The sequence below is a fragment of the Dama dama genome, chromosome 20 (genome assembly GCF_033118175.1).
Source record: "Dama dama isolate Ldn47 chromosome 20, ASM3311817v1, whole genome shotgun sequence".
Lineage (NCBI taxonomy): Eukaryota > Metazoa > Chordata > Mammalia > Artiodactyla > Cervidae > Dama > Dama dama.
Genome location: NC_083700.1, coordinates 77443727 through 77663768, shown reverse-complemented (window position 1 = coordinate 77663768; position 220042 = coordinate 77443727). Strand labels below are relative to the sequence as shown.

General features: G+C 40.3%; 2 protein-coding genes and 1 non-coding gene across 6 annotated transcripts; 2 read left to right on the top strand and 1 right to left on the bottom strand.

Moving 5' to 3' along the window:
- Nucleotides 1–19889: 19889 nt before the first annotated feature.
- On the top strand, nucleotides 19890–197198 carry DNAJC6 (DnaJ heat shock protein family (Hsp40) member C6). Of its 3 annotated transcripts, none has more exons than XM_061121685.1 (19): nucleotides 19890–20059; nucleotides 131383–131533; nucleotides 132959–133008; nucleotides 133116–133264; nucleotides 144074–144196; nucleotides 149138–149271; nucleotides 149896–150090; nucleotides 150996–151113; nucleotides 154395–154474; nucleotides 155321–155514; nucleotides 155615–155695; nucleotides 166747–167181; nucleotides 171227–171361; nucleotides 180787–180855; nucleotides 181866–181985; nucleotides 188573–188836; nucleotides 191022–191164; nucleotides 193149–193325; nucleotides 194925–197198. In XM_061121685.1, the coding sequence occupies exons 1-19, from the start codon at nucleotides 19945–19947 to the stop codon at nucleotides 195024–195026; spliced, it is 2835 nt and encodes a 944-aa protein (XP_060977668.1). In that variant the 5' UTR covers nucleotides 19890–19944; the 3' UTR covers nucleotides 195027–197198. The 3 variants fall into 3 exon arrangements, with proteins under 3 accessions (XP_060977668.1, XP_060977670.1, XP_060977669.1); XM_061121687.1 differs by lacking the exon at nucleotides 19890–20059 and adding an exon at nucleotides 80488–80539; XM_061121686.1 differs by lacking the exon at nucleotides 19890–20059 and adding an exon at nucleotides 127363–127484.
- Nucleotides 54639–54772, bottom strand: LOC133041846 (small nucleolar RNA SNORA43). The gene has a single exon (XR_009689403.1). It is a non-coding gene; the product is annotated as a small nucleolar RNA SNORA43 (small nucleolar RNA).
- Nucleotides 197199–200954: 3756 nt separating the features above from the next.
- LEPROT (leptin receptor overlapping transcript) lies at nucleotides 200955–211527 on the top strand. Of its 2 annotated transcripts, none has more exons than XM_061121683.1 (4): nucleotides 200955–201031; nucleotides 205909–205984; nucleotides 207000–207186; nucleotides 209793–211527. In XM_061121683.1, exons 1-4 carry the CDS (start codon nucleotides 201016–201018, stop codon nucleotides 209907–209909), a joined length of 396 nt encoding a protein of 131 aa, XP_060977666.1. In that variant the 5' UTR covers nucleotides 200955–201015; the 3' UTR covers nucleotides 209910–211527. The 2 variants fall into 2 exon arrangements, with proteins under 2 accessions (XP_060977666.1, XP_060977667.1); XM_061121684.1 differs by having other exon boundaries at nucleotides 200991–201031; nucleotides 205931–205984.
- The last annotated feature ends 8515 nt before the right edge of the window (nucleotides 211528–220042 follow it).

Genomic DNA, 220042 nt, shown 5'->3' with positions numbered 1-220042 from the left:
GTCATCTCAGCTTTCCCTTCCAAGACCTGGAATTAGTCACTTCTCCACAGAGTTCTGGTCTCTTTTAGTGGGACAATGAAGTATTTAGAAAACACCAGGATCCTGGCACCAAGGATGCTCATTGTCATTGTGGTGACATTAGATAGAATAAAGAAATGTATATATTTTAAGTTATTAGTTCATACTGATGTTTCTAATTCAAATTTAAACATTGCAAGATTTTTCCATACCCTCTTTTATTTTATATTTTCTTCTCAAACTGAAAATCTTATTTCTTATTCACATTGATATATTAATCTGCTTTGTCCCAGTGCTACTCTCAGTATTATGTAAATCAACTCATTGTGTTCTTCAGGCACTAGGAAATTTTTCTATTTAAAAAATTGCCAGTCTAGTTCCGTAGTATATTTAGTGGCCTAGCTGATTTACACTCTGGTACTAGCTCCTTATTTTCTTGAAGACTGGTAGCAGTTGACTGACAGACAGTTGGCTGTTAATTATTGTATGTCAGTTTTACATTCTGCTATATTAGGGAATTCTTTTATTACTTCTGTGTTATAGTACTGATTCTGTTGGGTACTGATTCTATAGTACTGATTCTATATATACTGATCTAGTATATACTGATCTAGTGATATAGTACTGATTCTATATATACTGTTCTATAGTACTGTTTCCATGTTTAATACCTGTACATAGGAAAAATTTGACCTATTTTCCACTTTTCTAGTTCTAATTGTTTTCTCTTTTGTTTCTAATTGTTTCTCTTTCTTCACTGGTTAATATTTCCAACAGTGTCAAGTAGTAGTGGAGACAACAGCATCCTTTATCTTGTTTCTGGCCTTAGAAGGAATCTGTGTCATGTTTCTCCATAAATAAGACTTCTTAAATTTCCTTCATTTCAAAAGCTAGCTATGTTCCTTTCATTGATTCTTTCCTAAGACATTTTAATTATGTGTCTATGTCACATTTCATTGATTTATGTTTTTCTCCTTATTATCTCCTTCCTTGGAATTCTTGATTCAGTTTGTTGATTTTTTCCCTAGCTGTTAACACTGAAAATTTAATTCATTTATGTTCATTTTATCATTTTTATACATGTTTAAGACTGTGAGTTTTCCTTTGATCATTTTCACAGCAGCATCTCACAAATTCTGATACGCAGTCCTTTCATTATACTACTTTTAGAAATTTTTTTATTTTGTTTGTATATTCTCTTTACACAAAGGCTGTTTAATAGTTTTTCTTTCAAATTCTATGCAGAAGGGTTTGTGATTTTTCAATTTTGATATTAATTTATAGTATTATTGCATTGTGGTCAAAATTTTTTTAGTATGGGCCTTCCCTGTTGGTCCACTGGTTAAGATTCTGTGCTCCCAATGCAGGAGACATGGGTTCCATCCCTGGTTGGGGAACTAATCTCACATGCTGCATGATGGGGCCTAAAGTTAAGAAAAAAATTTTTTGGGGGTATGATTTCTACCTTACTGTACTTTTGAATATTCTTTTGTCAAGTTTTGTGACTCTCCATGAATGCTTGAAAAGAAGCTAAAGTCTCTATTATTCTGTATCTGCATTACTTATTAATAATTTATGGACAACTATAAAAGAGTTTCATCACTAAATTTACTAAGTGTTGTATCTGAGAAAAATGAGATTGTTAATCAGGATTTCATTGTGATATATTTAAGTAAGGTTCTACTAGAAATCTGGTTTGGTTAATCACTTGTTTCTTTTAGAAGTCTGTACTTTTTTTGGCCACACAGTGTGGCATGTGGGATCTTAGTACCCCAACTGGAACCTGCACCTCATGCATTGGAAGCATGGAGTGTTAACCATTCGGCCACCGGGGAAATCCAAGAAATCCCTGCTTCTTAATCTCCTAAGATGGGATATGCCAGTTGGCCAAAGCTGGTAAGAGGAGGAAAATTTCTTACTTTTCAATTACCCTGAAGTGAACAATGAAAAATACTTTTAACTATCAAACTCTAAAAAATTTAAAATATTAATAATAGTCAGGATTGTGAGGTTATAATGTAAAGGGAAATTTATAACTATCACAGGATATACAAATCGATAGAGTCACTATGGAAGGCAAATTGCTAGTATATATCTTATCAGTATTAAGAATTCACATGTCTTTTGATCCTATATTCTATGTATTTCAAGGATTCCTTTCTACAGAAATACATATGTGCACGAAGTTATGTAGAATATATGTTGAAGTCTTGTTTGAAACAGCAAACACTTGAAACAACCTGAAATCTTACAGTAAGTGTATGGTTAAGTGATAAATAATAAATCCTAGTCTATCCATATATGGACCATTATGCACTGGATAATTTTCCAGATATATTGTTTGTTTAAGTTTGGCTGCCCTGAGTCTTTGTTGTTGCATTTGGGCTTTCTCTAGTTTCAGTGAGCAGAGGCTACCCTCTAGTTGTGATGAGTGGGCTTCTCATTGCGGTGCTTCTCTTGGTGCAGAGCACAGGCTTAGGCTGTGTGGGCTTCAGTGCTTGTGGCATGTGGGCTCAGTTGCCCTGTGGCATGTGGAATCTTCCCATACCAAGGATCAAACTTATGTCCCCTGCATTGGCAGGCAGATTCTTAACCACTGGACCCCTAGGGAAGTCCATTAATAAAAAATATTAACAATATGTAGATGATGATACCACTTATGTAAAAACTAGTATATGTGTGTTTGTGTGTGTGATGGATAGTAAGCCCATTACTCAGGTATACAAGAAAAAGAACTTCTTTTATTTTTTAATTTTCTCTTATAATTTGGTCTAATTTCTGTTTTGAATCCTCACCGTGTCAACTTTGTAGATATACTCTCAATGAATTTGAAGTTTATCATTTCTTTTCTCCAGGGGTGCATCTGAGTTTCAAGGAACTGGGAGATGGGGGTGGCGATTGGTCCCTCTGATACTCAAGGTCCTCTGTCCACACAGGCACCTGCCAAGATATCCATCCTCCTGATATGTGGTCATCAGTCCCCTAGGTGTTTCCATCCTGTCAGCCCAAGAGTTTCTCCCTGCTGCTTCTCCATCTTGTTCCTGGGCATAGAAGTCAATTGTCAGGCCCAGGACTTGTTTTGCTGTTTCTATTCCCTGCCAGGGTACTGGACAGTCTACGAGCAACATCTCAGAATGCTGCCTCAGAGTCAACCTACCAAGACTCTCACTCCAGAACTGTCTGAAATCTATGTCCTCATTATTTTCTTTCAGACTTTCTGCTCCCCTCCTCCCAGGGAAATATCCAAGGGAGAAGAAATGATGAGTGAGCAATCTCTCTGTCCTCGAATCCTTTCATTTTCTTACTTAGCACTATAGAAACTAAGATTCATCCTCATTCCAAGGGTTTTAGACTTTGGAAAACCAAAGCCAAGGGAAGACCCTCACAACCCCCATACTTGTCTTTTATCATCCTTCCCTCAATGAGCACCAAAAAGCCAAGCTGTTTAACTGGAAATTTACAGCAGGAGAGGAAGAAGTAAATCAGAAAAAGAAAAATAAATATTGTGTATTAATGCATAGATGTGGAATCCAAAAAAATTGGTATGACAGTCTTATTTACAAAGCAAAAATAGAGACAGATGTAGAGAACAAACATGGATACCAAAGGGAAAGGGAGGTGAGAAGATGAATTGGGAGACTGGAATTGACATATACACACTATCGATACTTTGTATAAAATAGATAACTAATGAGCACCTATTGCCAAGCACAGGGAACTCTACTTGATGCTCTGTGGTGACCTAAAGGGGAAGGAAATCAAAAAAAGAGGGGATACATGTATACATTTCGCTGATTCACTTTAGTGTACAGGAGAAACACACACAACATTTTAAAGCAACTATCCTCCAATTAAAAAAAAATTGAAAACCTTATCAATTTTGAAAATAAAAAATAAAAAGAAAGGAATTTGATCGATATTTCTAAATATCTTGTAGTGATATTTTTTACTCATATTTATTCTTATGTGGAAATGTAGAAGAAATATATTGAAAGGTGTATGTCAAACAATTAAGAGTGGCTGCCTCTGGGGAAGGCTGTAAAAAGTGGGGAGCTGCAACCCTGCTGTGTGCCTGGAAGAGGACAGAGAATGATATTTGTGAACCCACTCATGACTCCACACACTCCAAACTAGAGGTTCAGAAAGTGACGTGTACGAGATACTCCTTTTAATCCCTCCTTGTTTGACTGACTTTTTTACAAGCAGACCGGGTGTCACCTCTCATTTATCCCCTCCTAATGGATACGATTAATAAATAAGGATTCATCAAGTGAGTTTCTGATCTATATTTAATTTTCAATTGGAATCTTTGGTGAATCCTGAAACTATTTTATCTCTGCTGTTTCAAATTCTTGTGATGAATTTTGTTTTTGTCACCAAAGCTGTTGAGTAGTAAATGAATCACTCACTGATTTATCATGCTTGACAGTCTTTTGGTTCAAATATAAAGAGGAAAACCTAGGGGACTTTCTTGGTGGTCCAGTGTTTAAGGATCTCCTTTCCAATGCAGGGCAGTGGGTTTGATCGCTGGTCAGGGAACTAAAATCCCACATGCCACGGGGCAGCTAAGCCAGCGTACAACTACTGAGCCCATGGGCCCCAACTAAAGAGAAGTCCACACACAATGAAAGACCCCGCATGCCACAACTAAGACCCGATGCAGCCAAATAAATAAACATTAAAAAAAATAGTAATAAAGAAGAAGACCTAAAATGGAGGAAAGGTGAAAGTGATGGGTTAAACACACAGTCCCAGGACAAGTCACCTGCAAAGATCAGTGGAGGCAGATCCGTGTATGTGAAACAAGGTCACATCTGTTTTAAAGGCCTCTGCTTTTGGCCTTAGATGCTGCAGTGATTTAGTGGAAGTAAAATTATATTTATTAGATTTATAGCTGGGAGGGATTGCCTTTTGGATAAAGCACTCAAGATTTTGAAAGACCTTGAAGTAAGGTCAAAACAACAAAATGCAGTTTAATGGAAATGAATGCCAAGTCCTACATTTAGGTTTAAAATATTCAGCAGTTGCAGAAGTATAGAATGGGAGGAACTTGGCTTAATAATTTTATGAAAAAAATTCTGATATTTTAGGTAACCATGCACTAGCCTAATCTACTGTTAAAAAGTCCTCCACCCTCTAAAAAGACAACTAATAGGATCTTCACTCATAATAGAAATACAGTTTTGTATTCAGATTAATGGAGGCATCATATTGTACTCAGTATTGGAGATATTTCCAGGTTTATTGTTAATGAAAAATATGAATAAAACATAGACTATGATACCACATATGTAAAAAAAAATGTGTGTGTGCATGTGTGTAGTAGATATGAACTAAGTCCTATATTTAACTTTCAAAATTCAGTTACAGGAGTAAACCTTCATAAATGATTTTTAAATGAATTTTTTTAAATGTTAAAAAATTATTAAATGAATTCCTCCTCATGGCACATATTTTGGTAGTCACTGAACATGTAGTATTTGGGCAATACCTGAAGTACCTGGAGAGGTTCTTAGTTCTACTTTTTAGAAAAGTATTGTGAAAGAAGAAAATATTCAGAAATAAATGAAAAGGAGGAGTTGCAGAAGTGGGGTAGGTAGGTGAAGGACCCAGGGCTGAGTGTGGGGAGGGGATAAGCAGGCATAGTCTCCAGATATCTAATGAACAGTCCACAGCAGAGCTAAGTGTCATAAAGAGGGTAATCTGTGATTTACTTCCACTAAATCACTGCAGCATCTAAGGCCTCAATACAAAGAAGGCATATAACATTTATTACTATCCCAAAATGAATAAGGCTGAGTTCCCTTCCCACTGTGTTGCCTGTTAACTGGGAAGATGATGATGATGTGAACAATAACAGTTATTATTTATTGAATGTTTACTAAGTGTTTTTCATATATTTAATACCTTCATTTAATACCCACAACAGTGCTATGAGGCCCAGAGAGCTTAAGTACCTTTCCAAGGTTTGATTGTCTACCTACAGACCCCCCAAAATTGGGATAGTCCAGTGCATCCATATTTCAAAAACTTTTTGCTCTAATCATCTAACACTTTTTAACAATGTGATAGTTCAGCCTTTTTCAGTATACAGTATAGAATCTGACAGCAGTAGATGTTCAGTGTACATTAGTGTGCATTAGTTGAATGAGGATGAATAATCTATGAATATGAATGAGGTATCATGTATTATGAATGGTTCTGGAATAAAATGCACTCTGCTATGGTTACAGATCTTAAGATGAACCCAAGAAGCATAAAGCATATTTCTATATTGTCTAATAGAACTTTGTGCAACAATAGAAACTTTAACTATGCTGTCAACATAGTAGCCACAAGACACTTGTGATGATCGAATACTTTTAATGTGGCAAGTTTGGACTTTCCTGGTGATCCAGTGGTTAAAACTCTGTGCTTCCAATGCATGGGGTATAGGTTCTATCCCTGGTCTGGGAACTAAGATCCCATATGCTGCATGGTGCAGCCACAAATAAATGTGGCTAGTTCAATTGAAGAATTTTTAAATTATTCAATAAAATGTTATTAATTAAGTGTAAAGGCAAATAGCTACATGTGTCTAGTGGATGCTGTAATGAACAACTTAACTCTAGAAGCTTTTTTTTTTTTTTTTGCATTTCTGGTACTTGACTGCAAGAGGGGTGAATTGTGTGAGGAGGGTATACAAGGGTAATGATTGTACTGAGTTAGATGAAGTCAGCTTGTTCTGGGCTCACCTGGGAGGTGTATCAAGCTGGCTGAGAAGTCACAGGCATCATGAGCAAAACACTAATTAAAGAAGCAGGTACATTGAACCCATGTTCAATGGGATGTCCAGGTGGCCCCCAGGCCGATCATCCAGAAGAAAGAACTACATAGGGAAGAATCAAGGCTGATAGGATGTGCAAGCTGCTAACGGGGCAGGACCACCTCTCTATCCCCCAGGGTCGTGACCCCTGAAGTTCATGGGTCACCAAATTCACGTGGAGAAAATAAAGATCAAGATTGCTCAGAATTTTAGGGGACTTTATTGACCTCTTAGTGCATGCCATGGTGGTGATTTAGTCGCTAAATCATGTCTGACTATTGCAACCCCATGGACGGTACCCCGCCCAGGCTCCTCTGTCCATGGATTTTCCCAGGCAAGGATACTGGATTGGGTTGCCAGTTCCTTCTCCAAGGGATCTTCCCGACCCAGGGATCGAACCCACGTCTCCTGCATTGCAAGCAGATTCTTTATTGATTGAGCCATCAGGGAAGCCCTACCCTGAAAGAATTCCCAAGTCCATCTCACTGTTTTGCCTTGTGCCATCTTCTTTGCTCACCAAGCTTCAGTTATGCCTGTCTTCTCTGTTCCTGCCCAGAATCTACCAAATCTCAGCAGACTATTATGACTAAGAGTACAAAATTCTGGAGCCAGTTAGTTGGAGTGAAAATTCTTCCCTTGCTGTTTATTAGCAACTTATTAACATTTCTATGCCTCAGTTTTTTCATTTGCAAAATGAAAATAATAATAGTACTTACCTTATAGGATTGCTGAAAGGATTAAATGTATGAACATATGCAAAGTACTTAGAGTATTACCTGAGCCATAATAAGTATTATAAAACCATTGGTTAATATTATTAGTAATATTAATGTTAATTATATTAATATAGTTCTCCCCATACCTTATATATTTTTCCCCTGGACAACTGGTCATCCTGCAGGTCTCAAAGTTCACGTCATTTTCTCAGGGAACTATTTCCCTTTCAGTGAATTTAGCCACCACACACCCACCCCCACCATTATATATTCTAACACTCTGGTACACTGGGCTTTTCCTTCATAGCACCTATTCCACTTGTGTGACTATCTGTTTGGGTAATTGGTTATTTAATGTCTTTCTCCTCCATTAGACCATAAGCTCCTTGAGTAAAAGAACCACAGTTGTTCAGTTTTTCAGAGTTATATCTCACTGTATCAGGGACTAGTGGAATATTTGTTCAGAGTAATTGTTTAATGAAAGAAAGAATTCATGGAGGCCTGTTAGTATTACAGGATAAGGCAATGTAATATTTCAAGCCATGCTCACAGAAGCAAACCCTCTGAAATATTCAAAAACCTTCTCCGTTTTGTAACAGCTTTTACTATCCACCCCGTTCAGGTCCCTCCATCATCATTAACAACCCACAGTTGAAAATAAGAAGCCGAGGTAATTATTCATGGAAGAGGGAAACATAACCCAGCAAATGGACCTGAGAGAAAATTATCCTCAGAAGTGACATCCAATGATCTGATTTGCTTTTTGTGGCCCCTTGGGAGATGGTGATATGCAGCTCCAGTTAATCTCCCTTGGAAGTGTCCATCTGGGCACCATGTTGCCAGGGACACCACTCAGAGTTAGATATTTCTCCCCCAGTATGCCTTCTCTGTAGGTGTATTTGTAAGAGTACTCTGATTGCTGTAACAAACAACTGCAGAATCTCAATGCCAGACATGGCAAAGGTGTTCCTTGCTCACACTGCAGTCCAATGTGACTGATGGAAGAGCAGAAGGAATTTGTTTCATGCAGTCATTCAGGGACCCAGCTCCCTCCTTCTGAAAGCTCCACCATTCCTCTGGGCTTCAAAATCAGTCAGTGGATCTTCAGCTTTCAGTTGGCTGACCTGTGAAGCAAGAGAGCATGGAGGGCTATGTGAGAACGATCAGAGGCCAGGCTTCTGAGTGAGGTACATCATTATTCCCCATTCCTTTGGCCAGACTCAGTCACTTGGCCATGGCCAACTGCAAGTCAGCCTGGGAAAGGAGTCTAGCTGGGGCCCAAGAAGAAGAGGATATTGGTGAGCACCACCCATCTCTGTCACAAAAGCAAACTGATACTTTGACAAGATTAACAGCAAGTAGAAGAGAAGTTAAGATCTCCAATTTTAATTATAATTATACCTCAAACAAACAAAAAAAGGAGTATCTGCACATTCTAAGATTTAAAAGCATGCAGGCCTTCCCTGAGTGCGTTATACCACAATTATAAGTGTTGCAAAGGAACTCTCCAGGAGAACAAAAGATGTCAGGATTGCAGACCCAGCTGGTGAGACTGGTTTGAAACAGCCACCACCATCCCATGTGGTTAGAGCTGAATCCCGTGGAACCCACCTTATCTCCATTTTCCTATTACCACTCATTTTATTATTTATTTATTTATTTAGGGCTTCCCTGGTGACTCAGTGGTGAGGAATCCATCTGTCAATGCAGGAAACATGGATTCGATCCCTAGATTGGGAAGATCCCCTTGAGAAGGAAATGGCAACCCTGGGAAATCCCATGGACAGCGGACCCTGGCAGGTTACAGTTCATGGGGTCGCAAAAGAGTTAGACATGACTGAGCAACTAACCAGCAACTACAACACTTATTTATTTGGCCACATCATCTGGCATGTGGGATCTTACTTCCCCGACCAGGGATCGAATCTGTGTCCCCTGCAGTAGAAGCTCTGAGTCTTAACCACCTGACTGCGGGGGAAGTCCCCCATTCATTTTAAAGCCTTGCCTTCTATAGGCAAGGTCAGCTTTGTTAGTTGACCTAAAAGTTGGTGCTTGGTTTTTCTTTCTTATTGTACAAGTAAGAGCCACACATAGAAAGCTTGAAAAAAGAGAAATAGAAAGACTTGAGGAAAAAAATAATTTACACAGTTAGACTGTCATTTTCACCAAAGTCCCTGACAAGGAGATTGGAGAAAGTAGAGGAGGGACTCTCAAGTCACCCCCCCTCAACCCGTCAGCCATTCCCACGGCCCTTCCCTTCTCTACCTTGAAGGCTTTCCAACTATAGATAACCACTCATCCTATATTTCATTTCATTTACCATCCACCAAGGCATACAGTTAAACTCTGAGCCAAGGCCAACATTTCCAGAAAGATCCCTTGCCCTTTGACAGATTTTCTAGTCTCCACACAAAAGTTTTTCTCTAATAGAAAGGGGTGGAATACAAAAGGCTTTTGTTACGGCATGATCTGTGTCATTTAAAAAGGGAGGGTGAGGATTAGCATAATTTGAATGTTCGCTTCGTGCCAGACAAGGCTAGATGCTTTGTAAATGTAATCTCACATTTCATCTTCAACTTTTACCCCTAGAGATGTATATGAATTTCCCAATTTTACAGAGGAGAAAACTAAGGCACACAGAAGCTGGTTACCCAGAAGCGATTAATTCTGTGACTTTAATCACTCTTCTCCACTGCTCTGAAATCCCACATATCATAAGGGAGACAGAGAAGGAGGATTTCTGGAAAAACTCCCTGGAAGTGTGGGATGTCTGGGCTATGTGGGCTGCACATTGTGTTACAGGTCAGGAAACATTTTCCTGAAATCTCTGCTGAGGCTGTTTCTTCTTCTGGGCATCTCCTTGGTTCCAGTGTCTAGTGACTCCGCCCCTGGGCTGCTGTAACGCCTTCTCCTTCTATCATTCCAGCCTAGAGTGGTAATGACTTTTCACTATGCCTGTTTTCTGGACTGTGGGCTTCCCTGGGCCTCAGCAGGAAAAAATCCACCTGTCATTGCAGGAGACCCAGTTTTGATCCCTGGGTTGGGAAGATTCCCTGGAGAAAGAAATGGCAACCCACTTCAGTATTCTTGCCTGGGAAATCCCATGGACAGAGGAGCGTGGCAGGCTACATTCCATGGGTTCACAAAGAGTCAGACACAACTTAGCAACTAGACAACAACAACATTCTCTGGATTACTTCATGATCACCACCACTCCCCTGCAATAAAATCCTTTAGTTCTGATGTAAACCAAAAACAGAATGAGTATACATTTGATGAAAACATCTACTTAACAAAGTCTGTGCTGGGGGCAGAGAAGCTTGCGATGAATAAGTCAGGTGTCAGATGCAAAAGTGAGAGCGCTAGTCTGTGGAGGAGAGAAAGACTTTTAAGCACCAATTTTCATATAATATGAACTTCAGAACTTCAGACTGAAAAATAAGTGTAAAGTGGAGACTGCCCTGAATTGTTTGCTGGGCTAATAACAGTCCTATTGGCATTGCCACTGCCCAGTGGTTCCAAAGGCACCTGAGATGTTTTTAGGTTATACAGTTTAGTTTACATTCTGGAACTTTCTGTAAGGAAGGGTGAGTAATAGGACACTTCAGACATAAAAGAAGACAGACATAGAGTTAAATTATGAAGTCTGAAGGATGTGATCTTCACCAAGAATCAACCTTTTCCTTTCTCTCTCTTGAGACTCATGCACACAGACACACACAGACACACACTTATTCATTGTGAAGGAAGATGCTATTCTTTTTTATCTGTTGTATCTCTATATGGACATAGTATTATAATAAGCTCCTTTCTTGTCATTGAGCCTATTCAATTCTTTATATATGATAATAAAACATATCACAACCCTGTGAGTTGTGATATGGTTCAGTTCAGTTCAGTTCAGTCGCTCAGTCGTGTCTGACTCTTTGCGACCCCATGAATGACAGCATGCCAGGCCTCCTTGTCCATCACCAACTCCCGGAGTTTACTCAAACTCATGTCTGTTGAGTCAGTGATGCCGTCCAGCCATCTCATCCTCTGCCGTCCCCTTCTCCTCCTGCCCCCAATCCCTCCCAGCATCATGGTCTTTTCCAATGAATCAACTCTTCGCATCAGGTGGCCAAAGTACTGGAGTTTCAGCTTCGGCATCAGTCCTTCCAATGAACACCCAGGACTGATGTCCTTTAGGATGGACTGGTTGGATCTCCTTGCAGTCCAAGGGACTCTCAAGAGGCTTCTCCAAAACCATAGTTCAAAAGCATCAATTTTTCAGCACTCAGCTTTCTTCACAGTCCAACTCTCACATCCATACATGACCACTGGAAAAACCATAGCCTTGACCAGATGGACCTTTGTTGGCAAAGTAATGTCTCTGCTTTTTAATATGTTGCCTAGGTTGGTCATAACTTTCCTTCCAAGGAGTAGGCATCTTTTAATTTCATGGCTGCAGTCACCATCTGCAGTGATTTGGGAACCCCAAAAAATAAAGTCTGACACTGTTTCCACTGTCTCCCCATCTATTTCCCATGAGGTGATGGGATCAGATGCCATGATCTTAGTTTTCTGAGTGTTAAGCTTTAAGCCAACTTTTTCACTCTCCTCTTTCACTTTCATCAAGAGGCTTTTCAGTTCCTCTTCACTTTCTGCCATAAGAGTGGTGTCATCTGCATATCTGAGGTTATTGATATTTCTCCGGGCAATCTTGCTTCCAGCTTGTGCTTCTTCCAGCCCAGCATTTCTCATGATGTACTTGTGATATGGTACTAGTTACTAAATCCATTTTACAGATAGGGAAACTGAGACTTAGGGAAGTTAGGCAAGTTGGATAAGGTGATGTATATAGTAAGTGGCAGAGCCAGGATTCACACAGCTCTGCCTAGCTGGAAAGTGTAGGTCCTTTCTGTTAGCCCCCTCTCCACACATACACATGTAGAATCTTGTATCCTATCAATTTTGAGCATTGCTGTTTTTAAATTTCTGAACTTAGCTTTATAAACCCAGTGACATGAATGAAATTCAGGGTTTGCGGGGGTTCTTTTCTTTTTGTCCTATGCCCAACATTTGTTTTGCATTTTTTGACATTTGAAAAGAAATTCTATGTTGCTAGTGCTCATGAATGTGCTCAGGGTACTTGAGTGTTTCTATTAGCGTGGAAGATCTTCTCTCAGACTAAATTCTTTCCCCATGGGCTCCAGGGACTGCAGATAAGGCTTCCCACTGGATCTGCTGGAGCAGTCTGTTACTGTGGGAGCCAGAGACTTTTGACCTGGTTCCAGCTCCAAGCTGGAAGGGTGTTGTGAAATCACATGACATTTGGACTAAAAGGGCAAGCTGAAGACTGTCTCTCTCATGCTGTCCTGACCTGTGAATCTAAGCATTGAGCAAATGTACCCCTCCAAGGAACAACTGTAATCCACTGGATATGCCAAAGAATGGAAGAAAAGGTCAGTCTCTAAGCCAGGCCAACTTGGGTTACTGATGCTTCACAGTATTCCAAGACCAGTGGGACATGTGCAGGGAAGGATGGTGGAAAACCCTGGAAGGAAACTTCTAGGTCATCTGGTTAAATTCCATTCACGAATGGGAGTGGATGAGGTGGTGGTGATTAAAATAGTAAGCCATGAGGGGCAGGGACATAACTAGTATTTTGCAGATGGTTCAAGTATACAGGGTTAGATTTAAATGTCCTTCAAACTTCCCTGGTGGCTCAGATGGTAAAGTGTCTGTCTATCAATGCGGGAGACCTGGGTTCAATCCCTGGGTTGGGAAGATTCTCTGGAGAAGGAAATGGCAACCCATTCCAGTACTCTTGCCTAGAAACTCCCATGGACGGAGGAGCCTGGTACAGGCTACTGTCCATGGGGTTGCAAAGAGTCATACACGACTGAGCGATTTCAATTCACCCCAAGGCGAAGTAAGAAGTCCTAGGAGCAGAGGTAACCCTTGTCTAGGGTGTGAGTTGCTGGCACATGTCTGCTATTTCTAAGTAGCTTTGTTCATTAGATCGTTTCTTCTAAGGAATTATTTCTTTAGACTTTAGGTGCTATGGAGAATGAAGGCTGATGTACAAGAAAATGCAGCTCACTGCTAATAGAGAGGACACCTCTTGATTTCTACCCTCTTCCTGGTCTCTCCCACCTCCCTTCTTTATTTCATATTTATATCTTCCTACTCTTTTTGGATGCAAGAAAGAACAGAATAGATCTGACCCATAATTACTTTCAGAGTGTCACTTACCTCCAAGGGACTCATTTCAAACAGGAGAGTAGGGACTTCCCTGGTGGTCCAGTGGTTAAGAATCTGCCTTCCAGTGATTCCAGGTCAGGGAACTAAGATCCCACATATGTCAAAGAAACGAAACCAATGCACCACAACTACTGGGCCTGTGCTCTGGAGCCAGCGTGCCACAACTAGAAAGTAGCCTGAGCACCACAAGGAAAGATTCTGAGTTAACACAAGGAAGATCCCATGTGTCACAGCTAAGACTTGGCATAGCCAAATAAATATGTTAAAGAAAAACAAGCCCAAGAGAGTAGTTCGGCACTCCCTGACTGACCTGGGTCTCCACGCTCCTGTGACCTTTCCGAGTCCTCCTTCCCTCCTCTCTGGAACCTAGCAGCAGATCCTTGGCCTTCCACAGTGAGCCAGCAGTCAAGAGAAAGCCTAGTGTGGCCATGATGGTGTCGACCTTGGTGGAATCTTGGTTCAATCACGATTTAGACATTTAGACATTAGAGTGAACTATATGAAGTTGCAGACCAGTCATTTTTTAGAAATGAAACTTTTAATTTAAAAATATTGTAGATTCACATGCAGTTGTAAAAAATAATACAGAGATTCTATGTACAACTTTATGCATTCCCCCTAGTGGGAACATTGTGCAAAACTATAGTCTAATATCACAGCCAGTATAGATACTCATACAGACAAGATACAGAACAGTTCCATCACCACAGGTCTTTCTCTCCTGCTGTACTTACAAAACAATTTAAAAAAAAATTTATTTAGCTGTGCTGGGTCTTAGTTGCAGCACGCAAACTCTGAGTTGCAGCATGTGGGATCTAGCTTCCATACCAGGGATTGAACTCAGGGTCCCTGCATTGGGAACCCATAGTTTTAGCCACTGGACCACCAGGAAAGTCCCTTTTGTTGTACTTTCATAGCCATACTCATCTCCCTCATCCCTGGCAACCATGATCTGTCTTTGATTTACATAATTTTTACCATTTCAAGAATACTGCATAAATGGAACCATATAGTATGTAACTTTGGGGATTGGTTTTATTCACTCAGCATAATTCCCTGGAGATTCATTTAGCTTATTGCCTGTAGCAATAGCTTTATTACTTTTTATTGCTTAGTATTCCATGGCAGGGGTATAAACAGTTTGTTTAATGATTTACCCATCAAAGGATATCTGATATCTGGGTTATTTCTAGTTTGGGGCTATTACAAATAAAGCTACTATAAACATTGTTGTATATGTTTTTGTGTGAACATAAGTTTTCACTTTTTTCTGGGATAAGTACCCAAGAGTGCAATTGTTGGGTCTTATGGTAGTTGTGTTTAGTTTTATTTGTTGCTGTTGTTCAGTTGTTAAGTCGTGTCTCACTTTTTGCGGCCACATGAACTGCAGTACGCCAGACTTCTTTGTCCTTCACCATTTCCCTGAGTTTGCTCAAACTCATGTCCATTGAGTCAGTGATACCATCCAACCATTTCATCCTCTGTCGCCTCCTTCTCCTCTGGCCTTCAATCTTTCCAAGCATCATGGTCTTTTCCAATGAGTCAGCTCTTCACATCATGTGGCCAAAGTGTTAGAGTTTCAGCATCAGTCCTTGCAATGAATATTCAGGGTTGATTTCCTTCAGGATTGACTGGTTTGATCTCCTTGCTGTCCAAGGGACTCTCAAGACTTGAGTCTTCTTCGGCATACAGTTTGAAAGCATCGATTCTTTGGTGCTTGGCCTTCTGTACGGTTCACCTCTCACATCTGTACATGACTTCCGGAAAAACCATAGCTTTGACTACGTGGACCTTTATTGGCAAAGTGATATCTCTGCTTTTTAATATGCTGTCTAGGTTTGTCATAGTTTTTCTCCCAAGGAGCAAGTGTCTTTTAACTTCATGGCTGCAGTCACTGTCTGCAGTGATTTTAGAGCCCAAGTTTAGTTTTATAAGAAACTGCCAAACTCTTTTCCAAAGTGGCTGTGACATATGTATTCCTACCAGCAATGTATAAATGATCCAGTTTCTCCCTCTGCATCCTCACCAGCATTTGGTGTTATCACTATTTTTCATTTTAGCCATTCTAATAGGTATGCACTAATATATCATTGAAAAAGCAAGAGAGTTCCAGAAAAACATCTATTTCTGCCTTATTGACTATGCCAAATCCTTTGACTGTGTGGATCACAATAAACTGTGGAAAATTCTGAAAGAGATGGGAATACCAGACCATCTGACCTGCCTCTTCAGAAACCTATATGCAGGTCAGGAAGCAACAGTTAGAATTGGACATGGAACAACAGACTGGTTCCAAATAGGAAAAGGAGTATGTCAAGGCTGTATATTGTCACCCTGCTTATTTAACTTATATGCAGAGTACATCATGAGAAACGCTGGGCTGGAAGCAGCACAAGCTGGAATCAAGATCTCTGGGAGAAATATCAATAACCTCAGATATGCAGGTGACACCACCCTTATGGCAGAAAGTGAAGAGGAACTAAAAAGCCTCTTGATGAAAGTGAAAGAGGAGAGTGAAAAAGTTGGCTTAATGCTCAACATTCAGAAAACTAAGATCATGGCATCTGGTCCCATCACTTCATGGGAAATAGATGGGAAGACAGTGGAAACAGTGTCAGACTTTATTGTTTTGGGCTCCAAAATCACTGCAGATGGTGACTGCAGCCATGAAATTAAAAGACTCTTGCTCCTTGGAAGCAAAGTTATGACCAACCTAGATAGCAGAGACATTACTTTGCCAACAAAGGTCTGTCTAGTCAAGGCTATGGTTTTTCCAGTGGTCATGTATGGATGTGAGAGTTGGACTGTGAAGAAAGCTGAGCACCGAAAAATTGATGCTTTTGAACTGTGGTGTTGGAGAAGACTCTTGAGAGTCCCTTGGACTGCAAGGAGATCCAACCAGTCCATCCTAAAGGACATCAGTCCTGGGTGTTCATTGGAAGGACTGATGGTGAAGCTGAAACTCCAATACTTTGGCCACCTGATGTGAAGAGTTGACTCACTGGAAAAGACCCTGATGCTGGGAGGGATTAGGGGCAGGAGGAGAAGGGGACGACAGAGGATGAGATGGATGGATGGCATCACCCACTTGATGGGCATGAGTTTGAGTAAACTTTGGGAGTTTGTGATGGACAGGGAGGCCTGGCGTGCTGTCATTCATGGTGTCGCAAAGAGTCAGACACGACTGAGCGACTGAACTGAACTGAATATATCATTGTGGTTTTAATTTGTATTTCCTTAATAGCTAATGGTGCTGGGTAGCTTTTCATGTGCTTATTTGACATTTGTATGTCCATCCTTTCTACTGAAATATCTGCTCAAGTCTTCTGCACATTTCCAATTAAATTTTTTAAAAATTTATTTATATTTGACTGTGCTGGATCTTCACTGCTGCACAGGCTTTCTGTAGTTGTAGCCAGCAGGGGTATTTTTCAGTGTGGTATGCAGGCTTCTCACTGCGGTGTCTTCTCCTGTTGCAGAGCATGGGCTCTAGAGTGCAAGTTCAGTAGTTATGAAACATGGACTTTGTTGCCCCATGACATGTGGGATCTTCCCGGACCATGTATTAAACCTGTGTTCCCTGCTTTGGTAGGTGGATTGTTAACCACTGAACCATCAGGGAGGTAAGTGTCTTTGCACATTTTCTAATTGGATTTTTTTAATGCTGAGTTTTGAGATTCTTTATATATTATAAATACTAGTCCTTTGTTGGATAAGGATTTTTTGGTCCATTTTGTAGCTTGTATTTTCATCCTCTTAAAAGGGTCTTTCACAGAGCAAAAGTATTTAATTTTTATAGAGTCCAATTTATCAGCCTTTTCTTGTATGGATCATGCATTTGGTGATACCTCTCTGTTGTATTCCAGATCACAGATGATTTACTCTTATTTTTCCCTAGAAGTTTTATAATTCTACATTTAATTCTATAATCCATTTTCTAGACTTTCATATGAGGTATGAGGTTTACGTCAAGGTAAATTTTTTTATTTTTTGCCAACACATGTCCAATTGCTTCAGCATTATTTGATGAAACAGCTGTTTGTCCTCCATTGAACTGCTTTTGCATCCTTGTCAAAAATCTGTTGGGTATATGTGTATAGGCGTGTTTTTCAAATTATTTACTGATCTATGCATCTATCCCTCTGCCAAGACCACACTGTTTTGATAAATATAGCCTTATAGTAGTCCTTAATATCAGGTACAGTGAGTCTTCCCACTTTATTTTCTTTTTCTATGAAACAAAGGTTTTTTTACCCTTTCACCTGGGAATAAACTAAAATCTTACAGAAAAGTTGCAAGAATAAAGAATAGTACAAAGCACACCCATATACTCTTTATACAGATTCATCTATTATTATGATTTTGCTGTATCTGCTTTATCATTTGCTTCTCCCCTCTCTGCAAACATATATATGAAACTTCTGTGGTAAAGCACTTGAAGGAAAATTAAATTCATCATGACCATTTACTCCTAAATATCTTTGTATGTATTTTATAAAACTTGGATATTTTCTTACCAATATAATGATCAACTTCAACAGTTTATCACTGACAAAGACCCTTAAACATATATGAAAGAAAGTGAAAATGTTAGTTGCTTAGTTGTGTCCTACTCTTTGCAATCCCCATGGACTGTAGCCCATTAGGCCCCTTTGTCCATGGAATTCTCCAGGCAAGAATACTGGAGTGGGTTGCCATGCCCTTCTCCAGGGGATCTTCCCGACCCAGGGATCGAAGGGGGCCACCAGGGAAGTCCTTAAACATATATATATATATATGTTTCTCAGTGTATCATCTAGATGCATTGAGTTATCAGTTGTCTCCTTTGGTTATTTAAATTTTGATCATCTGGTGAAACTGTCCTATAATAAATTGAGCTTTTTGTTTGAACCTCAAAAATGGCATGATTCAACCTAACATAGAAACTTTATTAAGGCTTTATACATGTAACCTGACCTCTCTGATGCTCAGTTTCCCCCATCCGTTAAGTGTTGTATGGATGTATGTGCTCAGTCCTGTCCAGTTGTTTGCGACCCCGTGGACTATAGCCTGCCAGGCTCCTCTGCCCATGGAATTTCTGAGGCAAGAATACTGGTGTAGGTTGCCATTCCCTACTGCAGAGGACCTTCCCCATCCAGGGATCAAACACTGACTCTTGTGTCTCTATCACTGGCAGGTGGAGTCTTTACCACTAGCTCCACCTGGGAAGCCCTCTGTTAAGCATAGATATTAATAATTTCTCTCCTATGAGTATCACTGGGAGAGGTAAAGGAAGTAATGTATATAAAACCTGACACATGAAAGGCATTCTATACATATGAGCTGTTACTATAGCAGCCAGGCCCTGTTAAGGAATCTTGGTTTTGCTCTTCTTCTCTTGGACTACCCCAGCTACAAGCAAAATCACTACGGAGACAAAGCGGTGAGAAGGCCGGGCTACCTCAGCTCTGACATTTCAGTTTCCTCATCTGGCAAATGGGGAAATGCTTCCTACCCCAGAGCGGTACTATGAGGTTTAATGGCATATGTGTAAAAGTCCCTGGACATAGACTAGGTTCTTAAAAAAGAGAGAGAAAAACGGGTGATTCTTAATCTGTTGTATGAAGAAAACAGGAATATCTATCACAGTTAAAAAAAAAAAAATTCGAACATAACGTGGAATCATCCTAAGGCAGTAGAAAGGAATGAACAAATGCAGTTCGAGCCGAGGACTTGGGAATCTGCTTGGTTTAGAGACTGTGATCTCCCGGTCAATTACCTGACCTTTTGGGAGCTTCAGTTTTATCATTTGTAATTTGGAGATAGAAATCAGTGCGTATCCCAGGGGTTTTTGTGTTAATTAATGATGCCGAGCTGTAGTCGGGCAATCTGTCGACACCTCCGGAGTCAAGGACGAATGACTAAAGCATTCATCCGTGAGCTGCCGAGCGCTTCCCCCGGGCTGGCGCATCCCGGCCGCGTCCCCGCCTCGGCCGGCAGCGCCCTCAGGCTCGGCGCGAGCGCGGTGCCCCCCGCCCCGCGCCCGACCGCAAGCTCCTCCTCCCGCGGCCGCGTCCTCCCCCGCGACGGCCGGGCACCTGGCAGACGCGCGGCGGCCGGGGAAGCGGGAGGCGACCCTCGGGCGGCGGCGGGCGGCGGGGGAGGGGTGCGGGCGCACAGATGGGAGCAACTGAGAAGAGCGGCAAGAAGAGCCGGAGGCTGTTTTCTTCGCTGCGGCCGTGGAAGGCGACCCGGCGGCTCTGGCGGACGCGCTCGGCTTCCAAGGCTGCGCAGGGTGAGTGTGGGCGCGGCCGCGGGACCTGTTACTGCGCGCCGCGGGTGCCGGCCTCCGACTGCCGGGGGGTTGCGGTGGCCCCGAAGGCCATAGGTGGCATCTCCCGCTGGGTTCTCGGCCGCCACCGCCACCCCCGCCCCAGCTCCCCGGGACCCACGGGCGGGGGCGCCGCCGCCTGGATGTCTGGCCCTGCCTGGGCGACCCTCCATCCTGACCCTTGGCCGCAGGGACTAGACCAGTGCCGGAGCTCCCCCGGGGTCGCTCAAAGACAGCCCTCTTCCCGCCCCTCCATCCCCCTCCACCCTTGAACGTCTCCCCTTGGTCCGGGTGGTTGCAGCTTGTTTATTTCCCGCAGAAGTCCCTGGGTGTCCGTTTGGCTCTGAGCAGAGAGACTCCGGGGTGCCTTGGAAAAACAGTTTGCATCCCCCACCCCCGAACACCTGGCCGGCACCTGCAATGCAGTACCCGTTGGGGGAATTAATCCGATCCAGGTCTGCTTTTGAGGTCCTCCCCATCTGGGCCCACCCCTTTTCCAACCTGTTATCATGTACGCTCTAGCCACGATTGCCTATTCCCCAAACACCTTCCACCTTGTCCTCAACTAGGCCTTCACTCACATGTATTCAATCACTGACTTGCTGCGTTCATTCATCCCCAAAATGTTTATTGAGCTCCCCAGTGTGTCAGGGCCCGCAGAGAACCAAACAGACAAGGCCACAGCTCACGGAACGACTTCCAGAGGGGGAACCGACATTACACACGTCAGACCGGTCAAAATCCCCATTACAATCGCCGTGTGTACTTGGCAGGAATCAGATCATCTGCTGGGAGAGGCAAAAAGGTAGAGGGGCCCTGGCTTACATGGACGGGGGCCAGGGAGGGTCTCTGAGGCGGTGCCATTGCAGCGGAGCCTGAAGACTGATCCGGAGTTACTCCAGCATGCAGCCAGGGTGAGAGCATCCTGCCGGAGGCAATAACAGGTGGAAAGCATCCCAGTGCCTGAGCTTAGCAAGGGGAAAGTAAGGGAGACAGGGCCTGCTCAGGGTCTGGGTAGGATGTGACAAGGAGTTGGGATTTTATTCCAAGTGAGCTGGGAAGGTACTGCATGTTCCCAGCATGTTCTGAGCACAGGGACCTGATCCGATATGCTGGCTCACTGCGCTCTCTCTATCTGCAGTGGCCATGCGTTGGTCTCTCAGCCTGGCCAATTCCTACCCATCCCTCAGGACTAGCACAAATGCCATCTCCTCTGTGAAGCCTTTCCTGGGGTTCGTGCCACCTGTAGCCTCTCTTTTGGTATTTTGTCATCCATAGGGCATTCGTCACTGCTCGTCTGTTGTTACAGGTTCCATGTGGGCAAGTTCTCATCCACTTCATCTTTGCATCCCCCACCAAGCTAAGTCAGGATTTGGTACTTTTTAGATACCTGTTTGCTTGTGTGTCTCTGTGTGTCTCCTGTCTTGTCCTTTTCATCTGTTTCCGTCATGTGAGCTTTCTTCTTCCGAGGCTAACATGCCTTGAGTTCTAAAATGGCCGACCAGGGCCAAAGGCAGACTGCACCAGGGCCGTCATTGGTGTTGGCGTCACCCCCACCTCTACCCCAGGGTTGTTTGGAAGATTAAATGAATTAATGAGTTAATAATTGTAAAGTGCTGGCACATAGTAAGCATTATAAAGAGAAATTTGACAAAGGGCAAAGGCAATTTTCAAATATTTATTTATTGTGTTAGAAACAAGCTTTTCAATTATGGATAGTTAGGGAGACTCTGGCTTGGCATTGTCATCTTGAAGGCTTTCAAAGGATTTATTCTTACTTTTGGTTAGTGCGCCAATTAAATTCCTTTTTCATTGCATCAAATGGTTGCCGAAACTTAGTAGGTCTGAAGGCTGACCACCCCCTTTTATTTTTCTAGCTTGCCTGAGTAGTTGAATAGATTGGTAATTGCAACAAGTATTGCTTTAGTGATACGTATATGCATAATGTTACTCCGGATGTTGTGTGAATGTTTTACAAAAGAGGAATAAATGGATATTCCCACTGAAGTAAATTGGGTTAGGATAAGTTTTCTAGTTTTAACGATTTTTAAACCCAGGTGTATACTGTGTACACAGCCATCCTCTCCTCTTCTCTGTTCCCATCCTAGACTTCACCCATGGATTCCCAGGGCCCACTGCCATGCCACACCTCTCTTTTCTTCAGTAGGATCTTGGCTGATCACTATATTTCCTTACTTCCCCTCCCCCCCTTATAACCTGGAGATGAGGCCATTAAAATGTCTTATGTTATATGATACTTTACAGAACAGCTCAACTATGAGGTCTTGTTAGATGTTAACAAATCTTGGAAGGAGGGAGGACGGATGGTATTTATTTCCCCCATTTTAGAGATGAGGAAAGTGAGGCAAGAGACCGAGTAACTTGCAGGAATTCGCAGGACTGGTGTGTGGCCGATTCAGGCCTGGTTATCCACACAGCTTCCTTCCTTCCATGTCAGATAAAATAAACATGTTCCAATATCTATACTCATAGAAGGAAGGAGTAAAATGAATGAATATTATGCAATGAGTGAAATCCATATCCAAATTTTATTTAATTTTTCTTAAAGGTGGCCTGAATTTCTCATGATGATGTCAACATCACTTTGGGCATCTATAATCATATGGTTTGGTGCCAGACAGACTGTGATTTAAAGCTGCCACTGATGAATGCACACTAATAAATGGTGTGATCTTGGGCAGGGTGCTGGATCTTTCTAAAACTCGTTTATCTATCATATGTAAGATAGGAATGATATTCCTGTGTCAAGTCACTGTGATGATTAAATGGGTTAATGTGTATAAAGTGCTTGGTACATAGTAGCTCACAGGTGGTGGTTATTTTTATTAATTTTAGTCCAGATATTCAACCATATGATCACACCTCAAATATGGGAAGTTCAGTGGGGGGGTGGGGTGAATCATGACTGGAAGCTCCTTAGGGGCAGCAGTCCCTTCTGGACCAACTGGAAGGCCTTCCAGGTCAATAGCCTTCTCTCCCCTTCCCCCCCTTTTTTTTCCACCAGGAGACTACAGGTGAGAAGTAGCATAGCTTCTGGGAATCCCTAGCATCTTTTCAGCCTAACATTGTATCCTGAATGTAGATGAATGTAAATATGTTTATTTATTTATTGGATAATACATGAATGGATAAGTAATAATTGAATCCTCTAGGATATATATATCGATTCCTTAATTCCTTGCTAACACTCAGTGGTGTCAGCCTTTTTGATGGGTGTGAAGTGGTACTGCCTGGTTGTTTTATATCGAATTTCCCTGACAAATAATGAAGCTGAGGATTTTTTCATATGAATATTGGCCATATGTGACTAAGACATGTGTGAATGCCTGTTTATGTCTTTTCCCATTTTTTTTCTTGGGGGTTTGTTTTTTCCTTATCTACTTATAGGAGTTCTTGAAATATTCTGGTTACTAATGAGTTATTGGCTTATATGTCCAAGCAACTTTAAAAAACTATACTAACCATGCAGGCTGTTCTAAATGAACAAGCTGTGCTCCAGTAGAAATTAACCCCCCAAATTGCTTTCATCTTTTATAGAGAATCACATTTTAGTCAAATATCAAAGCTTTTAGGTTATCGAGCAGGGAGCAAATAGTTGGTGGAAGTATTTTGTGAGCAGTAGACTTTCCTAGTCCTTGAAATGATGGTAGAAAATGGGTCTTATGTTCTTCCCACCAGAAGTTACCTCCCACAAACTGTGGTGGGCCAAAGTGCCCTTGCCTGAATTGAAGTTATTCTTTGTAAGGTCACAGGTTGGAACTGGAGTCAGTCTCCATCAACAGGCAGTGTTTCCAGGACTAGTTACTTGGAGAAAAGAATAGAACACTTGTCAGGTGACCTGTAGTTTATACTCTCATGGTCATTTTCTTAACCATATGTCCCTACAAACAAATCACAATGAATGGAGATAATGATCACTACCTAGGGATGTTGGAAAGCTCAGATGAGATCATAACTATGAAAGGACCATGTAAATGCAAAGTACGTTTGCTAGGCCCAGGGGAGTAACCAAGTCTTTGCCAGGGTGGGACCCATAACCTTTGGGCCCCATCCCTTCTACTCTCTGTTCTGCATACAGGTGCCTGATTGTAGGCAGTGTGGGCTCCAGGCCAGCAGCAACAGTGTCTCCAGAACTTGTCAGAAATTCCAGTCCCTGGCCCCCCACCACAGAGCTGCCCAATCAGAAACTCTGGAGGTGGGGCCCAGCAGCCTATGCTTAACCAAGCCCTGCAGTCATTCCGATGTACGCTAATGCTTGAGAGCAGGCCTGGTGGGATGTGCAAAGACTTTAAAGACAGCGAATGTAGGATCTTCAATCTTAACTTTCCCATTTGCCAGCTTGTGTGATGAGCAGTTTACTAAGCTCTCTGCCTTCCAGGCTCTCACTGATAGAAGCAAGAGGATGTCACTTCCCTCCCAGGGTTTGTGAGAAGTCAATGACAGGCAGTGTCCAGGTTCTGCCACCATGTAGCTGTGTGTCCTTCAGCAAGTCTCCTTTCTTCTTTCTGCCTCAGTTTTCTCATCTGAAAAAGATGGGCTGGGACTTCCCTGGTGGTCCAGTGGTTAAGGCTCCTTGCTTCCACTGCAGGAGGCGCAGATTCAATTCCTGGTCTGGGAACAAAGATCCTGCATGCCTTGCGGCATGGCCAGAAAAAAAATAAAAAAAAAAAGTGATGGACCAGCAAGTGTTAACATGCATGCGGCACAGCTTATTGTGTGCCAGCCATTGTCCTAAACATGTGAATATTTTAATTTTGTTTAGTTCTCACAATAACCCTGTTTTACAGTCTCTGTTTTATGAATGAGAAAACTGCAGCACCAAAAGGGTAAGTAACATTTTCAAAGTTACACAGCTAGTAAGCTTGGATTCAAACATAGGTAGTGTGCTATGAAAGTCCTTGCTTTAAAGGCCATGCTTGGCAAGTCAGTTCTCTTTAAATGTATGGTGCCGCTGATGAGAAGAGTGCCTGGCACACAATAGGTACTTGCCTTGTGGCTTGGCTTCTACCCAGCTTTTCTTATAGGCATGCTGCCCTCCTCTGTGATGCCCCTAATCACAAACCCCCCTTCCCAGTCCACCCCCAGGCAGCAGTTTTCTCACTCCAGACATCTCTCTCATGGCCACTTGGATGCGCTGAGCAAATCAAACAGAGGCTTGGCTGGGGGAGGACCAAATGTGGTGGTGCAGGCGAAGTCACCCTCCTGTCACCCTACCCTGGCATGTTTGGAAAATGAATGACTAAGCCAGAAGAGGGTCCAGGCAAGTTACCGAAAGAGCATTAGGTTTGCCTAATTTGAGACATATCCTCCAAGTCTCTTTTGCTCTCAGATTTCCAAGGGAATGTGAAAGCTTTTTTTGCTGAGTTTTTCTTCTCAGTAAAATTTACAGCTGGGCAGTTGAACCCACAGTGTTAACAGCAGCATTTTTTTTTTTTTCATTGTTATTTTGCTAGGACAATGGAAAGCCTTATTCTCTTTCAATTCAGGGTGTCACTCATTGTTCTTGAAAATTCTTCTTGGTTTTGCTCTCAAGATGGCCTCCCTTGCTGGGCATGACTCACCAGTCTAATGACTCAGAAGTGGCATCTGAGAAGACAAGGCCTGTGCGGAGCTGTGAAGGGACTTGTGGCCAGTGGATCCTGCCTGAAGCCTTCCCTAAACTTGGTTATTGAGATGGAGCATCGTTTCCATTAATGGTTGTTTATAATGGTTGTTGGTACCAGTTTAATAGGAGCGTAGGATCTGCCAGAGACACTGCCTTGTTCTGGAAAGCTCCAAGGCTTGAGTTCATCCTTGTTCCTCAACTGGGTGTGGCCTTGACGTGGCCACATCCTTGTTTACTGCGGGCCAGACAAGACTTCTGAGAATTACCAAACACTGCTTAGAATGGCCACAGAATCAGACAGTCTAAGGCTTCTGTAAAATCTGTATCATGAGGGAGAATAAAGGCTTGTTTTATCTGAAGACCAGATCTCTTTCGACTTAATTTAAAAAATAAGGATGAATAGAAAGATGAACATATATGTAATAAAGCAAATTTAGTAAATATACTTGAAAATGTTTGCCATGCAATTCTTTCAACTTTTTGTATTTTGAAACTTTTCAAAATACAGTGTTGAGTAAAATGCATGTAGCCCTAGAAATGACCACACTCTTGGAAAGAAAATTGTTTCTTTGTTAATATGAATGACAGCCCCTCTCCCTCTTCCTCAATCCTCCCAGCCTTAGTTTTTTTTTCTTGGAAAACCTGCTTGATTAAAAGGGGCCTGGAGTGAGCCTGGCAGGACTTGAGCTGATCCTTTATGCCAGGGCTATATAGTTTTCCTGATATGTAATTCTCACAATAGCCATATTAGCTGTTTATTATTTTCTGCATTTTACGAGGAAACTGAGGTGCAGAGGGGTATGCTTGGTCCAGATCAGTAGGTGATAATAGTAGTCTTAACAGCATTTATGGAGCCCTCCCTTTATGCGTCATGTTTTGTGCCGTGTACTTGACATGCAGTAACTCATTGAGCCTCATCCTGCCCTAGGAGGTAGGTGCCTTATTGTCTGCATCTTACCGATCAGGAGATAGAGACCGAGGGAGGTGCAGGAATATATCCCAGCCACCTCAGGAGCCAGGAAATGGCAGAGCTTGTGTTTGGACCCAGCCTCTTCTGCTCTTCTATTCAGACCCAAGCCTTGGCCTAATGGAGTTAATCAGCAGACCTTGTGGAAAGCTCTTGTTCTGAGACCACAGGCTCTTTAAGAACAGAATGTTCTGTTCAACACTGTGTTATTCTTTGTGTTCAGAGCAGTGTCTGGCATAATGAATATTTATGGGATGAAAGAGTACCTGGATGGTGGCTCTTAGCACCTCCTTCTTCACCCTATCTGCCCCTAAAGGAGCTCTGAACTGGGCACTTTTTGGCTGCCCTGGCCTTGGTCCTTGGAGATGGAGATGCTTATTTTTTTTGAGGTGATTTATGGGCCAGCCTGGCCCATTTGGTGGCCAGTGAGGAGTTCCAGTGAAGGCAGATGTTTCTCATTGGCCTTTTTTTCAAAGATGCGCATAGAGTTATTATGCACTGTCAAGGAAAGATGGAAAAAAAAAAAACCAAAATACTTTGGAGGAGTCTTTAAATTGTGGCAGCTAGCAGTCAACTCCAGGACCCCTGCTGGCCATGAAAAGCTTTCGCTCCATACCTGTGTTTGACTTGGGTTGCAGTAATGAGCAGGTAAACACTAGCAATTAGTTCTCTTAATGTGCCCAAGTATGTTGATAATTATACTTTACATTTATATAGAACTTAGTTTACAAAGTGGCATGTCTATTCTCTCCTTTGATCTCCTGAACATCCTGGAACATACACAGGGCAGGAGTGATTAGCCCTACTTTACAGATGAGGAAACTGGTAACAGAGAGGTTAAGTCATCTGCCCTACACAACTCAGGTAATAGTGGAGAAGATAGGTCTTCACCTTCTTACCTGTCCTCCCTCCAGCAAAACTTCCATGTCAGTATTGTACTGGGGATGAAAGTAGTAGGTTGGTTTATTTTTTTAAATAATTTTTTATTGGAATATAGTTGATATACCATGATGTGTTAGTTTCTGCTGTATGGCAAAGGATGTATTTCTTTTTGTTGTTCTTCTTCCAACTTAGTGAGGGCCTGGATTGGGCCAGTTAATCTTTCTGGATATCAGTGTACCAATCTGTATAATGGGGAATAAACACTGCCTGTTAGTGAGTGCACTTGGAGCTAAGGAGGTTGTGAGAGTTCAGAACTTTTAAAACAATTTCTGAGTGAAGATTTTTGGAAGGGACTGTGATAACTCTGATCCATTTCCCACAAAAATAAGCTAAATGGCACCTCCCCTGGCCACGCTATCTAAAATAGCACCTCTTTTACCTCATTATCATGCTTCAATTTTATTCACAGCATTCGCTGCCATTAATTATATGTTTGTATTTATTTGTTTATGGCCTGTCTGAATCCTCCCACCCAAATGTGACTGCCACGAGAGCAGATACTTGGTCTGTTTTCCTGCACTCCTGAGTCACTAGCAGGTGGAGTTGTGCCTGGCACAGATAACCACTTGTTGAGTAAATGAATGAAGGAATGAATTGGAGCATGTAAAGATGCTTTTGAACTGTGGTGTTGGAGAAGACTCTTGAGAGCCCTTTGGACTGCAAGGAGATCCAACCAGTCCATCCTAAAGGAGACCAGTCCTGGGTGTTCCTTGGAAGGACTGATGCTGAAGCTGAAACTCCAATACTTTGGCCATCTCATGCAAAGAGTTGACTCATTGGAAAAGACCCTGATGCTGGGAGGGATTGGGGGCAGGAGGAGAAGGGGACGACAGAGGATGAGATGGCTGGATGGCATCACCGACTCGATGATCATGAGTTTGAGTAAACTCTGGGAGTTGGTGATGGACAGGGAGGCCTGGCGTGCTGCGATTCATGGAGTCGCAAAGAGACACGACTGAGCGACTGAACTGACTGACTAATGATTGAAAGTAAGCTGGAACTGGATGATTGAAAGGTTTGCTTGAGTATTCCTGAGCATTGAGTATTAACAGTATTATTGAGTATAACAGTAATATTGAGTATTAACAGAGGGGTCTTGGTCTGGCTTTCCACAGATCATTTCTGGCTCAGCCATCCAGTGGCTTTAGAGCCTTGAGTACCAACTTACGCCTGGGTGAAACAGGCTCAATAATCTCGGTCCACACAGCAGATACAGGTCATTGTATGGCACTGTATGCCGCGCTGTGACAGCTGTGAGTGGCCTGAAGACTGGGGCCAGTTTTGTCACTTTTCTCCCCAGTACTTAGCGCAGAGCCTGGTCCACAGAAAGGTAACAGAAACGTTTGCTGAATGAATGAATATATAAGAAGAAATGGCACAGGGCTCTTAATCCACGTCCAAAATGAAGGTCTCCATTTGAGGATAAGCTTGGTGCACAGCACACACATTCCCCTTTCAATTTGAATCAAATCTCTCTGGAGAGAAGGAGGCACTAAACAGTTAGTGCCCTAACCTACTGCAAGGAAAGGCAAGCCTAGGCTCCAGATCCAGTTCCATGCCATGTTTTGGAATTTGTGTTTACATCTACCTTCATCTCCATCCTTTCGGCTCCAGCATAAGCAAAATTATAACCCAACACACTGACTTGCATGCAATTATCAGAGCTCTGGTGCTCCTCCGTTGAGGGACTTTGTCCCTGAGACTGCTGACTGTTTGAATGACAGATCTAAAGTCAGGGTTGCAGAATCAGCCGGAGTTTCCTGCTCCTTTGCAGCAGAGGCAGGAGGGAGAGAATGAAAGATTCTGAAAATAAAGGTAAGGGGCTGACTGCAGAGGGGAGGCTAAAAGATGCTAGGGTTAAGATGTCACTCCATGGACATGCTGAGTGTATATTATATGGCTGGTGTAAAATTAGTGTGCATATATTACTTAAAAAGTCTAGTTATATAATAAACATGACTTTTAAAATTAACTGGTTTCTGGTTTCCAAATACTGTGTCATTCAGTTTTCCATTTTTGTGCTACTAAATATAACAACATTTTTGCATTCTTCATTTAATCCTGGCTGAGTAACACATATTTACATTTCACAAATTTCCTTATAATAGCTTGCTTTTATTTCAAGAGTATTCACAGTACTTAATATATAGCTCTTCAATGCATTATTGGAATTGCAATATCTGAAATACTTCAGACTTTTTACAGTCTGGGTTCTCAAGAAAAATGTTGACCAAGAATCCTTTAATGAAGATTCACCTTTTCAGGAGGATCCAATGGGGAGCCGTCACTGACCTTCAAAAGTGTTTATCTTGCAGAGAGATTTTCAGATGCAAACTCTCCCCCCACCCAACCCTAGCCTCCCTCCCTAGATCCCTGGGTCCTCCCCCAGCACCTTCCCCCCACACCCCCCAATTCTGTTGAGGCCTGGGGGAAGACAGAACGGATTTAAAGGAAAATTCAGGAAAGGACAGGGGTCTCTAAAGTGAGCCAGACAAATATAAAGCTCAACAACGATTCTGGAGCATACTGAGGTTTTGAATTCCGAGGCTGCTTACATTTTCTTCCGCAAACGGGGGAGGAGCTCTAGATCTCTAGGCTCGGGGAGGCTACAGGGCGTACCCCAATCTTGTTTCCGGGAAGGAGCCCGTCCTTGGTACGTAGGTGCTGCTCCTGGTTGGGGTGCAGGAGGAAGATGCAGGGCAGCCAGGCTCCCGGGGAAAGCTCCAGGGCAGCCGCAGCGCCATCACCGCGCCACCTGGGCCAGCTCCTGCCTCCCCAGCGCTAATTTTAGGGTTTGTCTGCTGCATCGCGCCCCGCCCCCCGCCCCCCAGCAGGCGTTCGCTGATCTCACCCCAAGCCTCTGCGCAGCAATTTGCACTCCACTGTCTCTTCCCAGAGCTCTCTGCTTTAAGGACACCGCAGTACTTTGCCTTTGGGCATGGGGCTTGGATGCCCAGCTGGTGCCTGGCACGCAACTCCGGGATGGTTACTCATAACCTCCGACCCTCCCCAACGACCGAGATGAGTTGTTTGCGTGATCAGTGAGACCCGCACAGTCCCAAGCCTTCTCCTGACTCTACTGTGCGCAGGACTGCCTGGTTGACCTTCTTCAGGCCAGTCCTTGGCCACACACTCTGGCGTGTAGTCTTAACTTGTAATGGACAGTGATGTTTGTTCCATATTAAAAATAGACAAAACCCAACCAACCGAACAAATCAAAACCACTGCAGCCTGATGTTGGTGGGGAGGCTGGTATTTTAATCTATCACACTGTTTGTAAAGAAGGCTCTTAAGCCATCTCACTTTCTATAATTGAGGCTTTAAAAGGGGCAGGGGTAGCTGGTGTTAGTAGATTTAGGTCTAATAGGCTCTGGATCATTCACGTCCACATATCCATCTCTGTGGTTTTGATGTTTAAATTTTAATTAAACAGCCCGAGTGGGGAGATTTGTATGGTCCTGGTAAATCAAAGAGGACCTGTCCACTACTATTTGTAAGCCAGGCTCTCATGGACAAATAAAATGTGTGTGTTTAATTAAAATATTTTAAATGAACTCGGGGAGAATGTTGGCCTTTCTTGTGTTGTTTTCAGTAGCTGGAGAAAGGGTTTCTGGAAAGAAAAAAAATGTGCTTATATGCCCTGTCATGCTAAGCTAGAGGCATGGTTTAGAAGAAATTAAGACTGAGCTGGAGGCTCAGGTTAGGTTAATATTCACCATCATTTGAAATGGAAACACTCTCAGTTTCTCAAGTGTATCAGGATGCTTTAAACTTCAACCCTGCCAGCTGCCTTTTTGAGGGGAGTTGGTATTTAGAATTTTGTTCCACTTTATTTTGGAAAGAGCCTTGGTCAGCAGTGAGAATGGTTAGGTTCTTGCTTGTTTTGTCATTTAACTCATTAGTGATCTAGCACAAAACCCTTTGGATCTGTTTTCTTATATCGAAAATGGAGTAATGTTAGACCAGAGCACTGTTCTTCAGGTTGTGGGTCATGAGAAAGCAATTTAGTGAATCTCAAGCAGCCTTGTAGAAAAATGGAGTAGGATAGAAAATATCAGAAACCATTGTGTATGCTAAGTCTAAATAATTGTTTCCTGTAACTTCTGTTTTAGGTATTTATGTTTATTTATGTAGATATGCACTGTATTAATGTCAGGTCTGTTTCTTATTGCAAATCCTACTCAAAAGACTTTGAGAAACACTGAAATCAATCATAGCTTTCTAGTTTGTCAAGGAGTCTATGAAATGTGGTTTTATATGCATGTCCACTTTTGTTTGTATATAATGAGAATGACAGTAGTTTTTCCTCAAAATTTTGAAGGGGTTTGAAATCCCAAATAGGTTATGACTTATTCTGTTTCCCCTAAGGCCCTCACAGAGATGGGCCCTTAGAGATCAAAGAATCCTTTCAGGGCTGGGAGATGGGTGTGTGTTGACAGGACCAGTTAAGTGTGAGATGTGAGATGGAGTGTGTGAGCATGTTGAAGAGAAGGTGTGACCATGGTAACCAGACCATGAGAGCTATTTGTAGGTTCCAAAGTGCCAGTTGGTGACCTAAATATGAAACATAAATATCTAAAAATTAGTCTTTGTGCTGAAAAGTACCACAGGAAAATCATCAAAATGTTGTGCTTTGTTTGGAAGTTAGCTCTCCTTGAAAAGATTGAAAACAAGAACCAGGTAGAATCTTAAGAGACTGACAGGGACAAATAAATCATCAGAATGTTGGTAGGCAGAAACTGAATTTTTATAAGCTACCATCACGTGACTGCTGCTGCTGCTAAGTCGCTTCAGTCGTGTCCGACTCTGTGCGACCTCATAGACGGCAGCCCACCAGGCTCCCCAGTCCCTGGGATTCTCCAGGCAAGAACACTGGAGTGGTTAGTGTTCTCTAAATGTTGAGCTGTGGTTTAATAAATGCCTTTCTTTTTCCTCTTTTTAGTACATCTTAAGACAGTCTGATGAGGCTTTTAAACACAAACGGTGTTGTATAGCATTTACCCAACATATCTCAAAATGCTCTGCAAGCCAGAAAAAAACTGTGTATGAGGCAACTCAGAAGAAAATAGTTGAATGAGTTAATGAGTAGGTACTGGCAAACATGACAGCTAATTATAATAATAACAACCATAGCTCTTATTTAATGAACAAGTAATATGTGGAAAGCTCTCTGCAAGGTGCTTTACACATTGTCACAACACTGCAAGGTTGGAGATATTTTACATGTAAAGAACTGAATTAAGAATTTTGTACAGGGACATATAGCTAGTAAGTGGCAGACCCAGGGTTCAAACCTGGGTCATTTTATCTTCAAAACCATTCACATGGTGTGCAAGGGCTTAAGAGTAAGTAGTATGGGAAAATTGCAGAATTTTTAATAAGATTTTCAGCATTATTTATTGCTGGATTAATTTACTTATTATAAAAAGGGAAATTTGAACTGTAGGAAATGCTGGCTTTTGCATAATTTTCCAGACTGTGTTTATTTTGAAAATAGGCATTTTAACTCTTAAGTTCAGCTGCAAATTTTTCTTTTATTTTTAAGTTCTCTGAGTATTTTGTACAAGATTTTAGAAACAGAAATAAAATAGAATGGTGCAGAGTTTGAAAATTTGAGTGGAAACATCTTTTTTTCCTACAACAGTTTAGGGCAAATAGTTATCTTTTCAATTTTTTTCTATGTTTTATTTCAAAATAACAAGCGTGACATTTTGTGAGCAAATAAAATTATGCATGACATTGTAACACGTTAAAACTAGGATTAGAACACACTCTTTCCTGACAGATTTTGACTTTTTACTGAAAGTTGTTACAGAATCTGATTGGGAATTTGAATATTGTCAGATCCAGACTTCTGCATCCTAAATATATTAAAGTCTATGGTGTACATTCCCCAGTCTGCAGTTCAAAATGAAATCAGTGCTGTGCTTAGCCGCTCAGTCGTGTCCGACTCTTTGTGACCCCACAGAAGGTAGCCTGCCAGGCTCCTCTGTCCATAGGGATTCTCCAGGCAAGAATACTGCAGTGGGTTGTCTAGCCCTCCTCCAGGGGATCTTCCCAACCCAGGGATTGAACCCAGGTCTCCCACATTGTGGGCAGATTCTTTACCATCTGAGCCACCAGGAAAGCCCAAGAATATTGGAGTGGGTAACCTATCTCTTCCCCAGGGGAACTTGCTGACCCAGTAATCGAACCAGGATCTCCTGCACTGCAGGTGGATTCTTTACCAGCTGAGCTACCAGGGAAACCCCCTTAATGTTGTGTGTGTGTGTTTTAACTACCATGATTATTTTTAGAAAAAGTGATACTTTTAGAGAAAACTCAATTCTTTTAAGATTTTTGTCCTTGCTGCTTGGGACTGTGTAGGTTAGGCAAATGATGTATGTTCGTTGGGGTGATCTATACACGGTTGAGTGAGTTTCCAGCTTTCATGGCTAGCATGAGATAAAGCTGGGTTTAGAGCCTGGACTATGTTAGTGATTCTCAAATGCACATGATACTGCTTCCTGTCATCACGTGCTTCCTGTGGAACATACTAGAAATATGCAAGGGGCTCTAGCAGCATTCACTGGGAAGAAACTGGAAATGCTTGATGGCTGGCAGTGTTCCTGATTGTTTCATTTAATGTTCCATTTAATGATGAATTATTCCTGGGTCCTGTGCAATTTTCAGATGTTTTGCTGAAGAGGTAAGTTGAAAAACTCTCTTACTTCTCTGAGCCTAGAACATATTTGTTGGTTATACATATGCACTGACATTTCCAGGATTAAAAATGCTATGTAAAGCAAGGAAAGATTTTATTTAATACTTAATTGTGTTTGGAAAAGTCACTTGCCCAAAGCACCAATTTGTTTGAGACATCAATACAACATACCTGTCCCATTCAGTGTATGTACCTGTACGTGTATGAATATTTTATTTTGCTTGAGTATTTGTATATTGAAATCCATATTGTTTTGTTGTTTACTTCTCTTTTATATTATTGTTGATATATACATATAGTTATTGTTTAATTGGGTTAGGTAGATTATTTTATCTTTAAATTTAATCTTGAGATGATTAAATAAAAATAGATAAAATAGATTAGATAAAAATAGAGAATATTTTTATATTAGTACATATGCATGTTAGAGGGTAGGGCTTCCCGGTCGCTCAGATGGTAAAGAATCTGCCTGAAATTCAGGAGACCTGGCTCTGATCTCTGGGTTAGGAGGATCCCCTGGAAAAAGGGAGTGGCTACTCACTCCAGTATTCTTGCCTGGAGAATCCCACGGACAGAGGAGCCTGACGGACTATAGTCCATGAGGTAGCAAAGAGTCGGACTTGACTGAGCGACTGACACAGACACACACATGTTAGAGTGAACAAATGACTTTATTTTTATCTCTTTAATAACTTAAAAGTATTTCAGCAAACTTTTGGAGACTGTATATTCAATTTTACATTTCTTATTCTTTAAAAAATATTAGCTCAGTCTACAACAATGAGTTTGAGCTGAGCATTAACTGACTTCTTTAAGGGCAGAAATACTAGGATATAGGCATTATAAATCTTCTAAAAAATAATGTCACTGGTAATATATAGTTGTGTTACTGTAACTGGAATTTTAAAATTTCACTTTGTAATTGTTTGCTGTTAGGATGTAAAAATATAGTTGATTTTTATTTGTTGACTTTATTTCAGTGACCTTGTTAAATTCATTTATTAAATAGTGTTTAGATTTTTGTAGATAGTAGGTTTTCTATCAATAAAGACGCTGTATTTCTTACTTTCTAGTCCTTATAGTTTTTATCCCCTTAGTAGCCAGTATTATTGCACTGGCTATGCTCTCTCAAAATGTTTAATAGAAGTGGTGATGGTGAGCATCCTTATCTTGTTCCTTATCTCAGAGAAAAAGCTATCTTTCCCCATTAAATACATTATTTGATGTAGGATTTACACAGACATTTTTATATCAGGTTAAAAAAGTTAACTTCTATTCCTAGTGTGCCAGGTTTTATCATGAATTGGTGCTGAGTTTTATCAAATGCTTTCCTGTTTGGGGAGCCCAGCCTGGTGCTCTGTGATGACCTAGAGGGGTGGGATGGGAGGAAGGAGGGAGACTTCAGAGGGAGGGGAAATATATATATATATATATATATATATATATATGTATGTATGTGTGTGTATATATATATAATGATGACTGAGTCCTGTTGTTGTACAGCAGAAACCAATACAACATTGTTAAAAATTATCCTCCAATTAAAAAAAAAAAGAAATGTTTTCCTGTTTTGTGATGATCATATGACTATTCTATATTTATTCTGTTAATATGATGAATTACATTGATTTTTTCTTTTTGAATGATCTTTTTAAAGTTTGAAGTATAGCTGGTTTACAATATTATATGATAAAGATGTACAGCATAGTGTTTCAAAATTTTTATAGGGTATAGATTATACCCTATTTATAGTTGTTAGAAAATGTTGGCTGTATTTCCAGTGCTGTACAATGTAATACTTAGAGCTTATTTATTTTATACATAGTAGTTTGCACCTCTTAATCCCCTTACTCCTATCTTCCTCCTCTCCTCTTCCCTCTCCCCACTGGTAACCACTAGTTTGTTCTCTGTATCTGTGAATCTGTTTCTGTTTTGTTATATTTATTTGTTTGTTTTATTTTTACATTTATGTTTTGAGTGTTTAACTTTGCATTACTTAGTAAACTCACCTTAGTTGTGGTATATTATCCTTTGCATATATTTGCTGGATTTCACTTGCTAATATTTTGTGGCAGAGTATTTTTGTTCACAAGAGAGATTAACCTGTAATTTTCTATTGTGGTGGTGTCCTTGCCTGGTTTGGACATGAAGGTTTTGCTGAACTTATAAAACAAGTTAAGAAGTAATTCTTCTTCAGTCTGTTCTCCTGAAGAGTTCTGTGAGATTGCAGTTATTTTCTAAAAATTCACTGGTGGAAACCATCTGTGTCTGGAAATTTTGTTGTGGGAAAGTTTTAAAATATGGATTCATTTATTGTAATAGGTATAGATTTATTTAGATTTCTTATTTCTTTTTGTGTTTTAGTAAGCTTTTTTTTAGTGTTTTTATTTAGTAAGTGTTTTTCTAAGAATTTGTCCATTTTACCTGAACTTTCAAATTTATTGGCATAAGGTTTTCTTTACATCCTCTTATGATCTTTCTTATATCTGTAGGTTGCCTGGTATTTTCCCTACTTTTATTCCTGATATTGATTTTCTATTTTTTATACTGGTAGTTCTCAGTTTTTGCATGCGTATAACAAAGATTTTATAAGTTGTATTAATCTTCACAAAGAGCTAGCTGTTTTTGGATGGGCCCCACGGCTTGCAGGATCTTAGTTTCCTGAGCAGGGATCGAACACTCGCCCCCTGCAGTGGAAGCAGGGAGCCCTAAACACTGGACTGCCAGGAAGGTCCCTTGCTCTTTGTTTCTAGCTTACATTTACTGTGGTCAGAGAATGCACTTTGTTTATTTATTATACTTTTATTGTTTAAAAATTTTAAATTTTCTATTGGAGTAGATTTGAGAAACAGTGTTGTGTTAGTTGTAGGTCTACAGTAGAGTGATTGTTATACATATTATGCATCTGTTCTTTTAAAAATTCTTTTCACGTTTAGGTTGTTACAGAGTATTGAGCAGAGTTCCATGTGCCATACAGTAGGTCCATGTTGGTTTTCTATTTTAAATGTAACAGTGTGTGCATGTTTGTCCCAAGCTCCTAATCTATCCCTACCCCCACTCCTGCCCCTGCCTCCATAATCATGTTTCTTCTCTAAGTCTGTGAGTCTGTTTCTGTTTTGTAATAAGTTTGTTTGTGCCTTTTTAAAAAAAATTCCACATATAAGTGATATCATATGATATTTGTCTCTCTCAATCTGATTTTCTTCACTTACTATGATAATCTTCAGGTCCATTCATGTTGCTGCAATTGGCATTATTTCATTCTTTTGAATGACTGAGTACTATTTCATTGTATATATGTACCACAGCTTCTTTATCCATTCATCTGTCTGTGGACATTCAGGTTGCTTCTGTTTCTTCGCTATTGTGAATGGTGCTGCAGTGAACATTGGGGTGCATGTATTCTTTCGAACCACGTTTTTCTCTGCCCAGGAGTGGGGTTGCTGAATCATACATGTGCTCTGTTTTTAGTTTCTTAAGGAACCTCTGCACAGTTCGCTATAGAGGCTGTACCAACTTACATTCCCACCAACAGGGTAGAAGGGTTCCCTTTTCTCCACATGCTCTCCAACATTTATTGTTTATAAACTTTTGATGATGGCCATTCTGACTGGTGTGATGATATCTGGTTGTACTTTTGATTTGCATTTCCCTAATAATTAATGATATTGAGCATCTGTTCATGTGCTCTTGGCTGAAGAAATGTCTATTTAGGTCTTCTGTTCATTTTTTGTCTGGGTTGTTTGTTTTGATATTGAGCCACATGAGCTGTTTGTAAATTTTGGAGATGAATCTCTTGTTGGTTGCATCGGTTGCAAATATTTTTTCCCATTCTGAGTTGTCTTTTTGTTTGTTTATGGTTTCCTTTGCTGTGCAAAACTTTTGAGCTTAATTAGGTCCCATTTGTTCATTTTTATTTCCATTATGTTCAGTTCAGTGCAGTTGCTCAGTCATGTCTGACTCTTTGCGACACCATGAATCGCAGCACGCCAGGCCTTCCTGTCCATCACCAACTTCCGGAGTTTACTCAAACTCCTGTCCATCCAGTCAGTGATGCCATCCAGCCATCTCATCCTCTGTTGTCCCCTTCTTCTCCTGCCCCTAATCCCTCCCAGCATCAGGGTCTTTTCCAATGAGTCAATTCTTTGCATCAGGTGACCAAAGTATTGGAGTTTCAGCTTCAGCATCAGTCCTTCCAATGAACACCCAGGACTGATCTCCTTTAGGATGGACTGGTTGGATCTCCTTGCTGTCCAAGGGACTCTCAAGAGTCTTCTTCAACACCATAGTTCAAAAGCATCAAGTCTTCGGCGCTCAGCTTTCTTCACAGTCCAACTCTCACATCCGTACATGACCACTGGAAAAGCCATAGCCTTGACTAGATGGACCTTTGTTGACAAAGTAATATCTCTGCTTTTTAATATGCTATCTAGGTTGGTCATAACTTTCCTTCTAAGGAGCAAGCGTCTTTTAATTTCATGGCTGCAGTCACCATCTGCAGTGATTTTGGAGCCCAAAAAAATAAAGTCTGCCACTGTTTCTACTGTTTCCCCATCCATTTCCCATGAAGTGATGAGACCAGATGCCATGATCTTAGTTTTCTGAATTTTGAGCTTTAAGCCAACTTTTTCACTCTCTTCTTTCACTTTCATCAAGAGGCTTTTTAGTTCCTCTTCACTTTCTGCCATAAGGGTGGTGTTATCTGCATATCTGAGGTTATTGATATTTCTCCTGGCAATCTTGATTCCAGCTTGTGCTGCTTCCAGCCCAGCGTTTGTCATGATGTACTCTGCGTATAAGTTAAATAAGCAGGGTGACAATATACAGCCTTGACGTACTCCTTTTCCTATAAAGTGAAAGTGAAATCGCTCAGTTGTGTCTGACTCTTTGTGACCCCATGGACTGTAGCCTGCCAGGCTTCTCTGTCCATGGGATTTTCCTGGCAAGGGTACTGGAGTGGGTTGCTAAAGATATTGCTGAGATTTATGTAGAGTATTCTGTCTATATTTTCCTCTAAGATCTTTGAGTATCTGGTCTTAGATTTAATTCTTTAATCCATTTTGAGTTTATTTTTGTGTATGGTGTTAAAGGGGGCTTCCCTAGTAGTTCAGACAGTAAAGAATCTGCCTGCAAGCTGGGTTCGACCCCTGGGTGGGGAAGATCCCTTGGAGGAGGAAATGGCAACCTACTCCAGTATTCTTGCGTAGAGAATTCCATGGAGAGAGGAGCCTGGCAGGCTACAGCCTGTGAGGTTGCAAAAAGTTGGACACAACTGAGAGACGAACCTACATACACAGTAGTAAAGAATGTTCTAATTTCATGTTTTTTTACATGTAAACATCCCGTTTTCCCAGTACCACTTGGTGAAGAGATTGTCTCTTCTCTACTGTATAGTCTTGCCTCCTCTTTCATAGATTAATTCACCATAAGTGTATGCATTTATTTCTGGGCTTTCTATCATGTTCTGCAGATTTAAATGTCTGTTTTTGTGCCAGTATCCTACTTTTTTGATGATTGTATCTTTGTAGTACAGCCTAAATTCAGGGAGCCTGATTCCTCCAGCTCCATTTTTCTTTTTCAAATTTGCTTTGGTTCCTCGGGGTCTTTTGTGTCTCCATAGAAATTTTAAGATTTTTTTGTTTTGTTTTAGTTCTGTGAAAAATGCCATTTTGCATTGAATCTGTAGATTGTTTTGGGCGATATAGTCATTTTAACTATCAATTCTTCAAATTTAAGTACATGGTATATCTTCCTATCTGTTTGTGTTGTCTTTGATTTCTTTCATCAGCATCTTATAGTTTTTGGAGTTCAGGTCTTTTGTCTGCTTAGGTAGGCTTATTCCTAGGTATTTTATTCTTTTTAATGTGATGGTAAATGGGATTTTCACATGGTCCACAGCCTTGTCTAACTCAATGAAACTGTGAGCCATGCCATGTAGGGTCACCCAAGATGGACGGGTCATGATGGAGAGTTCTGACAAAACTTGGTCCCCTGGAGAAGGGAATGGCAAACTACTTTAGCATTCTTGCCTTGAGAACCTCATGAACAGTATGAAAAGGCAAAAAGATAGGACACTGAAAGATGAACTCCCCAGGTCAGTAGGTGCCCAATATGCTACTGGAGATCAGTGGAGAACTAACTCCAGAAAGAATGAAGAGATAGAGCCAAAGCAAAAACAACACCCAGTTGTGGATGTGACTGGTGATGGAAGTAAAGTCCAATGCTGTAAAGAACAATATCGCATAGGAACCTGGAATGTTAGGTCCATGAATCAAGGCAAATTGGAACTGATCAAACAGGAGATGGCAAGAGTGAACATCGACACTTCAGGAATCAGTGAAATAAAATGGACTGAAATGGGTTTTAGCTCAGACGACCATTATATCTACTACTGTGGGCAAGAATCCCTTAGAAGAAATGGAGTAGCCATCATAATCAACAAAAGTGTCTGAAATGCAGTACTTGGATGCAGTCTCAAAAATGACAGAATGATCTCTGTTCCTTTCCAAGGCAAATCATTCAGTATCACAGTAATCCAAGTCTATGCCCCAACCAATAATGCTGAAGAAGCTGATGTTGAATGGTTCTCTGAAGAACTGCAAGACCTTCTAGAACTCACACCCAAAAAAGATGTCCTTTTCATTATAGGGGACTGGAATGCAAAAGTAGGAAATCAAGAAATACCGGGAGTAACAGGAAAATTTGGCCTTGGAGTATGGAATGAAGCAGGGCAAAGGCTAATAGAGTTTTGCCAAGAGAACGCACTGGTCATAGCAAACACCCTCTTCCAACAACGCAAGAGAAGACTCTACACATGGACATCACCAGATGGTCAATACCAAAATCAGATTGATTATATTCTTTGCAGCCAAAGAAGGAGAAGCTCTCTATACAGTCAGCAAAAACAAGACCGGGAGCTGACTGTGGCTCAGATCATGAACTCCTTATTGCCATATTGAGACTTCAGTTGAAGAAAGTAGGGAAAACCACTAGACCATTCAGGTATGACCTAAATCAAATCCCTTAGGATTATAAAGTGGAAGTGAGAAATAGATTCAAGAGATTAGATCTGATAGACAGAGTACCTGATGAACTATCAGCGGAGATTTGTGACATTGTACAGGAGGCAGTGATCAAGACCATTCCCAAGAAAAAGAAATGCAAAAAGGCAAAATGGTTGTCTGAAGAGGTCTTAGAGACAGCTATGAAAAAAAGAGAAAAAAAAGGCAAAGGAGAAAAGGAAAGATATATGAAGCGTTCCAAAGAATGGCAAGGAGAGATAAGAAAGCCTTCCTCAGTGATCAGTGCAAAGAAAGAGGAAAACAATAGAATGGGAAAGACTAGAGATCTCTTCAAGAAAATTAGAGATACCAAGGGAAATTTTCATGCAAAGATGGGTTCAATAAAGGAAAGAAATGGTATGGACCTAACAGGAGCAGAGATATTAAGAAGAAGTGGCAAGAATACACAGAACTATACAAAAAAGATCTTCACAACTCTGATAATCACGATGGTGTGATCACTCACCTAGAGCCAGACATCCTGGAATGTGAAGTCAAGTGGGCCTTAGGAAGCATCACTACGAACAAAGCTAGTGGAGGTGATGGAATTCTACTTGAGCTAAATTCTAATTAGCTACTTGTGCTAATTCTACTTGAGCTATTCCAAATCCTAAAAGATGATGCTGTCAAAGTGCTTTACTCAATATGCCAGCAAATTTGGAAACCTCAGCAGTGGCCACAGGACTGGAAAAGGTTGGTTTTCATTCCAATCCCAAAGAAAGGCAATGCCAACGAATGTTCAAACTACCGCACAATTGTATGCATCTCACACACTAGCAAAGTAATGGTAAAAATTCTCCAAACCAGGCTTCAACAGTATGTGAACTGCATGAACCATGAACTTCCAGATGTTCAAGCTGCGTTTAGAAAAGGCAGAGGAACCAGAGATCAAATTGCCAGCATCCATTGGATCATTGAAAAAGCAAGAGAGTTCCAGAAAAACATCTACTTTTGCTTTACTGATTATGCCAAAGCCTTTGACTGTGTGGGTCACAATAAACTGTGGAAAATTCTTAAAAAGATGGGAATACGAGACCACCTTACCTGCCTCCTGAGAAATCTGTATGCAGGTCAAGAAGCAGCAGTTAGAACTGGATATGGAACAACAGACTGGTTCCAAATTGGGAAAGGAGTACGTCAAGGCTGTATCTTGTCACCCTGCTTATTTAACTTATATGCAGAGCACATCATGAGAAACGCTGGGCTGGAAGAAGCACAAGCTGAAGTCAAGATTTCTGGGAGGAATATCAATAACTTCAGATATGCATATGACACCACCTTTATGGCAGAAAGTGAAGAGGAAGTGAAGAGCCTCTTGATGAAAGTGAAAGAGGAGAGTGAAAAAGCTGGCTTGAAACTCAACATTCAGAAAACGAAGATCATGGCATCTGGTCCCATCACTTCATGGCAAATAGATGAGGTGACAATGGAAACAGTGAGAGACCTTATTTTTTGGGGCTCCAAAATCACTGCAGATGGTGACTGCAGCCATGAAATTTAAAAGACTCTTGCTCCTTGGAAGGAAAGTTATGACCAACCTAGATGCTATTAAAAAGCAGAGACATTACTTTGCCAACAAAGGTCCGTCTAGTCAAGGCTATGGTTTTTCCAGTAGTCATGTATGGATATGAGAGTTGGACTGTAAAGAAAGCTGAGCACTGAAGAATTGATGCTTTGGAACTGTGGTGTTGAAGAAGACTCTTGAGAGTCCCTTGGACAGCAAGGAGATCCAACCAGTCCATCCTAAAGGAAATCAGTCCTGAATATTCATTGAAAGGACTGATGTTGAAGCTGAAACTCCAATACTTTGGCCACTTGATGCAAAGAACTGACTCATTTGAATAACCCTGCTGCTGGGAAAGATTGAGGGCAGGAGGAGAAGGGGACGACAGAAGATGAGATGGTTGAATGCATCACCAACTCAATGGACATGAGTTTGAGTAAACTTTGGGCGTTGGTGATGGACAGGGAGGCCTGGCGTGCTGCAGTCAATGGGGTCACAAAGAGTGGGAGATGACTGAGCGACTGAACTTAACTGAACTGAAATGGGATTGTTTTTTGAATGTTTCTTTCTGATCTTTCATTATTAGTGTGTGAAAATGCAGCAGATTTCTGTGTATTTATTTTGTATCTTTCAACTTTACTGAATTTGTTGATGATCTTTAGTACTTTTCTGGTGTGATCACTCACCTAGAGCCACTCGCCTTTAGGATTTTCTGTGTATAGTATCATATCATGTGCAAACAGTGACAGTTTTACTACTTTTCTCATTTGGATTCCCTTTATTTCTTTTTCCAGAGAATATACTTTGGATGATTTTAGTTCTTTAAAATGTGTGGCTACTTACTTTAGGGTCCTGTGTATTGTCAATTTACACATTAATATATGTGTATTTTATGTATACTTTCAAAGAATGCACATTCTGAGGTTATTTGGTTCCACATTCTATATATGCCATCATGTCAGTTTTTAAAATCTTATACTACAAGTCTTCTATATCCCTCTAACTTTTTTCTCATCTCTTAGTTACTGAGAGAGGATTAAACTCCCATTATGACTTTAGATTTCCTGTTTCTCTTTTTATATTTGCTAAGTTTTGCTTTTATTAACTTTGAGGCTCTGTTTTTAGGTGCCTGCCATATAAATTTAGAATTGATATATCTTTATTGTGAAATGTTTCTCCTTTTCCCCAGTAATGCTTCCTACTTTAAAATCTACCTTTCTGATAGTAATGGAACCATATCAGCTTTCTTTGGGCTAATATGTACATGGTATATCTTTTTACATATTTATATTTAAGTTTTTCTGTGCCCTTATGTTTTAATATGAATCTTCTTGAGAGATATATAAAGTTTTCAAAAATCCAGTCTGACAGTCCTGGTCTTTAGTTTGAGTATTTAAAGCTTTTATTATAATTATTCATGTTTGTTTCCTGTTTGTGTTCTGTTTTTTGTACCACTTTCTTCTTTTTTGCTGTTTTTTGGACTAATCTAGCATTATTTTTAACTTTCCATTTTTTTCTCTACTAGCATGTTGCATGTTTGTTCTCATTTTACTTTTCATTTTGTGTATATGTGATTACCCCAGTTCTACTTACCACATTCAGACAACATTAGACTCTGGCAACACTTTTACTTCATCCTGTGTCCTCCCCTTACCCATCCTCCTTCCCCCACCTTCTGCCTCTTGTTTCATTATTATTATTCATTTAAATTTTATTTGAGCCCCCATGAGACACTAGCATCATTGCTTCGTTAACGTTTTTTAAACTGGAGTATAAATACTTTACAATGTTGTGTTGGTTTCTGCTTATAACAACGTGAATCAGCTATAAATACCCACATATCCTCTCCCTCTTGAGCCTCCTGTCACCACCACCCTCTCTCCCTTGCAGCATCATTGTTTTTTACAATCAATTTTCACTTAAGTGTATTCACATATTTTCCCTATCCATTGCTTTTTACTATTTTCTGAATTTCTGTGTTTTTCCCTAGGGATCTTTCCTTTCTGAATTAAAAAAAAAAAAAAAACAAAACTTCCTTTGTATTACTTGTGATACTTATTTTCTATGAAAGAACATTCTGGTTTTTTTTTTTTTTTTTTGGGGTCTGGAAATGAATTATCTTTACCTTTGCTTTTGAAGATAATTTCATTGGATTAATAGAGGATGCAGCACACCCCCTTTCATCCCCCAACACACACTTTAAAAAGATGCCATTCCATTGTCTTTGACTTTTATCTTTTCTTGGAAATGTTGGCTGTCAGTCTTGTTGCTATTTGATGTTATGTCTTTTTTCTTTGCATACTTTAAAGAGTTTATTTTATATATTTGATTTGTGGTAGCTTTTCTAGGCATGATTTTTTCCCTTCTGTTTATCCTGCTTGGGATTTTCAACCTTTCTTGAATTTGTGAGATGATGTTTTTTGTAATTCTTTGCCATTATATTTTCAAATATTATTTTTGCTCCTGTTTTCTCCTCTCTTTTGTGTTCTTTTATGTTAGAAATTTTTACTCTCTTCTGTGTATTCCTTACTTTATTATCTGTATTCTTACTGTTTCTCTTTTTCAGTTTGATTATTTTTTGCTGTTTTAAGATTCACCAACTAGTTCTTTGTTGTGTCTAATGTATTATTATACAATCTATTAATTTCATTTCATTTTATATTTTTCAGTTTTAGAGTTTTTATTATCTTATTTAAAAGTAGGTTCACCATCTTGTAATCTCTTTTCTCAAATATATAGTCACAGTCATCTTAAAGACCATGTTTAATACAGCTTTATTAAAGACCATCTTTAATACAACTCCAGTGTATAGGTCACTTGTATGTTTACCTTTTCTGTTTTTCCTTCTTGACTTCTTTCTTCATATGCCTGACAGTATTTTACTAGATGTTGAGCATTATGTATGAAGATGATCTGAATGATGTTTTCTGTTTTATGAGAGTATTTCCACTACCCTTTGGTGGCTTAGATGGTAAAGAATATACCTACAGTACAGGAGACCCGGGTTTGATCCCTGGGTCGGAGGATACCCTGGAGAAGGAATTGGTAACCCACTCCAATATTCTTACCTGACAGGGTACAGTTCATGGGGTTGCAAAGAGTCAGACCCGACTGGGTGACTAACACTCACTTGCCCACAGTAGAAAGGAGATTGCCTCAGTCCAGTCAGACACTCAGTTCCGTGAAGGATGTTTTGCAGACACTCAAGATTTGGTCTGTTTTGGGTTTACGCAATTCTAGATCCCCAGGAATGCTGACTGAGAACCTGAGATGAGAACCTCAGCAGGTCCTAAACTCGAGTTTTTGTGTTCCTATACTGTGAGTCCGTTGGAAACTCTACTCTGCAAAAATGCTCATTCTGCTTTCCGTTTCCGTTCTCTGTGGCTTCTGAGCCCCTGGCCCGTTCAGCTGAATTAGCAGTACTCCTGGGAGGAGTTTCTGTCAGACTCACTTCTCTGGGCCCCTGCAGAATGTGCCTTTTCAGCTCTGAACGCCACTTGCATTGTTACAGCCCCGCAAGAGTGGCTGAAGTCCTGCAGTCTTCTCTGTCTCTTGGCAGCTGCTCTCTGCCTGGCTTCTCAACTTCCTTCCCCATGTCAGGAATCAGCAAACAACCCCTGAGGGAAAAATGAGCTTTCAGAAAGTTGGACTTACCTCAGTGAGTTTTCTGTCTCTCCAGGATCTGGCTCCTCAAATCCTGACTGCTCAGCAACTCTCCTGTTACTTCAACAGATGTTTTCGGATTTTATCTGGCTTTTTTAATTGCCCTCAGCAGAAATATTGGTCTTCTACATTCTACTCTATTTTAGCTAGAAGTTGAACCAGATCGTGTTTTTTTTTTTTTTTTTTTTTTAGCGTGGACAATATTAAACATCTTATACAAAGTATAAAAGGTATGTACAGTTGGTTTCTAGTTACTGTTTTTTATTTTAGTTATTCTGTTTCTTGCTTATTAAAAGCTTGTGTCTTCTTTCCCCATATTTCTCTGGAATGCTTGCCATTTTTTGTTGCTTTGTTCCAGAGAAAATGTATTACTAAATGGCTTTTTCATTTTCCCGAGTCTGGCCCTCCATCCAGTTGTTTACTACTTTTGTGATTTTATGACTTGAAATTGTCAACTCTCACTTCCTAAGTTCAGATATGATTCTGAAATTTGCAAAATAGTTCGAATTATTGAGGTACAGTAAGTTTTAGAACACTTGATTCAAACCTTTATACTGTAGATGAGTACATTTTTTTTTCCAACATCCTTCCCATGATGCAGGTTATTTATAGTGTAGTTGCACCTGTGATTTCATTTTGCTGTGTCTTTAGTCTCTCAAGGACAAGTTCAGTTCATTCACTTGTTCATCTCATACTTTTTAAGCACTTACGTACTAGACTTTCCTGTAGTTTTAGGAATTAGATAATTCCTAAAATAAATAATAATTTATTTATTATATTATTATAATATAATAATAATTCAATATATAATTCTACTCACATGTGGCATAAAATGAAAAGGTGACCAGATGATTGGTGCATTACCCATTTGTGGAAATGTTTTCTACATGTTTCTAAATTTTCTTTTAAGATGAAACAAAATAGTGCTTATTTTTCAGTCTTTGCAGTGTTTCCCTACTTAGTTGTTGGTATTATTCTGTTACTAAATCTGGCTGCTGGTTTTTTAGTTATATTCAGTTTGCGAAAATTCACTGGGCTCAACACATAATTTGATCAGTCATTAGTATTATCACTTTTACACTTCAGTAAAAATTTTAAAAAGAACTAAGTGTGAAAGTGCTGCACTCAATATGCCAGCAAATTTGGAAAGCTCAGCAGTGGCCACAGGACTGGAAGAGGTCGGTTTTCATTCCAATCCCAAAGAAAGGCAATGCCAAAGAATGCTCAAACTACCACACAATTGCACTTATCTCACACGATAGAAAGTAATGCTCAAAATTCTCCAAGCCAGGCTTTAGCAATATGTGAACCGTGAACTTCCAGATGTTCAAGCTGCATTTAGAAAAGGCAGAGGAACCAGAGATCAAATTGCCAACATCCGCTGCATCATTGAAAAAGCAAGAGAGTTCCAGAAAACATCTATTTCTGCTTTATTGACTATGCCAAAGCCTTTGAATATGTGGATCACAATAAACTGTGGAACATTCTGAAAAAGATGGGAATACCAGACCACCTGACCTGCCTCTTCAGAAACCTGTATGCAGGTCAGGAGGCAATAGTTAGAACTGGATATGGAACAACAGACTGGTTCCAAATTGGGAAAGGAGTATGTCAAGGCTGTATATTGTCACCCTGCTTATTTAACTTATATGCAGAGTACATCATGAGAAACGCTGGGCTGGAAGCAGCACAAGCTGGAATCAAGATCTCTGGGAGAAATATCAATAACGTCAGATATGCAGATGACACCACCCTTATGGCAGAAAGTGAAGAGGAAGTAAAAAGCCTCTTGATAAAAGTGAAAGAGGAGAGTGAAAAAGTTGGCTTAAAGCTCAGCATTCAGAAAATGAAGATCATGGTATCCGGTCCCATCACTTCATGGCAAATAGATGGGGAAACAGGGGCTGACTTTTTTTGTGCTCTAAAATCACTGCAGATGGTGATTGCAGCCATGAAATTAAAAGACACTTGCTCCTTGGAAGGAAAGTTATGACCAACCTAGATAGCATATTAAAAAGCAGAGACATTACTTTGCCAACAAAGGTCCGTCTAGTCAAGGCTTTGGTTTTTCCACTGGTCATGTATGGATGTGAGCGTTGGACTGTGAAGAAAGCTGAGCGCTGAAGAATTGATGCTTTTGAACTGTGGTGTTGGAGAAGACTCTTGAGAGTCCCTTGGACAGCAAGGAGATCCAACCAGTCCATCCTAAAGGAGATCAGTCCTGGGTGTTCATTGGAAGGACTGATGTTGAAGCTGAAACTCCAATACTTTGGTCACCTGATGCAAAGAGTTGACTCATTTGAAAAGACCCTGATGCTGGGAAAGATTGAGGGCAGGAGAAGAAGGGGACGACAGAAGATGAGATGGTTGATGTCATCACTGACTCAGTGGACATGGGTTTGGGTGGACTCCGGGAGTTGGGGTTGGACAGGGAGGCCTGGCGTGCTGTGGTTCATGGTGTCGCAAAGAGTCAGACATGACTGAGTGACTGGACTGAACTGAACTGACCTGAATACTGTAATGTCAAATCTAAAGAAAGTGCCAAAGACAAGAAAGCTTGAAAATCATTGATCTAGTGTAGCCTCCAATCCCTAGGGTGATCAGGGAAGAGAAGGCTGAAGCTTCGAAAAGGGAGTGTCTCATGGAGCAAGGATGGACACTCAGGCTCTCTAACTCCTAGTTCTGTCTTACTTTTCTAACTGGTTGGTCCAGGAAAAGCAGGAGGAGGAGAAACTCAGCATGCAGCAACATTGGAGCTTGATGATATTCTCAGAACCCCAAATGCAGCTTGTGTGAGTCAGCACTTCCTACTCTTTCTGTCCTCTTCTGCCTCTTCTCTGGTCATTTAAAAGCAGATCCTTTTATCTCAGGCAAACTTGGAGATGGTTCTTTTATCACCTAAGAATCATTTGACTATGTATGCCTAGGAAAGAGGATAATTTGTGCCTGTGAAATCTAACAAGGGCCCAGCACAAGGTACATCTGTTCCCATCTCTAAGCCATTTTTAGTTTGGTGCTGTATGGTTTAAATTTAGAATACATTTTTTTTTTCAAACTGGGGGTGATGGTGCAGAGATTGAACCCAGCTGTGAGTTCTGCTGCTGTGAAATGAATGGCGAAAATCTGGGAACTCGTGTTAAAAAAAGAGGACTCAAGAAAGAGGGTGGCAGGGGAGGGTACTTGGCTTAATTGGGGTGGGGTGGGGCAGTAAGAAGAAAGAAACAGTGGGAGATATCTCTGTTTCCCCTCCTGCTTCTGCAAGACTTGGCCTACTGAGGATGTGGTGAGAGTATTTTATGTATAAACACACACACACACTCACACAGAGACATACACTCAGACACACACAGACACATACACCTTGGACTTGGTCGTGAGTTATTAAGTCACGTTGGATGCATTTTACTTTCTTAAAAGCTAAATTTTGAGTTCCCAAAATGCTATTCCTTCTGCTTGAAATCTACTTCTCTTCCTCTTTCCCAGCTGTCAGTTCTACTCCTCTTTTAAGTAGTAGCTTCCTCAGGAAGAATTTCTCTTACCCTAGGTCCCTCCCCATGCCCTGCCTTATAACATGTCCTCAGAGCATTCTATGTTTTCCCTTTCATGTTACTTCCAATACTTTAAATTACTAGATTAAATTCAGGCAGATCACAGACCTTCAAAATATACTGTAAAAGGGAGGAAAGGAGAAGAGAAGAAAGGAGGGACAGAGGTGAAAGAGAAGACAGCCATGTTTGGATCCCTCCTCTCAGAGACTGACAAGATGGGCAGTTTGAGTCTCAGTTTTCTCATTTTCAAAACCAAAAGAGTAATCCAGGCATGCTTCGTTTTATTGCACTTTGCAGATACTGTGTATTCTTTTCTTTTTTTTTTGTACAAATTGAAAGTTGGCAGCAACCCTGGGTTGAGCAGCATTTTCCCAGCAGCATTTGCTCACTTAGTGTTTTTTCACGTTTTGCAATATTTTGAACTTTTTTCATTTTTGTTATATTTGCTATGGTAATATGTGGTCAATGATCTTTGATGTTGCTCTTGCAAAAATATTACAACATGCTGAAGGCTCAGATGGTGGTTAGCATTTTTTGTTTTAGCAATAAAGTACCTTTTAAAGTACATTGTTTTTTAAGACATACTGCTATTGTACACTTTATATATTATGGTATAGTATAAATATAACTTTTATGTGAAAATTGCATGACTTGCTTTATTTTGATATTCACTTTATTGGAGTCATCCTGGAGCCAGACCTGTGACATCTCTGAGGTATGCCTATAGTCAGCTCAAAGGGTTATTGTGAGATTAGAAATAATGTGTACAAAGCACCTAGTATTGTTCCTGACACAGAGGTACTTAGTACTGTGTAACTAAAAAGAATATATGCTCCCCCAAAGAAGTTAGGAAAAGCACAGTGGAAACCTGTAAAATGTTCATTAACCCATGCTTCAGAGATAATTTTTCTTAAAATAATTGTATCCCCATAGAAAGTGGTACACTTTCTATGTATGTATGTATGCATGTAGAGTGGTATGGGGATACCACTCTAATGGCAGAAAGAGAAGAGGAACTAAAGAGCCTCTTGATGAGGGTGGAGGAGGAGAGTGAAAGAGCTGGCTTGAAACTAAATATTAGAAAAACTAAGATCATGGCATCTGGCCCCATTACTTAATGGCAAATAGAAGGGGAAAAGGTGGAAGTAGTGACAGATTTCCTCTTCTTGGGCTCTAAAATCACTGCAGATGTTGACTGCAGGCATGAAATCAGAAGACAATTGCCTCTTGGCAGGAAACCTATGACAAACCTAGACAGTGTGTTGAAAACCAGAGACATTTCTCTGCCAACAAAGGTCCATATAGTCAAGGCTATGGTCATGGTCATGTACAGTTGTGAGAGCTGGACCATGAAGAAGGCAGAGCGCCAAATAATTTATACCTTCCAACTGTGGTGCTGGAGAAGACTCCTGAGAATCCGCTGGACAGTATGGAGATCAAACCAGTCAATCTTAAGGGAAATCAACCCTGAATACTCGTTGGAAGGACTGATGCTGAAGCTCCAGTATTTTGGTCATCTGATGCAAACAGATGACTCATTGGAAAAGTCCCTGATGCTGGGAAAGATTGAGGGCAGAAGGAGAAGAGAGTGTCAAAAGATGAGATGGCTGGATGGCATCACCAATGCAATGGGCATGAACTTGGGCAAACTTCAGGAGATGGAGAGGGACAGGGAGGCCTGATGTGCTGCTATCCAGGGGGTCGCAGAGTCAGACGTGGCTGGGTGGACAATAAGGACAACAGAAAGTGTATTCCTTTTCTGTGTGTATCTTTATATTTCCATATATGTGCTTTACCTTGCTGAGATCGTATTTTCTTCTTCACATGTGACTGCCTGCCTTCCATATTTTTTAGTGTTGTGAAATACTGTTATAGTCATAATATTTCATAATAATAACCAGGCCTTCAGCTATTAAAAGAAGATCTAGGGGAGTTCCTTGGTGATCTGGTGGTTAGGATACTGTGCTTTCACTGCTGTGATCTGGGTTCAGCCCCTGTTTGGGGGACTGAGATTTCACAAACCGTGTGGTGCAGCCGAAAAAAAAATATATATCTAGAAACTGACACTTTAACAATTCCAACTCTACCTTTAACTGGGCAATGTTTATGATTTAGGATGATAATTCAAATCCAAAGAAAATAAATAATATAGTGCTAGGGTATAAATTGACATTGTTTTTAAAAAAACACCAAAATCCATCTGAGTAAATTTGAAGCTCTATTTGGCTTTATTCAGTGATTCATGAATCGGCCAGTACTCCATCTAACAATTGGAAAGGAGCTCGGAGGAGCTGTACAGAGTGAAAGACTTTTATAGGCAGAAGGGGATGGAAAAGGACGTTTCTAAAGAGCAGGTTATTTCAGGCAAGGTCACCTTTCTTTGGGGAAAGGTGGGGTCTATATGGCAGATTACCTCACTAGTGCCAACCAGGTAATCCCAGATTGATTGGTTGAAGGTCACATTCCAGGGAGAGGCTGAAGCTGCCATTAGGTTAGATATTATCTTAGTTTGATAGGTTAGATATTATCTTAGGTTATTATATTAGGTTATTATCTTAGGTTAGATACTATCTTAGTTGACATGGGGCTTAGCATAAGTGATTCCATTTTGGGCGTGTTGTTTCTTTTTAACGATTTCACCTTTTTGTTCAGACTCTCAGCCTGAACGTTGTGATCAAAATTCAAAGCACCACTCTTAGTCACTGCTCTGTGGTTCTCATAGCTTTTATTGATCCTCTGTGTGATATTCACAGGTCATGACTGTTTTTTGCTGCATTTCTGTGGTATTCACAGGTCATGATTTCAGGTTTACATTTTTAAAGTCAGTCATTTTCTGTGTTCCTTTTCTGATGTTCTAGTCTTATGAAGACCATTTGCTTGGTGGTTAGCAGCTCCTAGAATGGTGGTGGTGTTGCTCAGTTGTGTCTAACTCTTTGCGGCCCCATGGACTGTAGTCCACCAGGCTCCTCTGCCTGTTGATCTTCCAGGCAAGAATACTGACCAGGTTGCTATTTCCTACTCCAAGGGATCTTCCTGACCTGGGGATTGAACCAGTGTCTTATGCATCTCCTGTACTGACAGGCGGATTCTTTACCACTAGCGCCAGGCTGCAAACATGCCTTTAAAGCTTTTGAAAGAATACAGCATACCAGGGGGACTGATACCACCATTATAAGCGGGTAATTCCCAATGTCTGGATGCCCTTTGGAGCCATGGTCCCCAAGACATAAATCAATCAAAATTAAATAAGTTAGAGAAAGATCTGATTGAAAGAGTTACCTTTCTAAGCCAGGTGGCTTGCTCAGTGATCCTAAGTAATTGAGTTTCAGTTTCCATAGAAGTGTTAATCCAGGTGCAACAGGTGGTGTTGACCATAGTACAGATAGCTCTTTGCTCAGCTGGAAGATAATCAAGGACTATCCAGTTATCAAGAACAACTTTGGCCAGAGAGTCTAAGGAATTTTGGGGGCAGTTATTGCTTTAGCATAGGATGTTGCAGTGGTTTCAGGAGTTAAGGAGATATTCCTAATTATAGCCTTATTTTTATTTATTCGTAACTGAGGAATTATGGCCCTGCAAAGGGGAGCTAATTCTGAATCATGAGGTCCTTTCTAACTTGGCAGTGTAAATTCAGGGGAGTTGACCAGGGAGGTGTTCCAGTTTGTGAACAGTTAGGGAACAGTTAGATGACTTAAGAGGCGTTGCTCATTATGCACCAGCCATCAAGGCATTTATAGACCCAAAGCCCACATAGCAACTGTGCATGCATGCATGCATGCTAAGTCACTTCAGTCATGTCTGACTCTTTGCAACCCTGTGGACTGCAGCTTGCCAGGTTTCTCTACCCATGGGATTCTCCAGGCAAGAATACTGGAGTGTGTTGCTATGCCCTCCTCCAGGGGATCTTGCCGACCCAGGGACTGAACCTGCATCTCTTATGTCTCCTTCATTGGCAGGCGGGTTCTTTACTACTGGCTCCACCTGGGAAGCCCATGTGCAAAGATACACTTAATTAAATTGAGATAAATCTTAGAAAGCTTAAGAGAAAAGATTTCCTTAACTTTTTTTTCTTTAACAAAAAGTACATCTCTTATTTCCCATACCTTCTTCTACTGAAAACACACATCCTATTTTCCCTGTATATGGAAGTGTTTTTCATATTATTTTTAGTAGTTTTAATTACATATACTATAATTTTTAACCCTTGTTTGTTGTTTAGTCACTAAGTTGTGTCCAACTCTTTTGCGACCCCATGGATTGTAGACTGCCAGGTTCCTCTGTTCATGGAATTATCCGGGCAAGAATACTGGAGTGGGTTGTCATTTCCTTCCCTATTTTAACCCTTAAAAAGTTTTTTTTTTTTTTTTACTGAAAACAAAGAAGTAGACAATTATGAACTATATGTTATGCCAACATTATGTAGATTGGCAAACTTATGAGCACATTTTGTAATTTATAGAAACATGTGTTTCCTCATATGCAACTTTTTTTAAATTTTTTTTTATTTTTTGTGCTTTTTTTTCCCTCGGTGATGTCCGGCTACAAACCATTCTTAGTGCCCACGGTTCTGAGCACTGAGCGTAGAAATAGCCGCTTCCTCTCCGCCCCAACGGCACAGGCGCAGCAGGGCGGCCGCACCCGTGGTGCCGGCGAGTCCGGCATCTGCAGGGCAGTCATACGCAACTTTTAATGTGACACGAGACATGTTTACTAATAAACTCAAATGTAGTTTTAGTTTCTCTGCAGTAGGAAGCCAAAACATAACTACTGTTTAGTAGTTAATTTTTTATTAGTTTATCTTGTTTGGAAATGACCTTGATATTCAATAAATTTCCATCATTTAACAGTGAAATTCTGAAGTTTTAAGTTTCCAAGAAGATTTAAGTTATTTAAAAAGTTCATCTAAAAACTTTTATCCTGCTTACATCTATTTAATACACTTGCTGTCTTTAAATATGTTGAGGCTACCCCAGAAAACCTAGTGAGACTTTAGAAAAGTCAGCCATCATTCCAAGCTATTTTTCTTGCTGACAAATTTTTTAAGAGATGACATGAACTTATTTGACCAATAAACCCAAGTAGAATAAAGCTGTGAATCTGCATTATTATTTTTTTCTTTTTTAACCTGCATTTAAAAAATTAATTTATTCATTTTTAATGGAAGGATAATTGCTTTATAGTATTGTGTTGATTTCTACCAAACATCAATATGTATCAACCACAGGTTACCTCTTGTCCCCTCCCCCTTGAACACCCCTCCCACCCCATCCCCCCCTGTAGGTTGTTACTGAGCTCTGGTTTGAGTTCCCTGAGTCGTACAACAAATTCCCGTTTTGCTGTCTATTTACATATGGTAATGTATGTTGCTATGTTACTCTCTACATATCTCCCACCCTCTCCTTCCTCCTGGCACCAGCTGTGTCCATAGTCTGTTTTCAATGTCTGTGTCTCCATTGCTGTTCTGCAAAATAGGTTTATCAGTACCATCTTTCTAGATTCCATATCCATGTATTAGTATATGATATTTGTTTTTCTCTTTCTGACTTACTTCACTCTGTATAATAGACTCTAGATTCATCTACCTCATTAGTTCTGACTCAAATGCACTCCGTTTTATGGCTGAGTAATATTCCATTGTATATGTGTACCACAGCTTCTTTATCCATTCATCTGTTGATGGACATCTAGGTTGCTTCTATGACCTAGCTGTTGTAAACAGAGCTACAACAAACATTGTGGTACATGTGTCTTTTTCCATTTTGGTTTCCTTAGGGTATATGCCTAGTAGTGGGGTTGTTGGATCATATGGTGGTTTTATTCCTAGTTTTTTAAGGAATCTCTACTGTTTCCCATAGTGGCTGTGTCAATTTACATTCCCACCAACAGTACAAGAGGGTTCCCTTTTCTCCACATCCTCTCCAGCATTTATTGTTTGTAGATTTTTTGATGATGGTCATTCTGACCAGTGTGAGGTGATATCTCATTGTAGTTTTGATTTGCATTTCTCTAATAATGAGTGATGTTGAGCATTAACCTGCATTGTTTTTAATGCTGATAATTCTGAATATATACTTATTTTAATTAATGCAACAGACAAACTAGTTTTTATTTAACCAAGATTATTACAGATCATGTGAACTTGAAAAATATTTTGGTTTGTTTCTGTATTTCTGAGAGTTTTGGAGTACTCAGTCCTTAAAAGTGCTTGACCTTCAACCCAACTAAATAGAGCTCTTTAGCAGATCAATTTTTGCAATACCATTCAGAGGTAGAAAAATATCACACATCTATAGACATATTAACATATAGACACAAATGCAAATAGTGACCATATAGCCTTCGTTTTAAAATTTTAGACATAAGACAGGTTTGATAATACAAAACTTACAAAACTTAGTTTATAAAAGAACAGTTGGATCCAAATTATGTTTTGGCAGTTGGAATAAGTTAAGTTCACTTGCTCAGAGCTACAGCTTTCTACTAATATTTGTGGAGTAGAAATTAAAGATTTTTCTTTTGCTGAAGTTCCAAATAACCTTCCCTCCTTTTTGTTTTTCTTCTGATAAGAATTACCTCCTTGAAGTCTGCATTTTAAACAAATGACCTAGATAGGAATATAAGAGTTTTCTGAGAATACCAAGTAGAACATTTATATCTCAAAAGCTCAGGGAAAGAAGGCAGACTCTTTCAAGAAGGACGTTTATTCACTAAGACCAGAATTTTAACAATACTTACCACAATAACCTTTTGAGATACACAGGGGAAGGCTGAAGATTTTTTAGTTGTTTCTGGAGTTCCATCTTGGGTCTTATAAAGACATGATTCATAAGACAAGGATAGTTGCTTTTAATTTCTTAAATTTGCAACTTGAAAGACATCATAGGTTCGTTCAGTCCTAAATCTTTTCACAAGGGCTTTAGAAAAAAAAAATTCCTCTCTGGGTACATAGTTTTACTTTAGCTTAAGGGAGAGGGCCTCATTTTGTTTTCTGTTTTTTTTTTTTTTTTTTTTTTTTTTTTTATATCAGACTCTGAATATAATCCATTTACAAAAACTTTTGAGTGTCCTCCTTGGGTTTTGGAAATTCTTTAACTATAGCCCTGAGTTTGGTCTTTGACCAAAGATTTAAAAATAACTGTTTTACAGTCTCTTTAAAGTGAAAAGGCAATTCAGACAAAGGATTACTAGAATGAGTACTCAAAAAAGGATAGAGGGGAGCAGTAGGAGTTTATCTCAGTGTTAGATTCTTTTACTTTGGGTATCTTTTATATCTTTAATTTTTCATTACCTTTTTGGGACGGATCTTTCAATGAAGCTATTTTGAATCTTGAAGCTTTTTAGAATTTTCCACATACCAGATTACACTAGGAATTCCATTCTGTTTGCTTGATATGGGAATCCTTCCTGTCAAGTGCACATCATAAATAAATGATCTTGTCTAAATGTAACAGTCCTCATAGTGGCTATTGTAATTCTAGGTTGTTTTAAGTAAGATTTTGCCATTTTTGTAGATATCCACAGTTTCTGAGATCATATAATTCTTAGAAATAAAATAAGCAGTTGTGCTGAAAGACGGTGTATTTAACTCTTTGGATTTTTAAGGATCCCATATCTTTTAGCCAAGTTTGGGTCTTTTGGAGCCAAATTAATACATGAGAGGGATGTGCCATGTGGTTGGGGATTATGTGGTATTTTACAGTGTATCTCATTGCACAGAAATCTTCTCAAGTTGGAGGGTGACCTAGTGTCAATCTAACCCATTCCATGACCAACTTATTCTACAATGGGAATCTTTGGGTTAGGGGGTGAATGCCCTAAAGGCTTCTAAATGCTAAATCTCTGCCCACCAATATTACAGCTTTTTGACCTGTGAGATCCCCATTGGCAATATCCTTTGCCTCTTGGGCACATTAATATACTAGCAATAATCAACAAACTAGGGTCTGCAGACTGATTTTCAAACAGAAAGGAACTGCCACTGCAGAGATGGGAAGATAAGCAGCCTATCCGATAAAGAGTTCAAAAATAATGATTATAAAGATGCTCACCAACTTTGGGAGACAAATGGTTGAACACAGTGAGACCTTCAACAAAGAGATGGAAAATATAAGGAAGTATCAAACAGAAGTCATAACTGAACTGGAAAATACACTTTAAGTGTATCCAGCAGACTGGATGAAGTGGAAGAATGAATCAGAGAGACAAATCAATGGAAATCACTCGGACAGAGCTGCAAAGTGAAAAAACAATTTAAAAAGGTGAAGATGCCTTAAGAGACCTCTGGAACAACATCAAGCAGAATAACATTTACATTATTGGAGTCCCAGAAGGAGAAGACAGAAAAAGGGAGAAAAATTAATTGAAGAAATAATGGCTGTAAACTTCCTTGATTTGAGGAAAGAAACAGACATCCAGGTTCAGGAAACCCAGAAAGTTCCAAATGAGATGAACCCAAAGAGAACCACATCAAGATACTTTATAATTACAGTGATAAACATTAAGGGTAAAGAGAGAATTTTAAAAACAGCAAGAGAAAAACAACTTATATACAAGGGAAACTCCATAAGGCTTATCAGATTTTTTAGCAGAAACTTTATAGGTCAGAAGGGAGTAGCATAACATATTCAAAGGGAAGAAAGGAAAAACATTCCAACCAGGAATTTTCTACCTGTAAGGATTATCATTCGGAATTGAAGAAAAGATGAATTACAGATAAGCAAAAGCTGAAGGAGTTCATTACCATTAAATTGGTCTTACATGAAATTTCAGCTTCTCTAAGTGGAAAGAAAAAAAGGCACTAATAAGAAAACATACAAAAGTAAAAATCTCATTAGAAAGGTAAATATATAGTAATGGTATTGGATCAATTACTTATAAAGCAAGTATGAACATTAAAAGACAAAGTAGTAAGATTAACTAAAATTACAATAATTAGGGGACTCAGGAAGAAGATGTACCATATATAAAAATAAATGTACCTTACATAGAAGGACCAAAATATATAAGGCAAACATTAACAGACTTAAAGGGAGAAATTGAAAACAGCATAATATTGGTAGGGGAGTTTAAAACCCACTTGCAGTAATGGATAGATCATCCTGACAGAAAATCAATAAAGAAACATCAGCCTTAAATGACACATTAGACTAGATGACTTAATAGATATGTATAGAACCCTTCATCCAAAAGCATCAGAATATACATTCTTCTCAAGTGCACCTAGAATATTCTCTAGGATAGATCACAGTTTCACCCAAAGAGCAAATGTCAATACATTCAAGAAAACTGAAATAATTTCAAACATTTTTTCCTTCCAAAGTGGTATGAAACTAAAAATGAAATACAAGAAGAAAACTGGAAAACCCACAAAAGTATGGAAATTAAAAGAGAAAAAATATCTAGACATAGTGACAGATGATAATAGAAATAGGACATACTAAAATATATAGGATACAGCAAGAGCAGTTCTGAGAGAGAAGTTCACAGCAATAAAGTCTTACCTCAAGAAACAAGAAAAATCTCAAATAAACAATTTGTACACCTAAAGGAACTAGAAGAACAAATGAAGCCCAAAGTTACTAATAGTAGAAGGAGGGATCAGAGTGGAAATAAAAATCAAAGCAGAAATAAAATGGAGGCTAGAAAGACAATAGAAAAGATCAATGAAACTAAGAGCTGGTTCTTTGAAAAGATAAGCAAAATAGACAAGGCTTTACTTAGACTAACCAAGAAAAAAAAGAGAGAGTGCTCAGATAAATAAAATTGGAATGAAAGACTGTAAGTTACAGCTGATACCACAGAAATATAAAGGATCATAAGAGTACTGTGAACAATTACATGCCAGCAAATTGGACAAAAAGAAATGGACAAATTCCTAGAAACTTGTAGTCTACCAAAACTGAAATAAGGAAATAGAAAACCTGAATAGACCAATTACCAGTAAGGAGTAAGGAATTTGAATCAGTAATCAAAAACCTCCCAAAAAGCAGAAATCTGTCACCAGACAGCTTCACCAGTAATTCTTCGAAACATTCAAAGAATTTAACAACTATCCTTCTCAAACTCTTAAAAAAAATTGAAGAGAAAGGAATGCTTCAAAGCACATTTTACGAGGCCAGCATTATCCTGATATCAAAACTGGACAAGGACACCACAAAAGAAAATTAGAGGTCCATATTCTTGATGAACATAGATGTAAAAGTCTTCAACAAAATATTAGTAAACCAATTTCAACAATACATTGGAAGTGTCATATACTGCACTCAAATGGAACTTATTCTAGGAGTGCAGGGATGGTTCAACATTTGCAAATCAACATGATACACTACACTAACCAAATGAAGGATAAAAATCATATGATTATATCAATAGAAGAAGAAAAAAGCCTTTGATAAAATTCAACCATTAATGATAAAAATGCTCAATAAAGTAGGCATAGAGGAAATGTTCATCAACATAATAAAAGCCATATATAAGAAACAGCAGCTAACATCATAGTCAACAGTGAAAAGCTGAAAGCATTTTCTCTAAAATCAGAAACAAGGCAAATATGCACACTCTCATCGCTTTAATTCAACATAGTTTTGGAAGACCTAGTTACAGCAGTTAGGCAAGAAAAAGAAACAGAAGGCATGCAAATCAGAAAAGAAGTAAAACTGTCACTATTTGTAGATTACATGATACTATACATTAAAGACCACCAAAGAGCTGTTAGAACTTATCAATGAATCAGTAAAGTTGCAGGATACAAAGTTAATATGCAGAAATATGTGACATTTCTATATGCCACTAGTATACTATCAGAAAGAAAAATTAAGAAATTACAATTGGATTGACAGGAATAAAATAGTTGGATATAAATCTAACCATGGAGGTGGAAGACCTGTACATTGGTGAAAGGAATAGAAGACACAAATAAATGGAAAGATATTTTGTCTTCATGGATTGGAAGAATTAATGTTGTTAAAATGTCCATACTACCCAAAACAATCCACAGGTTGAAAGAAATCCTTATCAGAATTCCATGGCATATTTCACAAAACTGTATAGAACCATAAAAGAATCCCAAATAGTCAAAGCAATCTTGAGAAAATAGAACAGACCTGGAGGTATCATGCTCCGTGATTTCAAGCCATATTACAAAGCTGTAGTAATCAAAACAGTGTAGGTTTGACACAAAAATGGACTCACAGATCAATGGAACCAAGTTGAGAGCCCAGGAATAAAGCCATATGTATACTGACAATTATTTTACAAAAGAGCCAAGAATGTAAAATGGAGAAAGGGAAGTCTCTTCAATAAATGGTATGAAAACTGGACAGCCACATGCAAAAGACTAAAACTCTATCACACAAAAAATAATTCAAAATGGATTGACTCAAATGTAAGACCTGAAATTATAAAAGTGATGGAAGAAAACATAGGTAGTAACCTCACTGACATTAGTCTTAGTGATGTTTCTGTGGATCTGCCTCTAAAGGCAAGGGAACCAAGGGCAAAAATAAACAAATGAGAGTACATCAAAGTATAAAAATCTCCTGCACAGCAAAAGCAACCATCATCAAAATGAAAAGGCAGCCTACTCAATGAGACAGTATATTTTCAAATCATATACCTGATTTGTACTTAATATCTAATATAAAGAACTCATACACCTCAACAACAAAAAACCAAACAACATGATTAAAAAATTAGTGGAGGGTCTGTATAGACATTTTTCCAAAGAAGACATAGAGCTGGCCAATAAGCACATAAAAGTATGTTCAACATCACTAAGTATTAATGAAGTTCTAATAAAACCACAAGGGTATATCACCTTACACCCGTTAGAATGGCTATTATCAAAAAGACAATAACAAATATTGGAGAAGATGTAGAGAAAAGGGAATGCCTATACTGTTTGTGGGAATTTAAATTGGTGCAGCCTCTATGTAAAACATTATGGAGAGTCCTTGAAAATCAAGAATAGAATTATCATATAATCCAGTGAATCTACTTTGGGTTATTTCTTCAAAGAATAGGAAAATGCTAATTCAATAAGATTCTTCTATCCCTATGTACATAGCAGCATTATTTTTCTATAGCCAAAATATGAAAATAACCTAAGTTTTCATTCATGGATAAATGGATAAGGGTGTACACACACACACACACACACACACACACACACTCACACATGCACATACACAGGAATACTACTCAGTTATAAAAACAATAAAATCTTTGCCATTTGTGACAGTAAGGATGTACTTATGGGTGTTTTGCTAAGTGAAATCAGTCAGAAGGAAAAAGAAATATGATTTCACTCATGTGGAACAAAAAGCAAAAAGATGTACGAATAAAACAAAGCAAAAACAAAGATAAATACAGAGAACTGATGGGTGGGTGAAAGGGATGCAGAGAGTTAACTGATGGTAATGGATGGGAACTAGATTTTTGGGAGTTATTCCTATGTAGTGTATATAGATATCAAATTATAATGTTGTACAACTGAAACATATAATTTTTAAAAAAATTTCACTCCAACATGAGAAATTTATAACTAATGACAACATTGGGAAAAGGCCAAATTGGCAATATATAAAAATAAGAACATTACATGAATAGGAAATTTAGAGTGTTCTCAGGAGATGAACTGGTATACTTTGGCGTCAGAATTCTTCATATTGATTTGTATGATAATGCCCTAAAAATAATTGAATTTTTAAGCTTTTAAGTATATGGAAAAGTACACACAATTTCTAAGTATACAGTTGATGGATTTTTACAAAGTTAACACATTCTTGAAACTTGTATCCAAATCAAGTATGCTACCCTGCCCCACCCCCGTGATTTGACAGCTCTGTTCTCTGACCTCCAGTGTACCCAAAAGATACTTCCATCAGAGCATCCACTCTTCTTCTTAGACTGTAAGCTCCTCCTGTCAATGACCATGACTGATTTGTCAAAAAAGGTTGCTTTTTGTCCTTTAAATGAATGTTAAGCTTTTCGTTGTAGAAACTCTGGAAAATATATATTTATCAATTAGGTTTGCTATGTAATAAACCAACCCCAGACTTAGTGGCTTGAGACAGTATACATTTATCCAGCTCACAATTATTTTGGTTAGTGAGTGGGCTCAGATGGGCAGTTCTGATCTGGGCCAAAAAATCTGCTGTTGTCAGTGAAGTTTGTTCACATATCTAGAGTGACTGAACCAGCTTCTCCCTGTGGTCTTCCATCCTGGGGCAGGCTAACCTAAGGAAGGAAAAGGAAGCCAAGAGAGCAAGCAGAATTCCACAGGGTCTGGGCCTGCACTTGGAGCTGGTGCAGTGTCACTTTCCCTCCTTCTTGGTCCAACCGTAGATTGGGTGGCTTAAATAACAGACATTTATTTCTCACATTTCCGGAGACTGAAAATTTGAAGAACAAGGTGCCTGCTGATTGCATTCCTGGTGAGGGCCCTCTTCCTGGCTTGCAGGTGGCTACCATCTTACTGCATTTTCACATGACAGAGAGAGAGAGAGATGTCCTTGTCTTATAAGGACATTAGTCCCATCATGGGGGCCTCACCCTCCTAATCTCATGTACATCTAATTATCTTGCAAATCCCCCATCTCCAAATACTGTAACATTAGGGTTTAGGGCTACAGATATGAACTGGGGGGGAGGGACACAAACATTCAGTCCATAACACGCTCTGTTGTTCCAAGCAAGTTATAAGACCAGCCCAGATTCTAGGAATGTGGAAGTAAACTATTTCTTGATGAGAGCAAATGTAAAGTGATATTACAAAATAATGTGGATGGCAAGGGGTGGGAGGTGGGGGAGGTGAATGACTGCAGCCATTTTTATAAACAGTCTTCCAGAACTTGCAAAGCTTTAAATCATTCCTAATATCACCATCAAGAGATAGCCATTGTTAATATGTTAATTTCCTCCATCATTTTGTTTATGCACATAGAGAGGTAGACTTTTTCTTTTTTTTTTAAAGACTGTGATTCACATTTTAGAATCAGGTTTGTATTTGTTCATTCCTCTGAACATTATATTGTAGGTGTTTTCTCAGACAGTAAGTATTTGTTGACAATGTCATTTGCTCTGTGATGTAGAGGAAACCAACATCAATTGCTCTGTTCCAGGCAGAATCTTGAACATTTTCACAGTTATCTTCACTGTAAAACAAGTTTCTTGTTAATTTGCAGGATAGACATTCTACCACCAAAGAATTAATTTGTTGCTGCAAAGAAAAAGCAATAGATTTTGTGTGAAAAGATCCAGAGAAAATTATAATGGTTAAGATACATCCACAAATGCCTCTTTTTGTCTTGAGAGCCTGACCTGTCAGCTCTAGCTGTCTAGGAAAGAGCAGTCTCCCTGTTGTCAGTGATGGGAGGGTTTGGGCCCTTGGCAGTAGATGAGGCCGTGTGCTTTCTGTTTCTCCCTGTTGCTTAAAGAAATGGTTTTGCTGGACTAGCTCCCGTGTTAAAGCTCCACTGAAGGCTATTGAACAGCTGTTTCTGTGGACAGTTTTATTTGCAATGATTTTGATTTTGATTTTGTGACTAGAATAGCTTGCTAGAGAAGAAGGCGTTGACAGAGGAAACTCAGTGATTTGTGACAGTAAGCATCTTATGAGCCAGTTGATACAGAGAAGGGTGGATTTGGGGTGATTCCTCCCATTTGAGCTCCTCTGTCCCCTTGGTAGGCTCTCTGTCCTAGTGGTGAATCACAAAATATAAATAACCCTTATATGTAGAGACCACCTGTCCAAACCTTCCATTTTATTGGTGAAGCCACATCACTTTTAATTTATTTGATTGATCTGGCTGTATTTGAAAAATGGGATTGTGTTTTTATTGTACAGTCAGCATAATGTGATAAGGAGAATAAAATTGGGAGGCCACAGTTCAAGGTTTGTGTCTGGTTTTGCACTGTCTAGCTGTTGACTATGAACAAATTACAGTTGACCCTTCAACAATGTGGGTGTGAACTGGGCAGGTCCGCTAATACAGAGATTTTAAAAAATAAATACATGCTGCAGTACTACAGGATTCCTGGTTGGTTGAACCCACAGATGTGCAGGAACTGCCTATGTGGAGGTCTCACCATAAAGTTAGATGTGGCTTCTCGACTGCGTTGGGGATTGTTGTTCTAGGGTCAACTGTACTTGATTTCTTTGAGTTTCAATGACAGAAGCCTTAATCTTTTTAGAGTTGTTGTAAAGACTGAGACATTTTTCATCTGCACTAATATAGTCACCACTACTGTAAGTAGCTTTTTAGTACTTAAAATGTGCCTAGTTCAAAATGACATGTGCTGTAAGTCAAAATTAGACACTGGATTTTGAAGACTTAGTTTGAAAAGTATGAAATAGCTCATTGATTACTTTTTTTCCATTGACTGCATGTTGAAATGGCAGTATTTTGTATTCATTGAATTAAACAAAATACATTATTATAGTTAATTTACTTGTTTCTTATTAGTTTTTAAAAATGTGGCTACTGGAAAATTTAAAATTACATATGTTACTCATATTTGTGGCTTGCATTATATTTTTGTTGGACAGTGCTACACTACATGGCAGTTCTTTGCAGAACATAGCATACATGTAGAATAAATGTTAGTTTTAGCCAGAAAATGTAGAAGGTTTAATTGAATGGATAATGATTCTAAGTGATAGCAGGAAGCTTGTTATTTTTACTAGGTTTCCAAGCAAGCTTTTGTTTAGGCATATTAGTATTTCCTCTGTAAGTGTAGTAGGGGAGTAGACGAGAGTTGTTAGAATCCAATTATGTAAGCAAATAATTTCAGTGCATTGAGTTAAGGTGATGTAGGAGTTGTGCTAGGTACTGCAGTAGGTAGGATTCCTTTGGTTACAAATGACAGCAACCAGTTTGAATTAACTGAATTTAAAAAGGAGAGGATCTTGTCACCATGGAAAGGGAGAAGCACATCTGAGCTTCCTGAATTCCTAGGATGTAAATGCTATTTTTTCTTGCTCTCTCTCCTCCTCTCCCATACGTACTTCTCTCTCCTTGGCAACATTTTTCTCTTGGATCATGTATCTCCTCTTGTCAGAAAGCAGGTCTCCTACAGCTCTCCATGCTCTGGGGATGGACTCACTCTCTCTGGTTTTAAACGGAAACGTCCTGTGAAAAGGCCATGGTTGACCTAGCTCGGTTTCAGGTACCCACCCCTGGGCCATGGCAGCTCTAATGTCAACCACAGAGAGGTTATCTCAGGAAAAGGAAGTGCTGCTCTTGTCTGATAAGAGAATAAATATACACCATATCTACCCTAACTAATTTAGTAAGTACAGCCATTCTGTGGGGGGTAATACCCCAATTTAACTAAAAAGAAGTTACATATTTTGTCCAAGTACAAACATCCAGCTGGAAGCACAGATCTATCTCTAAAGCCCAGGTTCTGAAAACAGAGAGTTCTAGTAAATTGGATTGTGTTGACTTAAGTTTTCCTGAATTATACAATTTGCTGTTTTTTTCCCTGTTCCAGATTGCTTCCCCTTGAAACTTATGATGGGAATAAGTGTAAGGAAACTGGTCTCATGGTAACACCCACTCAGTAAATCTTTCTTGAATTGAAAACTAACATATTTATGCTTTTTGATCTTTCAGTCAAAACTTTAAAGGTGATAGAAAAACTTTGCCATAATTATCTTTGCAGTAATAAGCTTAAAACATACTTACCACCACTTGGGCATTTTGTTTTTGTAATTTGTGATCATCTACCTTCTTTTAAAAACTTCTCCATCTCATTTGTCATCAACATATGGTTCCATTTTTTTTTATACCACATGGGCATAGTGATTTCAGAGGCAAAGATGAAAGAGTTGTTTTCTATGATTCATAAACAGTATCTATCCCAAAGGAAATATTCTTTAGAAATAATGATCTATAAGTCTTTCAGAAAAAGATTATCCAGAGTATATTAATCTCTTCCTTAGGTCAAAAAGTAAATACTTTCAAACAAAAATGACTTCAAAAGACTACAAGTCTAAGTGTGTTTTTCTTAATCCAGTAGATACAGTTTCATTTACATAGGAAAAGAGAAATAAGTGACAGTTATTGGCTGAATTCATATTAGTGCAGTGATGGAATACTAAGATCTCTGCCCTGGACTGGTCAGAAAACCAGTTTATTATATGTAGCTGCATGGCCTTACGCAGCAATAAATGCAATGGCTAATCGTTTTTGGCTGCTAAACAGTGTATAGAACCCTCTTCCCTTAAGTCTTTTGTGGACTCACCGAATGCCAGTAGCCATTCAGTATTTATCAGGGGTCTGCATTGTGTCAGGCACAGAGTTAGGTGCCAAACATGATCCTGCCATTATGGAGCTTACAATCTGATATGAGAAATCGTACATGTAACAGGAAATTTCAATGTAATGTATTGCAAGTGTTATGTTAGAAGACACATGATGTTCTGTGGGACCACGTGGGATTATATCTAACTTGGTTATCTAACTTGGTTTTAAGAACTTTGATGGTTTTCTGGGGGAAATGCTTTCTATGTAGGGGTCTGAAGGACCAGTAAGATTGTTCAGGCAGGGTTTTTTTCTTTTTCTTTTTTTGGCTGTTTTTGAGAAGCTATTTCTTTTATTTTGCTCTTTAAACATTATATTTCCAGTGAGACAAGTAATATAGGAATATGCTCATGTGATATATCTCCACATTTGAATGCAATCCTCCATTGATGGTTTATCATGCACATGTGTGAATTTTAAGTGATGTTGTCATTTGGGAGCCACTAGGCAATGGCACCCCACTCCAGTACTCTTGCCTGGAAAATCCCATGAGCAGAGGAGCCTGGTAGGCTGCAGTCCATGGGGTCGCCAAGAGTCGGACACAGCTGAGCGACTTTCACTTTCACGCATTGGAGAAGGAAATGGCAGCCCACTCCAGTGTTCTTGCCTGGAGAATCCCAGGGACAGAGGAGCCTGGTGGGCTGCCGTCTATGGGGTCGCACAGAGTCGGACACGACTGAAGCGACTTAGCAGCAGCAGCAGCAGTCACATATGTGCTTAGTCGCTCAGTTATGTCCGACTCTTTGTGACCCGATGGACTGTACCCAGCCAGGCTCCTCTGTCCATGGGGATTCTCCAGGCAGGAATACTTGAGTGGGTTGCTATGCCCTTCTCCAGGGGGTTTTCCAACCCAGGGATTGATCCCAGGTCTCCTGCATTGCAGGCGGATGCTTTACTGTCTGAGGCACCAGGGAAGCCCTAGTCAATACAGATTTTTAAATGTAAATGATTTAAATTAAATTTGAAACTTAGCTCCTTAGTCATAATTGCCATATTTCACATGCTCCAAGCCACATGTAGCTGGTGACTCAGGCAGGTTTTCTTAAAGAAGCTCAGTGTCTGGACTTAGAGGATGGGGAAAGTGGAAATGGCGATGCCTATCTCCAGAGGGAAGTAGCTGGTTTTGGAATGTGGAGGTTCCATTGTGCTGAATACGTTAAGTTGAGGGCAGTGGGAAGTCCTTGGATGGTTTTTAAGCATCTGACTCACATAATTGGATCTGCATTTTAGAAAGCTCTAATATGAATCAGTTCACTCCTCTTTCTCAGTTTTCTTATCTCTAAATTGAAATGGATAGTCTCCCCTTTACAGCTCCTTCCAGGTTTAATATTACAAAAATTTCAGCTGTTACAAAAAAACTTAATTCCATGCTGACTTTTAGATCTCTTGGGTAGCGAGATTACAACTAGTGCTTAAAGGGGTGATTTTGTGGGAATAGGGGTGGGTGAGAGGGCAGGCAGAAAGCTGAATGAATAATACACATTTCCACTGAAAAATAAGGAAACGGAAAGGTTATGCAGAATCCTCTGTCAGTCTCCTGAGAGGGAACTAGTGGACTCTAGCCTCTCAGCAGACAGGTGGAATGGCACTGTGCCCTACTTCTACTACGGATGAAATCTGAGAGTTGTTCTCCAAAACTGCTGCATACTGAGATATTTACTGATAACATGATACTTACTGATGAAATCTGGAATTTGCTTAAATTAGGGGTTTATGGCAGAGAGTGAAGAGGAACCAAAAAGCCTCTTGATGAAAGTTGAAAGAGGAGAGTGAAAAACTTGGCTTAAAGCTTAACATTCAGAAAACTAAGATCATGGCATCTGGTTCCATCACCTCATGGGAAATAGATGGGGAGACAGTGGAAACAGTGTCAGATTTTATTTTTTTGGGCTCCAAAATCACTGCAGATGGTGATTGCAGCCATGAAATTAAAAGACGCTTACTCCTTGGAAGGAAAGTTATGACCAACCTAGATAGCATATTAAAAAGCAGAGACATTACTTTGCCAATAAAGGTCCGTCTGGTCAAGGCTCTGGTTTTTCCAGTGGTCATGTATGGATGTGAGAGTTGGACTGTGAAGAAAGCTGAGTGCCGAAAAATTGATGCTTTTGAACTGTGGTGTTGGAGAAGACTCTTGAGAGTCTCTTGGACAGCAAGGAGATCCAACCAGTCCATCCTAAAGGACATCAGTCCTGGGTGTTCATTGGAAGGACTGATGCTGAAGCTGAAACTTCAATACTTTGGCCACCTCATGTGAAGAGTTGACTCGTTGGAAAAGACCGTGATGCTGGGAGGGATTGGGAGCAGGAGGAGAAGGGGACGACAGAGGATGAGATGGCTGGATGGCATCACTGACTCAATGGTCATAAGTTTGAGTAAACTCTGGGAGTTGGTGATGGACAGGGAGGCCTGGCATGCTGCGATTCATGGGGTCGCAAAGAGTCAGACATGACTGAGTAACTGAACTGAACTGACATATAAAACATGATTGGCTGTGACTTAGTTATTGTAAATGCTGAATGATGGGTATGAAAGGTCCATTATATAATTTAATTTTGTATATGTTTGAAAAATTTCATAACAGGAAATTAAAGATAACAATATAAAAGTGCTCCAATTTATTGCTCACGTTCTTTATTTACTTTTAGCATAAATGGAGAAAGAGTCAGACTCTCATTTGGGCCATATTGAAATAAATAGACTCAGAACTGCTGTGTCATAAACACTGACACTTTGCTTTAAGTTTTATATCAACTTCAGTGGCTTAAAATATTCCAGACTGCATTGAGTTTGTGTAGGCAGATCAAAGAAAGAGAATTACACTCTAAGAAAGGGGTGACTCTTTTAGGGATTTTGTTGATGACATAGGCAAGGGCTCTGCTGCTCTGGGCTTGATATACCCAGGAAGGCAATCTCTGGATAGCAGAGTGAGGTGGAGAGGTTACTCATTTTGAAGTCAGGCATAATAGACTCCAAGCTCCAATACTTTGGCCACCTGATGTGAAGAGCCAACTCATTGGAAAAGACCCTGATGCTGGGAAAGATTGAGGGCAGGAGGAGAAGGGGGCGACAGAGGATGAGATGGTTGGATGGCATCACTGACTCAATGGACATGACTTATAGCAAACTCCAGGTGATAGTGAAAGACAGGGAAGCCTGGAGTGCTGCAGTTCATGGGGTTGCAAAGAGCTGGACATGACTTAGCAACTGAACGACAACAACATAATAGACTCACCTAAGTTATCAGTTGAAGGACAGTGACAAAAAATAAAATAGATAGCCATGTTCACTGAACTCTCACTATATGCTAGGCACTGTATCAAGCTCTGTGTTTTTTATATCATAGAGTTTTAATAGCTATCCTGTTAGTTTAGTGCCACTATTTTACAGACTAGGAGTTGAGGCATAAAGAGGTTATATGATTTGTCCATATCACACAGGTTTTATGTAATTACCAGTAAATGTTATGATAAATAAAAATTGAAATCCAGTGGTTAGGTTGTAGTTGGTATCCCAGCGAGGATTAGGTTTGGATGCACATTACAGAAAAAACCAAAATATCAATGACTTAAAATAGTTTCTTTCTCACCTTTAAGAAGTCTGGAGAAAATCACTCCAGGATGCCATGGTTCTCTGGGGATCACAGTCCTTCTATCCTGTTGTTTCACTGTCTTCCATCCTCAAGGTCACTTTATGGTCCGAGATACCTACTGGAATGCCATATTCCAACCAGAAGAAAGGGAAAAGGAATGGAAGAAGGGCATACCGTCAATCTTCCCTTTTAAGGATACATACCAGAAATTACACACATCATTTCTGCCTATATTATAATGACCTTTACTTAGCCCCAGGTATGTACCTAGTAGATTACAGAAAACTTGCATGTGGCAGGCCCAAGACAAGAAAGAAGACTGAGAAATATATTCTTTATGAAACTGTGTAACCCTGTGACCAGCTAAAGCTCAGGGGTTCTGTTAGCATAGAAGATGATAATGAATATTGAGGACTACTCACTATCACTGCCTAGCCCTTACTCAGCTGCATTTCAGAGCTCTGGTCTTCTTGGGTATTAAATGGACATGGTAATTCTTATCAAAAGACCTTTCACATTTAAATGGGTAAATAAATGAAAAACCCAGGCACTTAATTTAGAGCTTAGGAAATGCTAGTTCTTTTCATCGAGGTAGATGTGGTCAAGTGGGCAGCAGTGGTTGGGTGCCCAGGAGATTCTGCCTGGAGATTCAGCACCCCAAGAATGGGCTTTACCTGCGTCTTCAGTGGTCACTGCCTGCCGCTTCACCACCACAGAGGATTTGCCACATACTCTAGGGCCAAGAACCTTTAGATACAATGGGATTACAAAGAATAAGCCTCCATATTTCAGTGATCTTTAGCATAAAGTCATATATAATGAGCTCAGAGCCAAATATGGGGATATCTAGGGTTTAGGGAAACTTTTACTTTAGTGTAGCTTCCCTGGTAGCTCAGACGGTAAAGTGTCTGCCTACCTGGGTTTGATCCCTGGGTTGGGAAGATCCCTTGGAGAAGGAAATGGCAACCCACTCCAGTATTCTTGCCTGGAAAATTCCATGGATGGAGGAGCCTGGTAGGCTACAGTCCATGGATCACAAAGAGTTGGACATAACTGAGCAACTTCACTGGTTCACTGGTTTACTTCAGTGTAGATTTTCACCTGACTTTGGGGAACTCTTTACCACACAGAATTTTTCAGTCTGTTTTCCCCAAGAAAGAGAGTAACTGATCACAGGGCCAACTCTTGGTAGTCTGTCAGGGTCTGTCCAGGAAGCTGAAGTTTTCCAGCTTGTAAAGTGACAGATAAAAGGGGCTGGTGCTTCCATGAATTACTCTTGAAATGATAATTAATGTGTAACATTATTATACTATGACCATGTCCTTGCAGAGTCAAGGGTAAGTTGAATGTTAGCAAGTACTATATCCTCAGTGAGCTTACTAAAGGAGAACCTCTGGTGAATTTTCCTATAAGTTAAAGATGGCCTCCCAAACAATTTTTTGCATTTTCTTTCATTCAGTTAGCAGATACTTATTGAGCATGTACTGCTTGGTAGGCACTGTGCTAGACCTGGCAAAACATGGTGAATATTGCCTTCACCTACCAGAGTTGCTCAATTATAAACTGACAAATAGTATTCTCAGGCTAACTTATAGTCAAATAATAATATTTGTTTCATCAATTCTAAAACTGTTTAAAAATACATAAACATTTATAAAACCTCAAAGCATCCTAAGTTGATAGCATATTGTGTGTCATACTTCACCAGTGATAAATGAATTTTAATGCTGCAACTTAAGCTGGATGATTTCATAGATTTGATAAGTAGGGCTTTTGTGTTTATTGTGTGCTTTTATGTGCCTTATTTCATTTTTTTTTCCTGTGAGAAAGGATGAGTGGTCCACTTCATAGAAAGGGAATATGACTATGAGTGGTCAGCAGACTGAGGAAAATTTGTTGTGGCAGGTCTAGGACTCAAAGACATAGTTGTATTTTTTTCCTCCAAAGCTTGTGGTTTTCAACCATACGTGATGTCTCTTTAATCTGCATACACATATACGTATACACATACACATGTGTGAACATAATGAAAGTCAAGCTTCTTTTAAAGCAAGGAGCTTGCTTTTAATGAAAACAAAGCATTGTTTTCCTTCTAGTGGTTTAAAACCAGGCCAAACAATAGCCACATATCAATTTTCAGGGACACAACATAGAAAGTCTTCTAACTCAGATGGTTACAAAACAAGCTTGCTTGTTGTGAAGACACATTAATTAAAATCTTTCAGGTTTCATTGAGCAGAACCTGAGGTGGGGGTCATAAAGCAGGAGTAACTCGATAAGGTACCCAGACCATTTTCACTGACCACACTTTATAAGTCAAGGAATGAGCCAAGGAATGACCTAAATGTCTTACAGCTTTCACTTTGACCTCTAGAATTACCTCTTCTGACTGGTGGTTGTTCTTCAGTTGCCCAGTCGTGTCCGACTCTTTGTGAACCCGGGGACTGATGCATGCCAGGCCTCTCTGTCCCTCACCATCTCCCAAAATTTGCCCAAATTCATGTTCATTGCATCAGTGATGCCATCCAGCCATCTCATCCTCTGACACCCTCTTCTCCTGCCCTCAATCTTTCTCAGCATCAGGGGCTTTTCTAGTGAGTCAGCTGTGACTAGAGCAGGGGCCAAAACATGATCCTTCTTGATGAATTTTAATCTCAATCAGTAGCTAGCTGTGTGAGCTTTGGCAAGTTATTTACCATTGCCAGGCTTGCCCGAAAATAAGGATAACACCTTTGCAGGGGTGTTGGGAAGGTGAGAGTTAAGGTGGGTTAGATAAATGGCAAATGGTAAGTAATCAATGGAGCTTCCTGGTGGCTCAGTGGTAATAAATCTGCCTGCCAGTGCAGGAGACGGAAGAGACGGAGGAGATGCAGGTTAGATTCCTGGGTTGGGAAGATCCCCTGGAGGAGAAGATGGCAACCCACTCAGGATTCTTGCCTGGAAAATCCGTTGGACTGAGGAGCCTGGTGGGCTGCAGTACCTAGGGTCTCAAAGAGTCAGACACGACTGAGTGACAGCACAGCATAGCAGCACAAGTAATCAACGGCAGTTATTTTTATTAGGACTGGACTAGAGCTTCAAGGAGGCACATTGGAGTTATCTTTAAAAATATGCCCTGCCTGGAAAGTTTTGTCATATTTTCTAGGAGCTCCAGCATTCCACCAAGCACCAGGAACAGACCACCTCATTCCTGAAGAATTTCACGGGGATAATTGAGATTTTCTTCTCAGTATACTTTTCTCCCCCAGCATACTTCCTCTTCTCTCCTGTGTATTGCTCTAGGTGTAGCTTTTGACAGCTGCCACTCTTTATGGATGCATTCTATGGTAAAGCCTTAATTAAATGGGACTTGGAAACTGGAACACTTCAATGGCCATGGTTTTTTCCTCTGGGCTTCATCTGGAGGAGAAAGAAGGAAATGACAACCCAAGTGCTGAGAAAGGAACATTTAAGAACTAGAGAGAATCTTGTAATTCAGCACCTTCATTTTACTGGTGAGAGAAGGAGAAGCAACCAAGGCCTCTCTTCTGACTCATAATTTGTCATTGTTCAGTCCCTAAGTCGTGTCTGATTCTGTGACCCTATGGATGCAGCATGTCAGGTTCCTCTGTCCTCATGATCTCCTGGAGTTTGCTCAAATTCATGTCCATTGAGTTGGTGATGCTATCAATTCATTACAGAGTCAGATAGTTACAGAGTTGGAAGAGAATTCCCAGTCTGTTGCTTTTTATACTGGACTGTGGCTTGAAGATGTGACCTTAGCATCCCTCTTAATGTTAATCTTCCAGGTTTGCTGCTCCATGACAGGTCTTATTTATGTCTGCCCAGAGGGCTGTCAGTGGGGACGAGTCGGGCAGGCTGGGGATCGTACACTGGGAAGTGGTGGTCAACAGCCGCACTCCAACTGGAACCTGTGTATCTTTTGTAAAGGCATCTAAGCTGAATTTTTTTTTTTAAACGACAGGACAAACAAAACATCTGGGGCTAAATGTGGCCTCCTGGTACCCAGTTTGAATGCCTTGCACTGTTTGTATCCGCAGGCCATATTCACTAGCAAGATAATCGAGTCATGTAGCTGAGGCATGCTGCCAAAGAAAGTTTTAGTGCTGTTCATTGATGTATGTTAGTTGAATCGAATACTGAAGAAGTTTATTTCAGAAACCAGATCATAATACATCTTTAAACAGAAGGCAGAAGCTCTGCCCTCAGATACAGTTTGGTTAGCTAGAATTCTTTGTTGTCTGATTAACCAGGTGAATTCAGATGTCACAGTGTGTAGGACAGTCACAGTTGGGAATTCACCAGTCTCAATACTGGAGGTTTTGCCCTATAAGCTCAAAACAATATTTCAAAAAAAAACATCTTACCATGTGCTAAAAACTGATGTTTCCCACCTACTTCATTTTTATGAAAATAATAGTCTTGAATTGCTAAGTTTATTTTGTAGTCTACTAGTAGGCCACAATATGTAGTTTTAAAAATCACTAGGCTAGGTGATACTAATACATTTTAATTTATTCACTAGTTTTAAAATTTAGCAGATACTTTATCACTATCTAATAAGTATGAAATTCTCTCTGGTGTCATGGGGGTACAGACATGAGCAAAATATGGATGTTTGTATTTAAGGAGTCCAAAATCTAACAGGATAGATATGCATTAAATTATCTAAAAACTCAAGGCAGAATAATCACTTCACATTATACATAATGCTTTTATATTATCATAAATCATAATGACAATAAATCTCTTAAGTATGCAAGACCTATTTTAACTTAATTTTACAGATAGGAAATTATGTTTTTGAAAAAAGTGACTTATGAATATAAAAATACATTGATGATACTGATAATGGTATTTGCTAAGCTCTTACTATGTGTTAGATACTAATTTAATTCTCACTACAATTTTATTATGATGACACTATTATTCTCATTTTATAGATGAGAAAAGTGATGCAGAGAGAATAAGTAACTTGCACAAGGTTATAGAGCTAATAGTCCATGGAACTAGGATTCAGTTCTGGGAAATATGGTGCTAGAATCTCAGTCATAACCAATGTTTTCTAGTTCCTGGAAACAGATTTCTAGTTCCTAGTATAAATCATAATCCCAGATAGGTTGTATCACACAAAAATTGTGTGACATTTGCTGTGTTAGGAGAGCATTTGGGGGATGGAGAGGATGATGAAGAATAGAGTCTGCCTCTCAAGCATTCCCCAGTGTGGATAATCTTCATCAAATTAATAAAACTGAAGTCAGCAACAGAAAAGGCAAAGAGAACTCTCTCCCAAAGAGGGCATCTAATCCTTTGGCTCTGCCCCATATGGGATGTGATATTCTTTTTTTAATGTATTTTTAATTGAAGTATAGTTGATTTACAGTGTTATGCCAGTCTCTGCTGTATGGCAAAGTGATTCAATTATGTACATATAAACATTCTTTTTTATATTCTTTTCCATTATGATTTATCATGTGATATTGAATCTAGTTCCCTGTGGTATACATTAGGACCTTGTAGTTTATCCATTCTAAATGTAATAGTATGCATTTGCCAACCCCAAACTCCCAGTCCATCCCTCTCCCCCGCCATGCCTGTCTGTTTTCTACTTCTATGAGTCTGTTTGTTTTGTAGATAGGTTCATTTGTGCCATATTTTAAATTGTACATGCAAGTGATGTCATATAGTATTTGTTTTTCCTTTCTGACTTAGTATAATAGTCTTTAGTTGCACCTAGGTTGCTGCAAATGGTGTTGTTTTGTTATTTTCTTATGGCTGAGTAATATTTCATTGTATATATGCACTACATCTTTATCCATTCATCTCTTGATGGACATTTAGGTTGTCTCCATGTTTTGGCTATTGTGAATAGTGTGATATTCTTGAGATAAAGTAAATCATGAAACAATCTTCATCTTGGAAAAACAGAGTTTGACTGTAAATGTTCACCTTGGATTTTACCAGTACCACCTTTCTTCCTTAAGCTGAAGCCTGCATTCAAAATCACATAGACAAGTTTCCATGAGTATAGTCCTGGAGAAAATAATACTTAGCCTTTACTGAGCTCCTGTCATGAGAGGAAGTTAGACTGTTAGCACTAAGGATAGAGTTGTGCCCAAGCCATATCACTAAGACTGATAATAGAGAACATATGTTAAGAACTTCCTCTATATGTGTTAGGTACTAATTTAATTCTTACTTCAACTGTATAATGATGGTACTTTTATTATGCTTTATATTATAGAATACAAAATTGGTATCTTTATGCATTTATGAACTCTTTGTGAATTTGATCTTTAGGATAGTAAATACAATTTTAGCAATGAAATTTGTGTATATTCCAATTTAAGCCCTAAACTAACTTTTAGGCTGTTGTAAATTAATCTAGTTACTGTATTTTCCTGCCTTATTATGTTCTTTATATTCTGAATTTTGTAGGGTTATTAATAACTATTCTGATTGGTTGTAATTATGTTAAATTAAGTGTAAATATGAAAATAAAATGACCCTTGTATCCCATTCATGTTTTTCTTTAAATTTACAAAGTGATGAAATAGCTATCACAAAATACAAGGCATGTGTTTATAATTTATTCCAGCAGTATATCTGCAACTTTGAAAAGTTGAGTGAAAATAACTAAGTGCTTTTTTTTGAAAGTAATAATTCTCACTTTTCAAAATGGTATTTTCCAAATTCTCTTAATCCAGGTTATAAATCCAGAATTTATCAAGGCACATGACAGATGCTGAGTATTTTCCTCTCCCTGTGGGTCAGTAATAAATTTAAAAATGAGGAAGGGTGCAGAAAAAGATGATCTAAAATGTTATTGGAAAAGATTTACTTCCTAGACTTTAGGGAGTATTAGTCAAGTATCTAAAATAATGTCAAACTGACAGATTGGGAAAATTGAAAGTATAAAATTTGTGTTTAAACTTTATCACAGTTTTAACTGCCACCACTCAAATTGTTTGATCCTGTAAATGAGCATTAACTGCGATTTGTGATTTGGGTAAGAACACATGTTCATCAGATAATGCAGTTAGGAAAGCAACTGGGCAGATAATTTACCTTTTCCCAGAGGGACTGAAAGGATCTAGAAGACAGCAAACACTCTTGGCTTTTACTGATTTATCCCCTTCCTACAAGAATTTGCATTTGAGTAATCCTTGAAGAGGAAAATTTCTTTCAATCCAATTAATTTATTTTATGTAGACATGTGTAGAGCTAGAGCTCCCAGGAAACTCCTTGGATCCCAAATAATTTAGACTGAAATCTCTTAGATGCTACAGTTTGACTTTGTGTTCTTAAAGATATCAAAATAATAACACCAAGGGAAAGTCATGAAAAGTGAGATGGCAAATTTAGGTTTGTGTATGGGTTTAAGCAAATTTTACATGCATGTACTTTTTTCTTGTTTTGGTAATGAAAGTCCATCAGATGACTTGAAAACACCTCAGTAATACCAAATCTTAATAGGGAAAAATAATTTTAAGCCAAGATTTTCACTTGGTCTTCACCTGAACTGATGAGAATGAGGGGATACTTCTACAATGTTATTTCAGGTGAAAGTGAGCATTTGGTAATTGCATTTTGACACTTAACAGAGTTAAGCCCTGGTTTCATAAGGCTTGAAACGTACAATGTTGAGGCCCTGTTTAAGAAAACAAAATCACGGATATAAAATTAGGTGCATTAGTCTTGAAAGGGGCTTCTCCAAAAAAGGAGCCTTGACTCTTAGGCTTCATTAACTTCTTGATAAATTCTCCTCTGATTAATTAGTGACTGCCCTTTGTGTTCAGCATTATGAGAGAAAAAAGGGGGGGGGGGAGCCAGAGACTAGGAAGAAAATCCTTGTCTAGCTTTCTTCCCACCCATCCCCTCAAGATAGCTGAGTGGTACAGACCTTTCTCCAGGTCCCAAGGTAAATGATGTCAGAACTGAAACTGCACCTGAATCAACCTTGTCCCCTCTCCGCCTCACCCCGCCAATATTTTCGTTCAACAAAGAGTTACTAAACAGTCACATCTCCTCCCTAGGTGGAATGGGCTGTAACTGCCTCCTAGCGTTAGAATAGCCAGGTCTTTGCTGTCTCACTTAGGGATTTTACCCATTCTTGGAAATGTGCAAAATATGTGTCTTTCTATCCTGGCATAACATGCGTTCGTTTTCTGCTCAGTTGAGTTAAAGTCAGTCCTGCCGGAGGGCAACTGTTGGGGTGGCTTTGACTCGCCGAATCTTCCAGCAAATATAGGTTAAGTTATACAAAATGGGCGTGTCTGGATCTTACCAAGAGAACCTCTCGTCCCCAAAGCTTACCAGGCAGAGACACCCAGCCCCTTTCTTCTTCGCCTCACGTGCGCGAAAACACCCTCTTCTCTAGTCGTAGTAGTCCCCTCCCCCCACCCCGCCCCATTTTCCGCCTTCACCACCCCCGTCCCCGAGAATCTCCCCTCCCTTACTCTCTCTTTCCTTCCCTCCCCGCAGGCCAGCCGCGCTTGGAGTTGCCCTGCCGCGAGGCGCGGGGCGGCGCGGCGACACCTATAGGACTGCTTCCGGGCACTCCCCAGACAGAGGGTGGCTGGCCCGGTCGGGAGCTCGGCAGGGCCGGCGGCTCCACCGCGGCTGCACCAGGGACGCGCGCACCCGCCTGCCCGCCCGCGTCCCCCTCCCCTGCGCCCTAGCACCCGGCGCCCCGAGCCGCGCTCTGCCCAGGGCGGTGGCTTCGCCGGGCCCCGCAAAGCCCCTCTCCGCTGGCCGCTCCCCCTTTCACTCCTATTTGCGTCATGTGGGGCTCTTGATTTTTTTTTTTCCCCCCTTAAAAAAAAAAATCCCTCCTTTAGCCCTTTCCACCTTCCACCTCCCCCTTCGTCTCCTCAGGTTGATCCCCCCCCCCCCCCCCCCCTTCTCTGGGCTTGCTCATGAGCCTCCTCGGAAGCTACCGGAAAAAGACCAGCAACGATGGTTATGAATCCTTGCAGCTGGTGGACAGTAACGGGGACCTAAGTGCGGGGAGCGGCGGGGGAGGCGGCAAACAGAGAGTGAACGCCGGGGCGGCAGCGGCGCGGAGTCCCGCCCGGCAGCCTCAGGACCGCGCCAGCACCATGGACAGCTCAGGTAGCGCGCGGGAGGGCAGCGCCCCGCTGAACTCTGCAGGGTCCTCCAGTTGCGGCCCGGTTCACTAGCTCTCAACCCAGTCCGGGCTTGGGAGAGGACAGGATGAAGGCACCTAATACCACTGGGGTGTCGCGTCTCTAATTTCTCTAGTCCAGGGAGCTAGGAAACGTTAGATCAGTCCGGAGGCCCAGTGACCGTAGCGAGCGCCTCTTAATCTCTCTAGGCTGCTGGATACACCATCTGGGGGGCGGGGAGAGAAGGGGAAAGGGGAGGGTAAGGGTGGACAGGATTGGGGAGGGGGTGACGCGAGGAGCGGTTGGGAAGAAGGCGGGGAGCGGCAGCGGCTTTCACTCCCCAGCTGGATGAGGGGGAGAGGTGAAGGACGGAGTGTGTTGATTGTTTTTGCAGCCTGCTGAAGGTATTTATTCCAATTATTATTCTTGCAATGCTGATGTTATTTACAATTCTGTAAAGCTCTGCCTTTTCTCTACTCTGCTGTGTGCCAAGGTTAATGCTGTTACCTTTCTTGAGCAAATTTTACCTGGGATCTAGAGCCCTTTTGCACAGTTTTTATGTTTTGCACAATGAAATTTTTTTCATCTGTTGTTGGCTTTGATCTTGTTTATCATTATACTTTTGCAGTGAGTGTATTAATATTTCATGAACCTCTACATGTAAAGAAAATGGAAATGCCTATAAACTTTGCATCTGGGCTTGCAGCCGTCCCTTAGAAAGCGTTTTAGCAAGTTGCATTTTCTCTTGGAGATGCTCTTTTAGCGATTTCCATAGTAGAACATTTATTTAATATATTTGCATTTGACCTGGAATGTCATTACAGCTGTTTGCTTACCTTTTCAAGGAGCCAAAATAGGACGATTGTTTACTAAAGATAATTTATAATTGAGATGCTCATTGGTTAGTTCTATATTGGTAACTTTAATTCTGGACAACTAAGAACTCTGGGAGGAAAGATTTGTGTTGCGTTGTTGGGGAGGTAATGAAACCAAACTGAATTTAATCCCAGCATTTTGGAAAAGAAAAAAAGTTTGTTTTCTTTTAATTGTGTAATGACTCTTCTTGGGCTACCATTTTCTATTTTCCCCATCCTATTAGTGTGATAAAATATTGTCCACAGGTGTTCAAGTGTCCAGGCCGAAAACTAATTCTATCCATATAAGTTCTTATTGAAGTTAAATAAGGTATTGATGGGATGTTGTCTCAGGACTATTTTAAATTAAAGCTAAAATTATCCCTAAGGGACTGATGGTTTCAAGGGCTTTGGTATGATGTTTTACATGTTTATTTGATTTATGTTTTTCCAAATCTGTGTTATGTCAAGGTACAAACCATCTTTTGACAGGAGGTAGTCTCTTTTAAATCTTAAAAAAAAGATTCATACTCTAAATGATGCTACTATAATTCTTTTGGAACATAGTGCACATATATCAGATAAATGCAATGAAAATGAACATGTCCAAATGTATACAGAGGAGCCTCACTTCAAGGAAATGAGATATGAAATTCCAAGTAATTTAATTTTTATAGAGATTTTCATTTTAAAATTGGAATTTGTTTTTTAGAATAAGTTACCTTCTAGAATAAATTCTGCATTTGTTTTCTGAGCCTGGTTGTGTATATGCTGGGCACAGTGCTAAGTAAGCACTGTAGGGAATACAGTAGTAAATGAGACACCTCTGACCTCTAGGGGGCCATCCTATGATGGATGCAGTTACTAAATTCTGGATTTTTGAGGATTTTTTCCTCCTATCATTATGAAATCAGATTTTTTTCAATAGCTTTAGATAAAAATAATGAATTGCTTTGACAAATTATTGTAATGAAAAACCATTTTTATTGAGAATACTGTGATTTCTAAAGTGCCATTGCTAGGAGTTGATTCTTCTACTTGATTAAACTAGCACTGTATGACGAGGTTGCTAGGATCACCACCCATCCACTTTAGGCTAGGAGAATATTGCGGCTTTGTTTCAGCATTCATTTCAGGAGAATACTGTTTGGGTGAGGGGTTGGTCTCTGAGAATGTCCTTTCCTGTAGTCGGTAGCAAGTTTCATTTAGTAAGAAAACTATACCTGTGTATCTAATTATGGTTCTAGCTTCTAAGGTTTTCAAAGAGTGGACTTGTGCAGTCTAAATGTATCCACTTGTTTAAGGCATTTAACTAAACGCATGGATCACTTCTAAACTAGCAATAATTTGCCCATTTATTGAACTGATTGTACTGACATGCTGAATAGGATAGGTGGTTCATGGGGCTTTTGCTCTATTGAAAATGTTTAAGAATGAAAAGAATATGTCAAGATCCCTTAGAGAATGTAAAGCTTAGTCTTAATAATGCCTTACACTTTTATAGCTATTTATAATAGAACACTTGGACACTAATTTTATTTCCCCAGAATTCTGTTAGATAGGGTAAGCAGCATGTGTCCCTGCCTAGAGACTTGGGATCAAACCTCTGCACTATTGTTACTAGATGGAAAACCTAGAAATGTTTTAAACTTGTTCTCCATTTACAAAAGGAGAATCATCATAGTTGTCCTGACCATAGAGCTTAAGTCTGAGACTTGAAACAATGTAAGAATAGTTTTGCAGTTTTTCTTCTTTTTGCTATCTGGGCCCTTCCAATTTATGAGATGAGGAAACACTCTTACAGATGGCAGGAGACTTGCTCAAGGTAAAATAGCAAGTTAGTGACAGCTAGATTCACATCTTCTGACTCTTAAGGTCTAAGTGTTTCCCCATTGAACCAAGCTGTCTTTCTATGTAGGCATAGTATCATTGTTGAAATGGAAACAATCTTATCTACTTTGATTTTCCCCTCTGTTCTTAGATGAAAGACTGATAGATGTTCAGAGAAGTATAATGACTCTTAAGTTAACAGACTCCAGGTAGATTCCAGAGCAGTCTCCTTGCTGGGTTTGTTCTGCAGAGCTCTCTGTCTGTCCTGGCTTACTTTCTCTTCATTTAAATTATTTTCTAGAAGATTGTCATTCGAAGGTCATCCTCTCATATCCCAAATGGCATTGCAGCTATCCCAATTCATTAACTCAGAAACTCCATATTTCTCTTATGTGTGTTTTACCTTCCATGGAAAGTAGAATCCACAGAAATGTTCCAACATTAGGCTTTACTTAAAAAATTCATAATGATAAGTCATAAAACAGACCAATTAAAATCCAGATTCTAATGGGATTTAAAAGGATAAGGATAAGGAGAACTGCTACAATGATTTAATGAAGTATAAGGATGATGAAGAATGCTAAAATGTTTTCTTGCCTTGTATGAATCTGATCTGATGAATATTTTCAACAAATGTTTTCAACAAATACTGTTTTAGGTAGTGTTTAAACCCTGCATTCACAATGTGAATCTGGCTTTAACTTTATGAAATATTTACTTGGATAACTTCGTGATTCATTACTGAAATATCATCAGCATATAGGTACTGATAGTACTTACTTATAAACACCTGCCCATTTAAAGGTTTGAAGGTAGAAGGCAAAATTGATTCATCCAACTTATTTAGTTGTGGCTAAAGTTTGAGTGACTCTGGATAACCATTTAAGGATGCATCTGTGTCAAATTTCAAATGCTTGGAGACTGCTATGTTTCATAGACTTAGAAGGGGAGTCCACGTAGCCTATGATGTACGCTTTCTGTGAGGAAGCATTCACTGCCTCCTGAGGCAGTACTTTTGGATTGTTCTCCTTGGTACAGAGTCCTTTCTCTTATCTAGGCAAAACTCAGCCTTTCTGCCTTCTACATTTCAAAATAAATCCAATCTCCTTCCAAAGATTTTTTTCATCAGCTTTTATTATAAAAGTTGTCTATGCCCTTGACTGAAAAAGAATAAAAGATTTCATAAAGGAACAAAATGAAAAATGTAGAAATGTACCATCTCCCCTCTCGGATAGGCCCTTGCTCCAGAGATAATCCCTGTTGAAAGTTTATGTAAACAAATATATGTTGTGTGTATATATGTGTGCATATTGGAGAAGGAGATGGCAACCCACTTCATTATTCTTATTTGGGAAATCCCATGGACAGGGAAGCTGGGTAGGCTACAGTCCAGAGGGTCACTAGAATCAGACATGACTTAGCAACTAAACCACCACCATGTGTGCATATATAAGATTAAAATTACAATAATAATTTGTAATACAAATTCAAAGTTGTAACCATATACTTTATATACAATTGTTTAATAACTCTTAATGATAAAAATAGCTATAATTTAGCAATTATAATCTAGGCATTGTGCTAAGCATTGTGCATATGATATCTTGCTTAACACTCATAAGAATTCTTTAAGGTGGATGATAGTTATTTTCCTCTTACAGTTGGTTAAACTGAGGCACAGAGAGCTTAAGCAAGTTACCTGAGGTTACACAAGATCTCCTCATAGTATATTGTGTAAAATTCCATAGAAAAATGCCAATAAGACTGGAAATTAAGCATTTATTAGTAAATATTTCTATCTGCTTCTTCCCGTGAGGTAAGAAGGAATAAGAGTATCTGAGAGAACTGAAATGAGTGTAGTTGTTTTTCACGTTGAGCCTCATGAAACAAGACAAATGTCTCCTTTTGTATTAAATATAAGGAATTTTTAAATGTTGGAAACAAAGGAGATAGAGCAAAAGGAGTATTGGAGAAGGGTTATTAAATCCTGATATAACACTGAAAAAGAGTGTAATTGGTGGAGCTTCATAAATTTATGGAACAACGTCTTGTCAATTGTCAATTGAAGCCCCAATACTTTGGCCACCTGATGCAAAGAGCCAACTCATTGGAAAAGATTCTGATGCTGGGAAAGATTGAGGGCAGTAGGAGAAGGGAGCGATAGAAGACGAGATGGTTGGATGGCATCACCGACTCGATAGACATGAGTTTGAGCAAACTATGGGAGATGGTGAAGGACAGGGAAGCCTTGCATGCTACTGTCCATGGGGTTGAAAAGAGTTGGCCATGACTGAGTGACTGAACAGCAAAATCTTGTCAATGGAGATGAGTCTTTACTGCTCTGGGAATTAGGTCCAGAGTGTTCTCAACTGGACATCAGGAGCCCATTGTGGTACGTCAGAAAGCCAGCCCAGTAGATCTTTGTTTCCTTTCTCTACTGGTAGGTCCCCTGCCTCCCACCTCCACCTCTGTTTCTGCATATACTGTTCACTCAGCTTTGGCTAGCTTATCCCATAGCCATTTAGATATCTACTTTTCCATTTTATCTTCTACTCATTCTTCAAGACTTGGCTTCCATATTTTTTAACCCTATAGGCTGCATGGTTCCAAATTGGGAAAGGAGTACATCAAGGCTGTATATTGTTATCCTGCTTATTTAACTTATATGCAAAGTACATCATATGAAATGTTGGGCTGGATAAAGCACAAGCTGGAATCAAGATTGCTGGGAGAAATAGCAATAATCTCAGATATGCAGATGACACCACCCTTACGGCAGAAAGTAAAGAGAAACTAAAGAGCCTCTTAAAGAAGGTAAAAGAGGAGAGTGAAATAGCTGGCTTAAAACTCAAGATTCAAAAAATGAAGATCATGGCATCCAGTCCCATCACTTCATGACAAATAGGTGGGGAAACAATGGAAACAGTGACAGACTTTATTTTCTTGGGCTCCAAAAATCACTGCAGATGGTGACTGCAGCCGTGAAATTAAAAGATGCTTACTCCTTGGTAGAAAAGCTATGACAAACCTAGATAGCATATTAAAAAACAGAGACATTACTTTGCCAACAATGGTTCATCTAGTCAAAACTATGGTCTTTCCAGTAGTCATATATGGATGTGAGAGTTGGACCATAAAGAAAGCTGAGCACCGAAGAACTGATGCCTTTGAACTGTGGTGTTGGAGAAGACTCTTGAGAGTCCCTTGGACTACAAGGAGATCAAAGCAGTCAATCATAGAGAAGATCAGTCCTGAATATTCATTGGAAGGACTGATGCTGAAGCTGAAGGTCCAATACTTTGACCACCTGTTGCAAAAAACTGACTTATTAGAAAAGATGCTGATGCTGGGAAAGATTAAAGGCAGAGGAGAACGGGACGACAGAGAATGAAATGGTTGGATGGCATCACTGACTCAATGGACATGAGTTTGAGCAAGCTTCGGGAGTTGGTGATGGACAGGGAAGACTGGCATGCTGCAGTCCATGGGGTCACAAAGAGTCAGACACAACTGATTGAGTGAACTGAACTGATAGGCTACATGAGTTGAAGCAATCTTCATGCTCCTCCAGTGGCTTACACATCCCTGTCCTAGCTCTCATCGCATTGAATTGTGATGTGTTGCCTGGTCTGTCTGTCCCTCTAGACATTAAGTAAAGTTCAGAACAAGCCTGTGTCTTATTCACCTTTGTACTCTTGTCACTGCTTGGCATTTATTAGGAGCTTGATAGATATTCTTTGACTGAAAGCATGAACGGATTTGAATTTTTAAAAAGGGCATTTATAATGAAATATGCCCATCTAAACCTAAAAATAAGCATACAGCTAGATTTTCACAGAAATGAGGCCAGACTTGAAAGAAATTAAACTGTTGGCAAAAAGCTAGACCAATTCAATAATGAGCATTTTTCATATGCAAGGAAACCAGACCAGGGAGAAGGATGATTAATACATTTCTCAGACTTCCAAGAATTTTCTAATGTAGAGATTAATAGCTTTACAAAAGATTGCTTTCTTGACCAAAAAAATATAATTTATTGTATGATTCCTCAAGGTACCTCTTTCAGCAGAAAAACAGAGACACTAAACATACATAATTTTTAAAAAATAGATTAACACTAGATAACTTTTTTTCTGTAGACCTACATGTTTCTTCACCAGTATCCCAAGGTTTGAATATTTGCCATTTTCAGGTATAGTGTTAAACATGATTTTGGTATCACCTTTGACCATGTGTGTTAATAGTCATATACAAATGTTATGGTGACTTACTGCTTTTTATAACCTGTATTCATCATCTTGAACTCCTTTTGGAAAGAATCTATAATTTTGAGGTGACTTGAAGAATCCTGTAGTTTAGATTGTGCATTTTCTTGTTGACAAAACTTTTAACTCAGGATAAAACTAAATTACAGTTAGTGTATATTAAATAATTTCTCTTAAAATCTACTTGGAAGCTTTTGACAGAGCAGCTCAGTGTATGAGAATTAGTCCCTCACGGTCAAAGGGATTAGGAAATTTCATGACATGTTAAGAGATCTGGCAGTCTCTGTTACCTTTAGTTACTTTATCTGACATGTCACAGGCTATAGTCTAGATCCAGGTATCTTCTTATTTCATTAATGCATCAAAGCATAATATTTTAGGTGCTGGGGATAGATATTAAAATTCAACTGTATGAACTGTTAACAATGCAGATAACCCCACCAGGGAAGCAATCAGATGACCCAGTATATTCTGTGTAGTGTTGGGTTGGCATTTGTGGGAAATGACCGTTGACATGTTACAACTAGAGTATTCTACCTGGTGGCTTGCAGGTTTGTGTGGCATATGTTGTTAGTCCTTTCATGATTTTACAAATATTATGCTGTGAAAGATGTGCACATTGGAACCAGGCATATAGGTGGTATAATAAGAGATGGAGAAAATGTGAAGGAGGTGCAGAAGGAGGAGCCATAATTTGAACCAGGAGGACTAAGAAAGGCCACAGTGGAAAGTGATGTTTGAGCCTGAAGTCAGTAGGTGGAGAAGGAACTGAAAATTGGTTGGAGCTGAGGGCTAAGACATAGTGGTATCATCATGCATGGTGTTTTGAGAGACCTGCATTTAGATCTGGAAGGTGAAGCCCAGATGGGTGGGAGATGCTCTAGTGGATGGTGCTGGAAGAGAGATCCAAGTGAGCCTGCTGAGGAGGTTGGACTTTACTCTGTAGGCCGTGGGAGGGTGCTGAAGATTTGGGAATCTGGCTGAGGCAAGCCTGACTTATCCAACAGGCATTGTGCCTGGAGAGTACAATAATTTGAAGGCCCATAAAAATATCTTGATTTCAATTTCTTCTAAAAACCTAGAATAAAATAAATGAGTATATAAGTAAGCAGTTCATCTTTGTATCAATGTAGTTAAAAAATACATAAACTTTTTTAAAAATGAAGGAGTGGGCGCAGGAAAGCAAAGGGCCCACAGAGTCTCCTGCAGCTCCAGAGAGGAGTGTGATGTGTGGAACCTGGGAGAATTTGCAACTGTGTATGGGGTGAAGTCCATGTATGGTTCCTACTGGTGTCCTGGCTGCATCAGATGTTCCTGGAATGCTGATTGAAAGCTCTGATTCCTAGGCTCCAGGAATTCCTGACTTAGTAAGGAGGGAGGGGGTGCCCTGAAAGGGAGCATACACCTGGGAGACTGGGAGAACAGTTACAGGGAAGTTTAGTTGATGACCTGAGAAATAACTAAGGCCCAAGTCAGGGCAGTGCCAACAAGATTGGAAGGAAGAGGCCACTCCCGAAAGCATTACACAGAAAAATGGACAGGGACTTTCCTGGTGGTCCCTGTGGTTAAGAATTTGCCTTGCAATGCAGGGGACTCAGGTTTGATCCCTGGTTGGGGAACTAAATCCCACATTCCATGGAGTAGCTAAGCCTGAGTACCACAACTAGGGAAGTCCATGTGCTGGAATGAAAGATCCCACCTGCTGTAGCTAAGATCTGATGCAACCAAATTTAAAAAAAAAGGAAAAGAATGGACAGCTGACGAGATGTGGGGTTGGAGGCGTAGGAGCGCTAGAGATGATTAGCTTGGATGGCAGGAGGAGAGGAGGTAGTACTTCTGGTCTTGGGCAAAAGTGGCAAATATGACCAGTCGGTTTTCTCTGCTGCAGATGCCCCATGGGTACGCTTGTGGAAGGGCTGAATCTACTGTCAGCTTGGCACAAGCTTTCACCAGGCCCCCAGCATTTCGGTAGGCTGCTCATTGGGCTGTGCAGATCTCCAGGGGAGTGCTGTGGAGGGGAGAGGACAGGAGGCAGGAGCAGAACCCATGTTTACCTGGAGGAGGAGTAAGGTATCATTGGAAATGCTAGAACTGTAGCTCTATGCCACTGGGTGGAGTCCAGGACCCAGGCTGGAGGCCAGGATGGTGTAGGGTAGCCAGCCTGCCCTTATGCCCCTTCTCACCGGCAGAGCCCTTGGCTCTGGTTCATTGCTGTGTGATGGAGGCCCAGGAAGAAAGTTCAAATACCAGAGAAACTTGGAAGATGTTACTGCGGCAGGAACTCTTGGTCTCTATGGAAGTAGACAAGGGCCTGAAAAAAACACCTGACCCGAGTAGTTCTCCAGGCCTACCTTGTACCAGCACTGGGCCACTTGAGCATTGCAGCACAAGTTCTAGCAGGACAGAAAACCCCATTTCTCCTCCTCTCTCCTCCTCTGCAGTCCTCCTTCTCTCTTTTTGCTTCTTTCTTTCTCTTTCTCCTTTCCTTCTATCTTCAACTTCTTCATCTCCCTCTTTCCTACTTTGCTTCTGCTACTCTTCCATTCCATTCTCTCTCTGTTCCCCTTTACTGTCTGGATCTCCTCCCTTCTTCCCAGTCGGTGAGTCAGCATGGTTGGGAGACTTGGAGCCCCATGCCATAGGAAGTGTGTGGATGACTGTAGTTTTGGGGTGTGTGTGTGTGTGTGTGTGTGTGTGTGACTTAGATCCAGCCTGCTGCATGTTGTCCAATAGGTGTGAACAGTGGGGTCTACTTTCCAGTTTGGGTAATTGCATCTGACCTACCTAAAATTTCACTTGCTGTTTCAATTAGCAAAGTATTCCATGCTGTGACTTGGTGATGAGAGGTTTCATAAGCCTCCATCCCAAAGGTAACTTTATTTCATTCAGATGAAGGAAAGAATTTTACTTACTAATTTGCAGTGAGGGAGTACAAGATCTTAGCCTGCCATTTCCCCCTCCCAATCTCTCCTACTTCAGTCCTGCAGGAAAGCAGAGCTTTCTCTTTCCTCCCGCTGATGCTGAAACCTAGATAAATTGCTCTGTTTCCATTATTTCCAAGTTCAATTTCTTGGTGCTGTTGAGCAGTGGGGGTATTAGGGAGTCATGATGCAGAAACCCCAGATTTATGCTCCAGCTCTATCATTTACAAGCTGTGATCTTGGGCAGGTAATCCAAGTGAGAAAATTCATACTGACCCTGCCTGTTTCACAGGCACAGTGGCATGTAGATGAAAGCACCATGCCATGAATAACCCTTCATTTGTTCACATCACCAGTGTCTCCAGACTGCCTGCTATGTGCTGGCACCATTCTGGGCATAGGATAAGACAGCTAAAACCTCGACACTTATAAGCTTATATTATATTGCAGAAGACATACCACCATCCAGTAAGCAAAGAGAAAGGATTATATGGTGTGTCAAATGCCATGGAAGGACCAGAGGGGGAAGAGTTAACTTTGGGTGGTGGAGGCCTGTCTTACAGAGCATGCCCAGGAACGCCTTTCTGAGGAAATGACATTTGAACTGACACCTGAAGAAACAGAAGCAAGCAGGAAAAAAAATAGGAAGAACTGGGACTTCCCTGGCAGTCTAGTGGTTAAGACCTTCTGTTTCTAATGTAGGGGATGCGGGTTCAGTCTGTGGGTGGGGAACTGACTTCCCACATGCCGTGTGACGTGGCCAAAAAAAAAAAAAATTGCAGAGCTGGATAAAGAGCTTTTAGTATAGCATACAACAAATGCAAAAGCTGTGGAAGGGGGAGAAAGCTCTGCAGAGAGGAGCAGTGGTGTGACTGGTTCTTAGGGAGCCAGGAGGGAGTAACAACAAATGAAGTCTGAGTTGCGTTTCTAAGAAACTGTTTGTCTGCTCGTGTTGAGAAAGAATTTGAGGTGGCTTTGTAGGTATTCCAGATTGTAAGCCCAGCTTATTCACCATAGGTGAGGTCAATAACTATCTGTTCAACATTAGTAGCCAGCCTTTTTTGCTTTTCCAAGTTCAAATGACATTTTCACAGCATCCTGGTGTTGACCGCATGTTTTCTAAAAATACCTTCTCACATTTATTTTTATAATATATTTATAATTATAATTATCCACTGGAGTAGGTGGCATTTATAAAATGTTTTAGAGATGAGGAGCTCTGCTAAGTTCAGTAAGCTGATACACAGCCAAGCCAGCAGCAGGGCCCAGGTCTTCTGACATATCGGAGTGTGATCGAGATTGCAAAGGGGGAGGGCTGTGAGGGCCAAGATGTATCAGCTACTTTACATCCTAGACAGGCTGGAGACAAGCTGGAGGGAGAGAAGAGGAAAAATTGGGTTTTTAGCTGTTAGGGAAATTGGCTTAGGTTGCCTCAAAAAAGTATATAGCAGGATTTCATTTTAATTTTTGGTCTTAAAATCCAGCCATTAAACCCCCTCCATGGTAGGAGGCTGGCTTTGTCTCTCGGTGTGCCAGGAGAGGACTGTCTCCATTATGCCTCTTGCTGGCAGGCGTTCACACTGTCTTGTTTTGTGAGCATTTGCAGTCGTAACAGAAGACAGTTCTATTTCATATGTTGCTTTGTTTTCGAGCCTTTGCATGAGAGCTGTGCTTCTTGTCTCTTAAAAACCAAAACCAAACCAAAATAAAAGCCCCTGTTCTTGTGTATAGCAGTGATACATGTTTGTGAAAAGAAAATTTAAAGCAATTCAGAGAGTGGTAGGAAAATGAAAACAAAAGTCCATTTTCTTTCAGCTTGTAGTCTTACTTTCCAGGTATAATGAATACTTAATAATTTCTTGCATATACTTATAGAAGATTCAAGAATATGCAAGTTTATATACATAGACACATGCAGATTCCCGCATACCCACACACATATACACACATTCATATACAATGTACACCTGTATATCCTGGAATCCTTCTATTCCTGCTGTTATGAAACTTGATTTTTACTTAAAACTGTCTTGGATGACTTTCTTACATTCGTACCTAGAGATGTAACTCATTTTCTGTAATGACTGCTTTGAATTCCACTGTGCAAGTTCCTCAAGTGATAGGTAGTAAATATCTTTGAACATATATTTTTGTGTACGTGTGGTATACTTGTGGGATAAATTCTTAGAAATGGCAATGCTAGCAGAAAGAATATATTCATTTCACATTATGGTAGATCTTGCCAGAGTGCTTTCTAAGAACCTTGCACCAACTTAGATTTCAACTAAGAATGTGTGAGATTACTTTTTTCCCCACATCCTTGTCAAGTCTAAGTATTATCAAACATCTTAATTTTTGGCAATCTCATAAATGAGAAATAGTGATGGTTGTTTGTTTAAAGCTAGCATTGCATCTTGATACTTCCATAAGCTATTTTTGTTTTTTGAAATGGGATTTGATTACTATTTTATTTCATAGGTAATACATTCTGTGCGGTGCTGTGCTTAGTCGTTCAGCCATGTCTCATTCTCTTCTGACTCCAGGGACTGTAGCCCGCCAGGCTCCTCTGTCCATGGGATTCTCCAGGCCAGAATACTGGAGAGGGTTGCCATGCCCTACTCCAAGGGATCTTCCCAATCCAGGGGTCAAACCCAGGTCTCCCCTTTGCAGGCAGATTCTTTACTGTCTGAGCCACTAGGGAAGCCCAAGAATACTGGAGTAGGTAGCCTATCCTTTTTCCAGGGGATCTTCCTGACCCAGGAATTGAACCAGGGTCTCCTTCATTGTGGGTGGATTCTTTACCAGCTGAGCTACCAGGGAAGCCCAGGTAATACATGTTTAGGGCAAAACAGTTTAGAAAATGCAGAAAAGTACATGCATACAGACAGACACATACACACACAGAATAGCTGGTAAACTCATGTTCCATGGATGGCCATTGTTAGCGTTTTGGAATTTGTCCTTTTGTCTCTTATGTGAAAATATGAATGAAAAGTTACCTTCTTGGCTGTCCATCAGTTGTGGCTTCTAGTTTTCTTGTAGATACTGTAGTGCATCAGTGGAGAGAGCCCTGGAGTTGGAGCTAGTGGTTGTTCTAGAGTCAAGTTTTGAAGTCACTGACTAGCTTTGGGACTTCAGACAGTGCTTCTCTCATCCAATTGTTAGGAAAGCCAAATGGCATATGGTATATAAAAGCACCTAGTGCCTTCCCTGCCTGATGGTAGATTCTTGCTAAGTGTTGGCTACATTAAGAGGTTTAAGCTAAGTGAGTCTGTGTTGGAAATGTTTTATTATCTTGAGTTTTTTCATTTTTACAATGTTCTGAGCATTTTTTTTTTAAAGACAATGTATGGTTAGCATGTAGTACTTATAAATACGTGGGGTTATCAGCAGAACTCTTGGACGAGGCTATCTGCAGGCTTGATGCATTATCCGGTGCTCAGGACAGCCTAGTTTAAGGAGAATTTTCAGGGTGAAGGATGAAATCCAGGAACTTTCCAAGGATGAAAGGGATCTACTATTTAAGTTCTAATCATGCTTAGCCAATGCTTATTTTTGTTTATTTTTTTTCTGTGTTGTTACCAAAGCTAGCTCGTGTAAAGCTGGTTCTCAGTGACTCTGTCCCACTGCCCCTGCCCCTGACACTTGGCAATGTTTGGAGACATTTTTGGTTGTCGCCGTGTGGAGGAGGGGTTGTTCCCGACATCAAGTGGATAGAGGCCAGGATACTGCTAAACATCTTACAATGCAGCAGACAGCTCTACACAATGAAGAATTATCTGACCCAAAATGTCAGTAGTTTGAAGGCCAAGAAGCTCTGATGTTAATGGGATGGATATGTTTGTTTATGAGTTAAAGTTAGCGAGTGTGGTGAGGTATGCATTCATGGATTCATCAAACTGGTCAGTGCTAGGCTACAGATGAAGCTGTACCTGAAAGGAATTTCTTCCTGGCTGCAAAGAGGCCCTTTGCTTTTCAGGAAGATGTTGTGGGAAAGGCCTAAGTTATAAAATGGTTCTGTTCGGCTAGGATTTTTACCTGGAAGGGTGTCCCTGTTGCCTCAGATGGTAAAGAATCTGCCCGCAATGTAGCAGACTTGGGTTCAATCCCTGGGTTGGGAAGATCTCCTGGAGAAGGGAGTGGCAATCCACTCGAGTATTCTTGCCTGGAGAATCCAATGGACAGAGGAGCCTGGTGGTCTACGGCCCATAAGGTTGAAAAGAGAGACATGACTGAGCTACTTAACACACACATACACATTACCTAGAGGCAAGCGAAGTCCTTCTGCTCAAGTTTGTGTCTCAGTTTCCATGGAATCCATGAGAGACTTCCTTTGTTCATTCAAGCATATATTCATTCAGCAAACACTATTAAATGACTACCAGCCAAGTAATGGTGTGAAATCAAAAAAAGAAAGGAAGAGAAGTCACAGTGTCTGCCCTGGGGGAGCATAGAAGACAGTATTGTGGTTCAGAACTCAGGTCTGGATCTGCATTGTGTTCTGGGCTCAAATCCTGCCTCTGCCACTTGTAATTTATGTGACTCTGGTCATTATTTTTGGATGGAGTGAATAATATCTACCTCATGTGACTATTACGATCAAAATGTTGACAAACATAGGCTGTTTAAAACAGTGTCTAACTCAATAACATTTTCTTTCACTATTATTGGAATTTTGGGGCCCTGTGGGCTATCTTGTTTAGGCTTTTCACATTTGATTAGCACTATGTTCCTTTTTCAATAAAGCCTTACCCAGAATCCTACTATATGAAATACATGAGAACAGAGCAACTCTGGTTAAAGTAAGGATGGGAGGCTGGCACACTGCTTCCTCGGGACCACTTGCTGCTCCTGCCCAGAAGTGGTTTCTTGTGCATAACTGAAGAACCTGAGGCTGAGTAGAATTCAGTTTGACAACCACTAAGCTCATCTAGTCCACTCCGTTTAAGAGTGAGGAGACCTGGAGAGAGGAAGTGACTTAAAGGGGGGATAAGGCAAGTGCAGGCAACACTGTGATGTGCGTGTGCCAAGCCTAGTATCATGCTCTAGGAGGGGGTTAAGAGAAGGCAGAGACAGACTTCTCTGTGGCTAGGATGTATGTAGGGCTGGTCTTGGAGGATGGGTAGACTTTGAACGTTTCAGATCAAGTTGGAAAGAATATTTTCAGAGGAAGAAGTAGGTGATAAAGGGAAGGAGGAAAAATCATTACTAGAGTCTTTAGTGAAGGCTCCATGTCTTACTGAATTATCTTTGGTTGCAAGTAATTAAAACCAAAGGGAAGGGAGTTGTTATCAAGTCACAGGCTACCTTCTGGGTCCCAGGGTCAGAGTGGAGCCTTGCTTCATTTGTACCTGGAACTCCAGAGCTGGCAACCACTCCAGTGCCTCATGGTTCTTGTTTTGCTTCCTTTTGTGCCTTTGCTTTTCCTTCATTCTCTCTGTAGATCAGCTTTCTTGTCTTCTCTGTGTGTATGGTTTCCCCAGAGTTCCCAGTGTAGATGTTGCTGATTCAAGCATTCAGTCTTTGCTGATCGTCTGTCTCTGAATCCCAAATCCTAAGTTTCAGAAGGAGAGGATCCAGTTGGCTTAATAGGTGTTACCTGTGTACCTCTCATCCAGTAGCTATAACCAAAGTAGGAGACGTGATGAGCCTGTTTTATGTCAACACTTTTGGCAAAGCCCTACTCAAACTTGAAAAAGAAACAGCTTGACCCACAAGTTGCTCCTTCACATCACTGTGGACAGATGTCTGTGTATCTGTAACAAAGTAGGAGATAAAGAATATGGGCACAAAGTAAGTTAGTGGGGTTGATGAAGGCTTTTCTGAGGAGGGACCGTAGTGCTGGCTCTGAAGTGTTGGTGAGAAGGGGCTGAGGAAGACATTCTGCATAGGAGCTGACTAGAAAGGTAGAAGAACATGGAGTATTTGAGTAATAGTGAGTGTTGAGTACCTGTATGCATCAGTAAGTTCAGTCATTCACTTACATGGCAAATATTTATTGAGGGCTTGCTAGAAGGAGTTTATGTTAATGGATGAAGAAACAAAATTAAAATACTTAAATTGCTTCCCCCGTGTCATAGAGAATGAGAATATGAACCATATCTAGAATATTTTAATCTTAAGCATTTTTTTTCCTCTATATTTTTCTTCATTTATGATTTTTCTACTTATTTCTAAAAGGTCAAAAATGACTTGGAGCAAGGTTGGCTGCTCATGCTTTTTTAAAAAAAGGATAGCTGTTGAAATTATGCATTGTCCTTACTTCTTAAAGTGGGGATAGGCACATAATTTACATAACTGTGAAATGATTTGTATGTGGGTATATGTTTGTTTCAGGGGGATTGTTTCAGCATGTAATTTCTAAGATCTTTTCTAACTCTAATATTCACTATTCAGGGACTGGCTGTCCTTCATCTCAGTAATGTTGGCAACCAGTTAGACTTAATCTATTGCAGAATTACTTATAACAGAAAAAAAAGTTAAAGCTACCTAAAATGTTCCATTAAGAAGATTGGTTCAGGTTGTTATGATGTGACTACATGGTATTCCTAAACAGTCGTTAAAATAATTGTTCAAAGAATTTTAATATAATGAGAAGATCTTTAAAATATAAAATTCATGGAATAAGTAAAATTATATGCTGAATTAAACTATATAAAACACAGATGTATATATACACACAGAGAAATCATTATAAGTTTATGTAATAGTCTAAAAATGAAGGAACTAGATTTAAATATAACAAAAGGATATTTGGATAGTAGGGTACTAGCAATTTTAACATATCATTTTTAAGCGTTTTGCTATAGTTTTAACAATCAATTTGCATTTCATAACTAGCAATTTTATATAACTGTGTTCTTTTTCTGTAGTTAATTTTGTAGCTAAATTTTTGTTTAAGTAATTATAGATTCACATGCAGTTATAAGAAACAGTAGAGAGAGATCTTTGTAAACTTTGTCTATTTCTCCCAATGTAATATTTTGCAATACTCTAGTATTTTATCACAGCCAAGATACTGACATAATTTCCTGGTATTATCTGTGTGTGCATTTCCTGGTACATTGTGTGTGTGTGTGTATGGGGGGTATAAGTTCTATACTGTTTGTCACCTGTGTGGGTTCATGAATCAGCCACCACAGTCAAGATACTGAACAGTGACAACATACCACCAGAAGCCCTCATATTGTCCTTTTATAATCATATCCACACCCACCACTATTCTTTTAAAAATGTAGTCAGCTCTGATGTGTAGGGGCATTTATTTAATTTTGCTTCTTCATTATAGAACTTTAGGGTTGGAAAGGACTTGGCCATCTGATTGGTCACTCAGCATGCAGCCATCTTAGAGGGATGGTAAAGAGGTTTATGATCCTCTGGCCTCCTTCAAACACATTATGAGCTTGAACCCTCGCCCCACCCTTCACTCCAGACACCTTTGCCTCAGAAGTGTAAGTCTTAAGTTATTGCTCATTTTCTCTGGAAACCCTCATCTGACCCTCTAACTCTGGGTCAGATGCTTCTCCTCTGTGCCCTGATTATTCTCTGTATTTTCCTCATTGGAGCACTTTTCTCACATTATAATTGGGTAATCAATAAATGTTGGATAAGTACATGATGTCTGGATAAAGAGTCCTTCCCCAGTTTCTGATGAGACTCCATCTTCCAGCTCTCCTTCCTCTCCTACTCTTTCAGTGATGTTTGATCCTGCTGCACTTTGCAGCATTTATATGGCAAGCCCTAGTTTATTTTGACCATGCAACTGCTTGCCCAGTCCACAAATCCCAGGCTTCTACCTGCTGATACTGCCACTAGGATAAATAGCTCTCATCTTCTAAGCTCCTCACAAAACGAGGAACTTTTCTCTTTTCCTTCTCCATAGCTACAGTTAATATGACATTAATGACCTCTGTGAGCATCTCTGAGCCTAGCACTGTGCTACCTGCTTGATATGTATTATTCCCTTTTAATGCAGTGTGTTAAGGCAGTTAAGGCAGAGTGAGATGGAGTGTTACAACCTGTTCCTGGCACAGAGTAGGCCCTAATATTTACTTGCAGAACTAACCACCTTCTCTGCAAGAGTGGAACCCTGTTTGACTTCCTACTCTCAAGTTGCTTGAAGCCTAATCCTAGTGCTCTGGTTTATCTTTTTTCTTCTAGCTCTTATAGTCTTTCCTTGTGAGACAGATTGTTTCAGCCTTCTGTTGCCCTAGTCATTCTCCCATGAACACTTTTCAGCTGGCCACTGTCCCTCTTGTTTTTGGAACTGATCTCAATATTCCAAATTTGATTTGATTGCCTGGAGTTCTGGAGAGGGTGTTTAGGTCTGCAAGTAAATATGAGAGCCTGCTATGTGGCAGGGGCGTGTTGTAAGCCTCCATCACATTCTGCTTTCTTTATTCCTTTCTCCACATTGTCTACAATATTTGTGGGAGTATAGGTTTGACTGCAGGTAACAAAGGCCATCATAACTATAGCTTCAATAGATGGAAGCTTATCTCTTGCTCATATAAAGCCTGATCTGCAATGGCAGCTTGACTCTTTGGGATAACTAGGGTCTCAGGCCTCTTCTGTCTGGCTGCTTTATGCTCCTAGAGTTTTCCCCTCTTCTTCATTGCCTGAGATGACCAACTAACACTGTTGTTTTCCAGCATATCTCTTCTCTCTAAGACATACCCTAGAAACTGCACTTACTGCCACTCACATCTCATTGGTCAGAACTTAGTCACATGGTCACAACTTGCTGAAGGGGAGCCTGGGAATGTAATCTTTTATTCTGGGAGGCCATGTGACCAGATAAAAAGTATTTGCAAGGAAGAAGGGGGTATATGATATTAATGTGACAACTAGCAGTCTCTGTCACATCCCTCTTTGTATTCCCGCTCCAAAAAAAGAAGTCCCAGGTTGGTACTCTATAGCGACTGTCCTCCCAGGCTTATGAAGTTCCATTTCTAGGAAATATGGAAAAACAGGACCTCCTAGTGTGGACAAGAGGAATTTCAGAATTTCATGAAAGACAAATTCAGAATCCTTGATGAGAAGGTCACACTAGTATAAATAGCTGTCATTGTTTATGACTTACTATTTGTCTGCCATGCAGGTTTTAAATATTTAATATTAATTGTATTATTTGATTTTGAGAAGATTTCTAGGAGGCAAGTACTATTATTAATCCCCAATTTACAGATCAACTTTTCCAGAGAGATGAAGTCATTTTCCTAAGGTCACACGTAATGAAACTGCCACCTGTTTATCTTAGTATGCTGGTGGCCTGAGGTCATTGTCCCTTCACTCTGATGCCAGACAAATCAAGGATGCTCATTAACACTTTATGAAGTTCTCTCGTGTTCCTCATAATAGTCAGACATTCCTACTTATAACCTGAGTAGGAAGTGTTGTTGTAAGTAGGTTACGAGCCCCAAGTTGACAGGGCAGGTTCTACATCTTGCTGGCTGAGTATGAGCTTGGGTCACAGAGATTTGGTTACTGCATTGGCACAAGCTGTTGTCCTTGTGTGCCATCTTGCCATCATCAGTGCTCCTTAGGATATTTTCTTTTGCCCGAGGAAACAGATGCACAGAAATATCACAGAGCTTATGACATGTGGTAGCGTTGGGATTTGGCTCCATGTGGGTCTGATGCCAAGCAGGAACTCTGAATTTGCCCTCTGCTTCGTGTTCATTGCTTTGGTGGGCATGAACCCTGCTTCCTTATGTTCTGGAGTCTCTCAGTGTATCTTAGGACCTGGTACCAAGCCTCAGTTTGCTAGCTTTGTTGTGCTTGGTTAGAGACTGTAGGCTCTGATTTAACACAGATGTTTCTAGGTCTTTATTGGGGATAGTCTTGCCTTTTATCATTTATTTTTTTCCTCTTAACAGTATCACAGATGGTTTATATGTGCAAATATTAACAATGGGGCACTCCATGAGGAATCCATGTGTCTGTGGTTAAACTTCTTTTCCACCCCCAAATCGGCATATGTAGACAACAGGAAGGGGGCACTTGTAACCTGGATATTTCAGAATAACAAATATTTGGTGATAGGGGCTGCTTTAGAGCTGATGGGAGAGGACACCTTTCTGAATGGATAGCATTTGTAGTAGGATCTCCTGGAGAATGAAAAGGAATCAACCATGCAAAGAGCCTGGAAGAGCTTCCTAGTGGAAGGAATAGTAAAGGCCAATGCCCAGAGTGGGGAAGCAGAAAAGAGGCAAGAAATAAACTAATATGTTTGAGCCTTGTATACTTTATATATATTTTGTAACTTTTTGTTTTGTATTGTAGTGTAGCTGATTAACAATGTTGTGATGATTCAGTCCTGTCCGACTCTGTGCGACCCCAAAGACGGCAGCCCTCCAGGCTCCCCCGTCCCTGGGATTCTCCAGGCAAGAACACTGGAGTGGGTTGCCATTTCCTTCTCCAATGCATGAAAGTGAAAAGTGAAAGTGAAATCGCTCAGTCGTGTCCGACTCTTTGCGACCCCGTGGACTAATGCCCAACAGGCTCCTCCATCCATGGGATTTTCCAGGCAAGAGTACTGGAGTGGGGTGCCATTGCCTTCTCCGTGTGATGATTTTAGGTAGGCAGAAAAGGGACTCAGCCGTACACATATATGTGTCCATCCTCCCCCAAACTCCCCTCCCATTCAGAGCCTTGTATACCTTAGAGTTTGTTACAGAAGGGGAGTCAGAAGCTTGTTGTCAGTGTTGCCCATCCCACCCCGTCATGGAGAATCAATGGCTTATTTTTGGACAAGCTTCAGTGACGCTGGGGCAAACACCTTCATGCTTGTCAGATCTTACCTTGCCTAGGTACCTTTGGAAGAGAGATCAACAACTTCCTTGATGAAGTGTTTTTTTGTTTTTTTTTGGCTTCATTAACTTTTAGAAGTGGTTACACTGACAGTGTTCCTTCAGAAATCTCTTGAGATCTCCCAGGGGCTTTGAACATAAGAAAGCACTGATGTTTTTGATGTTAGCAGTGATTTGTAAAAATATTTAGATCACTCTTTCCTCTTAAAACCCATTCAAGCACTTAAACGGTTGGAAATCAGATGATTACATCAGAACCTGAAACCTGGAATTTATAGAAGATTGGAGGGTACTCAAAGGGTACTCTGTTGGCAGAGGGGCTGAGCTGCTCTGGAAACAACGACAGAGTCTGTCACTTACAGTGACGAGAGCCTCACAGATGTGCATCCGCTGGCGGCAGTCCATCCTCACTAACAGAACTGGCAGGTTTGCACATGGTTCCAGTTTGGGCACTTGGTTCTTAATCTAATGCTAATGCATCTCTTCATATTCAGGTTTGTAATATACTAAGAGGTTCTTTAAAGAAAGCAAAAGAACACAAGTTCAGTAATTAATTGTGGGAACTTAATAGTACATTCTGGACTTGTTTGGTATTTGCCCAGGCTCAGAAGAGATCCTTTTGATGTACTTCCAATAACAATAAAAATAATAGCTTGGAGAAATAAGCAGCAGACTGTTAGGTGGAGAACTGAAGTTCTTGGAAGAGCATTATCTTTTAATCACATTACTCTTTGGCATTGGCCATCAGTACACACCATCACTGCCTTATTTTTAGCTTACAAAGCACTTCCACAGGCATAATTTTACTCCCTTTTTACAACTGCCTTTGAGCTGAGTTTAATTATCTTGGTTTTATGGCTGAGGAGTCCGAGGCTCAAAAGGGGTAGCTTGCCCAAGATCACAACAGGCAGGTGACAGAACCAGGACTCCAACCCAGATATTGTTGTATGTGTGTAGTCAGAGTTCCTGAAAAACACAGTAGGTCTAAAATCTTAAAAAGCATTGGTGCCATCTGTAGGATAATGACTTAGGGATTTTTTCTCCTTGAATATTATTGTAAATACTTTCAGGAAATAACTGCAAATTCTGTTTTATACTAACCCTAATAATGCATTCTATAACCTCCTTGAGTCCAGAATTCTTCAGGACTATTATTTTCCCCCAAGCTTCAGTCTTTACTATCACCTTGTATTTGATTATATCATATTGAAGGCAGAGCCTGGAGAATCATCAAGGATTTGTAGGTTGTTTAAGTGACCTTTTTTTTTTTTTTTTTAAAAAAAAGGACAAACATAGTTATGAATATAAATAAAAATTATTTTGCAAAGTAACCAAGGCTTTAGCCATGTTCATATCTGATCTATTTATTATAAGAAATTCTTCTGAAGATATATTTTCAATCTCTTGGACTAGATAATTGAAAGAAAGGTGGCAGTTATGTTACTTTAACTATCCCTGCTTTAGGAGAGGGCAATAACAAAACATAATAGCAAATGAAAAAGAGGGCTCCCAGTTGAGATTATACTTGCAAAATTGTCTAGGCTGACATGAAAACTGCAAGTATAAGATGTAATCATGTGTATCGCAAGAACTAGGAGAACATAGACCACAAACTCTTAGGCCTGACAGCCTCTGGCAAGGTGGTAAATAATATAAGGTCTTTTAGAGTACTTTTTTGGGGGGATATAGCACACCAAATGTAGTACATCTAACACATGCAGAATTGGTGCTGGAGAGGAGATAGCAAAAATAGTCTTGAGACAGCAAAGGATACCTAGGAAAGCTTGTGCAAAGTTCCGGAAAGTGAGAGCATAGACTGTTGGGAGAACTGCAGGTGGTTTCCTGGGGCTGGAAAAAAGAGCCAGAGAATCCAGGATGAGTGAGGGAATGTGGGAGATGAGACTGTAGAGGCAAGCAGCTCCCATCATTCAAGGCTTGTAATCCCTGGCACCTGAAGCACCTAAATGTTTTTTAGAAGTGGAGCGATAAGATTAAATTTGCATATTATTAATAACAACATCCCTCTGGAGGGGATCAAAGAGATTCAAGGCTGGTGGTAGAAAGATCAGTTAGCAGGAATTCAGGAGACTAGAGATGAAAGGGACCGGAACTAAGGTACTAGCTAGTAGTTGATACTTAGAAAGGATGGATGGGTTTGGTGCCTGCCTGTGGGACCAAGGGTTAGGGGCAGGAGGAGACAAGGTGACTCTCAGATTTTTTTGTATCCACTCTTTCTTACCTCATAACTTTCTGTGCTATAAAGTCATGGTGGGTACAAGGGCTTTTGTGGCCCATCAAGTCTTCCCTAGTGGCTCAGATAGTAAAGAATTTACCTGCAGTGTGGGAAACCTGAGTTTGATCTCTGGTTCAGGAAGATCCCCTGGAGAAGGGAATGGCAACCCACTCCAGTATTCTTGCCTGGAGAATTCCATGGACACAGGTGCCTGATGGGCTATAATCCGTGGGGTCGCAAAGAGACACAACTGAGTGACTAACACACGCACACACACACACACATACAATGAGAGTTTTGTTTCTTAAACAGTTTATTCCCTAATAACCCCTTACACCCTAAGTTGCTAATGTCCTTGGGGCTTTTTTATTCAGAAAATCTTGCAAGCAAATGATTGTCTCTTTTTTACATGCCCATATCTCTTTGTTTGGGGACATTTAATTCTAATTCAGGAGGAGACAATTGTTTTAAGTAGCTAACCAGAAGTATGGTGATTCAGCTTCTTTAATTGGAAGATGATAAACCTTGTAATGTATAAACCGTATAAGTACCCAAAACACATTGATTTCCTTTAATGTAATAATGATGGTGGCAAGAATGACTATAATTAAAATTTTTTAAAAATTATCTATTTTTGGCTGTGCTGGGTCTTCATCGCTGCATGTGGAATTTCTCTCGTCGCCGGGAGTGGGGGCCGCCCTCTATGTGTGGCGTGAGGGCGCGCCTCATTTCCGTGGAGCACAGGCTACCGTGTGCAGGGTTCAGCGGTTGTGGTATATAAACTCAGCGACTGCAGCTCCTAGGCTGCAGGGCTCGGGCTCATCCACTGTGGCCCATGGCCACAGTTGTCCTGCAGCACAGGGGATCTTCCCAGACCAGGGATTGAACAGGTGTCCCTTGCATCACAAGGCATATTTTTAACCACTAGATCTCCAGGGAAGCCCTGTAATTAAAATTTGAGGGCCTGTTGTTTATGGTTTGAGACTCCCCATCGCCTGTATGCAGGTCAAGAGGCACCACTTAGAACCAGACGTGGAACAGACTGGTTCCAAATTGGGAAAGGAGTACGTCAAGGCTGTATATTGTCATCCTGCTTATTTAACTTATATGCAGAGTACATCATGATAAATGCTGGGCTGAATGAAGCACAAGCTGGAATCGAGATTGTTGGGAGAAATATCAATAACTTCAGATATGCAGATGACACCCTTATGGTAGGAAGTGAAGAGAAACTACTAAAGAGCCTCCTTATGAAGATGAAAGACAAGAGTGAAAAAGCTGGCTTAAAACTCAACATTCGGAAAACTAAGATCATGACATCCAATCCCATCACTTCATGGCAAATAGATGGGGAAACAATGAAAGCAGTGACGGACTTTATTTTTCTGGGCTCCCAAATCACTGCAGATGGTGACTGCAGCATGAAATTAAAACTTACTTACTCCTTGGAAGAAAATCTATGACAAACCTAGACAGCGTATTAAAAAGCAGAGACATTACTTTGCTGACAAAGGTCCATATAGTCAAAGCTATGGTTTTTCCGCTAGTCATGTATGGATGTGACATTTGAACCATAAAGAAAGCAGAGTGCTGAAGAATTGATGCTTTTGAACTGTGGTGTTGGAGAAGACTCTTGAGAGTCCCTTGGACTGCAAGGAGATCAAACCAGTCAATCCTAAAGGAAATCAGTCCTGAATATTCATTAGAAGAACTGATGCTGAAATTGAAGCTCCAATACTTTGACCACCTGATCTGAAGAGCCAACTATTAGAAAAGACCCTGATGCTTGGAAAGATTGAAGGCAGAAGGAGAAGGGAATGACAGAGGATGCGATGGTTGGATGGTGTCTCTGATTCAGTGGACCTGAGTTTGAGCAAGCTCCGGGAGATGGCGACGGACAGGGAAGCCTGTCGGGTTGTAGTCCATGGGGTTGCAAAGAGTTGGACACGACTGAGCAACTGCACAACAACAGCAATCACCTGCAAGATAAAACTCGGCGCCCTTCAAAGGGCTCGCAGCCCTTCAAGCTGCGGTTCCCACCTCCTGCACCACTCCTTGCCCAGCGTTCCCTGTACAGTGTTGGTGGCTAGTTTATAGTTCAGAATTTTGTTTTCTTTTGCTTTGGGTTACACCTAGTGGCTTGTGGGATTTTAGTTCCCCGACTGGGGATTAAACCCAGGCCCTTGGCAGTAAGAGCACTGAGTCCTAACCTCTGGGTCTCCAGGTAATTCCCTTCAGTTCAGAATTTGAGGTCAAAGTCAACCATATGTGTTGAGCCAGACACATGGGAAATAACAGCGCCCAAGACAAACTATATACATTCTTTTATAGAGCTTCCTTTTTAGTAGGTGGAAGAAAAAAATCAAGGTAAGAGTACCATGAAGATAAACTAAAATAAGAGGACTGGGGATGCCACTTTATATAGGGTGATCTGGAAAACTCTCTGAAAAGGAAGCCCTTAAGCAGAGACCTGTAGGAAGTAAGGACGTAAGCCATGCGGATATCTGGGGAGACAGTGGGATAGTAAATGTCAAGGCCCTGAGGCAGGTGTATGTTGAATAGAAGAATGAATAGTTTGTCTACAGCAAAGAGACAGGAAAGAGAGGGGTGAGATATAAGCCAGAGATGCGTACAGAGGTCAGCTCCTGTCCAGCCTTTAGGCCATGGGTCCCCAACCTTTTTGGCACCAGGGATGGGTGCACTTTTTTTCACACTTTTTTCCATGAACCAGTGGTAGGGGGATGGTTTCAGGATGGTTCAAGCACATTACGCTTATTGTGCGCTTTATTTCTGTTATTATTATACTGTGGTAATGTGAGTGATGGGGAATGGCTAGAAATACAGATGAATCTTCACTTGCTTGCCTGCTGCTCATCTCTTGCTGTGTGTCCTGGTTCCAAACAGGCCAAGGACCCAGACTGGTCTGTGGCCCTACGTTAGGCCATAGTGAGGACCTTGCTTTTTACTCTAGGTGGGATGGGAATCCACTGGAAGATTTTAAGCAGAAGAGTAACACAACCCACCTTATTTCTTAAAAGAACACTTTTATTGCTCTTTATTTACCAGACTACAGGGACATAAGAGTGGAGGCAAAAGCACAATTAAGAGGCTGTTGCCATAATTCAGGTGAGAAAGGGTGATGACTTAGAGTCACGGCTGGTTGTACCACAGGTAGTGAGGAAAGGTGGGTTGTATCTAAATGTGTGTATATAAAAATATATATGTTATATATCATGGCATATAATGTGTATAACATATAAAAAAACATGATTTTAAATTTCAAATATATATAAGGAAGGGGAGACAACATAAGTAGAGGGTAGAAACCCATGTCCTTGTCACCTAACTTCAGCAATTATCTGCCCACGAACAGTCTCATTTCTTTTGTATCTACCTGCCCCTCTGGGTTATTTTGAAGTAAATCTCAGCCATAATAATCAGTTCACCCAAGGTGTCTCTAAAATAGAAGGGCTTCTTTTAAAAACATGATCACAATACCTCATTTTATCTAAAATATTAATAATAATTCCTTAATATTATCAAATATCTAGTCTGTTTAAAATTTTTTCAGTTTTAAAAATGAGAGTCTTATTTTTTTTTCCTTTCTATAGTTTGCTTGAACAAAGATCCATTTTAATATAATATTCATACATTGAAGTTGGTTGACATGTCTCTCAATTCTCTTTATTTTTCAAAGTTTTCTTTCCATCTGTTTTTTTGTCCCCTTGCATATCTTTGTTGACATAAATCAGGTAATTTGCATTGTATGTTTTCCCCAAAGTCTGGATCTTGCTGACTGCATCAGCATGGTGGCACTTAATCCATTCCTGTGTCCCCTGTGTTCCCTGATATGTAGATGTAGAAGCTTGATCAGATTTAGATTCAGATTAGATTTTGTCTTATATTTCCATGAGGAGTACGTGATGCACAGTTGCTTCTGTTTTTGTGATCACTACCTTGTTACATTATGCTGTCAGGACTTGCAAAGGGTGAATTTCATTCTTTTCATCCTTTCTTTGTTAGCTGGAAGTACTTCCATGAAGACATAAATCCTTATCTTGGAGTATAGTTCATATAGCTAAGTCAGGAAAAAGCTGATTCTTCTGTTTTGTGAGTTTTCAAAACTAAAAGATTGGTTCCCTATCCTTCTCCAAAGGTGACTAATAAAGTTTTTCTCTCTTTTCTTTATTATCTTATTATTATGAACTCATGTTTATAAACATATATTTGTGTTTCAATCCATTGCAGTTATTATAATTACTGATGTTCAAATGGACCCATCTTTGGCCAGTGGGAGCCTCTTCAGTTGGCATCTGAGTCCTTTTCACACTTCTCAATATTCACTTTCTCTTTCCTTGGTTTCTAGTATCACAAACTGCATTCATCTTGTATATTTTCTGCCTCAGTCTTAGAATCAGCCACTTTTCAAAGGGCCCTAATTGTTTTCAGCAGGCAGTATTGTGTCAAGTCCATAATCTTGATGTGATAGGTTCTCTTGGCTACTGGGTTGGTCTCTGTCTAACTCTTTTCAGTAGCCAGAGCTAGAAACAATTAAAAAATAGAATATAACATGAATTCATAATGCTGATTTCAATTCAGATTCAGGGACATGGGTTTCTTTTTTAAACTTCATTTGATTCATTTTAAAATATCAGTACCTCTTATATCTATTTTTCCTTTTCTCCCATGTCCAAAACCCTGGTTCTCAGTTATACAGATATAATTTCTTATTTGCTTTATGCCATAATAAATAATCACAGAACAATAATACCAGCACTACCACCAAAAACAGTTTAAGGTTGTAAAGTTGTTGGGTTTTTAAAATTTTTGGCAGGCGGGGGAGGGTTTGGATAGATTTCACTTTAAGACAATTACTTTGTGTTTTAAGGCCACTTTAATATGTGGTTATCTCATCAGTTTGGTACTTAGTTGGGTTAATTTGCTTCATTTTGCTTTCACTTTTTACGGGTTACTTTTATGTTTCTAATTACATAGAATATTTACATAGTTTCAAATTCAAATCTATAAAACAAGTTGTATTAAAAAAAAAAATTCAACTTCTATCCCTGCCCCCTATATCCTATTTCCTGCCTCATAGGTGGCTTTGAGTTTGTCTTTTCACTTTGTATATATAAGTGTGAGTATGTGTATATAATAAAATATATCCCCACTGCCAAGTCTCCTCCATTTTCTCTTAGATAAGTGGAAGCTCTACACACAATTTGGATTCTAGAAGAATTTGAAGGCAGCACAGAGAGTGTTTTCTGAAAGACTGAATGTGAGATATGGGAACAGGGTCAAGGTCAGTACCCTCATCAGCTGGGAGTGAAATCACCTATCCAAGTGTGCCTGGCTAGCCTCACTCATCCTTGCAGATTCTGGTCAGCTCTCCTTGCCCTCAGGCGCTTTCCACTGTTTCCAGTGAGGTCCAGTTCATGGCACCATCTTTCCCTCATGGTGTATACTTTTTTGTGTATGTTTGCTTGAGCAGCTTGAGGGCAGGGATTGTGGTTTCTTCTGTTTTCCTACCACCTGCCACAAAGCCTTTTACACAGTAGGAGGTTAGTAAATATATGAGTAAATGAGTAGGCCAGGATCATACTGGGTTCTTTTATAGGAATTTACCTCTGATCTTCAGAATAACCCCATAAAATAGATACTGTTTTCCCATTTTACAGATGAAGATACTGAGGTTCAGAAAGGTTTAAGCAGCTTATCCAAAGAAATAGCCAATAAATGACTGAGCTAGAGTTTGGACCCAGGTCTGTCTAGTGCCAAAGGAACACAGTCCCAACTGATGGCTCAACAGATGGCTGTGGGAGACCATCTACGTTTTGCTTTTATTAACTCTGTGAGCTCAGCAAGTAAGATAGGCTCTGTCTGTTTCCATACCAATAAAATATAGGATAGTGGTAATATCTCATAGAGTTGTAAAGCATTTAGAACAGTGCCTGGTACAGAATAGGTTCTCAGATACTAGCCTGCTTTAGTTACCGTCTGTTATTTTTAGTAGTGGAATACTAGAATCCTCTTACTACCACTGTGTCCACAGCCCTATGCTCTGCACTGCATATTCAGTCTCATCTAACCCGCCCAACTTGCCTTCTAGGAGTTTAGAGTTGTCAAGGTAAGATGCAAATCTTTAAAGGTTACAAAGAAGGGCACCCTGGTAGAGATCAATCCCTTTGAGATTAATGCCAAGGCAGAGAAAAAAAGGACAGAAGGAGCTTGCAGCTGGCCAGCCCATTACATAACAGCCCACATTCCAGGTCTTCCTGGACAGAAATAGAAAACAGAAGGCATGGTGGAGGTAGGGATGTTTTTTGTTTGACCAGTGCTGTGAAGTAGGAAATGGCAACCCACTCCAGTATTCTTGCCTGGAAAATTCCACAGACAGAGGAGCCTGGTGGGCTACAGTCCATGGGATTGCAGAGAGTCAAACATGACTGAGCACCCCCCCGCCCACGCTTTAGTGGCGGTTAAGACTTCAGCTCCATGTCCAGTTTGGTGGGGCTCCTACCAGTGCCTTGTCTTATAGCAGTTTGCATAAATGACAGTCGAACACTCATGTTTTAGAGAGTCTGTGAATCATGGCGTTTCCTGTGTCTTGGAAGCTTAGGGAGCAGCCCTTTACAGAGGAAGCGGCTTTGCCTGGGGAGGGAAAGCCGTCTGCTTCGGGACACACAGGTGTTTGAAACTGAACTCCTTTGGTTACTCTCATGAGTCAGATAATACAGATTCCAGAATGCCTGGCCTCACGTGCGGAAGTGGGCTCACACGTGTAGGTGTGCGGGGAGGAAAGCCGCTGGTGGTACTCAGGCGGTTCCCCCCACTGTCCTCAGTGAGGCCAGGCACCTGCTCTCGTGGGAGGCGCAGTGGCAGTGGCTGATTGGGGAAGAGTTGGGCATCTTGGTCCTAGGCACTTCTGATGTCTGATTTCTACTGGGCGTGGTTCTCTTGGGGCTCTTTCTAAGGTACATCCACCCATGCCCTGCTGGCGATTCCACTGAGACTCCTGCTCTTCTCTCTAGTGGGAAATGCAGAATGTGATGGTGAGAGGGACTGAGGTTTAGAACCAGGCAGATCCGCTTCATGTTTCACCCTGCTGTTTGTTACATATGTGACCTCTGCTGGCATTGCTGGGACACTTGTACACGTGACTAGTGAACGGGAGGATCAAAACCTGAGCAGCTGCTGACCCTAAAGAGTGCCTGTGCCTGTAGGGTGGGTGGGACTGGGCAGCATGAAGAGACCAATTTAGGAAAGAGCATCTTTTTTAAATTGAAATATATTTAACATATAACATTATATAAATGTAAAGTGTACAACATGTTAATTAGATATGTTTCTATGCTGTCATATGATTGCCATTATAGCATTTGTTAGCACCTCTATCACATCACATAATTATTATTTCTTTTTTTGTTGTTAAAATAATGAAGATATAGTCTCTTAGCAGGTTTGACAATTATGTTGTTTGTGTTCACTCTTTTGTGCATTAGATCACTAGGACTTATTTTTGGCTCGTTGCAAGTTTTTACCCTTAAACCTCAGTCCTATCTCCCCACCCTCCAGACCCTGGTAACCACCATTTCACTCTCTGTTTTTACAAGTTTGGCTTTCTTAGAGTCTGTATATAAAGAGGCTCTGAAGGCACTGCCCCCACCCGGGTGTGTGATCACTTACTCTGCACGAAGGACCATGAGCCGAACTGGGCCTCAGCTTTCCTCTCCTGACTGCTAAAGACTCAGCATGAAGTTTTCATTCATTTGTGCCTTCCCAGCAAGTGATGTTTAGAGGTTTCCCTTCCTTAACATCTGGTCTTAAAGATATCCTTAGATCATCTACAGAGCTGACATCACAGGACCTGGCTTCTCCGCTCCTGCCATGCTTGCTGGTTTGAATGTTTCCCTTTATGTTTTAAGCTTTAAACTAATATATTAAATGTCTTGAGAAGAACATGGGAGGGAAACACATCTGCAGAAGAACCCTGGCTGTGTGACTGTATCTATGCCTTGGGTCCTCACTTTGCTCATCTGCCATGAGCAAAAGGGGGACGATAGAGCTAACCTGACAACGTCATTGTGAGGATTAAATGAGATAATGGATATAAAGCCTGGAGTCCCAGTTCCCAGCCATCAGAAGGTGAACGATAAATGATAACCCCTGCTTTTATCACCATGCAGCACTTCAAAGCAATTTGCAGTTGGTGTTAGAGCGAAGTGGCGCTCTTGGTTTCTTGACAGATTTAATTCCGTTGGATTCAGCGTCCTATTTGGAACTGTTTACCTTGGTAAGCCTCCTGCTGAGTGTTTCCTACAGGCACAAATGAAGCACCGTCTCTGTTCTCACTAAGCTTTCCTTGCACATTAATTTGTCTGTTTGCAGCTACCAACAAAAGCATTCCCACCTCCCTCACAGTAACTCTAAATCACTCTTTTCTGTGGAAGGTTAGTTTGACCCTCAAGCCTTTTGGAATTTGAGGACCATTTACTTTCCTAATCTTGTCTTCCACCCTCTGTAACACACTCTCTACATCCTCATAGTTCCCTGAGGAAACAGCATGATATCCTGGTTCCAGAATGTTCTATAGGCAAGCCTTAGACACATTACCCAGCATCTCAAGAATCCCCTCCTTCCTTCTCTGTAGAGGAGAGTGTGATACCCATCTCAGTTTTGGGTGAGGATTCATGCCTGTAACCTTTGTCCTGAGCCTCACACAGACTAGACTGAAGGAAGTAGAAGAGACATGCTGGAATCTGCTCTGTCAGATGCCAAGGAGAGGTGGAAGCTGCCTCGAGTGCAGGGAGGCTCTGAATGTACAGCGATTCATCTGGTCATTTGTGGTTCCACTTCTGCAACCTGGGAAGAAAAGCCACACAGCTCTTTCCTGTTCCCTTCTGCACCTCCAAGCTCCTTATAAGAGTTGTTTAGTTGCTAATTCGTGTCCAACTCTTTTAGGACACCATGGACTGTAGTCTGCCAGGCTCCTCTATCCATGGAATTTCCCAGGCAAGAATACTGGAGTGGGCAGCCATTTCCTTCTCCAGCGGCTCTTCCTGACCCAGGGATCAAACCCGTGTCTCCTGCATTGGCAGGTGGATTCTTTACCACTGAACCGCCTGGGAAGGCCCCCTTATAATAGCAGATGATGATAAATATGGGGTGATGATAATGACTACTTCTTATTGAGCGCTGTGTGTGTACATTGACAGTGATCGCAAAATGGAGACTCAAAGAGGTTACATAGCACTCTTAAGCATGTAGAAGACAGGGAGGTGGCTGAAATGGTGGTGATGGTCCCTTCAAAGCATGACAGAGTTGGGAGCCCATATGCCAGGGAAATAATCAACTATATCTGTCTCCTCAGCAACACCCGATGTTTGACTTTGTTATCATTGGTGCATTTCAGTTATCTTCATGTGCGTGAAGAAACAGGTCTCAGAAAATTTGATCCAGCTGGCTGTGCTGTGCCCAGAATTCAATTAAGCCCATGATTTCCAATTAATGGGCCCTCATGCTAAGATTGAGGTCATATCATTAATCTTGCTTTTATTTTAGAATTTCCACCGTCGTGATTTACAATGCAGCCCCACCAGTCTTGTCAGGATTATTGGTGCATAATTAAGCCTGAAAGACGGTCAGAGCAACCAGTTAACGTGGGAGCCGGGGAGGGACCCCTTTCCTTGTCTTGGTAAGCCTGCCTCAGGCAGCATGGGGCCACATGTGAGGATTTTTATCTGAGGACAGTTTTCCTGCATGTCTGATCTCTGTAGTTCAGATCCTCATACAATAAAAGAAAAAAAAAAAAAAAAAAAACTCCAAACAAAGGATTTCAGAGCCCCCATTGGTGATCCATTGTGAACAATATTCTAGTTAATTCAATACCACCTTGCACACCTCCACCTTAAGTTACCATTTGCTAAGTTGTACATGTAACAGTGTGTTTTTTATGGATGAAGGATTTAATTTTTGTGGTTATTCTATGAGGAAGGTGTCATAGGCTTTCTCTTTGCATGAGATCATACAGATAGGCAAAGGCCACTGAATGGTTGGAAGAATGTGGCAGTTCCTAGATGCAGACCATTTCTAAGTCCTGTCTCCTTCCCTTTCTCATGGTGGTTCTGCTCAGGAGGGTCTCTTCCAGTTTCCCACAGGGGATAAGAATACAGGCATGTATAGGAAAACACTGATTATGATTGCCTTCCAAGTGACAGATGTTTATCTGTCATTATGTTGTTTAAAGTCCATCACATACATGGAAGGAAGATATTCTCTGTCCCCATTTTACTGTTGAGGAAACCAAGGCTTAGATTAATTAGCCTTCCCGTTGTTACACAGGTGATAAGGAAGGAAGGTCAGTGTCAGGAAGCCCAGGTCTGCGTATTTGCAAAGCCTTGGTCCTTTCAGTTAGATTATGCTGGTACTAAATTCTTCTCTTTTCCTGATTTTCTGGGAATGCTTACTGTCGAGTTGAGACTCTCTGGGACAAGTAATATGTGGATGGGAATTTTTTGAGTTGGGGAGGGGTCTGAAGAAATGCTGGAAAACAAACTATAGTCATCAGGTAAAGGTGTCCTTGAGCTCCAGCTCACATCTGCTGCATGCTGAGGCCAGATCTATGTATCTCCCACCATTACCTTTGATTGAAGTTGCTCTGTGTTTGGTTTTTCCAAAGGAGAGGGTGGTGGTGAGGCCTTTATGAGAATGTCTCCCAGACAAGTCCATCCCAGTTTCACTGGAACCAGTGAAATGAGGAATCGTAGGTTCTCTTTGCACTTAAGTAGCAGATTTTCCTCCGATAGCTTGCTGTGGGGTTTTGTTTTGTTGTTTTTTGTCCCAGGATTCACCTTCAGAGCATTTCCACATTCCCTGTTGAGTTAGCATTTAGATGTATCCTCACTCTGAGTTCACGGAGCCTCACTGAGCATTTTTATGCTTGGCACAGCTTACTCCAGAGGCTGCCCATCAAAGACTCCTACTAATACGTTTATCTGATGATTAGATGCTGAAGGTACTGCCTTGAAATTTCCTTCAGGTGCCCTCAGATGGAATTCTGGCTTTTGAAATGTGTCCTAAAGTGTGTGTGCTAACCCTGGGGAATTCCGTTGGTCTGAGGCAGCATTAATCTGCTCTGCGAATGATTTCTTAGAAATCTGCTGATAACCGTTTTTTGGTCATTTGTCATGTCAGTGTGAGGACCAAATCCCACAAGCAGTTATATAGAGAACAGGCAAAAGTTCTTACTCTTTCGCTTGACCTTCAGTCCTTCTGGGTTCTGAGGCCCACTCACCTTCCCTAGCTCACCTTCCTCCTTTCTGTAACACCCTTCTGCGGCTGCTTAGTTGCTTCATTCGTGTCTGACTCTGTGTGACCCTATGAACTGTAGCCTGCCAGGCTCCTCTGTCCATGGAATTCTCCAGGCAAGAATGCTGGAGTGGGTGTCCATACCCTTCTCCAGGGAATCTTCCCAACCCAGGAATCAAACCTGGGTCTCCGGCATTGCAGGCGGATTCTTTACCACTGAGCCACCAGGGAAGCCCCAACACACCCTCTACCTCCTCCCAATTCCCTGAGGAAACAGCATGATATTCTGATGCAGTGTGCACTATAGTTGGTCCCTTGGACAAATGACTTACCATCTCAACATATTTCATATTTCCTGTGAAACCTTGCATGAATGAATCTGCCTCCTTGAGACCCACTTGCCTTATCTGAAAAATAAGAGCAAAAATACCTGTCAGTTTATTGTGTGGAGTACTGCATGATGCTTTGCATGTAGTGAGGCTCCTTTGGTGTATGTGCAGCATCTGTGTTGTGTGTAGTATGTATGCATCTGCTCTGAGTTTGTAAACAACAAACAAGATCCGTCCATGATAGTGCTGCTCCTTTGGAGAGCAGTGGTGGGAGCATTCTCTCAGAAGTCTGCTTACAGTGATACTTCTAGAATTTCCATCTATGAGGAGCTAAGAGAGGACAGTCTTATTGGAAGGAGGGAGGTTGAGAGAGTCCTCTTAGAACTTCATCTGCATAACAGACAGTGCTTTCCTAAGATTCTTGGTGTATCTGGGAAAATGGCTCAGCAGATAAAGAACCTACCTGTAATACTGGAGATGTAGGAGATGTGGGTTCGATCCCTGGGTTGGGAAGATCTCCTGGAGGAGGAAATGACAACCCAATCCAGTATTCTTGCCTGGAGAATCCCATGGACAGAGGAGCCTGGTGGGCTGCAGTCCATAGGGTCACAAAGAGTTGGACACGACTGAATAACTCAACACAGGAGTTGTTTGGGAGGACGGTTGGGTTCTTAGTCACTCTTTGAGGCCTCTGTTGCCTCCCCTCTCCCAATTAAATGGAACCCACATGATGAAAAGAACATTTTGCTTGATCTTTTTTTCTTGACAGTATTCTTTCAGCAAACCATCAGTCTTTCTCTGTACTCCATCATGGACAGTGTTGTTTTCTCTGTTCCAGGCAACAAGACTAGTCATTAGAAGGGAAATGTCATAGTCCATTTAATGCAATTTAAGCCTTGACCTTTTGTTAAAGAGGAAAAAAATGTGATGGTCCCTCACTTCCTGGAGTTGAGAGGCCTTGTGGTGGGCAGAACATTTTCTGTTTCTTCAGAATTCCACTGAGGGTTCTGATCTCATTAGATTTGCTCATTATTGTTTCATAAAGGGGAACCTCTTTATTTAGCCCAAGTTTTGGAGAGTAAAGATCTCCTAGATAGATCTGTTCCCCTGGTATATACCATGAGTGCTTAAAATATTTGTTGAATCAAAATAAGCAATATCCATGAATTGTTTTTATGAGAATTTACTGTGTAGAATTTGGATTGACAAATGTAGCCTGACTCTGACAATCAATCCCTGAATGAAAACGTGTGACATCCATTTTACTGAGATTTTCCTAGCATTACCAGCCTGTGTATGATCACTGTGCCTTGCCTTTTTCTACAGCAGAGTCAGTTTCAGTCTCACTGTGGTCTTCACTTTGACTCTATTTCTCATTCTTTCTATCTTATCATCCTTTTTTAATATCTTGGATCCTTTCAGGAAAGAGGAGCTAGAGATGGTTATTTATTAGCTTCTCTTACCTGTCTGAATATAAAAACTGTAGGCAGCAAATACAACCAGCTCTTGTTAAATTTCATGAAATCTTCATCTTTCAGGCAAGCATGCTGAGGGGGTGCTGGATAATACAGTGCTACAATCAGAAATTCAGAGAAATATGAGGAGACAGTGAAAGCATCTGGTTATATTTGCCGCCTACAGTAATGCCAAGACAAAGTCTTTCTCAAGGTTGATCTGTTTGGTCTTCCTTGCCACCTCTGCCATCTTCTCGCTGATTCTTGCATTCTGCAGCAGCCCAGTTTCATGTCTATTTATTGAGTGCTTACTGTGTGCCAGGTATTGTGCTAAGATTTTAGGAAGGTGTGAGGAAGCATGGAACATTTTCCCTGTTACTGAAGACCCAAAGTGCTGGGATTAAGGTGCATGGGTCAGACTCATTCACATATAATTTTGTGTTAGACTACTCCACATCCTAGGATGGAGGTGCAAAGTGAGGTGCAAGAATAGGACAGAGTCCTTATGCAAGACTTCAGAATGTAAAGGAGGGTAAGGGCAGAGGCTTTGGGGACTTCTGTAGTGGTCTAGTGGCTAAGTCTCTGGGTTCCCAATGCAGAGGGCCCAGGTTCAAGCCTTGGTCAGGAAACTAGATCCTGGATACTTCAACTAATAACAGCAACTATATATATAAATTTTAAAATTTTGTTTAAACCTATATGCTGCCACAAAGACCAGTGCAGCCAAATAAATAAATTAGCAGAGGCCTTGAATCCAGCTAAACCTAGATTCACTTTCATTCTGCCACCATGGTTACTAAACTTCACCAAAGCCTCAGTTTTCTCAGTGGGACTCCCAAGGGCCTCCAGGCTTACTGTGAAGGCCTAATTTAGTCGTGTATGAAAACTGCTTAGCAGCATGCCTGGTCTAGGGCATGTGCTTCACAGATGACCTTTTTACAATGATGATAATCTCCAAGAATTTTACAACTGAAAGAGACAACGAATCATCCATTTCCATCTTCTTTGAGACCTTGAGTCTATGATTCTGTTATGGTCTCATAGCTCCGCGAGGAGCTGGGGTTGCCCCTCCCATCAAAGTCCTGAAAGTGGGTGCAGAAATATTGTATATACTGGTTTGATGGTATCAGAAGTGATAATAAAATCTTTAATAACTCTCATGATGATATGTTAATATATAAATTATATAAAATGTATTCCCTAAAATATAAAGTATTAAATATATATAAATATAAAATATAAATATATAGTATAAAGTATATTCTCTAAACAAGCAAATATATACATGCACATATAACTGTTTACTATGTGATAGTATTTATAACACACATTATTTATCATTCAGATGGCCATCTTTTGTATTGATTTGGGACATTCTCTGGAGTACCTTTTTCACTAGCTAAATGATCTGCATTTACAAGTGTTAGCTTGATGTAGGGAATGGCATCGGGTCCTTCCCGCAACATCCCTGATAAATTGACTGTCAAAGAGGCATGTTATTTCAGTACAAGAAGGCCTGAGTGTGCTGTTGACGTGTCAGGACTGTGCTGCACGTTGAGGGTCCTTCCTGGTTTGGATGCTCAAAGCCAGCATCATTGGCTTCATCTGCTTTGTGACTTGTGCCTGCCAGCGCTGAGTTCCTTTAGAACTGCTGGTGGGTGCCACACACACCGAGGCCTCTGCCCCCTTGGTCTCTTGTGCAGCTGCCAGACTGGTCCATGTCTAGGGCCACTGCTGTGCAATGTCATCCAATGACTTGTAGTTTCATAGCTCATGTTATGTGCCAAATAGTACAGAAGTATTTCAGCATTTCAAAAGCCAGTATTTTTGATTCTGTGTGAACCTGAATATTAGTTGTGCAAACAGCATATAATTGCTGCCCATATTGCATACCAGATTACTTCAGGGTGGGAAGAGGAAACCCCAGAACTATAAAGAGGTTCACCTCTGTTAAACACTCATGATTCTGGACTATCAAATGTGAAGAATTAACATGTGCTGTAGCAGAAGCTCTAGAAAGAGATTCTGTCCTTGTCGCACATGTCCCTACTGTCTGTCTTCATCAAACCTGAAACTGAACAGCATGACCTTCTTTTTTAGTTTTTTATTTTTATTGCTGAGGCTGCTTAACTCTGCTGGAGACAGCATTTTCATGGCTTTATTCTTTTCATTCCCCAGAGCCACCTTGTAGCTATCATTTAATAAGTGTGTACAACACTCCAGGCACTGTGCTGAAAGTTTGTAGAACTTTGTCTTATATAATCCTCACTGCGATCCTATGTGAGATTCTATTAAAGCTTCCAGTTTGCTGATAAGGATATCAAGACCTTGATAAATTGTTTAACTTCAATAGGCTATATATCCAGCTAGTAGCAGAAGTTGACTCCTATCCCTGTTTTGACTTAAACACCATATTTTGAGTGTGGTGGCTTTAAACCTTTGTTTGGCATAGGGTGACATACATTTCATAGCATTTTTTCTATGAAATTTGTTATCTCTAATCCAATCCTACCTTTTTGCCTTTTCATACTGTTCATGGGGTTTTCAAGGCAAGAATACTGAAGTGGTTTGCCATTCCCTTCTCCAGTGGACCACGTTTTGTCAGAACTCTCCACCATGACCCGTCTGTCTTGGGTGCCCTTCATGGCATGGCTCATAGTTTCATTGAGTTAGACAAGGCTGTGGTCCATGTGATCATATTGGTTAGTTTTCTGTGATTGTGGTTTTCATTCTGTCTGCCCTCTGATGGAGAAGGATAAGAGGCTTATGGAAGCTTCCTGATGGCAGAGACTGAGGGGGAAAGAAAGAAAGATAGTGAAGTTGCGTGTGTCCGACTCTTTGCGACCCCATGGACTGTAGCCTACTAGGCTCCTCCATCCATGGGATTTTCCAGGAAAGAATACTGGAGTGGGTTGCCATTTCCTTCTCCAGGGGATCTTCCCAACCCAGGGCTTGAACCCAGGTCTCCTGCGTTGTAGGCAGACGCTTTACTGTCTGAGCCACCAGGGAAACTGAGGGGGAAACTGGGTCTTGTTCTGATGGGCGGGGCCATGCTCAGTAAATCTTTAATCCAGTTTTCTGTTGATAGGCGGGGCTGTGTTCCCTCCCTGCTATTTGACCTGAGGCCAAACTATGGTGGAGGTAATGAAGATAATGGTGACCTCCTTCAAAAGGTCCCATGCACACACTGCTTCTTTCAGTGTCCCCAACCTTGCATCAGGCCACCACTGACCCATGCCTCCACTGGAGACTCCGGGACGCTTATGGGCAAGTCTGGGTCAGTCTCTTGTGGGGTCACTACTCTTTTCTCCTGGGTCCTGGCATACACAAGGTTTTGTTTGTGTCCTCCACGAGTCTGTTTCCCCAGTCCTGGGTAAGTTCTGGTGGCTCTATGGTGGGCTTAATGGTGACCTCCTCCAAGAGGGCTTGTGCCATACCCCAGTCTGCTGTACCCATAGCCCCTACCCCTGTGGCAGTCCACTGCTGACCCATACCTCCACAGGAGACAGTCAAACACAGTTCTGTCTCAGTCTCTGTGGGGTCTCTGGGTCCTGGTGTGCAAAAGGTTTGTCTGAGCCCTCTGGTTACTGCAGCCATGAAACTAAAAGATGCTTGCTCCTTGGGAAAAATGTTAGAACCAACCTAGACAGCATATTAGAAAGCAGAGACATTATTTTGCCAACAAAGGTCTGTCTAGTCAGAGCTTTGGATTTTCCAATAGTCATGTATGGATGTGAGAGTTGGACTATAAAGAAAGCTAAATGCCAAACAATTGATGCTTTTGAACTGGGGTGTTGGAAAAGACTCTTGAGAGTCCTGTGGACTGCAAGGAGATCCAACCAGTCCATCCTAAAGGAAATCAGTCCTGAATATTCATTGGAAGAACTGATGGTGAAGCTGAAACTCCAATACTTTGGCCACCTGATGTGAAGAGTTGACTCATTTGAAGAGACCCTGATGCTGGGAAAGATTGAGGGCATGAGAAGAAGGGGATGACAGAGGATGAGGTGGTTGGATGGCATTGCCGACTCAATGGACATGAGTTTGAGTAAACTCTAGGAGCTGGTGATGGACAGGGAAGCCTGGCATGCTGCAGTCCATGGGGTTGCAAAGAATTGGACACGACTGAGCAACTGAAATGAACTGAATCCAATCCACTGACTCATTTGTATGAGAACTGAATTTATAAGAATTAAAATAAAAATTTCTGATTGTTACTACTTAAAAATCACATTGACATACATGATCTCATTTGATCTTTTTGACACCATGAGACATGTAGGGAAGCTTTTTTTCTTAATTTGTTCCAATTTGCAAAGGCAGAAGCAGCTTTAAAAGAGTGAAAAATCATGTGTAGAGTCACACAGATTTCAAGTGAAAAAATTAAGTCTTCAGTCTAAGATCTCTCTGCCCAAAGTCCATCCTTTTTTCTTTAAGATTCCTTGAACTGAGATGAATTGGGAATGATGTTTAATCAGTCTTTGATTTTAGAAGCCAAGGTAGCAGGCTTTTTCATGATATATCTAGTTGTTATCCCCATGTGATCCATTTCTTGAATGATGGAAGCCAAGAATTTGAAGAATCTGCTATAAAACAAGGATGATAAAGCCTTCTGTGGTGATGGCTCTGGTTCTTTGTCCCCTTGCCAAGTATTGAGGAGAAGAAAGAGTATTTTCCTAGCATAGGGGCTAATGGTGCATCTCTTCAAGGTTCCTTTAGTTTTGGGAATTTCTATCCCAACTTTGTAGAAGCCAGGAAAGGACATTTGTAGTTTCATGGCACTTAGATAAGTACAAAGGAAAATGCCCTGTTGGTGCAAAAGAATGTGAATATGAAGAGATAAACATGTCAGAATTTAGATGATCAGTTATTCCTCATACTGGCTGATCTTGAACACTATGGAATGATTCATAATGACTATAAGTGAATGACAAAGACTTTCCAGAGATGGGAAAGATGATGCTGTGTAGAAATGTCTTTGTGGAGGCCCAAAGAACCCACTGTGGAAGGCTGATGTCCCAGGAACTTTAACTGTTACCAAGAGTCGTTTGCCATCTTTTCCTTGTTCTTAATGTACTGGATTATCTTAACAGAGGTGAGACAGTTACTACCATGATGGAGCAGGTCTTAGGTCTTAGAAAGAGAGTCAAGTACTGAAAAATGTTCATGGTAGGTTCCCAGCCTGATTGGAGTTAAAGATCTCTATAGGGCTACTCAGGGGCTTCCTTGGTGGCTCAGACGGTAAAGAATCTGCCTGCAAATACTCAAGGGCTTATGGGCAACATATGCTTATATCTCACAGGCTGGGATTAGAAACTCCTGTGTGACTGTGAACTACTATGCATTATGTGCAGAGGAGGGAGGTCTCTACGTCTATTGAAGGGCAAACTGAATTTTAATGTTGGATCACTTGGCTGTTGTCTTTATTTTATATAACATATTTTAAGTTATAAACCTAATGAATATAAATTACAGAAAGCTTAGAAGTTATAGTCTAGCAACAAAAAATCACTTATCACTCTCCCACTTAGATATAATTGCTGTAACTGTTTTGAAAATGTAGCAGCTTGGACTTTTCCTGGTGGTCCAGTGGTTAAGAATCTGTGCTTCCATTGCAGGGGGCCTGGGTTTCATCCCTGGTTAGGGAGCTAAGATCCCACATGCATTGAAGCATAGCCAAAAAATAAATATATTAAAATAAAATAGAAAATGTTGCAGCTAAGAGCCTGAACTCTGGAGCAGCCTGCCTGAGTAAAATCCTGATTTACTAAGTGTGGGACTTGGGGTGAGTCACTGATGTTTCTTTTCTTCAGTTTCTTCCTGTGGAAAATTGAGATAGTCTGGTATCTCCTTCATAGGATAGGTGTGAAGACTAAATCTCTCTATAAAGAACTTGGGGCTTCCCTGGTAGCTCAGCTAGTAAAGAATCCGCCTGCAATGTGGGAGACCCCTGGTTTGAATCCTGAGTTGGGAAGATTCCCTGGAGAAGCGATAGGCTACCCAATCCAGTATTCTTGCCTGGAGAATCCCCATGGGCAGAGGAGCCTGGCAGGCTACTGTCCATGGGGTTGCAAAGAGTCAGACATGACTGAGCGACTAAGCACAGCACAGTATAAAGAATTTGAGCTTCCCAGTTGGCACCGTGGTAAAGAATCTGTCTGCCAATGCAGGAGACACAGGAGACTTGGGTTCAATCCCTGCGTCAGGAAGATCCCCTGAAGTAGGAAATGGCAACCCACTCCAGTATTCGTGCCTGGGAAATCTCATGGACAGAAGAGCCTGGCAGACTTCAGTCCATGGAGTCACAAAGAGTCAGACATGACTGAGCACACACACTGCATAAAGAGTTTAGATTGGTGCCAGCAATTCAGAAAGTTTGAATTGCTGTTATTTTTATTTTATGTTTATTAAATCATCTGAATTCTTTCTCTAAACTCAAATGTTTTTCTTTTGCAAAAATTAGATTGTACTGTGCATTTTTGTATCCTCTTTATCTCTCATTTAGCCTTTTGTCATGAGCATCTGTACTCTTCTACAAAGTGATGTTAATAGCTAATTTAATAACTAGGAACTAGTTACATTCTTAGAGATAGTCAACCAATTTCTTACTGTGGGACAATACATCCTTTATTGTCTCTTGCCATTGTAAGCAATAACTCAGTGAACATCTATTTTTTTTTTTTTTTTTTTGGCTGCACTGGGTCTTCATTGCAGCCTGCAGCTTGCAGGCTTCTCTAGTTTCAGCACTCAGGCTGTCTTACAGCAGATGGGCTTAGTTGCCCCATGGCTTGTGGGATCTTAGTTCCCTCACCAGGGATCGAACCCACGTCCCCTGCGTGGGAAGGCAGATTTTTAACCATGGAAGTCTCAGTGAACATCTTTTTGCATAAATATTTGCATACCTTCTTTTTCTTTTGGTGACAGTACTTTATGGAGGAACATCCTTTCTTAGGGGTTACCAAGTGAAATTATATGCAACCTAGAGTGTCATAAGCATATTATATATATTGCATTACAGTGAAAGCATATATGGGGAATGCCTACTGTGCATTATGGACTTTACAAGATAAGGCCTTTGTCAACATCTGCCTTCTTATTTCACAATGTTTCTCAGGGTATTTTGTACACAGCTAACAAATCAATTAGATGTTTATGAAAAATACCCACACTTACTTTTCTTATATTTCTAGTTACATTAAGGCAGTTAAGACCAGCCTTAACATTTTTCTGGTCTTCTTAGTAGTCATGTATGGATGTGAGTTGGACTATAAAGAAAGCTGAGTGCAGAAGAATTGATGCTTTTGAACTGTGGTGTTGGAGAAGACTCTTGAGAGTCCCTTGGACAGCAAGGAGATCCAACCAGTCCATCCTAAAGGAAATCAGTCCTGGGTGTTGATTGGAAGGACTGATGTTGAAGCTGGAACTCCAATACTTTTGGCCACCTGATGCGAAGAGTTGACTCATTTGAAAAGACCCTGATGCTGGGAAAGATTGAGGGCAGGCGGAGAAGGGGATGACAGAGGATGAGATGGTTGGATGGCGTCACCAACTCAATGGACATGAGTTTGGGTAGACACCAGAAGTTGGTGATGGACAAGGAGGCCTGGTGAGCTGCGGTTCTTGGGGTTGCAAAGTGTCAGACATGACTGAGCAACTAAACTGAACTGAGCTGAAAACTACATTTATTTTTTAAAATCTATAACAACTATCAGTTCAGTTCAGTTCAGTCACTCAGTCGTGTCCGACTCTTTGTGACCCCATGAATCGCAGCACGCCAGGCCTCCCTGTCCATCACCAACTCCCAGAGTTTACCCAAACTCATGCCCATCGAGTCGGTGATGCCATCCAGCCATCTCATCCTCTGTCGTCCCCTTCTCTTCCTGCCCCCAATCCCTCCCAGCATCATGGTCTTTTCCAATGAGTCAACTCTTTGCATGAGATGGCCAAAGTATTGGAGTTTCAGCCTCAGCATCAGTCCTTCCAATGAACACCCAGGACTGATCTCCTTTAGGATGGACTGGTTGGATCTCCTTGCAGTCCAAGGGACTCTCAAGAGTCTTCTCCAACACCACAGTTCAAAAGCATTAATTCTTCGGCGCTCAGCTTTCTTCACAGTCCAACTCTCACATCCATACATGACCAGTGGAAAAACCATAGCCTTGACCAGATGGACCTTTGTTGGCAAAGTAATGTCTCTGCTTTTTAATATGCTATCTAGGTTAGTCATAACTTTCCTTCCAAGGAGTAAGTGTCTTTTAATTTCATGGCTGCAGTCACCATCTGCAGTGATTTTGGAGCCCCCCAAAAATAAAGTCTGACACTGTTTCCACTGTCTCCCCATCTATTTCCCATGAGGTGATGGGACCAGATGCCATGATCTTAGTTTTCTGAATGTTGAGCTTTAAGCCAACTTTTTCACTCTCCTCTTTCACTGTCATCAAGAGGCTTTTTAGTTCCTCTTCACTTTCTGCCATAAGGGTGGTGTCATCTGCATATCTGAGGTTATTGATATTTCTCCCAGAGATCTTGATTCCAGCTTGTGCTGCTTCCAGCCCAGCGTTTCTCATAATGTACTTTGCATATAAGTTAACTAAGCAGGGTGACAATATACAGCCTTGAGGTACTCCTTTTCCTATTTGGAACCAGTCTGTTGTTCCATGTCCAGTTCTAACTGTTGCTTCCTGACCTGCATATAGGTTTCTGAAGAGGCAGGTCAGGTGGTCTGGTATTCCCATTTCTTTCAGAATTTTCCACAGTTTCTTGTGATCCACACAGTTGAAGGCCTTGGCGTAGTCAATAAGGCAGAAATAGATGTTTTTCTGGAACTCTCTTGCTTTTTCGATGATCCAGCGGATATTGGCAATTTGATCTCTGGTTCCTCTGCCTTTTCTAAAAGCAGCTTGAACATGTGGAAGTTCTCGGTTCACGTATTGCTGAAGCCTGGCTTGGAGAATTTTGAGCATTACTTTACTAGCATGTGAGATGAGTGCAATTGTGCGGTAGTTTGAACATTCTTTGGGATTGCCTTTCTTAGGGATTGGAATGAAAACCAACCTTTTCCAGTCCTGTGGCCACTGCTGAGTTTTCCAAATTTGGTGGCATATTGAGTGCAGCACTTTCACAGCATCATCTTTCAGGATTTGAAATAGCTCAACTGGAATTCCATCACCTCCACTAGCTTTGTTCATAGTGATGCTTTCTAAGGCCCACTTGACGTCACATTCCAGGATGTCTGGTTCTAGGTGAGTGATCAATCACACCATTGTCATTATCTGGGTCATGAAGATCTTTTTTGTACAGTTCTTCTGTGTATTCTTGCCACCTCTTCTTAATATCTTCTGCTTCTGTCAGGTCCATACCATTTCTGTCCTTTATTGAGCCCATTTTCGATCATCTCAAATCTTTTTTGGACTGATACTTAGTATAAGTAAATGAGCAAACAGCTGACTAATAGACCTGTGGGAAGAGACTCTCTCCCAGGAGAGATAAATTTGATGTCACTCCGTGAGTAAGAACAGGTCAAATCATAGCCACGGTGAGTTCTCATGACTTGGGGGAGATAGGATGCTGTTTCTAGTTTCCTAAACATTAGGAGTCCCAAGAAAAACTTGTTTATCACATCCTTAGACGTGACACGGGAGCAAAGTGCAGTTCTCTCGTGCTTATCTTGGGTGGGATTAGATTTTATAATGAAAAGACATCACATAACAGGATCCTACCTGGAGCCTTAGGGGCACAGACCTGGACTCTTTCTCCTTGGTGGCATTCTCATGCTCTCTCAACTCTGACCTCCCGCCCTCTTAGACCTTCAAATCTCCAAAGACTCTTTCTAAACCCAGGGTATGTGTTCTTTGCATGAAGCATTTAGAAAAGTGTTAGAGTTGGCAAGATCTGGATTCCTAAGAATGCAGACTCTTTCAACCATTTAGTGCAAGGATTAAAAAACTTTCTCTATAAAAGACCAGATAGTGAGTACATTAGATTTTATGAGCCATAAGGTCTCTATGACAGCTCTTCATCTTGGCCATCATAGCATGAAAGAAGCCATAGACAGTGTGTAAATGAATGAATATAGCTGTGTTCTACTAAGACTATACTTATAAACATTGAAATTTGACCTTCATGTAGTTTTTAACTGTGTTTAACATTATTCTTCTTTTGACTTTTCCCCCAATCATTTAAAAGTGGTAAAAGCCATTCTTATTTCACAGACTGTGTAAAAACAGACAGCAGACTGGATTTGGCCCATGGACTGTGGTTTTGTCAACCCCTGATCTATTAGTCACTGTCTTCCTTCTGCATGTCACTGTTTCTTTCTTTGTTATGTCTCTTTTCGAAGACTTTCTGCTTTTCCTCTTAACAAGCTGAGTCTCCAAAATCCTTTTGAGATTCTGTGCTTCTGACACTCACATAGCTCATTAGGGAAAGCCAAAATACCCTCCTCAAAGCCCTGTAACGTCAGATAGTGTCTTTCTTTTCTTTTTTGTGTCCTGGTTAGTTTGACATATAACTTGGGTAGAGAGAGGTTACAGACGTTGTAGCTCTGCCAGATGGTTCTGGTTTCTGCAGGGTTCCAAGGCTCTAATGAACAGAGCATGCAGCCTGAGTGATGGTAAGAGCCTGATTTTTAGATAATCAAGGATATTTATATCTTTTAATAGGTTGATGTCTTGGAGTTCTATTCCAGCATGAAATTGAGAGCCAGAGAGAGGTCTGAATAATCACTTTGGTGTCATCTCTTAGAGCAATAATACATGAGAAGGGTGTTCAGGCTGGAATGGTAACTTGGGATGGAAGTGAGGATTTATAAGCATATGTTGCTCTATCCTTGCTGTATTTAAAATGAAAACACAATGCAGATTTTTATGTGTGAGTGTGTTTAAAGGGAAATAACATGGCCTTTTTCTTACAGAGGCAGGACACAAGAGAACATTCTTAGATCTGTGGCCCTAGCCCTCGCCTGTGAGGAGCTGCTCATTGGACTGGCTCCTGGCAATTATGTAGGGCTGTGAAGCAGTGGGGGCGACAGAGGCTCAGCTGCCCGAGTAATGAGATTGGTTTGGTTGGTCTGACAGATGCAGTGATTTGTGAGAGGGCTTGTTGGGAGGACAGCTGCTGCTGAGAGCAGCCAGATGAAAGGCAGACGTGTGGGAGGTGGAGAGGAGCAAAGAATTGGAGAGGGATGGCTGTGTGTGAGGCAGGTGAGGATCCCCCTGAATACAGCTGTTGAAACTGTGGACTGGAATGGGGCTGTGGAGGAGTGTGAGATGGGAGAAGCGGCATAGACTTTGGTGCAGACTTGGGCTTGAATCCCTGGCTCTGTTGCTCATTAGCTGAGATCTTAGGTGAGTTGCTACCCCTGTTTGAGCCTCTGTTTCTTTGCCTTTAAAATGGGGATAGTAAGCACCCTCCTCATCTCCCACAGCATGAAACTGTACTAGCATAAAAGTCCAAGTGGAGTTTCTGGTGCCTGAGAGAACTTGGTAAGTGGTAGACATTACAAGTGTTTATTCCTGTGTCTGTTCATTGATTGTTCTTTGAAATTTCTAATAGAGCCTTGTTTTCAAATAGATGGCTAATGGTGACTTGGCCATCAAAAGCTCTTGTGATCAAGGGATAAGCACATCACAGTCAGCATGTATTTATAGGTATGTGTTTGAACTCCTGCAGCTCATAGGAGTTTAGTAGACATAGTGAAGTATGGTTTAAAAGAACAACTACCTGGCCAGTAAACACAACAAAAGATACCTCCTCTTCTGATAATTAGGGAAACCACAAGTAAGACCAAAAGGAGATGTCTCATTCACCAGGTTGGTAAAAATGTTAAAGTCTGACCATACTAAGTGTCAAGGAGAATGCAGTTTGAAAACATGAAAAGCAATGTTAATGTATTACCTATGGATACCTCCATATGTAAGAAAAGTTTAAAGAAATTATTTGGAATGATAAATATCAAATTCAAGATAGTATTAGGAGAAGAAAGAGGGATACATTTGTCCAGGTTGCCTCATCCCAAACTCTGCCCAAGACTTACTAGCCGATGAGCTGTATCCCACCCTTAGACAAGTGGCTTAACCTCTGCGCCTCGGTTTTTTTGATGTATGAAATGGAAAAATAATATTATCTACCTCATAATTATGCTTCTGGGATGAGTGAGCATAGGTAAGATGTTTAAAATAATACCTAGCAAATAGTGCTGTATGTGTTAACAATTCAGGGTTTTATTACATGAATATTTTATTATTCTCTGTTTTTAAAAATATAAAACACTGCAATTTTAAATTTATAAATATTTCAGTATTATAAAAGATAAGGACTACATGTAATATAACTACAATATCATTATTATACCTAAAAATTAACAATAAATCCTTAATGTTGAATACCCAGTTAATTGTTCAAATCCTTATTGCCCATAAATGTCATTAACTTTTTATTTATTTATGTAATTTTTTGGCTCTGATGAGGGCTCCAACCCATGTCCGCTTCAGTGGAAGCTCAAGAGTCCCAACCACTGGACCACTAGAGAATTGTCATTAACTTTATATGGTTTGTTTGGATTAAGTTCCATGCATTGTACTTGGTTGATTGGTCTTTTAAGACATTTTCACCTATAAATTCCTCGTCCAACTTTCCTTTTTCTGGAAGTTAATTTTTAAGTTTTACTGAGGTATCACTGATGTATAAAACATCACTATATTTAATGTATACATCTTGATGAGTTTAGATATATGCATATAGTCATGATACTATTACTACAACCTCCAAAAATTTTCCTGTGTTCTTTTGTGTGGCTTGCTTTTTGTTTTGTAAGACCGCTTAACATGAGATCCATCTTCTTCTTCTGTTTGTTTTTAAATTTTCTCTCCAGACTTTCCACAGACACATTTAACCATTGTCCACATGCATGTATCTACCTGTCACTTAAAATAACTGATTAGGTTGGAACATAGATGTGCATCCATCCCCCTGTCCTGAGGGAGGTATGAAGGGAAACTTAGTCAGCAACAGAGTCAGAGTTACAGAGGTTTGCTCCTGTAAACTAAATAAGTTCCTGTGTTCTACTATACCTGAGATCCAGAGCTCTATCCTCTTAACATATTTTGAAGTATACAACAGATACTGCATTTAAAAAATAAAAAGAAGAGATGCCATTCTTGCCCTTTGTCATCATAGAGTTGAAAAGTGAACAAAGAAGAAAAAATAGCAACATAGGAATTTCAGGGTGCAGCATAAAAATAGTATAGCTGCAATCGGTTGACTCCTTAATATAGTGGGTACTATGCTAATAGTTTAAGATACACTCATTTAATGTTTTCTGATGAAGTAGGCATTATTTTAATCCAAATTTCATAGACAGCAAGAAAGAGGCTTAGAAAGGCTTCCCAAGTTCTTACAGTTGGGAATAGCAGGGCTGGGCCAGAACCCAGGTGACAGGGACTCAGAATCGTACCTGCTGGTCTGTACAACCTGCCTGGCTGTTGTTTATATTAGCTTCCTCTGCACAGATTCCTACCTCCTTCATGAATCAATCTTGATAAGCTAAGTTATGCTATGGTAAGAAACAGTCCCCAGATGGGATCAGGGTAGCTTCTAATAATAAAGGGATATTCCTCATTCATGCCACATATTCATCAAGGGTCAGCTGAGAGCTCTGCCACCAACTCCTTACTCTGGGCCCCAGGAGTCCTGGATAGAGGAAACACAGTCTCAGACCTTGCCAGCTGCTGTGCAGAGAGAGAGAGAATATGAGAGTGAGAACTGATGAGAACTAACAGTTCAGCGCTCCATCCTGAAAGTGATACATAACACTTCCACTCACAAATCATAGAGTGCTGGTTTTCAAACTAAGCTAATTTTGTCAGTGTCGAGGCATCACTGACTCAATGGACATGAGTTTGAGCAGGCTCAAGGAGATGACGAAGGACAGGGAAGCCTGGCGTGCTGCAGTCCACGGGGGTCACAGAGAGTCGGACACAACTGAGCGACTGAACAACAAGGGTCATCTTTGGCTGTCATAACTGGGGCTGGGGGATGCCACTGGGAGAACTCTAGTCACTAGAGCTCAGGGATGCTGCTGAACGACCTACGATGCACAGGGCAGGTTTCACACCCCCACCGCCTTCCACCACCACACACGCAGCAAAGAAGTATTTATTTGGCCCCAGTGTCAATAATGTCGAGGTTGAGAAACTCTGGACTAGAGCCAATCACAAAGAGCAGAAAGTACAATTTTATGGAAATGTCAGGGAGGAGAACCTGACAAACTGGGCAGATAACACCAATGATGACCTCTGTGCATCCTCAGGCCCAAAAGCTGTTATAAAGGCCCTTCAGAAGATATTTTCCCAGGATGGAATTGAGCTATTACCTTATGGGATAGCCAAGGAAGGTGTCTTCTAGCAATGTTAACTCCATCAGTGGCCAGAGGAGGCCCTCAACTCACTTCTCAGTCAACCGCTGCTCTTTCTTCCTCAGTACGGCCTGATAGAAGCTTAATTCAGGCCACATGTGCAATTTAAAATTTTTTAGTGTTCACATATTTTAAAAAGTAAAAAATGATAAAATTAATAGTATAATCTTCAATTCAGCATATCTTAAAATGCTGTCATTTTAACATGTCATCATTGTAAAAAATGTATATTTTACATCATTTTTACTGTCTTTGACACTGGGTGTGTATTTAATACTCACAGCATGTCTCAATGTGGACTAACCACATTTCCAGTGCTCAGTCGGCACGTGTGGCTACTGTATTGGATGTGCAGCTCTGGGGGTTTCTGCTCAGGGACTTGGGGAGGGAGTTTCCTTGGTCTCCTTTGAGGAGCGACAGCACTTATTGATCAGTCAGTAAGTTCTGGGAGTGTGACATAACTTGCAGAAATATCTGTCCCAGACTCCCAAAGATGGTCTGTGTATGTTCCAGGAACAGAGATTGGTTTCTTCTGTGTGTGTGTGTGTGTGTGCATGTACATGCGTGCTCAATTGCTAAGTCGTGTCCAACTCTTTGTGACCCCATGGACTGTAGCCTACCTGGCTCCTCTGTCCATGGGATTCTCCAGGCAAGAGTACTGGAGTGGGTTGCCATTTCCTTCTCCCGGGTATCTTCCAGACCCAGAGGGTGAACCTGCATCTTCTGCATTTCCTGCATTGGCACGCAGATTTTTTTTTACCATCGAGCCACCTGGGAAACCCGTTACCTCTTTTTCTGCTATTACCTCTTTTTCTGATTTCTGTTGGCAGGTACCTCGTCTCCAGACATGGAGCCCAGCTATGGCGGAGGTCTTTTTGACATGGTGAAAGGAGGGGCAGGGAGGCTCTTTAGCAACCTAAAGGACAACTTGAAAGACACTCTCAAAGACACGTCTTCCAGAGTTATACAATCTGTTACCAGGTATGTGCGTCCTTCCCTGTACATTAATGGACTTTGCGCCCCCAGAGGATCTGGTTACCTGCCAACTGCTTATCTGGCTCAAAGACTCTCAATTTTGTGATGTAATTGCTTGGGGTCTGATTGAGGAATGCCATTGAAGTCATCAGATTGAGTCTTTGAGAAGCTACAAGCACAGGCTAGGAGGACTTGGCTCACTGGTATATTAGAGGATAGTGGTTACCATCCCTGGCTTTCAAATCCATCATCCTGGATTCTAATGCAGTACCTGCCCTTGATAACCTAAGGCACATTAACTAACCTCTTGGAGCTTTACTTTTATACTCTGCTAAGTCCGACTCTTTGCGACCCCATGGACTCTAGCCTACCAGGCTCCTCTGTCTATGGGATTCTCCAGGCAAGAATACTGGAATCGGTTGCCATTTCCTTCTCCAGGGGATCTTCCGGACCCAGGGATCAAACCCAGGGATAGAACCTGGGTCTCCCACATTGGAGGCAGACGCTTTAACCTCTGAGCCACCAGGGAAGCCCCCCAAGATTTATGTCTTTAGTGGTTCAAGAATTAAGTGAGATAATAATGCACATGCAATCCAAGTAAGCAGTACTTATGGATTGTATTCAAAACAGAATTTGGTTTTTATATTTTAATAGCCCTTTAAAATTTATTTACTGGGAGAAGTTTCCTACCCTTGCCCTGTATGAAACTTTTACAAGCGGGCCATATGAATTCTTTTTTTAAAATTAGGAATTAGAAAGTTCTAGGGTTCCTTTAAGTTATAGTGTGCTATACTATGCTAAGTCACTTGAGTTATGTCTGACTCTTTGTGACCGTATGGACTGAAGCCCACCAGGCTCCTCTGTCCATGGGATTTTCCAGGCAAGAATACTGGAGTGGGTTGCCATTTAGTTACCATATGTAGTTTTAAAGCAGAAATCTATATGTGTAGTGCAATATATTAATCAGCATTTTAATTTTTGTTCAAATATAATTTTATCCTTTACTTTCAATCTCCAATTAGCACCTTATAGGCCTCAAAAAAGGGTCTTTTGTTTTTCTGCCATGACTTCCTCTTCCACCCCCTTGCTGCTGACACTTAGGGGAACTGTTTTCCTGTGGGTGAAGAGGCTGAGACAATCAGTGTTAATAAATAAGCAGTGTTTTCTCTTCTGAGATAGATTCTGTTCATGAAGTGGCATCTACAAAGGGTTTTGGGGTGCCCCATTTGGAGGGGTAGATGTGGGCTCCTGAGGGTGTGGGTTGTCTTCTGTCAGCAATGCTTCCTTGTTAGAGAGAAGATGGCCTTGAGGGAAATCAAAATATGGCTACCGGATGGAAATGTCCCAGGATATGATGTGCAGGTGACTGAGAGAGAGATCTTGGGATATTTGGATCATTTTAATGAATGCCCTTTCCTGTTTTGCCTTTAGCTACACGAAGGGAGATTTAGACTTCACTTACGTTACCTCCAGGATTATTGGTAAGTTCCTCATGTTTATTGACGGCTCAGTGGCTCAGCTCTCAACTGCTGCGCATTGTGACAGCAGACCTGTTTAACCGATTTTCTTTCTGTGTTAACCTTCCCAGTGATGTCCTTTCCTCTGGACAGTGTTGACATAGGATTCAGGAATCAGGTTGATGATATTCGAAGCTTTTTGGATTCCAGGCATCTTGACCACTACACGGTGTACAATCTGTCGCCCAAGTCTTATCGAACTGCCAAGTTTCACAGCAGGGTAAGGAATTTTAGACCTGATCACAAGGTTGAAGACGTAACAGGGTATTTTACCCTCAAAGAGCTATGCTTAAAGCCTTTGCCCCTAGGCACATGGAGCTGAAAAACTATATACTATCTACACTTCTCTACCTATAAAATTCTTATTAGGCTACTATAAGATATTCTGAAGCTTTTCCTTGGGTGAGAACATTTGCAGGGAAGTTTCTCTGTCAATGAGGTACCAGCTATTTGGGGGCCTCAATCAGCTGTGACTGGTTGCTCGGTTGTTAGGGCATGTTGCTGTGTGGCTCAGTGAAGACTGGACTGCTCCGTAGGGCAGTTGGAGACCCTTATACTGGGGCACTAATGGCGCCTTTCACCCTTCCTTATTGCTGCCTTGGCGTCACATTGAAGCAGTGTGGTGGGACCAGTAGAGACACACCAATTTTAATGGAGATAGCTTTCTGACTTTTGGTAGAGGCACATTTTTCATAAGTGAGGTATAGCACGTCAACAGTCCACACTGTGGGTTCGGTGATGCGATTGCTCATATTTATAGTGGTGACACCGGCAGCAACATTTTTAGAGCATTTGCAGTGTGCCAGGAACTTGACATGCAATATATGATTAATTCCCTCAGCAGTCTTCTGAAGTAGATAGAGAAACTGAGGTCCAGAGAGGTGAGGTAACTTGCCCAGGATGATAAGCACAGGTTCTTAGCCATTACTCTGGGCTGACAGTATTACCTGGAAAACTGATGCATCCTCTCAAGAAGCTTTTGGGACTGGGCAGAGAAAGAGTTCTAGTTTCAGGCTGGTTAAGGATCAATGAGAGCTGGCTTTGGTTTGAATCTGATGCCAAGTCTAATATTTCTGGCCACTGAATTCGATTTACTCACTAAAATAATAAGGCTTTTTCTCTCTCAAGAACACTTTCAAATGTCTCAACTTAGCCTTTAGCTATGATTGGTTCTGCAGCTGCATCTGGATTTCTTAATAAATAGAAAGGGTTTTTTACACATTGGACCCTGTAAAAGTGAAGTGTTAGTCACTCAGTCATGTCTGACTCTTTGTGACACCATGGACTATAGCTCACCAGGATCCTCTGTCCATGGAAATCTCCAGGCAAGAATACTGGAGTGGGTTGCCATTTCCTTCTCCAGGGGATCTTCCCAATCCAAGGATCGAACCCATGTCTCCCGCATTGCAGATGGATTCTTTACTGTCTGAACCACCAGGGAAGTCCTGTGAAAGTGAAACTTGATTTCAAATATGCAAAATAATATCTGGCTGTGTTTACTATGTATCAAGGATCTCAGTTTTGATGCCAGAAAACATTTTGCTCCAAATTTTAGTTGCCATTAATAATCTCTGGGCCTCAGTTTCCTGATCTGTAAAATCTAGAAATTATTCTGTATGCTCTCTTAGACCACTTCTTAGCCTAATGTTCAATAAGATAAGGGAGAATTTTGTGAAGGATTCTCTTTTCTCAGAGTGTTTCCAAATAAGGTAAGAGGTCACCCAGTGGTTCTCAAGATTTAATGTACATCAGAATCTCCAAGAGGACATTTAAACTCCCAGACCTGGCCCTTCTGCTTCAGCAGAGGGCTGGGATGAGAAGCTGCCATGCTTACAACTTCCTGGATGTTGCTTCTGCTGTTGCCCTGGGGACCACTCTCTGAGAAGGACTGATAAAGCTGTTCTCAAGTGGTTTGCTCTAAATTCCCATTCTGTAACAGATTTTAAATGCAGCTCGTTCAAATTTCACTATAATTAACTGCTCTTCCAACTCTTATTCCATCTATTACCTTGTTGAGAGCAAGTAAATTGGCATCCACAAAAATGTGGGTAGATATTTTATTTCTAATTCAGCAAATCTTTTGAATTGATCTTTTTGGTTTAAAAGCTCAGTGCCATCATTTTCTTTCTTCTTTTTTTCAATTGAAGTTTTGTTGATTTTCAGTGTTGGGCCAATCTCTGCTTTATAGCAAAGTGACTCAGTTATACACAAATGCCATTATTTTCATAAATGAAGGACCATGAAACATCCTGCATAATATTCCATAAAAATTTTATTTCATCTTGAAATATTTGTGATAGTCTGGAAAATTTCCCCTCTGGAAGTAAATAAAGATATAATATCATTATAGAAGTATTCATGCACATGAATATATGCATATGTGATTATGCATATATACATACATGATTTATAAAAGCAATCTCTATAAAGAGATTTAAAGAAAGGCATCAGTTAGTATAAGCATATATTTTTGTGACCAGACTTAGCAGTCTTACCAAAGGAACCAGAAACTGAACATGGAACACCTGCCTTGGGCTGTTCTCACTTGCCCTCAAAGAGTAGTTCAGTTCAGTCGCTCAGTCATGTCCTACTCTTTGCAACCCCATGGACTGCAGCACGCCAGGCCTCCCTGTCCATCACCAACTCCCAGAGCCTGCTCAAACTCATGTCCATCGAGTCAGTGATGCCATGCAACCATCTCATCCTCTGTCATCCCCTTCTCCCCCTGCCTTCAATCTTTTCCAGCATCAGCGTCTTTTCCAAGGAGTCAGTTCTTCGCATCAGGTGGCAGAAGTATTGGAGTTTCAGCTTCAACATCAGTCCTCCCAATGAATATTTAGGACTGATTTCCTTTAAGATTGACTGGTTGGATCTCCTTGCAGTCCAAGGGAGGGACTCTCATGAGTCTTTTCCAACACCACAGTTCAAAAGCATCAATTCTTTGGCACTCAGCTTTCTTTATAGTCCAACTCTCACATCTGTACATGACTACTGGAAAAACCATAGTCTTGACTAGACCTTTGTTGGCAAGGTAATGTCTCTGCTTTTTAATATGCTGTCTAAGTTTGTCATAGCTTTTCTTCCAAGGAGCAAGAGTCTTTTAATTTCATGGCTGCAGTCACCATCTGCAGTGATTTTGGAGCCCCCCAAAAAATAAAGTCTCTCACTATTTCCTCTGTTTCCCCATCTATTTGCCATGAAGTGATGGGACCAGATGCCATGATCTTCATTTTTTGAATGTTGAGTTTTAAGCTAGTTTTTTTTCACTCTCCTCTTTCACTTTTATGAAGAGGCTCCTCAGTTCCTCCTCTCTTTCTGCCATAAGGGTGGTGTCATCTGTGTATCTGAGGTTATTGATATTTCCCCCTGCAATCTTGATTCCAGCTTGTGCTTCATCCAGCCCAGCATTTAGCATGATGTACTCTGCATATAAGTTAAATAAGCAGGATGACAATATACAGCCTTGACATACTCCTTTCCCAATTTGGAACCAGTCTGTTGTTCCATGTCTGGTTCTAATTGCTGCCTCTTGACCTGCGTACAGATTTCTCAGGAGGCAGGTAAGGTGATTTAGTATTCCCATCTCTAAGAATTTTCCACAGTTTGTGGTGATCTACACAGTCAAAGGCTTGGGCGTAGTCAGTAAAGCAGAAGTAGATGTTTTTCTGGAACTCTCGTGCTTTTTTGATGATCCAATGGATGTTGGCAATTTGATCTCTGGCTCCTCTGCCTTTTCTAAATCCAGCTTGTACATCCAGAAGTTCTCGGTTCATGTACTGTTCATGCCTCGCTTGGAGAATTTTGAGCATTACTTTGCTAGTGTGTGAGATGAGTGCAATTGTGTGGTAGTTTGAGCATTCTTTGGCATTGCCTTTCTTTGGGATTGTAATGAAAACTGACCTTTTCCAGTCCTGTGGCCAGTGCTGAGTTTTGCAAATTTGCTGGCATATTGAGTGAAGCACTTTAACAGTATCATCTTTTAGGACTTGAAATAGCTCAGCTGGAATTCCACCACCTCCACTAGCTTTGTTCGTAGTGATGCTTTTTAAGTCCCACTTGACTTCGGACTCCAGGATGTCTGGCTCTAGGTGAGTGATCACACCATTGTGGTTATCTGGGTCAAAGAGCAGGGAGCACGCTTTTTAATTTGCTGCCTAGAGTGATGCCTGGCCTGGCTAGGATAAGTTTCTCAGATGATCAAATGTGCCAGGTATTGTTGAATACGTAGATATCGAATAAAAATTTGATTCTTGTTCTCAAGGCACTTCAGCCTAGTTGAAGAAAGAAGCCAGGATGTTCTCAAGACAAATGGAAATAATATTTACAATACACACTGAGGAAATTTAGTGAAGGGAGACAGCAGTGAGAGCTGGACCCCAAAGCATGAGTAAATCTCGTCTAGGTGAAAGAGTAGGGTTATTTCTCCTCCATGCAAACTGTAGAGGGTGTCTTACACATGTCTTCAGATCTGGCCTCTGTGCCTCTAGCTCATCTTTCACTGTTCTTCTGTGAGAACCCATGCTCCCACCAGGGGAGACACACTATCTCATCCATGAGCTGCTCCCACTCCCTGACAGGACACTCATTCCACAGCCCCACTCTTTCTTTTTTCACCTGACTTTGCTAAGGCGAGGATTTCTGCATGTCAATTCCAATTCTTTCCCCTAAAAGACAGAACTGCAGTACATCGTTAGCCCTTTACAGATGGTCCCAGAACTCCACAGAATGGAACTGGACCCTCTGACTTCACTCAACCCTCAGGTGCATGTCAGGAAGACAGTCCCGCAGCCTTAGAATTTTCAGCATAGCTCTGTTTTCGATAGGTCTGTATCTCTTTCTAAGTCTCTAATCCTTTCTCTTCCCAACACTAACACTGCAAGCTGATTTGCATCACATTGTTGCATGACTTAGAAAAGTGTTCTTGATTCTCATCTTCCTATTCCTGAGGACTGATATCATTTTCTTCTCCTTCCAGACCAGTGGATGACTAGGTCTGCAATTAAGTCTTATTTTAATAAATGTAGATGGCCAAGGCTTCCATGGATACCGCTGTTGGAAGAGACCAAACACAAGACCAGTTTTGTGTAGGGACTCACAGGAGTGGATCTCTGTCTGCGTCTCTGTTCCTTGAATCCTGAACTCAGCCATTTTACCTTTTTATTATGTGGTGTGTGTTTAGAGATAAAGGTGGTGGTGACAGAGACAGGCTGTTTCTAGGATGATTTTATTTTGCTGAGCGGCATCATTCTTTATTTTGATTAACTTTTATGCTTAGAAACCACATGCGTTGACAGCAATCATATGCAATAATTAAATAGCAGTTTCTTAGTATTTGCATATGTAGGTATGGATGAAAGTGTTAGTTGCTCAGCCGTGTCCGACCCTTTGGGACCCCATGCACAGAATATTAAAATAGGACTCTGTGTTTAGTTTCAGTTTTAGCAGAGGATTTGACTCAAAACAAAGCATAGCCGATAGCCCTGCGTTCATAGTGTTAGAATTCCTATTCAGGACTACAGAGGAGGTGTTCAATGTCAATTTTTTGCCTCTTCTTAGCCAGTATCCACCTTGAGGAAATAAAAGTCATGCTGTTGACAGTGAAGTCCTGGAGACCAGTGAGATGCATCATCTAAACCAGATGTTCTGAATCTAAGTTAAACAAACATGAATCCATTGTATATTTTGATTCATGCATGGACTTCAGAGTTTAACCATGTCTTTTCACTCCTATTTTTTCTTTATTATGATAGAAGACATACAACATAAACATACCATTTTAGACATTTGTAAGTGTACAATTCAGCAGCATTAAATACACTCATAATAGTGTATAATCATCACCAGTATCTATACCCAAAGCTTTTTCATCATCCCCCAAATATACACTGTACTCATTCACTCTGAGTGAGTGTATGTGTGTGCGCACTGGTTCCATTTCTGCACAGAAGTTTTGTAGCTATGTCCTAGAGTTTCAGGAACCACTGCTTTATATATTTCTTGGTGTTATTGTTGGCAATAAATGGAAAAATGGATGAAAGGCCAGCAAATCTAAGCTGCCCTAAAGTTCTTACATCCTGATAATGTGAATGTAAGTGCCACTTTGAGCCTCCTTCTCCCTCTGTGCAACCAGGAAGGAGCCCAGTTAGTAAAATAGAAAAGATAAACCCAGCTAATTCTTTTAGAATCTTATTTTATTGCCACTATTTCTAAACTGCCTAATCTTGTAGAATTTCTTCCTCTTTGCAAATAATTTAATTTTAGGAAAATATATGATCAAGTTGGGTTTCTTAAAGGGTTTGTGATTTTTTTGAAGGTCACCTTTTTTTCCTTTTTCCTTCCAGAACTCACTAAAGAGGTCACCATATCTCCTAGTTGTTTCTCTTCTGGTTTTCTGGATGGTGAGGAGTGTTGGCCATAGAGGAATGACTTTATAGATTATATTCATCTCTCCTCTGTCACTGTGCATCAGTGTAAGGGCAGGAAATAATGGGGCAGAAAAACACCCCTGGCCTGTGAGTCAGAGAACCTGAAAGTCCCACATTCTAGTTCTGTAGCCTTCAGTGACTTGACTGTCTTATTAACCTTGATAAAAAAAAAATAGCCCCCACTTCCTAACTACCTCAGAAATGTATGGACTTATAGTTAATAATCATCAGTGTACAAATTTTTATTATTTTTTACTGAGGTGAAATTCATATGATGTGCACAAAAATAATCCTAGATTCACATCTCAACTGTTCCTATTTTGGGTAAGTCACTTCATCTCATCTAAAACTCATTCTCCTATAGTAAGTAGAGATGACAGTAAGGATTTCCATCTCACAAATACTTAGAATATTTTTCTGTAGGTGTGCGATAAGGAATGCATTTGATAGCAGTGTCTGGCTTAGAGTAAGCCTTCAGTAAGGGGAAGCTATAATCACCATTACTAATAATAAGATGCCAAATAAGCAATTGCCTGAAGTATCTCTGTCCTCCAAAAATGGAATCAGATTCTTAAAACATTGGATCTGACTCTTCAGTTTGATTCTCTATAGCATCTTTTGCTCTTATGCTCAGCAAACGGGATGCTGTGTCATCTCCTCTCTTGCCCAGGGAGACAGAAAGATGAAAACCAAATGGCATTCAGCCCTGTGCTGTTTCGGCCTCCTGTAATCCATATGGCGTTTTCTGCTGTCTGCTTCTCCAGGAGGGGTTCAGAGAGACTGCAGGCAGCGTGATGAAGTGTCACCTGCCCAAGGATTGTGCCCACTGCACAAAGCTGTGAACCTCACAGAGCTACAGAAACCTCTTGCAGTGATTCATTTTGTTTAAAAATTTTTTGTTTTTTTTTTTTACACCTTAATGTTTTTCCCTTTTAGACAGAGTACATGCTTTTAAAAAATTCTAATTGTATGTTTGTCTAATGTTTGTATAATTTTATATCAAGTAAATATGTAATTATGGAGTACTTTAAATTAATATTATTTACTTGATTACTTTAATGATTCTGAACAATTGGTGTATTGTGCCAAGAACAGTTTAGCCAGCTTTTAGCTGAGACTCATTATAGATATTGACATTTAGTATTTATAGGGGTGACATATAATTTCTAAAAGGTTTAAAAATGCTGCCTGAATACTGCTTGAGAAAATAAATTTTCTACACTTTTACACAGTCACAATCTAAAAATACAACAAAATGATTCACCATTCCTTCTTCAAGATCTTTTACACATAGACAAAGATAAATCATATTATAAGAAGAGATCACCACATAGGGTTCCTTCCTTGGTTCTTTCACTCGTTCGTTCACTCAGCAAATACCTCCTGAGTGCCTGCCATTGGACTCGCATGTGGACTCTGGACTTGGGTTACAGAAACAAAAGCTGGTCTCTCTTCTCCTGGGGTTTAGCGTCTAGATGGGGAGATAGATGTAAACAGTTAATCTGAATACGGATTGTCAGTTAGCTGACACTTACTGTGTTTGTCATGCTTCTTAATTCTTACAGCTGCCTTGTAATGCCCACTTTTACTTCACACACAAGAGAATTGAGTCTTGGAGAGGTTAGCAACTTGCCAAAGGTTAGTTAGGTAGTAAGTGGTAAAGCTAAGGTGAAAGCCCAACCTGTGGGCTTCACCTTGTTGCTCTGCTGATCAGGATGACGAAGTGTTTCTGCCTATGAGTGTTGAGAGAAACTGTCAAAGACGGGAGAACACTTAACTTGGGCCTTGTGGTGTGAGTAGGAATTTACCAAGGGGAGGAAACACATCGCAGACAGGAAGCAGCTTGTGTAAATGTACATTTTGCAGTTCCTCTGACAGCAAATCTTTTCTTCCCAGTTATTCTATTTTTAATCATTATTTCCGTACCTTGAGAACACATCATTGGGGAATCCCTGTTCTTACCATAAATTTACAATTAGGGAAAGGTAAATACATTAAGACTACCCATATTTGAAGAGAGTGATTTCTGCTAATGGGTAATTGATTGATCTAGAAATCAGGATGGGATGGAGAGAGAGGACCTGGCAGAAGACCAGTGGCATCCCATGGCAGAACCAATTTGCATCCAGTTGGCATAGACTGTTCTCCTAACTTTGCTTAAGGAAATAGGAAATAGTTCCCTTGGTTCAGGCCTCCACAAACAGGTACTTTGACCAGAGTCCCAGAGAACTGTACCTGTAAATCTATGTTACTGTGCCAAATTAGACTCTCTTCCAGAATGTTTTTGTCTCTGTTTAAAGGGAATACCGTGTCCAAGATGGAAAAATCATTGGGGAATCTATCTGAGGATAAAGAATGGGCCAGAAACAGCCCCAAATCATATTAGGTGAAAGGGGCAAGCTTTTATGGAGACAGAGGCTCAACACTGGCTACCCTGGCTTGTTTGGTAGCTTTGTTAGGTATTTCATCTATTTTGTTTAATAAATTGCACCTGTCATTCTTAAAGGTCTATGATAATTAACAGCCTGGAAGGTCCCCTGATGCCACCTACAATCGTTTTACAGGAAAAAAGTTACAAACTAACCAAAAAGAATGGGGTTTTTGGCATCCACAGAGAGAGAAACTCTGTGTTTGCTTTCCGGTGTGAACTCTAGACAGCACAGATAATTTCCCACCTATATTTTGACTAGTTACTATAAGGTTGCTACAAAAGTGTGAACCAAACAGATTATGCCTGCCTCTCTTTCCCCACTGTTAAATGTAAAGAATTTGGGACGTTTGGGTTTTCTCAGATGAGTGTTGTTAATGTTGCAGAGCACTTTTTGATGACACCGTCTGTAAAAGCCTGTTCCTTTGACCAGAATTCCCTGGTCCAATGATGGCACTTGCCATCCTTTTATCCAGCCATTCAGGCCGGAAATCTGGCAGTCATTTTTGTCTCCTCCCCCTGCACATCCCCATCTACACTCACGCACTGCCGCCCTGTGATCAATCACTGAGTCTCGTATACAGGCATTCCACTTCCTGTTTTTTGAATTCCTCAAGTCTTTGTGTGTTCCACTACCACTCATCTAGCCTAAGCTGCCATCCTTCTTAGATTCCACTTACAGTCATCTGACTGTTCTCTCTGTCTTTTTTCATCTATATCCTTTTTTCATACTGAAATCTAATAAGTTACTCTCCTTAAATATTTCTCTCAGTTCTTAACAAGGCCTTGTATGATCTGACCCTTTAGTCTAAACTTTTGCCAAAAAGGATTTTATGCATTTTTTTTCAAACATAGTTGGCTCTATCTGACCTTAAGGCTTTGTACTACAGTTACCTGATAAAATAATAATAGTGATAGCCAGTATTTGTTGATCATTTTGTGTGTGTCAAATACTGAGCTAAACCCTTGAAATACATTGTCATGTGGTAGCCACAATCCTATGAGGTAGGTAGGTGATTATCATTCACAGTATTTTATGGAGAAAGGCTTAGAGACGTCATTAAAGAAAAGTGAAGGTGTTAGTCATTGAGTCATGTCCAACTCTCTTCTGTCCATGGAGTTCTCCATAGGCAAGAATACTGTAGTGGGTTGCCATGCCCTCCTCCAGGGCATCTTCCTGACCCAGGGATGGAACCCAGGTCTCCTGCATTGCAGGCAGATCCTTTACCATCTGAGCCACCAGGAAAGCCCAGAGGGGTCATTGAGAAGAAAAGTGAAAGTGAAAGTAGCTCAGTCTTGTCCGGCTCTTTGCCACCCCATGAACTGAAGCCTACCAGGCTTCTCTGTTTTCATGAGTTTGCCTAAATCTAAGCTTTTCCCTACTGAGACTCATGCCTAGAATTTTGAGTCAAATAACAACCTCAGCCAGTATACTGTTGCAGCAAAGTGACTTACATTCAGAAGACCTTGGTTGCAATCCTGGTGCTAACCAGTGGTGTGACTTTAGATAAGACAACCTCCGCAAGTCAGTCTTCTCATTTGCAAAATGGGAATCATGTTAGTACCCATCTTACATGATTTTTCAGATAAGAGCCAAGCGTAATTCTGCAAGTGTAGTCAGTGTTCTATAATGTGCTAAATGATTGTGTGTGTTAAATGAATGAAAATGCCAGATATCACCCCCATGGAGTTGTGGGTTCCTTTATTAAAAGAGAAAGAAATAAGACCCCTGAAAAAGCCTATCTTTGGCTTACTCAGCAGCACTTTTTCATGTTTTCACTTTTATCAGCTTGGATAAAATTAAGGGTAGTGCAGGATTTATAATGTAACCCTATAATTAAGCATCTAGTAGGCAGATCAAAACATTTTATGCTAAATAGAGATTAAATTCAGTGTAACCTCACAGAATTTTTAAAAATACAAATAGGTAGTTTAAATCATCCAGTTTAATTTAAAATGTATTTCAAACTGTGTTTTCACTCCGTTTACTGAAACAGAATTTTTCAAGTAAAAAAAATTACAGGATTAAACTCTTCTGTGTTTGGACCCTGTTCCCAACTCTTCCTGCTGTGTTGAAAGAGGATGTAGTATCACTTCCAGAAGTTATTTGGTGTGATACCTGCTCATGGAGAGGGAGCTGCTTGGGAATTCATTCCTGTCTGCTGTGTTCCTTTAGGTCTCAGAATGCAGTTGGCCCATCAGGCAGGCCCCCAGCCTCCATAACCTCTTTGCTGTGTGTCGGAATATGTATAACTGGCTACTACAGAATCCCAAGAATGTCTGTGTTGTCCACTGCTTGGTGAGTAACCTTTTCATGTTGCTGATGTAGCTGTCATTTGTGCTGGTTTGGTTTGGTCAAGTACAAATGGCCTTATACAGACTAGTGAACAGGTAATGCTTATATTGAATAAGCGTTTGTTAAGAACCTCCTTAGGAATTAGGTGATGTAAGGGTTATAAATGAGGGGAACACATTATTCTTGCCTTAAAGCATGAATGCCAATGGGAGAGGCAGATATGTATACAACCCCCATAATACAGAGCCTCTGAAATGAGCTATTACTAATATAAAAGAGGTAGAAACAAGAACTGTGGGTGCCCAGGCAAAAATGCCAGTGTTAGGTGAATAGAATTGACATAAGCATATTGGAATATTTTATTCTCTTACCTTTATGTTTGAATAAAAACAAAATTAAAAGACATCTATGCCCTTGTATACAGTCACATAGATTGATGATATTTTATAGCAGTTCTAGTGAGACTGATGATTTTTCTGACCACTGACTTCCTAGAGTCCCTTTCCCCAATCCTTTCTCTGGAGGGCTTTTGCGTATTGCTTTAAACTCAACTTTGGGTAATATCTTTTTCATAATATGGGCATTCAATTATGTATCTAAGTATCTTTGGTGGCATTTAATGTACTGCGTCATCATGACCTGGTGACCTGCCTGTTTTCCCACTAGACTATAAGCATCTTGTGGGCAAGAACTGTACCTTTTTTACCTTTGTATCCCAGGTACAAAAGATATGAATAAGTGATGGACTACGTGAAGAAATGAGCACAAAAATGAAATCTGAGCATAAATATTAGAACTATTCATTATGTTGATAAACTTTAGGGTATATATTTTGCTATAATCTTAGTTGATGATTTTTCCCATCTTTCTTAAGAGTCGGTTGGCAAAAAAAGGGATGAAAGCTGAGTACATTTGTTCTTCTTTCCATTTCACATCCCCAAAGTCTTGGTAATAAGGGAAAAACACTTGGTGTTCATAGCAGTTTAATGTGAAAGGTCGAAGGGTTTTCCTTTTAGAGGCAGAACAGATTGTTTAAAAGACAGATTATTTTAGAGACTAAGCAGCCTTTAGGCACTTTGATGATTTTTCTCTTCACTTAGAAACTTTCTAAAAGTTTAACAAGCCTAGGTCTGGTGGCTTTGTAAGGGGAGATGGCTCAAGAGAGACCAGAGGCTCCCAGTTCTAATGATACAATCATGACAAATAAAAACCCAATGAAAGAAGAAAAAAGAAAAAAAAAAAAAAGAAGCAGACAAAGAGTTAGGACCCTGTCTGCTCTCTAGACTTTCATGTGTTGGACATGCATGAATTGGAAAGGACATGCATGAGTTGGAAGTCTGCACTGAGTCTTTGGAAATGGAATTGAAGCTGGAGGTTGGGAGCACTTATTTTTATTTTGTATACTCCTTTTTTTAATTATTATTAAAAATAAACACATGGACTTCCTTGGTGACACAGTGGATAAAAATCCACCTGCCAATGCAGAGGACATGGGTTCCATCCCCAGCCCAGGAGGATCTAGCATGCCGCAGAACTTAGTTGGTTCAGCTAAGCCCATGAACCAAAACTACTAAACCTGCGCTCTAGAGCCTGTGCCCCACAAGGGAAGCCACTGCAATGAGAAGCCCTCTTGCCACAACTAGAGGAAGCCTGAGCAAAGCAACGAAGACCCAACACAGTCAAAAATAAATAAATAAATAAAAATTAAAAGCATATATTCGTCTTTTAATTAAAAAAGAAAAAACTAATAAAACTTTTAAAAGGACCTGGATAGCAGATAAAAGGAGCGAACACATATCTAAGAGCCATGGACCTGTTAAAAGAGTGTCAAGAAGGCTAAATTCTAAAATTCTAAAATTAAGATTGAGAAATATGTCTTTAAAAAAAACTGTCCTTGGAGTAAGGACAACAACAAATGCTTGAGGCACACAGTAAAACTGTAAATCCTTTATTCTGTTTCTTCATCAGGGGAACAGATGTCAAGCTAGAAAATGAGGAACAATGATAAATAAGACAAAGCTGAGAGGTAGTGAGATAGTAAAATCGCATCACAGTCCTTAAAAATAATCCTCTCTCTAGACTTAAATTATGGGACACAATGCTAAAAGCACTTGGAAAAGCAAATATGGGTTCCTTATATGTTATCAGGAAACAGGAAAAAGTGCCAGGCAGGCAAGGAAAGGAGGTTTTTTCCCCAAAAGACGGAGGAGTTGATCTTGAAAAGTTATAGACTGGTGAGCCTGATGGTGATTCAAGGTGAAATTCTAATACAATTTTTGCACAGATAATTTTAAACTCAGAATAAAGAAGTCCACATTGATTCATTATAAACATACATGTCAAACCAACTGAACTTTTGGAATAAGACTAATAGATTAGTAGAGATATTTTCCCATTTCTTACATTCAAGATGGAAACCTTTGGGCTAAATTGTTATACATTTAGTCAAATATTGGCTGAATATTGCTTCCAAAGAAAGGTGATTAATGGATCAGTATCTTCCCAGGAAAAGGTTGCATTTGGTTGTCCTTTTGATTAACAACTTTGAAAATGTGGAGATAAGCTTACCAGCTTTCTCAGGCTGAGAAGGTCACATAATGAATCTAGATCTTAGAAGTTTTTGCAGGTTAATAGAAACCACTAATGTGAAATTAAATACAGGATAAATGTAAAGTCCTGAATTTTGGTTCTTAAAGATTAAGTGTATTTATCTATTACCATATCATCTGAAAAAGGGCTCACAGTTCTAGTGGATGGAAAGATCAATAAGAGCTTATGGTGTGATTTAGCTTGCATTTAGTTTAGTGTGGGGCTATGGGAAATAGATGGGGAGACAGTGGAAACAGTGTCAGACTTCATTTTTTTGGGCTCCAAAATCACTGCAGATGGTGATTGCAGCCATGAAATTAAGACGCTTAGTCCTTGGAAGGAAAGTTATGACCAACCTAGATAGCATATTAAAAAGCAGAGACATTACTTTGCCAACAAAGGTCCATCTGGTCAAGGCTATGGTTTTTCCAGTGGTCATGTATGGATGTGAGAGTTGGACTGTGAAGAAAGCTGAGTGCCGAAACATTTGATGCTTTTGAGCTGTGGTGCTGGAGAAGACTCTTGAGAGTCCCTTGGACTGCAAGGAGATCCAACCAGTCCATCCTAAAGGAGATCAGTCCTGGGTGTTCATTGGAAGGACTGATGCTGAAGCTGAAACTCCAGTACTTTGGCCACCTCACGCAAAGAGTTGACTCACTGGAAAAGACCATGATGCTGGGAGGGATTGGGAGCAGGAGGAGAAGGGGACGACAGAGGATGAGATGGCTGGATGGCATCACCAACTCGATGGGCATGAGTTTGAGTAAACTCCGGGAGTTGGTGATGGACAGGGGGGCCTGGCGTGCTGCAGTTCATGGGGTCACAAAGAGTCGGACACGACTGAGCGACTGAACTGAACTGAATGTTAATAAAAGCATAGTGTTCTTACCACACAAAGGAAGATGGTATTTCCTCTCTAGTTTGGTCAGAACACATCTTATATCTTGCATTTCACATCTGGGCAGCACATTTAAGGCTGTTGTTTTTAAATTGGAGTCTGTTCAGAGAAAGTCCATCAAATGATGATATCTCTTAAAATGGAACATCAATTGAGGAAGAATTGAAGGGATAGTGTGGTAGTCAGGATTCTCAGAGAAACAGAACTGACAGGATTATATAGAGATACATATGTAAGAGGAGATTTATTATAGGAATTGGCTCAAGGGATTCTGGAAGCCTAGAAATCCCACAATCCACCTCCTGCAAGATGGTGAATTAAGAAAGGCAGTGATAACATTTAGTCTATGTCCGAAGACCCCAAAACTGAGGAGGCCACTGGTGTTGGCTCAAAAACCAAGAGTTCCAATGTCCAAGAACAGAAAATGGAGGTCCCAGCTCAAGACGAAAAAGAAAATTCTCCCTTCCTTTGCCTTTATGTTCTATTTGGGCCCTTGGTAGATTGGGTGATGCCAGCCCACTGCGGTGAGGGTATACCTCTACCCAGTCTACTGATTCAAACACTGATCGTTTGCAGAAACACCCCCCACCCCCAGACACACACAGAAATAATGTCTTACCAGTTCTCTGGGCACCTCTTAGCCCAATCAAGTTGACACATAAAATTAACCATCACAGATCAGGTGTGTTTTCAACCTGGAAAATAGAAAAGTTGATTTGAGAGTATTTCAAATATGTGAAGGGTTGTCCTGAGGAGAAAGGAGTAGGTTTCCTCTTTGTCCTGACAGAAGGAAGAACGAGGATCATTGAGTGGAATACATTACAATTTCAACATACTCAGTATAAGGAAAAACTTCGAGTTCTTCCTGAAACAGGATGGTCCCTGTCACCTAAAGTATTCTAGAATAAGCTGGCTCACCATCTGTCAGGAATGTTACTGCATGCATTCCTTTACCGAACATGGTTGAATCAGGTGAAACTTCTTTATTTTATATCAATCTGGAAATATAGTTTGGATAAAATGTACACAAGGCATAATCCAAAAAGCAGTATTTGCCTAACCTGAGAACTCTTTACCTTCACCCTAAACTGAGAGACCTTAACTGTTAGTTCTCATCCTTCCAGTCTAAAGTTACTTTGAAGACTAGATAATTTTTCAGTAAGTAAGTCCAAATCAAATTTATATTGCTGGGTTTCTTAGGTTAGCAGAGAGTCAATCATATCCTAAGAACAAGCCTTCCCCTGCTGCTTTGTGATTTAAATAATTCGAATAGATTTCGGTTTTCAAGTGAAAAATTTTGAATGAATGAGTACCTCCAATTAAGTTTTCTCTCCTCCACATCCCACCCCCCAGACTTCCCACCCTAATGTGTCTCTTTTAATTGCGCTGCAGCCTCTCAGTGCTGAGTTGCCTGACTGGCCCATGTTTATGATAAGTTTATACATTTTCTTTGATAGGACGGACGGGCAGCATCATCGATTCTGGTTGGTGCTATGTTCATTTTCTGTAATCTCTACTCTACTCCTGGCCCAGCCGTTCGATTGCTCTACGCAAAGCGACCAGGAATTGGACTTTCACCATCCCACAGGAGGTAAAGCCAGCTCTATGCATGGTTGGCACAGGCATGGTCTAACTAGTATCATGTCCATAAAAAAGAAAAAGATCTTTAAATAACTGACATATTATCTTCTCTTTAATCAGAGTGTCTTCTTTCTCTTATTTACATTGTATCTTTTTGCTTCCTTTTGGATTAAAAATTGCTTCTGGAGACTTCCCTGGTGGTTCACTGGTTAAGACTCCCTGTTTCCAGTGCAGGGAGCATAGGTTCCATCCCTGGTAGGGGAATAAGATCCCACATGTCATGCAGTATGGCCAAAATACTAAAAAAATTTCTTCTGATGATAAATTCTGACTTTTCCCCCAAAGCCAGCCTTCAGCTGATAATAAATTTAATCTGCTAGATCAAATAAAGCTCCCTCCCATAAACTGTTTTCATTTAATAAATATCCCACTATGGGATCTTTGGAGGGAAGTGCAGCAGTGTCATTAGATAAAAGCTTTCCTAAATTTTTGTCAGCATTTCTCTTTTGCCAGTTAATGCTTAAGGGACTAACACAGTAAATTTTTACTGTAGGTTAATAAACTTTATAGCAAATCGATTGCTTATTTCTTCTGGTGTTGTCGGCACCAACAGAATGTCAGTCTCGTGTTTTAGGTACCTGGGCTACATGTGTGACCTCCTAGCAGACAAACCCTACCGCCCTCACTTCAAGCCTCTCACGATTAAGTCGATCACTGTCAGTCCAGTTCCTTTTTTCAACAAACAGAGAAATGGATGTCGCCCTTACTGTGATGTGCTGATTGGAGAAACCAAAATATATACAACCTGTGCAGATTTTGAACGAATGAAGTAAGTCGTGATGCCTTTCTTCATTTCTTCTTGTGAACTGCTCCATTCCTGTGTAAGCTGGATCCTATTCTTCCTTTGAGGACTGTATCATTGTGAAATGGCCAGTAATTTAAAAAAATGTTCAACATAGGTGGTAATCATAGAAAAGCACAGTTAAATCAAGGGATGCTGTAGCCCCCTTCAAGTGGCGATACAAGCTAAGGGACTCAACATGAGTTATAATGAGGATTAAGAAAGTGGTGTGGGCAGAAGACCTGGACATTGAAGAAGAAGATGACCTTGATAAGAATTGGTGAGGATAATGGAGGAATTGGAAATGAATGAGGTTTCTATGTGAGCAACTAGGTGGATGGTGATGTAACTAAAATGTTTCAGAACCTATAATAAAGAGCAGGTGCCAGTGGGAGGTGGTAGGGGATGTGGAGAAAAGGAACTAGATGATAACAGGAAGTGAAGTTAATTTGAAATAGATTGAATTTCAAGATTGCTATTCAAGACCTTCACAGAGTATTTCACTGCTGTTTCTATATTGATCTCCATTGAAGTTTTTGTTCTCTCTCTCTGTTCTTACCATAAGTTTACAGTTAGGGAAAGGTAAATACATTAAGACTACCCATATTTGAAGAGAGTGATTTCTGCTAATGGGCAATTGATTGATCTAGAAATCAGGATGGGATGGAGAAAGAGGACCTGGCAGAAGACCAGTGGCATCCCATGGCAGAACCAATTTGCATCCAGTTGGCATAGACTGTTCTCCTAACTTTGCTTAAGTTAGGAAATAGTTCCTTGGTTCAGGCCTGCGCAAACAAGTGCTCTGACCAGAGTCCCAGAGGACTGTACCTGTAAATCTATGTTACTGTGCCAAATTAGACTCTCTTTCAGTATGTTTTTGTCTCTGTTTAAAGGGAATACCGTGTCCAAGATGGAAAAATCTTCATTCCTTTGAGCATCACTGTCCAAGGAGATGTGGTTGTTTCCATGTATCACTTGAGGTCAACAATTGGAAGCCGGCTACAGGCTAAGGTATGGTTTCAGAAAGAATCATGACTTAAGTTCAGCTGACCCTTTAATAAGAGCATTTCAGTATTTTTTCTATATCACTTTGGGCTTGAGTAACTTCTGGTTTTAGAATTAGAAAAAACATTTAAAGTTTACTTACGGAAATGACCTATATGTCCATCAATAGATGAATGGATGAAGAAGATGTGTTGTGTGCATATATCCATACATACAGTGGAGTAGTATTCAGATAAAAAACAGTCAGATAATGCCATTTGCAGCAACATGGATGGAATTGGAGATTATCATACTAAATAAAGTAAGTCAGAAAGAGAAAGACAAGTACCATGTGCTATCACTTATTTGGGCTTCCCAGGAGGCACTGGTAGTAAAGAACCCGCCTGCCAATGCAGGAAACATAGGAGACTCAGATTCAGAATGTCCCTGGGTCAGGAAGATCCCCTGGCGGAGGGCATGGCAACCCACTCCAAAATTCTTGCCTGGAGAATCCCATGGACAGAGAGGATCCTGGAGGGCTACAGTTGATAGGGTCGCAAAGAGTCAGACATGACTGAAGCAACTTAGCATGCACACACACATCACTTATATATGGAATCTAGAATATGACACAAATGGGCTTATCCACAAAACACAGACAGACTCAGAGAGAGAACAGACTTTTGGTTGTCAAGGGAGAGAGAGAGATGGATTGGGAGTTTGAGATTAACAGATGCAAATTATTGTATATAGAATAGATTAACAACAGTGTCCTACTGTATACCACAGGGAACTATATTCAATACCCTGTAATAAACCATAATGGGAAAGAATATAAAAAAGAATGTGTGTGTGTGTGTGTATATATATATATATAAAGCTGAATCACTTTACTGTGCAGCAGAAATTAACACAACATTCTAAATCAACTATACTTCAATAAAAAAAAAAGAAAGCAGAAAACAAATGACTTATGCCCATTGCCCTCATTCTACAGGGGAGAAAGCTAAGACTTGGAGGTTGTGACTCGCCCAGATGGCGTTGCCAGAAGACGGCAGCCCTGACACTGAAGTGCAAATCTTGCTCTGTAGCAACCTGTGCTTCTTCACAGTGCCCTATCTGGATCACTGTGAGAGGGGATGTCTCTGTTAAGAACGTGGGATTAAGTAATGACAGTTTTTCAATTTTTCAATGGAAATAAATTTGATATAAAATGCACCCTTCTGAAGTATACAGTGCTCTTATTTTTAGCATTGTCAAAGAGCTGTGCAGCACTGCTGTCTGATTCCCAAATGTTTTCATCATCCACGAAAGAAACGCTGTGTGTATTAGCAGCAGTCCATTCCTCCTCTTCCATCCCCTAGGCAACCAGGAATCTACTTTCTATTTCTATGGATTTGCCTGTTTTAGACATTTCATATAAACGGAGCCATATAATGTATGCTCTTTTGTGACTGGCTTCTTTCACTTAGCCTAATGTTTTCAAGGTTCATCCTTGCTATATCAGTACTTTACATAGCTAGACAGTATTCCATTTTATGATTATATAGCTTTTATTCATCCCTCCATCATTTGGTGTACATATGAGTTATTGCCACTGTTGGGATATCACAAATGATGCTACAAGTAATTGCATTTAAAAAAAAATTATGTATTGAAGTACAGTTGACTTAAAATGTTACATTATTTCAAGTGTCCAGCATAGTGATTTGTTATTTTTATAGATTATACACTATATAGAGTTATTATAAAATATTGACTATACTCCCTAGTGTGCCATATACTACATTCTTGTGACTTTATTTTATAACTGGCAATGTGTATCTTTAATGTTCTTCACCTGTTTCACCTTTCTCCCCTGTGACAACCACTGGTTTGTTCCATGTGTGTTCCATGAGCTGTTTTATTTGTTCATTTGTTTTGTTTTTTATAGTCCGCATACAAGTGAAAACATACAGTATTTATCTTTTTCTGTCTGACTTATCTCACTAAGCATAATACCCTCCAGGTCCGTGCATGGTGCTACAAATGGCAAGATTTCATTCTTTTTTTATGGCTGAATAATCATGTATGTTGTATATATATGCTATATATATATATGTATATGTGTGTATATAATACACATCACATTATTCATTCATCTGTCAATGGGCACTCAGATTGCTTCCGTATCTATTGTGAATAATACTGCCATGAACTCAATATTAAGAAAACAAACAATCCAATTTAAAAATGGGCACAAGACCTAAACAGACATTTTTTTCCCCCAAAGAAACACCCAGATAGTCAACAGACTCATGAAAAGATGCTCAACATCACTAATCATCAGGGAAATGCAAATCAAAACCACGCTGAGATATCACCTCACACCCATCAGAATAGAATGGCTATTGTCAAAAAGACAAGAAATAACAAGTGTTATTGTGGCAATGATGTGGAGAAAAGGGAACCCTAATACACAGTTGGTGGGGATGTAAATTGCTACAGCAATATGGAAAGCAATATAGAGTTTCCTTCCCCCTCAAGTTAGGAGTAGAGCTCCCATGTTGTTATTGTTCAATCCCTAAGTGTGTCTGACTCTTTGTGACCCATGGACTGCAGCACGTCAGGCTTCCTTGTCCTCCACTATCTCCTGGAGTTTGCTCAAACTCATGTTCGTTGAGTCAGTGATACTATCCAACTGATCCTGCAGTTTCACACCTGGGTATCTGTCTGAAGAAAATGAAAACACTAATTTGAAAAGATATATGCACCCTAATGTTCATAGCAAATGTTCATATTTTAATTCATCAAGTATTTGCTGAATACATGTTCTATGCCAGTCATTGCCTAGGGGTTTAGGATTGACAAAAGTAAGACTGCCTTTTAGGAGTTCAGGGGAAATTCACACATGTCCGAGTATCCACTACCATTAAAGAGGTACGATGAGATGGCATAAAGGTAGCAGTTTATTCTATTCAGTGGTGGCTCAGAAAGGCTACAGAAGATGTGAAGGTGGCTCTTGAAGGATTAGTTCATCAGGTTGGAATAGGGACATCCTGGACAGAAGGAATGAGATGAGTATGGCTAGGTGCAAGAACATCGTGTCTCAGAGATGAGGGGATGGCTTGCCACGAAAGAGTTCATGGAGAGGAGAGGTTGGAAGTGAAGCTGGGCTAGATCCAAATGAGGAGGTTGTTTAATATTCATAGTAAACAAAGGTGCAGATATAGAAGCAGTTGATGATGTATGACTCCCCCAAATATAATCATTTGATCTGGTTCCCTTTTCACTGATAGATTGTAATGTGCTGCTTTTGTATTTTTTAGGTGACCAACACTCAAATATTTCAGCTTCAGTTTCATACTGGATTCATTCCACTGGACACAACAGTTTTAAAGTTCACCAAGTGAGTGCTACTTGGGCCAAACTGCCTTTTCAATCCAAGGAGCTGTGAAATGCTGGCAGTCAAGTTCCCAAGGCTCATTAGTGCCCATGTGACAGCTTCCCCCTCACCCCCAAATCCTGTGCCTGTGGCTTAGCAGCATACTGGAGGCTGGTTGCATTTTCAACGCTCAGTTGGATGTAATTTGTCATAAACATAAATGGATCAGACTTCAAATAAAAAGGTCTGAAATACCACGTGGGGGAACAGAAGTGAACAGAGAGGGAACGAAGTTTCAGTATGGTTATCCTTTGCATCTGTGTATCCCTTTGTGTTTTGCAACAGGGAAGAAATGGAATCAACAAAGACCCATCAGAATGGACGCCTGGCTGTAGCACGGAAGCAGGGTCCCCCAGGACCTCTGCATCAGATATTAGTTGCTGTATTACAGTGTAGTCTAGGGGACCCATGTGAGTGGTTGAAACTGGGGTGATAGATGCAAGTTGCTAGAGCCAGGTTAGGAGTAGACATTCAATAGCTCAGGATGGTGGCTGTGAGCCTATTTCACTATTTTAACAACTGATTTGGACATGCCAGTGTACACTGTCAGAATATATCCGCCCTGCTGTCTAGAATGCTTTCACAAGCAGTAGTATCTGAATTCTATAAGGAGACACTCTTCTCCTCTTTTCTCTCGATGAGGAAACTGAGGCTCAAAACAGTAAAGTCTCTTATGTGGTAATGGTTGATTTTTCCCTAGAAATGAGTCTCAGACTGAACCTCGGAATCCATCTACAATGGTTTCTGTACTGAACATCATGCTGGTTCCATTGTTTTTCACTGACCTTATTCTTCTAAATTCCTATTTAGGCCTGAGTTGGATGCATGTGATGTACCAGAAAAATATCCTCAGCTATTTCAGGTAACTCTGGATGTAGAACTACAGCCGCACGACAAAGTGATAGACCTAACTCCACCATGGGAACATTACTGCACAAAAGATGTCAACCCCAGCATCCTCTTCTCTTCTCACCAGGAGCATCAAGATACTCTGGTCTTAGGAGGTATGAGTCATCTGGTGGTTTAGTTTTCAGAAGGAAGCCTCTGTGTTATTTATCTCATTGATTTATTTCCTGTGTTTCCTCGATGTCTTTTGTCTTGTAGGACAGGCTCCAATAGATATCCCTCCAGATAACCCCAGACATTTTGGACAAGGTGGCTTCTTTTCTACTCTCTGCTGGCAAGGTATTTATTTCCAAGTATTTCTCTAAGTTACATGGTTAGGTGGTTAAATTACATGGTTCTTCTATAAAAATGATTAGTCCTTAAAACAGTCTAAAGTAAAAACAACACTTAGAAGTCATCTACCTAACATGTTATTTCACATTCTTCCTGCTCATTCCTTTTCCATATGAGGCAACTTTCCTACTCTGAACTCCATGGATGCCATTAGACTGATGCAAAAGGCCATTTTAAGCTGAATTCTACCTTCTCTATTATGTAGTGTTTTGGATCACAGCACTGGGTTTATGAATAATCATGGTATTTTCTAGGATCTCCATTCACACTGCTGACACACAAAAAATTAGCAAAGAACTCAATCTCATGCCCTTAAATAAATTTTCCAAAAATACAAAATCTGGCAACACCCACCTCCACCCTGCCCAGGGCTTTGACCACTAGCAGGGCAGAGCTAAGCTTCCCTGGTGCAGGGAAGGCAAACAGTACATACATATCTCTGCTACTTGCTTTAAAAACCTTGACAGAGGTTGGACTTGATTGCAATATCCTTTTTTGCAGAACCTGAAGATGTGTTTAGAATCTTTCCCAACAAGAAACTTTGGACAGCCTCCAGTAGATTAGCATTGGTATTCTGATTGATACCCCTTTGCTTTATAGTTTGCTGAGGTTAACTGCAAGATTGAATGTGGAAGTCCATGCTAAGGACTTTCTTAAGAAAGGGGTAGGAAACTGCCTCTGGTGATGGTGTACTTAAAATCCTCTTGATTGACTTTCCTTTCCATGTCAATATAACACACTATTCCCATTGCCTACACAGAGTTTTCTATGTGTGATGAAAAAGTTGTTTACAGAATTCCTTTGAACTGAAAAGTTTACTTTCAGAATTTTCTTTTTTTAAAATTTTTATTGGGAAATAGTTGATTTACAATGTTATTTACAGGTGTACAATAAAGTGAATCTGTTGTACATACATCCACTTTTTTAGATTCTTTCAGAATTTTCTACTGAGAATTGGGATCAAAAACATTTTAAAAATGGGAAAACCCAGTGAAATCTAGATAGCAGGTAGATTTTCCAGTCCCCTCTTGGTTTCTCCTTCATCTTGCTTCTTCACATAAGAGCTTTTAATAAAATGTTACTTTTACTTTCCTCTGCTATTTTAGTAAGTACTTGAGAAATCTTATCAGGCTATAAAATAGGTTTAGCACAAATGCACAGTCTTTTAACTGAACTGCACAGAGCTAGATGGATTTAGGAATACAGAATTTTTTGCACATTAGAAAGGCAATACAATACATAAACTGCATATTCCTTAGCACCTCTGAGGGCATCTCAGACAACAGCATGTCATTAAACATGTTAGAATGTCTGCATTGAGGGGCTGGAAGAAGTTTCTGCTGTACGTGTCCTGGCTTTAGGCAAACCAGATCACACATTGAGCTTTTTGCAATGGACCAGGCATTGTAATAGGGGCTAGAGAAACAAGGATCTTCCCAGTCCTCAAGGATCTTGCCTTCTGGTTTGCGAGGAAATGGCTGTATTGTGAAATTTGGGGAGATGAAACATCAGAAAAGTAGAAAAGTCAAACCCTGAGGTCCTGGTACTCTCTGTTGGCCCCACTGCCCCTGATAAAGTTTGTAACTTTGGAGATCAAGCCCTGAGCATTTGGAATGGGAGCACTGACTCCAAGACCCTAGAGTACCAGAGAACTAACCCTAGGGAATATCAAATAGTGAGAACTCACACAAAGGAAACCACTTGAATACAAGACCTGGCATCACCCAACCACCATAGCACCCTGTGCAGGATACCTCACCTAAACAACAACAACAACAAAAAAAACAAAAATACAAACCCAATCATCAGCAGACAGAATTACCACCTCACTCAGCCTTGCCCATCAGAGGGAAAACAAACAAAAACTCAGCACAAATCTCACCCTATATGAAGCTTACACAAACCACTGGACCAACCTTAGGAGGGCAGAAACAAAAAGGAAGAAAGAATTCAACCTTCTTCAAGGAAAGAATTCAACTTTCCTTGAAACCTAGGAAAAGGAGACCTCAAACACAATAAGTTAAAAAAAAAAAAAAAATGAGAAGGGAGAGAAACACTATGCAAAGGAAGGAACAAACTAGAAACACAGAAGTCCAAATAAATGAAGAGGAAATAGGCAAACTACCTGAAAAAGAATTCAAAATAATGATAGTAAAGATGATCAAAAACTTGAAAACAGAATGGAGAAAATGCAAGAATCAATTAACAAAGACCTAGGAGAATTAAATAATAAACATACAGAGACAAACAACACAATTACTGAAATTAAAAATACTCTAGAAGGAATCAATAGCATAATATCTGAAGCAGAAGAACGAATCAGTGAGCTGGAATATAAAATGGTGAAAATAACTTCTGAAGAGCAGACTAAGGTAAAAATTTTAAAGAGATTATAGTTGAAAATTTCCCCTGCATGGAAAAGGAAATAGTCAATCAAGTCCAAGAGGCACAAAGAATCCCATACAGGATAAACCAAGAAGAAAGATGCTAAGACACATAATATTAAAAGCAGCAAGGGAGAAGCAACAAGTAACATACAGGGGAAACCTCATATGCTTAACAGCTGATCTTTCAGCAGAAACTCTGCAGGCCAGAAGGGAATGACAGGATATATTTAAAGTACTGAAAGGGAAAAATCTACAACCAAGATTACTGTACCTGGCAAGGATCTCATTCAAAATTGATGGAGAAATAAAAAGGTTTTCAGACAAGCCAAAGTTAAGAGAATTCAACATCACCAAATCAGCTTTGCAACAAATCTTTAAAAGGACTTACACAGTAAAGAAATATAGGAGAAGACAAAAGATCTACAAAATCAACCCCGAACAGTTAAGAAAAGGCAATAGGAATATATATATCGACAATTACTTTCATTGTAAATGGAGTAAATGCTCCAAGCAAAAGACACCGACTGGCTGAATGGATACAAAAACAAGACCCATATATATGCTGTCTACAAGAAACCTACTTCAGACCTAAAGACACATATATACTGAAAGTGAGAGGAAGGAAAAATATATTCCATGCAAATGGGAAGCAAAAGAAAGCTGGAGTAGCAATCCTCCCCTCCTATCCGACAAAATAGACCTTAAAATAAAGAATATTACAAGAGATAAGGAAGGACACTCCATAATGATCAAGGGATCAATGCAAGAGGAAGACACAACAATTGTAAATATCTGTGCACCCAACATAGGAGCACCTCAATAAATAAGACAAATAGTAACAGACATAAAGGAGAAATTGACAGTAACACGATAATAGTAGGAGACTTTAACACTCCACTCACACCAACGGACAGACAATCAAAACAGAAAGTTATCTCTGGGCTTTCTATTCTGTTCCATTGATCTATATTTCTGTCTTTGTGCCAATACCATACTGTCTTGATGACTGTGGCTTTGTAGTACAGTCTGAAGTCAGGCAGGTTGATTCCTCCAGTTCCATTCTTCTTTCTCAAGATTACTTTGGCTATTCGAGGTTTTTTGTATTTCCATACAAATTGTGAAATTCTTTGGTCTAGTTCTGTGAAAAATACCGTTGGTAGCTTGATAGGGATTGCATTGAATCTACAGATTGCTTTGGGTAGAATAGCCATTTTGACAATATTGATTCTTCCAATCCATGAACACGGTAGGTTTCTCCATCTGTTTGTGTCCTCTTTGATTTCTTTCATCAGTGTTTTACAGTTTTCTATGTATAGGTCTTTTGTTTCTTTAGGTAGATATACTCCTAAGTATTTTATTCTTTTTGTTGCAATGGTGAATGGTATTGTTTCCTTAATTTCTCTTTCTGTTTTTTCATTGTTAGTATATAGGAATGCAAGGGATTTCTGTGTGTTAATTTTATATCCTGCAACTTTACTATACTCATTGATTAGCTCTAGTAATTTTCTGGAAGAGTCTTTAGGGTTTTCTATGTAGAGGATCATGTCATCTGCAAACAGTGAGAGTTTCACTTCTTCTTTTCCTATCTGTATTCCTTTTACTTCTTTTTCTGCTCTGATTGCTGTGGCCAAAACTTCCAACACTATGTTGAATAGTAGTGGTGAGAGTGGGCACCCTTGTCTTGTTCCTGATTTCAGGGGAAATGCTTTCAATTTTTCACCATTGAGGGTGATGCTTGCTGTGGGTTTGTCATATATAGCTTTTATTATGTTGAGGTATGTTCCTTCTATTCCTGCTTTCTGGAGAGTTTTAATCATAAATGGGTGTTGAATTTTGTCAAAGGCTTTCTCTGCATCTATTGAGATAATCATATGGTTTTTATCTTTCAATTTGTTAATGTGGTATATTACATTGATTGATTTGCGGATATTAAAGAATCCTTGCATTCCTGGGATAAAGCCCACTTGGTCATGGTGTATGATTTTTTTAATATGTTGTTGGATTCTGTCTGCTAGAATTTTGTTAAGGATTTTTGCATCTATGTTCATCAGTGATATTGGCCTGTAGTTTTCTTTTTTTGTGGCATCTTTGTCTGGTTTTGGAATTAGGGTGATGGTGGCCTCATAGAATGAGTTTGGAAGCTTACCTTCATCTGCAATTTTCTGGAAGAGTTTGAGTAAGATAGGTGTTAGCTCTTCTCTAAATTTTTGGTAGAATTCAGCTGTGAAGCCATCTGGTCCTGGGCTTTTGTTTGCTGGAAGATTTTTGATGACAGTTTCGATTTCCTTGCTTGTGATGGGTCTGTTAAGATCTTCTATTTCTTCCTGGTTCAGTTTTGGAAAGTTATATTTTTCCACAAACCTATGGACACCTTATCTTTGACAAAGGAGGCAAGGATATACAATGGAAAAAAGACAACCTCTTTAACAAGTGGTGCTGGGAAAACTGGTCAACCACTTGTAAAAGAATGAAACTAGAACACTTTCTAACACCATACACAAAAATAAACTCAAAATGGATTAAAGATCTAAATGTAAGACCAGAAACTATAAAACTCCTAGAGCAGAACATAGGCAAAACACTCTCCGACATAAATCACAGCAAGATCCTCTATGACCCACCTCCCAGAATATTGAAAATAAAAGCAAAAATAAACAAATGGGACCTAATGAAACTTAAAAGCTTTTACACTACAAAGGAAACTATAAGTAAGGTGAAAAGACAGCCCTCAGATTGGGAGAAAATAATAGCAAATGAAGAAACAGACAAAGGATTAATCTCAAAAATATACAAGCAACTCCTGCAGCTCAATTCCAGAAAAATAAATGACCCAATCAAAAAATGGGCCAAAGAACTAAACAGACATTTCTCCAAAGAAGACTTACAGATGGCTAACAAACACATGAAAAGATGCTCAACATCACTCATCATCAGAGAAATGCAAATCAAAACCACAATGAGGTACCATTACACACCAGTCAGGATGGCTGCTATCCAAAAGTCTACAAGCAATAAATGCTGGAGAGGGTGTGGAGAAAAGGGAACCCTCTTACACTGTTGGTGGGAATGCAAACTAGTACAGCCGCTATGGAAAACAGTGTGGAGATTTCTTAAAAAACTGGAAATAGAACTGCCATATGACCCAGCAATCCCACTTCTGGGCATACACAGTGAGGAAACCAGATCTGAAAGAGACACGTGCAACCCAGTGTTCATCGCAGCACTGTTTATAATAGCCAGGACATGGAAGCAACCTAGATGCCCATCAGCAGATGAATGGATAAGGAAGCTGTGGTACATATACACCATGGAATATTACTCAGCCGTTAAAAAGAATTCATTTGAATCAGTCCCAATGAGATGGATGAAACTGGAGCCCCTTATACAGAGTGAAGTAAGCCAGAAAGATAAAGAACATTACAGCATACTAACACATATATATGTAATCTAGAAAGATGGTAACGATAACCCCATATGCAAAACAGAAAAAGAGACACAGAAGTACAGAACAGACTTTTGAACTCTGTGGGAGAAGGTGAGGGTCGGATGTTTCAAAAGAATAGCATGTATACTATCTATAGTGAAACAGATCACCAGCCCAGGTGGGATGATGCATGAGACAAGTGCTCGGGCCTGGTGCACTGGGAAGACCCAGAGGAATCAGGTGGAGAGGGAGGTGGGAGGGGGGATCGGGATGGGGAATACGTGTAAATCTATGGCTGATTCATATCAATGTATGACAAAACCCACTGAAATGTTGTGAAGTAATTAGCCTCCAACTAATAAAAAAATAAATAAAATTTAAAAAACAAACAAACAAAAAAAAACCAAACAAAACAAAAGTTAATAAGGAAACGCAAGCCTTAAATTACACATTAGATGAGATGGATCTCATTGATATCTTCAGGACATTTTCATCCAAATGCAGAAGAATACACCTTCTTCTCAAGTGCACATGGAATGTTCTCCAAGATGGACCACATCTTGGGTCCCAAATCAAACCTCAATAAATATAAGAAAATTTAAATTATATCAAGCATCTTCTCCAACCACAGAGCTATGAGACTAGGTATCAATTACAAGAAAAAAAAAACTGTAAGAAACACAAACACATGGAGATTAAACAACACGTTTCTAAATAACCAGCAGGTTACTGAAGAAATAAAAAAGGAAATAAAAAAATTTCTAGAGACAAATGGCTGAAAACACAACTCAAAACCTATGGGTTGCAGCAGAAGTAGTTCTAAGAGGGAAGTTGATAGCAATACCATCCTACCTCAAGAAACACATCGAATGGACAACCTAATTTTGCACCTTAAACAACTGGAAAAGGAAGAACAAAACCCCCCAAAAATTAGTAGAAGGAAAGAAATCATAAAGATCTGAGCAGAAATAAATGCAAAAGAAATGAAAGAAACAATAGTAAAGATTAATAAAACTAAAAGGTAGTTCTTTGAGAAGATAAACAGAATTGGCAAACCTTTAGCCAGACTCATCTGAAAAAAAGAGAAGAATCAAATCAACAAAATTAGAAATAAAAAAGGAGAAGTTACAACAGATAATGCAGAAATACAAAGGATTAGAAGAGACCATTATGAACAACTATATAGCAACAAAATGGATAACCTGGAAGAAATGGACAGATTCTTAGAAAGTTCAATGTTCCAAGACTGAACCAGGAAGAAGTAGAAATTATGAACAATCCAATTACAAGCACTGAAACTGAAGTTGTGATCAAATATCTCTCAAAAAACAAGAGCCCAGGACCAGATGGCTTCACAGGAGAATTCTATCAAACATTTAGAGAAGAGCTAATGCCTGTCTTTCTAAAACTCTTTCAAAAAATTGCAGAGGAAAGAACACTTCCAAACTCATTCTATGAGGCTGCCATCACCCTGATACCAAAACCAGACAAAGACAACACAAAAAATAAAAAATACAGGCCAATATCAATGATGAACATAGATGCAAAAATCCTCAACAAAATTTTAGCAAACAGAATTCAGCAACACATCAAAAAGCTCATACACCGTGATCAAGTTGGGTTATTCCAAGAATGCAAGGATTCTTAAATATATGCAAATAAATCAATGTGATACATCATATTAACAAATTAAAAGATAAAAGTCATAAGATAATCTCAATAAATGCAGGAAAAGCCTTTGACAAAATTCAGCACCCATTTATGGTTAAAACTTCAAAAAATGAGGATAGAAGGAACCTACCTCAACATAGTAAAGGACATGTATGATAAGCCTACAGAAAACATTATTCTCAATGTTGAAAAACTTAAAAGCTTTCCCCCTAAGATCAGGAACAAGACAAGGGTGTCCACTTTCAACACTATTATTCAACACAGTTCTGGAAGTCCTCGCTACAGCAATCAGAGAAGAAAAAGAAATAAAAGGAATCCAGATCAGAAAAGAAGAAGTGAAGTCTCACTGTTTGCAGATGACATGATACTGTACATAGAAAATCCTAAAGATTGTATCAGAAAATTACTAGAGCTAATCAGTGAATTTAGCAAAGTTGAAGGATACACAGAAATTACTTGCATTTCTATATACTAACAATGAAAAATCAGAAAGAGAAATTAAGGAATCAATCCCATTCACCACTGCAACAAAAAGAATTAAACATCTAGGAATAAACTTACCTAAGGAGACAAAAGAACTGTACACAGAAAATTCAGTTTAGTTCAGTTCAGTTGCTCGGTCATGTCCAACTCTTTGCAACCCCATGAACCGCAGCACACCAGGCCTCCCTGTCCGTCACCAACTCCCAGAGTCTACCCAAACTCATGTCCATTGAGTCGGTGATGCCATTCAACCATCTCATCCTCTGTCATCCCCTTCTCCTCCTGCCCTCAGTCTTTCCCAGCATCAGGGTCTTTCCAAATGAGAGAGCTCTTCACATCATGTTGCCAAAGTATTGGAGTTTCAGCTTCAACATCAGTCCTTCCAATGAATACCCAGGACTGATCTCCTAGGATGGACTGGTTGGATCTCCTTGCAGTCCAAGGGACTCTCAAGAGTCTTCTCCAACACCACAGTTCAAAAGCATCAGTTCCTCAGCGCTCAGCATTCCTTATAGTCCAACTTTCACATCCATACATGACTACTGGAAAAACCGTAGCCTTGACTAGACGGACCTTTATTGACAAAGTAATGTCTCTGCTTTTTAATATGTGGTCTAGGTTGGTCATAACTTTCCTTCCAAGGAGTAAGTGTCTTTTAATTTCATAGCTGCAGTCACCATCTGCAGTGATTTTGGAGCCCAGAAAAATAAAGTCAGCCACTGTTTCCACTGTTTCCCCATATATTTACCATGAAGTAATGGGACCAGATGCCATGATCTTGAGGATCATGATCATGAGGAAAACATAGGCAGAACACGTGATGACATAAATCAAAGCAAGATCCTCTATGACCCACCTCCTAGAGTAACAGAAATAAAAACATAAGTAAATAAGTGGGACCTGATTAAACTTAAAAGCTTTGGCACAGCAAAGGAAACTATAAGCAAGGTGAAAAGACAGCCCTCAGAATGGGAGAAAAATAATAGCAAATGAAACAACTGACAAAGGATTAATCTCCAAAATATATAAGCAGCTCATTCCAGAAAAACAACCCAGTCAAAAAATGGGAAGAAGACCTAAACAGACATTTCTCCAAAGAAGACATACAGATGGCTAGCAAACACATGAAAAGATGCTCAGCATCACTCATTATTAGAGAAATGCAAATCAAAACTTCAATGAAACATCACCTCACACGAGTCAGAATGGCCATCATCAAAAAATCTGCAAACAATAGATGCTGGAGAGGGTGTGGAGAAGGAATGCTCTTGCACTGTTGGTGGGAGTGTAAATTGATCCAGCTACTATGGAAGATGGTATGGGGATTCCTTAAAAAGCTAGGAATAAAACCATCATATGACCCAGCAATTCCACTCCTAGGCATGTACCCTAGGAAACCAAAATTGAAAAAGACACATGTATCCTAATGTTCATTGTAGCACTGTTTACAATAGCTAGAACATGGAAGCAACCTAGATGTCCATTGACAGATGAATGGATAAAGAATTTGTGGTACATATACACAATGGAATATTACTCAGGCCATAAAAAGGAACCCGTTTGAGTCAGTTCTGATGAGGTGGTTGAACCTAGAACCTATTATACAGAGTGAAGTGAGTCAGAAAGATAAATATCATATTCTAATGCACATATGCAAAATCTAGAAAAATGGTTCTGAAGAATTTTTTTTACAGGGAAACAACAGAGAAACAGACATAGAGAATAGACTTATGGACATGGGGAGAGGGGAGGAGAGGGTGAGATGTATGGAAAGAGTGACAAGGAAAATTACATTACCATATGTAAATAGATAGCCAACAGGAATTTGCTGTGTGGCTAAGGAAACTCAAACAGGGGCTCTGTATCAACCTAGAGAGGTGGGATGGGGAGGGAGATGGGAGGGAGGTTCAAAAGGGAGGGGTATATGTAAACCTATGGCGGATTCATGTTGAGGTTTGACAGAAAACAACAAAAGTCTGTAAAGCAATTATCCTTCAATAAAAATTAAAAAGAAAAAAATGTCTGCAGTGAAACATAACATTGATTTCATTGAGTGAAATCAATGAAGACATTTGTAAGTAATTTTCATGTCAGTTCCAGTCAGATTTTTCTACCAACATAGGGAAACATTTAGTTTTTCACAGCTTTTTGCATTTCAGGACTGGGGAGGAGGGATGTGGATCTGCACTTGGTTTGGAATAGGGATCTACCTGGCAGTAGATGAAGTTCCATAGGGCCATCTGCCCCAAGGAGGGCCTGGAATGTCACTCACCAGCCTCTCCATTCCGTCCCCAGAAGAAAGGAATTTCCTGCTGGAAATCTTTCCTGCTGCCCATTTTATGCTGAAAGTACCTCCTCCCAGTTGGTGTAAGGGCCATCCTTACACCAGAGCCATTGCCTCTGGTCACTTATTAGGCATGGAGTTCACTTGTCCTCCAGAATGTGGGACAAAGGCCCTGCTTTTGGCTGCAGGCCGTTTGCAGGAGACCATGAGAGGAGGCAGCAAGGACTAGGAGACAATGTTTTGCTTTTTTCAAAGCACCTAGCATAGTGCTGGGAAGAAGATGAGGAGGATGATGATGGTAGTAATTTTAAAAATAAGAGAAACCACTTAAGTACTACTTACTATTGATCTGAGCATTTTCCATATCATATCTCATGTAATTTTCACAACAGTCAATGGAAGCTAGGTTCTATTTACTACTCGCAATTTGCAGAGGATAAAACCAAGGCACAGAGAAGTAAAGCCACTTTTTCAGTGTCACAGAGCCAGTAAGTAGCAGAGATGAGATTCAAACTTGGGCTGATTCTAGAGTTTTTGGCCTTCATGCCATATTCCTCTCAAATGCTCAACAGATAGTAATTGAATGTTATGTGAAATACATTAAGTTTTCCATCAGTAAGAGTCTAAAAGCATTGATTTTTCCAGGCTGCTGTTTCTCTCTTTCTGAAGTTAAGTGTGTAGACTCTAACAAAAAGCAGAAATTCTGTGGCTGGTGACTGACTGTTTCTGACATACTGGCCTTCCTTAGATCAGAAATCAGAGAAGTCATTCTGCGAGGAGGACCACGCCGCCCTAGTGAATCAGGAGAGTGAGCAGTCAGATGATGAACTTCTGACGCTGTCCAGCCCACATGGCAATGCCAATGGTGACAAACCTCACGCAGCCAGGAAGCCCAGCAAAAAGCAGCAGGAGCCAGCTGCCCCTGCACCCCCTGAGGATGTGGATCTTCTGGGTCTAGAAGGGTCTGCAGTGAGTAAGAACTTCTCTTCGCCGGCGGCTCCTCCCTCCAACTCCGAACTTCTAAGTGACCTGTTCGGGGCCGGAGGTGCAGCTGGTCCCGTCCAGTCTGGACAGTCAGGGGTGGATGACGTGTTTCACCCGAGTGGACCTACATCCACCCAGTCCACACCACGCCGATCTGCCACCTCCACCTCTGCATCTCCAACGCTGAGAGTAGGAGAAGGTAATTGCTTGTATATTGCGCTGTACCTCTCAGTACTGAGTTATAACTTTTGGGCCGAGCAGGTGGAATCAAACTTTCCTTATAATCTAGATTTCTCTGATCTCCCTAAAAGTCTCCAGAAGGTCTGTATCTTCATGTCAGTGGGAACAACAAGAGGAAATAGAAATACTGTCCATTTTGGTAGGACAGTCTAAGAAAGAATATTTGAGTTCGTCACCCTTACTTTAATTTTTTTTTTTTAAGGCTTCAATCCCTCAGCTGCTTTAGTTATTTCTGCTTGGAGGTGTAGATTGATGAATTGTTATTAATAATAACAGTGACTATTTGTGGGGTACTCACTATTTGCCAAACATGGAATTTAACACCAGCCATGAATTCAGTCTTTATAAAAACACAGTAAATAAGGTGCTATTGTTATCTCCATTTTCTAGTTGAGGAAACAGAGGCTTAGAGTCAAATTAGTAGTGTACTTTTATATAGCAAGTCCTCGGGCCTAAAACTAGGCCATTTGACTCCCAAGCTTTCCCTCAGTTTTCCCGTAATGCCTTCTTGGAACTGTAGTTTTCTGAATACACTTATGCTGTGCAGAGAAGCACTTGGTTAATTTAAGGTATATTTAAGGGACTCCTGCCAGCAGCATGGCTGATGGAGTGGAGCAGTTGGTGCCAGATATAGAGTTTGAGCCCCATGAGGCTCAGTCAGCTTCACTCCACTCATTGCCACAGACTTAACCCTTCTTGTGGCTGGCCATCCACAATTTTTTGACATTTGCAAGATAGTAGAGTTGGGTAAGCAGAAGTCCATTATAGCTTCTAAAGAACCAGCTGTCCTTGTTACTGCACCATTAACCAAGATGACATCATTAGGAAGAGAATCCATTAGGAAGAGGAAAGGGGAATGTCTCAACTCTCCAGGCAGGTGATAACCTTTAGGTACTTGAATTCCCAAGCTCATCCTTCAGTTCTCAGAAGGCTTTGACTGGTCTCAATTTGTGGTAGTTCAACTGGAGCCATTCTTTACAAGAGTGAGTTTCAGAATCACTGTAGATGTTGTAGGATTGTAGATGCTGAGGCTCAAGCTCCTACTTTAGTTATTGTGGACCCAGAGTGTGAAGCCAGGTGCCCTGAATCCCAGGCTGTTTGGTCTACACTTCAGCAGTTCTTAGTCATCAAAGTGAGCAGAAGCTCTGCCAGGAAAAGAAGTCCCAAGATCCAAAGTGGCAGAGTAGTCAGTGGTCACATTAAAAATTGTATTTATTTGTTTATTTTTAGCTGTGTTGAGTCTTCGTTAACTCCACACAGGCTTTCTCTAGTTGCGGCAAACAGAGCGGGGACTTCTCATTGTGGTGTGCAGGCTTCTCCTTGCAGCGGCTTCTCTTATTGCGGAGCACGGGCTCTCGGTGCACAAGTTTCAGTCGTTGCAGCACACGGGCTCGGTAGTTGTGGCTCACCGGCTTAGTTGCTCCATGGCGTGTGGAATCTTCCTGGACTAGGGATCTAACGTGTGTCCCTTGCATTGGCAGGCAGATTCTTACCCACTGTACCACCAGGGAAGTTCAGTGGTCACATCAAGACCATGCCCCTTGTGTGACTTTCAGTGATTTAATTCATCGTAGCCCCAGGTAGATAGTTGTATTCTAGCATCATAGCTAGAGGGGGCCTTTCAGACATTAGTTAAATCTGTGCCTCAGGTTATAGACAATGAAATTGAGGCCAGATATATATTAACTGACTTGTCAAAGGATGCACGACTGAGTAGTGCCCACCTAGGTCTGGGACATAAGTATTCTGTCCTCCAAAAGGAAGGAGAAGGAACTTGAGTCCAGAGTTAAAGGCTTGGATTTGAATGCCAGGACTGAAACTTACCTATCTGTGTAGCCTTATTAAAAAAAAACCTTGACCTTCTTAGTTATAAAATGGGAAAATATTTACCTATTAGCAATGTCGTAAAGACTAAATTTTTAGCTCTTGTGTTGGCAAGCTCACTTTTAGCTATTTGAGAATGCTGTTAATTTAACATAGTGTGTTAGTCACTCAGTCATGTCTAACTCTTTGTGACTCCATGGACTATAGCCTGCCAGGCTTCTCCATCCATGGGATTTTCCAGGCAAGAATACTGGAGTAGGTGGCTGTTTCCTTCTCCAGAGGATCTTCCCAACCCAGGGATAGAACCTGGGTCTCCCACATCGCAGGCAGACTCTTTAACATCTGAGCCACCAGAGAAGCCTAATTTAGCATAGGTTGGTATTAAAAATGTGCCAAATAATAGTGAGAAGATTTTAGCATTCTCTACTGGTGGACGTCAAAGTTAGAGTGTCCGCTTGCAAGTATTCTATAAATCTCAGTATTCTCATTTTATAGAAGGGATAAAGTTTCGTTAGTATTAAATGAGCTAAATGATACACATCATGTAATAGAGTGCCTGATGTATAGTTGATTCATTGCTGCTATGTAAAGCTAATCTACTGCCCAGCAGACATTAGGAGAGCATTATGCCAATGAAGTTGTAGCTGAACACATATTAAATCATGTCCCTCCCTGGGTTTTGAGAGTGGGAATTATTCATTAACTCGTTTGACTGTAGTTATCTATTCCTAGAATAGGTCACTCCTATCCAGGAAGCAGTCAGCCCATTAGCTTGATACCTACAAATTAGGAAGTGACATCTCATTATAGGGAGCTAATTCCCTTGCGCATTAATGCAAAATTAAAGCCCAGTTATATATATGCCACTCTGTGTCATTTTCATCACATTTATCTCACGTCTATGAAGAATGTGAGATGCCTTTGGGGAATTCCTGGAATTTGAAGTCCGAAAACTTGAACATGAGTCCAGTCTTATCATTTACTTGATATTGGGCAAGAAACTTGGCTCTCTGAACCTCAGTTTTATTGTCCATAGAATGAAAATGATATCACTTCTGTCTGACAGCTGACAGGTTCAGCTGATGTATTCTTTATGAAAGGCAACATAAACCCTAAAGAAATGATGCAATATTAAGTTACTGCATTGTTGGGCTTCCTGGTTAAGAATTCTCCTGCCAATGCAGGAGACATGGGTTTGATCCCTGGTCTGGGAAGATCCCACATGCCACAAAGCAACTAAGCCTGTGTTCCCCAGCTGTTGAGCCTGTGCTCTAGAGCCAGGAATTGCAACTGCTGAGCCCAAACACTGCAACTGTTGCAGCCCACGTGCCCTCCACAAGTGAAGACACTGTAATGAGAAGCCCAGGCACCATAACGAGAGAAAAGCCTTCACAGCAATGAAGATCCAACGTACTTAAATAAATAAAATCGAAAAAATGCTATTATTGTGTTGTTGCTGGAAACCTCAGCTGCCACTTTGTTGAAGTTATCTTGGTTCATTCACAGACTTTTTTTGCATTTTACTACATCTGCACCTAGTTTCTAGCAAGTGTAAGCAAGCAATGTTTTGAAAGCATTTCGTTTCATGGAGCATAAGGTGTGATGAGAGCTCAGGTTTTGTCACACTCGTTTTCTTTTCTTTTTAACTTTCAATGTGCCAGGACCACTAAAAACACAAAACTAAACAAAACCTGGTCAGTGAGGTTTTCTCCTGTTCACCTTAATAGCAAAGCTCCTCGTGCCTGGCATTTGTTCACTAATTCACTGAATATGATCACAGTTCATTCATTGATCATCTCTTGTGGCCCAGGCCATGGTTTCACCACTTATCTATTAATCTATAAGCTTGCTTGATTTATTTCATGTTATTAAGATGCCCAAAGGCCCACAGGACCCTTATTTATAGAGTTTATGGTTCATCCTACAGGTAAATCAGGAGTCCTTCCTTTGTCCTCAAAGAAGAGGTTATTCACATGTAGTCCGAAATCCTTGGGCTTCATTGTTAACCCTGAAGGAAGTTTTAAGGGTAGGATGGGCCTGTGGAGCAGCCCACGAGGCAGGCATCATCCTGACTTTTCAAGTCTTTGGCCTAGAGCCTTGTAAGAGGGACAGCTGTCCAGTATTTACTGAATGAGTGAACCCATAGGACAAAGAAACACCGTTTTCCTGTTGTTTTCTAGGTGCCACCTTTGACCCATTTGGAGCACCTTCTAAACCATCAGGTCAGGATCTGCTGGGTTCTTTTTTGAACACAGCCAGTGCTTCCAGTGACCCCTTTCTTCAGCCTACGAGGAGTCCTTCTCCTACAGTGCATGGTAAGGAAGTATTTATGCTGCGTTTAGTGGAGCAGGGTTCCCTACAAGACATCAGTAGGTGTTCACATATAAAAACATCTTGTAGGTGCGGTTTTGTTTTGGCTTTTGCTTTTGAAAAGCTTCATATCTCTTGAAAATTAACAATTCGTGTTAACATATTAAAAGCTCTGCAATGTTTTACAGTAAAGAAGCCTGCTTAACTTTGTTGTACTCAGCTTCCCTAAAATTTAATTTGGAAATTCTATTTTGCCTTAGAGCTACATGCACAAAATGTATAGGGCACCATCGGTTGTAGGACATATTTTATGTACTGTCACTTTTAGTTGATTGGAAGATGCTTACTAGTTGAAGTCTTTGAACTGTGAAAAAATATGCCTCTTAAGTTAATAAAATGTAATATGATGAGCATTCCACAAAATTAGTATTCCACAGAACAGTTTAGAATACAATATCCTGATATATTAAACTAGTTCTAAGATGAAGCCACTAACCACACTCGACTGTTAAACACTTAAAATGTGCCAGTCTGATTTGAAGCATACTCTTAAGTGTAAAGTGCATACCAGAACTCAAAACTTAGTACAAAAAAAGCAGTGTAACATGTCTTATTAATATTTTTATTTTGGTCATTTAATATAATATTTTGAATATATGAGGTTAAACAAAATGTTATATTAATTAATATTAATAATATTAATTTTATTAATATAATTATATATCAATATATAATTTATACAAATATTTTATATTTATTAATTTTATATTATATATTTATATATTAATTAATAAAAGTAATTAATATATAAATATATGACATAATTAATAATTATAATAAATTATAATTTATTGATTAATTAAATAATTAAGTTAATATTTAATTTATTAACATAAATATTATATAAAATATAATTAATATAAATATAAATAATAATATTAATATTAATAAAATTAATTTACCAGTGTCTTTACCTTTTTTGATGTGACTACTAGAAACATTTTAAATTACACAAGGCCCACATTATATTTCTAAGTTAGAGACAGACTGCGTGGAAAGAATCGTAATCACATCCATTTGTAAGAGCAAAAAGGTATCACTTAGGTAACACTGATTGAAACTGAAGGTCTTCAGTGAAGGATAGACAGCTTTGAGCTGGAGAAATGAAGCTCCTTGATGCTGAAGGATGTTGAACATCGGTGGCCTAGACTTAGAGGACGATGTATTTATTGTGAAGGCCCCCTGAGCCTCTGGGGAACACAGTTTAGCGATCAGCTTGACTTCATGGGAGCTATGCATATGCAAAAGGAAATTGAGTTGTGCAGCACTGGTCAAACTGTAACAACCGAAAATGAGAAAGCAGTCCAGGAACAAACTTTATGGGTGATTTCCTATTGCTCTTAAATCTCAAACTATTTGAAGTGGGTCCACAGGACGATATGCAAGAAACTCACCTCTGACCCTTGTGCAGTGCCCACTTAAAAGAATCTCCGGATTGGAAGTTGGGTACCACAAGAGGAAAGATGCAGGGTGATAGGTTAAAGCTGTTGTTTTTGTTAACTTATTTAAAAGGTAGGTTATGTCATTGCTGTCCTCGCAGTGGCTCCCTGCTTCACTCAGCATGGAAGCCAAAGTCACTGAGATGGCCTTGGTCGGCCCTCTGTGCTCTAATACCCAGGGCTGTGACCTCCTTCCCCACTTGCTCCCTCTGCTCATTCCATCCCAGTCACATGGCCTCTTCACCGTTACACTGGCTGTCCTCTTCCCCAGACCATGGCATGGCTAATTTCTTCACCTCTTTTATCTTTGCTCAGCAATCACCTTCTCAGTGGGGTCTCCTCTGACTGCTCTATTTCACATGGAAACTTATCCTCCTGTCTATCTTTCCCCACTAGAACATGAGTTCAGAGGCAGAGACTTTTGTTAGTTTATGAATGCTTTCCTAGTGCCTAGAAGATCTATATGATGTGTTGTATTATCTACCTGTCTTTCCATATAAAATAATCATTTTTTTCCTATATAAATCTCTTTGATGCATACTGATAATATTGATACGGTTATCTCTTTTCCTGACTTTTTAATACTTTGAATTTACTGTTTTCAGTAAATTCACCTTTTACGTCCCATGGGTATGGATGTTCATACTTCAGCATGGCAGTACTGGACTTGGTTCTCTCTTGTGAGCTGGCTAGAAGATGTTTATCCCTCGGTTTCAGCCAGTTAGAACCCTTGTGTTTTGTGGCTGTGCTGCTTATTTTGATCTGTGCGATGCTAGTGTGTGAAAGAATTTTCCACTATCCTTGCTGAGAAGGGAATTATTCCATTGTTAGTGGGTCAGTTGCATCCTCTTCATATACAGATGAGACTCAAGTGTCAGTTTGGGAGGTCAGATTGCCCACCTCCAGTTTCTACAAGGCACTATCCATCTCTTCTGAAAGCCAAGAAATGTTGCCTTCAAGTTCTATGAATATTTATCGAATATTTTCTCTGAAGAGAATAATTACTTGGGGCTTAATCTGAGAAGAAAAACTAAACAAGTAACTACAATAAAAGGCTAAATAGAAGTTTAAAATACTGGGTATTATCTTTTCATTTGTTTATTCCTTTCTCTCCAGCAGATTTTAAATTTCTTGAGGATAGGCACTGTGTCCTCTAGCTCTCTGTTCCCTGATGGTGCCTTGTGTGTGGCAGGTTTGTGGGTTTGATTAGTAATAAGGTTGAAGTGCTAATTCCTAGTTCTGCATCCTCGTTGGGTGTAAGACTAAGGTCAGAGTTTAAAGGAAGTCAAACAGCAAAAGTTAGCAAAATTATGTAGTTTCCACCTCAGTTTTCATGGATTACTGTGAAAAAAGAGAAGGGAAAACTAAAAGGAAAGAACTGTTATTTCTGATAATGGAATATTCTGTTTAACTTGATGATGGGAAGATACACAAGGTTTTGGTTCGTACTAAGGAAATGAAATGGGTAAATATAAGGCTTGATAAGGTTGGCTTGGTACCTTGATGATCCTTTTGGTGGTGATATGTGTACTGTGTCTTAAATCGTACTTGCAGTGTTATTGTAGTATTTGCATTGCATTCTTTGATTTAATGAACAGAACCTAGAAGAGTCTTAGAAAGAAGTTCTTTCTTATGGCATCCAGTTTCTTATTTGGATTTTACAGATGCAGAAAAAGTTTACTCTACCAATGTGTACTCTAATATACCCCATTATATTTAACTGAACGTTTCTTTTAAATTCTCCACTTGAAACTTTGAGAGGGTCAGTCAGTTTAGTCGCTCAGTTGTGTCCGACTCCTTCTTACCCCATGGACTGCAGCATGCCAGGCTTCCCTGTCTTTCACCAACTCCTAGAGCTTACTCAAACTCATGTCCATCGAGTCAGTGATGCCATCCAACCATCTCATCCTCTGTCGTTGCCTTTTCTGCCTGCCTTCAACCTTTCTGAGCATCAGGGTCTTTTCCAATAAGTCAGTTCTTTGCATCAGGTGGCCAAAGTTTTGGAGTTTCAGCTTCAGCATCAGTCCTTCAAATGAATATTCAGGACTGAGTTCCTTTAGGATGGGCTGGTTGGATCTCCTTGCAGTCCAAGGGACTCTCAAGAGTCTTCTCCAACACCATGGTTCAAAAGCATCAATTCTTCAGCGCTCAGCTTTCTTTCTTTTTTTTTTTTTTCTATTTTTTTTTTTTATTATTATTATTTTTTTTCCAGTGGGTTTTGTCATACATTGATATGAATCAGCCATGGATTTACATGTATTCCCAATCCCGATCCCCCCTCCCACCTCCCTCTCCACCCGATTCCTCTGGGTCTTCCCAGTGCACTAGGCCGGAGCACTTGTCTCGTGCATCCCACCTGGGCTGGTGATCTGTTTCACCATAGATAGTATACATGCTGTTCTTTTGAAATATCCCACCCTCACATTCTCCCACAAAGTTCAAAAGTCTGTTCTGTATTTCTGTGTCTCTTTTTCTGTTCTGCATATAGGGTTATCGTTATCACCTTTCTAAATTCCATATACATGTGTCAGTATGCTGTAATGTTCTTTATCTTTCTGGCTTACTTCACTCTGTATAATGGGCTCCAGCTTCATCCATCTCATTAGGACTGGTTCAAATGAATTCTTTTTAATGGCTGAGTAATATTCCATGGTGTATATGTACCACAGCTTCCTTATCCATTCATCTGCTGATGGGCATCTAGGTTGCTTCCATGTCCTGGCTATTATAAACAGTGCTGCGATGAACATTGGGGTGCACGTGTCTCTTTCAGATCTGGTTTCCTCAGTGTGTATGCCCAGAAGTGGGATTGCTGGGTCATATGGCAGTTCTATTTCCAGTTTTTAAAGAAATCTCCACACTGTTTTCCATAGCGGCTGTACTAGTTTGCATTCCCACCAACAGTGTAAGAGGGTTCCCTTTTCTCCACACCCTCTCCAGCATTTATTGCTTGTAGACTTTTGGATAGCAGCCATCCTGACTGGCGTGTAATGGTACCTCATTGTGGTTTTGATTTGCATTTCTCTAATAATGAGTGATGTTGAGCATTTTTTCATGTGTTTGTTAGCCATCTGTATGTCTTCTTTGGAGAAATGTCTGTTTAGTTCTTTGGCCCATTTTTTGATTGGGTCATTTATTTTTCTGGAATTGAGCTGCAGGAGTTGCTTGTATATTTTTGAGATTAATCCTTTGTCTGTTTCTTCATTTGCTATTATTTTCTCCCAATCTGAGGGCTGTCTTTTCACCTTACTTATAGTTTCCTTTGTAGTGCAAAAGCTTTTAAGTTTCATTAGGTCCCATTTGTTTAGTTTTGCTTTTATTTCCAATATTCTGGGAGGTGGGTCATAGAGGATCTTGCTGTGATTTATGTTGGAGAGTGTTTTGCCTATGTTCTGCTCTAGGAGTTTTATAGTTTCTGGTCTTACATTTAGATCTTTAATCCATTTTGAGTTTATTTTTGTGTATGGTGTTAGAAAGTGTTCTAGTTTCATTCTTTTACAAGTGGTTGACCAGTTTTCCCAGCACCACTTGTTAAAGAGGTTGTCTTTTTTCCATTGTATATCCTTGCCTCCTTTGTCAAAGATAAGGTGTCCATAGGTTCGTGGATTTATCTCTGGGCTTTCTATTCTGTTCCATTGATCTATATTTCTGTCTTTGTGCCAATACCATACTGTCTTGATGACTGTGGCTTTGTAGTAGAGTCTGAAGTCAGGCAGGTTGATTCCTCCAGCTCCATTCTTCTTTCTCAAGATTACTTTGGCTATTCGAGGTTTTTTGTATTTTCATACAAATTGTGAAATTCTTTGGTCTAGTTCTGTGAAAAATACCGTTGGTAGCTTTATAGGGATTGCATTGAATCTATAGACTGCTTTGGGTAGAATAGCCATTTTGACAATATTAATTCTTCCAATCCATGAACACGGTATGTTTCTCCATCTGTTTGTGTCCTCTTTGATTTCTTTCATCAGTGTTTTATAGTTTTCTATGTATAGGTCCTTTGTTTCTTTAGGTAGATATACTCCTAAGTATTTTATTCTTTTTGTTGCAATGGTGAATGGTATTGTTTCCTTAATTTCTCTGTCTGTTTTTTCATTGTTAGTATATAGGAATGCAAGGGATTTCTGTGTGTTAATTTTATATCCTGCAACTTTACTATATTCATTGATTAGCTCTAGTAATTTTCTGGTAGAGTCTTTAGGGTTTTCTATGTAGAGGATCATGTCATCTGCAAACAGTGAGAGTTTCACTTCTTCTTTTCCTATCTGGATTCCTTTTACTTCTTTTTCTGCTCTGATTGCTGTGGCCAGAACTTCCAACACTATGTTGAATAGTAGTGGTGAGAGTGGGCACCCTTGTCTTGTTCCTGATTTCAGGGGAAATGCCTTCAATTTTTCACCATTGAGGGTGATGCTTGCTGTGGGTTTGTCATATATAGCTTTTATTATGTTGAGGTATGTTCCTTCTATTCCTGCTTTTTGGAGAGTTTTAATCATAAATGAGTGTTGAATTTTGTCAAAGGCTTTCTCTGCATCAAAATATGTATAGAAATGAATGAAAATGAAAACACAAGAACCCAAAACCTATGGGACACTGTAAAAGCAGTGCTAAGGGGAAGGTTCATAGCATTACAGGCTTACATCAAGAAACAGGAAAAAAACCAATTAAATAACCTAACTCTACACCTAAAGCAATTAGAGAAGGAAGATATGAAGAACCCCAGAGTTAGCAGAAGGAAAGAAATCTTAAAAATCAGGGCAGAAATAAATGCAAAAGAAACTAAAGAGACCATAGCAAAAATCAACAAAGCTAAAAGCTGGTTTTTTGAAAAAATAAACAAAATTGACAAACCATTAGCAAGACTCATTAAGAAACAAAGAGAGAAAAACCAAATTAACAAAATTAGAAATGAAAATGGAGAGATCACAACAGACAACACTGAAATACAAAGGATCATAAGAGACTACTACCAGCAGCTCTATGCCAATAAAATGGACAACTTGGATGAAATGGACAAATTCTTAGAAAAGTATAACTTTCCAAAACTGAACCAGGAAGAAATAGAAGATCTTAACAGACCCATCACAAGCAAGGAAATCGAAACTGTCATCAAAAATCTTCCAGCAAACAAAAGCCCAGGACGAGATGGCTTCACAGCTGAATTCTACCAAAAATTTAGAGAAGAGCTAACACCAATCTTACTCAAACTCTTCCAGAAAATTGCAGAAGAAGGTAAGCTTCCAAACTCATCTATGAGGCCACCATCACCCTAATTCCAAAACCAGACAAAGATGCCACAAAAAAAGAAAACTACAGGCCAATATCACTGATGAACATAGATGCAAAAATCCTTAACAAAATTCTAGCAGACAGAATCCAACAACATATTAAAAAAATCATACACCATGACCAAGTGGGCTTTATCCCAGGAATGCAAGGATTCTTTAATATCCGCAAATCAATCAATGTAATACACCACATTAACAAATTGAAAGATAAAAACCATATGATTATCTCAATAGATGCAGAGAAAGCCTTTGACAAAATTCAGCTTTCTTTATAGTCCAACTTTCACATCCATACATGACTACTGGAAAAACCATAGCTTTGACTGGATGGACCTTTGTTGGCAAGTTAATGTCTCTCCTTTTTAATATGTGCTCTAGGTTGGTCATATCTTTTCTTCCACTAAGAAAGAATCTTTTGATTTCATGGCTGAAGTCACTGCATTTCAAAATCTGCAGTGATTTTGGAGCCCAAGAAGAGAAAGTCTGTCACTGCTTCCATTGTTTCCCCATCTATTTGCCATGAAGTGATGGGACCAGATGCCTTGATTTTAGTTTTTTGAATGTTTAGTTTTGAGCCAGCTTTTTCACTTTCCTCTTTCACTTTATCACTTTCTGCCATAAGTGGCGTCATCTGTGTATCTGAGATTATTGATACTTTTCCTGGCAATCTTGATTCTAGCTTGTGCTTCATCCAGCCCAACATTTCACATGATGTACTCTGCATATAAGTTAAATAAGCAGGGTGACAACATACAGCCTTGACGTACTTCTTTCCCAATTTTGAACCAATTTGTCATTCCATGTCCAGTTATAACTGTTGCTTCTTGACCTGCGTGCAGATTTCTCAGGAGACAGGTAAGGTGATCTGGTATTCCCATCTCTCTAAGAATTTTCCGCAGTTTTTTTGGAAGCCACACAGTGAAAGGTTTTGCGTAGTCTATACAGCAGAAGTAGATGTTTTTCTGGAACTCTCTTGCTTTTTCGATAATCTAATGGATGTTGGCAATTTTATCTCTGGTTCCTCTGCCTAAATGCAGCTTGAACATCTGAAAGTTCATGGTTCATGTACTGTTGAAGCCTGGCTTGGAGAATTTTGAGCATAACTTTGCTAGCATGTAAGATGAGTGCAATTGTGCAGTAGTTTGAACATTCTTTGGCATTGCCTTTCTTTGGGATTGGTATGAAAGCTGACCTTTTTCAGTCCTGTGGCCACTGCTGAGTTTTACAAATTTGCTGGCATATTGAGTGCAGCACTTTTAACAGCATCATCTTTTAGGATTTGAAGTGGCTCAACTGGAATTCCCTCACCTCCACTAACTTTGTTCATAGTGATGCTTCCTAAGGCCCACTTGACTTCACATTCCAGGATATCTGGCTCTAGATGGGTGATCACACCATCATGGTTATCTGGGTCATGAAGATCTTTTTTTGTATAGTTCTTCTGTGTATTTTTGTTACCTCTTCTTAATATCTTCTGCTTCTGTTAGGTCTATACTGTTTTCTGTCCTTTATTGTGCCCATCTTTGCATGAAATGTTCCCTTGGGTCTCTAATTTTCTTGAAGAGATCTCTAGTCTTTCCCATTATATTGTTTCCCTCTATTTCTTTGCATTGATCACTGGATGGCTTTCTTATCTCTCTTTGCTGTTTTTTGGAACTCTGCATTCAAATGGGAATATCTTTCTTTTTCTCCTCTGACTTTCACTTCTCTTCTTTTCTCAGCTAACTGTTTGTAATGCCTCTTCAGAGAACCATTTTGCCTTTTTGCATTTCTTTTTCTTGGGGATGGTCTTGATCACTGCCTCCTGTACAATGTCATGAACCTCCATCCATAGTTCTCCAGGCGCTCTATCAGATGTAATCCCTTGACCTCCCTTGAGAGGGGTCAGAATGATCTATTTTGAAGCTGTAGTGAGTTTGTTGTTTTAGTGACAGTAGAAACATCCCTGACACCAGCATGGTGGATGCTATCTAGTCAGTTCCTGGTAAGTGTTCTGATTGACTCATATTCTCTGTTAATGTCCCAGCAGAGGAGAAAAACAAGAAAAAAATTAACTTTTATGTATTTTTAATGCAAAATACATTTGTTATTGGGGTATGACCAATTAACAATGTTGTGATAGTTTCAGGTGAACAATGAAGGGACTCAGCCATACATATACATGTATCCATTCTCCCCCAAATGAGAAGACAAAATTTTTTTTCTAAGTTGCTCATGCAGTTTATGCCAGCTTAAGGCAAATTGAGTTTGAGTTTCATTGCACCTTTTTTTTATTGCCTACTGACTTTGTGTTAAGGATAGGGTGGGACACATGCAGATGAGTAAGATAATTCTTGCTTTTGCAGTGTACTGGAGACAGATATATGCACAGTTGTAATTCAGAGTGTACCTTTGGAGGTAAAATAAAGGCGAAACAAGGAAGTAATAGAGACAAACAGTGTGTGACTTCCACCAGTGTTCATGTAAGTAACCACAGATGAAGGCAGAAAATATCAATGTTGCAGAATGTGGAGAGAGCTCAAAAGGAGAGTAGAATCACATGAGACGTGGACAGGTCATGAAAGGGAGAGCATTTTCTTTTGTGAGCTCAAAAAAGTGGATTCTGAGCTATCTTGTCCTGATTCTTTTTTTTCTCCTCATTTACAGCTTCTAGTACCCCTGCTGTGAACATTCAGCCAGATGTTTCAGGAGCCTGGGACTGGCATACCAAACCAGGTAAAGATCAGCAGATGAATTTTGTGCCACATAATTGGTAGCTGAAGCATAATCCTTCACCCAAGGTGAAGTGAGTACTTGCAGAGTGTTAGCCCCACTTATGGAAGTTCCTAAAGGTTCCCAATCTGAGGAAGCTTTTTACATTGTCCTTGATGACATGGTAGTGCTGCATGTCATATGATACTTAATTTTTCTAAGTCTCAATTTGCTAAATGTTTGCCTTGACAATAGAGTTAGACAGATCTGGGTATACATCTAACTCAACCATTTAAAAGCTCTCGAATTTTTTTTACCAGTCTGAACTTCAGTTTTCTTATCTGTAAAATGGAATTCATAATTCTTGTCCCACACAGTTTAAATGAAATTACTTACTTGAAGTTTTCCGGAATAGAGTAGGTGCTGCAGATCTGAATGGTTTTCTCTCTTACAGAGAACTTGTTCTAGATCTGAATTTGTCTGTAGTAAATAAATTCTCTTTCTTATGGCTAGTATTGTATTTTTTGAGAGCCATCTTGTGTGATTATTTTTCTGACACTGTGCAAGTTACACACACACACACACACACACACACACTATATGTCTATCACAGCAACTTTCTAAAGCAGTTGCTATTTCCTTATGTAACCAACAAGAAAATATCGACACTCAGAGAAGTTAAGCAACATGTCAAAGATAACTCAGCTAAGAAGCGGCAGAACCAGAATTCAGCTCTGACTCCTCTCCTAGGAAATCCCATAGGAAAGAACGGAGTCAGGTGACATGAGGTAAGCACCAGACATAATAGTTTAGAGGAGTGGCTAGGAAATGACTTATACCTTTTCTGTTCCCTGTCCTTGCTCCAGGTCACTACTCACTTAAATTAGGGAAATGGGGTCTAGCAACTTCTAACATATTTGCCAACCTTATCCTAATTTGCCCTTTGAGAGGTGAGCAATAGCTCTGGATTTCTGACTTCAGAATTCAGCCTCAGACAACTAACTCATTTGCAATGACCTTCTTATTTTTTTCAGGAGGTTTTGGAATGGGAAGCAAGTCAGCTGCCACCAGCCCAACAGGCTCCTCGCATGGTACTCCCACCCATCAAAACAAACCCCAGACTCTGGACCCTTTTGCTGACCTTGGGACATTAGGTATACACATAACAAATGAAGACACATACTTACTTTTGGCTACAAAGCCTCAAATCTAAGTCTTTGGTGTTAAAGTAAGCTGTAGTGTTTACCTGGGTTCTAAAATAATCTGTATTTTTAAGTTGTATTCTAAAACCTAAAACTGTCTTTTTAGAAAAGGAAACAGGCTTCAAATACTGGGTTGGAGCTAACCCCTATTAATGCATTTCTCCAATACCTGAGTTTGGAGTAGTAGTAAATAAAGTTAGAACTTCTGGGAGGATCTGAAAAGAGTTTGATTGCACCGAGAGTAGTGAGTATGCAGGGGAACAGTGAGAGGCAAGGGCGGTCAGATAGAGTTGTGCCACGTGGGGTCAGCTGTGTGCAGGTCTTACTCTGAAGTTGCCAGTGAGATCCTCACACCGTGTCCCTCTCCTTTCCATGGACCACAGTACTCTCTGGTCGGTTTGTAAATATCCATACAGAAAATAGACTCTCTGGAGAGTGTTTCTAAAGAGTTTTTTCATCAGATGTTAATTATTATTATTATTATTATTATTATAGGATAAGTGTTTTATGAGCAAGTAGTTTTGGAAACACCAGCTTCAGTTGACTTTGATTATTGCAGAAACTTCTGAGAATCGGTGCTCATGGTGATGCTCCCTAGTGAGGGGTACAGGTTCTGTTTTACCAAGAAATCTTTCTTCAAGGTGTAGTTGATTGGACTAGTGTGTTTTGAAACTTTTTCCTCCTCCTTTTCTGTCCTCCTCTGTGAAGTGCAGAGTTGTTAAATAAGGGTGAGGTAGCTCTGACACAAAGGTTTAAATAAGCCAACTTGATAGTTTAGTTTCCCCAAAAGGCCTCCTGACGCATTTAGAGCTGAATTATCTGCAGGGAATGAGAACATGCTACCGTTTTATTTTTTGCTAGTAGTTATGATAGAATCTTGACTTTTCCTTTCGTATCATTTAGATCTTTTTTCCTTTTAAGAACTCTCAAAATTATGTTCCCTTTTTTTGTATCTTCAAGTTCAAATTTTAGAATAATAACATTCTATAAAACAGGCAAAGTTCTATTTCAAATAAAATCTTATTCAGTGTTCATTTTTTACCCATTTATTCATCCCATAATTATTTATTAAGTGCTCTCTGTGTTCTAACATTGTTTTAGTAAAAACCAACCAGCCAAACTAACAAAACGTAAAAAATTCTAAAAAATTCCTTCTTCTTAAAGTTTATATTCTAGAAGGGGAAATAAACATTAAATGAATAAATATATAATATAATGTCAACTAATAAAAACAGTTAATGTTTAGTTGGACATTTTACTCTGTACCAGGCTCTGTTTTAAGTGCTTGACATATATCATTTCATTTAATCTTCCCAATATTTTTTGAAGTAGAAACTATTATAATCCTCATTTACAGATGAAGAAACAGACACGGAAGTTTAAGGAACATGCCCAAATCACAAAGTTTCAACACCATGAAGTCTAGGTCTGTGGCTTGCACTATAACCCCATGATGAGTACTGTGAAAAAAATAAGGCAGAAAGTGATGGCATGTGGGGGATGGGCCAGGGTGTTATTTTAAATATCAAGTGGTTAGGGAAGGCCTTACTGAATAGGTGACCTTTATAAGAAGTTCTTTTAAAAAATTCAGCATCATGTCTGCATCTAGTTGTCATGTCCTTTTAGACACCTGTAACCTGGAATCATTCCTCAGCCTTTCATGACATTGATATTTGAAGGGTACAGGCCAGTTGCCAAAGTCTTGATTTGTTAACTTTGATCACTTGGTTAAGGTAATGTCAGCCAGGTTTCCTTCACCATGAAGTTACCATTTTTCCCTTCAGTAATTAATGAGTAATCTGGAGAGAGAATTTGAGATTATCCAACTCTCCATCTGACTTTTACCCGGTGGTTTTAGCATTCATTGATGAGTCTTGCCTAAAGCAGTTATTACCATGATATCTGCAAAATTGTGATTTTCTGATTCCCTTCTTCTTTCTATATATATTAATTGGCATTTCATTCTAAGGAAGAATCTCCTGTCTCTCCCTCTCCCATCCCCTTCCTTCCTTTCTGACTCCCTCCATCTCTCACATCGTAATGGACTAATGGATTATTTTTTGACTCAGTTGGTTGTCATCTATTACTGTCATTATTTAATGTTCACATGGTCCCACATTTGATTTGTGAAAGCTCTTTCTTCTGACTTTTATATCCTTTTCACTTGATTCCATCATTTTTGAGAACTTTCTTTATAGCACAAGGTGTCCTAGGCTTCTCTTGAACTTTTTACATGCCTATCCTATAATCAGGCATTTCTGAGAAATCTCATTCCTTTTTGTGGGGAATGGTATTTAGAAACCAAAATCTCTGCTCTAAGTATGTTTTTTTGCTGTGCGGTGGGTGTCACTGCTCTGCCTTCCAGGAGATGGAGATAGGTGATCAGTGGATATTAACACATAATTTAATCCCATTCACTGCCACAGGGTCTTCCTTGCCTTCCCCTGTCCCACATCTGTATCTTCCATTTCCTTGGATCTCAACAACATTAATAGACAACAAAAATAGTTTTAGAATAGCTGCATCTTTATTACTACAACAGCATACCTACTCGGAGGAGTTCAAGAGTGGTGTTTTTTTTTTTTTTTGCCACACCTCATAGCTTGCAGGACTTTTCCCAACCAGGGGTTGAACCTGGGCCACCACAGTGAAAGCCCGTGAATCCTAACCACTAGACCCCAGGGAAATTAAAAAATGTTTTTTTGAAGAGTTACTTGTTTTTGAAATGCAGTGATTCTTAAAAACTGCTGGGGAAACTAGTTTCCTAAATTGCCTCATTTTCAAGTCATGTAATTTAGGAAAGGTAAGTGATTTTCCTGAAACTGTACAGCTAATGAGTATATAAGCAAGGGCTACTTACACACTAAAATTTTTGACTCCTAGGCAATTGCTTTAGAGTAAAAATTAAACTTCTAAATTATATAGCTATGATTAAAAAAAGATAGCATGCTTCTTCTTTAGGTATTTTCGCATTGAACAATTCTGATACAAACAGCATAGTTCTTCCCATAGATATTCTGATTTAATTAGTTTGGTTGTGGCTTGGGTATAGAGAATTTTTAAAGCTCCCCAAGTGAGTCTAATGCACAGCCAAGTTTGACAGCCACTGCTTTTGCTTTTAATGAGAATAGCTGTGGGCTCTGGGTTTAGCTACCACTTTATATTTCTGTCAGTTCTCTGCTTCAGTGGCTTTAAAAATTAGAATTGCTAACCAGTCTAAAAAATGTTTATAAAAGTATTCTGAAAGGGTAGACATCAGAAAGCCCTACAATGTTGATGAGTGGCTTGAGATCAGAGACAGCGTCTGCCGTCTCACCACTGTATCTGCAGCCTCACGTGGGGAAGATGCTCAATAGTGTATTATAAATGAGCAAATAAATGACGAAGTGGTGGGAACATGGAAGAATTTTTTTAAGTTTTTCAGTTCTTTCTGTACTTACTGAATTTTTAAATAATAAACATAGTATAGTCAGAAAGAAGATTGTAAGCATCCTTAAAAGATGAAACTCCAGTGTGGAATGTCTACCCAACCTAAGGTATGTTGATGTGCTGTTGGCAGAGGGGCTCAGAGGCTCACAAAGAAGGGCTTCATAACAGGGGTGATGCCAGCCTGTAGTGTGCAACAGTGTCATTCCCTTTTTCTGTTACCAAGTATTTATTGAGCCTTTATGGTGTATGGGTACATGCTGGAAATATGAATTTGCATTATTTTAAAATAATGCCTTTTATTTGCTTAGTTCAGGAATTGTGAAGAGCTTTCACATAGTCATTGTGCCTTTATGGTATTTCTGCGATGTATACATAGTTCTGATTTTACAGGTGGTAACACTGAGGTCAAGGAGATGGGTTTTTCACTGAACTTCAGAAGAGCGAGGATTCTCCATAGACTCTTCGGCTGTATTCCCAGTGCACTGTATCTGGTACTTAGTTGTTGTTTAGTTGCTAAATTGTGTCTGACTCTTTGCGACCTCAGGGACTGCAGCATACCAGGCTCCCCTGTCCTTCACTATCTCCCAGAGTTTGCTCAAACTCATGTCCATTGAGACAATGATGCCATCCAACCATCTCACCCTCTGTTGTCCCCTTCTCCTCCTGCCCTCAATCTTTCCCAGCATCTGGGTCTTTTCCAATGAATTGGCTTTTTGCATCAGGTGCCCAAAGTGTTGAAGCTTCAGTTTCGGCATCAGTCCTTCCAATGAATATTCAGGGTTGATTTCTTTTAGGATTGACTGGTTTGATCTCCTCGCAGTCCAAGAGACTCTTAAGAGCCTTCTCCAGCACCACAGTTCAAAAGCATCAATTCTTTGGCACTCAGTCTTCTTTATGGTTCAACTGTCACATCTGTACATGACTACTGGAAAAAAACATAGCTTTGACTATATGGACCTTTGTTGGCAAAGTGATGTCCTTGCTTTTTTCATATACTATCTAGGTTTGTCATAGCTGTTCTTCCAAGGAGCAAGTGTCTTTTAATTTCTTTATAATTTCTTAGCTGTACTCATCATCCTCAGTGATTTTGGAGCCTAAGAAAATAAAGTCTTTTTACTTTCTGGTACTTAGTAATGCTCAACAAATACTGATGAATGAACACATGAATGAATGAATAAATAAATGCATGTAAGAATGAATGCATGAATGTATGATGGAACAGACACAGATTGATTCCAAGTCTGCTGGTCATAACACAGCATTCCCAGTGGGAATGGGAAGAGGAACCCAGATCAGATCAGAGGAACAATATCTATAGAAAGAAGAGACAATTAAGTGAGGGATGAGTTGCAATAAAAGACTCAGAGATTTGGGGAGGAATTTGAGATTATGGATGCAGGAGATGAACATGACATATGGAGACAGGAAGCTCATAGTCAAGTCCCAGCTCCATTAACTATATGTGTGACCATAAGCCTATAAGTATACCAAGTATACCTCCTTGATTTCCCCATCTTTAAAGTGGGGCGAGACTGTGGAAAATGGTATGGACATTTCTCAAAAAACTGAAAATAGAATTACCATATGACCTAGCAATTCCACTCTTGGGTATACATCTGGAAAAAACCCCCACTAATTTGAAAAGATACATGCACCCCAATGTTCATAGCAACATTATTTACAATTACCAAGATATGGAAGTGACCAAGTGTCCGTCAGCAGAGGAGTGGTTAAAGAGGATATGGTATATAGTAACATACACAGTGATACTACTCACCCATAAAAAGAATAAACATTTTTGCCATTAATAGCAACATGGATGGATTTGGAGGGCATTATGCTAAACGATGTATGTCAGAGAGAGAAAGACAAATACTGTATGATATCGTTTATATGTGGAGCCTGAAAAATACAAGAATTATAGCAGGTAAGAAGCAGACTCACAGATATAGAGAACAAGTTAGAGCTTACCAGTGGGGAGTGGGGGGAGAGCAATAGAGGGGTGAGGAAATGGGAGATACAAATTATTGGATATAAGATAGGCTCAGGGATGTACTGTAAAACATTGGGAATATAGCCAAGATTTTGTAATAACTAAATGAAAAGTAACCTTTAAAAATTGTATAAAAATGAAAAAATAAATGGTAATTTTGACAAAGAAAAATAAATAAAGTGGAACCAGTAATACTATCTATTTTCTAAGGGTGTTATATAGATTAAAGACAGTAATAGTCATAAACATATTTTGTAAATTCTAAAAGAGCTATATAAATGTTATTTTATTATCACTGTTGCTTTGGTATTGGTGCCTGAAAGTGTTCCTGGAGATCACCTCTTCAAACATGAGTCACAGCTGGTCCTCATATTTTGGGAAAAGCCCAGCATTTATGCAGTGAGTACTTAAAAGTTAGGAGGTACAGAGTCAGACTTCTACTTAAATTCCCAGGACAGAGTAATATCATTTTTTAAAGCTTGAATAAGATTCTTTACCCTATTCAGAGTTGTCAGACTGTTAGCTGTGTTTACTCTCCTGCAATGAAGTGCAAGTAGTGTGAAATTGAAACCTATTTATGAAATTTTAGAACACCATTGTTTACTTGTGGGCACTAACCATGCTGGTATTTATAACAGACAGTGAGTAATCCTGATCGTTGAAGTTTAATTAGCAGCTTCACAAGTGAATGTATTTTTGTTTTATTCCCTGTTCTTGTCATTTGATAGTTTTTGCTCAAGTTGAGGAATAGAATCTTCTGAGAGGGTGGGAAGGAGGGCTGCAATGATATAGTGGAAGAGCCAAGGCTCTTCTTGGAGTCAGACTTGGATGCAGGCCCCAGTTCTGCCACTTTCTGGCTGTGTGACTTTCAGAAAAATCACTTAACTATTCTGAGCTACAGTTTGTTTAACAGAATGAAAAATGGAACTGTTAATATATACCTAAAAATGTCATTGTGAGGATTAAAGGAAAATATATGAATGCAATTTATTTAGCTATTAGGGCGGCTAATTATGCCACCAGTCAAGGGAGGTTCCATTAAAGTCATTGTAAACAGTGAGTTGGGACACAGGAGTTAGAGGCTACTCACAATATTCTGTTTCTGTTTTTCCTGTAGGTGGTTCTTCATTTGCCAGCAAACCTTCCACACCAACTGGATTGGGTGGTGGATTTCCACCTCTCAGCTCGCCACAGAAAGCGTCTCCCCAGCCCATGGGTGGGGGGTGGCAGCAGGGGGGTGGCTACAACTGGCAGCAGACACAGTCCAAGCCACCGTCCAGCATGCCCCACTCCTCTCCCCAGAACCGGCCCAACTACAACGTGAGCTTCTCATCCGTGCCTGCGGGCCAGAACGAGCGTGGGAGAGGAGCAGCCAATTTGGGTAAGGGTGATGGTACGGGGCCTGGCTAGAGGGTGCCCAGAGGTATGTATGTCTGAAGGAGGAGACAGGAAATGTGGGAGTTTCTGAGGCAGTCTTTGAATTGTAATGACACAGCGTGATCCCTCCCAGTGTTGTGCCTGGAGCTCCTGGCTTCATCATTCTCCCAACACACTGTGGTTTTGTGAGTGCTGGCTCACCTGTCTGTCTCTCTGCACTCTGAGACCAAATGGCAGGCAGGGACTGGGTCTTTTTTTGCCTCATTAGCCTTAGCACCTAGCAGAACACTAAACAGGTAGGAGGCACTAAAGGAATATTGAATGGAAGTGAGTGGAGGGCTGGATGGATCTTGAAGCTGTCATCCCTTTGGAAGAGGGGGTGGAAGACAAAAGTTGGAAACATTTCAAGCGCTATGTTCACATTTTCCCTTGGATCCCAGTTAGAGGAGTGGGCATGTCTTGGACATTTGGTCTTGATTATGCTCTGGTTGGTGGATGTCCCTGAGATCCTTGGGTTGCCTATGATGGTTTTCCCCTCTCTTCTGAGAAGAAAGTTAAAAGAACACAAAGTGGCCCAAAAGCTAAGGCTGAAGGATAACTCTGGATGAGATTCTTTCTTTTTTCAAATGGGGTTCTTGATAGCAAGTGAAAAATAATATATTTTTCATAGAAGGGATGGTTATATTTGAATTTTCTAGAAGGCCTGGAATGATATGTTTTACATCTCAGTTGATTTCTTTATACCCAAGAATGGAATGTATAGGGACATGATGAGGAAACAGGCCTTTCTATGGAACATGCAAAAGGAAATTCTTCTACTTTTCCTAGTAGCTATAGCTGACATCTTTTGAGGGTTTATTATATGTCAGGTGCTATTCTAAGCAGTTTTCGCATATTGTTTCATACAATCTTCAAACCCTTGTTGTAGACAGAGATCAATAATTTCCTAGGTTCATACAGCTTGTAAGTGACAGAGCCAAGATCTACCAGGGCAATGTGACTCTAGAACCCCTACCATTCACCACCACACTCTGCTTCTCATGATACTTACATGACAAGGAGTCTTTTTTAGGACTTTGTTAACATCGTGTTTGTTCTTTGGTTAGCAGTGGATATTCTCGGGTAATTCCGTAGAGTCATTTGGCTTCCCCTCCGTTTTTATTTTGAGTAGATGTGAGGTGAGTGTCGTCAATCAGTAAATATTTATGGAGTATCTTCAGTGTAGAAAACATTGGGGATACAGCTGCGAACAAGACAGACAAAATCCCTTATCTCAGAGCACCCACATCTGAGTGTGTGTGTGTGACAGTCTATGTTCAGAATGCCTCTCAGTATAGGGATGGCAGGTGGGTTTCACGTCAGACAACAGCTTTGGTTGAAGGCATGGACTGAATGGACTCTTGTGTCGTGGTTCTGTTTTAACAGCAAACATTTAATAGCCAGGCACTGTTTTGAGCACTTAAAAATATTTAACTCACCAATTTTCACAACAACCTTATGAGATAAGTCATATTATTAACACCACGCCTGGTTGACAGATGAGGACACTGAGGCAGGAAGATGGTAAGGAACTTGTCCCAAGGTCACATCGCTAATAAAGGCAGAGCTGGAATACAAACCTGGGGGTCTGTCTCCAGAGCCCTTGCCCTTTGCTACTACCATGCTAGGCTGCTTTTCCAAGCAGATTGATAAAGATTGTGAGGCCAAAACCAGACTTACGGGAAAAGAGCTCTGTGATGGACTAAAAGTGTCAGCTGAGTATGGGCAGGAAAGCAGCAGTGTGCATGCATTTCAAGTACCAAAACCCAGGTCGTAGGCCCATCACTGATGCTAGCTAGTTGTATGACTGGGGCCTGAGGTGGGGAGGGAGTAGTGGTTAGAATCACGACTATCCTCATCTGTGAAAGGATGGAATGGTGGACGTGGAATTATGGAATTAGGTTAGTGCAACAACCCAACCTTGAGTCTGAGCTTTGCCATGGACATTGCATGTGATCCTGAACAGATCTCTTAAGTTCTCCAGACTTCACTTTCCTCATCTATAAAATGGACATGACAGTCTCATACCCTACCCACAGGCTAAGTGAGAGGATTAAGGGGCATAGTACCTGTGAAAGCACTATGCACTATGCCTAAGTGTTATGTTTATGAGTAAAAACTATAGTAATTTTTAAAATATTATGTTACAGAAGGGAAACAAAAAGCAGCTGACTTTGAAGACCTACTGTCTGGTCAAGGTTTTAATGCTCACAAAGACAAAAAGGGGCCTCGAACAATAGCTGAGATGAGAAAGGAGGAAATGGCTAAGGAGATGGATCCCGAGAAATTAAAGGTGAGTGAGCCCCTGGCCCACAGTGATTATTGTGTTGTGTGGAACTGTCAGCGTGGGACTAACCTATAGAAGGTGCCATGTTAGGTGTCTGGCATCCACTGTATTTCATTTGGTTCTTGTAGTTGTGATTTGAGTACAGCTGTGTCCTTTAATAGAAAAGTACTTTCGGGGAGTGCTGTATGTGCTGTTTCATTTCTCTAATACAATACACTTATTCCATAATACATAGTGTAGATTTTCTTCATTTACATTTTCAAATAAGCAATGGCACTCTTTAAGACGTGATCTTATTATTCAGATGGCATTGCAATCTAGAGGTAAGTCATTATGATTTGGTGGTAAGAAGGATGCATTATTTATGTTCTCTGTTTCTGCTTTGGTAGCTTTATATAAGACTAGATTGACTGATGCCCTCAGGATCTCTTCTTTGCTGATAGAGAGAGAGCTATTGATTGATGTGCCTGGGAATTACTCACTCCTATAATGTTAGACATGGAAGGTTTGGGAAGGTAAAAGGGAGGGAGACTAAGGGAAGTGGGGTCTCTGGCTTCACTTCACTTTTAACCAGAGCGTTTCTACTTTTATCTGTTTCCGATTCTTGGATGTCTAGGTATGATTTTATTTGGGGAAAGAGAATGTTTCCATATTCTTTTCTTCTAAGGTTTGCAAACCAGTGACTTTAACTTCATTGTGTCATAGATGAGAAAACAGAGATGTTACTTCATAGCTGAAGATATTATCTGGAAAATGATTAATTGGGGGACCAAAGGATGGTTATGTTGATGAATGGTGTGAGGTAGTGAAAAAGTTTGTGAAGATCAAGAGAACTAGAAAGTTTGTCACAGACAGGCTGAATTTCCATGTGACAAAATATACTGACACAGTTACAGCCTGGAAGATGAGAGTCTAATCTCCAAAACCAGAATGGCACAGCCACTCAATGGTACACATGTTGAAAAACATACCACTGTTGTTTTCCATAATTTGTTGAAGACATAGAGATACAATTTGCAGTACAATCTATGATACTCAGTTTACATTTGCTGTTCACTTCATGCAGTGTTATAAAGGTTTTATGTCCCTTCCATAAACACTGTGCTCCATCTCAAGAGCCTTTGTGTATTAGGTAAACTCTGACAATTTTCTGTAAAAGAAAGTGGTTTATGTCTTTTAAACCATGCTTAGTTATTTAGTTGGTATGGAGTATTTAATTGTTTGGGAGAGTAGTCATCTTTCACTTTGAGCTTCTGTTATATGCTAACTGCTGATTCATTGTTACAAACCTTTCAATTTAGTGACCTCATTTGTTCCAACTATGACAATTCAGACTATGAATGGTCATAGTTGGAATGAATGACTAAATGTATTAATTCATTTAACAGACCTTTTCAAGCTCTTTTCCTGCCAGGCATACTGTTTCTGAGTTAGAGTGATACATAAGACACAGTATCCTTCCTCAAACAGGTCTGCCTAATGGCAGGGGAAAGACAAACTCACAATTACAGTGAAGTGTAGTACATTTTATGATAGAAATATGTTTAAAAGGTAGCCTGGAGAAATTTGTTTTTGTTTTTCCAAGGAATTTGTGTGTGTGTGTGTGTGTGTGTGTGTGTGTGTGTGTACATGTCAGACACTCTACTAGACGTAGCAGATAGCAGGGACCCAGATAGACATGATGTGTGCCATCCTGGAGTTCACACTTTAGGCATAAGTAATTAACTCAGAGGGACCAGAGAGGAAAGAAGGTATTTAGCCTTTCAAAGGTGGAACAGTGTGAAATTCCTGAGCAGGCTTTTGAAGGCCGATAAGGAGTTAACCAGAAAGAAGAGGTGGGGGGTGGAGGAAGAAGAGCCGTCCAGGTCGTGGGAAGGCTGATCTCGGCAGGTACCTGATGTTGCTGGAGCTGGAGGGCTTTCCAGAGTCACAGTGGAGACGCTCTGGACTCAGAAGCATTTGAATTTCTTAACTGCCCCTGTGTTTACAGATTCTAGAGTGGATTGAAGGCAAAGAGAGGAATATCCGAGCCCTTCTGTCCACAATGCACACGGTGCTGTGGGCTGGGGAGACTAAGTGGAAACCAGTCGGCATGGCAGACCTGGTCACCCCGGAGCAGGTGAAGAAGGTGTACAGGAGGGCTGTGCTAGTGGTGCACCCGGATAAAGTGAGTACAGCCCGCCCCCTGCACCCCTGCAGCTGTCCGGGCCCCTGTCCTAGGTTTGTAAGCGTGTGTCAAGGAGTCATACTTTCAACTTGCTTCTTATTAGGTCATGTATATGACAAAATAAATTTCATGGGCTCAAAACGGTACTTAAGCAGTTATACTTGATGACACAGAAGCAAAGAAATCAAGTTATACATTATAAATAATGGAATCAGGGCTTTACTTAAGTATGAGATTTCATTACTGACTAATTTTCAGGGATCAGATAGAAGTTGTGCCTGACTTAAGGATGAACTCAGAGTTGGACACAAGTAATATGGCAATATATTCAGCCAGGATTATACAGTGAAAAAACTTTAGAATGTAGTTGGCAAAATTGGTGAGAATCAACCAAATATTGAAAATGAAGCTAAATTCATCACTCTGTTGATTATGCCAGTTTATGTTTTCACTGAAGTACACACACACACACATATATATATGCTCTACACTGTCAGAGACTTCAACCAGTGGATGGCCCGGTTGAGATCACCATAACACACAGAAACCTTGATAGAATTGGGTCACTTGCCATCATATGGACTTTGTTATTGTTGTCTAGTCGCTAAGCTGGTTCCGACTCTTTGCAACCCCATGGACTGTAGCCCGCCAGCCTTCTCTGTCCATGGGATTTCCCAGGCAAGGATACTAGAGTGGGTTGCCATTCCCTTCTCCAGGGGTTCGTCCCGACCCAGGGAGCGAACACGCATCTCCTACATTGTGGGCAGATTCTTTACTGCTGAGCCACCAGGGAAGCCCCATCATATGGACCATGTCAGTCCTACAGTGTGAGGCTGTGACTGAATCCTACTTGGGAACACATGCTTAAATTTGATGTCTTAGATTTTCATCTCCCTAAACATTTGGTGACAATCCAGATAGTATTAAAGAAACGATGTATTTCAGTGACTTGAAGAGAAAGGGGAAGAGCCCAGAGAAATCCACAAACTGTATGCCTGTGTTATGGGTCTCCAAGAAATTTTTTTTAAGAAATAGAATAATGAGTGTTTCAAAATGCAGTCCATCAATCAGAGCTACGCAGTCATGAGCCTTTGTCATTTGGTAGGTACCTGGAGAATGGAGATACATCTTGGGCTGACCAATAACTTCTCTGTTACCTACTCAGTGACTGATCACTATTACCATATGTGAATTCCTGGGGGAGGGCTTTGTGGAGAGGTCATAGTCATTAGGGTCATGTAGATGGGGCTGTGAGTTTACCTAGTGTCTCAAGCAGTACAGAATCTGCCTGCCCATGCAGAAGATGCGGGTTCAATCCCTGGGTCAGGAAGATCCCCTGAAGAAGGAAATGGCAACCCAATCCAGTATTCTTGCCTGGGAAATCCCATGGACAGAGGAGCCTGTTGGGCTCCATGGAGTCACAAAGAATTGGACATGACTTAGCGACCAAACAACAGCAAGATGGGGCTGTAAAGAGAGAAATGGTCTAACAGAAAAAGATTTCAATTACTCAGAGTCCACATATTAGCAATGAAAATTTTAATATAAATAAAATTTTGGTCTGTGGTGTCTAATGTGTATTTTTGTTTTTTTCTGTAGGCTACTGGGCAACCCTATGAACAATATGCAAAGATGATTTTCATGGAGCTCAATGATGCCTGGTCTGAATTTGAAAATCAAGGCCAAAAGCCCTTGTATTAACTTATGAGCTTTTCTGTTTCTGCTGCAGACCTGTGCTAATGCTTTGTGTGTGTCACAGTTCTGAGGTTTTCGCAGGTGAACCAAAAACTCCAGCAATGTGTATCCAGTACTTAACTGTTAAGTTACTCGTGAATTAATTCCTCTTTAATAAGGAATGTGGATGTTTGTTTTCTCAAGTCCCCACCATAAAAAGTCCAAAACAGGAAAGGAACTTTTAGTCAGATGACCTTGCAGAGTTTTTTATAACATTCCAGCCTGCCCTGTGGGGAGCCTACTCAGCAGTTTGTGGGGAAATTGAAAATAGAGGCCACCAAAGGCATAGCACCCATCTCATTGTCTGAGGCTAGGCTAATGAGCCAAAGTTATAATAATAGGGTTACATGATGGATTCTAACTAATGGTTTTGAGATTTTCTTGGAAAGATAAAATTTGAGCCATGGCTTTACCTAGATTTCAGGAACATGACCATTAAGTTTTTTTTGTTTTTTGTTTTTTAACGGAAATTTACTGTGGTCTATAGCATAATATTGTACACTTCTTTTGGTCAAGAGGACTAACAGATGTAAAAGAACCTGAACTGTGGAAAGTGATTATATTATAATCCAGTGATTACTACCAACACGTCCTTCCTGGATAAGATAAAATTTAGTGAAAATGCTAACTGAAGAAAAATAGGGACACTAAAGCTGTAGAAATCTGTATTACTGGTCAGAGAGTTGGGCTACTATCTTCTGTTCCCTTTAGAAAGATGTGGTAGCCTGAAGAATGTCTTAATACCATAACAACAACCTGATTTGATGAAACTTCTAATATTTGCCGTAAGGCTTAATGCTCCTCCTTTTGCTTAGCAGAGAAAATGCTCTTAGCTGGGAGCAGGTTGTAAGGCAGTTTGGCGTGTTCACAATTGATCAGGAAGACTGTCTAGTATGGATCCCCTGTCCTCCAGCTTTGTGATTGGCTGTGGGAAGGAAATCGATGACAACAGTGACAGGGGGCAATTGCAGTGAGAGACAGAGAAAGACCACTTCAGACCAAGTGACACGGCTTATCAAGACCGGCTGCTTTGAGGAACCAGGTTCCTCTTCCCACCTGATGAAATAGGACCTCTTGGATTATTACAGTGGGTTTGTTCTAAAAGTTGTTGGGGGTCCACAGGAATAACAGTTGCACAGGAACATCTGTGAAAATAAAGCAGGAGTGAAACCTTTGCAGACTTCAGACTGGTTGGATTTCAGTTCAGGGTTCTGGCTGTTTCTCACTTTGAGGGGCGAGTGGTTGTTTTCCATGACTTTGGTAGATCTCTTTGGGTGTGCAGAGGATATTCATACAAAGCAGATGGGCAGAAAGATCTTGATCTAATCTTAAAAGGTTTGTGCTCACTATCGTGAAAAGCTTTCAAAAATTGTTTTTAAAAGACAATCTTTTTTTGTTGTTGTTTCTTTCTGTTTTTCATTTTCTTGTGGCAAACTGTACTGGAAAAGCAGCATGTCAAAAACACTTTATGTTCTATATACAGCTCTCTTCTTTCTATCTCTCTTTCTTCCTTTCTTTTTTTTGTTATAAAGGTTCATTATTTATTTTACCTTTTGCTGACAATGTGAAACTCGCCTCAAATATTCTCTTTTTAAATATACAGCTGTAAACTGTTCAAAGTAACCATAAAAAACTAGGTGTTATTAACATATTATAAAATAATGTTTGCAGTATGTGCTTGTCTTATTTAAAATTGGAATGTGAGACATGTTGCTGTGATTTTTTTTCCTCATTCACATCTGTAGATATTGTGTGAACTACAGTATATAATAATAATTAAAAGGATACTATGTGAATGTCACGTACATTTTGAAATGATAGAACTATATTAGCTTGGTATCATGTTTGGATAATTCATCCATGTTCACAGTTTAAAACATCATTAAACATTATGTAATTAGCAATGAGAAAGAATCTTATCTAACTTAAATTTGGGATGCTCCCTATCTCTTTTCCGGATACATTATAATTCTGGACCCCTATTTATCTCAAAACTCTTAACATATGCAGACCAACAGGTTTTTGCATTCCTTTTAAATATTTGGTTGTGACAGAGCTCGTTGTTGATTGGATTCACTGTTTCATTCATATTTATTGTAATATATTTTTTGTTTTGTAAATATGTTACACTCAACAAAATGTGATTGGTCTAAAATATTTGTAATGTATATTAAAAGGCTGAAAAATATTTGTAGAAACATAAGTTATTTTTGCACTCATAGGAATGGGACAACAAGCGTTAATTACACCTTCTGACATTCACTTTTAAGAAAAGTTATGGGGAAAGAATATGCTGCTACTGCTGTACATATAATACATTTGCACCAAAACATAATCTGATAGAATTTCTTGATTTATACTTTAACCACCCCCCTTACCACCCTTGCCTCCATATACAGACGCACTTTTGATCATGCTGCATGAATGCTATGTTCCAAAAAGAATCAGCACAGAAATCCTGGCTCTAGCTAGGTTATTAATGCATTAGTGTGCTGAGGCAAAGAGTTGGATCCTGGGAGTCTGAAACTTTGTTGCAGCAAACAGATCATTTAGATCTTTAAGAAGAGAAGCAGCATGTTTACTTGGAAACCAATGTTGCAAATCAAAAGCTTTTGAATTATCATTGCTGTGTCCCTGTCTAGAAGAACCTTCAAGTTGGACCCTAGGTGGCGCTAGTGGTAAAGAACTCTCTTGCCAATGCATGAAACGTAAGAGTTGTGGGTTCCAACCCTGGGTGGAGAAGATGCCCTGGAGTAGGAAATGGCAAACCACTCCAGTATTCTTGCCTGGAAAATCCCGTGGACAGAGGAGCCTGGTGGACTATAGTCCATGGGGTTACAAAGAGTCAGACACAACTGAAGCGACTTAGCACGCTACTGATGAAACACTGTGTAAGGAATGAACATGCAAGTTGAATTCCAGAGCCAGTTATCACAGCACCAGGACAGTTTCCCTGCTGAAAACATCTACTGGGGAATTTAGGTCAAGTAGACAGGTTTTGGTTGTTCTACCATCTAAAATGGGGAACAGTTCAAGTGCTGATTTTCTGACTTCAGATTTAAACTCTTTGGGGTTTGATCTCAGCTTTCCTACTCAGTAGGTACCATCTGAGCCTCAGTTTTCTCATCTGTAAAGTGAAGATAATAAAACCTAGTTCATACTGTGAGAATTGAATGCAAGGAGAGAATATAAAAAATTTATCCTAAGAGATCCTGTTTAGTCCTAGACAGTCTGACAGAGGACATGATCTTATATTTCCAAGTAACACACTGACAGCACGTTGGGAAAGTGTTCAGTGTCTAAGGTTTTACTTTCTGATTGAAAGTCTTCTTTATTCTTGAGGACATACAGAATGGGATAGCAGAAGGAACAGTTTTTCAGTGAACCAGTGGTAAGAGAAAAGCAGATTTTCTCAGAAGATGGTTAAAGCCTCTGGCAAGATGGCTAAGTTCCTCTTTAAAGTGTTTCGTAAACTGGGAAGAACAGCTGGTGTGGGCAAGAAAGTTACTGGAGACAAATACTGTCTCTGCATTTTTCTGATTCTAGACATCACCCTCAGGTGATGTCACCCATCACCCCTGAGGAGGGGCAAACTCCAGCTTTTTGCTTCTCACCATCTTCCAGTTTCTTAACGGCTAAGCCCAGGGCACTCAAACCAAGCTTTGCCTCTGAAGTGTCACTTTTCTCCAAATCATTTCTCTTCTGTGGGACTGGCCTTGGCGTGATACGGGGGCTCCAGCAAGCCCTTGTATATGGTTTTCTACAGACGTGGTGCTGGCTCAGTCTTGCAGTCATGTCCAACTCTTTGCAACCCCATGTACTGCGTAGCCTGCCAGATTCCTCCATCTATGGGATTCTCCAGGCAAGAATATAGAAGTGGGTTGCCATTTCCTCCTCCAGGAGATCTTCCCAACCCAGGGATCGAACCCAGGTCTCCTGGACTGCAGGTGGACTTTTACCGTCCTCTGCCACTAGGGAAATCACACACACTTGGTAGGTGGTTGGGAATCGAAGGGAAAATGTGAGATTTGACCCCATACAAAATCCTCATCAGTTAAGGAGAATTTTCCTCAAGAGTGCAGCTTTGCACTTCAGTAAGGGAGCTAAAAAGGGGGCTTCCCTGGTAGCTCAGTGGTAAAGAATCTGTCTGCAATGCAGGAGACGCGTATTCGATCCCTGGGTTGGGAAGATCCCCTGGAGAAGGAAATGCCAGCCCACTGTAGTATTCTTGCCTGAAAAATCCAATGGACAGAGAAGCCTGGCTACAGTTCCATGGGGTCGCAAGAGTCAGACACGACTTAGTAACTGAATCATGATCAGCACCAAGGGAGCTAAAAACCCAGGCTGCCAGGGTTTGGGTGGTGGGCAGTTTTCCCTGCCACCCAATACAGGGAGCTTGGCATAGGGAAAGAGAGGTTCTCAGTGATCTTGGATAGATCCCAGGTTACAAAGGAAAGAACGCAGTGTAACTCTGGATCTGCAAGTTGTGCAGTGAGCCAGGGACTAGCAACAAAGTTTTTAATAAGTGTACCTTCTATCTAGGAGGAGAAATGGGAGGAGCTAGAAACATAAACTCACAAGTAATTAAACGTGTTGAGACAATAACATGCTCAGTGTACAATTTAAAAAAGGAAACCAAGCAGGGGTCCTGGAAGGTGGTAGTGGTGACAATTTGTGTTTCTATAGTCAGGGGAGCCTGGATGCCCCAGAACTCATTTAGCTTTCAGTCCTGTTGAAAATTTTTAAAAAGCGAAAGAAAAGGAGCAGCATCATAAAGTGTAGGGGTTCTCGGCTAGAAAAAGGGATAAGTGACCCATAATCCAACCTTCTCCAAAGAGTTGTGTGAGCAGGGAAGTCCTAGCCTTTCTGGCCCTCTTTCTGTAAAGGTAAAATGAAGCCTTTGGACCAGATGGATTTTAATGTCTCTTCCAGATTGTACCCACGAAGCCAAAACTCTGTCCTGTGAGCAGAGTACGAAGTGGTCCTGTGAAGTCTAAACTGGCCTTGCTTACCTGCAGACCTTGAGGCCCAGGATATAGAAATAATAGCTGTTTATTTAAATGTTCATGAAAGCCTCAAGCACAAAATAGCTTATTTTTTGTTTCTATAGATAAACCTAAATGTAAAGGAGAAAACGCTAGTGCCCGAAAAGTGCTAAAGTTGGTATTAAGCAAAGCCAGGCCAGACATATGACAGGATCCTTGGGGCCTCTTCTCTGGTGTCCCCATCTCTTCCTCCGCCACAGCTACGTACACGCAGACAGGCACACAAAGGCAGGCTGGGCCTTAGAGAATGTAATGCCAGAGAAAGCGGGTATCCCTGCTCTACCGACTGTCATTTTCCCCCTCCCCTATTTTCGCCATCCTCACGCAGAAATTCCTTGCAGCCAGGAACAACGGTTCCCGCCCTTCCGTGCTACGGTGGACGCGTCCCTAGGGGAGCTCTGGGCCCGCGCGGACCCAGCGATTCGGCGGAGCCGGGGTTCCGGCCAACCGACGGAAAGGAGGAGCGTGGGGCAATTTGGGGGATTATGCAGATGCTCAGGACCTAAGGGAGCAACGTCGCCGCTATCCTGAGAAAGCGGGTTTGCTGTGCACTCCCATCAGCGTGACGGGTGGGTAGGTGCGGGGATCTCCTTGGCTGGGCGGGAGGAGAAGCGGGCCGGTCTGGGAGGCTTCTGAGTGGCGGGGACAGGGGCGTGGCTCTGAGTGTGGGGGGCAGAGACGAGCAGGGGCGTGGCTCTATGTTGCGGGGGCGGGGCCCGGCAGGGGCGTGGCCCTGAGTGGCTAGGGCGGGGCCTTGAGTGGCTAGGCCCGGGGAGATCGGAACCGTCAGGGGCGGGGCTTTGCGAGGCGGGGCGGGCTCGCCAGCCTAGGTACGGCCCTGGGCCGGGCCTTGGGCGGGGCTGGGGCCGTGGCAGGAAGCCGGAAGCAGCCGCGGCCCCAGCTCGGGAGACATGGCTGGCGTTAAAGGTACATCCTAGGTTCCTAGCTCGCTGGTCCTGCGGTGGGGTCGCCGCCTTGACTCTGGGCTAATCCTGGAGCTGCGCCTTCAGCGCGTGGGCTGGAAACGGCCTCCCCAGACGTGCCACCGTCCCCTCCTTTCCCGGTGGGAAGGAGTTCGCCTGCTCTCTTCGCTCCTTGGGGTGCGGGTGGAGGCGTGTTTGGGGGAACCTCAACCTTTTTCTGCAAGGCTACTAGTCTTCACTCTTTCGCCAGGCGTGTCTGGGTCGCTGCAGGCGAAGCCCTCTCCGGGAGCGGGAATCACCGGCTAGCCCGGGTGGGGCTCCCCTTCCGGATTGCTTCCCAGTTCCTCGGGAAGCAGTTCCCACCCCCTCCTCTGCCTAGGTTTAAACTGGGCTTTCACTCCCCGTCTTGTTCACCCTAACGCCTCTCCCCGCTTTTCCTGCCACTTTGCCGAGTTTCCCACTTTTTCCAGACAAGCCATTGTCCCCAGTGTTCTCGGCATTAGAACACTTACCATCTGTCGTGTAACAATTGGGCAGAGTTGTCTACAGGCGGGTGTCAGCGAAAAGCACCCTGAAATGCTGTATTTGTCTTCATTGTAGAGAGTAGGTTAGGTGGGATTTTACCGTTACTTTCATCCGTGTTTATTCATTTATGGACAGACAGGAAGGTGGTGTTTGTATAGTACTTTAAAAAATGCAAATGTAGTTTATTTCCAGTATCGTCTTAATTTCAGGTGTACAACACAACTATTCAGACACACGCACATGTATTCTCTTCCCTTATAGTTTATTACAAAATATTGAATAGAGATCCCTATGCTATACAGTAGGTCTTTGTGCAGTGGGGCTTCCCTGGTGGCTCAGCCGGTAAACTGTCTGCCTGCACTCTGTGAGACCTGGGTTCGATCCCTGGGTCGGGAAGATCCTCTGGTGAAGGAAATGCAAACCCACTCCAGTACTCTTGTCTGGAAAATTCCATGGATGGAGAAGCCTGGTAGGCTACAGTCCATGGGATCGCAGAGTCGGACACGTCTGAGCAACTTCACTTTGTGCAGTGTTTTTGCATGGGACAATTGATTTTAAAAAGGGGGGGATACCAAGAACACCAGTTCCCTCATCTGTGCACCTTCAGAGTGAAGGGGAACGCCAAGCAGTGGGAGAGATTGGAAGGCTTCCTGTTGGTTTGGTAGGACCCACCCTATTAGATGTCTAATCTTTTGAATAGTGTAGGATAACTTGTTTCCGTGTTGGAGCTCCTGTCCTTGAAATTTGTACACAAAGATCTTCCCTCCTTAGTTAATCAACATATGCTGTAAACATGCATACGGGTATATTTGTACACATGCATGTGTTTGCTATGAAATTTATCTGAGTGTGTAAACTGTTAGCAGACGTATTTTAAAATTATTTCTGGAGGACTTTTATATTCAGCATTAATTTAGTAAACATGATTTACTGGATAGTGTCCATTTTGTAATATTCCATTTGAGGCCAGTGCAGAAAACCAATAAGAAGTAGCACCACTGCGCTGTGTTTAGTCGTGTCTGGAAACTATCAAATAATAATGTTTATGTGTGAATGTGTTAGAAATTGCATTGTAGTAAAAAAAGAAGATAGGTTATGAAATGGAAAAGGACAAAGGAAGCTTTTTGCAGATAATTTAACTTTTAAAGAAGGACTGCTGTGTGCCTGAGGCTTGGCATAAAAGGTTAAATGAGCAGTTATTGTGTGACAGGGCTGGAACTAATTGTGCTACTGTTTAAATGTCTAAGGTGTGCTCAGATACAGTGTGAGGACAAAGATGGTATTGCAAGCTGACTGTATCCCCCAAATAAATACATTCAAGTTCCAACTCCCCAGTATGTGTGAATTTGACCTTATTTGGAAATAGGGTCTTTGCAGATATAATCAAGTTAGGATGATATGGGATTAGTTGGACTCTAACCCAATGACTAGTGTCCTTGTAAGAAAAGGGAGATTTAGACATGGATACATAAAGGAAGAACACCATAGGAGGACAGAGGCAGAACTTGGAATGATGCAACTGTGAGCTAGAGAGCAGCAAAGATGGCAGTCAACTGCCAGTAGTTAAGAAGAGGCAAGGAAGGAGTCTTCCTTTAGAGTTTTCAGAGGGAGCAGTTGTCTTTTCTAGATATGAGAGAGTAAACTTCTGTTCTTCTAAGCCACCCAGTTTGTGATACATTTTTAATAGCAGGCCTAGGAAACTCATAAGATGGCATTACCGAACCCTGCTCCAGGGAGGAAGAGGACCAGTTTCCCAAAAGAGGCATTCCTTGCTCTGAATCTAAAAGGATCAATAAGACTTCACCGGGCAAAGGACTGGGGTGAGGGCAGAGTTTATTCTAATGGAGAGAACATGTGACATGGGGCAGAGGTGCGCCTCCAGTGCTAGAACAGCTCATAGGCTGTGAAAGCAACTGAAGGGGTGACGCCAGCTTTGATTATCTGAGAGGTCACTGTCTGCTGTGTGGAGGATAGATGGGAAGAGTCATGAGGTGAAGGCAGGCCTGAGATGATAAGGGTCTGCACACAGATGATAAGTAGTTGAGGGCATCAGAGAAGAGGTGATTGTCTTAGTCCTTTAAGGCTGCTAGGGCAAAAATACCATAAGTTGGGTGGCTTAAATAACATTTGTTTCTTAGTTCGAGAGGCTGAGATCTCCACAATCAAGGTGCCAGCAGATTTGTTGTCTGGTGAAGACTTGCTTCCTGGTTCCTAGATAGGTATCTTTTCGCTGTGTCCCCACACAACAGAAGGGGTTAGGAAGCTCTGTGGAGTCCCTTTATAAGGGTCCTAATCCTGTCATGACCTAATCACCTCCTACCACCATCGCACTGGATGTTAAAATTCAATATATGAATTTGGGAGGTGGGGACATAATCACTTAGTCTTTTGCAGTAGGTTTGAGTGAGGTCTGGGAGATTGAGTCACCCAGACTTACTGATTTTCTAGAAAATGGAGTGTAGGGCTTGTATTGGTCTTTCAGGATAGAACCTTGGAAAGGAAGAAGTGTGTGTTTGGGAGGAGAAGGGGAGACGTTTCAGTTTTACACATGTTGAAGTTGAGTTCTATGTTGACTACCCAGAGAAGTCCAGATTGGAGTTGGAAGTGCAGGCCAAGTTCTTAGGAGTTACTTCAAACTGCAGCATTTGATGTAGCTGGGTCCTGTGGTACCAGGGAGCTTTGTGTTGAATGCAGTGTCCCAGCAAGAGTGGGGAGTGATTAGAGAGATGAATTTGGATTTCTGGTTAGCTCCAAGTTTAAGAGATGGCTGAGGATGCAATTCCTAAAAAAGAAAAAGGAGGTTAAGAGCATCAATTGGAGATATAGTTGTGAACTTTGAGTGATTGGTGTCCCAGAACAGAAGGAAGAGGTCTATGAATGGTCTCTGAATGGTCTCCTGTAGGACTGAGTGGTGCAGGTGGTTAGGCACAGGCAGGGGACAGAACCAATGAGGAAAAGATCATCTGTAGTGAAACAATATGGGAAAGTTACTTTTGTCATTTTTTCCCCCCAAAAGTGACATGTACTAAATGGAAAAATATGTAAAACTGACAGTCCTTCCTTGTCCTCTAACATCTGTATACTCCCGGATGTTTTTAAAAATCACCTAGGAATCTTAAAAATTCCTATAAAAGTCTCCGCAGATTGCCTCTTTTTTTTTTTTTTTCCAGATTGCCTCTTAAAGTAAAAGGAAGCAATCAAAATGTTAGTTGGTTTACCTAATGACTGATTTTGAGTATTATGGATTTTTTTCCGGAGGAGTATTCGGATAACTAAGTATCCTCTGCTTGTGATTGCTACCTTTACTGAAGACCGTTGCTGAAATGAGCAGATACTTACATCAGTATTTGCTTACTGAGCGCCTGCCTTTGCCAGTCACTTATAGATTATCTCATTTGAGTCCCATAAACTCCTTAATAAGTTGGCCTCATTATTCCCATTTTACAGCTCAATAATCCGGTTTAAGGAGGTTCAGCTTCTACCATAGTCACACAACCCATCAGTGACAGAGTTACCAACATGAACCCATGTTGGTGACCCAGAGCAGCACAAGATTTTTTAAACAACTCTGTTATTCTCTCACTCAGCAGTGAACAAAGCAAACACATTTCTACCTCCTCAAAGATTAGTGTCCAACAGATGCAGGGAATCGATATTCAGGGGATACTAGTTGGAAAGCATTTTCTATGACGACACGAAAGTAATCTTCAAATACTTAAAGCCCTGTGGTATGGGGAGGCACAATGATCAAATGGTGTATATTACAGGGTATATATATATATATATACCTGTATATTACAGGGAGGCAGTTTGGGGTACAGTTTAAGGATAGAGGGTTTTCAGCATCTGATAACTGTCAAAATGAAATAATCTGCCTCAGGAGATAGTGGGTTTCCCTTCACTGGTATTGTATCAACTGGCTGGCTGGCCTCTTAGAATGGGTGTTAGGGAATTCATACATTAGACAGGGGCTGAATACTGCAAAGGCCTGAGCTCTTTCTCCACCTAAAGATTTAATAGTAACAGACATAGACTGTCATTTGCTAGTCAATGTAACATCAACCAATGAAATAAGTAAATCTCTTTCAATGAAATAAGCATTGTTTTTGTTAAAAAATTTAAAATTGAGTTATAATTCACATATCAAAAATTAGCCTTTTTAAAGTGTAAAATTCTTCACACTCTAAAAATTCTTAAAGTGGTTTTTAATATATACACAAGGTTGTACAACCATTACTACTTTCTAATTCCAGGACATTTCATCCATCCCAGAAGAATCCTTCTCCATTCCTCTCCCCCCTCCCCCAGTCCCTGATAACCATTGGAACCTATAACTCTTGATTTTATTTTTCACAGCTCTTGTGGCATTATCTTTCAGTGGGGCTATTGGGCTGACTTTTCTGATGCTGGGATGTGCCTTAGAGGATTATGGGTAAGTTATTTCAGAAAGAACTATTCTTTTTATGTCTTTGTCACTATTAGTATGGGTGTTAGAGAGTTTGGTCAATTTAGCACCAAGCTCTAATGAATGAATTAATAAAGCCCAAGTTACAAACCCAGTCACTTAGTTAGTTGTATTTGTGCAGAGAAAAGCTCTTTTCAAAATTGATGTGTTCATTTAATGAGAATTTATTGAAGACTTCCTCTGGACCAGCTAGGGATATAAGAATGATGAGATGCAGTCCTCTCCTCAGGGAGCTTTCAGTTCTAGTTATGAGTGAGAGACAGGCAGACAGTCCAGTCAGGAGAGATGTTACAAAGTACAGTGAGAGCTTCGAGAAAGGGAACCTGAGTTAAAGTCAGGGAGGGCTGCATAGAAGAGGTTGTCCTTAACCTGAGACTTTGTGGATAAATAAGTTTATCAGGTCGATGAGTCAGGAGAGGGCATTCCAGGCAAGAGTATTTGAGAAATAGAAAAGCTAATGTGGCTACAGATGAAGCGAATAAGGGAAGATGGCATGGAATTAATGGAAGAAGTTGGCCAGATCATGTGAGGCTTTGTAGACCAGGGCAAGGAATCTTGAGTTTTACTCCAAGAAATTGAAAGGTTTCCAACCTGCACACACTCAGATAATTTCTATTGAATGAACATGTGCAAGGCACTGTGCTGTGTTCTATATGGAAAGCAAAGATGACTAAGTTAGGATTCTGTCCCTAAAGAAACTACAGCTCAGTAATCCAGAAAACCTTAAAGATTCTAGATTTTACATTGTGTCATTGTTTCTTAACACAGTATAAGCTGTCTGCATATTAATGTACTAGTAATTTTTAATCATCACTACTACTCAGCTGTTCCTGGAAAATAATCATCTCATGCACTAATGTTGACGACTGAATAAATGTTGACCTAGACATTTAAAATAATATAAACTTTGAAACAGTAGTGTATCTTTAATTATGATGTAACTAACTTTTCCTTTTGGATTTCTCCTGGGTCCAACCAACAGCGTTTACTGGCCTTTGTTTGTCCTGATTTTCCACGCCATCTCTCCCATCCCCTATTTCATTGCCAAACGAGCAACATATGACTCCGATGCAACAAGTAGTGCCTGTCGGGAACTGGCTTATTTTTTCACTACAGGAATTGTTGTTTCTGCCTTTGGATTTCCTGTTATTCTTGCTCGTGTGTCTGTGGTAAGTCTTGTTGTCTGTTGTTTTGCCCAGCTATCGCCGAGGTTACTTCATAGGCCTGTGTCTGGAACCAGAGTTTCATTTCCACTGCTTAGACTTAATACTCAAAACCAGACATATTTTTAGTTTCTGTATTCCCCTGATTTAGATCTACCTGTCAGTATCTTGCACATACTTTCAGAATGCTTTCTTTGTTCCTCTTGCGACTTTTAGCCAGACCAAGTGATTTCTTGCTTTTTCTGTTGTAAGCTATTTTGTGGAATTATTCTGAAATCCTTGCTTCTTATTATAGGGCAATCCAGAGACTCATGTAGCAATACTTCTCTAGTTCCAAAATAAACATCAAAAGGGGTCCTGGTCACTTAATTCCAGTGTGTGTGTGTGTGTGTGTGTGTGTGTGTGTGTTGGGGGGGGTTGGTGTGTGTGTGTGTGTGTGTATGTGGTGGGGGGGTTTGTTCCCTACACCCTTAAGGAGCAATTCTTCCACACCAGGTGAGTATCCTACAATTTAGTTCAAGTCTGATTCCATCTGCCTGGAGACAGCAGCAGATTCTACTGTTTCAGGGCTCAGTCCCCCAAGACTACCTCCCTCTTCAGATGCCAATCACAAGTCCAGGTTGTTACTCATGCTTCTGACTGACTGGCTATAAATCAGAGCTTTCCACCGTAAAGATAATCACTCTCATCACTTACGAAGTTTCAAGGATTTTAGAAGCTCTGTGCAGAAAATAGGGACTGATCAAATATAGATTTCTTAATATAAATCACAACATCATACCCAATTCTTCTCCTGCAAATAGGATCGTGGACATAATTCTCAACACAGTAGTTACATATTGAGGGAAAACTATATAGCCACTGGAAGATACAGTGAGTAATATGACATCTTCATATTGTCAGTGAGAAAATTAATGACTCACTCACTCAATCAATCAATCAAAGAAATGGAAAATTTTATTTGCCCCAACCTGAGGATCATACCCCTGGAGATGACTGTTCCTCCTGTAAGAGATCAAACCACAGTTACATAAGTTTTAGAGACAAATGGTTATATGTCCAGTGACATACTATTGACCATTCACACAATCCAGATTGAAGTGTATAGAGTGATCAGTGGGTCGTAGGTCATCGTGGCCCCTACATCATTAAGAAAGAAGATTCTCTCCTAAACAGTTATGACCCTTTATGAGATTAGGAAGGAATGTTAAGAAGCAATGTTATCTCCTAAGGAGGTCTGGTTAATACAGATGCACATTACACAAAGGGGAGGGAGGAGGCCTGAACAAGAAGAGAAAATTTTATATTTAATTTTTTCTTGTCTTGCCGTAAAATATGCACTTTATTTAATCAGTATCCAATATAAAGTTTTTATCTCCAAAATACACAATATGGGTATAATTTATCCAGTTCTTTGACATTCACTGTCTTCCATAGTATTTGCTTTTATTTCCCCCAATTACATACTGGTTCAATTTCATGAGACTCTTATTTGGCACACTGAGTATCAGACTCATACAAGGGCTGTTTATTCATACAGTAAACAGAGCATATCCTGTTTGTAGGACACTCAGAATAAGAGCCAGATACTGTCTCTGTTCTCAAAAGAGAACAGAAACTAGCCTGATGGGTAAGTATAGTGTAAGTGTACTATATGTGGTCATTAAAATGATCAGAATGCCATAGGAGCACCAAGAAGAGAGAAATTACATCTGGTTATTTGATGTGGCTTCTATGGATAAATACTATTTTGATTAAAGTAGAAAAGACAATCGTATGGAATGGTACTCAAATGCAAAAATTAAATGTATGGACTAAAGAGTAGTCCAATATGATGGAGCAAAAACGGAGTGGTTGAGATTGAGGCTAGAAAGGCTGGGAAAGCCTGACTGGGGAAGGTCTGGAATGCCAGGCCAGTCTGAACTCTGTCGAGGTAACAGAAGCACTGAAGGTTTTTCAATGTAAGATTGCCATGATCGTATCCCTCTTGTGCCTTAGACTAGTACTTCCTAAATTTTGCTCTAAGGATTTCTATTTTTACCTTTCAAATACTGCATCATGTTTTATGAAAAAATTTTCACTGATGTTCTCTGCTTGTTAAAATATGCCCACTAGAGGGTACTCTCATCCCCAACTGTGCCTCTGGAAAACCATCTGCCACGCTGGAAAGCTCTTTTTAGTTGCATCCAGAGTATTATTTAAAATCTTTTGCCTGGAAAAGAAACAAATCAATCTGTAACTATCCAATTTCTATCTTCATGAAAAAAAGGCAATATATCCAGGACTTCCAGTAACCAATATTGTAATTGGACCCTTTCTAATCTTGCTTTGTGTATTTTACTGAAGGCAGTCATTGTCTCATGAAAACAAGTAGAGAAGTATGTCTAATGGGGAAAATGTTAAGGATGATACCAGACTTAATTAACAAGCGTCACGAAGTGACTAGACTAATTACTGAACTGTTCACTGTCTCCTGCCTATTACATTGTTAAGCCTTTTAGCAGTTTTATTTAGTATTTCATTGGATGTTTCTGACGCAGAAAATAATATTTTGCAAAGAGTACAGTATAAAGTAAAGATTTAATCCTCTTTTTAATCCTCTTGTGTTTCAGATCAAATGGGGAGCCTGTGGCCTGGTGCTGGCAGGCAATGCAGTGATTTTCCTTACAATTCAAGGTTTCTTCCTTGTATTTGGAAGAGGAGATGATTTTAGCTGGGAGCAGTGGTAGCCCCTGCTTTATCCTGATAAAATGCATTTAATTTCTTAGAATTCATGCTGTATGTATATGTGTGCACATGTGGCCTTTTACTATGAAATTTAATACGCTGGTGTTTTATACCTTTGTAATCATGTTCACTTTAAGGAGGACTACAAGGGGAAAAGGCTAGTTTTATTCCCAACCAGTAGACTTCTCCAATTCACTCAAGTTGAGTTATGTTGTTCAGCTGTTCATATAGTCATAGTATGGTGCTATCAGAAAATACGTCAACATACATTTGCCCACTCTGTGCCACGTCTCCACCTGTAGCCCAGGGATGCGTTTGGGTGGGTCTATAACACTGGGGTTATCTCAGCTCTCCTCAGGACTTCCAGCATATACTTGTGGCCCCGTCTTTGTGTTGCAGACTCTTGCTTCTCAAAGTATGGTCCATAGGCTAGGAGCATCAGCATCTCAAAGTGTGGTCCATAGGAGCTTAACTACAAATGCAGAACCTGTGGCCCCACCTCCAACCCAGCTCACTATGGTGAGCTCCCAAGTGAATCCTATGCACATGAAAGTCTGAGAAGCATGTTCATGAAGAAATAAGCATTGCTGTCCCCTTGGCTGAACCACTTAGCCTGTGTGGGCATTAGCTGCTTGTAAAAAGCTGTTTCCCTTCTGCTCATGTTGAGGCCTAGTTCAGATTCTCCTTGGTTTGTGCAGTGTCCAAACCCATAATTTATAGGCTGTTCCTCAGGTTTGGGAAGTGTTCTCAGTACCGAACAGCCATGGCTTCACATTGTCTGAAAAGCAAATGCTGTCTTCATGGTGGAGGGGAACAGAGCCCCTGCTGGGAGACAGTGGATGGAGGCTGGACTGGAACTGTCCCCTGCTTCAGCAAGATGGGGAGGAGTGGACCAGTAATACTGTTTAATTTCCCTTTATAGTCTGACATTTCTCCCCAAGTCTTTCCCTGTGCTGTTTCCTACCCACCTTCACCAGTCCCCTAACCCCCCAAAAACACACATTCCCAGCAGTTCTGAGTGGCCCGCACTTCTTTATGGCTCAGCTTCTCCTTTCTACAGAGACATGGAGCCAAGTAAGCAAGCAGAGGGTGAGCTGCTTAATTTTATTTACATGTGATGTACTTATTGTCTTCCATGTCCTATAGGACTTTTAATAACACTTTATGCCAGTTTTAAATGAATCATTGAGAATTAATGTCATCCTAGGTTTTGTAATCACAGCTTTTCTAGCTCAACTTTTTGTCCAAGACCTATCGAGAAAAGGAATTATTGGAACTATAATCACTTGATTAGACTATAAGCAATGATTTTAAAGCATTATTAATGTGTGATAACTGACATACATTCAAAACACTGAAACCTTGATGTTTGTAACCCCTTTGTATTCTGGAATGATGCTGGGATCAGAAAAATGATATCTAAAATGATAATGTGCAGTGATATTTAGCCTTGTATGTGATTTTATGTTTTCAATGTACTGTGTACTTATAGAATTGTTAAAGTTGTTATTTCCAATATTTATACTAGAAAAATTGTATAGACACTTTATGATTTTAACCAGCATTTTTAATAACACTTGCACTTACTGTATTGTAATAAACTTCACTTTTAACACAAAAGTTTAACTAAAAGTCTTTATTCTGATGTTGATTTTCATAAATGGTAACCAAAAAATGAAAATTTCTTGGTCTTCTGAAATGTGCAGTTTTAAGCAATAATCTGTCCTGCATTAGAATAATAGCAATAAGTTGTAAGGTACCATTTTGGGTGTGTAGTTGGCTTGTAATAGCTTTTCTTTTCCTAAGATGGAGATACTGTTAATACTACATTTTGCAAAAGTTCCTTTGTTGCTTATACACTTTTTAAATAATCAGTGTAGCTTAATGTGTAGTCTTCAAGCATTGCTTCTTGATTATATTTCCAGGATGATATAAAGTCCTTCGATGTAGAGTATTTATAGTTATTCCCTACTAATGGAATGGTTTATTGAAGTGATAGGTTATTGGATTTGCTAAGTGTCTGAAACAGAGGCATTTATTCTGCAACACCTAAGTCTCATTTAAGTAATAAACATCAGTATTATTTAAGAAATTAATGTCAGTAAGAAGTATTGCTTGATATGAATGTATAGTACAAAAGTTTCATCTTGGTAAACCAAATCTTTGGCACTTTTTTCATCCTTATAAAAAGTTCATTTTTCCCCCTTTATATATTACAATATGTTTTGGAAATTCAAAGCACATTAATTATATTCCAAAACTGAGAATGCACATAAAGAATTGCCAAGAAGTGAGTAGTCTTATGAAGAAATTTTCTACCATGTTCCAAACAACTGGCTTACATTTTGAAATGCTTTTCCCACAGAAACATTAGGAATGCCAAGCCCTAACATAGCTGACCTTTAATACTCAAGGTACCTGCCTGAGTTTTGGGTCTTGGCAGTGGGGTCGTGTTGATCTTGAGTGGCCTTGGTCTGCAGCAGCCTGAAGCAGGGCTTTGGTTCCTGGCCAGAGATTGAGGTCAGGTTGTGGAGGTTGAGAACACAGAATCCTAGTCACTAGACTAGTGCTCAGTGACAAGGCCTTGGCCCTTTGGCTTTTAGAAAAACAATTTCCACAAAGATAGAAAGTAGTGAAACAAAGTGTTTATTAGGAAGGAAAAAGAGTCCAGTGCGTGTGGATAGACACACAGGTGGGCTCAGAGAGTCATGCCCTCGTGGTGGTTTGAATCAATGGGGCACTTCTGGCAGTTTTCCTATGGCCAATCCTTTTGATTTGCCTGGTTCTTTAGTCCATGTTAGATATGTCTCAGGGTCCTCCCATGTGTGTGCGCTCATCTCTTAGTCGAGATGGATTCTAGTGAAGAGGCATCATCACTTACTATGAGGTAATGCCCCTTCCCTTTTTGACCTCCAAGGAGTCTTTCTGTGCATGTGTAGTCAGGGAGGTGTCCTTCGCTTCAAGAGTGAGAAGTATGTGGTCTTTTTATCTCTTGTCTGGGCAGGGCCCAGCCTGCTTCATCATCCTGCTTTTATGGAGCTTCTGCTATTATGGAGTTTCTGTCCACAGGGGAGAGATTGTTCAGTCTGGGGCCCATCTATCTCCTGCTTCAGTGTGAGCAGTTTGAAGGAAAGGAAGTGTGAATTTCCACTTCCTTTCCTAAGAACAAGGTCTTTCTCACTTTGATTTTTGCAGCCTTCTCATCCCCTAATTCCCTTGGGGTCCATTAAACCTGTGATGTTTGCTGGCCTTGTCTCCTGGCTCGGAGGCATCCTCCTAGTCAGCCCTATATCCCAAAGGTTCTTCATATTCCAAAGTCTACTTATACCGTTCTACGCCTACCAATCAGTTTTCTTAGTAGTGCTGATACCTTGGGACGTGTAAGGAGAAAGTAGCCTGCTCATGCTCTTCCCTAGAAAGAATGAAGGATGGTGATTATTTCCCCGACTTCTGGAACACATCCGTGCCTTCCCAGTGCGGTTACTATGTAAGGCTGCAACTGCGTTGTTACAAGGGCATGTCTTGGAACCCATTCGCAGAGATGGTAATGTTTCAAAGTAAAGTGAAGAAAGTACTCCAGCAGTTTATAGAAGGATGGAATATTTTGAGCCACCCCATCACACATCATCCCTTCCTCAGGGTGAGTTCTCAGTTGGCCCACACTTCATAGTTGTTTCTTTTCCTCCACTTAGGAACCCACAGATTTTCCTTATGGTCCAGTGAAATCTGCCTCTGGGGTATCTTCTTGATGAAGACTCTTCTAGAGGTTGAAAAGTTTCCATGAAGTTAATAGCTTTAGGCTCTCAGAAATGCTTGGGAGATGCCACGAAATGTGTCTTTTCAAAGTTTGCAAAATTCAGATTTTGCACCATAATTTACCCAAAATATTTATGAGGATTTTAGCATTTTCCAAGTATTGTAATTAACTGACAACTGGGAAATCATTATTTCTGTAGATGAATATAAGTTGTGTGTTTAAATGTTCTTTTTGGCATTCTGCCTCATGAAGTACCTTATTTGCAACTCATGCGTTGCAGTCTGCTTTCATGTGGCCACGATCCTGGAGTAGAGTACTGACACGTGACCCCAAACTTGATGTGAAAAATCCCCAAGACTGCTTTAGAATGCAGGTACATACATATGATGAGGATGAGTCTGTTTCTCTCTTTTTTTCTTTCCTCCAGCAGGGTTGCCAGAGGATGATTTCCTTGAAAATAAACCTTGTCATTTACAGTTGAACAAAGACTTGTATGTACATTATTAAACTAAAATTTTTATATTGTATTACTACTGTGGGATGCATTATATTTGGACAGGAGACCCGCAGATTTCTTTTCCAAGTGTTTTTGTTTGGGTAATCTTAATCAAATTTGGAGTTTTGAGCCTATATTTATTATAGTTCCTATATTTATTCAGGAATGTGTGTAACTGGGAGAACTCCAGTTCCTAATTAGAGCTTTGCTAACACTCCAGGGCTGGAGCTGGGTGTGTGGGGCATGGTTAATCAAGAATTTGCTGTATTGAAAAAGAGAGAAAAAGTCAATGCTTGAAAATAGTGCTGTATGTATTCTAAAGAGTTGTTTTGTGCACTACAGAAAAGAATGCACACATTTTTTAAAATTTAAATTATTTATTTATTTTACTTTATAACATTGTATTGGTTTTGCCATACATTGACTTGAATCTGCCATGGGTGTACATGTATTCCCCCTCCTGAACACCCTTCCCAACTCCCTCCCCATCCCATCCCTCTGGGTCATCCCAGGTGCACCAGCCCTGCATATCCTGTATCATGCATCAAACCTGGACTGGCGATTTGTGTCACATATGATAATTTACATGTTTCAATGCCATTCTCCCATATCATCCCGCCCTCGCCCTCTCCCACAGAGTCCAAAAGACTTCAATACATCTGTGTCTCTCTTGCTGTCTCACATACAGGGTTATTGTTACCATCTTTCTAAATTCCATATATATGCGTTAGTATACTGTATTGGTGTTTTTCTTTCTGACTTACTTCACTCTGTATAATAGGCTCCAGTTTCTTCCACCTCATTAGAACTGATTCCAATGTATTCTTTTTAATGGCTGAGTAATATTCCATGGTGTATATGTACCACAGCTTTCTTATCCATTCATCTGCTGGTGGGCATCTAGGTTGCTTCCATGTCCTGGCTATTATAAATGGTGCTGCGATGAACATTGGGGTACACATGTCTCTTTCAATTCTGGTTTCCTTGGTGTGTATGCCCAGAAGTGGGATTGCTGGGTCAAATGGCAGGTCTATTTCCAGTTTTTTAAGGAATCTCCACACTGTTCTCCATAGTGGCTGTATTAGCTTGCATTCCCACCAGCAGTGTAAGAGGGTTCCCTTTTCTCCACACCCTCTCCAGCATTTATTGCTTGTAGACTTTTGGATAGCAGCCATTCTGACTAGTGTGTAATGGTACCTCATTGAGGTTTTGATTTGCATTTCTCTGATAATGAGTGATGTTGAGCATTTTTTCATGTGTTTGTTAGCCATCTGTATGTCTTCTTTGGAGAAATGTCTGTTTAGGTCTTTGGCCCACTTTTTGATTGGGTCATTTATTTTTCTGGAATTGAGCTGCAGGAGTTGCTTGTATATATTTGAGATTAATCCTTTGTCTGTTGCTTCATTTGCTATTATTTTCTCCCATTCTGAGGGTTGTCTTTTCACTTTGCTTATAGTTTCCTTTGTTGTGCAGAAGCTTTTCATTTTAATTAGGTCCCATTTGTTTATTTTTGCTTTTATTTCCAATATTCTGGGAGGTGGGTCATAGAGGATCCTGCTGTGGTTTATGTCGGAGAGTGTTTTGCCTATGTTTTCCTCTAGGAGTTTTATAGTTTCTGGTCTTACATTTAGATCTTTAATCCATTTTGAGTTTATTTTTGTGTATGGTGTTGGAAAGTGTTCTAGTTTCATTCTTTTACAAGTGGTTGACCATTTTTTCCAGCACCACTTGTTAAAGAGATTGTCTTTTCTCCATTGTATATTCTTGCCTCCTTTGTCAAAGATAAGGTGTCCATAGTTGCGTGGATTTATCTCTGGGCTTTCTATTTTGTTCCATTGATCTATGTTTCTGTCTTTGAAGAATGCACACATTCTTAAGTACCACTTAAGGAGTAATGTGTCCCCCTTATACACAAAGCATTTGCGGATGATCTGGTGTTTTCAAGGTGGATTGAAGCAGTTAGATTATAAAGAAACTGAGCTAGCTATTTCATTGCATTGTCAAACTAAGCATAAAATTAAATTCTTAATAGAAATTGGGTAATACCAATATAACTGTAAAATGCCCATAAGAGAAAAACAGTTCCCAAGGAAGCCTTTCTGGTTCAAGGGGTTGAACACATGCATCTTCATTCAAAAAAACATGCTGGGTGCATTGAGAGACCTCCTCTGGGACTGAGAAGCGATGTGTCTGGAGAAATCATGTACCTGCTATTTAAACATAGTATCTTCTGTTTTGAGATTTTTTTTTTAATGCCTGCCTATTATTTTTTTGTCAGTTAAATGTAAATAAAAATGTTTTATCCAGTATCCAGTAATTATAATTGGTAAGTTATTTTCTTTTCTTCCTACAATGGCTCTCAAAAATCTCTGTTTAGGTTATCAGTCAAGTTTCATCTTTTCTTTGTATTTGCAGAAGTAGAAAACACCTCTTTGTTTTTTAAAACAAACAAAAGTTACATTTAAATTTCAAGCCTTTCCCCACATTTAAAAAAACGTGTAACTTGGTAGAAAATAATTTTCAATTCATCTCCCTGTAGTTATGAGGCACAGTGCAAAATTAATAGATGACCACTTCCCTGGTAGCTCAGCTGTAAAAAAATTTGCCTGCAGTGTGGGAGACCTGGGTTCAACAAGTGATGAGCTACTGTTGACTTATCTATTAAAATTAAATAGTTAGAGCTGTTTTGTATACTTCCAAATTAATTACTAGATATTATTAAATTAAAAGTTGCTCATTCCCTTTCTGTCCTCAGAATAATTAAATAATAAGATTATCAATTCAATCTTAGCTGGATAATTATTTGATTTAATAATTTAAAGCATAAATGTATATCTATGCTTCTGTCTCAATACTTTAATGTCTTCTGCAGTTGAAAAACAAATTTTGTTACCACATTCTGTAAAATTTCATGATTTTTACTGCCCTGCCCCCAAAACTATGCTTGTTCTGCTGATCAATCCAGAGTTCTCCAGCACTTTAACTACCATTGCTGCAGCATAACCAGTTGAGGTATCTTGGTGATGCTCTTGCTAAAATCCACTTACAGCTGATGAAAATGAGTCAAATGAACTTTAAGCACAGGTTTTAATTGGATGCTTGATTCATTCAAGGTACCACACTTAGTATTCATCATGGGATCTCACAGTGGTCCCTAAACAGATGTGCTATAGCCCATGTCCCCACAGAGTGCTATTGAGCACCTCTGTAATCTACTCACTTTGCTTGTGCCTGTGTCCCCTTTTAAGGATGTTTTCTGTCATTCTGAGGCCATTTAGCTAGAGGCTCTGAAAGCAAGGGTCCCCCTAAACACTAACATCAATATTTATCTCCTCTTTTTCTGTAGCTTATCAATAAGGGGAAATTGAGATTATAGGACAGATACACAGGCTATGTGAAGATGGGAATTTTGGACACATCTTGGATGGATGAATGTGAGATGTCACATAAAACATATTTATGAAAGATAATTAGAGGCATAAGTAGCTACAGGGTTAATACACTTCTTACAAATCTAATATGAAATGTATGTTGCCTTTATTGTTTAGTCACTAAGTTGTGTCTGACTCTTTGCAACCCCAGAGACTATAGGCCACTAGTCTCCTCTGTCCATGGGATTTCCCAAGCAAGAATACTAGAGTAGGTTACTAGTGCTAGCTGCTTTTATAACACCTATATATGTAAATCATACATAAATGGTAAACATCATTTGTTCAACAAAAATATTTTTGATTCTGTATCAGATTTGATGATTTCATGCTATTTCCTGGCTTTAGTTACTTTTCTAAGCAGCTGACTCATGCATGTTAATCTCTAGCCCAGACTTCACTAAATCCCAGAACTGTGTATCTGACTGCCAATGTCATCTCTCTGCTTGGATGCTTAACAGGCATCTCAAACTTAGCATGTCTAGAATCAAAGCTCCTGACGCCTCCTATTATTCCTGGTTCTCCAGAACAAAAGACCTGGAGTATTTCAAAACATCTCATTATTGCACATCTCCCAGGTACTCCATCAGGGAATCATGTTGTTTCTATCTTCAAAATGTCTCCTGCATCAAAACACGTCTTATATTCTTGCTGCTACCAATGGTTCAAGTCACTATGGTCTTATTTGGGTTATTGCTCTGGCCTCCTAACTGGTCTCCCTGCTTTTGCGCTCCCCCACCCCACTTCCGGAGAAGGCAATGGCACCCCACTCCAGTACTCTTGCCTGGAAAATCCCATGGACGGAGGAGTCTGGTAGGCTGCAGTCCACGGGGTCACGAAGAGTCGGACACAACTGAGCATCTTCCCTTTCACTTCTCACTTTCATGCATTGGAGAAGGAAGTGGCAACCCACTCCAGTGTTATTGCCTGGAGAATCCCAGGGACGGGGGAGCCTGGTGGGCTGACATCTGTGGGGTCGCACAGAGTTGGACACGACTGAAGTGACTTAGCAGCAGCAGCAGCAGCAGCACCCCACTTCAGACTAGTTTCAACAGGGCTGTAAGAGTCAACCTGTAAAATGTAAATCAGATCAAGTTATCCCTCTGCTCCACTGACTTCCCATCCCACTTCAATAGTAAAATGACAATCCAGTTGAGAAATGGACAAAGCTTCTGAATAGGTATTTCTCCAAAGGTGTGCAAATGGCCAATAAACACATGAAAAGATGCTCAACATCACTAGACATCAGGGAAATGGAAATCGAAAACCGGTATGAGCTTTCATTTCACACCCACTAGAATGGCTAGAAACAAAAAGACAGGCAGTAACAAGTGTTGACAAGGATAGGATACAATCCCTTGTAAATTGCTGGTGGGAATGCAAAATGATGTAGCCACTATAGAAAATTTTGAAAGTTCCTCAAGATGTTAAACATTGCGTTACCATCTGACCCAGCAAATCCATGACTAGGCATATATCAAGAAAGATGAAAACATATATCACACAAAAACTTGTATACAAATGCTCATAGCAGCATTATTCATAATAGCCCCAAAGTGGAAACAATCCAAATGTCTATTAACTGATGAATGGATGAATTCCATAAAATGGAATATTTTTCAGCCATAAAAAGAGAGGAAGTATCAATAAATGCTACAACATGGATAAAACTTGAAAACATCATGTCAAGTGGGAAAAAAAGTCACAAAAGCTCATATATGATATAATTCTATCTGTATGAAATATCCAGAATAAACAAAGCCGTAGAAACAATGTAGATATGTAGTTGCCAGGGGCTGAGGGAAGAGGGAATGAGGGATGACTGCTCATGGGTATGGGCTCGTTTTTTGGGGTGATGAAAATGGTTGGGAATTAGTTGCGATAGTTGCAGAGCTTTTGAATATACTAGAAACCAGTGGACTGCACACTTTGAAAAGGTGAATTGTGCAGAAGGTAAATTTCATCTCAATAAGAAAACACAAAAAACAAAGTCAAACAAACAAATGAAAAGAGGAAACAACTTTTCAGGTCTATCACCTGAAAAGTATGGTGCAGACTTATCTTGGGTGATAAAAATATTCTAGGTTGATTGTGGTGATGTTTGAACACCTTGTTGACTATGCTGTAAACTTCTGAACTGCACTCTTGAAATGCATATTATGGTATGTGAACCGTATTTTAGTAATCTGCAAAACATAATGAATGAGTGGATGGACTCTTTGAACTACAGAAAAAGTAAAGGTGTATCAGTTATTCCCATGCTTAGCTTTAGGAATACCATTTAGAAATCCAGCCAATAATAAAACAATTCAAATACTGAGCTTCAATTTACCAGCATTATCATTTTTCTAGATTTTATAGTATTTATTTTATTTATCAGATTCTTAAAATTTGAAGTTTTTTGGAAAACACTTTTTTTTTAAAAGGAGAACCCCCAAATTGTGTGTCAGGAGC

Bases quoted from the DNA above. Each gene is read 5' to 3' on its own strand.
- DNAJC6 (XM_061121685.1), top strand. From the start codon at position 19,945: ATGGGAGCAACTGAGAAGAGCGGCAAGAAGAGCCGGAGGCTGTTTTCT. The intron at 133,265-144,073 runs GTAAGGAATTTT...GTGTTCCTTTAG, and splicing joins CTGCCAAGTTTCACAGCAGG to GTCTCAGAATGCAGTTGGCC. The intron at 180,856-181,865 runs GTAAAGATCAGC...TATTTTTTTCAG, and splicing joins GGACTGGCATACCAAACCAG to GAGGTTTTGGAATGGGAAGC.
- LEPROT (XM_061121683.1), top strand. The intron at 205,985-206,999 runs GTAAGTTATTTC...TCCAACCAACAG, and splicing joins TGTGCCTTAGAGGATTATGG to CGTTTACTGGCCTTTGTTTG. The intron at 207,187-209,792 runs GTAAGTCTTGTT...CTTGTGTTTCAG, and splicing joins TTCTTGCTCGTGTGTCTGTG to ATCAAATGGGGAGCCTGTGG.